This window comes from Ochotona princeps, chromosome 19, assembly GCF_030435755.1.
Source record: "Ochotona princeps isolate mOchPri1 chromosome 19, mOchPri1.hap1, whole genome shotgun sequence".
NCBI lineage: Eukaryota > Metazoa > Chordata > Mammalia > Lagomorpha > Ochotonidae > Ochotona > Ochotona princeps.
The window spans coordinates 9,713,583-10,001,940 of record NC_080850.1 but is presented as its reverse complement, the minus strand read 5'-3'; positions in this window follow the sequence as shown (position 1 = coordinate 10,001,940).

Below are 288,358 nucleotides of genomic sequence, written 5' to 3'. Positions count from 1 at the left end.
ATAAGGTTTTGCACAGTGCAATTTCATGTTAATATCCAAGTGGAATATAGATGGCTTTATATGTTTGATTCTGGTACCTGCTCTGCACTTTGAAAATTCTATTTGTAACTGTTGAAAATGTAAATATGATAGTTCCGAGTATCTGTGATTTATTTCCACATAGCTCTTAACTCCTCCTAAGACAGATAAGGGGAGTATGGAACTGCAATTCTGGTTACTGATGAAACTGGCTGGATAATCAAAAGAAATAATCCAACAAGCTAAAAGAAACATGTCTATTGGTCTTTGGAATAGGGGGAGAATATTTTAACAAGAGTTTGTGTCCTGGGTTCCATTCGTGTCTTGATCTCTTGTCACTTCTGTCTCTAAATGGTGAGCTCAAACCCGACATATAGGTTGACCCCTTGGATTACACCAGTTAGTGATGGTGTCACTCAGTGAGAGCTTCCTGAATGCCTAGTACTTCATCCTTAAACTTCTACATTTTAATTTTTATGATATCCTGTTCTTGGTATCTGATGTCCATTTCCCCTCAAATAATTTTAGATAATCTTGAGGACTCATTTATTGTATATAGAAACAAGATACAGTGCTAAATGTTATATTCTGTTGATGCTTATTTCTACCAGTTAACGAGTGTGTAAACTTGTGAAAGTACTTAATCTTTCTGTGGCTCAGTGTGTTCACAACAGTGTTATTGATGCTGCTGCTGATAACTGTTGTCTGGATGAATTGTGAAGGCAGAGAGGGATTATCTGTGGTGACTGGGTAGCACAGTGCCTTGCTGAGTGTTCACTTGCCTATTTTTACTGCCACTTGTAATGGTTTTTGTGTTAGTTTGACCTTTGTAAAGGACAATGTGATTTTTATGAAGCTTACGAGAGGGTCAGTTGAAGGAAATGAGAACATTTTTGTGGCTAATCATTTTAGCACTTAACAAATTCTTTCATGCTTCTTATTTGACTTTTAATCCGAGCACTCTGCTTTTCATGATGTGGAGGGCAGGGAAAGTCTGGGGGTATCAGAGAAGTGAGCCAGCCGGTGTCCTCCTTGTTCCACTGCCTGAAACCTTTAAAAGACCTTTTAACTCTGAAGTAACATCTTTGTCTTTGTCTCCGCCACCCTCCTGATTCTTGTTAGAAATGAAAAGACTTCAAAAATCAACTTAAGAACCAAGACTGCTTGGTTCTGAGCCTGGACACCAAGTCCCAGAGGATTGCACCACAGTCATTCTCGTTTTGAAATTCTAATTAATCGCCATTTAAAAAGTGTTTTTTTCCACACACATTTTTCTTGAGTCTTACTATTAGCATCCTACTGTAAAAATGACACTGTAACATCACACATGGCGTCATAATTATCATAAAATAATTTTACGTGCATTTTAGTTTAAAACACTTCAGATTTAAGCATTTTGCCCATGTTTAAAAAAATTTTTTTTTGCAGCTACTCTTTAACTGCTTTGAACTGATTGGGGTTTTACAATTTCAGTGTTTGAGTAGTCAGTTCTGTGAAACATGGGCAGTCATTAATATATTGGGAATATTTGTTTATTATACCTGTGTTTACTTTTGGAGTTAAACAAATGTCTATTAAAATTTGGTAAAATTGATGAGAAGTTATAGAAAACTAATAGCAAATTAAATAAAAATTCATGTTTTACATTTATTTTGGTACATAACTGATCTATTCAAATATTATTTTCACTATAACAAGCTCCACAAATCACATAGACAGCTTGTTCTTCCAATATCCTAGAATTGAAAGCACAAGAAAAGGTGTGTTCTAGTTGTGATCCCTTAGCTTTTATACTGTGAGAAATAAGAGGCTAGTGAGAAAACAACATTGAGATAAAGTGTCTTCGTGTTTTTAATTTTTATCTTCTGAAAAAAAAAAGGAGGTGGGAGAGAGAAAAAGGGACAGAGAGAGGGAAAGGATAGGAAGGAAGGGAGAAAAGAAAGAAAATGTGAAACGGATAATCATCCCAGGTTTCAGCATCTTTTACCATGAGGTAAATTTCTATTCACATTCGCTAATCTAGAATTTTCTGTGTTCCTTTTTTCTATTATTTTTAATTGTTTCACATCTTTTAATACCTTATTTTCAGGCATAACACTTTTCTTCCAGCAGACAAGAAGTAGCGTAGAAGAAGAGATAATACAATCTCCCCAAAGAAGAGTAATTTTTAAAAGTTATTTCTCTTCTTACTGAAGCTACACTTTAAAAGCATTAGTAGGAAACATATTCCAACTGTTTCTGAAATAATATGCCTGTAGCCACTTTATTCTTTGGATAGGGTGTAGCCAAATTTAATTTGGTAATTGTTTTCTCCAACAACTGTTACAGGTTATTATAATTCATACAAAATGTTATTTGCCTCTATGTTCAAAAAATGATAGCATCATCAATTAGATCAATAGTGAGTAGCTTTCATTTGTTGAATGTTTGATCTGTCAATTTTTCTTTATTTTATATTGGCTTACCCAAATTTGCTTCAAAAAATTTTCAAAATTGGAAAAAAGAAAGTGAAATTTCACCTGTATTGTATATGATGTTGAAGGCTTGAAGGATGCATTTGATCTCATCTCAAATCTGAGTAGCCTTGTTTTTGTATAAAACTATGAACTATGAAATTAAAAAAGCATTTTCCTTATCCATAGTTGCCCTCATAATTGATATCCACCTTGAATAATTGTGCGGTTGAAGCAGGACTCAGGACAGAGTAAAGAATAAAATCCTATTCTTTTTTATTTTTTAAAGATTTGTTTATTTTTGTTGGAAAAACAGCTGTGCAGAAAAGGAGAGACAAAGATTTTCCATCCACCAATTCATTGCCCAAAAGGCCCCGATGACTGGAGGTGAGCCAATCACAAGTCAGGAGCTTCTTCAGTGTCTCCCATGCAGATACTGGGTCCCAAGACTCTGGGCCTTAAATCACTGCCTTTCCAGGCCACAAGCAGAGAGATGGATGTGAAGTCCAGCGGCCAGGAGACAAAGCAATGCACATATGGGATGCTGGCAGTTGAAGGTGGCGAATTAGCCAATTGAGCCATCATTCTGGCCCGTTATTCTTTCTTAATAGTTGTCAGTGTTCATACAAGGTAGTGACCGTGTTTTCGTTTGGAATCCCTAAGACTCGTCATAGTTGCCGAGAATGTTTTCAGTCAGTCTTTGCAATAAAATCCTTCTTCAGCCATAATGTCCCCCAAGTGTTAAGTCCATCACTTTCTACAGTCCCACAAAGTATTTTTATACATGTACATGTTTTTTTCTCTGTCCTGGAAAATCTATAAGTAGAATTTTTGAATGGAAATTCTATGATATAAATATCTTTTAAACCTCTCACATAGTTTTACCTGCTTTGCAATCAGTCATTTCTTACTTCAAAATCAATGCCTCTCATTAAGACAGCTTCTGGCAGGGCTGAGGGTCTAGCGTCAGTTTATAGAAAAATGGTCATGATTTTGCCTCTGGGTTTGTTTTAATTGTTCCTCTGCATGCAGCAAGCTCTGAGGTTTGAGAGAATTCATTGGTAGGCCTCCCTCCTATGTTTTTCAAAAGAAAGTTGTGAAGACCAAATTAATTCATGCATAATGATATATTGCTCAATCTGCTGCATGTTAGACCCCTCTACTTATGGGCATAAACAAGGCTCCCAGTCCTTGAATTTGTTGGAACTTAATTCTGGAGCAGGGACGCAGGGATGCTGAAAATGAATCAGACAGAGTCACAAAGGAGGATTATAGAATAGAAAATCCAGTGTGATGATGCGTGCATAGAACACAGGGAATCTTCTTCAGGGAGATCCAGGAAATTCTTTCCAAAGGTATAGGCTGCAAATGACAAAAAGGAAGTAGCCATGTGGAGGCTGGCGAGAAATACCCTCCCAGATGCCCTCAGCCGAGTGAACGTTGTCTCCACTCAATAACCACGGAAGTTGCATGTTAACTTCTGTGTGCAAGCTGGAAGTACCGACATGAGGCTGACTGGGTATAGGGAGGAAGCTTAAGCACAAACACTCAAGCAAGGCATTTTGATTTCAGTGTCAGTTGGAGAGACTATCAGAAGATACATTTGGAGGGAGTGTCATGGTGTAACTTACACTTAAAAAATTAATCATATCCACTAAGATCAAATCTTAACTCTCACCTCCCTAAGGCGGTTTTCTTATCTGTAAAATGGATGTCATTAGGATTGGCATCACTTGCATGGTGGAGGGTAAATAATCAACCTGAATGGCTGTCCCTCCTGCAAATTCAACAGATGGAGATTTTTGTTTCTGTCTCCTTGAAATGCCTCCCTGATTCTCCAGCCTGGGCTCTTTACCAGTTTATTTTTTGCTCTCCTCCTCTTTCTTAGCATCTGAGATTTTTGACAATTTTCTCTGAGATTCCTGGCATTTGGGCCTTGGGACATGGCAGGGGGCCTGGTGTCCTGTCTGTTAATTTTAGCAATTCTCCGCTGAAGTGCCGTCACAACTAGCATAGCCAGGGAGAGTGGAAGGTGGCACAGCCTATTAAGTGACCCCATGGGACTGCCTCGGCCGTGCAAATCAAAACAAACAAACAGCATCTCCAAACAGGTTTGGGATCGGGAGCTTTTAGCAAGGGACCTTTTCTCCGTTAATCACATACCTGTGAAATTCTAACACGACAGCTCTCAAAAAAAAAAGTTTTCTCTAAAAACCATTTCTAATCCCAAATCACTCATTTTGCCTATGAATGTCTGCGTTAGACAATAGCTAGCAGGTAATTTGGTCTACAATTTTCAAGGGAACAGGTAGTAGCAAATAAAAATAAGTCATTTGTAGCTGTTTTCATGTTCCCAGTGTTTCTATGCAAGGCTACCACTTTAGGGATCCTGAAACATTTGAGAATCTTTATGATCAAAAATATCTAGCTGATTGGATGGTATAGAAGCAATATCTGAATAAGTAAGAAGTGTATTTTGTCTTCTGTCTTAATTGAGGAGTCTCAAAGTTGTACCGAAGTAAAGGAGTTTAGCTTTTAAATATAAAACAAATCAACTACAACTCTTTATTGTTAGTCTACAATAATATTACTATGAAAATTTCTTCGTGAGGGCATAACATTTAGATTGCAGATCATTAAAGCAATTACCAATTTCTTTTTATATGAACCATTACATAAGGAAGAAAATGATAGACCTTTATTTCTTTGCTTGATTAATATCAGTCTAGAATATAGCAAGGTATTTTCAGATGAGAATTACAAAATCATTTGGTTGATTCTTGCATATTTAACTTGTTGGAAAAGAAGACAGGAGACTGTCTTTGGAATCTTATGGTTGGGCCAAAAGTATAACCCAATTCTTGGGAAACGCAAGGGTCAAACTCATTTAAAATGACAAAATGAAAAAAAAAAAAGACTTGAAAAGTAAGGCTACATATTAAATCCAACATTAAGAATTATTTTACAAGGAAGAAAACCTATGATAGATATTTTGTCATACTTTATCATAGTATTCTTCCTCGTTCCTTATTATTTCCTACAAAATAGATTAGTTCATTCTCAAAATATGTTATTTACCTACTTACTTACAAATAGAGACAATTGACAATTTATATATCCATGGGCATATTTATCAGTATTTAAGAAGGACAAGAGTGCCTAGCATGGTCACCTAGTGGCTAAAGTCCTCACCTTGAATGTGCTGGGATCCCGCAGAGGCACCAGTTCATAGCCCGGCAGTTCCGATCCATTCAGTTCCCTGCTTGTGGCCTGGGAAAGCAGTTGAGTACAGCCTAAAGCCTTGGAACTCTGTACCAATGTGGGAGACCTGGAGGAGACTCCTGGCTTTGGATAGGTGCAGCTCTGGCCATTTTGGCTGCTTGGGGAGTGACTCTACTCCTCTCTGTATATCTGACTTTTCAATAAAAATAAATACAAGTTTTTTTAAAAAGGACAAGAAAAATTCACTTTTGTTGCTCTATCAGTTACTATTTACAAAAGGAAGCTCACTATTCCTACCGAATACTGGCAAATATGTTTGATTCTGAATCAGAAGTATACAATAGAAATTTTAATCATTTATGTACATACAGTAGGAATCACTGCTGCTTTACACTTAAGTTATGGTTCTGGTATATTTTTTCATTAGGTACAAGTAAATTTCAAAGCTTCCTGTTAAATGGAATTTTAAGTGTAATTCTATACTGTAAGTAAATAATGGCCAAGATAAGAGAAAATACATAGAAGTTAAATTGCATGCAATAAAACCTCCTCTGAAATAAACTATTGCCCCTGCTTAGATCCTCATTTGCCACCGTAGATTTTTGTGAGAGATTCTTACTTTACAGAAAGCACAGTGAGTGGTTTATGTCTATAAATAAACTCATCGTGGACATGAACTCATCGTATTTAAATCTGAATTACCAGCATTTGAGTTTTTCAGCATGAAGCAGCAAAAGATTGAAAAGCATTGGTTGGCAATGTTGTTCTAAATTTTCATTTCCAGATATAGCCTCTATCATTTCTCCTCTGTACTTGAAAAATAAACACTGGTTAAGGTAACCCCATTGCATATTTTTCTTCTGCTTGTTGGACACTTCACAGTCACAGAATGAATCAGCTTTGCTAAATGCATTCATTAGTGTCCAATTTATCTCTCTTCGTCTCTTTGAAGAAGGCTTGCAAGCAGCTGGAACATTGCTTTTATTTTGATTCCACAGTGGAAAATTGTACTCACATAAGTAAGCATATACCAAATAGCAATAAATCATTATTTCTCAGATGACCAATACCAGCAGGAATTTCATATACTTCTCTGCTGGAGTTGGTTTCCAAATTCATTGAATAATTATTGGCGCTGCTTTTCACAAGTAAAATGTATTTTTTCCCTTTCAATTCTGGTTAACTTTTAAATGCTACCTTTCCCCCTCATTTCCTCTACCTTTCTGAGAATTATTGGTAAAAGAGGGAGAGAAGTCAAACTTCACACTCAGCAAATGTCAAGATGGTGAGATGGAATATCGTCCTTGACAACTTCCGCTGGCAGCCCCCAAATTTAGATTTCGTATTAAGAAGCTGAGCATAAAGATGAAACCTCCTGTTTGACTGTCAAGAAATGAAACAAACACATATTATTACCATAGTATTTTCTGAAAAATCTGAACATTTATTAGAGTCTTTTAAAATGCAAAATTAGATTATTAACTTTTTGTTTTACTTTGCCCTACTGAGAAAAAAAAAATGCATTGTTTTTTACTTTCCAAAATAAGAGTTGAATTTTGGGATTAGATGCTGAAAAAGAGTATGTAAAATAATGTGTTTCTTGTTTGTCTCGCAGCAGGACAAAGTGGGAAGCAAAAATTGTTCATCTAAATTTGGGGACATGGGCCACCCACCACTACTTTCCAAGGCTTATTAGCAGGGAGCTGAGTCAAAAGTGGTGTAGTCAGAACTCGAACTAATACTCATATCAGATACTGGCACTGCAGGCAGTGGCTTAATGTGCTGAGTCACAGGGAGGGGCCCAGTGCAATTATTGAACTCTTAAACTTTGTGTAGCAATTTTTAAAAGTCTTATTAAACATGGTTGAGAAATCTGCCACACAATATGGTTTATTTCTAAATTTTATGCAGATTTAAACATGAAAACTATAGTCATTTGACAGTATTTCAAATTTGTGAATTAATATTCTAAACATCAGTTATTCTGTTAATATTATCTACAGTCATATATTATGTTCTTTATTATTTACTCAGAAAAATGGAATTCTATGGCTAGTTCATTGTTTGTTTTACTTTGAAGAGAAAAACAACATGAAAAATTATACAGTCATATTTACCTTAATTTGGGGATTCATTTGAATATGCTACATGACCCAACTACTCTCTTATCCAAAAATTATCAAAATGGCAGACAGAAGCATTTGACTGCAGAGAACTACTTTTAGTACTTCGGTGCCAACATGGAGGCCATCCCATGTTGGCTTTCATATGGAAGTTTTCCTACCAAAATAATTTTTCTGCATTTTGCTTATTATTTTCCACTATACGGTTTTGCATAGAGATTCCCTCCCTACCCTTCCTCAATTCTCATTGCCCCACCAATATTTTCCCCCATATGATTACAGCAGTTAGTCCTTCAGCTACTGCCATAAGTCCAACATTCTGTTTTTGAAGTGCATGATGGCATTGTAGGTATAGGCAATGGAAGAATATTTATTCTCCTTTGTTAAGATATATTTAACAGTTCTGTTGGAACTGCTTCTTTTATTCATGAGCAGAGATGCATACTGCAACGTGTCTTTACTTCCTGGTATGCTAGTCTCCATTATACAGTTGATTTATGTGAATATATGCATATATTCACATATGTATATATGTACATATACATATAATATATGTATATACATGTTTACCTATACCTATTTATCTTGTATTTTGCCTGGAGGCTGCCTTATATCAGAGAGAGCCTATGGGATTGGTCATTTTATGATTGGTTTACTTCACTAAGCATAATGGTCTCTCTCTAGTTAGGATCATTTTGTTGCAAATGGTAGAATATAATTCTTTTTGGTGGTTGAGTAATATTCCATGGAGTAAATGTACCACAATTTATATTCATCTCTTTTTTGATGGGCATCAACGTTGTTTCCATGTCTTCCTTATAGTGGATTGTCCTACTACAAACAGATTGTTGCGGACCACTATTTCATATGCAGATTTCACTTCCTTTGCATATATTCCCAGAAGTGGAGTAACTAGATCATGTGGAAGGTCAATTTTAGTTTATTTGGCACTCCCCACACTGACTTCTATAGTGGCTGCACTAGCCTATCTTCCCACCAACAGTGGAGTAGGGTACCTTTGTTCCCACACCCATGCAGGTAGGTGTTGTTAATAGATTTCTGAATGTAGGCCAATCTCACTGTAGTTAGGCAGAATCTCAGTATGGTTTTTATTTATGTTCCCACATAGCTGAGGAACATGTGCATTTTGCTATATGTCTATTAGTCCTTTAAGCTGTTTGTAAATTCTAGGTATTAGTCTCCTGTCTGTTAGTAGTGTACGAAGATTTTTTTCCCATTCTTTTGGTTGCCTCTTCACTTTGTTGATCATCTCCTTTGTGGTATAGACATTTCTTAGTTTGATGTAGTCCCATTTGTTTATTTCTTTGAGTACCTCACTTATTCAGGCCCCCATATATTTTTTAAACTTCCTGTTAGAAACAAAAAGAAATCTCTAATGTATGCCTTTTCAGTGTATAATTGGTGCAAAAACAAAACAAAACAAAACCATGACTAGCATAATCAAAAGTTTGGAAATTTGCACATATTCTTATTTTTGATGACAGAAGAAACCCATGTAACACACTGGCATTTGTTTATTTTAAATTACTAATATTTAACAGAATAGCATACTTTGTGACATTCCTCTATATTAACTATAACCTATAATGCTGAAATGCTGACTACCTGAAGATCTAGACTTTTTATTGTCAGCCCTCTTTTCATCACTTTGTATTGCATTAGGAAATGTATTCTCCAACCAGAATGAACTGTGTCCTTTTCCCTGAAGGAGCCTCCATGTTCCTGTCCTTTTGCTTTTGCTCATCCCCCAGCCCCAACACTCTGGCTTGTCTGTTGCCTCACCTTTTCTACATGTGCATGTTTAAGATTCAGTGCTGAGTACACGCTTCAATAGTGTGTATACATAAAGTTTCCTTATATCCTGATGACACTCTAGGTGTGTTCTGTGCTAAGTGTCTGTGTTAGACACTACTTTTGAAACAAATGCCCAGCCAAGGTTTTAGCCAAGAATCAGGTCAGAGGTAGGGTTGAGTGATTCACAGGCAGCAGAAATAATTGGATAAGGTGTGTTTAATAGAGAGGGAAGTACCTAAGTTATATCTTGATACATAATGAAGAACTTTTTTGCAGTCTTGATTAAAAGCTTTAAACTTTGCTTGAGAAGACTTGTAAAGTAGATGATTTTTACTGTGTAAAGGCTCAGTCTACTTTTGTGGCTATGAAGAATATGGATCTGTAGGTTAGTTCCCAAGGTGTGATTCAATGCTTCAACAGCTGTGGAGGGTATCAGTTCCAATGATGAAAAAAAACACTTTGAATTGAATCTTGTCTGTGCTTGTTGTAAGATGAAGAAATTTGCTTACTGTTTTTATGCTAGTGGTTCCTCTCAAAATTGAAATCATTCCGATTTCTTACTATCCACACATGAAATAGTAAGACTTGCTATAAAAACATATCATAGAAAGATGTGGAGTAACTCTCCCATGGGCAGAAATGGTGTTTATAATGTGCATTCTTGTGTTCCTCCATGTCTTAGACTTACTCAAAAGAACCCTTTGACATGTCACAGATTCACCACCTTCAGAATCCTGAAAACAGTTTTAACTAACTTTTTCTTAAAAAGTATGAAATTCTAAATCATTACCAAGACTGCATTTAGAAAGATAGAGTATGCTGTCTGTACTTCATTATTGCCCGTTCAAACTCAGTTACAATATAAAGGCATTACATTATTTAATTGTACCTCTGGCCATGTCTTATGCTGGAAAAATATCGTGTTGTACATGGTGGCCCTAACCTTTCCCCAATTGCTGTGGTCTGATGTTTTCAGATGTAATTAATTTTCAGTAAATAGATTTTATTTAAAAAATCGTTCTACTGAATCCTTTGTATGTTATAACCAAATACTATTTTAATGAGATAACTATAGATAAGACAGTCATATTTTCATGTCTCTTAAATCACATTTTGAAATTATTCTCCTATAACAATTTAATGAAAATGAATGGTTTTTTTTTTTTTGGTTATTGAATTGAATTTCCATAACACAGTGAGATAAAAGCTTCAATGCTAAGTGAAACATGGGAGAACAACAATGAGCCTAATGGAAAGATGGCAAGTAGTGAGTATGGACTTTGCTCCAGCACACTGCAAATGATTTCCTGGGTCCCTGTAGTGGAACAGGTTACAAAGCATCATCAAGAAACAAAAGGGTCCCCAGGGAAGGGTCACCTTGATCATAGATGTACAAGTCAGGTCTGAGAATCACCAGCCTGGCTGGCTTCTTTCTTTGTAACACATTGGTAGTATTTGTGAATACTGAAGGATGAAAAGAAGAAGATCTAGAGTATGTTCCTCCCTTTGTTCTAACAAGAGTGAGGATCTTCCTGCCCACAGACTGAATGAAGCCAGCAAGTCATTTGATCTGCCCCTGCAGAGGCAACTGCAGACAGGACTCAAAATTCAGTAAATCTAGATAGCCGGTTGATTTTTAAGTTAATAATTTTTATGGCCCATGAATCATGTTATAATTGTCCAAACAACCCATGGCAGAAAAAAATTCTCCATCCCCCCCCTTTTTTTTTTGCAATCCCTGACAGTGAGAAAAAAATACTGTTTAGAATATTAGTCTTAGCCAATGTTTTCTCCTTGTATCTTTCTTCTGTCCTCCTCTCTCAACTCCTCTTCGCTTCTCTTCCTCTGCTTTTGGGTCACATTGTCATCCTAAGGGATTTATTTTTTGCCCCCACTTCCTTTATCATACTTTTGTGTATTCATAGTAGAAGGTCAAGTATCCAGAAGTTTATGAAAGATGAGTACCAGAAGATCATTTGGTTGTTGCTAGTTTGTCATCTGTAAGTAATCTTCATTCTATGTGGAATTCCACCGAGGGTTTCCTGATCAGCACATGTATGCTCCCAACTGATATTTACTAACCACTTCCCCGGAAGCCCCTGACCCTGGAGACTGATTTCCCAGGAAGCTCCTCAAGGTGGTGAAGAGCTGGTTGGCTTGCAAATCACTGCTCAACCACACATAGAATTTTCTAGGACTGCTCTCTTTTATGAACTTGCCAGCTTTCAATTTAACATTTACCTGAATATTAACTCTTTTCTGAGCCCAGTTAAAGACAACTTTTGCCTTATTGCTGACTACATGCTAGAAAATCATATTTTGTAGTAGCTTTGGAGAAGAAAAAGTAGTATTCTAAGGAAATGTGCCACTAGTGACCATTAACCTGTCTCTGCATGAGCCAAAGCTGATAATAATTGTTCTCATCCTTGGCTTTCTCAACTTCTCATTTTTCAAGTAAAATTGCTGTACATCCCCATTGATAGATGGTTTTTGAAGTCATTCATCAAATATCTTGCGTATTTTACCAGAATGTGCTTCATTAGATGTGATTGGGATTTATTCAGCTGTTTTTTTTTCTTTCTGCTTTGCTCTCAGCAGATCCCTTGAAACCCCCTTCTTATCACATTCTGCTGAAGAAAATTGGTGGTAAAGTCCTTTGTTTCCTGCTTACATCTGCAGCCTAGTTGCTGCTCTTCATGGACGGTTCTTTGGGAGGGTCTTAACCCTCCCAGTTTGGTAGAAATGACAAGGTGAGAGTTATCTCCACCTTTTCTATGCTGTGTGGGTAAAGGGCTTGGGAAACCTTTGTTTAAGAGCAGCTTTTCGTTGTTTTCTGTCTCATAGTCATCTTGCTTTTTTCCTTTCCTAGAGTGATTTCTGTGTTTCTCTTGTGATCATGAGAAGCAGTGTAGGGAAGTTGTATGTTTTCTGTTAGAAGGATATTGCACCCATGGGGAGGAGCACAGCTGTAGTACCACTTGCTGAGTTTGCCTACAATCCAGTGCCTTCTGGGCCACTTGCTAGACAGGTGTTCTTGGGTAAATCTCTTATGCTTTCCAAGCAATCTGTTGTTGCTTTCAAAAATCAGTACATCAAGTACAGTGGTTAAGGGTGGTGTTTGGCATGGCAGGTTAAGACATACATACATTAGAGTGCAGTCCATACCCCAGCTACTCCAGTTTTTTTAATCCGGCTCACTCCTAAGGTGCCTGGTAAAGCAGAGGACCGAGAGCCTTGACCCTATGTGTGAGACATGCAATGGCTCCTGGCTTAGACATAGACCAGCCCTAGCCGTAATGGCCACGTGCCCATTGGAGAGTAAACAAGCAGATACAAAAATATCTCTTTCAGTGTGTGTGTGTGTGTGTGTGTGTGTGTGTGTATGTATGTGTGTGTGTCTATCTCCCTCTATATCTCTGTGTCACTCTACCATAAAAAAAGAAAAAGAATGCATTATTCTTTATAAAATTATAACATTGTTGATTATTTTCCCTAAAGTGTCTACCTGAGCAAATCTAGCCCCACCTTCACTATCCTACAGATAATAATTTTTATGAATGCACATTTTTTTGGCCTTGATGATGGAGTGAGCCAAAACATGGGAGCTCTTTGTGCATCTGTTTCTCTCTGTCTCTCTATCTCTTGAAAAAAATATATATGCACACACCCAAACTTTTTAAGTGTGTTATTTTTAAATTATATGTTGTCTGTTACCCTCATAGTAGCTCTGTTAGTCCAGCTTCTCCTAGCAGCATAGGAAACATCCATTTCCCCCTAGTGTTGCCAATGTTTTGCATTATTGATAGAAAATTTTAACTCTATCTTAGAATCATTAGTTGGGAAAAATGTATAATGTGGTAAAAGGAAAAATAACCTTATGTGGCCAAAATTTTTATGACCATTGCTTGTCTTACCAAAGGGCAGTCAGTCAGGCAGCTGCTTTGTTTTTTTTTTTTTTTTTTTTTTTTTGCAAGCATCTCATTGGAATTTATGCTGAGTCAGTATGTACTCACAGGAACCCTGCCCCCATGATTCAGATGTCATTCACTTGGAGTTTCTCACTTTGCTTATACAGAAATGAGTTGTTAAGTGTTATACTTTCTAGGCTAAAAATCAAGTTACATGGTATCCAGAAATTTGCATGTGCACAAAAGGTCACCTTGATAGATGGCCCTTGAAAATTGGCCATTTATATCAAGAAGATGATGGCAAGGTTTATTATTTTGTGAAAGAGTCTTCCAAGATATCTCAATAACACAGTGTTAGCTCCTTTTATTCTGGTGTTTGAAATAATGAGTGTTGAAACTCCAAGAAGTGTGTCTCTGAGTGATGATGGCTCCTGCATGAACACGAGGTTACTGGTCTAGTGGTGGCAGGCAGATTACTGCTTGGCTACTGACTCCAGTCAAAAGCATGCTTTTGTGTGTAAAGTTTTATGAGAATAAGCAAATAAATCCTATCATTTCTGTGTTAGCAATGGCTTTTTGCCCCCTAAAGCAGAATTGTAAGGTTTCTGATACGGACCATATGATGCCAAAATTAAGGTTTTCACTGAACCTTTTTAGAAAAATATTTTCGATCTTTATCTTGTATATATTTATATATACAATCCATGATTACTTTTAAGTTTTAAGTTTCACAACTAACTCATAAATAGACACATGGACCTTGTGTTTTTATTGCATGGAATATTTAAGGAACATTTAATAATCCTCTTAGCAGATGGATTATATTGGTGGGGATTTTTAATGAAATTTTATGTTTATAAAATATTTTGTACTTTCCTTGAAGAAGTGAGGATTATAGCATAGTGTATTTTGTGAAAATATGTCTGAAAAATGTTTTGTCTGGCAAAAGATCCTAATGGAACTAAGTCTTTTGTTTTCTGTATTTTCTTATATGCTGTTGAAATTGTATCTTTTGTAACTTGAAAAAGGAAGCTTATCTTACACAGCAACACTTTAACTTTTAAAATAAAAAAAGACAGTTAAATTATGGTCTATGGGTTTTTCTAGTGTTTTATGGGTAGAAATCTGTCTTATGGTTACTCAAAACCTCTGTCTTTTTCTCTCACTAATTCATTTAATTCAAAAAGTTACTTAAAATAGCATTAAGCATTTGCATATTCATTGGCACATAAATGTTTAATAATTATGTTTTATGTTTCTTCAGTTCATAATGAATGGTATTATGGTGGTAGATAAGTAGGATAATCTCAAGAGATTGTACTCATTCAAGACAATACAAGCAGCATTACATTAGAACAGCATGTCTTGGACAGAAAGGGGAACCACAACCAAAATTTGGGAAACATAATATTTCTTTTGTCTGATCTTTACACATAGCCTGTGTGCAGTAGGCTTGCTTAAAGAAATCGTACATATGTATGTTGCATATTTTCCCCTTCCCTCCATTTCCCCATCTCTCTGGTATGGACACATGTAAAGTCTATGACTCACAAAGACAATTACATTGATTATTATGTGTAATAAATGAAACTCTCAGAAAATTTGGACAGTTGAGGAAAATGAAGTTCCAATATAAAAGTAACAACACATCTGAAGAAAAATTGAAAATGATTCTTAACAAATACCTTAAATAAAAATGGAAATAATCCCACCTGAAGCAGGTGCCAGTTAAAAAGCATCACTGCTCACATTTCATCCTGCAGAAGGAGGTTACCAACCCTCAGTAAATATGACCAGACTTCTCTTCCAAAAATTGCCGAGACACTCCAACTTCCAGTGGCTCCTGTCATATCATTTGCTATAATTTTACGCAAAGAACACTTCAGGAGGAGTTTGTGCTCACCAGATGACAAGATGGGCTCCCCATAACTTGTGTCAGTGATAAACTTAATACTTGGCAGTGGATAAAGTTCTGGCTAATTTTATAGTACAAGCATTGAAATGTACGTGTATTCCTAACTGATTTTTAAATGCTTCAGTGCTCTGTCCTTAAGTTCATCATTTGGGAAGGTGATGTTGTAATGCTACCTGTGCTATATCGTTGGGATGAGCGATAAGAGTGATTACACATGGATCACTTACAAAAACCTAGGCTCTGTTAGTACATCCTGCATGTACTGATCCTAACAGTCGCCCCATTAATCATGAGCATCTTTTGATGCACCTACCTTCCCTAAGGTGTAAATAAATAGAATCAGTATCAGCAATTGCATTGTCTGGAGTCTTTGTCATCAGACAGAAGTGTAAGCCAGTCATTTCTTTATTCAGATATTTACTGATTATATGATAGCCTTGTTATATATGATATTCTCTTATTATTATGGAGATGAACAGTTATTCTCCTTTTGATGAATCCTGAGCCCAGAGGGAAAACAAAAACAAGTAATTTGAAAACCAGATAGCAGTTCTGTCCTAGACAGGGGTGAGAATCGTGAGGACTTGGAAACAACAAACTCAAAGTTGCTTCAAAGACACTGTACACCTCTCAAGAATCCGACCAGGCCAGTTTCATGTGCATTCTGTTTTAGTTACTTGTTTTGTAAAGGTTTATTTATTTATTTATTTGTTTAAAAGACAATTGTTGCAGGAGAGAGAGAGAGAGAGAGAGAGAGAGAGAGAGAGAGAGAGAAAAGAAAGAAAGAAAGAAAGAAATGAAAGAAGCAAAGAAAGCAACAAAGAGGTAAGAAATTCTTTCGTTGCTGGTTCTCCCCAAAGGCTGCTGAGCCTGGGCTGAAGCCAAGGGCCAGGAGCTTCAACCGAACATTGTGCCACCTTCAACTTTTCCAGGTGAGTTAGCCTCCAGCTAGAGTAGACAGGTCTCAACTACATCTCATACAACATGCAGACATCAACAGAGAGTGGCTTAATGTGATGCTCCACAAGATGCTTGGCCTGCCTTCACATTTAGAACATGACAAATCCGAGATGTTAAACCACAAAGTTAAAATCATGTAACCAGAGCATGACAAAAGACAGGGAAGATCTTCATGTCTGTAGCACATGGTTTTCTAGTCCCAGTCAATGCTTGTCTGGTTTGGGATACTGAGAGTATTGGCTGGGACAATGCTGCTCCATCATATGGCTGCCCACACAGCTCCTCATCTGGACACCACAAATGGAGCAGAAATCAAACATGGATGGACGCCATTTCAGTTTAGGACTCTTGACCACAGTCTGTTCAGTCTGGCCTGGTTTCTTCTTAGTGCTTATGTCCATGCTAATTGCCGTGACTAACTGGTGTCAGTGCAGATAATGATACTGTGGTGAAATGTTTCATCTTTTCATCATCCCTGTGCTTGGGTGAATGCTCTCAGTTGCTGTTCTAGTGATGAGCTGGGTAACACAAAGAGAGCAGTTCTGCTTCAAATTTGTGTTTTGCTTGTATTTGTGTTAACACTCGGGAGAGAATATCAAACACTGCTTTTACGTTCTGCAGATTAGTTGGAATTAAAAAAGAGTAAATGGGCAGTACGCCTTCTACTTTTACTTGAGTTATTTTTACTGATGACCTCTGAAGTTGGAAGGACATTTTGAGATCATGCCCATATTCATAGATCAAATACTTCATTTCTGGCCTGTTGACTACATCTGTTCAGGCCAGGTTGGGAAATATTGTAACAAGTTCATTTCATCATTTCCTCCTGCTTCATTTCCTCTAAATTTATTTATAAGAGACCTACAAATCTAAATAGTGGCCCATTCATCCAGTTCCACTTTGATTGAACCACTGCACTGTTCCATTGACAATTGTTACTTGAAGGTCTATTGTCTTATCTCCTAGACTGGTTGAATCATATGAATGGAAGCAGACCCATCACTATCCACCAGAAATATTTTAAGAGGTCCTGAAGCCCGCAGTTTGCCTGAACGATTGCCCCTAACCTTTTCCTCAATAGTCTGTTATTACTATCATCAAATTTGCAGTAAATTTATTCTAAAAAAACATTCAGTGAAAACCTAAACTTTTTAGTGTTGATACCTACTCGATGTATACCCTTTTTTCATATGGCCAGCAGCCTTGTTTTTATCCATGTCCTGTTGATCTTAGAATCCACACAGAGATGCTGTCTAGAGACTAGGCAGAACAAGTGGGCAAGCATATGGGTTTTGGGTCCTATTTTACTTAAATGTAAAGCTTACTGTGTGCTTCCAGGTGAGCTTCAAAACCCCTCTCAGCCTTTATCTATTTCTCCTTGATATGAGGACAGATCTAACCTCAGACATAGTTGTGTAGGTTAAAGCAACTAATGGGTATTAAAAATCTTGTACCAAAAAATGGGTATATTAAAGTCTTTATAAATAGCATTTTTAGAATATGACTATCTTGTATCTGCTTTGTGATCTAAGTGAGTTAAAACTGCCTTTCCAGTAGAGGCAAATAAATCTTTAAAAACAACTTCATTGAAGTTATTCTACATTTCAGTTTGTTAGGTTGTCTGAGCATGAGTGTTATTTTTCGCTTACTCGTTGTTACTGTTTGACTTTCCTTTCTCTCCCTACACCTTATCTCCCCCCACTCCACCCCATTTAGCAACAGTTCTTGATGTTTGCAGAACCACTGGGCTGTCAGGACTGAGCCTGGAGTGAATCAGCATCTCAAACTTGACACTCAGCCCATAAAGTTGAATTTCCAGTGAAGGGGAACCGAGGAATGCTTTGCAAATGCTAAAGGTAGCTCCTGACCCTGTTCACATCCCGTGGCATTGCTTCCCCATGGAAATTCTGGGCTTCCTCCCAAATGCTTCATTTGAAGGTGAATGCCTCATGCAAAATGCAACATATGTGGCTCTCTCTACTAAACCGATAATGTAAAATACCAGAAATGATCCCCTGCCCATGCTGTCTTTCTTAATGAATTGTGACAGTTCACTAATTTAAGCACAATTGGCCCAGTGTCTTTCATTGTGACAGAGGCGTTTCCACTGAGGAAAGCAGCAAGGGTGCGCTGAGATGGTGGACTTGTCCAGGACTGGTTTGATTTATGAAGTGAGACCAAGGAACCTGGATTGAACAGATTGGCTTGCAAGAGACAGCTGTACCAGAGGAGCTGCTGCCAGGTATGGGTAGCGGAAAGAGAGAAAAATGAACAGTGGGATAGAAATTCCTTTCCCAGTCCCTACTTATCAACATGAAACATCTGTTTCAGCTTCAGTGGTTCCCAGTGGCAGTCAGAATTATTGATACGGCAGAATCGCAGCTTCTGTGCCACACAATGGCATGTCCCTCCGCCTCCACTGGTTACATTGTAATAATTCATAACTGCACTGGTATGACCCAAGACCGTGCACGTGAGAGTGGTTTTGGTGCCAGGGCAATTGTGCAATTGGAGAGAGTGGTGGAAGAAAATATTTCCCATGAGCAATAAATTTCTGCCTGCTGTTCTGTTTTGTTGTGGCTGAATGCAGTGATTATACTGGTTGGAAAATAAGCAATAAGCTTATGTCTGTCTCCAATTGTTTTTAATATTCTTGTTTAATGGAAGAACATAGCTTTTATTTAAACTAAACATAGCAGATGCATTTTAAAATTTGGATCAGTTTTTTTTTTGAAATCTTGCTATCTCATATGTTATGTAAGCACATGCTGCTATAAATAGGAAAACAAATGTGCTTAGTTCAGCTTTTTGTTAGATAAAATTTGATTAGGGATGTGCAAAAGCTGATGCTGTCAGCCAACACATAGCACCAGGGAGCAATACATACCATGTTAGAATGAAAATTAAATGCATTTATTATCAAAGGGGCTGGTTTGGCAGGAACATACCAAGGGAGTTTGTATGTTCAAATAAATAGGAACTTAAATTCCTTAATTTCAGTAGTTTCACTTTACATTGCCTGGTGGTAAAGTTGCATGTGAATTTCCATGGTGGCTGAAGAATGATTAGAGTTAGTAAGCCACATTCGTATGAGTCGTAGCTTCTTTTAAGTACCAAAACAATGGAAAAATATGGGGGCAAAGCAGGAACCCTCTGCTTGTGATCGTTAAGCATTGTGTAAGCATCTTGTCTTTAACCCATGAAGGGAATTAATTTATACCTTAGTTCTGTGGTATGTTCTTAAAGGTCAACCTCTAAAATTTTGGTGTGGGAAACTATCAAGTTTCAAATGAATTCCGCAACTAAAATTGTACTGTGGCTAGTTTAGTTGGAAAAGTGTAGAAATGCAGGCATCTGTGGTCTTGGCTCACTGCTTTTTCTGAATGTAACGTGTGGTACCGCTTGTGATGAGAAAAAAAATCACAACTGAGTGCTTCAGAAAACAGAGAAATGAAATAAATTAATAAGCAGATCTTACCTGACAGCCTGGGCACTGAAGAGGTTAACGGACTCTGGTGCTGACAACATGATAATGAGGATTTATGGCAAGCAGGAGGTGAATGTGGGTGGGATGCTCACTGGCTCCTGTGTGTGGTGGCTCCAGGCCCTCCACAGACACAATGTCTCCACAGGAGTGAAGGTTGCCTTCTGGATGGAGACAATAGCTGAGCTCAGTCGTATTTGTTGCTGAGTGTGCACACACTAAAATCATGTAGGCTGGTAGGTAGGGAGATGGATTGATGATTTTAAATTAATTATTTTCTGGTATGGATTGGTGCTTTTACATTTTAAAAATATATTAAGTATAAACCAGATATTAATCAGGAAAATAATGTCCCTGCTGAGTATAAGGCATAGAGTGGGTAGTTAGATATTTGGCTAGAAGAATTGATGAGTGTGTGGGATGGTTCATTGATAATGAGAAAATCAAGTCATACAGATTTCAAATGTCTTGTGACTACTGTTCTCTTTCCTAATTTCAAATACTGAAGTTCTTCTTTTAGATCAGTATTTTCAAATTTCTCATTTCCCTCAAAATGCGCAAGCCCATTTTTAGCTCATTGCCCTTTATATTTGCTTTCTTCATGACTAACACTCTTCCTCAAATTTTTAGGGGGCATGTTGTGATAACCATTGAGCAGATGGCAGGCATGTTTCTTTCTCACTTTATAATGTATCCTTTAATGCTTGCAATTAGGTTTTGCTTCTTACTATTTTATAACACATGGCATTTATTTACTTGCTGATAATCCCTCTGCTGTTAGAATCCAAGTCCCATGAGAGTAAGAGCTTGGACTGATTTCTTCTTATTTTACCTGCACAAAGGACTGTGCATTTATTTGATGCTAACTGAATATACTTGGGTTTTTAATGACTTGCTATAGCAGGTTAAGACTGTTAATATTATAGGTTGATCCCTTAACTTTTCTGTATATATGTAAAGATTATGAGTTTTTAAGTTGGTGGCTCTTTCATTAGTTATTTTTAAGAAATCACTCATGGAAGGAGTATTAAGGGGAAAATGTGCCAATAGGACCCCCATATGATGTTAGTTCCAGAAGAAAGCTGAGGTTCAAATCAGAATGATTTTCTCAACTTTCCCCTTATGCTCAGCGTGTTAACTCAGTTTAGTTTTCATGACTTTTACTCTATGCTAAATTAGATACCTTACTGGGTGGTATGACTTATTAGTCCAAAGCTAAGGATGTTTCTCTGTGGGAAATCACTATTAATATCACATCATATTTCACTATTGCGACTCTTTAATGCATTGATATCCGTTGTTAATGTAATATTGTCCCAGAAAATACAATCTCCTGTTTCTTATTGTGAAACTCACTATTTTCCACATGGTTTGTAGCTGGTACATTATAATAGAAAACAAATCACTGAACTGTTTGATAAGATGTACTTCCTCTACTATTGATGGTGTCAGTAAAATAATAAACCCCTACTTGACAACGAATGTATTTATCCATATAGACTACATTCAATACTGGTTTTGTATTCCCTAAAGACGTAAGTCAGCGTCGTTTCTCATAGTTAAGCAACACTATCTTGACCCCATGATTGTCAGAGACTTCCCACAGGGCTTGGCCATGGGATTACTCAGGAGGAGCCAGTAATGAGCCCAGTGCACACACCACATGGTTTCAATTATGGCTTGATATGACTAGACAGTGTGGTGCCAGGAAGGAACGCTTGCGAACTTTGTGCAAAGGGTCTTTGTCTTTATGCTTCAGATACCTGGGGCTTTGCCTTCATGATGGTCTATTTATTCCTGTTTGTGTTTATTTTATTTATGCAGTGACCAATTACTGAAGTTAGGATTTCTGTTGGAAATCAGAGAAGCTGCAAGTAATGTCCCAGATCACAGTCCCCATCCTGTCCTGCTTCTCCCTTCAGTTTTGCAGTTCTGTGAGATCCCTGGGATGGTGTTTCTGGTTCCTCATTTACTGGAGCAGGCACCCTGAAGTAACTGGTTTACTTAAGGGTTCATTCAGTGAAGCTTTCTACTAAATTGAGACTTGATGGGTTTTTCCATAAATTGAATAGTATCAGATGAGTGCACTAAACATTAACTATGTAGTGCTTTGAAGGTGAATAATATTAATAAAGCATTTAAGAAATTGTGTAATAATTTTGGAAATGCTGGCTAAAATCCCTTGCATGCTGGATTTTGACTTCTGCATGGTGGTGGGGGTGGGGGTGGTAATCAACTTTTTTCTCACCATTTCCCAAAGATTTGAATCTATACATATACAAGGGAACTGCATAAAATTAATGGGAAAATGGAATTAAAAGAGGAGTCTCTTCTAGTGTCAAAAATTTGTGAAATCCATGCTTAGTTGTTTTGTTGTGAGCATTTCCAGTAGTCTTCTGAAGCCACCCAGTGTATTCATTGCATTTATACATTGGTATAGTCCTGGTCTGTGAGGTTCCATGGGGGTCACGTCCATTATGGCTCTCCTGTCTTTTCTTCCTAGCGAATTACCTAAGTCGAGTTTATAGTATGAAGTTATAAAGTAGTTGTCAGATTCATGAATAAATAAATCCCCAACTCAGTCTTTTCTTTTATGTTGGAAACAAACCAAGAAGAAAGATGTGGATTGCCTGGGGTGACAGAGTCAGTTTGTGGCTCAGAGGAGACTAGAATGCAGGGGTGTCATGATTTTCTTCTGCATCAATAATAACTGTCGAGTGGCCAAAGTATAGTGTTTTGGGAATTAGAAAGGAGGGCTGGAAATATTCCCCACACAGAATGGCCTTCCCATGAAAATGTGAACAGTGGTGTGTGGATTTTGTTTTTGATGCCTCATGTGCTGATAGTAAACAAAACTTGTTGATCATAAATACACATTTTTATTGCACTGACCAATATGGCAGTTGTAGAAAGTAAATGCATTTCTGTAGCTAAGTGGGAAGTTGAATGAGAAGGGTGAATTTTCTGCTAGCATGTAATATTTCCATGTATGGAGGAAGAGTGATAGAGAGTACAGAATAGTGGAGTGAGAAACTGGAAACAGCCCAGATAGAGAACTTGACAATATATATTTTTTTAAAGATTTATTTTATTTTTATTACAAAGTCAGATATACTGAGAGGAGGAGAGACAGAGAGGAAGTGGAGCTGCCGGGATTAGAACCAGCAGCCATATGGGATCAAGGCGATTGTAGCTGCCTTTATAAGCTTCAGTTCCTTACATAACTGAATAAACTCGAAACAATAGGTTAAATGATTTGTAAACAGTCTTAAAAGCATTCCATTTGAGGTGCAAAATAAAAAAATCCTCATATCAGAGTATGTTTTCATGAAGTTTCCCACACTTTTTCTCAGAAAACCGTTCTCCATCTATAATCTCCTCTAATTGAAGAAAGAAATGGTTAGGCAAGCTTAGTCACTATTGCTTGAGGGGGAAAAAAAAAGGTTTCTTTATCCTTCCCCTGAGGATAAGACATAGTCAAACCTCTCTGAGGTTAACAGGTTGTCTGACTCCACCAGATTTGTTCTAGTCTGTTGAACATTTGTATAACTCAGTGTCCTCTTTCCTAAGTGAAGTTATTAAACTACAGATTTGCCAAGGTTTATCTCCTTTGTTCTGATGTTGTTCATAGACTAAGGAGATAACAGCCATTAGCTGTTTGTTCTAGTTTAGTATTGAAAGAATAGATGAGTTAGGGACTAGAGCCCTCAACTAAAAATTGAGCCAATGCACATATATCACAGTCAGTTCAGCCCTCTGCTTGTCTAAGCATTCAATTTTTTGTCTGTGAATTTTGATGGGAAAAGAGGGATCTTTGGGTATGTAGGAGCTCTGATTAATTTTAGAATATTTACTAGGTAAATCATGTTTTGACCAATTACGAATATGTTTTAAAGTCTCCTTCCATCCCTGTCTTTAATGGCTTAAGTATTACAGTTTGCCATCTTTTCACTGTTTAGGGACATAGATAATGAAAATGTTTATTTCAAGAATACACATGTCCCCCAGATTGTAGTTTATCAAAGTCACTTTGAATCATTCCAATTGAATTTTTGCTTCTTGTAAATCATCAATGTGTATAATAGCATCGCTGGGTCACAGGGGATCACCAAGACAGGTATATTAAAGCAATGGCAGAGGAGTAAGTGCAGTGCCCTTGAGTCATTCCCTGGAAATGTAAGAACTTAATTTGTTCTTAGAAAGCTGGGGGGGGCGGGTAGAAATATTCTCTTTTCTTCCTAGTGGTTATATTGTTCATCCTTTAACTTCTACAACTGTAAGCATCAGGATGTTTACCGTTTCAAATGAGAGGAACTAGTCTAAATCAGCATAAAAATGAGAGTTTGTTGGATTATCTAATTAGGAAAATCAAGAAGTGAATATGGATGGCTTCAGGCGTGGCTAAAATAGAAGAATCAAAAGACCCATCAGCATAATAATTCTCTCTCTTTCTCTACACACACACACACGCACACACACACACACACACACTGCTCTTTCATTCTTCATTTATTCCACAGTTATTTCTGTTTCATTCTGTGTAACTGCTGCTCTCGGGATGGCCTTTCTCAGGACTTTTGACTAATGGTATATTCTAACATCGTTTCTGCAAAACTCTTGTCATTCCTGTAGGCTCAGTTTTAGGACTTCTCATGACTTAGTTGCTGCTTATGGTTATTTTAACTTGCGTTACTTTTCAATTGAGACCGCTTCAATGGATTTAACTCCTTCCAAACAGTGTCTGTTTAAAGATGGCAAAGTATGCTTCTTCAGAAACAACCAGAATGCTGCTCTCAGCAGTAAAGGAGGGGGTAGTAGAAGAATGTGTGTATCAACTGCAGTCACTCCTATCCTCCCAAGTTCGTGTTTGCGCCTCCACGGTTGTAAGGCAAGGCAATGCATGATCACAGACTCAGTGTTGTTTCCCTTCCCGTCGATCTTACTCTCAAATTTATTGTTCCTATCTTCATGCCATTCTTCCAAGTGTTACACAGGCCTTAATGTTGAATTCTTTCCTGGGAGACAACAAAAAATTCCCTCTTTGGCAGAGTTTCTTGCTCAATGAATAAGTACTAAAAAGAAAAATCTCTATGCAGTCATACGGTTTATCATTTGGATTCTATTCTGAGCTTAGAAATTTAAAAAAATAAATAGCTCTTCTTTTTGAAACAGGGTCTCTTTCCAAGCTCCTCCCCACACCCTCAAAAATCAAATTTCCTGAAAAGGGCTGTATGTTGACATGCTTCATTTCTAGGTGTCAGAGCCCTAGCTGACCCCCTTCTTGCTGATATATGTGTATGTTTTTTTCAAACATATCTCTTGGGAACATTAAAATAAAGCATTTCATTATCTTTCTTCTTTTTATTTTTTTTCCAAGAGATGTCTCTGCCAGATATGGAAGGCTTGTAATTCACTGCTGCCTTTAATTTGTCAGTACATTAATTTTAGTTGATAAAGAAGTTAACTGAATCTGCTGTCCCCATTATCTTTGATTATTCAAGTTCATTTGCTTTTAAAGACTGTTCTTCCCATCCCCAAATCTCCTTGGGTTTACGTAGCTTTTAAGTTGTCATTGACCCAAGAGACTGTTGCAGGGTGATTATAGTTTTTCAAGCTTGTTTATATGCCACACCATGACCTTTTTTTCCCAGAAGACTCACAGCTGCTCTTAGCTGCACCTTGACCTCAGACAGACATTTATTACAAATCAATTTCATAGATTTCTTTATAAAATAATCTTCACTGTCTCTGGGAGCAAGATGTTGAGGGGACACTAATTTAATGTCCTGAGGAAGTTAGAAAAATCACCTGAATCATGAATTTTGAGTCATCTTCCAAAGTTTTCCCTAATGTCTCTCTTAAAGATAGTCCCTTATGACCTGAACATTAGTGATATTACTCTGATCTCTGAGCAGAGGGAGCAGAAGGGCTCACTGCTGGGTTGATGGCTCTAAAATCTCTGAGAATTCTGGATAGAATCAGGCATGCTCTTGGGAAACCTTTTTTACTGTGTGTAGTTCTGTATTTACATACAGGCGCAAAAGCACCAGAAGAGCCTGGATTTTACCAAGAGGCACAAGAAGACTTAATTCTTCAAGCTCTTTAACTCAGTCGCACTAGTAGATGATGATGTTTGTGTTTTATTCTGTTGGAGGAATTTATACGTAGGCACATAGTAAGTTTTGAATCAAGCTTAAATCTAACTCTTCTATGGGTTTATAATTTTTAATTAGAAAGATGTATTTATTTCATTGAAAGGCGGTATCGCAGACGTATGAATATACACACGCACAGATAATCTGAGACCTTTTATCTGCGGGCTCACTCCCCACCCCCTGGTCTTCTACATCTCTCACACACTCTGTACCCTAAAAATGACTTGTTGGTCATGCTTAGGCCAGGTTCAGCCAGAGCTGGAATACCATCTAAGTCTGCTATGTGGTTGGAAGTGGCGCAATTCTTGGACTGTCTTCCTGTGACTGTCCTGGCACATTAGCAAGAAGCCAGTTAGAAGCAAAATAACCAAAACTCAGGCCAGTGCTTTGATCAGTGATGCTGTGTCACAGGCGGTGGTCTGACCCATGGTGCCACAACGTTGACTTCACTAAGTCCATTTCTGATCACCATGAACACACACACACACACACATACACACCCCGGCACACACACTTCTGTGGGTTGTTTAAAATTACATTTGGCTTTGATCTCTGTGTCTTTATTTCAGAATTTTGCCTGGGCATCTCAGTAAAAAGATAATTTCCAGACAAAATGTGGACTAGATAGAGCTAACTGTGCTTCAGAGAGTTTATGTGCTGAGATATTAATTTCCATTTCAGAGTATTTCTTTTTACACAAGATGGATGTTCTGCCTTCAATTTATTAGCTATATAAATGAGCTTATCTATTTCTAATTTTGACTTAATATAAAAAGCATCAAATTTTAGGTTTCATCCATCTAATTTTCATTTGGTATAATTATTTGTGGTAAGCTGATTTTAGTTTATGCCATCTGTTCATCAGATTCAGACAAATAATATTAAAGGTATATGTTCTCCAATATCTGAATCTGTACAGTCATAAGTCAAGCTGCCGGGGTTGCTCGAGTCTGTTCTGTGGGAGAGCTGTGCTAACATAGCTGAGCACCAAAGTGCAGATTCCTCTGCCTCCAGTGCTATTTCCAATTGTGTTCTCCAGCTTATGGCTTTTTCTCACGGGCCCTTCTTGCTTTAGGCAAAAATTTAAGAATTATTTTGATAACTTGTTTTCTCTGTAGCCTCTGAGCCATCTTGGAAGAGCCTCATGTCTCTGTTCTGATATCTCTGTTAGTTCGATCCAAAATGGTGAAGAAGTAGACAGCTTTGGTGATGTTAGCAAGAGACTGAGTTAGTGGTGTACCAGTCATGCTACATCGTAGGGTGCTGTGTTGCTGAAGTGAAAGCTTGTAAGTGTTTGATCATTCAAGTTCCTTTGCCTTCTGCTTTTCAAAGCTGTTCTCTGCCTCCTCAAATTTGTGCAAAATGGTTAAGTATTTTTCAAAGAATGTACTTTTCAGCAATTTTGAAAACAATCTGTGTTCTATACAATATACTTTCCCCCAAAGGGATAATTTTTTTGTCTGTCTTTTGCCATCAAGCAAATAAACATTTGCTTTCCCTCCCTTCTCCCTTTGTTAATGTAACACCTCTTCCCTAACTCATTTCAAGAATTCCTACTGCCTGAGAAACTTCCAGAAAAAATATTGCATATGCAAATTTTGTAGTCACTTCTAAACATATTTACTGAAAAGAAGAAGAACAGATAAGACAACTTGACACACACACACACATTACTAAGAATACTAAGAATTAGTATTTCTTAGAAAGGTTGAAGAATTGCTCTTGTACCATGACAATTTGCAGCTCAATCTTAAATATTTTTTAAAAATAAGTAATATTAACTGTAATCAATAACAAAATTTAAAAATGGTGTTTTTGTCCATCCAAAACAACCGTTTTCATAATTTTAAGCAGCTTGAGAATATCAAACAAGCTAAAAGGATTTTATTATGATGACTTAGAAAATTAACCTGACCGCATATATAGAAGGTCTTGGCAACTTTTTATTAGTAGTAATAAAAAAATTAGTGATGGTAGCAAAATGAAACACTGCCAATATATTTATAATTTGCCAACTACCTTTCTAGAGGTTTTACTCTAAAATAACACATTTTATCTTTACGATAGTTTGAAGAGAATACTGTTGTCACCTTTAGTTACCTAGTAAGAAAAAGGATCAAAGACATAACTAGTCTGGAGTAGCATGCTTTGGTGGAGCCTGGAGCCAGGATCTACCCTCTGACTTCCTGTTAACTTCTAAAACCACTAGTCCCAGTACAGTCAAACCTGAGTCGACTTTTTTTTCTTTTTTGCAGTAAATATTGATGACCTTAATATTGCCGACATCAGTTACATTTGATCATGTAACTGTGGAGCATTAGGTATATTTACATGGTGCTAACATCAACACCGCCCAACTCCACAACTCTTCATTTTATGAAGCTAAAGCCCATACCTTTTTCTGCAATAACCCCACATCTAACACACACACAACACTTTGTCACCTTTGTTCTGCTTTCTGTTTCTATGAGTTTGAATATTCTAGGTACTTCTTGCAAGGGAGGACTCATACAGCATCTAAGCTTTTGTGTTTGGGTTATTGCACGTAATGTTGTCACGATTCATCCATTTCTTGGTATGTCTTAGAATATCCTTCTTGGCAGGCTGAACAGTGTTTAATCACATGTATAGACCACATGCCCATCACTTGATCAACACTTTGGCTGCTTTCTGCTTTTCTGAATAATGTCACTGTGAATCCAGTTTTATAAAAATCTCTCTTCAAGATTCTGGTTTTCACTTTTTAAAAAAATGTATATGTGAGAATCAAACTGCTGGTTTATGTCTAATTCTGTGTTTAATTTTGGGGAGAACCGTCCATAGTATTTCCACAGTAGTCACACCACCTTTGATTCCCCCAAAACTGCATAAGTATTCTAATTTCATCACATATGCACACATTCTTATTTTCTTCTTTTACATAGTAGCCATTCCAATTGATGCGGCTGGCTTTATTTTGTAATTAGGTAAACCAGTACACATCCATTGAAGGCATAATAAGCTTCACAAAAGTGATGTTTTAAAATATTTTTTTCATATTTCTTATCTATCAGATGATAATCCCGCACAACTAAATAGGGCCCCAGATCACCCCACACTTTTCTGAATATAAGGATAACGCTGTATATAGGCAAACATCACATGGGCTTCTGTGTCTCTGAAGAAAAATATGACTGACTTGTTAGTAGAGGGAGCATATATAGCTTGTCTCTGATATTGCAGTGGGATACTCCCAGTTTGGAGAGATTGTTAGAGATACACCTTCATACGAAAGTTAAGCCAACAGGTGTCCAGATGGGTTATGTTGCAGGTCCCAAGTGGAGAAAGCCCTCAGCACCAGACATTGTCAGGAATCCCTTTCCAACAGTCCCATGCAATCGCTATAAAATATTATACATTGTCTGTCAGGCAGATGTGATGACATCTGCAGTAAGTAGCATTACATTATACATTTTCTCAAGGTTCTGTCCGTTTAAAATCATTTTAATCCTGTCTGTAGAACACTAACGTAAGTAAGCCATCTCCTACTATTTGTGCCACCACACCACTTGTTATCCATGGACTTCTTTTTAGATTTTGAATGGAGATGTGTATTCAGCTTAAGCACCATGAAAAAGTCTTTTAAAATTCCGTTTGCACTGAAGATGCTGAGTGTGAAAGGCATAGGTTCATCTCTCTGTAACTCACCATAGTTCTTAACATAGAGACGATGACCCGGACATGTCACTGGTATTTTTAGAACGAATAGCGAAGTGTCTTTTCTTTCCTCTGCTGCAGAATACACCACAGACAGCCACAGTTCATTGGGCTGCAGATTTTCAGCTGTATAACTAAAAATAAATGCCTCTGTAAAACACCAACAAAGACAATGTCAGTTTCCCTAAAGCATGGAAAAATGTGCTTACAAGAAATCTACTAAATTTTAGGCCGGTAAATGCTTACTTTGTTTGCCCCTGGGTTGAGTTTTTAGGGAGTTCTTTTTATTTTTAATCTCTCTCTTCAAAATTCACCTTCTAAGGATTGTGTGATTTGTACAACTCTGACTATTGTAATAAATGTCAGCTGCTTATCCACCCACAAGTGTTTGAAACTGTACATGCCACCTCGACTAGAGTGCACAAGTAACTTAGATCAGTGCACCTTTGCTATTGATACATGAGAATCCCTATATGTTTAAGTTGTGTGAAGCCATAAAGGGTTTTTTTTTTAGCTTTTTCTTTTTAAAATTGTGTATTGGATAGACTGAGACACAAGCTGAAGAAGTCAGCTCCCATCCACTCGCATCATCCAATGGTTCCACCTGAGCCAGATCGAAGCCTGGGACCAGAGAGTCTTTTGAAGTTTCACCCAGGGATTGCAAGGGATGCAACTGTGCCAGCCCTCCCTGATGCTTGCTAGGGTCGGCCTTAGCAATCAGCTGCAGTGAAAAACTGGAGCTGGGAGTCAGATGCAGGTGTTTTGATGTGGGATGGTAAGAATCTGAACTGGCGTCTTAAGCAATACACCGAACACTGAACCCCGACTTCATGTTTTTTAAAATAGAAACTTCGGGCTTGGCTGGATAGCATAGTAGTTAAGGTCCTCCTCCTCCTCGCCTTACACGCCCGGGATCCCATATGGACGCTGGTTCTAATCCTGGCAGCCCTGCTTCCCATCCAGTTCCCTGCTTGTGGCCTGGGAAAGCAGTCGAGGACGGTCCAAGGCTTTGGGACCCTGCACCTGCTTGGGAGACCCAGAAGAAGCTCCTGGCTCCTGGCTTTGGATTGGCTCAGCTCCAGCCATTGCGGTCGCTTGGGGAGTGAATCATTGGAGGGATGGAAGATCTTCCTCTCTGTCCACCTCTCTGTATATCTGACTTTCCAATAAAAATAAATCAATCTTTTAAAAAAAATAGAAACTTTGTTTTGCATTCAAATGCTTTATTCTGTTAAAAAAAAATAAAAACAAACAGTAAATTCGAAGTACCAAAGAAGTTTTTGGAACAGGTTCTTTTATGTAACTCTTGGATTTCTCTCACGGGTGCAGTTGTTCTGTGTTCCTCTATTTTCTGATATATGTAGAAAACTGCCCCATTACCAAAGCTGTACCTTTGTTTTCCTGAGCTCTGTGTGCTCCTAGAAGGTTCTTTCAGCACCAACCAGGGCACAACTCATATCCCTGCTTTGAAAATTCTTGGAAACACTAACTGAAGTATACTAGCCATGAAATATGATGCGACAGTGTGGAAGCAAATAAACTTCCATAGAAAATGTGATATTTGCAAGAGATATTATATTGTCCTAAAATCTAGTTTTTAGCCACAATATGTACATAGGTAGGCATTCAATAAATATTTTAAATATATTATATGTATTTTTTTCTTTTTATGTCTTTTTTTTTAAAGATTTATTTATTTTATTACAAAGTCAGATATACAGAGAGGAGGAGAGATAGAGAAGAAGATCTTCCGTCCGATGATTCATTCCCCAAGCGACCGCAATGGCTGGAGCTGAGCCAATCCAAAGCCAGGAGCCAGGAGCTTCTTCTGGGTCTCCCAAGCAGGTGCAAGGTCCCAAAGCCTTGGACCGTCCTCGACTGCTTTCCCAGGCCACAAGCAGGGAGCTGGATGGGAAGCAGGGCTGCCAGGATTAGAACCAGCGTCCATATGGGATCCCGGTGCGTTTAAGGCGAGAACTTTAGCTGCTAGGCCACGGCACCGGGCCCTATATGTATTTTTTTCATATACTTGCAATATATCTTAAATGTAAAACACCAAAATAAGTAATGAAAGTTAGATGTGAGATAAGTAACTATCTGGGGAAAACCATAAAAAAATGTACAATATAATTTGATTTATTGTGTAAATTAGTTTGTTTCTGATAATGTGATCCTGCTTCATAAGTGGATGGTTTGTTTTCTTGTTTAACAGAGAAATTAATATTCTTGGTAATTTCAGTTATAAATCACCCATTGATCAAAAACTGTTTATCAGTATGCTCAAGACTAACTGAAGCTTAACAGATTTGAGAAACTAATTGCTTAGGGAAAACATATTTGTTGTGAAATAAAGATTGAAACATTGACACAGTTTGGATCAGAGTTCGGCCAAGGGGCTGAGAGGCCTTATGAGATGTCTGGATCGCTTATTGGGGTACCTCGGCCTGTCCCTGCTCCTGCTTTCAACTGCTCCTAAGGCACAGCCTGGGAGGCAGCTGGCATGGCTTGGGTAGTTGGCTCTCTGCCTTCCACTCGGGAGACCTGTACTGAGTTCCCTGCTTCCACCTCAGCCCAGCCTTGACTGTTTTAGGTACGTGGAGCATCAGTGAATGAGAGTAATCTCTTTCTCTCTTTGTCCCGCTCTCTCTGCTCTCTGTCTCTCTCTACCCCCTTCTGCCTCCATCCCTCCCCGTCTCCTTCCTTTGCTCTCTGTCTCTCTCTCCCTCCTATTCTCCTCCCTCCTTCTTTGTGTCTTGCTGCCTCTCAGAAACTACTTTTAAGTGAAGTACTTCCGTAATTAAAATTCATGAATCTTTCAGAAACATATAAAAATCAAGTTCAAGAGCCTATTGGCTAGTCTCTTTCACAGGCATATACAAATAACTAGAAAACTCTTCCTCAGGTATTTTTGAGTCTAACGTACTTGAGAGGGTATTGAAACAAATAAGGAGTGCAGTCAACCTTCCCGGGTCCCCACTGAGCCACACACATAGCACTTATTAGTTATAAGGTTATGCAGAATACCAGATGCTTCTGCTTTTTTTTCTATGCCATAAGATGCTATTTTTTTCTGATAAAAATTAAGGGACAAGGAACACATTTTTAAAATTTATTGTCTACACATCAGAGTATTTTGTCTACACATCACACTATTAAAATATACCACTTAAAATTCATTGTCTACACGTTGTGCATCCTAAAACTCAGCAATAATTCCATTCCTGCATGACTCTCACCATTTGCAACTAGAGCCATGTATGCATCGACACAGGCTAATAACAAAGCTGACATAAGTGATCGTGTGCTAAACCCTTTACACAGTTTCGTGTAAGCATCACAGTGGCCATGGAAGGTGCTTTTGGAGTTTTTACTCCCACTTCATGCACAAGGAAAACACAGACAAGCGATTAAGAGAAAATAGTCTAATGCCACAAACATGTCAGAAAGACAAAAGGAGAACCCACATGTATCACTGTAGTTTGGATTTTTTTCCAAACAGTCCTTTTCGCTTGGTAGCTGACTAATAGTCGCCCACAGAACAGGGTTTATACCAATGTAACATCTTACATGTGTGTCAATCAGTATCTCATCATCATTATACGTGAAGGTGAGCATTTTTGGATCTGAAACAACATCTAGTTTTCTATATGGTATGTTATGTCTATCTAAACTTTTCGGGAGAATTAGTCATTTGTTTCCTGTCTTGACTAGTAGGAGGTCAAAGAGTTTTATTTCAACCTTGAAAAAAAAATATCAAGCGTGATTCAGGAATGCTTGCGATGTCGACCAGGAAGTAGGCACATGTTGTGGGGCTCTGGGTTTGAATCTTGCTGAGATGGTGCATTGAACAGGTGAACAGGCTGTGTATAAAGTCCCCAGGAGACATATCATTGCACTGCTGGATAAAAGGGAGCAAAACTGCTGTTCTGGACGTAATGACAATTTTTCGTATTCATCACACTTGTCAGATTTAATTGCTGATTCAGAGAAACATTCTTGAAAAACTTGCTACTTGAAAGTGAATGAGGACTTCCAACCATGGGGGCAGGCACACGTGATTGTGAGAATAAAGCACGTTGGGGGAGGCACAGTGTGTATTGTTTTCTTTCCTTGTCTTCCTTGTTCCATAAATGGAATTATGCTGTATGAAGCAGGGGTGCCATCTATAGCGTTGTGTTACCGAGTAGCATATTTTTGACAAGTACATATCTTCTTTCCATGTAAAAGTAATAAAGGAACTAACATCTGTTGTAGTCTAATCATCTATCTGGATACATAGTTTTTATAGCAGGAAGGGGACAAAATTGAACAAGCAGAATTGCTCTTCTGAGCCTGTAACATGAAAACCATATTAAGTGGGTTTTTTTTTTTTCATGCTTCTGGTATTCGGAATCATTGATGGAAGGCATTAAATTGGACCCATTTTTATTATAATGTTAAGGATGAAGAATCATAAACACACTGAACTCGGTTTATGAACCTGTTCTGCAGGAATCAAAGACAGACACCTGGTCCTTCCCAGCAGAACTGACTATATTAACATACAGGAGATTATGGTCCATCACCCTTGAAGGAAAAGATTGAATCCCATTTCAGCTTTCACATTCCCTTTATTAGCATTAGCATGAGACTCATTTCTCTTAAAGTAAACTCTCTTTTCATAAAAAGACTGTAGCTATGTGTTTACTAGAAATGTGCTGAACTTTTCACATTTAATTTTGATAATGAGAATGCATAGTACGTAGAGCTGTGTCTAACTTAGGATCCTTAAGTTTCCCATTAGCATCTCACATTCACCCCATGACATCATTAGCATGGGGGAACACTTAAAGACACAGTTGCCCCAAATATTTCCTCTCTTTCCCTTTGGATTCTTCATGTTATTAAGCGCACTTGCTTTGTAAATGATGTCAAATGCATGTTCTCTGGCAACGATGCTAAGCCGAGATTTTATCCTCATTCGGCTTTGGGTGTTCCTATAGTAAGCGTTGTGGTTTAGTGAATGCCAACTGTATCAGGTTGTGAGACTTCTGTCATGGCTATATGATGCAGTGCAGTTAGTAGTGTGAGAGATTAGATGAATATTTCTTGTTCTGTGTAGATTTTTTTTAAAAGACACCTCATTTTCTGGATTTTTAAAGTTTTATTTATTTGAGGAGAAGAGTTCTTTTCCTTTCCTTCACTCCTCCAAATGTCCACAAGAGCCAGAGATGGGCCAGCACCAGAGCAGATATGTGGAAACACAGGCCAGCTTTCCCACGCAGATAAATGACAGGGGCAATTGCTTGATCTACCAACACTGCTTCCAAGGTTCTGCCATTAACAGGCAGCTGGATCAAGAGCTGGGGTTTGATACTGAAGCTAGAGTTTCTGATATGGAGCACCTGTGTCTCCACTGCTGGACACCATGCCCATTCCTTTCCTTGTGTTTCAGTGGTAGAGATGATGGAAAGAAACACGGGATGGATTTACACCGAGCACCGTGATCAGCAGTCTGTATGTTATGACTTGGACTTCTCAGTCACTCCGGAAAAGCTTCAGTTATTCGGACTGAAAAAAGTCCATATAGATAAGGAACACAGTTAAGGTCACAGTCCTCCTGAATAGCAGTTTGGATTTATGAATATCTGCCCTCAGCCAAACTGTACGAATGACCAAGGCACATGAACAAAGAATTATCCTGGGTCTTAATAAAGTTAGTAAGAAAGACCTAATGGTGCATGATCTGAGTTTGATATTCCAGTGCCCCGAGGCAGCTGAACTCCTCCACTCCCTACTCGTTTACAGCTGACTTTTGTGTAGGTCCAGAACTCTCTTCATTACTTTTGTCTTCACAACATCCTTTCAGCTGCTTCATATTCAACTATTTTTAAAGACAGAACACAGTTGTATCATTATTTCATGGTATCCAATTTCCATAAAAGAAAAAAAGCGAGCTAATGCAGCCTGAATTTCTTAATGTGTTTCAACTCATACAATGAGACAAATTTCTGGGTGCTTTAGTTTTTTTTTTTATGATCAGTTTTATAGGCTCTGAGATTTCCCTTACCCCCATCCCAAATTTCCTCCTCCCCCCAGGTTAATTTCCCCTGTATTATTACCCTGACATTGTGGGTACGGACAGTGGCAAACAGTTCAGCATCCTATTGTCAAAATATATTTAACAGTTCTCTTCAATTTTAGTCATACTATTTAAATGTTGTGCCTTGATAGTATCTTTTGGGAAAACTTTTTTTTTTTTACTGATAATTAAACATAATCCTGTGGAATAGAAATAAATATAAATGGAAGGTTCAATTATAAAAAATATTTTCATTTTTCTAGAAATATTAGGCATAAGAGTTACAAATGCTTTGGCCAAATGCTCATTTAATTTATGAATTATGGCCATTCGTTTCCTCCTTTAAGTCAAGTCTGCCCTCTGCCTTGGTTGTGTAGAAGAAAGCCTCGGGACCTCATTGCTTCACATGGAATAATCTGAGCTTGGGTCGCTAAGGCCATGTGGGTTCTAAGTGTCAGCAGGGATAATAGCACACTGTGAAACACGTTGCACATTCAGTTTTGAAGAAATGAGCCCTGATGTTAGATTCAACCAAAGTGTTTATAACTATCCCTGAAGCTATGTTCAGTGTAGGTAGAGTAAAATTTACAGTAAAACAATGAAATGAAGATGGGCGACTGTTACTCTCATTTTAGGGAAAAGATGACCCAATCCTTTCACAGAGAGGTCATCCAAATGCCTTTTAAACTAACCTTGTGTCACTGCTTGTAAATTTTATGAGTCCAAAGGAAGTTATTTATTCCTTTTCATCTTTGTTATAGTAAAAATAAGACTGGAAATATGATGAAGATAAGAACATATTTTATAGGACACTGTGATACTGAATCCATGGAAATAAAGTTTTATGTGGGAGGTTACTCTATTGGCCCTTCAGGATTTATGTATAGGGGAGAGAAGTTTTCATGCAGTATAGCATTTAGCTGTGTATTTTGTAGTTGATTAAATATTTGGTCAAATCTTATATTTATGGGTGATATTTCCGGAGTAATAAAAATCACTAGGGCCTTGATCAGTGACATAAACCATAAACTGGTATTTATGATATTCATATTTCATTAGGGAATTTTTTCTGGAAGAATGGTCTGTCATGAATACAAATGAAACTTCTCAGCGTTCTTAAAAATGTAGAAATCACACTCTTAATTTTGCAAAAGTAATGTCTGTGTATGCTATTCATGGAAGCCCAGCCAAGGGTGAATATTAAAGTGGTAGGAATAGAGAAACAAAACTGTACATGTTCAGAAAGACTCCACAGTGCATTAAAAATCTGAGTGAAATCAAGGGGTAACCGTAAGAGATCCAGGAATGTTTTGGCAGGATCATTTACCTAGGAAAACAGCATGATTTGTTTTTTTCTATTTACTGGAACAAAAAGAATCTCAAAATCTGCAGACTATTAAACCGTTAGGCAAGCTTATATTTATCTTAGTGAGCTGAAATCTGTAGCAATGCTGTCTTTGTGACTGAGTCAGCCATGTAATACTGATACAGATATGGACTGCTTTTTTTAAAAAAAATTATTTATTTTTATTGGAAAGGCAGATATACCCAGAGGAGTAGCGACAGAGAGGAAGATCTCTCTGCCGATTCACTCCCCAAGTGGGCGTAATGGCTACAGCTGCGCCAATCCAAAGCCAGGAACCCACAGCCTCTGGCGGGTCTCCTGTGTGGGTGCAGGGTCCCAAGGCCACAAGCAGGGAGCTCGATGGCAAGGTGGGCGGGCTGCCGGGACTAAAACTGGCACCCATATGGAGTCCTGGCTTGTGCAGGGCGAGGATTTTAGCCACTAGGCTACCATGCTGGGCCCTGTGCATTGCTGTTATAGCACTCACTCAGCTATGCAGTTTTTGGACCCTGTACATTGAATCATTGATGGGCAAATTAAATATGTGCTGTGTGCATTCTTTTTTGTTTGTTTCTTTGTAATACTGCAATAATAAACAAATTTTAATACTTAAAAACAAAGGGAAAGCAAGCACATTTTCTTTAAAACTTGTTGCTTTTCAGTGATAGAGCACGTTTTCTGTTCTTAGTTGAATGTTTTATTTCTATATTCAAATTTTGCCATTTGTAGCTAGCTCTGTCGTCCTAAAAGGAGCATAAATGGACATGTTTTAATTTTAACTTTCTTTATTTAAAATGAGCAATACTTTTAGATTTTCATAGTACTTTTAAAAACTATCCTAAGAGGATTATTTTGTGAGATATTCGAATATGAGTATTAAGTCTCAACCACAGATAAAATATAGTTTTTTTTTTTAATTTTAAGTTAGAATGATGGGACAATCATCAAAGTACCAATTATTAATTACATACTGCATCAAAATGTACACTTTCATATCACTGTGGTTAGGTTTTAATAAACATCCTTGATGCTTACTTAAAAAATTTCTCTCTGTAAAAAAAGGAATCTTGTGAATTTTGTAAAAAAAAAAAAGTTTTGCAATACTTTTGTTTTTTTAATTACAGGCAAATTATAAGCGTTTGTTATTTTCCCAAGAACAGATTAATGTTATAAATCAATTTTCTGAATTTGAAGCTTAAATGCAGTATGTTAGAAATAACTCTAGATGCCTTTTTAAAGCTGATCATTGATTTTCTGTTATTGTCTATGACCTATTAACTGGAACCATGTTTTTAAGTGCTTGTACAATTTGTGCTTCAAGTGTTTAGTTAAATGAGTCAGCAGCGATAGATAAATCACATCTAGAATTATTTTTGTGATTGCCTGTTAGGATTTTACTTTGTTCTTGGCTTTTTACCTGTTTATGCATAATATGTTTTGTTAGCAATGGAAAACACATTTTTTTGAGCAAGGTAAGACATAGGGATGTTTAGCTGTGTATATTTGTTAAAAGCAACTCTAAAAAAGTGAAAATTTGAGAGCATAGCAGTCACATCTTGGATCTTATCCTAAGAAATTTTTCGACTTTTTTTTTAAAAAAAAGTAAAGAAATACTGTTTCATCGTAATCCTGTAAATTTGTGTTGTCTGTACTAGCCACTGTCTTCCCTTTTACCCTTTATACATGTATTTTCCAAATACAACAGTTTAAATAAATATCCATTACAAATTAAATAAAGGCCTCTTATATCTGCAGTAAAATATTTCAGAGATCACTGAATACCAAATAATTTATTGGAAAAAATCACTTTTATCAATCGTTTCTAATTTCATAATTTTCTGTTTAGGGTAGAATCAAATGGACGTTCATGTTTTCTGTCACCGCGACACTTTAGTACACTATTTTTTTTAAAGATTTATTTATTTTTCTTGGAAAGGAAGATGTACAGAGAGGAGAGACAGAGAGGAAGATCTTCCGTCCAATGGTTCACTCCCAAAGAGGCCGCAACAGGTGGAGCTGAGCCAATCCGAAGCCAGGAGCCTCTTCCGGGTTTCCCAAACCGGTGCGGGTCCCAAAGCTTTGGGCTGTCCTTGATTACTCTTCCAGGCCACAAACAGGGAGCTGGATGGGAAGTGGAGCTGCCAGGATTAGAACCGGCATCCATATGGGACCCCGGGCACATTAAAGGCGAGAACTTTAACTGCTATGCTATCGTGCCGGGAGTACACTATTAATAAATGTTTTACAGCAAGAGTTGACGACTAAGACATATGATCACGTTCCCAGATCTTAAACACAGACATTATATTCAGGTATATTGACAAGTATAATTGCATACTTCATTTAGCTGCACTATAGAGACAAATGGTAGTTCCTAGTGTCATCAATGTCATTGAAATTCTAGCAGGTTCTGCAGTTTATGCTGTAGTGCATTTAAAACTTCAGAGCTGTCACCTTTTCAAAAGGACTCTTAATGACCCTTCCCTCCATTCCCATCTACTGAAATGTAAAATTTGTTTTAATCAAACCGTTAGCCAGAAGTGTCCCTCCATCTCCCATTCCTCCCACCAGGCTGCAACCACTGCCAATAGAAAACAGCTCCTAGAAGCCATAGAGAACAATGCCCCTCTTCCTTTATATATAACAAAAGGGAGGAATGTAAGGAGTTATTCGAATATCCCACCCTGGACCCGGCGCCATTTCTTCTTCCTCACAGCTCACGGAATTCGCACCAGTCCAGCCATCCACCAATCAGATATAACCCAGCATTTCACCTGAGAATCCCACCCCAATCTTCCAGCCCCTTCCCCAACCCTGCCCACTCACCAATCATCCCTAGGCATTCACCTGCAGGCACCAATCCCCTGGGGCCTGCCCTCAATCCCTCCCAATCCCTGCCCTCCACACCTTGCAGACAAAAAATGGCCCCCAGGTGCAGCTCTGTGTCTCTCTCTTCTCCTTCCAGCTTTCCTTCCCCTGTCCCCTTCTCCTTTTCCTCCTCGCCTCTTCAAGGGCTCGCTCGCTCTCTCTTTCTCTCTCTCTTCTCCTTCCTGCTTTCCTTACCCGTCCCCTTCCCCTTTTCCTCCTTGCCTCTCCAAGGGCTCGCTCTCTCACTCGCTGGCTCGCTCTCTCTCTCTCTCTCTCTCTCTTTCTGCTACCTGCTCCTCCCTTCCTCTCTTCCCCTTCCCCTTTTTTTCTCTCCACCACCTCCACCCTGTTCCTGCCCCGCTGGAATAAACCTCCTAAGATAAAGAAATAAAAAAATTAAAAATAAATAAAACTTCAGAGCTGTGTTCCTAAGGTTTCCCTTTTGCTGCTTGGAAAGGCTGGAAGGCTGGTTTCTTCAAAATCTATTTGTAGTCAAGTTGATTTGATTTTCAATTTAGTTTAAAAAATGGCAGGGGTAGAGTGTGCGGAGAGATGAATATTCTTCCTTCCTTCCCAATTACAGCATTAACAGACCTGCTGTAAACTGTTTTGATTATTCTGATCGGGATATAGGTACAAGATTGGGGGTGTCAGTGGCATCTCCAGAGAACCTGGTCATTGCTGTGTGAGCTGTCAAAGGCATCGCATAGCTCCTTACAGGTGCTTATGAGGGCAACACAACCTAGGTAGTAATTGGGAAGAACAAGATGGTACCACAGAATTCAAAACTGTTCTTGCTGTTAACTAATTTAAGGAGATCCATCAAAAGAAGTTTATCACGTATGAAGAGTTTGCCAGCTTCATTATAGGAGTTTGAAACACAGATTACTGATCGATAGGTGTTAGGCCTGTGTTGTTCTGTGTGGCTTGGTTAAATAGTTGACTGAATCCAAGTTCTTTACGATCTCTCAGCCCTGTTTTGTCAGCTGTTAAACAGTGTAAAAGGGTTCATGAAGTGCAGAATCCTGAACTTACAGAGTCTTGGATTGCTCCACTGAGAATCCCCTGAGGAAATGTGTGGTCAGTGTTATGAGGACACCACTGCTTCATGGTAAGCCCCGTGTTCACATGGGGGTGCTTCCTTGCTGTGCTATCCACAGAGTTATGAATGAACTTTGCAATTTAGATTGGCAAGCTATAGACATCGTTTTTTTGTTTGTTTGTTTGCTTTGTTTTGTTTTTAACATTTTAGGTATTAGCTAGCAACCTTTTGCAAGCTGTGGCTTTGTAATCTGATAGAGTTTTCTGAATGTTTGTAAAGAAACTATGAATTCTTAGCACTCATAAAAAGGGAGAAAGTGAAACAGAAACACCTGATTATAGAGAAAAGAGGAGGTAATATGGTAACAAAACCCTCAGAGCAAGAGCAACGAAAAGTATATTACTGTAAGACTTCAAGTTCAGTCAGCTATACTAAAGTGACAATTTGCATTAAATAAAAGGAGTTCTGAGGAATACAGCATATGAAATTTGATAAGATAATTGCAATTTTATTATTTCAAGATAGTTGTCACTTCCTGGAAGTGTCAAATTATTAACATATACATGCAACAGAACCCAGTGGCAGATTCTATCAAGTGAGTATGTCCTGTGCTATTCCACATCTCTTGTTAGACAGGTAGGTGAGTAGGGTTGTGAATGTGGCACCTGTAATGAGAAAATAGTAATGAAAAAAAGACTTTGTTTTAAAAACCAGGGATGAGAGGACTGTACTCTGCAACCCACTGCATTGTGGTCATGGGCACAGGGTGAGAGTGACATCAAGTGTCCAGGAGTGTGGATTGAGTTGGCGGTATAATGGCAGGCAGATCCTCTTCTTCCTGAAACCATCGGTTTTAATGTGCAGCTCCATTCCCAGTGGAGCAGAAATGGAGACTCCTGGTTACTCACCTGTCTTTTGCTGTTTCGACCATTTTTGGCTTTCTGAAGTTTGTGGCAGCCTGAGAAATCCCAAGCAGAGGCACCTGATTTGCCATTCCCCCTTTACCTTCCAGAGCAGCTACATCGGCATTTCTTTCCTGCCACAGACATCCGGTGTAAAACCTCCAACTCTCTATGGCCTTCATTTGGACATACGAGTCTTTAATGGAATAGTTGTAAAAAGGAACCGTACAGGAAATGTCTTAAAAATTAGATCCCCAAAGGGCTTTCACCACATCAGGCCTGCTTTTTCCTTGCTAGCTGGAAGTTGCAGACAATATTTTAAGCGTAAGGCAGAATACTGCTCTTAAGCCTCCTCCTGTACAAGTCTTGCAATTGTTCTCACTGCAATTGTTTCATCTTGTTTTGAGAATGGATAAGACACTAGAATTAGCAGTCAAATTAGCAACTGTCCTAAGTAACTAATTTTCTTTTTTTATATATATTTTATTATTTTTATTGGAAAGTTAGATATATAGAGAGGAGGAGAGACAGAAAGATATTCCATCCGCTGATTCCACTCCCCAAGTGGCCACAGTGGCCAGAACTGAGCCGATCCAAAGCCAGGAGCCAAAAACTTCTCCCAAGGTCTCCCACATGAGTGCAAGGTCCCAAGACTTTGGACCGTCTTCAACTGCTTTCCGAGGCCCCAAGCAGGGAGCTGGATGGGAAGCAGGGCCTGTCCGGGTTAGAACCGGCACCCATATGGGATCCTGGTGCTTGCAGTGCAAGGACTTTAGCTGCTAGGCTACCATGCCAGGCCCCTAAGTGACTAGTTTTCACTGCTGCCCATGTTTCCTGAAGGGCTCATGTTTTGTGACATGAGATGTTGCATTATCAGTTCCAGAACAGAAGAGACCCTGCCTGTGTTGCCTTATGGTGATGGTGAAAGTAGAGAACAGTTTTGTCGAGGAATAAATGGCTTCCTCCTTTCCCCCTCATATCTGTAATGTTCCATTTATCTTTATATAAAGTCTTTATCTGGAGAAAAATTAAAAAGTAAAAAAAAAAACTTTGTGCTAAACAGACAGTTTAATTGGTTCTGCTATTTTTGGAAACTGGAAGATAAATGTTACATGTGAAGTTAATAAACGATAATTGGAATTTGCTGGAGAGCATTTTTTTTTCATCCCACATGGACCCCTCCACTGCAGGAAGCAGTGGGATCCAAGAATGTCTGCTTCTAGAAGCCCCTTTCCCAAGAACGGCATTTGTATGTGGCCTTGAGGAATAATTTTTTTTTATCCCCACTGGGCAATAAACAAATTGAGGTGGAAATGAATTGACTAAAAACAGACACAGTAACTGAAGGAGGGACATGATGTTTTGGTTCTCAGATGGTCACAGTATCAGGTGTTTGTACATTTATATTGTTCTCTATGTGTTCTACTTTCTCCTTAAAACAGACTTGAATATTTCTTAGGATAAATTTGGAGCTGTACTCCTCCCTAGGCTTATCATTATGAAAAGTAACTCCTGGTTTGGTTTTGTGTATTATCAAGACATGGGTGGTGCTCCACCTAGATTAGTTAATATATATATACTCACTCTTCCTGGATGTTACTGCTGGCCATGTTATCTTTTCTAATAGTTTGATATGAGGAGGGAATTGTGTCTCTCATTCCTAGGCAAGACAGCTCCAGCATAATGTAACGTTTTTCCTCAGGAGTGTTTTCCCAACTTGTGCTAAGTACCAAATTGCTTTAAATTGCCGGGAAACAAATGTTATACTCAGTCTCTTCGTGGTTTTTTTTTTTTTTTTCGCATTTGAAAATATCTTTCCTTCTTTACTTTTATGTTTTACCAGAGTCTTTGAAAGCAGGGACTTCTAAGTTTTTGTCCGATGCTTGTATCACAGACATGCCTCTGTAATGACAATGAGATTAAGCAGATTGTGAAAGGCTCAGTTTCCATACCTTGAAAATGGAGCCTAGATGTTGTCCGCTGTGTGGAGTGGTGCACAAGTGTGATCATGTAAGACTTGCTGCTGCAGGAGATGTGAGAGCAGATCTGTAGAGCACAAGAAATATGTAATGGGCATCTGTGAATAGAACTCTCTTAGGGTTTTCAGTGAATTCCAGCCAAGGTTCTTATTAAAGTACAAAATATGGATGAATTCTCAAACTCCAAGTTTTTTTTAAGGTGGAAAAAAAAGGTCAGTAGAGAGAAAGAAGCAAAGACAATGAAGAGAGAAGGACCGTAATGAAAAAGAAAAGGAAGGCATGACGGATCTGAAAAACTGAGCAAATCATTAGAAAGCTTCTCTTGGTTCAAGCTGAAGGTTTGTTCGGACAGGTATTTAAAATGAATACTTGTTCTGTTCAGAAGCTGTTCTTAATCATTTTGCTAAATTAAAGGCTGCTGTTGTGTGTGTAATTGTGCTAAACTACTCAAATTCAGATGAGTAAAACTCTAGGATATTAGGAAAGTTTCATTTTAAGGTTCTTGCATCTGTTTAAGGAAGCAGCAATTACACATCTGTAACCTTAAGCAACAGACTCATGCTTTTTCAAGAGGAAAAAAAAAGTAGCAAATGAAAAAATGCTCGCAGGAGCTGCTTCAGCTCCTTGCCTGTTTTTGTTTGTGTTTATATGGAAATGTGTAGCTGCGGTTTAACTCCTTGCAATAGCATGTGCCAACCATGCACCTGTAACTGAACTCCAGGAGAAAACTCTTCCAGGAAACTCTCTCCTAATGATATGATCTGCATATCTTAATGAGGCTGGAATTATAGAAAACTGTATAGACTTCTGGACTCTGCTCATTCTGGGTTTTTCTTCCTCCTTGTAGACTGTGTGTTGTCTCCCTTCATTAACGTAGGATACTTGGAAATGGATCTCTTAACACCATCCACCAACTCAATAGGGCTTGACATTTTCAGGGTTCGGATGAAATAATAAAAACCTTTCTGTGGTTACTGTGTATTGGCGCTTATCCTAATGATGTCCAGTCAGTCAGTGAGGAGCCGGCACGGCTGGTACCTCAAATACACCAGAAGCATGTGGCTCATGACAGTAACAGCAAATATTTGAAGGCATGAGGAGTAATTTCATTACATTTTTACCTTACTTTACCTTTTTAATCATAGGGTTCTGTGTGTGTGTGTGTGTGTGTGTGTGTGTGTGTGTGTGTGTTTTAGCCTTAACACTCTCAGCTTCTTGTTCTTTTTCTCACCCTCAAGTTCATGGAGCACCTGCTAGAGCCTGGGTGCTATGTTTATCACCTTACATGTGCTGTTTTATTTAATCTTTACAATGTTACAAGGAACTGAGATCACAGATAACTATTCTATGGGTCTGTATAACATATATTGCGATATTGATGTTGGGCTAGGTAACTATATCTGGTATAATAGATACAGGTTGAAACAAGCTTGTGAACTTGCCTAGGTTGCCCTGTAGGGCACACAGCTAGAAAGTTAGAGCTTGAATCCAACCTAGATTTATCTAAACCTCTGAATTACCATAGCTAGTCTTTCAGTTGAAAATATTGAGGAAGAACACCTTTGTTTAACTCCCAAACCATTCAATTAAATTGCATGAAGAATAGGGAGATTTGTTTATATACTGTTGATCAGAACCAAATCAAATATATAAGTTTAGCAGTTTGCCTAACCCAAATTATCCAGTAGCAGAAATTCATAGAGCAAGCCTTCAAACTAAGAGCCAAAACCAAACCGACTTGCATTCTATTTCATAGATTTACATGGTTCGTAGATTACATTTTAGATAACAACATCAAGTTTGTGATCAAGACAGATAGATAATAACCGTAAAAAATGATTCAGGATTTAAAATGTCACCTCCTAGAAAATCATATTAAAGGAAGCAGCTTACAGTATTCCCAAGGAAAAAGGGCTCTTTCTACCAATGCAAAGTTCTTATTTTAGTTTTTCAGTATTTTCCACATTCTCTCCCTATACTTTGGGTGTATTCATGTTACCAGTACCAATCATTCCCTGTTATGTGGAGTCCAGGACTCTTATAGGAACTCCAAGATATGGGTTGAAATGGATAGATTAAAGGACCTGTAATAGTTCAAAATGCAGAATGGAATCCTGTACTTAAGAACTGGACTATTTTGGTAATTTAAGTGTGTAACCACCTAGATGGTTTAAGATACAGAGTTCTGGACATAGTCCTGAGATTCTTAAGTCAGTAGATCGAGGTAAGTCCAGGAATTTTAAAGAAGGTTCCTGGGAGCATTTGAGGCTTACTTTCAGATATTACAGTTAAATTATTTAGTTTTGGAGCTATTGGGAAAGCTTATTATGCTTTGCGTATTTGAATCCCAGTTGTGGACAGGTTAAGCCTTCATTTGGGACTCTTGACCAAGTGGTCTTTTGTTTCTCACTTTGTTAAGGTATTCATTTATTTGTAAGTAGATTTCTGGAGACAAGAGATCTTTCACCCACTGGTTCACTCCTCCAAACTGCTTACATCCCTAGAGTTGGTCAGGTCTGATACCAGGAGTTTCATCCAGTCTTCACATGGGTGCACTGGTCCAAGCACCTCCTTGTTTCCACTGATTTCCTTGGCACATTCGGAGGTAGCTAGATCAGAAGTAGAGCACCAGGACTTGAACCAGTGCCTGGAAGGGAGGACAGTACAGCAGGCTGAGGCTTTACCTGCTACATTATAGCATTGCACACTTGAGTCTTCTTTTCTATCCCAACCTGAGGCTTCCTGTGGAAACACTTAACTGATTGTTCACTTTCCTCCTCTCTCGTCATTGCAGAACTTTTCTTTGGGAGAAGTTATACAAATGGCCTCCAAAAATAATTGTTGATGAATATTCATAACATTTCCATAAGTTCTACACTCCTTTTCTTCAGACACAGAACTCCTTCGCCAAGATATGCATCTTTGTTGGAGTCAATTTCATGCTATGAGGAGTGAGGCAAAGGCAGCAGAGTTCTATGTGTAAATTCAAAAGGGAAAAATCTAGAATATTCTGCTTTATACATGGTAATCCCACTTTTTTTTCCTGAGACCTCTCAAATTCCAGTTATCCAAGCTTAGTGCCTTCACAACTATCTTTGATCAGAGAATCTGCATTTTAGGGAGGCTTGCTGCTTTTGATACATTTGGAGACTTGTACCAATGATAAAGCAGGTAATTCAACATGTTTTGTGTTTTGTTTCTTTTTTTGTTTTTGCATTTATCTCTAAGACCATTGATTATTCTCCTTGAAACTATGACTATCCTCTCAAGACATCTTTCTTATTGTGCTAAGATCTCCATTAATCTAATCAGGGGAGCTATAACACACGAACATAACAGAGGGATGAAACCCGTAGAGACATGGTCACTTCACAGGTTCTAAGAAGTGGTTATTAATAAGCAGTTAATATTACTGGGTCTGTTTTAGGAAGTTCCCAACTACTACTATCCATAGTGAAAAGTGTAACATGAATTTTGAATATTAGAAACTTGATTTTTTTGTGATTCTGGGGCGTTTCCTCATCATATCTCAGTGTGGTTCATTGAATGATTTTATTTCATTGCCTGTTAATTCATAGAAAATATATATAAAATATCATATAATATCGTAGTATGTGTGTGTGTATATCTATATATACCAATAGTGAATAAAGTTCATGAAATGAGCAGCTCTACTTTACACCTGGTACCAGTAAACGTCACCTCCCACAGCATATATGACTTGCTAGCTGTCATTGAAGAGGTAGTGAGATATGAATTTATGCTCTTTTTGCCGTTTTTCTTTTAAAAAGTGGCCAGTTTTATTTGTTTAAAATGTTTGAAAACTCAAAAGAAGAATGTTACTTTGTGCAACCTGAGAATTATGTGAAGCTCAACCTTAATTGTAATAAAATTTATTGGCACGCAGCCACATCATTGGTTTTCATATTATCTGTAGCTGCTTTCACACTAAAGAGTCGGAGTTGTGTAGCTGCCACTGAGACCATATGCAGCAGTCACTGCTTGGCGCACTATAAATTGCCATGAAGCAGAGATAACTTGACAGTGTTTTGAGTGCCACATGTGTCACCTGTCTGTGTGAAAATCCATTTTCAAAGATGAAATGAGTAACAGCTTGTTATAGATCAGTCTTAAAAGATGAATGTTTGCAGTAAATGTTGATTATAAGGAGTACTAACTTTAAAGCCCAATTAAGGAAAATGTTAGCACACACATGCAAAAAGAATTTGGTTTGTTGGGGGGTGTATTCTGAACACTGTGCTCACGTCCATCTATTAGTTGTGTGAGTTTCACCAAGTGCGTGTTGGAGTTTGTTTGCTTTCATGTTACCTGGCTACTTCAGTGATGTCCTCCCGTTTGTCACTTCACCTGCAAATGTAAAATATTGGCTGTTGGACCGTGGCAGAGGTTCTCTGTACGTGTTCTAGATCCCTGAATGCACATAAATTATGACACTGCTTATTTTAGTCATGCAAAATGTTTCATTGTGATATCTGTGTTTTCTAAATCGCATTTATCTCTGATTGCCCAAACATTCTATCTTATTAAGGTAAATATGAACAACTTCAAATGGGAACTTTTCCTAGTTTTTACTGCTTTGATCCAAGTAAGCTTTGCTAATATATTGATTTTTTTTTAACTCTGGAGCTTTTATCAAGTACTTTTATAGTTTGGAAAATGTACAGTAAAACAGTGTCCAGTATCACAACTACATGCGTACACCTTTCTCATGCTGTTCACATATCTTTGGAAATGATATTTTATGTTTTGGGTTTTATTCATTCGGATGGACATTCCTTAATGTGAACCTTCTCCTTTTGTTTGGGACCAGGGCTGTAACTTTTTTTTTCCTTGAAAACATATCATGTCAGTGTTACTTTCGTATTTACGTAATCTGAACACATCTCGTGTATTTGATGTGTACAGGTTTAAGAGCATTATTATACTTCCCACCTTCGCCTCTCTCCCACTCCTGCTCCCACCCTACCTGCTCCTTCCTCTTACCTTTGTTCAAATGCACACCCTATTTTTTTGTACGCATATACTGTGGGTACATTGAGCTACCCTAAAGTGACTTGAGGAAATTGAGGTTGTGCTATCTTTTGACGGTACTTGTAGTGCAGGTTCTGAATGCCATAAACAGGCTGTACATGCTGCTAACACTATGACCTGAGTTAGGCCAATAAGCTCTGGAGCTTGGCAGTAATAGTAGAGCCTATCTCATTAAATAATAGTTAAATTTAATGAGATTATATGAAAAAGTACTTACACCAGTGCCTGATAGCAAAGACACATTCAATTGATGATATCTGCATTGTAATAAAATGGACCTTTCCAGCCTCTTCTTTCACACTGAAACGTACACAGTACTCCAGAAATACCTGTGACTTTGAAAAGGAGGATTTTTTCCACTACATTTAATTCAGCTTTTGTTTTCACAATGTTAAATCTTCAAAAGGCGTAGCTTATGCCACTTACCATATTTATGTATTTGACCCGGTCCCTTAATCTCTGTTGAATATACTTTCTCACCTGCACCACAGGAGATCAAAGTCACTTACTATATTTGGATTATTGTCTCTTTATTGGAGTATTTTGAGGATTAAATTAGATAACACATGCAAAACACTCAGCTCAGTCCTTATACCAACCTAAGCCATTGGTACCCTCTTGCATATTCCAATAATAAAAAATATCACAAATATGTAATTTGATAAAGGAGCTTTCTGACTCCTTTTGAAAACCTCCCTCACCACCGTGTGTTTAAGAGTACTCTTCATTTTACCTTGAATAGGTCATTGCAAATCCTGTGAGTTGTTCTTTATAGAAGAACTGATTAAATTGGCAGTGTGTGTGTGGTGTGTTTAAAGAGCGAAAAAGGAATTTGAATGGATCCAAAGGAAGACATTTAAATTTGAGGACCACAGCTGTTCATAGCTCCTCTTGGCCTCTGACATCTGTTTCTCTTAATAAAATATTAAAAGTTAATAGAACTAATGTTTAAACAAAGATGTTGTTAGCTTTTAATCACAGTCTTTTTATAATCTGCTTAAAGCAGACAGCTAGTGGGCATATTTTTTTCCCTTTACTCAAATTGAAATGGTTAAAAACAAATAATTTTTCTTCAAATCTTTAATCTCTTTCAAACTATTCTTCAGGAATATTTGGTTACCTTACCTTGCTTTTTAAGCAAAAAAAAATAATAATAAAAAGGAAAATAGTTCATTATAATTTGTTGAACTAACTCTGCTGCCAAGTTGGCTGTTTTATTTAACAATAAATTGAATACAAAAGCTCCCTAAGGCAGGAAGACAGAGTACCAAGCTTTGAGAATTTGGCAGTTAAATTGACATTTCCTACTTGCCTCAGGAGGAGTTAATTTCAATGCTAGTTATGTACACATACTGGGGTTATTGTGTAGATTAGTGCACAATAATACAGTTGAGGGCTTTACTACAAGGACACTTGGAATTATTTCATCTGTTTTATTTTTATTTAATATTTACACGTACCTGCATTGTAGAAGTTTGTTTCAGAATTGTGAAAGGAATTCATCTGTGGTTACTTTTTAGAACATCATTTTATGGATAAGGAAGCGTTTTTACACTGGGTTAATACCATTAGATAATAGTAAAGGACTTGCATTCTGCCAGGGGGTAATTTTGTCTCCGTATAGTTCATATATCGAAACTCTAAAGCTTCTGATTTCAGCATGTGTCCTTATTAGCAGATAATGTCCTTACCTAGGTAATCAAGCCGAGGTATAGTCTTTCTGATAACTCTTAACCAAATATGCCTTGGAGACCTATACATTTACTACAGAGATGTACATATAGAGAAGACAATGTAAGCCACCCAGCTGCCAGTCAAGGATGGGAAGCTGGGACGAGTCCTTCCCTCACAGTCTTTCAAATGAAGCAATCCAAGCAGCATCTTGATTTTTTACTTTGAGCCTACTGAACTGTGAAACAATACATTTTTGTCGTTCAAGCTGCTGAATATATGTCAACATGCCAAGTAAACTAGTACATGCTTGCCTTAATGGAAGTCCAGGGCTTGAATCAATAATCTACATAAAGAAATTAAAGATAAGACAGCAAACTGAAGCAAAACAAAACACTGGATTTCTCATATGTGTTGGAGTACATTTGGAAAAAAATCCAGTGTGTAGAAAATTAGCTTTGTGTCAACTTATAACACAGAAGCCCCTTCCAGAGAGCCCCAAGCAATCGTCACATTCAACAGGAAGAGCAAGCCTTGTACAATGGGAGTTGTACAATAGGAAGCTATGGTAAAAGAGAAAGACACAAGGCATGTAATGGCCCAACTTAAAGTAAAAGCTCACTTGACAAACATACTGAATTGTTTTATATTGCTGTATTCATCTGAATATATTTTGGTACAAATAAAAATCATCACTGGTATTCTATGTGAGTACAAGGATATTCTGGGGCCTGTGATTCATAGTTTTATTTTAGGGAGCTGAAATATTTTGAAATGTATCTCCCCCAGGGTTGAGGTCTTCATCCAGCTAGTGGCCTTAATAGGGAACTGACTAGAGGATTATGAGCTTGATCAGCCCTAATGCTGTTGGGGCTGGTAATTCATGAGTGGTGCATGCAGAAACCACAGGGAAGGGCTGAGAGCGCAGGGAGAACTGAAGACAGGAAGGCAAGAGCCTCTGTGGACCTTCAGATTAATCTTCCCAGGAAGGAGCGGAGACACTAATGCTTGAGAACCATAAAACGACTACAAAAAGCAGTAAGGGAAAAAAAACACATTAGAGCTTTTACTTATTTTGTTGGACTTCTATTTCCAAATCACACAATTGTCTGAGATGATTTAATGCACAATTACATAAAAAATGAAATTAAGATGTTTTTAAAAGCATAAAAGCAACTGCTAAATAAAGCCATAACATTTTTCTCTACGCTACCAAGATAATGAACCATATTTTTCATCTCTAACTGTGCTTCTGTGTCATGAGTTTGGAATTTGGGGCAGGGAAATAGACCTTCACTATGGAGAGGCTGTCTCAACTGCCAGAGAAGTAACTTTGTCACTCCCACAGAGCAGTGAGGTGATGAAGGAACAGTAGTGCCCTGCCCGGGAGGAGCAGTGTCACCTTGATGCCATATGCATGAGCACTCCAACAAGTTGCAGGGCAAAGAGTCCCTGGGAGTGGCTCGGGGTGCATATTTTCTGTCTAAGATACCCATCTGGCTGCGGAGAGGTGTCCCATCAGTCGAGATGTGATTCCAATGGAGAATTTCCTGCCTTTGTCTTTTCTGAAGGAGTCATTCAGGTTTCTGGAAAACACAAAGAAACATGAGATTGTGTCTTATTTTCAGAATGAGTTTACAGAGAGCTGCTAGAATATGGCGATAAAGTCATAAAAACTGAAGATTCTGTTAAACTATTAACATATATGTATTTATGACTTCTACCATATTCCATAAACTGACATAATTTCATGGGACTTTGCTTCAGCCATCAAGGAATGCGCAGTTTGATGATAATTTTCATTTTCACTAGAAGTAGTTTTTATCAACCATTAGATAATATCTCATACTAGTTACCAGTATGTAGACACATGCCAAAATAATTCATCTCTAAGAGGGAAAATGTTGAGATTTAGTGAGATTTGCTCCTGTGTTACTCAACTCTTGGGTGGCGATTAGTTGAGAACCCTTTGCAAATTGGAGGTGACCCCCGTCACTGAAATGCCTTACCCCAGCTAGATGAGCTCTAGCCCACAGATCAGATCTGGACTGCATGTACCTGTCTGGGGGATTCCCAAGAGTTCTAATAGGATGAGGAGAAAAGAGCCTCCTCAATGGGATGTTGTACTTCATATCCAGAAATAAGATTAAATTTTCATGAAAAGTTCAGAGAGAAGTGTAGCTTTCCATTCATAAATATAAAGAGATTGCTGTTACATCTCTCAGAGGGAAACAGAATCACACAGGAATGAGACGAGTGACCTGAGGGTCGCTTGTCCTGCACGAAGGTGAAGTATCAGTGGTTCTTGGAGATTTTCCAATAAGGATCCAGACCTTCATCATATCTGGCAACAGTTAGCTTTGATTTGGAGTTTCATATTTGTGTTACATTAACAAGAATGCTACCTATGCATCTTGATGTCTCAATTTGAAAAAAAAATCTTGCTGAAAGTAGTTTCAGAAAGAAGAGCCATTTGAGGAAAGCAGAGACTTTGCATTCGCCAGATCTTGACAGGTGATGTGGCTGTGTGTGTATGTGCTATGCATGTACAGGTTTCTATGTATTTATGTGAGCATGCATGTTTATTTATTTTTGTGTATCTGTAAGGTTCATGCAGTGTACTTGGGAATTCTGTGTATTGTTTGATGTTTTCCCCAGCTAATTATCCTAAAACTTATTTTCTGGTTTTTTTTTTTTTTTGGTCTCTTTAATTGAGTCATTGGACATCTGCCTTCACAAACCAAGTCTGCTCAATCTCTTGGCTGAATGCACATCAAAGAACAAGCTATTTTGAAAATTAAGGCTTGATTAAAAACCAAAATCTTTGCTTACTTGTATCATTTTGTAAAAGCTTCACATTGAATGCCACTCCCATGTTTGTGTATCCAGTTGTATGTTCAATCTTTATTTCTCCAGATCTATTGTTACGTTATGTTATACAAAATTTAGTGAAAGGTTCAGTACCTTGCAGAGGACTTATCTAATGTTTTCTGATAATAAGAGGTATAAGTTTCTAAAATTACTGTGGGAATATGTTTTAAAATAAAAGTCCCTCAGAATCCACAGATAATCTTTGTACAGGTAGAAAGAATTGAATCACGTCAGTATGAATTAAATCTTACATTTTCTAAAATGTTCTTCCTCTAAGGTGTCAGTCTAGAAATTATACTTTCTCTGCATTGTACTTCCTTAACAGTAGGCATAGCTCACAGTATTCTATAGCTTGTTATCTTGAATACCTGCTATTGATCCTGTTTTTCATGGTAGCAGTGACCCTCAGTTTTTCCTTAGTAAGGCAATGCCTTGGAAAGCGTGTGTTAGGACATAGGGAGTAAAGCTGCCTGCCACCTGTGACAATTGCCTCCCTTACGGGCAGCTGGTTGAGTCCAGACTGTTCCGGTTCCCACCCAGATCTCTGCTAATGTGCCTGTGAAAACAGCAGAGAACATCCTAAGTGCTTGGGACCCTGTGCTCACATGGGACATCAAGAAGAAATCACTGGTTCCTGGCTTCAATGTTACCCAACTTTGGTTGCTATGGAAACTTGAGGACTGAACCAGTAGGTGAAAGATTTTCATGTGCCCTCCATCTTTCCACTTCCTTTCCCTTCGTTCTATTTTCTACCTCCCTCCTTGCATCCCTTCTTCTCCTTAATGCTGATGTTCAAATAAATAAATATTTTTAAAAGGAGATGATGCCTTGAAATCATTGTTTACTATCATTGTCACTTCTGCTTTGTTACAACAGTTCAGCAAAGCTTCTGAATGTGACCCCAGAAACAGGCCCTGGTTATCAGTGGCTACTTTGTTGGTTGGTCCAGGGCTCTGTTCTTGCCCTCATTGCAGTGGACCCATCAGTAGCATCTAACCCAACATAACACTCCCCTCTCTTCGATTATTTTGTCTGCGTAGTTTCCATGTAGGCTTTATTCCTTACTTATTACTTGTCTTTGCACAGTCTCCTTTGTTTCCTTTCCCCCTCCCCTTGATCTCAATTTTGGAGTTTCCCAGGAATCGTTTATGGTATATTTCCTTTCCCCATTGAAAATCCCTTCCCAATCCTAATGATCTCTCCCACGGTAATCCCTATTTTTATGAGACTTAACTTTGATGAGATTTCTCTTAAGTTCCAGACCTAACTATCAAACTGCTAATTCAGTACATAGAGTTGAAGTCTATTAAGTACTCCAAACTTGACATGTCCAAAATTGAATTCCCAGTCTTAACTCCACTGACCCTACCTGTTGCCTTCTCCATCTCAGTTAATGGTAGGCCCATCCTTTCATTTTTCCAGGTCACAATCTTGAGAGTAGTCCTTGGTGCATGCCCTGCCCCCTGCCATCATTTCATATCCAATTCTGTCAGTTACTATATTTTAGAAGTATTTCAGGAATCTAACTACTGCTGACTGTGTCCACTGCTATTACTCTGGTCTAAGGCAACATCATTGCTCCCCTGGATCATTGCATTGGCCTTCTTAGCAGGTTGTTCGGCTTTGATTCTTGTGCCTTGTAATGTCTTTTCTCAAAAAATATCAGCCAGAATGATCCTTTTAAAAGATAAATCAAACCATGTTGGCCTTCATATAAAATCCCTGCAATGGCTCTATTTTTCACTCAAAGTAAAAGACTAAATCCTTGCAATGATCTATGAGTCTGCCCCTGCTGACCTCCTATACTTTCATCCCATTCGCTCTACCCTGTATTACACCTGCCGCCTAGAAATTCCTAGGTGTGCCCTTGCCCCTGGTTCCATATTACATTTTCTCCTCTCTTTCTGGATTACTCTTCCTCTACAAAGGCTCAATTGCCTCCTATCTTTAGGCCTGTGCATAAGTGTCTTTTTTTTAGAGATCTTTCCTGATCATTATTTTAAAATTTAAAAGGGGCGCTCTATCATCCACACATTCCCTATCTCCTACTCTGTTTTCTTTTTCTGCTTGTCACTTAACACCTTTTAACATACTACACTTTTGTATTGCTCCTTTTCTACTTCTGACCGTATGTGCCAATAAGGCAAGGAGATTGTGCATTTTGTTCATAACCGATGATAACTCCAATGTACAATGTGTGTTATTTTCATAGATGCATAAATAATTAGCATTGTATAATAACGTATTACATATTGACTTCCCTTACCTAGGAATGATTCAATCTTGTTACAATATTTTAAACATTAAATATTTTAACATTGCATGCTTATTTCTGTAGCGGTGGTAATCTATTTAGGTACAATTAATATTTATCATTTATTAGTTTTTTTTTTAAGATTTTTTTATTGTTATTGAAAAGCCGGATATACAGAGAGGAGGAGAGACAGAGAGGAAGATCTTCCATCCGATGTTTCACTCCCCAAGTGAGCCGCAACGGGCTGGTACGCGCCAATCTGAAGCCGGGACCAGGAACCTCTTCCAGGTCTCCCACGCGGGTGCAGTGTCCCAAAGCTTTGGGCCGTCCTCAACTGCTTTCCCAGGCCACAAGCAGGGAGCTGGATGGGAAGTGGAGCTGCCGGGATTAGAACCGGCGCCCATATGGGATCCCAGGGCTTTCAAGGCAAGGACTTTAGCTGCTAGGCCACGCCGCCGGGCCCTATTAGTTTTTATTACTGGTTTTTTAAATAGTTTTAAGTTAAAGACTGCCACACAAATAAATTTCCAGCTATGTAAATGTGTGTTGATTGGCCCAATGTTGATTTCAGAAGGTTTCATATTTGGTGACTTTTGAACTAAACACTGTGCGTCCACCTTTCAGATAATTTCCTTAGTGTTAGCTTTTTTTGAGGAGGATGTTGAGGCCAAAGTATATGCTGCTCTTACATACTAAGATTTGTATTGCCACTATAACCACAGGAAGTTGGCATTTGTTTCCCTGCCATCATAGTGTGTGAGTATTGTACACCCAAAAAAATGAGCTGTGCTTTAAACTACTACTTGGAAATATTTTCAACAACATGTATTGTATTTTTTAGATTAATTTCCTTTTGTTTTTGAAGCAATTTTGATTTTATAAACATTGCAGAGATAATGTAGTCTTTCTGAAAGTTACCATCTTACCTAATTTCCGAACTTTTGCCAAAACTAGAAAAGCTGTATCAATTTGTTCCTGTTAAATGATTCTGACAGTGATTCGATTTACAATTTTTACTACTTGAATTTTCCTTTCCCCATTTGTCATCATATGTTTTCTTTCATGAGAGGTAATTATATGTTATTTTCCAGATTTTCAAATTTTTTTATGAGTTAACATTATCTAGTTATGAAAAAAGCAGTTGATAACAATATGCATCAAAATATAAAGCTATTGAGAATTCTTTCCAAATTAGGGGATGTTAAATGACATAAGGATCCTATCATCATAAATAGTCTATAAATAGTGATATGTGATACATGGAAAATGTATGACTTTTATCCAAAATTTATCCAGTTAGATTTATTTCATCATTTGTTAATTAAGTCTGTTGCAAGAGACACATCATCTAATTCAGCCTGCTTAAGCACAAATAAGAGTGAGCTGTGTGATAGAAAACAAAAGAAGTACAGGTTAGGGCAGCTATTTTTACAAATCCGTTGTTGGGTTCAGGACTCAACATTCCTGTTTCAGAAGTCTGTACACTGACGTCATGTACCAAGTTTTGCAGGATGGTGAAAGAGATTCAGGAAAAATTCCACTAATCAGCCATGTGTCTCAATCACAGAGACACAAAAACACACAAGGCTGATTGGCCGTTAGCAGGGGCAAGTGCCTAGAACAATACGTGGGTGGATATTTTTCACTGAGACTGGGAGAAATTTTTCTTTAAATCATGAGCTCTTGTTGCAGTGAGGCGCAGATAACATTAAATGAAATAGGTACCTCCCACATTTATAAAAATTGTTTGAAAAGACAGATCACAGGAAGATAGTCTCTCTCTCTCTCACTCCCATACACACATACATGTAGAAAAGGAGAGAACAAAGGACAAGGGAGGCAAAAAGAGAGACAGACAGAGATAAACCGTACAGACAGCATGAAACGTCTGCTGGCTCACTCCCCAAATCGCTACAATATCCACATCTGGGCCAGGCTGAAACCAGAGCCAGAACCCCATCAGGGTCTCCCAGTGTGTAACAAGACCTCATGTATAGATGCCATCATCAACTGCCTTCTGGGTACACTAGCAGGGAACTGGACTGGAATCAAATAGCCAGAACACCCAATCTGATACAAGATGTGGCCTTCCAACTGGCAGTTTGATATACACTGTAGCACCTCGCTCAGAGATACCTTCTGTTGTGAGATTTCGCACGCACTCAGTCGTTAAGAAACCTGCTTAATGTGAACTGAAACTTTACAGGATCCCACAACTGTTTTAAACATTGTTTCCAATTCCTGTGAGATAAATAGGGTAAATGTTTTTCATCCCATTATGTGTGGGGGAATTGTTCAGCAACAGATCACTAGCACTAAAAGCCAGTTTGTATACTATTTATTCTTCCTTCATTCCTTCTGTAATTGCATTACTTAAAGCCATTGCTTGTAACCACACAGAAAATTTAACACTCAGCATCAGTTCTGACAGTGATCCATCAGCCACTATGCCATTTATTAACATCCTTGTCCATATGTTCTCGTGATCTACTGTCAACAGTCCATTTTGCAGACACATTTGAAAAATCACAAGGCTTCCCCCAAAAGGCGATCAGCTGTTACCCTCAATGGTCTATTGCTTAGATCTCCTACTGTGATTCTTCTGGTCTCGCTTTTATTTTGCTCACTACCCTGTTGTCAGGGATACCCAGCTCTGTACTCCCTTGCTTGAAAGTTCACATGTGGTGGTTTATTAAAAGTCCTAATTAACTGTGTAGAGTCATTCACCTGTACATTAATCTGTTTTATTTCTTTGCCCACACATAACTAAGAGTCTGATTGAGACAAAAAAAAATCCTAAAAATTGAGAAATCTAGAGAATGGACACTGTGTAGGATCACTGAGTGTAACATAATAGCTGTAGCAGGATGATCTTCAATAATAGCTACCCTAACAAAGCAGAATAAACTCAGGTTGAAGATATATAAATAAATGAAAAGAGCAAAGGACAGATAAACTTTTTTTCAGTTTCATGACTATTTCATTGCTACAATAGTGAAGGTATAGATGGTGCTTTCAGTGGAAAATGTATTACTTTAGTCAAAACAAGAGAGAACTTGAGATAAGTAGAAAAACCTTCATATTGTCATAAAATTGTAGAAATTAAAAAATTACACATAATGCATTATATACTTTGTAAGTGCCTACTTTTGTATAGTTAATTTTAAGTTTGTGAAATGGTGCGGAGTTATAGCTATGTGCACAGGCTTTAGAGTTAGAAAATATTATTAATATTGTTATTACTGCTTAATACATGAATGTCCTTAAGGAGTGCATGCCACTATTTGGAACTCAGTCTCATGATATATGAAATAAAATTACTGAAATTACTGATAATAGTAGTCCTATGCATGGTGTCTGGCAAGGACACATTAAGATAATGCATACAATGGGCCAAATATAGCTATTGCACAAAGTAACAAAGAATCAATGTTTGTTTGCACTGATTAAATAATACATAATGTTATTAAAGAGCTAGTAAGCAAATAGTTCCTTTTATTTTATACTTAGGCTCCTATAATTTTATAAAGTCTCTGTGGCTATTTTTAATACTCCAGAAGCCTTTACTTATTTCTGTGTGCTATTCCTACAGCTACACACAAAAACAGCATCCAATGTAAAAAGATAGTGGTAAAAGCTAGGTCTGCTGAACTCCTCTTAGGACAGGCTCCAGGAGGATATGGTGCTTGCTAGTGTGAACAAGAAGTTGCCCTTTTCCTATGTGGTTAAAGCGAATAGAGTCAGACATGTAGATTGAATGTTCAGAAAGGCCTATTTTGATTCATGATGAAATGATTTGATTCATGTTAAAATTCAGGTGTGTTCTACAGTGTGACAATCTATGCTGGATAAAATCAGTTTCTTTTCCCTAAAGGTTTCCATACAGAAGTTGTGCTCAGTGTCAAAGACGAAATCACACAGGCAATGCATTTGAAAAATATAGACCAGGTGTAGTAGAAAGGGATGCTTCCTGCTCTGGGGTTTTTTTGAGTCTCACTTATAAACTTAAGTTATGTTTGTCCCAAATATCTTTGTACTAATTGAGTCAGTCATTCAAGGAAACTCCATTGTTACAACATCAAAAATCATTGAACCATATGTATTAAGAGCAATGACTGTGGAGTTTAACACACCTCTGTTCATTGCTGGCCTTGATGTTTAACCTTTTTTGGTGAAAGACAAATGATTTAACTTCTCTAAAGCCTTCATCTACTCATAGGAAAATGAAAGCAATTGTGGATTCTTACCCCATAGGATTGTATTAAGTATCCAATAAATTATAGATGGGAAAAGCCTTGAGATGGCTCTTGGCATCTGGCAAACGTTCAGGATGTGTTTGCCATTATTATTCTTAATATTGAATGAGGGAATATACTGAAATAAGGAAGATAGCCTTGCGGCATTTAGTCAGTGAGAAAACATGAGTCATATGCTTCTGGAATCCAAGAAAGAAGATAACACATGTATATGTGTCTCTAAGAACCCATTCATTATTTTTCAACACCTATGTTCCTGTACCTTTCATCAGGAAAAAAAAAGCCACTGAACATTGAGGTGGTGTTGTGATGCCATGGTGTAGGAAAATGTCAGAAAAAAATTTATAGTGTGATGTGGAGAGTTGGCTTATAAGATTAAATGGGAGCAGAGGTATGGTCAAGACTGACCAGTCTCACTAGGTGACACTAATTAGATACTTGAGTGATGGGAAGGATTTCACAGGGAAGAAATGTGATTGACAGATGTAATTATTGGGTTAACTCTTAAGGAAAACAAATTGACTTCATTATTTTAGGATAGTGACATTTAGTGATCCATCTATTATTTGATTCACTATGCTTGTTCTTCCCGAAATTGTGAAAGTCATTGTAGTCTGTCTGCATCAAATACTCAATGGGGCGTGTACCCTGAGTCAACAGGCTAATCCTCCACCCTGGGATGCTAGCATCCCATATGCGTTTGGGTACCCATTTGTGTCCCGGCTACTCCATTTCTCATCCAGCTATCTGCTTATGGCCTGGGAAAGCAATGAAAAATGGCCCAAGTCCTTGGGACCCTGCACTCACATGAGAGACCTGTATGAGGCTGCTGAATCCCAGCTTCAGATCAGCTCAGCTCTGGCCATTGTGGTCATTTTGTGAGTGAACCAGTGGATGGAAGACACTCTCTTCCTGTCTATCTCTGTGTGTAAATCTGCCTGCCAAAATAAAATAAATCAACCTTTACAAAAAAACAGATAAAGCAAATGCTCAAGAGAATGTTCTCACCCAGAATAGAAGGTGGAGAAGTCGTCATAACAGAAAAGACTAGATGAAAGAGAGTTCCAATAGAACCAAAGTAAAGAAAGTATACTGCTTGCAGAATATATGATTAACAGGTGATAGAAAAGACTGGAAAAGTGTAAGTGTTGAAAAGTTTAAAATTTCTGGCCTCAGGTTGTGACACTTTATCAGACAATAAGGTATTGCTGAAATCTTTTCCAAACAAGGTGGCTATAATTTGATTGAATGTTTAAAATCAACCCTGGAAATGCATTATTTGTGTGTAACATTGCATGATTTCTTGCCTATTAATCCATCCATCCACTCATTCATTCATCCATTCAGTTAACAAATAATGATCCTTGGTGTGCAGTCCGGGGCAAGATATTTACAAGGGAAAAAGAAATAAGGAAGCTTATGCGTCTATAAACAGAAATGAAACAGATATTTGAAGGCAACACATGAAAAGGACTATGATTTCAAGTGAAGCAAAAGTTTAAAGGAATAGCTGTAAATGTGTTTTCTTTGTTAGAAAAATAGAAGATTCTTTTTAAAAAATCCAATTATACCATTTTTCTAACTGCCTACCTTCATTTGTCATGAGCAAGACTTAATGTTGGACTGAGCAGATGACCCCAGATAAAAAGACTAGGATAAGGAAAACCTAATATATTCAACCAACTGCAATAATTCATATTTTTAAGATTTCATTTAGCCTATTATGAATAATTTTAATATATGGCCTCTAAAATTTATGAGCTGGAGTTAGATGACATTTTCAATCCACAAAGGCAAATTAATTTATTTAGATGATACACAGTCTTGTGCAATTCTTAACGTACAGTTTGTACTGTAACAATTTAAATGAGCACTACATGCATTTGTTAAGAAGACTCCAAGGTCACAGTTTTCCAGCGCCACTCTCAATTTTGTAAACTAATGCAAACTCATAATTGGATAAACTGGTAGAAAATCTTGCTTTCTTTTCTTGAACATAGAAAAATGTGAAGTTATTTCAATACATTTAAATTTTTATGTAGCTAAACATCAAGACTGCATTGGCATGAGTACGAAGATAAAGTGAGCTAAAGCAAAATGTGAACTGTGCTGGGAACTTACGGGGCTTCCTCGCCTCTAAGAGCAACTCCTCCTGCAGCAGGGACCTCAGTCACATGGATTAAACAATGGCATCCAGGTATATTGTGTGATTCTCACTTGTTTCCTGGCCAGAGATAAACGTAGCAAGAATAAAAGTATGAAGCAAGCTAGACTGAGCAAAATCTAACAGATTTTCTTCTGGAAAGCTGGAAAATGGGAGTTGAGAATTCGTGTATGTTAAGAATGGTCCAGGAATGACTGTAACACTCCATGGCGCTTGGTGTTGGCCCTAGTTAGTTACTGATTGTTCCTCCCTTCTGCGGATCCTTTGAACTGCTCAGAATCCTGCAACAAAATTCCTGTAAAACAGAAAGTTAAATACACTTTGTATTCAATGTTTGCAACGTAAAAGCAAAATAAAACAGAAACCCTTAATATATTTTCAATTCTGTTATAACTTCCATCAAATTTTAAATATCATCATACCATTATATGTTCAGTATCAAAAGATTTTCACCTTAAGAAATTTTTGTTAGTTAGAACTGATTTAAAAATTTTATTAGCTAAAAGCTGATTCTTGAGACATCAAAGCCAAATTTAATTTTTTGCTGGTCTTATTATTTTACAAAACATGACATAACTTTTCCAATACTTCCTAATACTGTATGAAAAGTGAGAAGAAAGTGAATCCCTAGTGCAGGAGGAGGAAATGCAGTCATGGACATAAACGTTGTTGAACTCTAAATCAATTGGAATGGATTTTCAAACAGAACTAGGACAAGTCCTTTTAGAATCAAGTGAGGGCAGACAAGCGTACTTTCAGCATAGCATTCTGATCTCAGTGTGATTCATTTCACCCCATTGCTCAAAATATTTACAAAATTCTTTTTCCTCATTGAGTTCTCTGTACTGTTCAAGGATATGTTTATCAGTAGCAGGAAGAAATGCCTGGGAGCGCTAGAAGATTGCCCTGTCCCTTTGTATTACCTATTTCCAGTTTGATGTTTACTCTGATGTTTACAAGGATACTGAGAGGATCTGCAGAGTCAGATGGATTTTGGAAAGAGAAACCATGTTTCTGAGACCAAATTCTTTTCCCCCAAACAGCATGCATCCATCCCTTTCTTTTTTTCCCATTGCATGTCTTCTTTTTGTTGTTGTTGTTGTTGCTATTTTTGTGATGCATTTAAAACATTAATAACAGTGTCATGGTTTGAAGTGCTGTGGAAACTTCCACTACTACATCCCATTGTGGCAGAATTCACTGGCAAGATGCTGCTGCTATGTATCACTGCCTTGGGTTGCACCATAATGGTCGATAATGATAGCACCTCAATTGAGTTATATCTTTGTATTCATTTAAGTACTGTGTACTGTTGCACATGAACACTGTAGAACCACAGGCGATAGCCCTATATAAATTTGATATTTTTCCCCTCATAGTCCTCAAAAATGGAACCATTTAAATCAGTACTTACAAGAGGACTTACCAATAAACACATAAGCAAATCAATTGTAGACATAAAAAGTAAGTTAAATGTAAATTTGAAAAACTGTTTAGAAAGTGTTGGCCTAATGAGAGACCCTAGTTATTTTAGACATTCTAGGTGATCATTTCTATGTGAAGATGATGATTGGAATGGGGCTTGGTGCTCACTTCACAGTGTTTCTTGTCCAGGTACACAGAGGACAATGTTACAAGATTATAAGATAAAGTGACTTAGAATTGTGACAAAAGCCAGGGCTCGGTGTTTGATATAACAGTTAAGTCATCATATGGGATGCCCACACCAGATGTTAGAGTGCTTAGGTTGGAGTCCTGGCTCCAGTGCTAATTTGAACTTACTGCTAACATGCATCTTGGGAGGCAGTGGTGATGGCTCAAGTGACTGGCATCCTGCCACTCACATCAGACGCTGGGACTGAGTTCCTGACTCAGAGTTTTGGCCTAGCCTACCAGGCTGTTTTGGGGTATTTCAGGAGTGAGTCAGCAGATGAGCCATCTCTCTGTGCCTATCTCTATGTCTTTCAAATTAAAGAAACAAATAAATGGGAATTAAGAAAAAAAAAAAAAGAACAGGTAGGAGGGCTGCTAAGCCTCCCAGATGAACAGGATACTAAGCAACTCACAGTCCTTTCAGAGAGGAGGAGTACAATCTGCCTCCAAAGTTCAACATACCAGAAGCATCGGTACTTCCCATAATAGAACCACCTTTCCCAGAGAAGCAACAGAACAGGGAAGCCTGTGTATTTATTGTGGGTTTGAATTTCTGCAATACTTTGTCATGAAGCACTGTAAAAAGATGTTCTTTAACAGCGTGAATTCTTGCTAAGTATTGCATTAACAGAGCTGATAATTCTTTACTTATGACAACCTGAATGTTGCTGTGATCAGTTTTGTCAAATGTTGTTGTGGATTCGGGATCTACTTTCATACAACTGTGACCTCCTCTTTGAAAACATGAGGTACACCCCCCCTCCATTGCTTTGGCCAAATTTCAGGCTAGGTAATTGCATTCTGTTACCTAAAGACCCCATGTAGTTTCAATTAGAAAAATCATTTTGCCTCATCTTTCTCCCAGTAGTTCTGTGTTAGGATAGATATTGCACTGCTAAATGACAGACTTGTCTCACCTCAGACAGAGCCGTTCCTTTTCATCATGTTTAATTAATATTTATTCGGTACCCATGGGGTGAGTGACTTGGGACAGGGCGACTTGGTAATTAAGTGTTCCGGAGTGCCTGTTGTCTCCTCTGAGAATGGATTCAGAACACCAAAGTTTGAACAGTCTGTTCATTATCACAGAAATAGCACCTAGCGTTGTGATGTGGCACACACTCCTTTGCTCTCTACTGTTACCTGTCCATCTGCTATACCTCTAATCAAAAATATTTCTCAGATCATTGGATCCTAATAGCCTCAGGAATATGTTGAGAAGCTCTTTGTGGGGACGGACCGAAGAGCATGAGCTGGCCTTCCAGTGCCGACAAATTGCAAATATCTGCTCTTCTAGGGGGGCAGCAAGAGGGCAAGTTTGTTGTCGTAATGAGCAGCATGCTTTTAACGTTGAAACAGGACCTCTGTGTTTCTAGGATTACATTGTCATCTGTGCCATCTGCTGCTTTTTTGCTTCTCTAGCTCTGATCACAGGATGCAGGAGCACTGGAAATTCTTAGAAAGCATCAGGTTTTGTGCTTCCTTTCTTCTTTCTCCAAGCCTAGTTGAGCCTGAAGCCCATTTTGAGATGTGTCTATTGAATCCCTTCTTTATTTTAGTGCTTATGCTTACCTTTGGTCCTGTTCCTTGAACTGTGCTCAGATGCTCAACATTTCATATCTTGTGGCAAAACTTCTAGGGGCATGCCATTGCCTAGAGGAATATGTTAGGGATTCTGTAGCTCAATCAAGACTGAGAACCCAGCACTAAATTTGAGTCTAGCAACATTCATTAAGAAAAAAAGCTTGTTCTGTTATAGAGGTACATACATAATATCCACGGACTAAATGATACTTTCTTTTAAACTCGCTTCCAAATTCTACAGTGTAGAATGAGGTTGATGGTATTGTCAAACAAGAATGTTCCCAAGTTGATAAGTCTAATGAGTACATTTGGATTAATTTAGCATTCTCTCTCTCTTTGGGAGAATGTTTCCAATGTCTGTTTTAAATGAGTCACAATGAGAAGATGAGTTCAAAGCTGTTGCTGCTGAACATTTTGTGCCACCTTGAATAAACAAAGGTGGTTGCACTAACTTTCTGGTGGATTTGAGCTCACTCAAAGAAAGATAACATGATTCTTAGATGTTTGTTTGCCCTAGACGTAGCCAAGTGTGTGTGCTAGTGTATCTGCATGTATGTGTGTATGAGTGAGTGTGTGTGTGGAAAGCCATGTAAGTATGTGTGCTACGTGTATGTGTATATGTTCTCCAAAGGTTGTATGTGTACAAACTTAAATGCTTACTCTCTATCAGAGTGGTGTGTGTGTGTGTGTGTGTGTGTGTGTGTGTGTGTGTGTAACAAAGGGGTTGGAAGTATGGGAGGGTGTGAGCTGAGAACAAATGGTACAGAGTTCAGTGCCTTGTCCTGTTTAGCGCATCCATCGTTATTTAGCTGACAAGAGTTCTTTTGGGTATCACTTCAGCCTTTGCAGTTTTTCTCCAGTGAAGACTAAGTGGAAAATGGAAATATCCTTTAACCCTAAAGTATGGTTTTTGCCATTATTAAGAAATAATTTGTATGTGTTCATTTGTATAATATAATGTTCTACAATATACCTTTATGTTAGTAAATTTGCCATATGATTACTTAGAATTTTTTTTTTAAAGCAAGTGAACAAAAGCCAAGATAACCTCAATGGTTTGGGTACAGGAAATAGAAACTGAAGAACTTCCTTGAAAGTAATATGCAGGTGAAATTAATACTTACAATATTTTTGTCTCTTTAACCAGACTGAAATCCAAATTCCAGGCATTTTCTGATGTAACTCATTCATTTTTCTATCTTCTGACTATTTGGGAACATACAAAAATGTTCATGCTTAGTGAATGTTTTGGAAAAGAACCCTGTGCTTGGATTTGAAAAACTATCATAAACTTAAGTTTTAAAATTTTAAATGAAGAGAGAGAGAGAGAGAAAGAGAGAGAGAGGGAGAGAGAAAGAGAGATAGAGAGAAAGAGAGAAGGTGGGGAAAGCTCCTGTCCACTGGTATATCCTGGAAAGGCCTGCAATGGTGAGTTGGACGTCAGCTGCAGCCAGGAACTAGAACTCGATCCAGATTTCCCATATGAATACTAAAAACTCAGCTACTTGAGACACTGCCCATAGCAGTGCAGGGTTTGTCACAGTAGGAAGTTGAAGTCAGGATCCAGGACTACATATTGAATCTTCGTACCTCAATATAAGATGCAGGTTTCTTAACCAATATCTAAACCACTGGGCCAGATGTCTGTGTTGACATCGTCTTTTGATTCCACAGTTTTTAACATTTTGAAATATTGTGATATCTAGATAATAAGTGGAAAGTACTGGAAGAAATGTGAGCCTCCATGGGTGGGATGGTATTCAATGGATCAGTAACTTTAAGAGTGGAAGATAGAGGCATATTCTCAAAAGGAAATTAGCGATTGTTTTGGCAGAAGAACAGAATACAGTGCTGGGAGTTCTCCGTATTTCCTCAAAGACAAGGTACTGCCAGTCAGCTTTAAAACTTTTGTAGCCTCTTTTAATTTAGAATTAATGGCACTTTTCTTTGGTAAGATATCTAAGTCTGGACTTTCATAAATACCACAATCCCTTTTCATTCCTCTGGGTATTTTAGTCCATATGAAACTATAAATACTGGTAACACAAATGGCTTTCTTGAACGTGTGGCTTACTTTTCAGACTCTTGTGCCTAGAATAAGAGTTTTTTGTTCTGCATGAGCTTTCTTTTTCTCCTTTCCTTTACAAATTCTTTCTCATCTCTCTCCAAACAAATCACATGGCCTTTGTACCCACGACACGTGCTTGTCCATTTCTTTGTCTTTTTTTTTGTTTTGGTGTTAAGGCAGGTGTGAGCTCCTTTCTTACTTCAGACCAGATGGAGTGAGTTCTGTGAGGGTGGGATTTGCCTCTTTTACCTCTGCTCAACTATGGCAGCAGCACAGGCTCAACAGCAAATAATCGGTAATTGGAGACACTCAATCAGATGCACACTGTGAGTCAGTGTTTCACACTTTGGCCAGTTTGTTATATTGACTTTGGACTGTGTGTCTATGCATTTACTAATTTACCTTGATATGTGTCTTGTTACTGGTGATGACTGAAGTTCTGTGTATTAGCATACATCACTTAGAACTTTGCTCTTTCCCCCTCTTCTCTATTCCCCTCCCCAAATATTTCTTCCAGCCTCTTGTTCCTTCCCTGTCAGCAGTGGGCCTCTTGGTTGTCCCGAACCAGGTTGAAAGAGTGTGTGGGTTTCTTTACACAATTGTTTCCTTCTTCTTACTTTAGAAGATTCTGTGACTCAGTAGATAAGTGGACTTTGAATAAATACCTTACTTTTCTTTTGTTTGGGGTAGCAGTCTTAGAAATAAATGCTTGTTGAATTAATTATTGCAACAGAAATATTGGGAGAAAAGGAGAGAAGGTAGAATAGAAATACATCTAGAAAAATCTTAGTTTTTGTTATTATTTGTGTAGTTGCCACATATCTTTAGAAAGGACTGTTTTTTCCAAACTCAACACTTAACAAAGATAGTAAAGAACAAGGAAACAAACAAAAATGTTAAGTCATATTGCTTTCTACGAATGTTTTGTGTGTGGCTAGGTTGTGCTAGGAATATTTCTTTCTGACATGAACTCTGACTATTCTTCACTTCTAACATGGCCAGAATGTGTGTTTTTTCCAACGGTGTGGAAGGGGTGTGAAAAAGATAGTGTGATGTGCCGTAGCCATATTAAAAACTTGAGTGCATCTGCAGCCTGTGGTGAACAGACTGAGTGACCTATTTTTTCTTTCTGGTTTAAGAATCAGGACTATAAGTGGTCAAATTACGAATCACAAACTGGCAGGATGAATAGATGCAAGAAAGCAGCATGCAACAATTTAATGAAAGGAAAATGTATTACATGCTCAAGACACAAATGCTACATTCACAGTACAGTTTTCTCCAATCTGTTTGCTTGATTTTCTTTAACCGCTCTTTCACTCAACTACAACTGTTAATATGAATTGAATAAACAGTGCAGAAAAGGTAGGTTATTTTCAAATCTTTGTTGGCTTACTTCCTATTTTATAGTTCACTAAGTAGAATGGAGAGTTCAAATGGGACACTGCATTTCGAGTGGTTATTTGTTTTCTTTTTAAAATATCAAAGAATGTCAAGCTAGTCAGATATGCTGGATTAATAGTTGATTTTAGTGAAAACTAAACAAACAACATCCACACAAAGGATCCTCTTGAATCCACTATTGGACAAAGCATGGTCCTTGGAACTAGATGCCGAAAATGCGTCTCCCTTGTTGACTTTAAGTTGACTAAGTTCATATTACGGAATGGACATCCGTGTTTTCACCTTCTAGGAGTTTTTTTTTTTTTTTTACATTGTTAAGGACTGCTTATTAAAGCATTGACTATAGGATTAGACCTTGATTATTGGAAGCAGTATTTTTAAAAATCATTACAAACTCAACTTCAGATGTTTCTGTATAAATTATGTTTTATTTCTTTTGTTTAATGTAATTATTTGACTCTAAATTTCATCTTTCATTGCCAGCTTTAAAGATGCTTTGTGGGTATATACTCAAACCCAGCTTCTGTGGCCTAGTTCCCTCCTTTTATGATTCTTGAACCATTTTGTTCCTCACAGTCATTGTGTTTCCGCATTTTCCTCTTCTGAAAGAATGGCCAGCTGTCTGATCAGTACAAATAAGTGATTGGGCCCCATGCGATAGTATAGTGGATTGGCTCAGCAACAGCCATTGTGGTCACTTGGGGAATGAACCATTGAATAAGATCTTCCTCTCTGTCTCTCCTCCTCTCTGTATATCTGCCTTTCCAAAAAAATAAATTACTTCTTTAAAAAAAAAAACCAAGTAAGTGATTGACACAGAATCTCTAGATCAATATCTACTGTCATATTACATAATTTTTTATATGAAGTGTTCTGCCTTCATTAATTCTTCCAGACAGGAATAAAATCTAATTAAAGCAAACATATCACATATATACATCTGTGAATCTATATATTATTACTGTTTATTAACCAAAACTGTATACTTTGGGAAATTTGGACATATAAATAACATTGTAATTTTAAAATAACTGAAAGTTGGTAAGATGCCAATTTCTTAAGAAAACATTCATAACACACAAAGTATCTGCTTTTGCACCCTCCTTTTTCTTGGTTAGTGCAGATAATTCTTAACCTAGACTGTAGCTTTGAATTGGATGGGGTGAGTACAAAGGAAAATAAAAAGGAAGATGAAAATGATGATGACAGTTTTCAATTTCAATATATATCAATTGAATGCTGTCTTCCTTTTGTGGGGAGAGGGGTAATGAGAAATAAGTAACTGAAACTCTGTAATATATTCTTGGTCTTGCCAGAATCTCACTGTGGAAAGTCTGAGATTGAAAGATTGTTTGATTTCTAGTTAAAGACAGGTCATTGGTAAAGTAAGGACAGTGAGTTGTAGTCACGTGATTTGGTTTGTTGTTTGGGTTTATTTTGGTTGAACACAATTCGTTTGAGAGTTTCTTTACAAAACTGACCTGATACATATTTAATGTGACTCAGATAGAGATTCTGTCGAATAGAGGTGATACTGGAGCTCTTCTAATGAAAATTGTGAAAGTGCAGTTTTCCTATTTGGCTACTAGGATTATATTAGGCAATTGGCATTATTCATTATTTCTAAATAAAGTGAAACATGGACCTCCATGCATGAAGATATTTATTACTTATTGATATTTAAAGGTTGTTAAATTAATCTTATTTAAATTACTCCTACTGCCAACCACTGTTCCAATCATTTATTATATAATATTACTTCAGGGTTTTCTTTTACTTTAATATAAAACTTGCAAAAGCAATATAATGCCTGTAGATTTTTCCTACAGTTCATTGTAACTGTGACTAATTCATCACAGCTGTTTAGACATGCAAAATCTATAATACTTCACAGTGTTGATTTTCTATTTCTGTTTTTTTAAGAGTAGAGCTTGATTTGAAACCATATAATGAAAAATTACATGCATCTCACTAGAAGAAATATGACTTTAACCACTTGGAGGTAAAAACCAGCAACAGCCCTGTGATTGCAGATGGGGGTCTGAATGTGAAGTTGTGATCACCTCACAGAACTTTATAATGCCCCTGCTCAGTATGGTGATGACACTTGTAGATGGCTGTGTGATTTTCATTGAGAATTAATGTCATTGTCTTTGTTCTTCTAGTTACTGCTAAACTTCTGCTCAGTAGTATTTAAAGACTTCTGAATAACAATACCCCACACTACACCCAGAAACCTCTTTTTATGTGTGTGTACGAATTGTCTATCCTCTCTTGTCTCTTCTTATTCCTTCCTTTTTTTAACCCCCTAGAGTGTAATGTGATTCTTGGAGTTACCAACACTCAATGGGCTTGGGCACATCATTTCTTAAAAGTATCTTTGGTATTTTCTGTAACAATTTTGTATGTAGTAGGGTTCCCCCTTTCCCTCCCCTTTGTTCTTCCATGTTTTCCCTCCCCCTATTTCCCTTCGTGTGACTATAGTAGTATAGTCCTTTTGGTTAAAGAGGAAAACAAATCCGGGTAAGGTGAGGTTCCGTGTGTGTTAGTATGGGAAGGATTGTATCAATTCCATTAACACAGACAGTTAAGCACTGCTTCACTATCGGTGTATTTGATATTCAAACTGATGCTATCATTTCTTAGTGTTGATTGAAAGCTGCCTTGGTATCATTATCTTTGATATTCAAGCTGATGTTATCATTTTCTTGGTTCACAAATGGAAGACACTGATGAATTATTAGTTACATCAAATTTTTAACATGTGCAAAATAGTTAAATGCAAAATATGTTTATAATATTCATTGTTATTATTCTTCCATGTATAATATAGTTTTGAGGCTTCGCAAAATTGCAGAAGAATCCTTGATGGTTTTAATCGCCACTTAGTTATTTTGAGTTTAAATATTTAAAACACAGAGGATGAAAGTAGATACAAGAAAAAGGATTGCTTTACTATCCAACTATGGCTTTAAAAAGTAATGCAAACAGAAAAGGATGTAAAAAGTGCAGATGAGCTTGTTGTTGAAAAAAAATGATTTTGCTGGTGCTGTGGTAGAGTTATTTAAGCTCTACTTGTAGCACTGGCATCACATATCGGATCTGCAGGTGGAGACTCCACTGCTCTACTTCTGATCCGGCTGCCTGCCAATGTGCTTGGGAAGGCAGCAAATAATGGCTCAAGGGCTTTGGACTCTGCCAGCAATTGGTGAACTTGTATGACATTCCAAGCACCTGGCTGGCCTGACTCAGCTCTGGGCCCAAAATGCCATTTGTGGAATGGACCAGTTGATGGAATAATGATAACAACAACAACAAAACAAGAATAACATTTCCCCTCCTCCCCTCCTTCCTCCTCTCTTTCCTCCTCCTCCTCCCTTCTTCCTCCTTGTAATTATTCTTCTCCTTTCTTTTCTTCCCTCTTTCTCTCCACCAACCTGCACCTGTCAAATAAACCTTTAAAAATACACCATTTCTGTGGAATGTGGATATTTTATAAAGTGCTTAGGAGGTGGAAGTGGTATAATCCAGATGGCCATTAACTTTTTCCTGTAGAAAACACTCACTAAGGCAGTGCAGCAGTTTCCTACAGGGAGTCAGGCTTTGCTTTCTTCACATTTGTAGAGAAAATCAAGAATTAAAAATCATCTGAATTTTATTATCACTGGTTACAACAGGTTCTAGGAAAGAAGCAATGACAAAATATAAAAGGAATCATAATTCTGATGACCTTGGAAAAACAATTAAAGAATTGATAGTTTAATTCCAGCCTAAAATATGATTGAGAACTTAACCACGGATCAAGTGAAAAGAAAAACAAAATGACAACATGGAAGTGACTTAATATGTAAAAGGGACCTTATAAATCACTATTATACCATGCTTGTGGCATCATGCATTTCCTACAGTAGTATGTAACATCTCACAGGATGCCCTGGTAGAGGATCTTAGAGCCATTGTAGTCTCTGAAGTGACCACAATATGGGCAAAACAAAGTGAAGGCAGTTTTATGGAATTGTGTTTTCCTATTCTTCCTATTTGCAGACACACTTATGATTCTTTTCAGGTTATGCTCTAACATGAAAGGAATAGCTTTAACTACAGGAGACATCATCATACTTAGTTTGCATTATAAGTTGGAAAAAAAGAAACATCAGGAACCACACGTCAGAACTTTTCAGAACAGGAAAATAGATATGTGTTGTTGTACATATGCTAATGTCTGAAGCTATATTCAAAGTGGGGTTGCATAATGCTTGTGCCACACGCTTGAAGGTGTGTCCAAGATTTCATTGGGCTTGAATGGTCTCACTTTTTAAAATTACCAGTGTAATAGTATCTTTATTGATTGAGCTTTTTGGTGTTTTTCAAGATTTGTTTGTTTATAGCTTCTTAAAAGAATCTTACAGTTTAATATAAAATACATTTCATGAATTTCATAGATATCTATTGCAAGAACACAGTGAGATTTTACTCCCCCTCTTTTCCTTTTCCTTCCTTTAAATTTTTTGTTATAACAAATTTCAATTTCTTTTACCATAGTCGGCTCAGTGCTCCTTTAAGCAAAGAAATAAGCATGTAAAAGGTGGATGTTTTATTTTTCATTTCCCAACATGAGGGGTGGTTTTGTTTAAATCATCCTTAAATCACTCATAAAAGCTCCTGCTGTAGAGTGTTTGAAAATGTTTCTGAGTTTGAAAATGATCCATGAAGTCCAGCATCCTGGCACAGTGCGTTAAGTCATCACCTGTTTTTCCACCATACCATGGGAATTCCATTTTGTGTCCTGGCTGTTCTACTTTTGGTACACCTCTCTCCGTTACACCTGGGAAAGCAGTGAAGTATGACCCAAGTGTTTGGAGTGTCTCATGTGAGGCACTAGGCAGATGTTCCTGACCCATGACCCCCGTCTTGGTTGCTCTCTCACTCGCTTGTCTCTTCTCTCTTTGTCCTTTCTTTGTAATTTTGCCTTTAAAATAAAAATGAATACATATTTATCTAATCTCTTATACCTATTATTCTAAAATATTTAAATTAAACATGAGTTTTTGAGAAACTTTATGGAATATTGGAAATGAAAAATATGTATATTTTGGTACAATGCAACTTTGTAGCCCATGTGCATTTTTTCTATAATATGCGTATTTCTTAAACTATGTGATGCCATTTCATATGCATGGATTTCAAAATTTCTTCTATGGGAAAAAAACCTATTTTGCAATTATGTTCTCCGTTATGTTTTTGAAGTACCTTTCTAAATCCAAGCTAATTTGTTTATTAATGTTTTATCTTCACTTGAGTAATTAGCCGTCAGACTTAAACAACTTTTTCTAATGTAAAATGTCAGTTGATTATGAATCTATATTATTAAGCAAAGCAAAGCCTTTTTGATTTCTTTATGTTGCTCTTAACTATAGTCTATCAGCTGTAATCATTGTAAACAAATTCTAGCCTTTTGAGTATGTCTTGATCTCAAGTGTAATGGTGTCTACCTTTTAAAAAGTTCTAAAAAATATTTCTATTGACTTTTTTTTTACTTGAACTCTAGTACGAGTAATTTTAGTGATTTAATGTTTGCAGAAAGCATCTTCTTCACTATGCACTAGAGAATCAACTCTGTCACTACTCATTAAAAATAGGAATTTGGGTTCTTTGATAGTACTTTATTGATATCAAATATACAGAGTAGCACATCGAATAAAATATAAAAAGTTCAATGTAATCTAGTCAAGGTACTTAAGACATACATGGCAGAGAATACATTTTCTCTGTGCAACTCCCAACCTCAAGAACATTGGGATATAGATTGTGGCAGTCTCCTCAGCAATACCTCTCGCCAGCTCATCTTGTCTTTCAGGTTGGATGTAGGCACTCCATCACCGACCTGGACGCAGTGACATCATGCAAATGGTGGCATCAGTGTCATTCATAGTCATAGCTTTCATGTCAGGGTTGTCAAACAGTAACAGGTTGCTAAGCTCCACTTACGTTGTAGAGCTCAACGAAAACCACAAGGAAAAAAAAAACTAGGTTGCTGTGAATGTGTTAGTCATTTACTGATAAATAACAATTATCATAGGAGTGATTGGGAACTCTTAAATTGTGTTTTGTTTTCCAGTGAAATCTGTAGTGCTCTTTTCTGTAGATTTTATTGCTCTTTTTACTGTAAAATTAAAACTTGTCAATCTACTGTGGGACTCTGACAGTTAAATAATAGTTTGTAAATCATTCTTGGAATGAGAAATGACTACCCACAAAGAAACCAGCTCTCTGACTCAGCAGATAAAGGTATGCAACTTAAGTTTGCCAAGGAATTCCCACAGAACTGATATAAAAGTGAAGGCAAAAACCAGTGTTCTCCAATGGAACACCTAGTTTGTTAAATTTCCCTTAATTACCAGAATAATTTTCACTGGAAACCTAAAGCCAATTGGCCCAAACATACTTCATGTTAAGCATATTTAGTTTTGAAAGGGGGCTGGTGAATTACATTAAAATGTCTCTCCACCCCCTTTGCTCTCCTTTCTTTTTAAAGGAAAAGGATAATATCCAGCTCTGTTACTAGTACAGAACCATATACAAAGAAAGGACACTAGGGGTGGTGATTTTAATTATCTGTGTAAATTAAACTATGTGCAATAGTCCCGCGATTGAAACTCATTACTCTAACTTTATTGTTTAGTTATGAGTGTAAACCACAGCTCAATTAAATTATAAACCAGTTCTTAATTGTGCCACATATTCAGGCTTTCAAAGAAAAACAAACAAACAAAAATACTAAAGTTAACACAAGGGATTTTTCCACTATGGTTTTTTTATGTTATCGTCCCAAATAAACAGAGATACACATTGGAGGGACACTGACTATTTTTGTAATGGAAGACTTTACAACAGGAGCATAGCAATATTTGAAGATAGATGTTCATTATATTAAAAAAAAAAGCCCTCAAAACTCTAACAGTTGTTTTCTTTCGTTCTGTCCATTTTGTTGTCTTGATACTAGACTCATAACCATCTCGCTCAAAATGAGGCATGAGTTAGGACGACACACTCAATGTTTCTCTAGTGTGAGACATATCTTTCAGTATTTTGGGGTGTGTTGTTTCTCGTTGTGATAAAGAGAGGTCACTCTTCTTGTCTCTATGTATTTATTACCTCGAGGGGGTCTCGGTAACTGTCAGATTGTGTAATCTTGATTCACTCTTAACTAATTGTCCTTCAATTAAATACATTAAAATTTCTAATTGTAGTGAGTTGCAGTATTTTATTTCCCCTTGAGTCTTTCTGAAGAAGTCAATTGAATCAGTTTCCTCACATGGGAGATTTATTTAGAGATAGTCTTACTTCACTTGAAATAATTGACGACATTACATATGCCGGAGTTACTGGATTAACTTGAAAAGTTGCATTTACTTTGCTGATTTAGTTGAAGTACAAATTCTAAAGTAGATGCCTTTAATTGACACTTTGTTACGCGTGTACTTTTAGTCATTTCTTTCTTGGAATTATAGTTTTTATCCCAATTGTGATATTTTGATTTGTAACAATTATATACTTGAGAATCTAATAATTTTAAATTTAATGGGTAATTAAGGCTATTTGACTTTTCTAACAGAGGTCATTATTATTAGTGATAATACTAATAAGAATGAATATTTATTGAACACTTATCATGCTAATCATTTCTTGGGCACGACCTCACATAATTTTAACAATAAGACTGCTAAGTAAAGATATTCTCATTACTTATTATCCCATTGTAGGCTTGGGAATGCTGAGTAACTCAGTGAAGTATGCTTGCAGGACAGAGCCAGGATGTTGGTCCAAGTGGATTTGAACTGCAGGCACAGAAGTTAAGAATATGTAGAATGACAAAATGACATTTACCACATGAATCAGTGATATGATGAAAGGGAGACTGAAAGATGGTATTTCACAGTCATCGTATCCAATTCTGTTTCATCTATCTGCGATTACACACTACATTCTTGAGGCAAGTTAGTATGTGATAAGGATTTGTATCCAAACCTGGAGCACCATCTGGGCACAGTCTTCCAATAAATATGCAGTTTAATTTAATATTTACTTTTCAATATAGTATTTACTTTTTAAAATTTTTAAGTATTTACTTAAATTTGTTTCATTTTAAATTTTATTATTTTTAAAGTTTTATGGTACAATTGCATGGAGTCTGGGATTTCCCTAACCCCTCCAAAAATTCGCAGCCCCTGACTGATTTTCCTCATATTATTTCAAAGGTATAGCCTTTATAAGCAGTCATATGTCCATCAGTCTGTATTTAAGTATGTCCTGACATTGCTAGTACAGACAATGCCAGACAGTCCAGCATCCTATTGTCAATATATATCCAACAGTTTAATATGGAATCTATCATTGATTTGGAAGTAGAGATGCATACTGTATTGTATCTTCATATCTGGATATGATAGTCTCCATTACACCATTTTGTTTTTAAAGCCATCTGCCATGTTTCCATTGCAAGAGTTATTTCTGAAACTGGTATATCTATGACCATGAGCATCATATCTTGTGCTACGTCTACTGAATTTCCAAGTACATCCAAGCAAACTATTGCTAATGTCTGGAACTCACTTTGTTCCATTTCAAAACTGCTATCGCTTCTGAAGAAAACTTTGGAAAGAAAGGTAAATACATTTCAAAGATCAGAATTTTCGGGGCCTGGCATATATTGGCTCAGTGGATGAATCCTTGCCTTGTAGAAACTGGGATCATGTGTGGGTGCTGGTTCATCTCCCAGCTGCTCCACTCCCGTCCAGCTTCCTTCTTGTGGCCTGGGAATGCAGTAGAGGACTGCCCAAAGCATTGGGACCCTACCCCCACATGGGAAACCCAAAAGAACTTCCTAACTCCTGGCTTTGGGTCAACTCAGCTCTGGCCACTGTCACACTACGGGAGCGAAACAACACATGGGACATCTTTCTGTCTCTCCTTCTTTCCATAAATCTGATCTTCCTTACTAATAAAAATAAGTACATCTTATTTAAAAAGAAAAACCGCAAGTTTCTCACATTATAAATATATTGCCTTTTTCTTCAGTTTCTTTGTTTATTTTTACTTCATTAAAGATTTAATTCTATAATCCCATATCCCAATATCCCATGTCTCAGTGCTGATTTGAGTCCCTACCCCTGTACTTCCAATCCAGCCTTCCGCTGATGTGCCTGGGAAGAGAGGGGCCAGGCCCCTGGCACCTGTTTGGGAGATCCAATGGGAGTTTCTGGCTTCTGGCATCAGTCTTTCTAAGTCCTGACTAGTGCAGCCATTTTGTGATTGAACCAGTAGATGAAAGATATCTCTTTTTCTCCATGTCTCTCCCATTCACTTTCTGTTGTTTTGCCATGAATAAATAAAATAATTATTTAAACTTATTTTCCCACACTTTTATAAGAACAAAGTCAAAGCCTGTTAAGAAAGAAAAAGTGTTGAAGGTTCAGTTAACTACAACTCTGTGTTTTGCTGTGTTTGCACTGGAAGACATCTTCTCATTGCCTTGCGTCACTGTAACCGCTGTGGCAGTTCTCTGCTTGCCTGCTGCCTACGCAAGCCTCAATTCCATTATGCTTCCAAATACAATAATAAATCATAACTTTTTTTCATTTCTGACTTCACAAAGAGATGGTTGGGGCCCGGCAGCGTGGCCTAGTGGCTAAGGTCCTCGCCTTGATCCCATATGGCCGCTGGTTCTAATCCCGGCAGCTCCACTTCCTCTCTATCTCTCCTCCTCTCGGTATATCTGACTTTGTAATAAAAATAAAATAAATCTTTAAAAAAACAACCCCCCCCCAAAAAAAAACCAAAGAGATGGTTTCCAGGTTAAGGACCTTGTGGAATAAGAAACTAGAGCCAAAGAAATAGAAGGAAAGAGTTAAATGATGTTATGTTTGAACATGACATCTATCCATTCTTATGCTGTGAACGCTTTCTTCACATGTTATCTAAGCCATTCCTTCCAAATTTATCACAATCCTGTTATTGATAACATGCAAGAATAAAGGATCAGCATAAATCTGGACTATCCCTGTACTCTTAATTAGCCTACCATTCAGTAGAGAAGAGATGGCATATGCACAAAAATGATATTTACTGCCCCTCCATAGAGAAGAAGGAAAGATTGGGAATTCAGAATAAAAGAGGTGGTCTTCTGTATTTTCTTTCTCCTCCTCCTCCTCCTTCTTTTTTGTTTTGTTTGTTTGAGAGAGACCCAGAAGGCACGAAAAGAATGTAGTGAGAAAGTGAAACGTGAGCTGTGTGTTTGGAAAGGGGTAGGTTTTCGTGAGGACTGAGATGGAGGTGCTGGGACCTGTAAGTGCTGGTGCTTTTCTCCTCCTCCTCCCCAGGACAAAATCAGCCTCCTCTGAGGTTGCCAAGTGCCCATCACACTTAGTGCTTATTTGCTACCACTTGCCACACGAGACAAGGAATTATCATTCTTTCCTAGCAAGAGGACTTACCTTCATCATGATTGTTAGGAGTCTACCACTAACTACTTGTTGGGTTGCAGTTTTCTCTCCTCTTTGAATGAAAGAACAGAGAAAGAGCTGTGATTGCATACTCTACTTTGTTGGTCATGATTGGTACGCCTCATGGGCTGTGTGGTTGGTGTGAGAATATAGATGAACTAAAAATACAGAAATTGGTGATCAATTAATTATGTCTGTCAGGAGCATAAAGAATGATACACTTAGCCTTGGGACCCTGCACCCACATAGGAGACCCAGAAGATGCTCCTGGCTTCAGGTCAGCTCACTCCGGCCATTGTGACCCCTTGGGAAGTGAATCGATGGATGGAAGATATTCCTCTCTGTTGTTCCTCTCTGTATATCTGACTTTCATATAAAATAATGAAATAATATAAAAATGATACACTTGCCATAGATCTCCAGTTACATATCATTTGCTCAACTAAGAATTTGCATCACTGTAAGATTTAGAATTTTGCATCACTATAATCTCAAGGAATGCTATTTCTTCCAGTTTTCGCTTAGATAACCAGAATCCAAAGTAGAACTTTCTCAGTTTAAGTACTTTATACAGGTAGTCTTATGAAGTCATGATCAGCCTTTATAAACATCTAATATGGATGTGAAAATTAAGAAGGGACAAGTCTCTGATTTGTTGAAGTCTGAGGACAGTTTTAGGTAAAAGCAACCTTAAACATGGATATATCAGAATCGCATTTAGGAATAATTAAAGATCAATTATATTTGATTCTAAGTACCTTGAAAAGATACCTTAAGTGGCTGCCCGGATTACCTAGGTAATATAACGAGTATAGCATGCCCAAGCATGGATAGTATTTAGGTGGTTAGATGTATCCAACATAAGATATTCAGTAAAAACTGAGTCAAATGCTATAGTCAAAGACTTTGAGCCAGCCCAAAAAGGTCATACTACAACTGTGAGTCTTATTTATTTAATGTCTGAGTCTCATGAGCACTAAAACAGAATTATACACTTACGCTTAAGACAAATATGTATACACTCAATGCTTAAGTGCAAGGCAGTGCATAATAAGCATAGTTTTTGTTTTATGTTATACAGATTCTAAGTCCTGAACTCCCAGAAATATATTGCAATCATTGGTAAAAGTAGATAATAGAATGAATGTTCTTAGTTTCTCCAAATAAGAACAGAGGAACAATATCTTGTGTGTTTGTATTTCTTTTACTGATGTTTCTTTGGCAATATATTTAGCCCCCAAACTATACCATTGAGATTAGAAAAGACCTAAGATTTATTACAAAATTATTTTTTAAAATTATGATTTATCTGTTACCCTCAAGTGACACAAATGTCTGAAATTGGAACTCCAGGAAAAACAATTCAATTTTTTCTGCATGTGATTCTTAGTGGTGTCTATGTTTTATGAAGCGTTTTTTGTGCATTTTTCTCCTTTTATAATTTTAAATAGGTAAAATGTTGTATTATATCTTTCATTGAAGCAGAGTTAAGTGCATTCTCAGAGCACTTCAATTTGTCAGTGTCTTTAAATTATAATTGATTAGTGCATGAATAAAGAAGTGATCGAGGATTGGATTTTGAAAGAAAGTGGGACTAGGTGTGACTGGTTTGAAGATACGATTTTATTGCAGATGAGTTGAAGCACAAAGGTTTCCCCCAAAGTCTCATTTTTCATAGACATGAGATAAAATCTGTAACTCTCATTCCTCTGGGGTTTCAGCCATTTGTTGGCTTCAATTTAATTGACCAAAAAGTAAGGAATAATGGTTTACTTTGCACTGTTTTGTCTTGCTTAGTAACATGTCACTTATATGAGCCCTGGATTTTGAGAGGGTTTTCGAAAGGGCATCTTTAAAGCATGCCTGTGCCTCTGTGGGCACTAAACCATGTTTTACTTGGAGATGTTCAGAAGCACTAAAATATCGAATATCTTCTTAATAATCGAGTGTTATTCACTGAAAGGAAAGTAGACAGCAAATCCAGGCTGAATGTAGGGTAATGAAAGCAAAGTCTACTTACCCAGAAATGAAAGTGCTCTGTTTTATAGTAGTCATATAAATGCCTTAGGAGCCTATTTGATGAAAAACACTTGCATATGTAGATGCTCTGTGAGAACTCCTGACTTATACTGCTGAATGTTTGGTTAGCCATGCTGCACCCTGCCTCTGGTACATACAGATGATTGCAGAATCCACTGGAAGGGCCAATTTGGAGTATGGTACTTGACATGGCGAACAGAATATACTTTTTTTAAAATTTGCTGTAATGAATTGTATTTACTCTCAGGCCAGGATAGTCAGTGATGTTCTGTGACTCTTCCATCTCCATTCATCAGAAGCTTTTGAGTTTCTCAAAATACCTCACTCTAGACATTCAGGAGCCACTTCTAGGGGAGGAAAAGCCATTTATCCTTCACTGACATCCTATTGTTAGCTGTGCTGTTGAAGGCTGACACTCATCATCCTGCTGAGTAAGGCCTTGTTCTTCTGAGTTTCACTGTGGTCAAATCAATGCTGTTGTTCTCTGGGAAAAAAAAAAGAATACTAGGAACATCTGTTGATGCCTCCTCTTTAACCTCCGGTTCTCTTGAAATGTCCACATTACCAGTTATTTGGGCAGCTTTCTGGCCACCTAAGTTGCACAGGACATTTTGACTTACTGAGTCTCAGAAGTTTCCATTAGTTAGAGGGTATCCAAAGTACCAAGACACATTATGTGCCACCCCTAGCCTGTTCTCAGGATGCCTGTTATCTCAGAAACCTTAATTAGAAAGTGAAGAGATGATTATGACAGTGGCACCCTCAAGTTTCAGGAGGAATTAGCCAAAGAACACCACAAATGGACCGTGGTCCCTTTAGCTCTCTATTCCCTATAAACATGGACTGTTTGTCCCTGAGCTGCACACAGGAGTATCTCATTGGTTTGGGCACAGCTTAGCAACACCAAAATTTTCCCCCAAATAAATAGTGGCAACAGTAATGAAGTAAGACTTGGCAAGTGACTATTAAAAAGTAAATGCTAGAGAGTTCACAAGAACAAAAGCTCAAGCTCAACATTTCCAGATAGTTTACAGAGGAAGTTAAGGTCCTGAATGATCCACAAGTGGAGCTTTCCTAGGTTGCAAGCCAGTAAAAGCGCGTTTCCTAAAATTGGGAGCAAAGGATGCAAAGATGGAAATGTAAAATGTTGTGAGATAGTAAGGAATAAGCCTGTTCCACGATGTCCTTGAAGGTTGAATACATACAGAAGGTGGTACTGTTTGAATTATTTCTATTCCTGCTCTGATTAAATATGATTTGGTGCTTGAATCCACGCAGGTCATTAAACACCAAAGTTGTAAGTTAATGGAATTAAGAGGGTACAAATGCCATCCGTTTTTAGTGTTTAGTATATGAGCCTAGTGGAAAGTTGTTACATCATCTGGGGGATACTGCTCCTAAGGGGGTTCCCATAAAGGCCTGAATTCGGCCCAGCTTCTCTTTGTGCCTTCTGGTTTTCCATGCGAGCCTTCATGAGCATGGGATCTACCATTAGCACTTCCCACCCTCACAGATGCTCAACTGATGGGACAACTAAGTCTTAGACTTCATTTGGGCCTCCCAAACTGTGAGCTACATCAATCTTTCTCCTTTAGTAACTAGATTTCAAGCATTTTGTATATCTGTTACGTGTAATTCTTTGTCAGTCTGGTAACTACACTGCTTTACAAAGTGCTTTTAAATGTGAAACTTAAATGGCAGCTAAAAATGCTTCAAACAATATGCACATAAACACCTGGAGAACTTATGTTTTTCCTATTATAGCATGTGAACTACTAGTAGAGTAAGTACCTCTGTAGTCTGAATATTAGGAAATTGGTATTATTTATATCACAACAAAGCCTACAGATGACACTTAGAACTGTCTCACAGACGAGTATTAAATAAAGAGGTAAATAATTTAGACAGCATTTTTAAAATTAATTTATTTTTAAATTATCTTACTTAGTTGATTAGGTCATCAAGGATCAACGGCTACAAGAACGTGGGTAATACCATTGTTTCCACACTAATATCATTTTTTCCCCTGTATCTGGGGTCAGGGGAGAAACAAAGGGAAAAGCCCCGCCTAGCCTGGGGGGTTTTAGGATATGAAATTGCCTCTTAGGGACACCCATGAGTAAGGCCAGCTTTAGTGTAGACAGCATTTGATAGTTTGCCTTCTCATATAGTCCTAACTTGTTTTTCAGAACTCTGTGTAAAGTATATATAATTAACTCTTTTATTCATGGCCCTAAATTTTAATGAGTAGTTCAAGTGCCTGTAAAAGCAGACTGAAAGAAGTCCAAACCTTCCCGAAACAGAAGTCTTCAGAGTTTTCCGCTCATGAGCCCAAAGATAGTTGAAGAAGAAATTTTTTTTTTATTATTCATTAATTACATTGTATTATGTGACACAGTTTCATAGGTACTTGGATTCTCCCCACACCTCCCCAAACCCTCCCACCATGGTGGATTCCTCCACCTTGTTGCATAACCACAGTTCAAGTTCAGTTGAGATTCCCCCATTGCAAGCACATACCAAACATAGAGTCCAGCATCTTATTGTCCAGTCAAGTTCAACGGCTTCTTAGGTATACCCTCTCTGGTCTGAAGGCAGAGCCAGCAGAGTATCATCCTGATCAATTAAAAGCTCCAACAGACCATCAGCAAAAATTTACATCATTATGGAATTAATTGACATAGTAATGAGTAACCAATATGTTAAAAATAAACGCGAGTTTGGGGTCCGGCGGCGTGGCCTAGCAGCTAAAGTCCTCGCCTTGAAAGCCCCGGGATCCCATTTGGGCGCTCGTTCTAATCCCAGCAGCTCCACTTCCCATCCAGCTCCCTGCTTGTGGCCTGGGAAAGCAGTCGAGGACGGCCCAATGCATTGGGTCCCTGCACCCACGTGGGAGACCTGGAGGAGGTTCCTGGTTCCCGGCTTCGGATCGACGTAGCACCTGCCCGTTACGGCTCACTTGGGGAGTGAACCATTGGACGGAAGATCTTCTTCTCTGTATATCCGGCTTTCCAATAATAATAAAATCTTAAAAAAAAAATGCGAGTTCTTAACCACCTTCTGTGACCACCTCATTGACATTTCAATTTTAGTTTATACACAACATATAACATACATAACATAACATGTTATACATAACATCATATCATCTTAAATTAAGGCAAACATGTGGTATCTAACCTTTTGGGATTGGCTCATTTCCCTTAGCATTATGGTTTCCAGTTTGGCCCATTTGGCCACAAAGAACTGCATTTCGTTTTTTTTAATAGCTGAGTAGTATTCCATGGAGTAGATGAACCATAGCTTTCTTATCCAATCCTCTGCTGATGGGCATTTTGGCTGCTTCCATGTTTTGCAATTACTGATTGTGCTGCTATGAACATAGGAGTACATGTTGGTTTCTCATAAAACAAGTGTTCTGGATATATTCCTAGGAGTGCTATTGTTGAATCATACGGTATGTTGATTTTGAGTTGTTTGAATGTTCTCCATACTGATTTCCATAGAGGCTGTACCAGCCTGCAGCCCCACCAGCAGTGGAGTAGGGTTCCCTTTTCCCTGCAACCTCGCCAGCAAGTGTTGTTGGTGCTTTTATTGATGTGGGCCAGTCTTACTGGCATTAGGTGGTACCTCATTGATGTTTTAATTTGGATTTCCCTTATTGCCAGGGAACTTGAGCATTTTTTCATATGTTTATTTGCCATTTGGGTTTGTTCCTTTGTGAAATGTCTGCCCATTTCCCGTGCCCATTTCTTGAGTGGCTTGTTTGTTTTGACATTTTGGTTGTGTTGTAGCTCTTTGTATATTCTGGAGATCAGCCCTCTATCACCTACATAGTGTGCAAAGATCTTCTCCCATTCTGTGGGTTGCTTTTTTACTTTGTTGATTATTTTCCTTGCTGTACAGAAGCTTCTTAGTTTGATGAGGTCCCATTTGTTTATTCTGGTCTTGATTGCTATTGCCTTTGGTGTCCTTTTTAGGAAGTCGGGACCTACCCCTAGATCTTGCAGAGTATTTCCGACATTTTCTTCCAAAAGTTTGAAGGTTTCTGGATGTAGGTTTAGATCTTTTATCCATTTAGATTTGATCTTAGTGTATGGTGAGAGATGTGGGTCTATCTTTTTGTTTCTGCAGGCTATTAACCAGTTGTCCCAACAGCATTTATTGAACAGACCTTCCCATTTGCCTGGATTGTCATTTGTCTTTTTGTCAAAGATTATTTGGCTGTATCTGTGTGGGTTCTCTTCTGGTGTTTCTATTCTGCTCCATTGATCTTCCTCTCTATCTTTGTGCCAGTACCAGGCTGTCTTGATAACCACTGCCCTATAGTATGTCCAGAGGTCCAGAACTGTGATTCCCCCTGCTAACTTCCTGTTCTTCAGAATGGTTCTAGCTATTCGTGGTTTTTTTGTGTTTCCAGATGAACCTTTGGATCATTGTTTCCAGTTCCATGAAGAATGTTTTGGGCAATTTGATTGGGATTGCGTTGAATGTATATATTGCTTTTGGCAGTATTTTGGAGAGCAAGCGCTCATGAAAATTTGCTTTGTTCTATTCCTGTTAATTAAGTTTATTTAGTCAAAAGAAAATTTATGGGTAAAATCATGACTGTTTCAGTAAGCCCTCTAGTACTCTTTACTGTGGAATATATAAAATATTAGCTTGAGTAACTAGATTTTTTTGTTTTTTAATTTTCTCTTAATAAGAATTAAACATGGATTTCAGAAAATGTAGGGATTTACCAATTTCTGCATCTAAACTTTTGATGTAAATTATGTATAATCACCTGGAAATGTAAGGAGAAATTTTAGAGATATATAAAAAAGAAACAGGACATACAGACATGATCTACATTTCTATAAAGGAGACTAGATACCAAAACCATCATTGCTAAGGTAAGGTATCTTCCACTTTAATACATAGTGTACTGTTTGACATCATAAGGACGTATAAATTTATTGTAACTACCTTTTCTTTGCTGTTCCATCACACATGTGAAACTATAAGTAGTATTTTATTTACCTACATTTTCCAGATATTTTAACAAAACACACAAGGTAGAAAAACTGGGTTTCATAGGAAATCTTTAAATAGAAACATAATTAAGGAAATTGAGAATTACTATTTGAAGTCCCACTTAGCAGCCTTTTGCCATTTTGAACGGAATCTCTGAACATAGAATCCTGACTTAAGCTTGTGGCATTGACTAGTACCTTAGTGTGGCAATTGGGACTTATTTTTTGTATATTTGCATATGGAGAAAGACTTGGATGTCCCAAAAATTTATACTCACCATTTCTTTAGGCTAACACTCTATTAAATTGCACTGACATGCAAAGATACCTCAATATGATTTTTACACCCTATGTATTTCTTGATTATCAATGAGTGCTCCCTGATTTGACTTCCATCTATTTTTTCTCTAAGACTACTCTCAGGGTTTTAGCATCATATGCAAGAGGCCAGTTGGAGTTCTGTGCTTGTAGCTTCATTAAAATTCCGTCCCACACATCATCTGACTCACACTTTATAATCTATCAGAACACCTGTTTTCTTTACAATGGCCACGAGGCAGCTCAAAACACTGTGGTATTTAGCATTTAATAATGAGCACAAGATATGTATTTTTGACACTTTAAATTTTCTTTAGAAAAGTGCATGGAAAAAAAGCCAAGTTTGAATGAATTATCTAAACTTTTGCAATTTCATAATGTAAATTTTAACCAACTTTTCAAGACATACATATTGAGAAGCACCTTCTCTCTTTGTCAGTGGGTATTACGTCGGCTAACTAGGAAGGCAGGAACAGAAAAATAACTTTAAATGTCATTGCATAAACTGATCGTATTATCGAAAGCATTTTAAGAGTCTGCCATTATTACTTTCCCTGTTTACAAAGCAGCGCCTCAGACATTCACTGTAGTTCTCTTTCTGAAAAGAAGCTGAGAATCATATTGGCAACGTTCATATCTAGGTATGTTCATAAATTTAGTGACTTAAGTTAGTGATTGGCACTTTTAAGTCTGGGCATTCAGAAACATCCTTTTTAAATGCTCCTTGGTATAATTGCATCTATTTGAAATACTTCAAGGAGAGGACAAGGAGATGATGGATGGTCTCAGAATGGTGAAAGTCTGCCACCATGTATGTAAATCAAGACACAGAAAGTCTCCAAGTGCTTATGGACAGCTATAGTTTTAAGCACTAATAAAGGAGGTACTGCAAGTTGATTATTGTCATCTTACAGTGTTATCTCATCAGTAAACGGATAAAGGGAGCTCTCAGCTAGGGGTGTGTGTAAATGTTTTCATTTACTCCCTGCTGGCCACTGACAAATGGAAGTACTATTGGGGAGCTTTTAAAAGTATATACAGTAAACACACCTGTGTTTTTCTTCCTTAGCTTGTCTCCATTACTAGATTTGTGTCATCTTGGAAAGGTTAATTCAGTGTTGCAATCAACTCATGTCTGCTTTGTTCCCAACAGGGAGAACCATGTACATGTGGTGGTGGAGATAGGTGGCCTGGGACAGTCACACCTTCGTTATTTAATACTCTCAGTTTGTGTCTCCTCTTTCATCCCTTGTTCACGTCGAGACGTGCAGTTAATGATGTTCATTTTCTAATGGTTCAATTATAGATCCCAGTAAAGCTGACCTCCAAGATTCAAATTTCCCTCTGCTTCATTCCAAGCCTAAAGATTGCCTGTCATATGTCATTTTTTTTCATGGTTCCAAGGGATCGCTATCTGTTGCATTTGATTATAAGATTAGACACACTACATTAGTAACTGAAAATGGTTTACTGTTGGGGCTGAATCATTTGACATGATCATTTTTTCCCTATGTAAAAACAATATAGTGTTTGGATTTAATATGGTTCTATTTCAATTGTCCATACATGATGTGTAATGTTAGCTGGGGTTTTAATCAGAAGGTCAGCATATATATTTATAGCATTATGCACAATTCTGCCTATATAAGCCAGCCTTGTAATTAAATCCCTTGCTTAGTCTTCTTAAAATCTCAGTCATCATCAACATGAAGATTGAGACTGAATAATCAGTCTGTGGTCTCACAGAACAGTGAAAGGGCCAGATTAGTAGTTGTCTTAAATTCCTGTGACTCAATTATAGACCATGTTCTTTATATACAGTCACTGAGGCGATCCAGAGGATTGAACGGTTTGCTTGAGACCAATGGGGCCAGTGATAGAAATCACTAGGAGGATGGAGGGGAGAGATTTCAGTGTTCTTCAGAGTCCTGTGTGTGAACATTACATGGGCTGTGTGCCTTTAGAATCAGCCCTAAAGAAGAGAATCCATACCCTTAGTGGCTAACTTCTTTCTTCTATATTTTCTACAGCAATGCTTCTGAAGAGAGAGTATGAACAAAATAAAGTTTGACCTAATCCACATTCATTTCTGTTCCACTCTCAAGTTATCTCTCTACTAATGTCTCAGTCTGTAACAAATAACACAACTTTTCATAGTATTTTATCCTACATGAGTATCTCATGGCTTTTATGATTAGATATTATCTCCTCATCCAGGTTAGAACCTCTTCTAAGACAGTAGCAGTCAATATCTTGTCTCTGTTTCACATTCTCTGTAAGATTTATCCCAGTGCTGAGTACATAGCAGATCATTACATACATAAGGACTGATTTCTCCTCCAAATTTGCCATTAATCCCTTCCTTAAAGTAGACATATAAGGATTACTGATCATCAGCACTAGAAGTCCTTGCTCTAAGATATGAAATTGTTCAACTAAGAGCATTGTTGCTTTTGCCAGAAGAGTCCTAGGTATAGGTGTTTGACATGTATTTTTCTATTTAGGGAACAGCAATTCAATATCTAGAATTATTCTATTTCCTGCCAAATAAAGAAGATTTAAATGTTTCAAAAGAGTATTGCTTCATCTAGTATCTTTCATATAAACCATAGGATTCTATGATATGACATTAGAGATTATGAAAATGTAACAAATTCAAACTATGAGTGTGACTCAATTCTTCAAAATGTTACTGTTCTTAATATTTATATACACCTATGCAAATACAATCATTTTAGATTAATATAGGCACTCCAAAAATTATGATGTCAAGCAAACTGTTAGGTTAATGTTAGTTTTACTTTAGCATGATGTCTACAAAATGAGTCACTTAAGTTGTAGTAAGTGAGTACTTTAAGATGTGTAAAACAACATCAAAAATATTCTATAACTGAAGAATCACGTTAGGAAGCACTGGGAAACCTTGAATCACCATTTTTTTGAGCATAGACTAAATGGAGCCTAAACATTTAATTGAAGTTAAAATTAGAGTTAATGAGACTAGATATTTAATCACCCAGTGCCTTAAAATACTCAGCAAGGAGCACTTGGGAAAACACACATTTGAGAGTTAAACTATGTTGGTATTCTCTATACTCAGTATGCCCCTGTGTTAGACTGGGTCTTATTGTGTAATACATAGTAAGATGGAAGTATATCATCATAATGGTTATGAAAGAGCAGGGTTTCTGTTGATGAAACAAAAAAATGCATAGTATAACTCAAACTTGGATAAGTGATTTAAGATCTTTAGTTCAATGCTTAAGTTTGTGTAATATGCTTGGTTCATCTCTTTTTTGTCTTAAGGAAAAAACATCCATAAAGGTGGGAAAGTAGAATGTTTTGTGAAGATAATAATGTGGAGAAACTTCTGGAAAAAATGCCCCCCCCCAAAAAAAACCAAAGAAAGGTAGCAATCATGGATAAAGATTTGTTCTAGAGATACTCTATTTTGATATAAATATGCCCTAGAAACATTCTGTTGTGTAGCAATCACATTTAAACAGTCCTATGCTCTTTTTATGTTGCACATTTTGGACTTGCATGTGAGAGTTCTCTTCATTTTTTTCTCCACAACATGGTATAGCTTACTCACTACCCCTGCTTCCTCATAACTTGGCTTTCACATTGCCTGTTGTATTTTATCTGACTTTTGTCTACTTTGATTTCACCTTCAATTCTAGTTTTTACCTGCATAATACTTTCCTGGTAACAGTTCAAGAACATGAAATATTTTTGATGTTTTCATGAAGTACAAATTTTTGTTTTGTGACTGGGACAGGCTTACCATAAACTGCTTATAAACCAAAATCCATCACGTTTAATTAGCAAAGAAATGGTAGATGGAGAGGATGGGCATATAGCACAACTAGTAACAATGAAAAGCAACTGACCATACTAGATGGGGAGACTGTATGTGTTACTGCAAAGGATATTGTTGGCAGTTTTGCATGGTATACAAATCTCAGATCAGAAATAAATGGCATGTAGGCTTGTCATAGTCCAAGATGAATGTATCTCTGATTAGCAGATTAATCTAGACTCATTGCTTGAGCTAGTATGTCTTTGCTTAAGACAGAATCAGTCACTTTTATTTCTTTCACCTCTGTGCATTAAAAAAGAAAGATGGTACTCAAATTTTGTGTAAGAGTATAGTCATTGTTTCATTCAATAGACTTGTTTGGCTAGAGACAGACATGAAAAATACTTGCTTGTTTTCAGAACTCTAGGAATAAAAACAGCCACTGTGTATAGGTTTATATTGGGCATTGCTGATCAAGGTTATCTCTCTGTGTTGGAGGTATGATGTGATCACATATTGACAGAATTTAATGTGCCTTTTACTGATTGCAGAAATCCTTATAATTTCACGAATTAGTTCCAGTAATACAGTCTCCCTGTGTTGTTAGGAAGTTCTGAGATCACTATTTAGGAGAACACTCCTGTCATGTTTTAGTATGAAATTTATGCAGAATATACTCCAAATGTGTCTCACCTACCCAAGGCTAAGCAAGGTGCATAAGTTAGGGCAATAAATATTGTATCAGGTGCTTCTTGCCTTATTGGAGTTATAAGAATCCTGTAAAAATTACTTCTATTAATCAATCCAAATTTCTCTGTTTCTCTCTGTATATCTCTATTTTACTGTCTTTTTTTTTTTTACTAAAACGAATGTGTTATGCAGTGTCAGTTGATGATAGCCTTTGAGTGATGAACTCTATATTAATCTTCAATTTATGTAACACAATTGTATTTTCTAAGTTTTCTTAAGACCTTTCAAATGTTTCTGATAAATGGGTTAAGTCATGTTCTCTAATATTTTTCTTTCACTTCAAAAAGTTACCAGTGGAGTTGTTCCTGTCTAATTTTTTTAATATCTCTAGTCTTTAGTGTATTAAACAGTACTTATATCATGACAAGACCTTTTTATAGTTAAACATGAAATGACTTAAATGTTCTGGATAAATTACTTTGCTTTAAAAAGTCCTATTTGGAGATGGACTTTGATAGACTGAAGGCATGTCTCTACTTTTAAACAGAAATGATATTCTGTTAACTGAATCTTACAGTCAACCTTATTTCAATGATTAAAGAATAGTTAAAAACTGATGATTATGAAAGGGAAGTGTGGATGTGAAATGAGTAATGAATCAAAATTGAGAAGGTCTATTTCTAACTGCTGAATTATCAGTATGACCTTGGATTCTGTGTTTGTTCCTGAAGTCTAATGTTCCTATTTGTAAAATGACAGATAAGGGATATTTTTTAGGACATTTTGGTTACATTATTTAATTCATGCCTTTTGAGATATAATAATTTGGGCATATTTTGTAAAGTTAGAGTGTAAAAAGAAAAATGGATTTGCTGTTTTGGTAGTGGTTGTAATTGAGATGGCTGTGTCTTGACAGAGATTAAAAGTGAGGGAATCTCCACTAGATCCATTCTGGAGTAGGATAATGCAAAGCTTTGCAGGGTGCCAAACCCTAGTACGTGAGAGGATCGCTAGTCTGTTCCCCTCTGTTCACTTAATCCAACACACAGCCCGCTGTCCTACCACAAACAGGAATGATCCTTCCCATGTGACAGCAAGGGTCTCTGTGTGTGAATTAGAAACATGTAAGTTCATTGGGCTGTGATTACTAAGAAAGATGGCCATAAACGACATGTATTCTCCTAGCTCCTTACCTGAAAATCTAAAATCAAGTTGCTATCTGGAATGAACATCATCTGGAGTTAACAGTTGAAGACTTGTTACTTGCACACTTCTGTCTGTCCTGTTCCCACACTACCTTCTCTGTGTCTCAATCTCCTTCTGACTCCTTCATAGAGGGATACATAGGATGTCCTTTCAGGCTCATACAGGTTACTCATACTAAAACGTCCCCTCTTGATACCATTCCTAATCAAATCATTTGCCATATATTTGTGGGATTCTTGCTTTATAACAAACTGTTTGCAGGTTTGTGGGATTAGGACATAGGCACACATTTCTGGAGGCCACCATCTGACCCCCTACACATGAGAAAGCAAGTACATTATTAGCATGTGCCTCATTTGTGTACACAGCAGTCATGCAGTGTTGACTCACTGTCACACGTAGCAGTGCAGGCTCAGTGCTGCCTTACATTCCTATTATAAAGGAGAAGTTGGAAATCTGGACTTTTGTGTCTATGTGTAATATTCTAATATTTGATGTTGGCTCATTTGGGGGGGACAAAAAAGTCTACATGTGCCAAATAAAACTCATCTACTGATCACATTGCCTGCCAGTGCTGCCGGGATGCAATCTCAGAAAAACAGAATAAAATTGCATTTGAGATAGCACTTTGTATCCATATTCATTAACTCAACAAATATTTCTTTAGCAACGAGTAGAATAATATTTATTTTAGATTGACCAGGGGAGACATTACTGCTTTGAGAAAATAAATCCCGGCATGCAACTCTTGGAATTGTTCCTAGAAGTAAAGAAAAGTGTTAGTCCAGGGTTTTCTTTCTGGAGATGTTACCCCTGACTGCAGGCTCTTCATTGAGTTAACTGGATCTCATGATCATGGACTAAAGGTAGCATGCAGATTCAAATTCTTAAATATTGTCGGATCTAGAGCACCTTAGAGATAATTATGCTGTTTGCCCAATATTTTGTGAGAATTCGGCATTCCTTTTAGTTTTCATAGCTGTGATTCTCCACAGTTTAGAAAAGCCAGGCTGTTTGTATTCATCCTAGGGAGATTCCCTCACTTTTAATCTCTGTCAGCACACAGCCATCTCAATTACAACCACCACCAAAACAGCAAATTAGACTCTAACAAATACAAAACAAACAAACATACAAAAAACCCCAAACCCAAAAACAAAACTTGAAATTAGACTAACATTTGGAAGGGCCGTGTGCTGCAATTTGATTCACCTTCATTGGTGAAATCTGACGTCATTGGTACCAAGTCTAACATCAATATCTATGAATCCTTGTAAATGTAGGTAACTGTCAGTGTTCTCTTCTGAAAAAAAGATGTGGAAAATAAAACTGTTGTTTGGAATCAAAAGCATTAAGGCAGGTTAAGTGCTGAGAAGAGTAGCAGTTTCATCATGTATACCTAGTATTCTTGACTACAATTTTTGTAAGTATTATTATCACTGGTGTTGGTAAATAAATTTTGCTGTCTCCTTTTTCTTTGATAAATATTGCCCAAAATGTCGTATGCGTATAAATCACCTGAGAAGTCAAGGGCAGTGCTTACTTCAGTTGATTAGTTCTGGGTGAGCCAAATACTCTGTCTTTGATAGGCACCCAGCGAGACAGATGCCACCTGTCTAAAGGATGCACTTTGAGTAACATCTGACCTATGAAGTGGCTGCATATTACCGTCATGTGAAAAACGTTCGAAAAATACCAGTGTACTCATGCACCATACTACCTCTACCTCCCAGAACAATTAAATCAGAATGAGTAAACCTGGCCATTGGTATTTTTGTAACCACTCCCCAAAGTGTTGTAATCTGAAGCCAGGGTTGAGATTAACTTCATAATAGGTGATAATTTTTACATCCTTAAAAATAATGGTATAGAAAGAAATGCTACTCTTCTTTGTTATAAATGAAACTCTCACTCTACCTGGAAGATGCTAACTGCATAAAAAATAGCACATCTGATGTGATACACATGACTTGTCTTACAAGTTTCCTATGGGAAATATATTTTGGTATTTATAAACCTGGCACTGTTAACAAGCATCTTCCCTTGTTTGTTTTTGTTAATCAGCTTGATGAGCAGTTTCTATGTCGATCATCCCAAACTGTGTTGGCCAGTTTCCAAAACAAGTGCATAAATTATACAGTGCCCCCTCTTCAGGCAGCTCACCACACTTTCGAATCCCAGGAAGGATTTCCTTGAATACTCTTGTCTTTGTAAGTGTGTTGCTTGATGAGTATTTTGTTAAGCCTTGGTCTAATGTGAAGTCATCATATGTCACAATATTATGACATCTGATGATACACTTCAGTGGCAAGGAGTAATATTTTGACCAATATCCAAATGTCAATCTTTCTTTAGGTTGTGTTCTTCTTACGTAATGGTGTTTCCTGAAGCAGTTATTTATAGATCCTAAGCCTCCAATTACCGCCAAAGCTCTCTATTCTAAGAACCAAGAAGAAACAGATGGCTTGGCTCTACTGAGATTTGCTATCAAAAAGAAGGTTTGCGTGTGTTGGTAATTCACTAAGAAAAGGTTAAAGAACATGATATGCCAATAATATGAAAATAGTTACATGGTCAACTCCTTTACATACAAGACTCTCCAGGTGCAACTAATATCCTACTGACCTTATACCCTGAGGACACATTCTAATCTTATTTACATGTCCATATATACCCATTGTGAATTCACACCAGATGTCTCTGTTTTTAAATTTTTGCATCTTATTATTTTTTTAAATTTTATTTATTTTTATTTGAAAGGCAGATCAGATTTACAGACAGAAGGAGAAACAGAAAGATCTCCCATCTGCTGGTTTGCAAGTGGCCACAATGGCTCAAACTGTGTTGATCTGAAGCCAGGAGCATCTTCTGGGTCTCCCAAGTGCGTGCAGGGCCCCAAGGCTTTGGGCCAACCTCTACTGCTTTCCCAGGCCACAAGCAGGGAACTGGATGGGAAGTGAGATGGCCAGGACACAAAGAAGCACCCATATGGGATTTTGGTGCTTGCAAGGCGAGGATTTAGCCACTGAGTTGTCATGTGGGGTCTCATTTTTTCTTTTTTTAAGATTTATTTTGTTTTCATTTGAAAGGTAGAGTTACAGAGATAAGGGGAAACAGAGAAAGAGGTCTTCCATCCGCTGATTCCTATCCTTAATGGCTACAATGGCCAGAGCTGAGCTGATCCAAAGTTAGAAGCCAGGAACTTCTTTGAGGTCTTCCATATGAATGCAGGAGATCAAGAACTTGAGCCATTTTCTGCTGCTTCCTCAGGCCATAAGCAGGGGGCTGGATCAGAAGCAGAGCAACTAGGATGGTAACCAACCCCTCTAGATGTTACTGGCTTCACAGACTGAGGCTTAGTTTGCTACACCATGGTGCCGGCCTTTAGCTTTCTCTTTATAAAGTAATATCCTTCCATAGGCTCACGTCATAGAAAAGCAGGGGATGAAAACATAGAAGCAGTCAGCGAAACTACTCAAGCTCCTAGTGAACATTTTCATTTGTTTTATGACTTGATCTGACGCCAGGAGCTCCTAGAAATTGGTATTATTTTTATTACTAGTGCTCTTACTGCCATTATGATACACTTCAAGATATCTATTCTAATTGTGAAGGCATGCAATTGGATATTAGATATGTCTTTATGCATATTCACAAAGTGACCTACTTGTAAATGGCCAACCATTGAACAAAAGAAGAAAGATCTGTTTAGAATTGAAGAGATACATTCATGAATTTAAAAGCAAGAAGAAAATGTGACTGTTACCCAGGGTTTGTTTAGGATCATCTAATGCCTTCAAGAAAACTGAAATAGATCTTTACTACAGAGCGATAGGTACTAAAAATGACTAAACAGTTAGGTGAGTTAGGTAAGTTTGGAGCAGGAATAGTAAGGCACAGTAGTTGAAATAATGGTGAAGGTGTGAATGCATAGTCAGCTACCAATGTCAAAATCGATCACTGTCTAAGAAACAGTGGACACACATCCAACTGCACACATCTAGATGAGGCTGGAATATTCCGTAACAGATTGCTAAGCATGGGGTGGTAAGAATCCCTGGTTTTCTATTTTTCTAATGTTTCATAACAAACCAATATTACTGCTTATGTAATCAGAAAACAACAATAGCAACTGTTGATCGCTTTGAAAGTTCAGTTTGTTTTTCTACTTTTAGCTTGTTTGTGCTTTGTGATTACTTGATAGTCAACTTTTATTCTTTTTATAGCTCTTTTAGAGCTTTATGGCATAAATACCAGCATACTTTAAAGGAACAGGAAGCTTTTAGGCTGTCTGACCACTGGAACTTAGTTTGCCTTCTTTTGTATTCCTATTCATTGGATAATTGGCTGATGTGTACCCTCATCTTCCCTAGATAATTCCTTCTTTATATCTGTAGATTTTCTATCCCTAGAATAAAATCTCAGTGTTTCTAGGAATATACTCCTGTATTTCAAGTAGAGCAGTGAAATGTTCATGTGCGTTATTTCTGAGAGCATGTGCTAAATGCTTTCATAGGCCAAAGGGCTTCAGAAAAGCAGAGTCCACATGCATTCAAGAGCCCTAAATCTCTGTCTGCTGGCGCTGAGAATGAACCCTCCCCAGAATATCCTCTTGTCACATGTGCTACTCTGTATATCCTAGATGGAGGGGGGAAGTTTCCTTTTTTCATTATTTATTTTACTGAGTTATTTTTAACTGTTTGAAAGACAGAGGGAGAGAGAGAGAGTTAGTTTTGTGCCATCCGCTGGGTCAATTCAGAAGTGCCTGCAAGACCTAGGGCTGGCTCGGCTAAAGGCAGGCTTTGGAGTCAATAGAGGGCTGCCATGTGATTGGCAGGGGACCGAGTGTCACCTTCTGCCTCCCAGGTGTTCGTTGACAGGAAATTGAAATTAGAAGCTGAGTGGGAACTTGAACACAGCAATCCAGCTAGAGATGTTAGAGTCCCGAGCAGTGACAAACCTACTGTTCTAAATGCCCACATAAGACTCCTTTTGTAGAAATTGGACCAGTGAAATGTTGCATTCACACTCAGAAAAGAAAATGAATCTTGAATTAAGCTATTTTGGTGCACAGAGGATGTAAGTCAAATATTACACAAGTGCTTTGCCTTAGGCAACCTCAAAGGGTCATGTGTTTTAGTTCTAAAGATGCGAGAAAATAATTCCCCCTTCAAATAAAAGAGACTCATATGTACAACATGTCAAATATTTGAACAATTGGAATTTTATACTTTTATTTCTGTCCCTTTATATGGAAGTGTAGGTAAACCATTCCAATTCACTAACTTACCCTGCATTATTTGCATTTTTGGAACTTGTCTCTCAGCTTGTTTTTTTCTGCCCCCATTGCCCTGCTCCTACCCCACTTGCCAAACTAGGACTTCAGAGAAGTAAAGTGGCCCTATTTATTTCAGAACACTTTGTCCCCAGAATGTAAATGATTGTTGATGTACTTATAATCCTATAATATTTGCTCAATCTTACTTATTCTTTTTTAATAAAATATATGTTCCTTAAGAGATGTAGATTCTTAATTCTGTGAGTGTAGAAACCGTGAATTCTTGCATGTGAATCATAGCAAACAGAAAGTATTCAATAAATGCTTTTTGAATAAAAGATTGACTTGATGACAGTGTAGAGTTCTTTGCTCTAAAGAAAGACCCACAGGTAGAGTTCATCATTGATGTTCAGAGGAAGCAGAAAGATTACTTAATGTCCGATCAAACTGTCTGCATCAAGATTCCTGATAGCTTTTCTAGAAACTCCATACTTCCTAGGAAAAGAATAAGACAAAGTTTGAGCTCCAGTCTGTTAAATGCTGTTTAATAAAACCTTACAGAGTATTTGGCATTTTGCTTTGATCACTGTATAAAGTCAGTCTTCTGACAAATTTCATATTGCCTTTTTTGTTAAGATAAATTTCAATAATTAAAGTGTCCAGTGAAAGCCTGACAATTTGGAGGGCTGTGAATTAGAGAGCAATCGTGAATGATGCAATGTGACAGTCCTGTGCAATAATGGGAAATGTATTCATCTTAGATAAGAAAGGTCATTGCCTTGCAGCGCCCCTGGCTCATTTGGAAGTCAAAATGGACTGCAAGATTTCATGGGTTAGGGATGTGCAGTGCTTGGCTGAATAATCTACCCTTGCTGCCAGGTGGAAAGGGTATCAGGATGTGAGAAAGAGAGAGAATAAACTGTTGGTACACCATTTGAAATCTCAGTTCTCACCCTGACTCATTGTGTGAGTTTAGCAATAGTTCTTCATTTGACTCTGGCCAGTTTCGTCGTTATACCCAAGGTGCTACTTTCTACTTCAAAAATTTACTGGGAGGATTAAAATTTGTCACAGTTCTGACATATTTGCTACAGTGTCTGATACACACTAAATGAACTGGGACTCAGATTTCTGGTTATCTGTCTGTGTACATGAAAAAAAATCCTTTAACCTTTCCAAATTTTGTGCTTTGATGCTTATGTGGTACTTTACCAGTAGATACGATAATGTTTCAGTCTGAGGATTTGTGCCTGCCTGATCAGTGACTGACATTACCGGTGCACTTCAATAATATTTGTTGAACTTGCTGAGATGAATTACCATAAGCTCATCTTACCTTTTGTATTTTTTTTTTGAGAAATAGTACTTCCCTATTGCTAGCTAATTATTGCCAATAACTATGTTTAGGCTTTTTACAATTTTATACTGTGTATTTCCATATGATTTGTCACTAATTTTAGTTTTCTGAGTAAATGCGTTGGGGATAGTAGATACAGAAGATGAAATAAAATAGAAGAAAGGTTTCTTAGATAAACGACTTTAAAATTTTTCCCTAATAGAGGTAAAAACAATAAGAAGAAAGCCTGGACTTGACTTCTTTCCTTCCATGTGGAAAACTTTTATTCATTTGTTAGGTCTTGATAATTTTGTTGATGAAAGAAGTACACTTTCAAAAAAATATAAGCCCACATTTTAGGATGAGAAAAGCAGACCAATGAACAAGGTTTCCTTTTTTGGTTATTTGTCTTATTTTTGTTCATTTGAAAAAAAAAAGAAGAATTTCAGTCCACTCATCCCCAGACCCCAGATGCCTGCCATGCTCTGGGCTTGGACAGGACCCAGGAGTTCAATGTGAGTCTACCTCCAAGGTAGCAGGGAACAATCCGCTAGCTTCACTGTTTGCTGCCTCCTAGCATATGCTTTCACAGAAAGCTGGCGTTAGGATGGAGCTGGGACTCAGTCCCCAGGCCCTTAATGCAGAGTGCATACATCCCAGAGACATCATAACTGTTGCTGGGAATGCCTATTCTAACAAATGGTCTCTACTCTGTAACAAGCCTCCCTTTCTTTCCTGGTCTGGCAGCCCATGTTGTCTTAAGCTGCTGTTGTAGTTTTTACATTTAGAAATAAGATTGAGGTATGATACCATACCTCATACCCCTGGATACCCAGGGGATGTGATAAGCTCTGGATCATTCTGTGTTTTTGTGATTTGAAGTCATGTTGATCCAACTATTGTCCCTTTCTGTGCATGTTGATTTAGTATTTTCTCCACCATTTTTTGAACTTGTTATGTTCATTTCTGCATGTTTGAGTACATTGTATCTTTTGCAGGGTACTGAGCACATATCTTAAGTGCATAATATCTGAATCCAAAATAGTAAAAACACAGAGGGGAAGCCAATGGGATTTTACAGGGGGAGATTACTTGCAAACAGTGAATTTTTTACACAATCCCATCAATAACTGCTGGAGTTCTGTGGGTTAGGACAAGAGTTAGTCATTGACTGGATTAGCTTAAGATGGCATAAACAACAGATTGAAATTCAGCTTTCCAAATTTTGTAATATGTTCTCTTAACTTGATTAATATCCAAAATACATCTTGGACAGATAAAAATACCACAAATATTTTAACATTCATACTGGCCATCACATTTGAATTATCTAAAGACCTGTCTGATTTCAAAATGTTTGAATCAAACGAGTGGAACAGAGAGGAGAAGGATGGTCACACTTCCAAAATTACATGAATTTATAATCAGTCTACAGTTCAGTACATGAAGAGGCCTGAGATGTTTATACACTTATTAGAGTAATTTGGTGTTAGCAGTATATTCAGTTTTTTTTTCTAGAAGTTCATTTTTAAATTATATGTAGTGTTCACGACATTGGATTTTTCTTTTAAAACTGTATTTGCACAAGCATACAACTTAAATGACCATTGTCTAGAAAGAATGAAAATTTAAGGGATAAAAGAATAAGCAATGTAACAGGGAAGGGTTGGCCAAGGGATTTTCTCACAAAGTGGTAGTTATCAGCAGAAAGCCCCGATTTAAGTTTTCACTCCCTTGGCATCGATCTCTTGTTGGCAAAAATGGACTCCTGATCTGTGAAGGAGGTTGCCTCAGATCCCGTGAACAGGGAGCAATCTGGTGCCTTGTTGCAGCCCCATTCAGGGGGAGCCCCAAACCCACAGCCACGCTGTTTAGGAAATTGACAAATTTATAGGCCTGTTGCTGCCTTGTTTTCAGTGGGGGAAGCTCAGCTGCTTTCCCAGCAAGCGGACTTGGATGTCTGTTTACTGTTTCGCTCACATGTGAGCACTGCTGGTGATGCACGTCGCAAATGGAAGTAATATCATTTGAAGTAGTCCCGCTAGAAGCCCAGGAGCAATCTAACTGCATTAACTCCTCCGTCTGAGTGGAGCAGGCTGAAGAGGGTCTCTGGCTCGACTGAGCTGAAGTGAAGAAACAGAGCAGCACACAGCCCATGATTGCAAGTAACACAGACACCTAAAGAGGTTTCACTTACTGCTTTCAAATAAATGACACCTGGGTATCACAGGGCATCTAATATTCTGTTTACAAATCTCGTTAAACATTGGAAGTGGCTCAAACAATGGCTTTCTATATTTTGAGGGATTCCTAACTTTTTTTTTCTCCTTTCTACCTCTGGGAGCTATAGGTAGCTATTGCATTATGTCCAAGAATACCCTGTTTGGATTTCTGCTGGTCATTCCATACTACTAACAAAGCATTATGGGATTCTTTTTTTGTGTGTATTCTTTTCCAAAGCTATAGTCTACATTTTTATCAGCACACTATCAATTTTTCTGGCTTTATTTATTGCAATTACAAAGTAAAAAGAGCTTGTTTTTTTAAGGATAGCCCATGATTTGATAGTTTGGCAGTTATGAGTTATAAAGTGACTCAGTGAAGCTGATTATATCCACTACGTTGTACATCTTGCCCCCACCTGCTCATTATCACACAGACTCCCACCTAGCCCACATCCACACAAGTCTCCAATAGCAACTCTTTTTCTTTCTACTTCATGTAAGTGTAGCACTTCTATGTTACACATGTAAGTTAGACTCTGCAGTATTTGTCTTTCTAGGTCCATCCCATTTCATTTGTTAGCAAGTCAACAAAAGGTATGTCCAGTAAATAACGTGCAAACTAGAACGTGACGTGAGATGCAACCTGAAGTCTTCCTCCTCAGCCCAAAGTTCTATGCCTTCTGATTTGAATAATGTGGAGGATCTTCTTTGTACTGGTACTGCATGAATATAAACTCATGAAAGTCTTTATTGTTAGAGACAGGAAACTAAAAGATTCCAGAAGAAAGGACAAGGGAGTAGAAAAGAATGGAGATGTTCCAGGATGCTAAGACTTACATGAAACTGCTTAATTGGAGGCACTGTAGTTATAGTAGTTTTAGAGACGTGTATTTGAGAATCACAGATATAACAGATTCTGGCAGTTAGGAGAGACACCATATACTCAGGAGCTGGCCAGCGGACTCTTCTACAGCAGACAAGCCATATAGCTTGTGATGCAGGGCATATAAAGGAAAGGGAAGATCCCATGGAAGGTACATTAAGTAGTGGAAAGAACGGATTTGATGGTTTGACATTGGAGTCAAGAATACAGATTCTTAACTAGTGTTTGAACCCTGCTTGTTTTTTAATTATATTTATTTTTATGGGGAAGTCATATTTTTCTTTTTTTTACAGAAAGGAAAGACAGAGTCAAAGATTTTTCATCCACTGGTTCACTCCTCAAATGGCCACAATGACCAGAGTTGAGCCAATCTGAAGCCAGAAGCCAAGAGTTTCCCTCAGATTTACCACACAGTGAAGGTCCCAAACCTTTGAAACCCATGCTTCATTGCTTTTCCAGACCATTAGTAAGGAGCTGGATTAGTAATAGAGCAGCCGGGACACAAACCAGTGCCCATATGGAATGTTGGCATTTGCTAATGGATGGTTAGTCAGTTGAGCCATTTTGCCAGCTCCCAAACCCTGATTCTGTTTTGGGTCAGACTTGTCAACTTAGATGAGTTATTGAACCTCTCAGGAACTCAAAGAAACAACAGGTCTGGGGTTCAGGCTACTTGAAGGAAGGACACTTCTGGAGTAGAACAGAGCAGTAGGTGAGGATGAAAGAAAGATGCTGCCTATCAATATTATCCACATGTTGATAAAAACAATAACGGCTGCTTACTCGGCGGTGAGTGAGGCCCACATGCATATGTCCGTGTCTCAGAGAAGGATCTTCTCCAAGTCTCAGAATGCTTGTAACACGTGGTGGCATGGTGCTTTGTTGAATAAAGGGAAAATAAAATAGTCATTCTCAGAGGGATGCAAGAATGAATCAGGCTTGGAGAAAGAATATTCAGCATTTGCAAAGATTATAACACCGCTGGTTGAATGTGAGAAGGCAAATCTCTAATGGGAGCCTGAGAATCTTTCAGAGATCCCTTTGTATGTGCAGCTTTCACCAGTAAAAATGCATGTGACACAGTTAAGAGTCAATTTGAGATAAACACCACACAATTCTTCAAGCTTTTGTGTATCCCAAGAACTATTTTTCTGATTATTTTTCTTGTATTGAAACTAAGCTATATGTCCTATGTTTTGTCTGGCAGCTCTATATTGAATACCAGAAGAAAGCATTTTGAACTTAATTTTTAGAACTATTTCAATGTTGTTTAATAGGGAGTGGCATGATAAATTTTTAGGACCAGCCAGTGTGTGAAGGGTAGAAGAGGAGTGAGATCTCAAGTAAGAACAGTTGCAATGGCCGGGAGTACACAGGTGCAAGCGTACAGGTTTCACTCTTAGGTACCACGTTGCTATGCTGCCATGTTGCTGAAGTTGCGCTTGTTCCTGATGTCATTTGTGTCTTCTCCAGAACACGTGAATACTGAACATGTTGCGTGTGTTCCATCAACACCTTTGAAGAAATGGTTGAAATGTTTTCATGATTTTGTGAGCTAAATTTCTGCATCCCCCAAATATAGACCATGATGTTAGCAATAAACAAGACACTCTATAAAGTGTATTTGTTACCATTACAGTGGCAAATTGATTGTAATTTCAATATATGTTTTATGATCACTTTTGTCAAGGTGTGCTTAGTAATATTTGGACATATTGTACCTATTATCAGTCTTTGATATAAAAGAAGGATAGCCTAAAAGTATGGAAACAGGAGCCTAATCTAGCACTAAAGGTATGTTTAGACTCATCATTTCTTCCTGCTGAAATGAACATAAGATTTTTAGTAAAGTCCACACTCATCCACCTCTGAGACCTCCTATGGATGAACATGAGCCATTCATAGCTAACATGACCTCAGTCCTCTTCCATCCTCCCAGGCATACTGCAGAATAAAGTCAGGGATGCTCTTTGGGCAAATGTGCTATTGCATTTCAGGTGGGTGACATTAAGCTTGAATGTATGGGAGGAAGATTTCACTTGAAATAGAGACTTTATTGAGAGTACAGGTGGACATGGTAGCAGCATCTTTTAATACATTCCTTGCGGAAAAATAAGTGGTAATTAAAGGCCATGATATTTGAGCCATAAAGCAAACAGCTTAAACTTCAAGGGATGAAGGACATATTTGAAATAATGCAGAATATGGGTCACTGTGGAATAATGGAAAATTGTAGGAGGCAGTACCTGTAGTCAGCCCCGTCAGTGTCTTCTCTCATTGGAAAATGAGACAGTTTAGAGCTAACCTAGATGGCCACAGAGTTGTTTGGCAAACTTCTTCTACGTGAACATCCCTGCATTTAGGATGACACTACCAGACACAGAATCTCGGGGATAAATGTAAACCAAATTTGAAATCATGTATATATTTTGAAAGGTGATTTCAAATAATGGACTTGTATCATCCTCTTTAAAAAGGAGCTACAGAATGCAGCAGGAATTGCAAGCCTCTTTCAACCTGCTGCAGTGTAAATAGTGTTCGCTGAGCAAAGTTCAAAGCATCTTTGATTCCCTAGGTTCAGCCAGTCAGCCTGTTGGGTTGTCTGCTGATATCTTAATAGGCTGTGATTCCCCCTGACTCATTTCTCTGTTGTTGGTAATTAAAAGCTGTCTGGTTTTGTTCTCATTTAACGAAAAGAGAAAGGGTAATGTCTGTCAGACTTTGCCCATTTACTTGGAGCTTGCAGCCGTTCAGAGCCTAGGGATCACCATGAATTTGGAGACAAGAAGCTCTGGGAAGTATCAGTACTGAGAGCGTAATGCCGCTTTGTGCTTGGGAGCTGACTGGCAACCTCAAAGCCAATAGAAAAGCAATCCCCAGAGTAAAAGGATAAATTGGCTAGGATGACCTTGTCCTCTTGTCCCAGCTTTGTGTAGAAACTTCTAGAAGGAGGTAGCATCGTTTTGCTGTCAGTGGCAGTTTCCACAAGTCTCTGGCACGAGGACACATGACTAATTTTGGACTAGAAGGATATGCCAGGAGACAAAAGGATACATGGTCTCTCTCTAGTCTCAGTATGTTTTATTCCGCTTCTTGCAGCTTTCCCTTCATTATGGTTTTAATAATCTCGATCAGCATTATTATAATCACAAAATGTCATCCTAAGAAAATGATAATCTCATCGTCATTATGTTTCAATGTCACCTTTGTCAACTTGTGCTTCACTATCATTTCAAATTACTGTATCAATGCTGTAATTAGATATAATTTGTGATATGACCAGCATTCACAGGTGAGTAGTTTTTTTCCGAAAAAAAAAAAATCTCATGCCAACTGAGATAGTTTATTAGTATAGGTTTTTCCTTTCAGAGCCAACAGTGTTCAATGTAGGCTTTCGTTTGAGAAATATTCCAGATAAAAATGTTACATTTTAAGAATGCCATATGACTCTATATTTATGATTTGATTGTTGCCTTTTGGGTGGGACTGTGAAGCACTGTAATGTCTATAGTATTCTGCACTATCTTTTTATTTGAATAGCTTATATAAGATTTTAAAAGCTGTCTTCATGCATACAATTAATGCGATTGGAACTTCTCTCTTCTTTATTGAAATGGACTATTCTGTAATGACTTAAGCATTTCATTGCACAAAGCCAAGGTTTAAAATATTTTCCATTCTATGAAGTCTTCTTTTAAACCAAGAGAAGACTGAAGTATAAGAAAGAGAAGTGGTGATTTGTAGAAAGGTTTCTACTTTGTCTTCTGTGAAGGAAAGGCCTTGGCTCAAAGTAGGATTGGCTGATGAAGCATCCAAACGATTCATGAAATGTGACATCTCTCTAACATTGAAGAAAAAAAATATTTTCCTTCATTGAGTGCTTTCTTCCATATGCAAAATATTGACACATCCTTATTATATTAAACAAAAGCCTTCATTCACAGAGATAAGTTTATAGATTGGATTGTATCATGTGATCTTATTAATATTTATGAAATATGATAATAATATGGAAAAGGAAAACTGGAATACAGCCCTATCTTTCTAGGCCCTATTCATTTCAGCTTCAGAATGTTTTTTCATTTCACACATCAGACGCTAATTAGCAAATATCTAATTAGTGTTAGAAGATTAATCGCTCATGGGAGTTGTTGAGGCTTTGAGCTTTCATGCATGCAAAAACAGTGCCACTTTAGGTGCATTTGTTAAGGTACAGTAACTTTAAGTGATACAACTTTTATTTTTCTTTGAAAAATTTTTAAATTACAGCAGTGCAGTAAAATTAGGCTTAAGAAAACGCAGAATAAAGGATACATAACTACAGATAAAAATGACAGTGTTGAGAGCTGCATATTCTAGCCAACCACATGTTAGGTGAGGGTTTGCGCTGTCTAAGGCACAGAGAGATACTCCAAAAGAATTCAGAGAGTGATAAAATGCAAGTAATTCCAGGCCTTCAAGGAATTATTATGAGGGAGTGAGGTGGACACCAAGGCCTTAGGGCCACATTCAGCCAACCTTGTGCATATTTCGTACAGTTGCAAATTTAGAGCATTTTTTTTTACATATTTTACGTGGTCGGGGGAAATGAATGGAGAGTGCTATTTCACAACACATGAAATTCAGATTTCAATATCCATATACAACAGTTTTCTTGGCACATTGTCATACTTAATTGTTTCAGTACTGTCTGTGACTGCTTCGATGCTATAGTGCTAGGGTTGGGTAGCTGTGACAGAGAACATATGGCCTGCAAAACTCAAAATGTTTGTCCTCTGGCCCTTTGCGGGGAAAAATGCCCATCTATGAATTAAAGTTAAATATCTTAATTTAGTGAAACAACTTCGGCAGTCAAGAAGACCAGTATCACTTGCATAATTTGTTACCTGTGTGGTTTTGGCAGGTGATTTAAAATCTCTAAAATTGTACTTATTATATTACTGAATCTCTTCATAAAAATGCAGAGAGTGGGTCTTTTAAGAATTAAAAGGAATTACCTCACCTGGTCCATGACTCTACATAGAGCAGCAGCAAACGTTACTGCCCTGACTTCTCCCTCCTTCTAGATAAAAAATTAATTTAGGTTTCTTTACTCATCTTTTTTACTTGTCTCATACAGGTTCCAAATGGAAGGGGAATTGGCCCAGAACTGGGGGCAGTCCTTTTTCTCAATCATTTTATGAATGAGATGGGAAAAGGGATAGATACTAACTAAAATGAACTTGCTAGTGATTTTCTACCTGTGAAATTACAATACATTTTCCCCATTTTGTCCCCAAATGACCTAAGCATCAGTTCTTCTAATAAAACCAGAAAAAAATAGCCAGTAAAAATTTGTTGTTAATGCAACCAAGATGATGGTGCTCTTATTTTTTTTACTCATAAAAGTTCTGTCTATACCAAATTCCTATTTACAGCTCATAGCTGTCACATCTATCATTTAAGTACACACACATATTAAATTCACTGACTATATCCTGTGGAGTTAATGATGGATAACTCATTAAATGCCATAGGGAGCTTGTATTTGACATGTAAAATTTGCTCTTTTTCATGTGACATGTTTTTCAAAGGAGGATTTGCAATAACTTGATCATTTTAAAAATCATTCTTAAAGCTGAAAAATTTCTGAGATTCAGACAATGAATGAAGAAACACACAAGCGTCATAATTCAGTGATGTAAATAGTAATATTGGCTTCTTCAATCAATATATCTGCATTGGAATTCAGTTATAACTCACATTGCTTTGTATGTTTTTTGAAAACCAGTCTGCAAACTAAAAAGGAATTTAAAGTGAGGCTTAAATAGAAGATATAATGGCCTCTATTTAATCTCTTTGATGACTGCGAGAAACATTAATGCATTTTCTCTGAAACAATGTGCATTAGGAAAATATTTTGAAATTATGTAGATTTTATGTGACTGATACAGAAGTTAGTAATTTGAGGAGTAAAATAACAATCACAGGGAGAACATCATCACACTCCCTGAAATAAGCTAGCATCTTTAAAAAGAAAAGGAAGGAGTAGAAGAGGAAAAGTACAGGTTCAGAAGATGGCCACACAAAATGTTCTTCAAATCAAAAGCATTGTCAACCTGGTCTGGCCAACCTGACTCACCTTTGGCTGTTTCCTTGATGTCCACGGGCCCATCTGTTATCTGAACAAGAATTCCTGGGATGTACAGATGATCGGGTTGTCTTCTCTCTGACAAGCTTTGCGTCTCAGGGGGGAATCTTTCAGGTTTCACATATAGAAGCCAGAGACTCAAGTACTTCGTCCATTTTATGCTACTTTCCCAGGTGCTTTTGCAAGTAGCTGGTTCAGGAGTAGCTGGGATTCAACCTGCGTTGATATTGTAGAGTGCTGGCAATAAAAGCGACAGTTTAACCTACTAGGCTGTGAGCCCACCCTCTCAAGCTGCTAAGCACCTTGCATTCTGAAAAAAGAAAAATCCCTAATCCAGGGACAAATATGAAACATAATCAATTGGTTCTTCAGTCTGCAAATGTTTGGTATTGTCATTACCCATTTGTATACAAAGACATCTCTCACACCTTTTTGGGTTTCACCCAAACAAGCTCTCTAACCTGTATACCATTATAATTTCACATTTCTTCCTTTCACCTACAAAGACTTTTATGCAGTAGAACTTTAGATTTTATAAAACCAGTAATAAGGCAGAAGTTAGAATTACATAATAAACAGATAATTTTAGGGTTATGGTTGTTTCTTATTGTGGATTAAACCACCCCAACATTCAGGAGCTGGTGGGTAAACTGAGCAGTTATTTTGATGGACTCACCTGAGGTGGCATGATGCTGTAGTCATCTCCGAGCTTCACTGGAGGGTAGGTAGTTTGTGGCAGTGTATTCCATGGGGTCAGCTTACTCAGCCTCACTTGGCAACTTGCTAGAAATCAAAAGTTCTCTGAAATGACCCTATGACTACCAATTCACCACACATGCACTGAACTTAGGTTAGGGTTGCGTTGGTTGGAAGGTTACCTCACTGCTCCAGTGGAATGGTTATCTACCAATGGGAACTACAGCATTCTTATAGGGTGGGAAGAAACTCTAAGTCATGTTAAAGACTTGGCTAGAAGTTGCCTTGAGGTCATCTGTAACACATTATAGTGGTCATAGGAAATCACGTAAATAGCTCTGTATCAAGAGAAAGGAAAACAGGATCCTTCCTATTGAGATGAATGGTCAAATCACATAATAAAGCAAATTTCAATATAATATTATCAAATTTTTTATTAATAAAATAGAATTAGTGCCTTCTTCTCCCCAAGACTTACTAATATTTTCCTGAAGAATTTTTCTTTTCTATGCAAAATAGCATGTCTGGGCGCAGCATGATGGCTCAATAGCTAAATCCTCACCTTTTAAGTGCCAAGATCGCTTATCGGAACTGGTTCATGTCCCATCTGCTCCACTATACATTCAGCATCCTGTTTGTGGCCTGGGAAAGCAGTAGAGGTTGGCCCAAAGCTATGAGACTCTACACCCACGTGGGAGAACTGGAAGAAGCTCCTGGCTTCGAATCAGTACAGCTCTAGTCATTGTGGCCATTTGGGTAGTGAACCAGAGGATAGAAGTTATTTCTGTTTCTCTCTCTCCTTCTCTCTGTAAATCTAATCTGCTTTTCCAATTATAAGTGTGTGTGTGTGTATGTGTAAATATATATATATATATACACACATACATAATGCAGATTATAAGTTCAATAACCCTCTCCATACTGTCATTGCTGTATCCCATGTGATTTGATGTTTTTTTTATTTCACTTTTATTTATTCTGAATGGTTTCCTTTCTCTTGTTGAATTCATCTTTTGCTCATGGATCACACGGTGACATCATTTTACCCAAGAGGCTTTTGTATTTTCATTTTGTCACCCATGTGTTGGATATTCAGTGGCACACTTTTTCAACTCCATGGTGCTATAAATTTGTTGTTGTTGTTTTAACTTGTTACCTGTTGTTTATTTTGTTTCATGGTTTCTCATTTAAGGGACTTCACAGTATTGCATAGTAGAGACTGCCAAATCCAGATGTGATGATATAATGCAGAATGTATGACTACTTCCAAATCAGAGATGAGCTCCCAATGAAACTGTTGGACATATCTAGATAATGGGATGCTGACCTGTGACATTGTCTGTTCCAACAATGTGGGGGCAAACTTAAACAGCAGAATGATGGAATCATGACCCCTTATGAAGACTTATAGTATTGTAATAATATGGGGAAAATCAGTTGAGGGGTGGGAATTTGGAGAGGGGTAGGGAAATCCCAGACCCAATGGAAATGTACCATAAAACTCAAAATAAATTTAAAAATAGCAGGGCTAGAATATCAGCTTGATAAGGCAATCATAAAAAAGTAATGAATTGGATGAATGGACAGAAAAGGAAAATCTGTCTTCACAATCGTAAAAGCTGTAAGTCCAGATATCAGGATGTCAGGGGACCACGCTCCCTTGGAAATTCATGAGAACCCTTCCTTGCCGATTTGTAGCATTTGATCACTTGCTGGAAATTAATGGTGGTTGTTCTGGCTTGCAGTTGCTCTACTCCAGTGTGTCTGCTTCTTTCAACTTGTGATGTCCTCTTCTTTGTGACAAAATCTGAGTCTCCACATCGTTCTGTGAAAAAAGCCCATCCTAAGTCACAGTTTCCTTATCTTAATCTGGCTAACTATGCCTGTAGTGGCCCCATTTTGAGATACTGGCGGTTAGGAGGCCTAACTGGGTGTTCGTATGCATTTGGGAAATACAGTTCATGTTGTAAAATCTATCTAGATTTCAGTCACATTACTGAATAGATTCTATAACATTAAAAATTAAGGAGCAAGTTTGTACTGGGAGGAAGAGTAAATGCCAAGTGCTTCACTCGCTTCTGAGTTCGCCACGTGGTTGTACATACTTGCCTCTTTAGTGTAAATGTATATATTAATGTTTGATGGTTTAGTGATAGGGTGCCCAGAGAAAATCGTTAGCTTGGTATATGACATTTGTGTATGCCTGGTTGGAAAAGCCATTGGAATTTGTGTCTTCATTAGCTGTGAATTTTAAAATATCCTTTTAAATAGCATGAATGTAAGTAGTGCCATTTAGCATAATAATGTAAGAGGTACATTTAAAAATGTTATATCTTAATTATAGAATATTATATCCACATATAATATTGATGGCTGTGATTGATTGTAAGTTGTTTCTAAAATGTAAAAGGATGATTCACATTGTCTTTCCCAAAACTTACTTCCAGTTAGTAAGACTTTGGCTTTTAAAACATTTAGACATGTCTGCCTTTGTGTCATTCATAGCTGACTGTATGCATCCTTCCATCCATCCATCCATCCATTCACTGAACATCCATCCAATTAGGTAGTTGAGAAAGAAGGTCAGCATTTATTCATTTAATTCTACACATTACATGGAAATATCAAAGTATTTTATGTGATCTTGTTCTAGTTTAGTAGGATCCACCTGTCTCCTCCCCAGAATTGATATAATCATTGTTCTGTGCTCCTTTCTAAGACACTGGAAATGTGCTCTAACAGCTGTCGATCACTCTCATTAACCTAGCTAGTTGTGGCTATTATTACATAGCATGAAGAGCTAGGTTTTGGATCCAGATAACTATGACTTGGAACTGAAGTCTTGACAGTCAGGTAATTCTGTATTTGGGTTGAATACATGCCCCCATTCATCCAACATAGTGCTACCTAGAATTTGATTGTTCTGGAACTCATGTGATATCCTAGAATTCACTTGGCTATGTGCTTATCTATTCATATGGACTTTTCTGTGTAGTTTGATTAAAGGAGTTTAGTGTGCTTTTGATATTCTTTTCAAATGGACATTTATTTAAGAATAAGAAAGTAGTCTCATGAGGATACAGCAGAGATCCTGTCCTCTAAAATGGTGAACACAGAAGCAATCACACACGCTTGGAACTCCAACATGGACAGCGCAGTGTGACTGGTAGACACATTTCCAAAAAACTCCTGTGTTATGGTTTTCAGATGAAGAAAACATCTACAGTTAATTTTTACATCTCCAAAACAGTTTGACTTTCCAATGGTGTGTTATACATCAAATACAATAAAAGGGCACCTAGGCAAGCCATGTAGATTAAAATCTGATTTTTGCAGTCCTTATGCATTTCTGCTTGGTGCATCCTAAGTTTGTAAACCTTTGAAAAGCCTTATTTAAATACTCTGCATGAAGACTGCATTTTATCTTTCTAATGTGAGCATAGCGATGTTAATTATGTCTGCAGTACAGCCTGCTGAGCAAGGTTCCGTATCACACTCTGCATGGGTTAATTATGACCAGGCAAGTAGACTGGACAAGTCAGACACACCAGTGATAACAGTTATAGTCCTAAGTAATAACCTTGGTACTGTATCCAGGATGCATGTCACAATGAAGTAAAATGGTTTGCAAATAATAACTTTCAAAAAAAATGTTACAGATGAATATTTTGTGAGAAACACTGCATTCAGTGTCCAGGATACGACTGTGAGTTTGGAAACAGACATTATCAGCATTTACAGATGGGGAACTGGAGACCCACAGAAATTAAATAACTTAGACAAATTTTCAGAGTAGAAAATGGTGGAATGGATTGGCACCCCATTATTTTTGCTCTTGAGTTTATATATTTACGTTATATTTAATGGAGAAACTTGGTGCTAAAAGACTAGCAGATTTAGCCATGGAATATCCACTTTAGAAAAAAACAATTTATTTTTATTAGAATGTCAAATCTACAGAGAGAAGGATAAACAAAGAGGTTCTCTCTGCTGATTCACTCTCCAAGTAGCCCTAATTGCTAGAGCTGAGACAATCCAAACCAGGAGCCAGGAGCTTCTGTGTTTCCCACACAGATGCAGGGTCCCAAATCTTTGGACCGTCCTCAACTGCTTTTCCAGGTCAGAAGCAGGGAACTTCATGGGAAGTAGAGCTGCTGGGGCACGAACCAACACCCATATTGGATCTTGACACATGTAAGGAGAGGACTTTAGCCACTAGGCTACCATGGCTGACCCAGAATATCCACTTGTTAAACTTTTGTGAATTATCAGAAACTAATTCTTATCTTTTAAAATATGCTTATATTCTGGAGTGCCTGGTTGGATTCCTGGCTTTAGATCCCGTTTCCAGCCTTCTGCTAAGACAGACTCGGTGAGGCAGCTGGGATGGCTCATGTAATCGTTCCCACATCCCATGTGGGAGACCTCAGTTGTGCTCTTGATTTCAGTTTGGCCCTTGCCCGGTAGTGTTGCATTTGAGGAGTAAATTACAGGACGGATAGTAAATTGCAGGACGTAAAATTGCAGGAGTAAACTACAAGACGGTTTGTCTCCATTTCTCTCTTACTCTGCCTTTCAAATACATAAATGCTTTTAAATTCAAAATAAAATAAAGTATTTGTGTATTAAATGAGTATTGTCTCCTGGAGTTATCTCCTGTAAGTGCTTTAGACTGGTTGTGAACTTGATTTTGCTGGGTTTTCTGCATCTGACCTAAAGGTATTCTTCATGCTAGAAGCGGAGCCTCATGTTTCAGTTAGCTGAGACCAGTCTGAGATGACTAATGGGAAGTCTTTGCTAACTGCTGAACTGAACATTGAAGTGACAGAAGGTTGCACAGAAGGTAAATATTCTTTGTGTGTAAGCCTAAATTAGGATGAAGCAGGTAGGACTGATCATGAATGGGTGCCTACATTTGATTGTCTCATGATTTAGGTGTCCTAGGGACATATGTTGGCCGAGATTCCGGTTTTAAAAAGGGAGGGGCGCGTTCGTCAAAGCAGAAATAATGACAATGAAGCATCAGATATGCTGTAGTTCTTTGGCTTTCTTCCACACTTTAATGTTAAACTACCTTCTTTATCAACTTCAGTGGGCAAATTTATGACTTAGCAACCTTAGGCCATATTTCTATCCCCTTCCCAATCATGGATCTCTCCATCATCATGCTAACCTCCTCTCCAGAATAGTTTGGGTACAGACATTCCACTTGTGTCATGTTGGACATAGCAGAGACGTCATTAGCACCTCATGTATCCCCAATGCCTGAGTCAAAAGTCCCTGTTCTTTGTATGAAGATTTGAGCTTGAAGTCTACTTCTAATAGTAAAACAGCATCAGTCTGGCAGTGGGATTTAAATGGGGACATAGTTGCTTCTGGCATCATAAATGCTTTTTGACTACAAGTTGGTGTGGAAAATATTTTGAAAGACTTGTTTTGAGTTTTCCTGACATTTTTAGTCATGGTGAACATTCATGCAGAAATAGGAACTATTTTGGCTACATGTGGAAGAATCATACAGGCAATAGCAGAGCTATGAAAAACAGTAGTGTTTGCATTCCTTGGCCTTCTCTTTAGGCATGTGTGATAGAGGTGAGAAAGGCCTTGTGTTTGGTCTAACGTTACATGGTTAACTAATTACAGTCACTTGTAATATTCTCTAAGGCAGAAATAACTGGAATGCCCACCAAGCTTACTTTCATTTTGTAATCTAGATTACTTCTGTTTTTCTTCACATTTCTGACATGCTCCTCTGTCCTTCCAATTTAAGGAGAAAGCGAATGGTGGAGACAAGGAGAAGAGCAGGGATATTGGCATATATTAAGATCATTTACAGAAGATCATAAACTGAAACTTAGTTCAACACAGGGTTTTCCCAAAGCCAATCAAGGAACATTCCCTTAAGTAATTACTAGAAAGGTTAAAGGAATAAGAACTGTGGTCATTCAGCGTATTCCTATTTTGTAATCCCAGGTTTTTCACTCCCTGGGATAAGAGGTTTGAGAGGATGGATGCACTTGTGACATGAATAGAAAGATTTTACCCACCTCAGGGATTCAGAAGGTGTTTAATACCATAAAGGACTTTGAGATAGTCAGATGAAAGGTGCTTCAGAAGGCAGACATGATTACAGGATTAGAAATTTAGAGAGTGAGAGAGGAGTCTTTGTTGTTAATAGGTTTGGGGGTTTGTTTTGTTCTTTTTAGTTCTTTCTGCCATCCTATCATTGTTTAAAAATTTTTCCCTACTGTTTTTTCTTTCCTGTTTCAGATCATGTCCTTGGCTTGGTACTGCTCTTATGAGAAGGAATGTGTGTTGGTGTAAACTGCCTAGGTCCCCTTTGCATGTGCTTTTTTGTATGCAGTTTGGCATGTTGGAATTCACAGGGCTTATTTCGTTCATTTCCAATGGCTGTGATGGTTTAAGTGAAATATAATCACCAGTGGATGGTGTTTTTCAACTTGGTGTTTGTTGTGTAGGTACATGTATGCATACACATGTGCACATATAACACATTTTCCTTTATCGAATAGCTCTGATACTGGACCAATTTTATTTCATTCTCCAAAGGTTGCCATAACATCATTAATCTCCCTCAGCCTTTAAAGATGGCCTCTTGCCATATTCTGTCAGAAAACAAGACATAGACCATTTACTTTAAATACCTAAAAATAAAAATGCTGAATCAAATGATTTTACACACACACACACACACACACAAACGCATGCATCCACAGAGCCTTCTAGTACATTTGCTATTTCTAGAAATTGTACACTGGGGAGGAGGAGCACTAGACCAGACCATTTGAGAGTAAAATATTTCATTGTATTAGTAGTAAAACTCTGTTAAGTTATGCTAGTTGGTAATCTGGCAGAATTGTGGTGGACTTTTTTGACCTACAAGAATAGATTTTAAATGCTTGTGTTAGAATTCTACCTTTTCCTCTGTTTGCCTCCATTTCTGCTTCTCCTTTCCAGGAGCATCATTCACCATTGTAACTATACTAAGAACTCAGTCTGTGATGGCATTTCAACTCATTCTGTCATAGCAGAGTAATCTGCTGAACTCAGCCAGTGGATAGATATTTACACTTCTTAAGTCTGAAAAACACAAAATAATATGAACCTCAAAGCCATCAGCATTGTTTTTAGGAGACATATTCAGAATGTTCATGCAAAACATGTCATGCTAAAACTGCATGGTTTTCAATTCTTTACCAAAATAAACTTACCTACCGATTCAGTTTTCCACAAACTTTTTGTATTGCCTTTGTACTGTACATAGGACACTTCCTGCATTCATCAGTATCTATATGGTATGTAGTATTTTTAAGCTTTACAGTCTTGTGTAAGTAGCTACATACTAAAAATAAAGCATGTTGGCTTGTGAATTGCTATCCCAGCCAAATAGAGATCAGCTATTTATCTGATAGCTATTACATTTCTATAGAGCTTTAACATGAAAAGGGTGAGGCTTTCCAAAAAGAAGCAGCTGAGAAGTAATTAGGTCCTGCAGTGTCCTTCTTCAGATGACTTTTGTTTACCAATCTCACAGTAGCAACTGGATGTGTTTGTGTGATACATTTAACAAGAGGGCTCCCCACCACTCATCAGCATGGGCGATATTTTATCTCACATGGTAACTTTGTGATGTGTTAGCTGTTTTTGGCTGTGTGAATGCATTTCCTTTTGTTTTCTCTCTGCATTCAAAAGTTGCTGTGAGCTGACTTTGGTTCCATTATTCCTCAGTGTATCTGTGGACTCCCCCTGCAAAACTATTGCCAGGTGTTTGCATCTTCCCTGAGTAATCTCGGGCATTTTCTGTTGAATGAAAATGGCTCACTTGAAAGGTTGTGAAAGGCATGCCCATGTGGAATTGAGAGGATTTTGTGTTGCGATGTGGTGGGAAAGCTTGCCAGAAATTGCCTGTTTCAGGCTGATGATGCAAAGCTAGACATCTGTTAAATTAACATCTACCTAACGTTTTGCCTTCAGTCAAATGCATTTTTTAAAAAATTAAATCTCTCCCACTCTCTCCTGCTTTTTTTCCCTACTGTCAAAACAATCTGTCACAAGATATTTAATTTCTGTGTAATGGGTTACTTAAAGAAACCAGCATATGGTGCAGTGAATATACCTAGCTGTGGGCTCTAGGCAAATGTACATGCTGTGGTTTGTGCTTCTCCTGAAGCATAGTGTGCCCAGGGTTAATTCCCTGACCTTTGGTTTGCGTTTATTTTTCACAAAAAAAAAGTCTCTCACCACAATAGCCAAACTATTAGCAGAAATGTTATTGCATCAAGAATTTCTAATGGCTATGTTCTTTGGTGAAAACATGACCATTTTTTTTGGCTCTTATGGTTTTGTGAAGAGGATAACATAACCCTGTTGTGTACAATATCCACACCTCCTTGTGTGTGCTCACTTGTTAAAGAAATAAAGCTGATCTGTGGCCCAGTGGTATGCTCTGGAGAGGCTGACTCTTCACACAAGGACAACACTCAGGTTAGACTGTGTCCATACATGTGGGAGTAATTTTTATACAGCAGGCAACTTCGTTATACAGTGTAGTTGTCCTTGTGTTAGGGAAAAAGTTGCCAAAGTCCTTGTCACCATGGAGAACAAAGATAAAGCATGATCAAAATTGCTTATGAAAAGCCCTTGAGCCATCTATGAAGTACAGTGTATAGTAATGCTTGTGTATTTATATCTGGTAAAGTAGAAAACGCTTACTAATTCAGCCAATACTGTTGACTACTTGCCAGGCCTTTGCTATGCCCTCAGAGGGAAGTGGTGAGCAAGAATTACAAGGTTGCTGTTCCCAGCACTCTTTCATTCCCATGAAAAGGGACTAGATTGGTGTGTGAACACTAAGCAGCCTGGGGCAGAATATAAGGTTATAGATTTTCATCTACCCGTTTTTCATCCATTCATCTCCCTACACTTAACAAAAATTTAGCTTCACGTCTTTTACAGTAAACTACTGTTTTCCAAAACAACAATAGTAGTTTGTTATCTGGGAGCAGCTAGGCAGTATAATTCTGGTTCAGGATCTGACAAAGGCTGCATCACATACTGGCTGAGGCTGTTGCCTTCTGAAGGCTTGAATAGGACTGGAGGATTAACCTTTTTAAAAAATGGCTCCCTTGCATGGTTGATATATTGATACTGGCTCCTGGTGGTGGCCTCAGTTTCTCTAAAATGGGCTACTTGAATGTTTTCACAGGGTAGGTGGTTGTTTCCAGAAGGGTTCAGCAGAACAAGGTAACCTCTTCCATGCTTTATAGGACAGAGCCTCAGGAGTCACACACCGTTTGCCTCTGCTGTACTTGCCTGCTATACTTTCGTAGGAGCCTGAACCCAGGGTTGAGGAAGATGATACAAAAACATGAACACAAAAAAATAGTTACGTGTCCCTGGAAGCATGTTGACTATTGCCTGTTACAACCCCCTCCCACTAGAACATGGTTAACCGATAAGGGAACACACACAAAATAAATTTATAGATATTTCTCTTCATTAAACAGTTCTCTCTATGTATATATAAACACACATCTATTTAAATATAGATGGACAATTAATATGTACACTATATAGCTTTTTTAGATTCATAAAAAGATGTGTTGAGATTGTTTAAGATGTCCATCCGTTTTAACCAAGAGGCTGTCATCTATTTTCAATTAGTTAAATTATTGAACAAACATTTTCCTTTATGTACCATCTTTGAAGGACGACAGCATGTTTGTTTCTATGCAATTGGAAATGAATCCCAGGATTGTACCTTGCTGAGGTGCGAACTTGAAAGTGGGGGTTCCTGGACCCAGCACGGAAGCTAAGAGGCTAAAGACCAGGATCCCATATGGGCACTCATTCTTATCCTGCAGCCCCACTTTCCATTCAGCTCCCTGCTTGTGGCTTGAGAAAGTAGTTGAGGATGACCCAAGGCCTTGGGACTTTGCACCCGTGCAGGAGCCCAGCAAGAAGCTCCTGGCTCCTGGCATCCGACTGGCTCAGCTCCAGCCATTGTGGCCACTTGGGGAGTGAAACATCAGAGGGAAGATCTTCTCTGTCTCACCTCCTCTCTGGATATCTGACTTTCCAATAAAGATAAATAAATCTTATCTATTTAAAAAAGAAAGAAATTGGGGGTTCCTGTATCAGGGCTGACTTCAAAGGCATTGGTGAAAAAATAAAGGCATTGTGGCAGATCTGCTTCAAGCAAAGTATAGAAAGCAACAGCTCCTAGGTGATGGCAGTCTGATTGCTCATTTGCTGACCAGTTATGTTAGAGGGTTTCTAAGGAGAAAAAAAAAAAAACCATAGTACCTACAATAAATCACCGAAGTCTATTACTTATTAATCGAAATTCTCAAGTGCCCTGGAAAGTGTCTCTAGGCCACTATCAGTGGAAAGCTATCACAAATGAACAGCTAGGCCAGGCGGCAAAATCCTTGGTCCACTGATATCAAACAGCCTGGAATAAATGTGTTATTAATCAGAGCCTGATAATGTCCTAAAGTTTAAAAAGCATAAATACGCGTAAGTGTACCTTGGTTAGAGTCATAAGGACACAGTATTTCTTTTGAGTTCATCAAAGAATTCCAATTGTCTTTTTGTTTACCACTAATTTTTAGTATGACTTTCACTTCTCATGATTTTTAACTTGATTTTTTGAGACTGTTAGTCTCTGAATTTTTAAGTGCTGCTGAAGAAATCACCATGTTTTGCCAAAGCTCAATGCCACTGAGATCTTTAAGAATTAAAAAATCAACTCCTGGCGTCCTCCTTCCTCCTTCCCTCCCCCCCCACACACACCAAAGCATTTTCATTAACATTGTGCAGATTACTGTTGGCATCAGGAACTTGGAATGTCCATGACCACCAGAAGAGGTTGCTCTCTGGGCCCACACTGTGACTGGTATGTTTACAAAGCCCAGCTCACATTAGCTAAGTCGCAAATACTTGTTGAACGTAAGCCAGCAACATCTTTTCATATTTTCTCAAGAGAAATCAGAACAGTAAACAAAATAGGTAATGACATTCCTACAACATCCTGTCAGCCTAGACCCTTATGGTGGCATGAAGTTTCATTCCTTTCATAAAAAAAAAAAAACTTCATGAACATCTACCAGTTTCGGTGTAGCAGGGAAACAAAGGCGTGTACTTAACAGTAAATATAGCATTACAAGCTGAGGATTATGATTTGAAAGATGGAGACGGAGCTCCAGAAAACACATCGCAAAGGCAGTGGGCCAAACTTAACGTGATCAGAGAAGGTTTCTTGAAAATGTGAGTCATGAGCTGGAAACTAAAGGATGAAGAGCTGTAAACCATGTGAGGAGCAGGAAAAGACCCATGTGGACTGGTGGTTGGCCAACAGTCTGAGATCCCTCAGAGATGACAGCCAGCCTGAGGGACAAAAACAAAGGACGGGAGGAGCATGATGGAAACTGAGCTAGAGAAATGTAAATGTCATATAATAATAACAGTTGATGGCCCTGATTTTCCAAAGTGGACTCTTAATTGTCTAAACAGGTGTCAAAGAGCATGGCTTCCCTTGAACTCATCAATGCTTGTGTAGTGTCCATATCTGTGTATACCCCAGTGCTGCCTCATGGGAGCTAAGAGTTGGGAGCTAAGAGTTCTATACACATTACAAACCCCAGTGGTGAATAATGAGACCTTTAAGAAATGTTAAAGGAATCATGGGCGTCATATGTGACGAAGAGAAGATTGGGGGCAGGGGTTTGGAATGGCTTTCAGGATCAGCATGCCTTCTGCACAGCTGAATAGTGCTGGGCTAATTTCCCTTTCTAATGAGACCAGCACAATATCCGTTCATTTAGGCTATTCAGCTTTTAGGTAAATGGACCAAGCTGTTGGGGTAAAGGGTAGAGAGGGTTTGACATTGATGGATGGAGTAAATACCAGAGTCCCCCCCTTCTTCACACAGGCTTTTCTAAAGCAGTATTGTGATGGAAAGACCTAGAAGATCCCAGGTGGGCTGGGCAAGCTGGACAGAGCCTAGTGTCTCCCTGAGAAGTGGAGGTTAAGATGAGGGTCTACTGTCCAAGAGGAAGGGTCTTTCTGGGGTCTGACATCACTGGAACACACTGAGAGAGATCCTCACACAGGGCTTCATTCTCACAGGAAGTGACTCCTGAGGGTCATTCCCTGGGAAATGTGGACTTTCATTTTGGTGTAATTTAATATCTGATCCAGATTTGCCACCAAACCAGTATTCCCTCCCTTGCTTGTCTTGTGGTATTATGGACAATGAGCTGTTATTTATGCTGATTCTAAAACAGGAATGCAATTGCTAGAGACAGGCCTGTAAGGTTACTATTCCTTGGTGTAGTCGCTGGAGATATTGTGCTCTAAATATAAAAGATGATAACCCAGCCAGACTCCTTGGATAGAGTTGAACATATGTGTCTTTAGAGAAAGTGATGATTATTTTCATTAGTTTTCTGACAGTTGTTCTGATCAGATGCTTAAATTCAGTGACCTCACTATGTAGTTTTCATCGTTAAATGAATCCTGTGGCAAAGCAGATATTGGGTTTATAATACTGTGAAGAGTGTAGATGCAGCAATGACAGGTACATGCAGAGTGTGGGATTCCTAGCTACAGAGAAAGGCACTTAGAATGGTGGCAGCTTTGATATGTGGTTTTCATGACCACCCTAGGATGAGCGCACTCTTACTTTCCCAGTCAGAAAACTGAGGCTGTGAGAGGCTAGGGCCTTCATTGAAGGTCACCAAGTTGCTCAGCAGAGGAGAGATACAACCAAGAGAAAATTTAGAAAAGGACTAAACTGGGGGAACAGCAGAGATAAGGGACTACGGAGCAGTTGTTTACTCTCAAAGGAAACTTTCTCTGCTTCTCCACCTCCTCCTTCAACCTGTTGCAAAATTCTCAGAGAAGACAGATGCTTGCGGTGAGGGGGGGGGGTGAGTGGAAAAGAATAAAAAGGATATCCTTATAAATGATTTCTTAAAAGTTTTCAAGATTAAAAATGCACATTTCCAGTCATTCGACTTTTGGGGAAGTAGTGGTAATAACTGTATTAAACACTGCCCTTTGTCCCCCAGTGTGTCCTCTTCAGTGTACTCGCAGGTGTGTGTGAATTAGTGCACACACACGCATACTCACATAGACATCCCTGTTTTCTGTGGCACTTGACTGACTTGCTCTGGCTCTCTTCACTTTGCCTGAGTCAGCTAACTTGATGCCATCTATGATTTCTACACTTTGGCCTCAAAAATAGTTTAGACAATTCGATTTATTTTTTAAGAGATACATTCATTCTTATTTGAAGGTCAGAGTTACAGACACATAGGCTGGGAGATGGGGAGATCTTCCGTACACTGTTTCAGTCCCCAAGTAGCCTCAACAGCCAGATTCGTGGTCACCTGAAGCTGCGAGCCAGGTTTTCCAAGTCTCCCACATAGGAGCCAGAGTGCTTGGCACTTCCTCGTTTGCCTTCCCAGGCCATCAGCAGGGAACTGAAATTGAAAGTGGAGCATACAGAATTTGAACCCAGTGCCCTCTGTCGGTGGAAGCTTAGCTGACTATGCCACAGCAGCCCCAACTTTCAGGGAAATACCAACCAAATGCATCTCTGTGTTCGAAACTGGAAGCATGCTCAAGTGCTGGGAGTGTTATATTTCTCTTTTAAATTTGTCTGCTTAAATAACATCTTTCAAAAGTATGCATTCAATATTTTATTTAAATCAGATTTATTGAGCATCCTGGTGTCTTTCACATATTGGAAAGCATCTTACTTGAAAACTATTGTCTTTTCACTGTCTGTCAATAGGCAACATCTGGAGTCCTTTCTACTTTGTTCTTCCATCTGCTGAGTTGTTGAAAGTATAGAATCAGGTAGCTTGTGTCCGCATTAAGGACACAGGCTAAAAGAATGGTTAAGTTGTCTGGTGTTTTCTTTCCCCCAAATCTCCAAAGATCTCCATTTTTGCCTCTAAGAAGAATAAATCCCTCCTTGATGCCTTGGGTCTCAGTAACTCCTTGAATCAGCAAACATAGCCAATTCCAATATGATTGTTGGCTGTAGCAACTAAATTTCAGGAGTGCTGGAGTGCATGCAGATACGCGACATTGTCTGAATAAGAGGCTGGCTTTGCCTTTCAGATTCCATAAGGAGTACAAGAAACTTCAAGGACACGATTGCAAAAGGAAGACATATGAGAACAAAATCTTGCATTTTTCATTCCACTTTGCAGCATTGCCTCTGAAATCCTATGTTTGGGGAACCCCTAATGGTTAAACTTACATAAGCAGAAGGAAAATAAAATAAAATGTCCTTATTAAATTTTCTCCCAGTGTGTTTAACACTTTCTCTTTCTCCTGTCTCCATGTCTCAGAATCTTTTTGCTCCTCTCATTTGTTTCGAGCACGGTTGAGTTACAACCAATCAGATATAAGGGGAATTAGATTTTAATGGAATATTCGATTTTCATTGCTTAATTGATTTAATTGCAAGTTTCTATTTCAGAGTGATAGAAATGCAAAGATTTTCAGTCCAGTGTAGAAAATCTCTAGTTTTTCTGTGTTTAACAATGACAAATTTAATAATTCTGTGTTAACCTGGATTCAAAAACTTCAGAGGAAAGCAATACCAGGAACATCCTGCATTGGTATTCTTAGTCTCTATTTCAGTCTTTATTTCATATGAAAGAGTTATACATCCTGTGTTTGCCTTTGCTTATTCTGGTTGTGTTGAGTTTGATTTTGGTGTGTGAGTTTTTGCCAAGAAGAACAGAATATATATCAACCTATACTTTCTTGTTGCAGGGAATTCAGTGTCACAGAATGCTTCCTTGTGCTGCTAGGTCGGTGGGGGTGGGGGTGGGGGTGGCATTCTAGAGTGCTCATTCCCAGCTGCTATAGGAGATCAATAGGCTCTATAATATGTCTATGCACTCTCCAGCCCTGAGAAGTGGGTTGTGGCTGTGTCAAGGCCTGGAATGTATTCTGACCACCTAGGAGAGTGGAATAAGAATTCCAAAGAGAGTATGCAAGGTGCAGTTACAACTAGGAGCTGCTGCATGCGCCATCTGTCCCCTTGGTCACCATCCCTCTTTTAGCTGATCATAAGAATTATAGAATTAGATTTTCCAAAAGGGTCTCCCCACAGTACTTGAATAATTAGCATCCTTGCATTTTTTTCCTTTTAAATTTTATTTTTAGTGGGAAGACAGTTTGCAAAGAGAAGGAAAGACAGAAAATTCTTCTCTCCACTGGTTCATTTCCCAATAGCTCCAACAGCTGGAACTGAGGCCATCTGAAGCCAGATTCTTCCTCTAGTTTTCCTGTGTGCAATGTCCCAAGGATTTGGGCCATCTTCTGCTGCTTTGCTAGACTATAAACAGAGAGCTGAATTGGGAAGTGGAACAGCTGGGACAAAAACCCAGCACCCATATGGGATATTGGTGCTTGCAGGTAAAGGGTTAATTTGTTGAGCCATTGCACCGGCTCCCTTTGTGCAGTTTTTAATTTGCATAGCATGTTATCTGTTATGGTTTATTCGTCTTTTAGAAAGTGGATCTTTTTTAGGATTAATTCATTTGAAAGGCAGAGTTGTTTGCTCATGGTGGTGATGGAGGAAGAGAAGAAGGGAGAGAGAAAAAATGACAGTGTGAGATAGAAGAAAATAGAAAGAGAGAGGAAGCGGAAAAAGAGGGAAAAAACCTTCTGTCACCCCTCAAAGGCCACAGTAGGCAGGGCTTCACTAAGCTGAAGCCAGGAACTTTATCCGAGATTCCTGTATCACTGCAGGTACATTAGTAGGGACCCGAACCAAAAGTGGGACTTGAAACAGGACTGATATAGAATATGGGCCCTCCTACCATAAGTTTAACCTTCTCTACCACAGTGATCCCAAAATACATTTTGAACCATTTTGAGAATGTGTGTGTGTAAAAACCACCTACATGTGAAATTTTAATTGTGGTTTGTCCATATTTGGAATCTAATCAGGTACTCTGTATACTTCTTTGTGGTCCTGTTTATTCGAAGTACAATTCTTAATATACTATCTATAGTCTGTTGTGTGTTATCTAATTTTTATCAACATCACTACCATGATTGTCACTGGGAGGCTGCTTTCTCTGGAGACTTCATCCTCTGCGTATTTGAAAAAGTAAAAAAAAAAAAGATGAAGGCAGCGGCCTCTCTAGACAGATCACCTGTATTAGAAAATCAGCATCGCTGATCAGGCATTGTGGGACTCTGTTAACTTGCTTTCCCTCTCTGACATTTATTTTTCTCATCTGTAAATTGGTAACAATAACAAGGCCTCACTCAAGAGGACCAATGAAATAGCAAATTTGAAATGCTTGGATTCATGCCAAGCATACAGTCGATGCTTAATAAGTGCAATGAATACTACCGAGCTCATAATGTGGAGCCGGATACTAGGCTGAGCATTTTGCATGCATTACTTCAGTTAATCCAGTGAGATTCAGAGAGGGGGTGAGTCTCTCCTCTCCTGGGTATTAGGAAGTGTCTGAGGACCGCTTGGATTGCCATGACCTAGGAGGTGCTACTGGCACCTAGTGGACAGAGGGCAGAGATGCGTTTGGACACTGCACAGGGCAGTTTCCACAGCAGGAACTCTGGCTCAAGATATCAATAGTCCACAAGTTGAAAAAAAATAACTTTTACTTAAGGCATGAAATATGGATTGTTTGCTTTTTACTCATTTTACACAAATGAGAAGAAATAGCTTTTTACGCTGCAGATTAAGTGTCTGGAATCATCGTGGAAAAGGTTTTTTTGTTTGTTTTCAAGCAGTATGGTTTATTTTGAATTTAAAATAACACACATAAGGCCATACTGTAAGTCTCTAAAACAGGAGTGTTGAGTGTTTTATTGCAACCACAGCATTAAGGAGTGGCTGTAGGCTAGTCAACACAGACACTATCCACCAAACAGGGGAGCACTCGAAGTTGTATCTGGTGTCAGGCCTGATTCCTTTGTGTTTGTTGGAATTTAGCAAATTTTTGGAACTTTCGTGCGAGACACTCCTAAAGTGAAGGAAACCTTTGTCTTGTCAGCACTGGGGAGCATCTAAAACAATTTTAAAGATGGGAGGATATTTTAAAAATTCGTGAAAGATAGAATGAAAAACTAAGTGAGTTTTTTGAAATACACACATGGCTTTTCTCTTTAAAGAAGTTTTTGAAGAATATTTGTTTTTATTTGAAAGTTAGAGTTCCAGGGAGAGGAGGAAAGACAGAGACCTCCCATCTACTCCTTCGGTTTCTAAACGGCCCCAAAGCCAGAAGCCTGGGGCTTCTTCCAAGTCTCCCTTAGGAGTGAGGAGACCACAGATACTTGTACTATCTTCTGCTGCTTTCCCAGTCTGTTTAGCACTGAGCACGATCAGAAGTGGAGCAGCTAGGACTCTAACTGGTGCCCATATATGGTACTGGTGCTGTATGCGGTGAATTTTCTGTAGGACAGTGCTGTCCCACAGGCATAATTTTTCATAGTCCACACTTTTTATAAGCTTTCTTGAAGTGCTCCCATGCTGTGGCTAACAATGGGACCAAGTTAAAAGCATAAAAGCTGAGATTTCTAATCAAAAATGTGTATTGAATAAATGTGAGTAGTCAGTAGTGGATATGGTAAAACGTAGAAAGAGGTGTCATTACTGTTAAGTTGGAAACACTTTATCCCAGATAACCCTTGGGAACTTGAGTGATAGTGTTTGTCTGCCTATCAGAGGGCTTGGCATGTAGCAGGTGTTCTGTGAATCCAACTAAGCTTGCTATGTTACTCCATTAGTCCAGTGTTGTTTGAATGGTGTGACACCTGTAACACTAGTGCATATAATCTTTTCCCATTTCAGACCGCCCTCTTTATATCGAAAACATTAGTGATAATTGGCTGGTCCCACTTCTCAGCCTTTGCGTTAGCCATCTCTTCATCCCGGCAAACCTTTTCTCTGTTGTGTCCTCTGCAATATGGATGGAGAATTGGCTGAATGTGTTCAGAGAGTCAAGTGACTCAAAATGCATCCCGTTTGTTATGACCTACGGTCAAACCCAGATGTCACGCAACAATTTGTGATCTGCAGCGGTCACTGCGGTCTGGGTGAAGAGGCCACAACCATTAGTGGAGATCAGTTCCCAAACCATTTCTTTCTGAATGTTTATTATAGGACTCGATTGCTGTTTTTCAGAACAGAGCTAAATAAATGGCCCTGCAATTTACACTTTTTATAACTATCATTTTAATTGTGACTTTCACTGGATTAAAATCTTACTGCTTTTGGAATCCCACATGCATTTTTTTTCTTTTGTAATGTGGGCTTTAACCAGTTTCTGCTCACCACTCACTGAAAACACTGTGTCTAGAGATGATGGAAGGAGGGGGGATGACAACATTGTTAGGTAGCTCATAGCATAGTATGTTGATAGGAGAGTTTTCCAAAAGTATACAACTAGTAATAAGAATGTATTTGCACAAAACAGCTATGTTGAATTGGGAGGGGTTTTGGTGCTTATAATTAATGCCTGTCCTTTAAAATAGATGCTTAGCAGTACACGTGGGCAGTGGACATGAGTGGACACAGTTTGGGTAATCCAAGCGGAGGGCTGGGAGACAAGAGCAGCTCTTATGATCAAGGGGAAGCCTGTGCCCCTCTTCAACCGCCTTCCACTCCATGCTGGTGCTGTTTGGCTTCTCAGTTGCACCCTGTTCAGCCTCGCTTCAAAAGTATTTTCTAAGCCCAGCCTGGTCGCCAAGTGGTGAAATCCTCACCTTGGAACTGCTGAGATCCCACTTTGGCAGCTGGTTTGTGTCCCGGCTACTCCACTTCCTGTCCAGCTCCCTGCTTGTGACCCGTGAAAGCAATAGAAGATGGCCCAAAGCCTTGGGACCCTGAGCCCCTGTGGGAGACCTGGAGGAAGCTCCTGACTCCTTTGATTCGGATTAGCTCAGCTCTGGCCATTGTGGCCTCTTGGGAAGGGAACCCAACGGATGAAAAATCTTACTCTGTATCTGTTTCATTCTGTAAATCTGCCTTTCCAATAAATAATAAATAAATAAATATCTTTTTTTTTTAAAAAAGTGCATTTTCCAGCACAGCACACCAAGGGCTACCTGCTTATTATGAGGTTCGCGCATTAACTGCAACATCACCTAGGAGCTGGTTCGAAATCGAGAATCCCAGGCTCCAGTTCACTTGTGTGGAATTCAAATCTATGTCACAGTAAGACCCCTTTCATTTGTGTGCATATTCAAGTTCGAGAGCAGTGATCTGGAAAACTCAAGCATCTTTCTTGTCTCTTCCACGTGATTTTTTATATAGTTTTGTATTGTATCCTGTATCCTTTTTTTTTTTTCACTATATATTTTTTTAAGGGCAAGCATTGTCTTATGTTTTATTAGATCTGTTTAGCATGCAGGTGCATTTCCTAAACATAGTAGGCGCCTGAACAACTGCTGAATTCAATTTGCATACTCAGATTATAACCATAAGAAAAGTAGGTGAGCCTGAAAGGGACAAATGGCTCATGCATTAGAACTCTGGATTTAGCCAGAGTTTAACTCTTGCCTGTTTCAGCTGGACAGAGTTGAGCAAGATACTTCACTCTTCTGAGTTTCCATAGCTAAAATATCAGACAATACTATCTCTTGAGTTGTTTTTAAGGATCAAATGAGATCAAATCCATGAGGCAATTAGCATAGTGCTAATTGGTTCATTGTGAGTTCTCTGTAAATGTTTCTACTATGATATTAATTATCATTTAAGCCATTGGAATCTATACATTTCACAATCCCAAATGAGTGCCCTCTTTCAACTTGTTGTTGTTATTATTATTATTATTATTATTATTATCCATGTAGTTTTCAACCAGAATTTTTGCTCCCAGGAAAGATTTGTTTGTCATAAATAGGGTGAAGAGGGCTGTGGGCATCCATTGGGCAAAGTCCAGGAATGCTCAGATAGCATGTGATACACAAAACTGCCTCCTCCCCACCCTCCAACAAAGTGATGCTTCAGCCTAAAATGTAAACTGCACCTTTTTCAAAAAGCTCTCTGCTACCCACAGGGGGACTAAGAGAAGCGTTTTTAATAACCTTTTTTTGAGAATTTAGATGCCTCCATATATTTTTTTCTCTCAAACATTAATGTTGAGCCCGTTTTTCAGAATTCATCGATGAAGAGGCAGATTATTTGCATTGGAACATAACTGCATGCTGGAAAATCTGAAGCAGCCTGATTAACCTATTAAAGGTCATAAAACAATAACAATTACGTTGCACATTTCATTCTTTAATATCAAATAGAGCTAGTCTCTTTGAAATGTAAAATACTGTAAGTGAAAGAATAGCGCCTGCAATTCCCCCTAGAGCCCAAGGTCAATGCATAAATAATGCTCTGGTTCCCCCATTAATTCCTCTCCATTTCAGGATTCTTAGGAGGCCGCAACTGTTGGGGGAGAGTGGAGAGGCCCAAGAAGACTGGACTTTTGCTGTCCATGTCTGAAGTCAATGTCGTTGTCACCCCAAGTCAACATATATGTGAAAATGCAAGCAAAATTAATGCCTTGACAGCTCATAAAAGATCCACCCTGAAACTCTTTTTTTTTTTTTCTGAAGAAATCAGAGATGCCACAAGATCTTGGAGGACAGCTTTACTTTCTCAGGCATTAGTACAGAATTGAAGGAGGGATAAGTGTTAGGTTTGTATTCTTACGGTGAACAGATTGAGCAGATACCAATTTACACTTCATGAAGAGTCACTTTTGACTATTTTTTTTTACTGTGATATCGTTTTTACCTCTTTTGTAAGAATGCTAAGGAAAAACTTTGCAGTGGCATTATCCCCAAAACAAATCATAAACTAATCATTTTATATTAAGTGGGAACAAATGTTTAAAGACGTATATTAGGACCATCTGTACACACACACACACACGCAAGCAAGCCTGAGTCCCAGTGTCACCTTTCAGTGCCATCATCTTCTAGGCTTGGTGTTGCTGTGCCTGGTGCTGTTTTAGTCATGGAAAAGACCAAGAATGACTAACTGAAGCAGTTAAAAGTGGTGGGGAGGGAGGAGCGATTTGCTGCTGGGCAGAGCTGGCTTGTGCCAGCTTCCCTGAGAGCAGGAAGCATGGCAGTTAGTTAGCGAGTGCTCCCAGTCATGGAGGGGGCACCATCCATCAGTGAGAAGGCAAAGCTGCAATAACATCCAGCCATACATCTCCTGCACACTTTGCTTTTTGGCAATTTTCATTTTTAGGAAAATTGAACATACAGAGAGCTGTATATTAAGAGCTCTAAGAGGCCGACATCCTTTATTCGCTGCACCGAAGAATCTGGTTGGGCAAAGACACATCCCCCACCCAACAATGGAGTTTGCATGGCTGCTATAAACAATACAATTAGCGAGCCAGCTAATAAATAGTTGTAGAACAACAGGGAAAATGAGGTGTGGGCTTGGAGGAAAATAAATGGTTTTAGAAGAGATTTAAACCAAGATTGAGTCAGTGAGGTTAAGTCATCACAGGTCAGTTTTGTTCTGAACTAAGCTCAAGTATCAGCAGCACACCTGTGCTGTAAACTGGAGGCTGTACTGGCAGCCTGGGCTGTAGCTTGGTGAAATGGTGTTGTTTGTTGATTTGTTTGTTTGTTTTCATTTTCTTCTGCTGTGAAGGGTTCACAAAGTGAAATATTGAAATGGACGATTGCAATTGGTGCTTGGCCAATTTTGTGATCAGTAAAATCAGGAGCTTACTTTTTAAGAAACTGGTGTCAAGCATTGTGATATAAATGTTCATGGAGCACCAATGCCAATGCATCATGTCCTTGGGCACGTGCCTGGGTCTTGTAACAGTGTTAGCTTTGTATCATCCTCAACCCTGTGAGTAGCATGAGCAAGCAAAGCCTCAGATACATTGATGAATTTGTTATAAGGATTTTCCTGCAAAAGATGTGATCTGATTGCAAACTTTGCAAAAAAAAACCCATGATTGACCCTTCATAGAGCACTAGTGTCTTTGTGCTGCTGGTGCTACCTCAGTTTCCAGCTTCATAAAGGCTTGTAGAGTTTCTTTTCCTCCTTTGCATATTTAGCCTTGGCCTTTTCTGGGTGCCTCATGAGGGTATAGGGTCAACTCTTTCCTTTCAGTCACAGTCCTGAATACTTGTAGAGATTGCATCCCTCAAAAGTACTTCCCAAAGGAATTTCTTGACCTTGCCCATGACCACAGGACTGCTTCTGTGTCTATCAAGTGAAGTGTCCGTTAACCATCATCGGCAGCATCCGCTGGGTGGCCCTTCAGACTTTACTCACTCTCCAATTTATCATTCCTTGCAGAACCTAAGGAATCCATTCTGTAATTGAGAAAATACTCAGTGTATCCTATGTGCCAGCTTTGCTTCCGGGTGTGGGCAGCCAATAACATACCCAAATGATAATTCTCTATCTATTGGATCTTATATTCTGATAAATAAAGCCAGCCAGTTACCGAAATAGTAGTAAACTATATGGTAGTGACATCCAAGTTCTGTGTGCAAGAGGGGAAAGACTGAAATGAATGAGGGAATTTGGAAGAAAGTGTTGACACAGTTTTTAAATGTATTGACTTGGTATGACTCATTGAAAAACATTGGAGGAAACACCCAAATGGGGTTACAGGTTACTCCATGGAGCTTGCTCAGGAACTTGTCCTGCCTTTGCTTGTATCATGTTTGCTTATGTCCTGTTGCCAAAGGAAGGCACTAAAGCAGTCCTAGTTTAGTATTGGGAGGCTGTCTTGCCAGATTGAGGATGTTTGCAGGTAAGGTACTGTTGAAGACCTTAGAGTAACAATCCACCACAGGGGCCAAACGTGGACAACATAAAGAACAGTGAGGAGGCTCTGTGATAATCCAGAAAATAAATGATGCTGGATTACTCCAGAATAATGACAATGGATATTTTAAAATGTGGCCAAATTCTCAATTTATTTTTTAAGGTAACCTTGTTATTCTTCTCTCAAGTCATGAGGGCAATAATGTTAAGCTTCCAGAGATGGGTGATGTTCTTATTATGCATGAGATGATATCATAATAAAGTAAATGAGGTCAAGGATAGGTTTCTTTTATTGCCAGTAATTATCTGATGAGTTTTCTTAACAGTTGTAAACTTGGTAATTCACTTAGTGCTGTGACTATACACTGCACTCTGTCAATATCATCATCAGCTAATATTTATTGAGCATCCCCTGAATACATGGTATTGCACTCAAAGCAACAGAGGTGAGCTGCATTAATTCTTTCAGCAGTGCAGGGTACTGAGTAGTCTATTACATCACTCTGCTAATTGATGCCCCAGCAACCTCCAGAGAAGCATTCAGCTTCCAGCATATACAATTCCTTGTTTCCCTGGAGTAGATTTAGCTTCAGTGGAGTCTAACTGCATGTAGGAAAACAGGGAGTCTCTGATCTTTTAAACGGACTAATAGTTTTGTTTTTTACAATATTCATACAAGAAACTGGGAAATGGTAGTTCCCATTGAGTGGATACAAAGGTTGAAGCAGATAGCTGGCTGAGTGATTTGGGTTGATCAATGTCATATATTGGGTTGATGGCAGACCTGGAAATGAAATAAAATAATTTTCTTTTCTGCACTCTACTGCCTCTCTGTGGTGCTTGTCATTCCTTTGCCATTGTCACATGAATACAGGGTCTGAAAACATCCCCCAAAGATTTAACTGTTGTCTCTGCTATTTATGAGGAGAGCATCACCCCATTCTTTGACGTCTGCACAGGCTAATCATGGTAGAAGTGGTTTGTTTGTTGTTGTTTAAGCCCCTTATTATAAGGGATTTGTCAGCTGTTAAAATCACCACTTTTTGTTAGTTAAATTCTCATCAGAATGATGTTGTTGCTTTCAGAGAATTTGAGATTTATTAACCAGCTCATGAAATAAACTCTTTAATTGAGATCTCCACTTTCTGTTCTCATAATAGTTATTCAATGGTAAACTGTTTTGACTGATCTTTATTTATTTGTTGAGAATGTCTTACTTTTTTAATGAAAGAGTTAAATTTGGAGCCAAGAAGAATGGTGAATGGAAATGGGCAGTTTAAATGCCAAATTTAATTGCAAATTTTAAAAGTAGCACCATTTAATATCAAGCACTCTGAGCTGCACTAGAGTGTGCAGCCTCCAGAAGGTCTGTTTGTTGTAATTCCATCGCATTACATATTTTAGTGCCTATCTCTTCGTGGCAGCTTCCAGAGCTTTTCAGATATTCAGCATCAGAAATTGCACTGTTTTATCCTGGATTTTACAAATAGCAACCAGATTATTGTAAAACAGAACTATCTGATAAGTCAGGTTGTGAATTGCTTTTGTGATTGTCATGGGTAAGAGTATTGAAGAACCTGGCCAACAGTGCAGCACATTGGTTACTGTAAAAATAAAACCTGTAGCAGTGAATGCATTTTTCTGATGAATACATTCAAGGCTGTGATCATTGTGCAACTTCTGGTTGGATGCTTTCAAATGTTCCGTATTGAAAAACATCAGTAACAAAAACCAAATAGTCCACCAAAGCCTGTGTTCAAATCAATGGAGAGGAGCATAAATTCTTACTTAGAGTTTCATTGGGGCCAACACTATTTGGTCTACCATGGGAAGCAGAGATTTGAGGTTCTCTCATGATTTGCTTTCCATTTTTACTTTATGATTAGGTGGCTGCTACTTTGGTTTTCACTTAAGGGTTGTTTGAATCACTATGCAAAAACAGAAATGGAAAACAGACCAGACTGGGTTCTGTTCAGCAGACAAAAACCCAAGTGCCAGAACATAGTAATTAATGGTAGCAATTTTATAAGCAAAATAATTTGTTTTGATTGGCTAAATAAGATCTGATAAAATCAGAATATTCAATAAACTAATTTCTGAAAGCTATTTATATCATAAACCTTTAATCACATCATATACTCATTGCAACTTTGGAAAAGGATATGAAAATGCACTTGACTTATCTGTAGAAATAACAAGAATGCATTATGGGATTTAAAAATTAAAAGATCATGCTCTTTTTTTTTTTGGAGATTTAAGATTATTTATAGACAATTCCTGTAGAATGCGTCTCTAGTAACTTCACACAGGAGGACCAGGAGGATGAAACATGTTTCCTAAGAAAGTTCCTCTTGTCTAAGGAGAAAGGGTTGTTAGTAGGAGGTCTCTCCCACAATGCTTTATCCTGTCATGTTTATTCACCCTAAACGCAATCAGATCTCTCAGAAGTAAGTGCAATTGGACCAGGAATCATCCCATAAGAAACACTATGGAATTGGGATGAGTTCTCAGTGGGTTAAAAGAGCCTGTCTACCAACTAGTGTATATGTGATTGGGGGAACACTGTGTTTGTCTAGAGGAAAATTGCTAATTCTTCCTACTATGAGATTCTTCTTGATATGAGTTAATTTTGACATTAACTTGTACAGCGGTCAACTCAAAATATGAGTGTGCAGAGAAAGTTTAGTAAGTAAATGAATAGATTTTCATTCCCTTTGGTGAAAAAGCTACTAGAAAGAAAAAAAAATCCAAAGCACTTTTGTGGCTCTCATAGGTGTATTCTAACAACAATTTTCTAAAGGCCAGGGACTGTATTGCAAGCTCTTTCATATAACTGTCTGGATGATGTGATTGTATAACTATCAATACTTCGAGTACAACCATCAAATAAACATGTTTTCATACTTACATTCCAGGTACAGGATCATACTCAAAGGAATAGTGACACATTTTATGCCAAAATAAAGACACTTGGTTCTTGGAACATTTAGGACACTTGAAAACTCTTCTGTAAAATAAGAAATCAAGTAAAAGTGATATGTTAATAGTAAGTAGATAGCAGTTGACCAATAGTAAGGTCCAAATGTAAGACAAAGACAAGATTAACTGGAAAGTATGTGTAATGAATGTTCCTAGAAGTAGGCACTTTAAAATTGAGAAAAAAAAAACATTTGTCATAAACCAACATAAAAAAGGATCTCTAAAGATAAAACAAAAGTTTTATGTTAAACAATGGATAGTATACAAATATGTAACAATACAAATTCCATACAAAAAAGAAAAAAGATCATTTGATTGTATCAGAGTAAACAACATGTTTAAGATGTATACAAACAGGGAAAATTTTAAAAATACATTAGAAATAGACATTGACACAAATTTGGGAAAGAATAAAGAACCCCATCCATTATTCACATTCACTTTTCAAACATGTAAATATTGAGTACTCTGCATATGCTAAGTGCTGACTTGGGCCAGCAGGGAGCCATAACAAAAATATCCTGACTTCCTCAAGTTTATAGGAGTATTGCAAAACAGGTAGAAAACAGTACTGGGTTGATAACAGTAATTATCCATTGGAGGATTTTTTTGCCTTACTTTTCTTGATTTTCATTGGTGCACAGAATGGCAGAGACCCTGAAATGATTAGGACTTTACAAAAGTTTGTGGAAAAAATGCCTATTATGAAAAAGTGGTATGGATTATTTAAAATGTGCACTAAGCTTATCTGTCATTCCTTTCTTTCATTTTTTAAAGAGTGCAGTTTTGAGAGCATTTATACAACCTGTTGAAAATCATCACCACGTACACAGAAACACAGGAGACTGGTTGACGGCATTTGTTTACATTGCTTAGGTTGTGTTAAGATTATGTAGACATAGCTGGAGAAAAACCAAATGAGAACACAATTGTAACATTTATAGGACAAGAAGTAATTAAAGGTGACTGAGCACTGTGGGTGCTCAGTCTCTCTGCATAGTTGCCATAACCTCCGCTTCTGATGCAATGAAGAATTTTACAGAGTGGCCCATCTCTAAGCATCATATCAGTGCCAAGTGCAAACTGATGAGTGTCACTTTCCTGAATTTTTGAAGAGAACTTCATTCATTTCTATCTGTGAGGCTCATTCATATGTAATATCTGTCTTTTATATTATTTTGTGTAATTATGATGGTTTTCATGGGAAGGATGATGAAATCATTTCCTCAACCAACAGTGTCATTGAATTTAAATGTGATGAAAAATGTTCACCGCCATGGGCACAGATGAAGAAGCAGTCCACATTTAGTGAGTAGGCAGAGCTACTGTGTTTAAAGATGCATTGTGGTTCCTGAAGAAGCAGAGATGCTGGACACATTAATATTGTTTTCATTCAGTTAATACAGTTGAATCATAACCACTACAACATGAGCTGAGCTACAAATAACTGATATGTAAGCAAATAACGAAAAGGTAGAAAAACAAGTGTTTACAACCTGGTTTCCCATTTCTTTCTTGTGTCACAGTGAATACGTTAGTTTTGGGAAAATCACTTTATCATCTGCAAAATGGTGCCGAGGACTGCTATTGAGCAGGTTATTGTAAAGCACAGAAATTTGAAGCAATAATAAGTCTTTGTCACTTAAGAAGCACTTGTATTTTTATTGGTTATTGTATAGGTAATAGCTATTTACTAAAATTTGTGTTAATTGTACAAACAAGTATTTGCTAATGAAAGACTCAATATTTTATGGAGGAGGAGAGCAAGGCTTTTAGAGGGAAGGAATTTAACCAATTTGCACAATTAAGAACACAATTTCAGAGTCAGGATAAGGACTACAGCTCAACCCACACCCAAGATATGACATGCTGCCTTTCCTGGGGTACTTGGATAGCAGCTACTGTGAAGAGAATGATGACAATACTGTAAGCTAGAAGGTCACAGATGTCTGTCTTTGTAGAGGACATGTAACTTGCTCTGGTCTTAGATGAAGAGATTGAAATTAGACAGGTTGTGATGAAGGAGAAGAGGTCATTCTAAAGGAACAAGGCAGGCCCCAGAGGGTCTGGAGGGCACGCATGTGGATCAGGCTGTAGAGTAGTAAGCTTTGGGGTGGGAATGATGGCTCCAGTGTTTACATGACAGGTGGGTGTTAGGCCTCAGCTTTGTTCGAACATGAGGCAAAGAGAAATCTGCCCTTGATTCTCTAAGGATTTATGAGTCTGGTGATTTTTAAGCCAATACATGAGATAAAGGAAAAAACTGACTTTCAATTGACCAATCAATGGCTATTGGCAAGGATGCCTTTCTGAGTGGCATTTTTTAAAGATTTATTTATTTACTTATTTTACTGGAAAGTCAGATATGTAGAGAGGAGGAGAGACAGAGAAAGATCTCTCCACTGGTTCACCTGCAAAGTGGCCACAATGGCCAGAGCTGAGCTGATATGTAGCCAGGATCCCGGAGCCTCTTCCGGGTCTCCTACATGGGTGCAGGATCCCAAGGCTTTGGGCCGTCCTCGACTGCTTTCCCAGGCCACAAGCAGGGAGCTGGATGGGAACTGGGGTCCCGGCGATTCAAACTGGCACTCATATGGGATCCTGGTGCATGCAAGGTGAGGACTTTAGCTGCTAGGCTATGCACTGGGCCCATTCTGAGTGGCATTTTAAGAAGGTTATTCTGGCTTGTGAAGAACGAATTGGAGAAGAAAAGAAAGCCTCTTAACATGGTTGTTTTCAAGAGCCGTGTGTGTCATGACAGCTGGGAGAAGTGTCACAACTAACAAGGCACTAATAGTAAAGGATTGGTTTGCCACAAATTAGCTGCTTTATACACTAGAGCAGATTCAAGGTCAGACCTAGAACAATGTCAGTCTCCTCCTTTCAGATCCCAAGTGCTTTCTGGAAAGCGGAGAGAGGCTGTGGTGTGATGATTGGTCCCAGGAGATAGCTGGACCCTAGGAATGTCCCCAACAGTGGCTGCTACAGTTCATTTCCCTCAAGTTCCAGCAAGGAAACACTTGGAGAACTGCTGTGTTTTAAAGCTTGCTGCAATGATTTAGGCCAAATTCACAGTTCAAGAAGGTGTCAGGAGTATGGACATGAAATAGTCCCTTGAGATCTGGAGTGGCTATTGGATAGTTATTGGTAATGGCATGATTAGAAAGAAAAAAGTCAAAACAATGACTCAAAGATTTTTACATTTGACACTGCTGAGGGAAGAGCTTGCTTTGAGAGCCGAGGCGTGAGTTGGGTCATGGAACTTGTTGAAATTTAAGTTTGCTGTTCAAGTGGAAGACCCAGAGGGCACAATGAATGACTGGGGCTTCTTAGGAAGGTCAGGGTGAAAAGAAAATTTTGTGTGAGTGACTTATTTAAAAAATTTTAAGAAGTTATCTGTGGATTTGGTGATGATTGTTGATAAGAACCTAATTTGTACTAGGAGCAGAAAGCACAACAGCTTCATTTATTTTTCACGCTGGCTCACTCAGCAAGTAGTATTATACCCATTCTAAGATGAAGAGTCAGACACAGAGAGGCCAAACAATGCGGTCATGGTCACACAGCAATGTGATGAGAGCTGAGATTGTGTCTTAGACAACCTGAATCTAAAAAGCAAGCACTTTACTACAAGCTAGCTCATAATACAAGGGCCTGAATATAAGACACTTCTACAGAGAAATAAGCCATTTGAAAGTCAGATCGTGGAAACAAATATTAAATGGATTTAGACCACCTTTGGCACTGCAGTATTATGAAACAGCCCCTTCAGTGAATCTATCTTAAGAATAAATTAAATATATCAAACTACAAAAATTATGCATTTAGGGTACCAAATTCCTCACCAATAAAAGTGGTAGAAATAAGTGAAAGCACTGATAGCTGTTTGCAGCTTTTGAAAAGAAAAATCTCTGTATTTCCTTGATTTCTTTTTATCTTTCATTGACTGTGCTTTACAGATCCTGTTCAATAAGCCCAGGGCCCCACCCCTGCTTTTATGGCATTGAAATAGTTGCATGCTTGTAAGTGGGTTTTTATTTTCATTGGCAGACAATTCTCAATCCACTTATTCTTTTGTATAAAGTTAATTTTAACTGTAAAACCTGTATCAATAATGTCATTTAAAAGAGGTTGCTTCCAATACATTCTGTGAAATGTCTGTAGAGAATTCGAGATTGAACAGGCAGTGTTTCTCTCGTAGCTCATCGGGGCTTGCAGCTTCCTTTCCGTTCCACATCTGAGCATTCTCTGTTCTCTGGCTACCGGCCGTCTGTTCAGTCCCTGCATGTTCTCCATTCTCTGCTTTGCCTTAATGAAAAGTAGCATTCCCTTAGGGGCGAATGGGTGCTGGTGGTGGAGGTAGTGGGTTGCTTCTTGATTTGTGTGGAAACAACAAATGAATCCTTCTATTGGTGAATGATGACACTTTAACAAGATGAAGCAATCCCTCCTTGGATACAGTGCTGTGGCCAGGGCAGAGGAAGAGAACCTTATTCATCTAAGACCAGTTCTTATTCTACATCTGGTAGGTTATGCAAGAAGTCCAAAAAATAAGACACCAGGCATCTGTGGAGAGAATCTAGTTGCAGTGGTCAAGTATTGGGGTTGATTGATTGGTTGACTTTGTGTGTGTGTGCTGTATCCAAAATGACATGTGTCAGAAGTGGGACGCATAGAATTTATCTCCTAATATTGGCGTTCGTTCAGTTCAAAGTGATAGTCAAAAGCTTTGGTGTCTCCTCTTCCTGCTGGCTTATTACTGTATTAGTTCAGGTTACTATGGAAAGCAGGCAGTTCGTTCTACCAGTAACTTCCACCAAACACTTGACCTTGGAATTGGCAATTTACATCCTTATAAAAAAGGACACTTGGGAAATTTAACTGTGTAATCCTAGCCCTCAAGTGGCAAGGGATGAGTAGAGATGGAACAAAGTTGGTGAGACACCTTTTGAGAAACCTTTTGAATGGGGAGATCATTTCGTTTTGACTTTGCTTTAAAAATGGAACCTACTTCATAGTGGTGTGGAAAAGTAAAAGGATGCAGTAGAAGTCTGGAGAAATCGTGACTCAAAAAACCGTGCTCCAGGACTCAAGAAAGCAATTCTGGAGTCACATCTGGAGGGAAGTGAGAAAGAATTTAGTTTTTTACTTTCCTAATAGCTCCCCCCCACCCAACACTGCTCCTTCAAATGTCATGTCTTCGCTTTTATTCTGTCTTTATTGATAAAATTAACAGAAAAAAATACCTTTTAAACTTGAACTATGAAATGTAGGTTTTGCTGCAAGTGCTAATATTTTGATGTGGGCCTTTTTTTTTTTTAAGACAATTATCAAGACGAAGCATTTGTTTCTTCTTTTGTTTACCCGTGGCAGTTTGTCAGCAGTTATGATAACTAGAGTTCCATCTGCCAGTAAAACTACATTGCAAATTGCCGTAGAAATTAGCAGCTTTCATTTTTGCCTACATAAATAAATATGCGAAATAAATTGCACATAAATGCAACCTAAAAAATCACAGGTACCCCACACAGTTAAATGCCAATCAGACAAAACCGTAGACACGTTGCGATTATCTCAGTTTTCAAACCTGCAAGATACACGAATGTGTTTCTAAATGAGAGAGGCAGTGTATCATGCTCGCTGAGATAAAAACAGAAGCTGCCAGACACCGCACTGTGGCTGTATTCTGAGAATCCTTTGCCTGAAACCGCTCTATCTTTCCTCTGTCCTCTCTGTCTCCCTCTCCTCCCGCGTCTCCTCTCTCCCTCCATCTCTCCCTCTCTCCTAGCTGCCTTTCCCTTGTTCATTGTTCTGTCTCTGCTCCTGGCTTTGATGCACATACGTTGTCACATTCCATTGACTCCCCTCTCTTCTCTGTTCTTGCACTCCAGCCTAGGGTGCTTTCGCCAGGCAGCAAGCAGCCTCTCCTGCGAGTTTTGGTCATGTGTGCAGCTCAGTTTGATCGAGCGTTCCTTTTCTGCCTTTTCACTCTTACAAAAGATTAAAAGGTGGCGTCACATTGCTCCCCTGTTCCTTCCCGCAGGAGGGACTTAAAAGGGACAACAAAAACTAATCACTTTCAATAAGCATTTTCTTGGTGGAAGAATAAAAAAAAGGAAAGAAAAAAAGAAAGAAAGAAAGAAAGACAGGGGGGGAGAACAGAGCGACGAGGGTGGGGGGAGTGGACTTAGCGGTGTAATTTGAGACCGGTGGTGAGGATTGGAGCGAGCGAGAGATGCTGCAGGCTGCTAACAAGGGAAGGAAGCCTTCAGCTGAGGCAGGTAAGAGCGCCGATCGGAGGGTTTGACCGAGTGGCTTAGTTAAATCTCTGTTTTCACCGTTTTGTAATTGAGCAAGGCATCCGCAGCAGAAGCCGATTTTTCAGTCGGCTTCCTTTTGTTTAACATAGAAAGTACCTGTATTAATTTTGATGAATTAGAGCATGCAGCCAATTCAATCGAAAATAGATTTGTATAGTAAATGCATTTATACGGAATGATTTTCTCTTCCGTTTTATTTAAGGGGGAGAGATGAGAAAGATGATTTTGATCCGAAGAGCACTTTGTATTACGTGAAATTTTAAACAGCTAACGGGAAAAAAAAATAATTCCAATTGATATTGCTTTTGAACTCCGGGACTTAAACCCTGGGAGACAGCTGACATTTGAAATGTTTCTTCTCACTGAACTTCGGATGCGTTAGAAGAATTTTTCACCGGTGGTTTAAGCAAGGGTAGAGTTTATTGAAGTCCGGCTGCTGGTGTAGCGTGTGGCTTGGCTGTTGTGGGTGAAGTGCTGCTTTGGTCTCTTTCACCTGTCTCAGGCTGTTGTTTCAGAAATGGAGAATAAGTGTTGTCCCGAATGTTGTAAGAAGTGAACACATCAGGTTCGGGCGTGTTTTAGAAATGGGTCCGGTCAGTAATCCAGATGACTGACTGAATTATGACAGTTTGCAATAGGAGTTAACTCTGGCAATGCTGTTGGATAAATCTTTTTGGATTTTAAGCCGCTGGCTATTGGAAGGGAGGTTAATTATCATCTCAAGTCTCAACTTTGCATTTGAACCTGCCGTGGGATATACGTGTGGACTTCTCCTGGGACTAGCTTTGGGAATATGTCCCTTTTGTGCGCCGTGAATGGGCGTTGTGGCTGGTATTTGATGGCATTTCTGCTTTCAAGAGCTCTAGGTTGCAGCTTAGAAAGCTCACGTCTATTTCAGTGTTCAGCAAACCCCCAATGCAATATTCTCTAATCTGTCAGCACTTGCTTTTTTGTTGCTGCTGCTGTTGTTTCAAAGTTTTCACTATTTGTCTTTGCCTTCAATCTTTGTTGATTTTACATTCATTGCTTTTACTGCTGAAATTTATTGCTGTCATGAATGAACTGGAATTTCAGAAGGCAAAAATTAATAATAACCATCTCATGAGCCCAGTTTTTCTTTTATTTGAAGGGAAACCAAAGCTAGTTTTCATCGGAGATGTTACCTGGAATCTTTCACTTGTGAAGCGTTTTTGTGAGGATAGGAAAAACTGAATATTAAAAGTGTAGAACACTGTTAAAGAATGCTTGTTCGGAATGAGATACCGAAAGGTGACTTGAACGCTTGCATAAGGTTTGATCCCGGACAGAATTGCTGCACAATGCATTGTTGAGCTCTGCAACCACGTTTGGGCGGGTATATTTCATAGATTTGATCAGGATTTTTTTCTTCCCAGATTCAAACTGGACTTACACCTCAGTCCCATAAGCTGGCATGTCTCGTGCTTGCCAGACCGTCTAGTGGCACCCTGTGGGTGCAGCCTGAAGCCAGTTGTATGGGTACACTTAGGAACTGCTAAATTGGGGAACTGGAGACTAAATGGACTGCGAGTCTGGTCATTCTTTATCACCTAATGGGAATCTCAAGCCAAACTTTCCTTGGAAGCACCCCAATCCGGGGCTAAGGAGAGACCGTTTTTCTTGATGTTGGGAGCAAGAGACAGGTGTGGACTGAAGGAGCAGCAGCTGCTGCAGAACGTTTTGTGTCATTGCATTAGTGGTAGCGTAAGGTGTTTTAAAAACCACAGCACATTCAGCCTGCCTTTTTCAACTTAAGAAACTTTGCAGAATTTTGAAGTGCTTACAGCTTTTTTTGAAATCAGTGTCTTTTTTGTACACCACCTTCTTTTATGAATTCAGTACTCAGCTACCCCTAACTATAGTGGACCGTTATGCTGCTACTGACAGTGACCGTTACTTCTTAATCAAGTGGCACACAATGAGAAGATAGGCCAGAAGAAATATGTTGCGTATGTCTTACATGTTTTTCTTTAATATGTGCCTATGGAAATGACTTCTTCAAGGTGAAGTCACTGTTAAGTTTGAAGTGGTAGCTTAGCTCCTGCCATCATGAGCCAGTGGCCTCCTAGAGAACGAATTAGAACTAAAGTAAACAGGAATAATTTTGTTTTGTAAACTGGATGTCAGTTTAGGCATACTTTTTTAGGCAGGTGGTAATCAAAGCTATCCTCACGCAAACTATCTGATCCATATAAATAGCATTTTTCTAACTTTTCCAGTAGATGTTGCTGGAGAGCAAAGAAAAGATCATTTTTTTAAAGGGGGAAAATAGAAAAGCATTAGACTTATAAAATCCACAGGAAAATATCCTTTTCCCCAAACTCTGCTGATAGGATTTTACACAATTTGCTAATTAATGAATTATATTGAATCATTACCTTTTACGATGTTCTATAGAAAGCTATTAGAGCTTGAGTTCGATTTTTAAATTATGAGATTGTTCTCTTTTGACTCTCTATATAATGTCTGTTTGCTGTTTTCCGTTTTTAAAAAATCAAGTTAACTGCACATTACTATTCAGAACATTTCATCCCTGAATGCTAAAACCCTTTAACATGCAAATATGATGTCAGAGGAAGAACTGAAATAGAATACCCTGAGAAGAGTAATGATCAAACGCGTTATAAAAATATGCACCAGTTGCCAACATGTAATGAAATATTAAGAAATTAAAAGCATGCAACCTCTAAAGTAATAGAATTTCATTGCTCCAAGTCTGTTTTCCCACTGAATATTAAGTGCTTAATAGATCTACCCATAAAAAACAATCAAAAATCTACATGGTTTGTCACTGAAGTTCTTTCATTATGTGATTTTGAAAAATTAGCCCAATAGGATTTTCCTCTGAATAGAAATGTAATTAACATTGGATATTAAGTGCCAGATTTCCAAAGCAAAAGCCATGAGGCTTAATGGGAAAAAAGAAGAAGGCGGAGAGCAAACATAAGGGCTAGAATGCTGGAACTACTGTGCTGGTAATCACTCTGATAACATGACAAAGACGTCCCAGAGGAGCCTAGGATGCTGGGACCCAGACATGAAGTGATGCAATTTCAGGCAACCAGTGACCTCTATCTAGGAGAATATTTATTTTTGGAAATGATCAATTAACCTATTTCAATTTGGAGAAGTGTCATTTTTTTTCTATTTTTTTTCCTTGTAATCTTTTTAGTATGAGATGGGCATCAGGTATCATAAAACACTTGCAGACATGACAAGTGCCCAGCCCCTGCTGGGAAGCATTCTGGTTTTTGTGGGTTTTTTTCCCTTGTCTTAAGCAGACTTTGCTCTTTGCTAATGATTTTTTTTTCTTTTTGCATGGAAGCCCTTCTTTGTCAGTTTTCTTTCCTGAGATGTGAAATGCTGCATAGGATGTTTTGATTTAGCATCCATTCATTTCTCTTTTCTGGGAGGAAAAAGCTTATATTTAGAAGGCATGAGTGTCAGCAACTTGTGTTTTGTAATTTGCACTGTAAGTCCACCGGAGTGAGGATGTTCTAGGTTTGTTGGGTTTTTGTTTTGTTTTCTGTTTCAATTCAAGCACAAATTTTTTTTTAATTTTTGAGCTTGACATGTAGTAGTTTGTTTCCATTCTGTTTTAAAACAAGCTTCAAAATTTGACAAGACAGTTTGCATTCCATTTCTAGTTTATTTGCTGTTTTATTATTCTTCTCCTTTTAAGTCTTTAACATTTATTTGAGAGGCAGTCAGGGATCATTCATTTGCTGGTTCACTTCCTGAAAGCATACAATAGCCAAAGTTGGGCTGAGGCTGAGGTTAGAGCAAGCAACCAGCAAATGCAGCCCTGGTCTACTGCAATGTGACAGGAACGCAAGGTACTTGCGCAATCCCCACTGCCTCCCATAGCCTGCACCGGAAGAAGATGAAGTTCAGTATCTGGAGCCTGTGATTGAACTCAGGCACGCTGATGCAGGTTGCAGAGGTCTCGTCTGGTTCACTGAACACCTCTACCCTTTCTTCCCTCTTGTTGGTAGTAGCTGTCATGCTCCAGCTATATCTAAAACAACGTAAGTTAAATGTGTCAAGTAGTGCCCCTAACTAAGAAAATTCTTTGTCTTCTCAGTGAACTTTTATGAAAGCAAGATGATAAGGGCTACACCTAAAAATCCCTCGTATGGGTTAAATGTGCTAGATACGAACTCCCTCTGTACAGCAGTACAGGCAGTGTTGCTGCATTTGAAGGCCATGCTGAGATAGCAACCTTCTGAGTGAGGAGTGAGTGAAGGTTGATTCCCATCCCCCCCCCTGCAAAAAAAAAAATTCTCAGCAGCAAAATTCGAGAGGTACAGTGGAAATCCATGGCCAAAACAATGACCCCAGTATAATGGGAGATCTTGACTTTCAAGCCAAGGTATTTCATAGCCACTAGAGAGGTGAGATAGGGCAGCCTATGGAGGAGGTGAGAGTTGGTAGGAGAGTGGAAAAGGAGTGGCTGCGTGGCAGCCACACTACGACACGTACTTTGCCCAAGAATTCTGAGTCTTGTCTGGAGGCATCTGGTGTTGCATTCTATTGTGGCCTTCTGGAACTGTCACTGCTAGTAGGTAATTGCTTTACCTGCCAGGGATATTGCTGAGACACCAGTGAGAGGCTGGAAACCAGTGAAATCACCTACTTTCTTATGCTAGTCATAGGTGGTAAGGTTGGAAAACAATATTGAGGGAAGGGAGCATGGCTATGAGAAACAAGTTCCCATTATAATTATTGCAATTTCTTGTATGCACTGTAGATGTCATGGCCTCATTAGGCAGGGATTTTGTGGATATGCATTTATTTTCATGTTTTCATACGAAAAACCTTCACCATTCGTCAGAGCTGAGACCCAAAGTTTAGAAGGCATGATGTACTTGTGTGCTTTTTGGGTAAAATCAATTAGTGCTATGTTCTTCTTCAGTTTCCTGAGATTGATTAGGATGGATTTTTTTTTTATGATCTTTGGAAGTTTTCAACTCTCAGAAGGTATATACTTTATATATTGGAATTAATTGCCTCTCTGAATTGGCCATGTTTTCAGTTACTTTCTATAAACCTTGACTATGTTACCTTGAACTACTTGATGCCTGATGCCTTTGACTGGCAAGCTGTGCTGTGCAGACTCCTCTCACAGCATAATGGACATTTGTATGTAAACATTTAAGATGTTTCCTTGCATTCAATAGACTTTACAATGAGTAGGAGAGAAAATAATTATTAGTGCAGTTAAATACGTGAAGTGCTACACTTTCCCTCAGCAACGCTGATTTTCCTAGCCTATTCAGGTGGATAGGGTCACCAGCAATACCTCAGAACCAAACTGGAGAGGAGTGACTTTCTTTGTCCTCCAGCCACTTTAATTTAATTTGTTCCATTTATTTTTCCAAGCTTTTCATCTTCCCACCATTTTAATACCATCAGAGATGGGGGGCTGCCCATGACATTCACACTTGACATTATCAAACACAAAAGGCATCACTCATACACTTGACTGCATTACAATGCAAGGGAAAAAAATAGATCCCAAAGGCTTAGAAATTATTGTCTCGAACCTTCAATGTAGGTGGGTTTTTTTCCCCCCTGTTTCCTTCCAGCTTGCCTTGTTTGATTTTTTTTTTTTTTTTTTGCTTCTCTGTGTTTGTGGAGGTTCTAAAAGCCTTGGAAAAATTTAACACTCACAAATTCTAGATATTTCATTATGATCATAAGTACTTATCTTCATATAGTGGTAATTAACAATGTTATTTTCTCTCAATTCGTTGGCACTGAACACAGCTTGATGTACCAAAGTGGAACCTTGCACCTGAGCTGTCTTTTCACTATTCACTTGAATTCTGACAGTTGCCACAGTTGTGGCTCAATCTCATTTTGCTTCACAAATCTGTGATTATTGCTGATCTTCTATTACTGCTGGCCAGGCCAGTGGATCCATTGAAATCCATAATAGCCCTCTTCTTTGTGTAGGGAGAAAGATGGGGGATAGATTCTTGAGTTTAGCATAAATTTGTCTTTCATATCCATGTCTTGCTATTCTAAATGCACTCATTCTATTAAAAGACAACCTAACCCCTAAAGGTAAGATAGCACCTGTGACCTGAACAAATCATGTTATCAGGCTGTGGTGAATTGCTTCAGCAGTGTTACATCATGCTTCGAGGTTGCATGTGCTGTAAAGCTCTGTAAAACAGCCAGCTACATGGTATCCTGCAGGTTTAATATACTTCTGCAGCCTTGTACTTGGGAAGGATTTCTGTAATTGGAGACAATCTAGTAAGGAGAACTTTTTAAGCTTTCAGAGGCCAAAATACAAGTTTTGGAGAAATGTGACTTTATAGGCTCCAAACTGAATGGGTTGCCAGTTTCTCTTAACTGGACAGAGTCATAACTGCTTGCGGAGTACAGTCCTGATTATCCAGGGTTTGAATTTCCAGTGTGAGGACTATCCAGATTCCTTCTCTGACTCTTCTATCTTCTTTCTAAACTGCCTGATATGAATCATTGGCACCTCCGGTAACGGTATAGAATGTCATATTTTGAGTGGCAACGTCTACACATTGTTCAAAAAGCTAATTATGTAAAATTTGAAATTATTCGCTAGAGCTGACTGGTTAAATTAAATTCAGGATAGAGGGATTCATCTTGATAAAGGATGGCTAGCTGTAGTGGCTTATGTATCTGTATCTGATGAACCTGTTTAGGGCGTAGAGCAGTGAACCCACCTACCTACAACTGACTTCCGTTATTCCCCTTCGTCTCTGACTGGTTACCTACCACTTTTAATTAACTAGTTGGGAATTCAGCCCTGCTGGAATTTTGCAGGACCATGTGGCCCAAGCAAGTATACCTTTTGCTATAGATTAGAATTCTGGGTAGCATATTCTTCTAATATGAATAATAATATGAATGATAGTGTGAGTTATTGATGCCCAAGTATCAGTCCTGTTCCATTTCCGTTATTAACTGTATGCCAGTAAATCCTTAATAAACTATTTTTAGAATTTGACTCACTGGAAGTCTTCAAAGTCTCACATTTCTCTGAAAACCTCTTTGATACCAGAATTGGGCTGAAATAGCAGAAGAATAGGAAGTAGAGCTGCCTTTACAGAAAGGGTATAATCACAGATTAGATGTGGAATTTACCAGCCACCTTTATATCTGTGTAAGAGAGAGAACAAGATTCTAGCTTCTGGGTATCACACAAGATCAAAGCTGAATTTCATCTCTTATTCTTTTTTTTAAGATGTATTTATTTTTATTGGGAAGGGAGATTTACAGAGAGAAGGAGAGATAGAAAGATCGTCCAACAGCTGCAAATGGCCACAATGGTCAGAGCTGTACTTCTTTCTGGTCTCCCACGTGGGTGCAGGGTCCCAAGGCTTTGGGCCGTCCTCTACTGCTTTCCCAGGCCACAAGCAGGGAGGAATGAACCTTCACCCGTAAGGGATGTCATTACTTATAGGTGGAGGATTAGCCAATTGAGCCATCGTTGTGGGCCCTTCTCTTATTCTGAAACACCACTTTTAGCTTGACTGTTTTCAAAACTTTATGGGCAAATCTACCACCATGGAACAGTAACCCATCAACCAATGCACTCATCTGCCACATGTTGTCTCTTTTTGACAAATGAGTAGCTGTAATCCATAGATTTTTGAGGTTGCTGGTCGAAATTCAAAGATTATTTCTATGCCTAAATATATGATGTATTGGAAGCAATTATGTATGCACTATATAATACGATTTGAGATACAAAGTGGCAAAAAAGTGGCATTGCTCCTCATTACTTTCAAAAAATCTTCTTTGAAAATGTGTTTATATAAGGAGGATGGATTTCAAGTATTTTCATATATATATATACCAATTTACCATCATAATGATGACTCCCACACCATTCTCTTTTCCTCTCTTGTTTCTGCCCCCCTTTGCTTTCTTGTTTACTTTTAACTTTTACTTGAAGCTACGTAATAATCACAATCTTAACCCTCCACTTAAGAATTCAGCAAGTGGTCAGTGGAAAAAACACTGTTCCTCAATAGTGTGCACAGGGTTGTGCATAGTGATTAAACCTCAAAGTGTCATGTTTGCTCCTATCCATTACATTCTTATTCTTTGTAGAATAGTTACAAAAAAAATGGGAAAAACGTGCTACTGGTATTTTGGGGAATTAGCTTATTTTACTAAGCATGATCACTGTATTAAAACTAGGTCCATTAGAATAAATTTGCTTGAGGTTTTTAGTTATTTGGATGCAGCATACAGTATTCCGTACAAGAGTTTGTGGCACATGTTGTAAGCAAGAACTTAAACTGTAATGTAGACATGACACTGAAAAGGAGAAGCAGTTGTTACAAAAGTCATTGACAAAATCTAGCCACAAATTTTATATATGTAGCAGTGTGTGTGTGTGTGTGTGTGTGTGTGTGTACACAGATCCATACATGCAATGAATACTTGCAAGCTCACACATCTATATCTAATCTTCAGAGGAAAGTGGTCATGGTGAGAGGCAACGGACAGGTCCACCCATATATGGTGGGTACATATCTCATAAATGACTCTTTTTTTCAGGTGATGTTATTGATTTCCCACCATCTGAATCAAAATATGCTGGGTTTTAAGAATTCCAAAAAGAGCAAGTTATAAGTCTTAGCAATTTCATAATCTAGTCTAAAATGAAATCATTTTAATGTCAAATTTTAGTCATGAAAATATTGAGAGGAAACAAACAAAAACCCAAGAAATATACAAAGCTACTTTCCCAAGATACTCGCTCACTTTCTGTGTTTTCCTGGTTAAGAGATTTGGAAGAGGCATTCACCTGGGTGTGATTTTGGAGGAGACAATCTTCGCCTAAGGAGACGTGATCTCACCATAAAATCTGACTTCATAGTAGAGCCAGTTCAGAGCATCAGAATTCCCTGTTCCTGCTCCCTGTAGGTGCAGGTCATAAACCGAAGATAAGATTGCTGAGTCTGACATTGCCTGTTTTGTGACATCTGTGTGTCATTCACCCAGCATGTTAATCTTTTATGTGCATACAAATGTTTTATTGGCAAGGTATGCAGTGGTGTATGTTTCTCTAACCTGCAATAGGGTTCTGTGGCTATGATCCTCTTACTTTGTATGTGTGACATTGGTGATGTAGATTTTGGTGTGTGTTTGTTTATGAATCACACAGTGTATGCGTATGTCTCTAGAGGTCAGTAGAATGTAAGAAATGGGCAAATGTGTACATCAAATGAGACCTGCAGATTTGAGACCATTTTTCAAATGGTAAAATGATGATAGCCAACTAATGACATTAGAAACTAAAATCATTAATCAGTGTTAACAAAAGAGTCATGTCATTTTTGTTCCAGAAATGAATCTCATCTATTTGTTTTAAGCAAATTTCAGAAAATGAACATTTACATGGCAAGAACCTTGATAGAAACCCAAGCTGTAATTACTTTATTATGGTTCATTTTAACAGAATGTGATTATCTAGCACTGTCTTTAAGGATTTTTTTTACTTGTTACTAGAGCAAAAAGTTAAGTAAATACCTAATTTTACCTCCAGAACATTATTCCCACTTTACTTTCTAATCCAGTCCCCTTCCCTCTTAGTAATGAATGGGTTGATTTATATGGTGCAGGTTTAACTGTAGTTTTATAAACTAAATGTTCATCAAGTTGGAAAATATCATTAGAAAGTTGTGACTTAATTTGTATACAAAGCTAGAAATAATTGGGAGATCAGTGTATTGCTGCACAAAGTTGACTGTGTGTAGCCATTACAGTAGAGTTGTCAGTGTGTCTTACACATCATCTCTGACAAGGTAAAAACCATGGAGCAAAAGTTCAGATGTCATTGGAATTTGAGAATAAGTGATTATCTCTTACAGAGATTGTATGCCTTGGCTTGATACTCAATATGCCTTCTATGCCTTAATCACATTCAGATTTGGAACTAATGTATCAAGAAGCAATTCCTATATTTACGGATTCATTCTATCATGGCTTGCTTATCCATTTTAGCTCATTTTCTTTCAAGATAAATTCTAAATCAAGGCTACAAACACAGCTACCTAAAAAGCGGTAGCCAGAATGAGGGCATCAGAGGTACTGGAAGCTAAAGGAGAATTGAGGAGGTGTTATAATGAACTAAAGCCCCAACCCACATACTCCACCCTGTGCTGCTTTAAAACAGAATTTACTGAGCTTGTTTAGGATTGACCACATAGAGAATCAGAGCGTCATCGCCAAGAGAGTACCAGTGGATAGATGGTATTGGGGGAGGTCTTCCAATGTGTAATGTTATTTGCTGTCAATTATTAAGTGAGAAAGTTAGGATGTATTTCCTGTCCTGGAGGAATTTACACTGCAATCGAATGCCACTCATGTGTCCTCATCAGCGCATTGGCGTCCCTAGATCTGCTCTCCCAGATGTTTCCATTCTTGGCTCTATCGCTACAGAACTCCCTCTTCCTAGCTTTTTCCAGCTCTGCCTTTGCACATGCTCAATCTCTCATCTCTCATTTAAATGCCGTCTTCACCCACGAGGTTGCCTTGACTACCTCTGCCTATGTCTAAATCAGGGGTTCCCCATGTGCACCTAGGATGATATATGTGCCCTATTATCTCACTATCCTTATTTTATGTAACTGTGGATTTCTGTAGGCCACAGCAGCTTTTATGTTTGTTGGAGACCAGAGCCATATGTGTCAAGCTGGTCTGCTTCTGTATTGTTGATGCTTAGTAAAAAATTGGGCAATGCAATGTTTATTTCATCAAGAAGTCTCAGAGAAATGTTTAAATATGTAATTACGGTAGACTGATAAGTTAAAAAGGAGACACTACATCTTCAAGAAACTCAGAAGGATTGACTGCTGTGTTTGTTCTGAAGGCTTCCTCTGGGGCAGGTTCAAAGGGTCCCAAGGTATGATCTTTTTCCTGCATCCTCTAATCCATCCTGAAGCAGATCTGGTCCCTAAGTCCCAGGACAGAAGCTTCGTCTATGTTGTTTTCTCTTTGGTCTCTGACCACGTGACAAGGATGGCAGGTGGATGAGCTTGGACAGTAGCTTAGGAGAGAACCGCTTTTCACAGTCTAGTTGTGAGTTTAATTTTGACTTCCATGACTTCTGCAAAAGCCCATAGGTACCCGAGCCAAGTAACTATCAATCTAGATGAAGTGGTTCCTCAGCATCAGGAGCCTATCTGGGGTGTAGTGATTTGGATTTTTATTTATTTTAAGTTGGGCCCATGGGTCCAGATCTCTTTGCTGCTGTCTTGTCCAGCTTTCATCCTCAAATGTTTCAATAAGTTGTTCGATGTTCTGTTAACTAATAAAATTGAGGTGCCCCTCATTGCTTGCAACAGGAAACTGCTGGTTGTCAGTCTTCTCTTCCACACTATGTGGTGTACATATCTGTGTGTAACACAAGATGCTGCCACTGTTACCCTGTGCTGGTGAGATTAAGATGATGGGATTTTGAGGCGTGGGGCTATGCTTATTTTGTTATTATTGTTGTTGTTATTCACTTGAGAGACAGGCAGACAGATAAATGTCAAAGGAAACTCCCATTTGCTGATGCATTTGTTGAATTCCCACGGTGGTTGCAGGGGTTGTGACTGGACCGAGCTGAAGCCAGGAATGGGTTCGATGGGGCAGACCTCCCACATGGGTGGTGGGAACTTGACTAGTTGAGCCAGAGCTTCCCAGTGTGTCCATTAGTAGAAAGCTGGAAGCTAGAACAAAGAGCCAGATTCAGGTTCAGAACACAGGTAGTCTGATGTAGGTCCCTGGCATTCTTTTGGTATCTTAACCACTAAACAAATGCCTGGCTCTGCTTGCTTTTAACTTGACCTTTTAAGTTAAGCCAGTAAGGGACTTGGCATAATGACCTAGCAGCTGAAGTCCTCGCCTTAAACATGCTGGGATCCCATATGGGCGCTGGTTCTAATCCCCGCTTCCCACCCAGCTCCCTGCTTGTGGCCTGGGAAATCTGTCGAGGACAGCCCAAAACCTTGGGACCCTGCACCCACGTGGGTGACCAGGAGGAAGTTCCTGAAGCCTGGCTTCAGATCAGTGCAGTACCGGCCATTGCAATCACTTGGGGAGTGAATCACTGGATGGAAGATTGCCCTCTCTGTCTCTCCTCCTCTCTGTATATCTGACTTTGCAATAAAAATAAATCTAAGTTAAGCCAGTACAGGAATCCCATCAAAGTAAATAATTGTTCTCATAATGTCCTAAAATATGAAGGGTCTTCAATAAGTTCAAAGAAAACATGTATTCTAAAACAAAGTGTGCGTGGTTTATGAAATTTTTACCCAAATACTAGAAATTCCATTTTTTTTTTCAGTAAACATTTTTAAGTTTTCTCCTGTGTTTAAAAAATGGAATTGGGATTAAAAAGTGGACAATATAATCTTTTTTTTTTCATTTAAATTCAGCTTCCTCTCAAGCCTTACTACTTCTTAAGTCACACATATATGGTACCAGCTTTGTGGTCCGACGTATTAAGCCACTGCTTGTAACACTAGCATCCCGTGTTAAGTGCCGGGTTGAGTCCCAGCTGCACTGCTTGTGATCCAGGTCTCTACTTTGCACCTACGAAAGCATCAGATGATGGATGAAATGTTTGTATCCCTACCAGCAGTGTGGGAGACCCAGATGGAGTTCCAGGTTGCTCAGTTTGACCTGGGTGAACCAGCAGATCAAAGAGTCTCTCTTTTTCCTCTCTCTGTCTCTCTAACTCTGCGTTAAAATATAACAAATCTGTGATGATTGTGATAAGAGGCAAGACAAATGTTATGGAGACTCTTTGTCTTCACGTGATTACCAATTTTAATTGCGTTTTAGATCTTTATCGTCTGATCTTGTGCTCACTTTTTTTCCATCTGAAGAAAGGAGTAAATATTTTAAAAGAGTACATGTTGAGATAATCTCCACTGATGACATGTATAAAGTAATGTAGGAATGACATTTAGGGGAAACTGATGCACACCTGAAGAAGCATGGCATGAAGGAGGACACTGTTCTATACATTACTGGTATTTGCTGTCAGTGGGGATTTCACGTTTTAGTATTGTGTCAGGGAAGTTCAAAAGAGGACCATGTCAAGTGCAGTTAAAAAGTAAAATAAAAATAAGATAAAATAAAATAAAAATAAAAATAAAGGCACTGGAACTCGGCATGGTAGCCTAGTGGCTAAAACTCTTGCCTTGCATATGCCAAGATCCCATCTGGGCACAGCTTCCTGTCCCGGCAGCCCCACTTCCCATCCAGCTCTGCTTGTGGCCTGGGAGAGCAATTGAGCACGGACCAAAGCCTTGGGACCCTGCACCTGTGTGAGTCCCAGAGGAAGCTTCTGCCTTGTAGTTTCAAATCAGCTCAGCTCTGGCCATTGCAGCCACTTGAGGAGTAAACTAGCAGGTGGATCTTTCTCTGTCTCTCCTCTCCTTTGTAGATCTGACATTCTAATAAACATATGTATTTTTAAGAAGCATTTTCTTCATTTCCTCATGTCTATGGCAAAAAGTTAACAACTCATCAGCAAAAAATTTTTTTGTCTGTTTGAATTACACAAACATGTAAGCAACCTCACAACCCACCTGGAGGTTGTTTGGATGACACCGTGATACAAATGCTAGTAAAATATTAATTCTAAGTTACACGAAGAAGCCTTAAATGGACAATCATTTTGCTTTTTCCCTGACAATATGCCATTAAAGGACTTGAGTTCAAAATTGTGTATTCTGTTCTAAGCTCTGACCTAGCCCCCTGTCTGTTTCTCCTTCCGCTCACCTCTCCTTCTTCAAAGAGGGTCCTCTTCTATGTGCACAACTCAGGTTGGAACACTTACTAACAAGGACAGTTTGTTCTATCCGTTCTTGAATAAGAAAATGTGTTTAGGAGCAAAACAGTAAGCCTTTAAAATTGGAATTTACTTACTGTGACTTAATATATTGCATTTGTAGAGAATTATAACTACCTTATAATAAATCAACGTAGTTTTCATTTCCAAAGTGTTTTAGAATGAGTCATAATCAATATCTGAGTAGGAAAAAATGCTTTCAGTTTCAACAGATGACTACTTCACAACAATGTATGCAGGTTTTTTTCTTTTTAAAAAATGGGCCTTTGACTTATAGCTGGGGTTCATTTTGTGATCTGGAAAGTGCTCATGGATTTGTTAATGTTAAGTTGGTAATTGTTGAGCTTTGGGTGGAGCGGGAGGTACAGCATCTTCAGTCTAAGCTTATTATAGTGTAAAATATGGATTGCCTTACCCTAATGGCCTCTGAATCCTATTACCATCCCATTAGAGAGTGTGGGATTTTAGTAATTCTGTTGTTTTCAGTGGGCAGTGAGTATAATGGGGAAGGGCAGGGGTTAATGCAATTCATCTCTTTTAATACATGTAGCTCCAGGTCCCTTATCACTCACTGTGGTTTTTGCTACACCCCTCCCCACCCCTTTTCTCTCTCTGTACCTTTGAGCCCTGTGTGTATCCTGGCCAGTAGCATTGGGGGATGCATTTTGTTGAGTCTTAGGCTTAAATAGAATTTTCAGTATTATCTTTTCATAAAGTGAAGATAAATATAAATAAATAATGGGTTGAAGTGCCAGCTTGTTGGGAAACACGCTGTAGCTCAGAGAGGTTTACAGTCACTATTAACTTTGCCAAGAATCATATTGAAATGGCTCTTCAAACAAGATCACTTATAAGGCCTTTTGGAAGGAGAAGCATGACACCAGTGGGTTGGATCAGTGCACACTAATGAAATGGGTATAATGTTTCTATGTGTTCCAGGAGACAGCTGTGTCCTGGGTGCTGATAGTGCTAGAGAGAAATGGGAGAGAATTTTCAGTTTCTCTTTAGATTCCTCAAAAGAGAAGTTTATGAGTTAATTCCTCCCCCCCTCCACTTCAGACATGCTTGGTAGATGTACATGTCTGATTGTGTATCTGTGGCTTTATTCATGAAATTTGTTTTTAGCTAATACGGGGTTTTTTCTTTTTTTTTTTCTGAAATAAATAAGAACGAACATCAGATTACTTCTCAGCATGTCAAAACAAATTAGTTTCCCACAGTGATGCAATGAAAGGTGTAACTATTTTCCCTTTTTATATGTCAGAAAGCATTACTGGGACTGGGAAATTCCTACTTGCCCACCCACAGCCCGGGAGACGGGTGGTTTGCAAAGGTCTGGTTTTAATGCACAAGAATGCTCACTTAGAACCCAGGCATCCCCTCCTCCACCTTTTCCCCTGCTATTAGTGAGAATCCCTTGCTGAGATCCAAAGACACCAACTATGCTCAGAAAAGGGCTGGGAATGGCAGGACGCGACCAGGCCATTTCAGTCTGTTCAAAGTGAATGATAGCCCCAGACTTGTTGTCTGCTGTCTCAGAGAATGAAGTTTTCGTATGTTTCTTCATCAACGGGATGAATATGCAATATGACTGCAATGTGCAAATGTCTACTGGATGATGTGGTAGAAAACTGGTCTGTGTAGGGCGCGAGATTCTCCTGATCTGTATTCTGAGCATCTTGGCTGCACACCTCCTTACAGCCTGGTAGCAGTGCTTAGGGTTAGAGAGTTTGTGTTGTTTGTGCCGAATATTTCTGTGTCAAATGCTATCACTTACTGTGTTTCTGGACTGACGCTGATGGTATTTCTTTGCCTCCGTTTGGCATGTTCAGTGAAATTCATTTGTGAATGTAATTATATAGCTACACATGCAATTAGTTTTCATTAAAATGAACTGATAGAATCAGTATTATTAAGGGATCTTCATTCCTTTCGGTCCTTACTTAAGGATTATCTTATTAATTCATTGCCATGCCAAAAATTGCTTGAGAAGCTAAATCAAATTTTAAAAGAAGAAGAAGAAAGAAAGGAAGAAAATCTGTATGTATCTAGAAGTTTTAATCCTAGAAAAATAGAACTCATACACAAGACCATGCAGGGAAATTCTCTGACCTCAAGGAAGAAACATGTCAAACCCTGGCTCAGATGACTCACTGCTTGGGAAAGGACAATGTGGGGAGTACCGTTGTGTCTACAGATGGATTATGGGCTTCTGTTCATGATTGGGTCCTATTTAGTTCACTCAGTTCCCTTCAGCTCTTGGAACTTCCATCCAGACCCCCACAACGGAGAGATAGGAAGAAGGTCGTATTTTTTTTTCCCCTTACATTTAGTAGTATCACAAAGCCACAGACATGTTGACTGTTGGCACTGGCTCTTAATGTAGCATATGCAAGTTATCCAGCAAGTGTTGAATATCAGTAAGACAGTTATGAAATTTGATAATTCATAAGACTAGGTAGTTTTACTTGTTTGAACAGTATCAGAATTCAAAAATAATTGTAAATTGCTATGTGTAACAGAGAAATATGGAATACATTTTGTCATGTTCCAGACAAAACTGTTTTGGAAACCTATTCTCAATTGAGCTTATGAAAAAAACAAATTTAGCATATTTTAAAAAAATATATTTAAAACATATAGAAGTTTAAAATATAAAATACATATGATTCAAATACATTAAAATATATTTTAAGCATACACATATATGTATGCGAAAATACAGCCGTCCTTGCAGGAAATCCAAAAATTTCAGAAAAGTGCTGGAAGAAAATAGATCTGGTCCATAATGCCAACCCATTCTCTTATTTTTCTCAAATAAGTAAATATTTTTAAATTGGAATTTTGTTTTTGCATTCTTTCTGATGTTATAGGAGATCTACCATGAATTATATCACATACAGAAATATTGCTAATGTTCTAACTACATATATGCCTTAAATATCTTGATATTTGAAAGTGATTTTGATTAGTTGCATAATTATAACAACATATGTATATAATTATTGAAAACTAATTTAAAGATAGTGTACCCACTGCAATAAAATTACTTTAAAATGGTGTCATTTTTATCATCTTTGCATAATATTTAAAAATTTATCTCAGTTATTTTTATAAATACTTGACTACTTGTTCTATATTCACTTTCCAATGAGTTTTCTGCTTGGTAATATTTTTTTCTAAAAAGTCTAATCTCTTCAGTTATACATTCTGAATATTTTTAGGGCACATAAAACTTCTGCCTATTTTTTTATTTTATTTTAACAAGTTTTAATTTAGTTTATTCACATGATAATGTCTTGTTATAATTTTCTCCCAGCAATTTAAAAAATAATACTGTAATGCCATTAGTCTTTTTAATCTATTTAGGACTGTGTGTGTGTGTGTGTGTGTGTGTGTGTGAATGACAGAGAGAGAGGATATATTTTTCACAAATAGTTCACATGTTTGTAGATTTTTAAATTGTATTATATGACACATCTTTTATTCAGTAAGATCTATTTCAGACCTTTCTGCTCCGTATAATGTGCTTGTATAAATTTTTCGGCAGTGTTATTTCACTGTCTCATTACGGTAATTTCTGTTCGTTTTATTGCGGTACAGGGAGGTTTCTCCTTTCCCTCCTCCCCCCAGCCTTTTTTTTGTTTGTTTAAAATATCTTGCTTAGGCATTCACCTTGATTACTCATTTATATTCATGAGTTTTTCTGGGACTGGAAGGGGAAGGAGAAGAAAAGTCAAAAAATACTGCTACGCCTTAACAATAGTTTTTCTTTATAATTGAGGCTTTTGATTTGAGAGGATTTCGATTTCTTTCAGTAAAAATTATTCCTTCTGAAATCATCAGTTTGTGACTTAAATCCATTTCTCCTGGGTTTACCTTAATCAGGAATCCTTAGTATCATTTAAGCGGCATTTTTTTTCTAGAATTCCATTTCTCATGTCTTACATATTTGTATGTAGTCATGCTCCCAAAACAATGTATATCTTTTTTTTTAAAAAGATTTATTTTATTTTTCTTACAAAGTCAGATATACTGAGAGAAGGAGAGATAGAGAGGAAGTAGAGCTGCCAGGATTAGAACCAGCAGCCATTTGGGATCAAGGCGAGGACCTTAGCCACTAGGCCACGCTGCTGAGCCCCAACAATGTATATCTTTTAAATACATGCTTATCATAGTAGCTCAGCAAGGACTCAGTTATATCTTTTAAAACTATATGTATTTATTTTACTGTCAGTGTGACAGAGAGAAAGAGAGAGATGGACGCATACAGAGAGCAAAGTCTCCTCTGCTGGTCCATGTCCCAGTCTCTGCACTGTTAGCAGGGAACCAGCCAGTTTGAGCCATCACCACACCCTCCAAGGATCTGCATTAACAGCAAGTGGAAGTCAGGAGCCAGAGCTGGAGATTGAACCAGGCACTCTGATGCGAGATGTGAACTTGTTAGGCTAAACCCCTTCTGCATGCCTGTTTGAACCCTAGGTGTACAAAGTAAAATGTTAATGTAGCATCTTTGGTCTTTATATGTCTGCGTTTCTACCGTAAGTACCCTAAGCAGGCCAAAGAGGCTGTAAAGGCTTGCTTTCCAAGATCAGAATTGTTTAAAGATTTAACTAAAAAAATTTATTATGAAAATCTGGTTTCCTTAGTGTATAAATTTGAGGAACATATTTTTTTTTACTAGCCTTTTGTTTATAATAACTGTGACAATACTAAAAACTGAGGAGTTATCATTTAAGCCTTGTTAGATTTGTTTGTATCTGTCTTCTCCCAAATATAATCAACAACATAAACATTTATTATTTTTTTGGGAAGCAGGAAGAAGGTTATTTGGTTTGATGGGTTGTGTTTTGTTATGAGATAAATGTAATACTGATTATGAAACACTGAAACTTACATTGAATATTCAAATCGGGCAGGTATTATTCCAGTAATTTAAATTTCCAGGGAGAGTGGTTTAGGTGTAGAATAATAATAATAATAATAATAATAATAATAATAATAAAAAGACAAATCTCAGATCTTAAAAGATAGTTCTGTCAGCATTTCACTTGCCACTTATTTAATCATTAGTAGTAATAGTTGTTGCCATAGGCAGTGTTATACAATGATCGTGTATTGTAGCTCTGTGACATTTTGCAAATAAATTAAACTGTGTGTAAATCAGTCTTTATCGTTCAAATAGGAACAGGATCTAGCAGGAGATGATGAATAGCAGAAACATGCAAGTCAAACCTTTAACCCTTCATCTACATGGATTAGTCCTACAAAGAGTGATGGTTGGAATTATTTAAGTTACAAGAAAGAATAACAGGACGTAATTTCTGCTTGGTAGAACTTTAATAGTGGCGCAATAAGAAGTAACAATTTCATAATGCCTTGCAATTGATGTGGCTTTTTGTTTGTTTGGTTTCGTTTGTGCTACATGAAGAATGTAAGCATACTAAAAAGGGAATTGGAAAAAAATGCAAACTACCATGAGGGAGCTGAAATCAAGGGCAAGGCGCACAAGGAGATTTGTCCACATTGCAACGTCTGGCAACTCAGAATAAGAACGTGTGTTTGCCCATTTCCATAAGAACTTTACCCGTGTTCTGCTTGGAATGCAGTCTGAGGGACCCAAATGAAAATGGTAGCCAATTTCACCTCCACGTGCTTGCTGAGTTAGGCTTCTCCTCTGGTACCCCTTTTATGGTCAGTGATGATGGTGATTTTAAAAGCTTCCCAAAGGTCTAAGTGCCTTTGTGTTGTGTTGACGTCTAACTCATCCATGGGTCAGCATCCTGCAGTTGTGACTGGAGCAACCTTTTATCCTCTTGCAGGCAAGCTCCCAGCTCAGCAAGAACGACACGGAAATGTCCGTAAACCCCTTTATTACTTTAAGTCTAGACTACTGTAATTCTCCATTTGTGGATCTTCTCAGCTGTGTTATTTATAGCATGCAACTTAAGTGTAAGAAGGCGGCCTAGATTTTTTTCTGGCATTTTGTCACCTCAGCATATTTAGAGCCATCAATTCAGTTGTTGTATTGGTTACCCATAAAATTGCACATTGATTGGGAAGTTGTTTTACTTGCACAAATGGTGCGTCAGAGATATGGTTCCATTTGAACTGTCTCTTGATTTTTTTCCTATCATCAATCCCTGATTATGTCTAAAGAATTAAATTTGCAAGCTTTTGAAATATGCTGCCTACTTAAGGTGGATAGATTAAAAGTTGAGCTGCCTAGCTATAACTTGGATCATATTTTTTTGTAAATTAACTGCTCTTATCAATATCATACGTGCTCTTTATAGATTAGAAAAATATAAATTTCTGTTTCTGTGTTTTATGGCTTGATTATTTTGCTCATTCTTATGGGAAAAGTAAGTTCAAATATTTTTTCATGTCTGTACCGTTTCAGACAGCATGATTGTATCTTATTTACTTAGGAACCAATATATGCAATTGATAGTCATGTGATCTTTTTCTATGTTTCAGACCCTTGGTTTTAATAACTGCATAGTTTTTTCATATTATGGAATGGGTGATTTATGTAATACATTCAATAATTTTTCCTTAAATAAACAGCCATCAAACGCTCACTCCTTCATGTCATACTACCATGACTTGTGAAGCAAGAGTGACAAATATGGGCAGACACAGTTATCCATTCTGCCCCCTGCCCCCAGTATTAATTCTCATTGTTAGACTTTGAAGCTAGTTTGTGTATGTATGTATGTATATATATGTGTGTGTATATATATGTGTGTATATATATATATATATATATATACATATACATATTGTAAAATCTGAAGTGCATTACTTCAGAATATTTGATATTATTCTCCCAGTTCATGCATGCAAAGTATACAAGTGTTGTTCCAAAGGGGCCACAGCCTTGAAGAAACTTGTGTTCTATCCTCTCTTACAGATTTTCTAGTCATGAACCCTAGATGAATCATTTTTTGTGGAGTAGATTCTATCTCTCTTTTGTGTCCTATAGAATAATATGTTATATGAACTGCATTTGGAGGCTGTAAGCCCTCAGGGACATTTTAGCTCCCTTTAGCCATCAGCCTATCTTAAGACCATGTGATTCTCGATGGTGTCCATGCCCTAAGCTTCTGCCTGTCTGGGAAGTCTGGCGTCAGTTAAATCTGTAAGGATGTATCCTCACCCTCACTTAAAATTCTAAGTTAGCCTCTATGTGATAATACTGTATTCTTTGGCTGTGTCTTCTCTGTTAATACAAATACTCATGAAATTGGCAAGGGTATTTCTGGTTGTGGTCCTTTTTCCTAGATGGGTTCTAGAGACATCCACCATTTTAGAAATTCGCGTTCCTTGTCACAGGCATTCCTGGCCTGGTTCCTTGTGTTACTGGGGTACTTGAGATTTTCCCCTCTTTTACTTACGTGAAATGATCATGTTGGTGGCTCAAAGTGCTGGTATTATCAGGTAGATGCCACTGGGTGAGAGCCACAAATGCATGTAGACATGGCAGAGGTACATGTCTTTGCTGAAATGTGACTTTTCCTATTTTTGCCTGCACTTCGCTGTACATGCTGTGAGCTGCATGTTCCCTGCCTGAAGAGAGGAAGATTTTATAAAATTAAAACCATTTAAAAATATACAGTAGTTAAGAAGAACTCAGATTCCATAAATCTGCTAGTGGCTTGAAAATCTGGCTTGATGCATCCACTACTAAAATTAGAATATATTAAGCTCATACCATACAATGGTAGGTGCCAGCTTTCTGTTTCCTTCTGTCTTTAGCCAGGCATGATAGAAGTTGTATTTCCCATTGATAGATAACATCAGACTTTGCACCTAAATGCAAAATGTGAGATGCCAACTTGACAGAGCACATGGTATTTTATTTTAATCTTTAAAATGCCTAATCTATAAAAATATAATACTTAAGTCTTATCCACATGGGAGTGTAGTAACAGAATATGGCTCTAGAAATCTGGAGTGTCTTGAAATCATTCTCTCTCTCGCAAGATATTTGAAATTAGTTTCCATCAAGACATTCGGTTTTAAAATAATGTTTACATCCAGCTGTCTTTCTCTACAAAATGTGATTTCCATGTGTTTCATTTAATATAAATTACAATGTTTTAATTCATTAAGAAGAATATGTTTAGAACCTAGAATCAGAACTGAATGCTCTTAAAGTAATTGCCATCTTGTGACATGCTTCAGTATTTATTTTTTATTGGGTCAGATGGTGGGGAAAGAATTGTGCATTTCATTGTTTTTTCATAGAGAAGGAATGAACCTTGCCTGTCTTTGATCAGATGTTATTCTCAATGACTCAGAGAAAAAAAATCTGATCACTTCACCTATGTAACACCATTTCGATAGACCAAAGCCCTTGCAATTTTACTTACAAATACAGATTAGGAAGTGAAAGGTTGATTGTTGCTGACAGTTTGAGATGTATTATGTTTGTTCTGACCCTAGCTCAAATGAAAATAGAATGATTCCCAACCTTGGATTGGTCCTGAAACTAAAATTATTCATTTGAAACTGCCAAGACCGATCAGTGCGAGACCGTGAAGCTCTTTTGGAGTCCTTCATTTAGAAAAACATATCCACTTCAGGCCCGGCGGCGTGGCCTAGCAGCTAAAGTCCTCACCTTGAACGCCCCGGGATCCCATATGGGCGCCGGTTCTAATCCCGGTGGCTCCACTTCCCATCCAACTCCCTGCTTGTGGCCTGGGAAAGCAGTTGAGGACGGCCCAATGCATTGGGTCCCTGCACCCGCGTGGGAGGCCCGGAAGAGGTTCCAGGTTCCCGGCATCGGATCGGTGCAGCACCGGCCCATTGCAGCTCACTTGGGGAGTGAATCATCGGACGAAAGATCTTCCTCTCTGTCTCTCCTCTCTGTATATCTGACTTTGTAATAAAAAATAAATGAATCTTTAAAAAAAAAGAAAAGAAAAGAAATATCCACTTCAAGGATTTAAGATAATCATCTGACCTTATTATCAGATAAATCTTTTTTTTACATGGACAGCTCTTATTTCTGAAGATAACCTCTTACTTATCAAAGAAAAGGAGAGAAAAGCTACTTAAAGACAAAGCACTCAAAAGAGAAATTAGTAAAACAGAATCAAAAGGCTACAATAAAATTTAACTTCTGTCTGAATCATTTTAAAAAATGATGTATTTACTTTAAAGTCAAATTGGTAGAAAACAGGGAAACACAGGGAAGATCCTCTGTCTGCCGCTTCATTTTCAGAATGTCTGGCACAGCCAGGGCTGGGCAAGGCTGATCAGGAGCTAGCAACCCCATCCAAGACCTGCCTAGCTGCAGGGAACAAACCCTTGGGCCATCTTCTTCTGCTTTGCCACGTCATTAGTAGGAAGCTGGTTTAGATTCAGAGTAGTCAAGATGTGAACTGATGCTTATATGAGATGCCAGCATCGCAGGCGACGGCCTTACGATCTATCCCACATCACCAGCCCTATGAATCCTCTAGAATCGTAGAAATATCTAGCAAAAAGCTGACTTATGAATGTGAGGTAAACTGAGACCCAGGGAGTGAAAATTATTTATTCAACAAATTTAGGTCATAAGGAGATGAAACGGAATGATTCCATGGCTAGGTTTTGGACATGAAATCTAACTAACACCACCGAGATTCAAAGCAAATAGATTGATTCAGAAACAAAAGGATATTTTACAGATGAATCACTTTCTCAAAATATGCTGGTCCTCAAGCATTGGTGAAATATTATATTACTGTTCTCATTAAAGAGAATAAACAGAAAACCATCTAAATTTCTTTCATTGATTAGTATTCTTATAGCAATTTCAGACTTATTTGTGTCTGAAGAAGGATGCTTCTAATATTGAAAGATGACATAGAAAGCAACTGCTGGTTGGGGCTTTGAACTTCAGATCTAGGGTTCGTAGAGTGTTTGCACTTAGTAGTTGTAATATATGAATGTTTAAATCCTCGGCAGGAGTGGCCTTGTATGACGCTTTATCCACTATGTCTCCCTTCACTCTCCTCAATTCCAAAAAAAAAAGGAAAAGAAAGAAAGAACAACTCCATTGATTGCAAGCCTTAGGCCTGGGAATTGGTAGGAACTCAGAATGATTATTTGATTTAAATGTAATTTCAGTGTGTAAATGTTCACATCTACCTAAGGATATTGTTAATGCAAGCTAAACCTCCCTACTCCCACTCAGTTTTCCTCTTCTGATTTGAATTTTTTCTTATGGTGTCCTTTGCCCTGGGTTCCCCTGGCCTCTTTTGTGTGGTAACAAGCTTTGTGCTATGTGATCAGCAGTTAGTAGGGATGATAGAAGACTGTTAACTCCAGTTGAAAGTGCAAGTGTTGTGCCAGGCAGTCTACTTTCATTAGCTTATGTACATCTCAGCAATTACGATCAGTGACCATTGCATTTCATTTGTGCAAGAGGAAACGGGGACTCTGGAAGCCCAGGTCATCTCTGTGGTGGCCCGAAACTGGAAAGTGGGAGTTTTGTCTTTGACACATCATCATAATGGACTACTTCCTGGGAAAATTTAGCTACAGTTTCTGCCCCAAATTTTCTTCAATGAATCTCCATTGATTCCGTAGACCTACTGTCTGTTGTTCCATCTGTATTTTCTTTTGCTGAAGGGAGCAAGAAAAAGAGCTCAGCAACATCATGAATAATCCCTTCTTCCCTCAGGACTCTTATGTTAACGTTTGCAGGAGGAGGCCCACCATTTTGGCTAAGCAGTCAGTTCACCTGCAGAGTGTTAGAAACAGTCTACCGGTGGAGTCCTGAGAAGATAGTAAGAGACTGGCATAGAGTGTTGGTTTTCCAAATCCAGCTTTTCAAAGGAAAAGTTCATAGTTTCATCCTCCATTTTCAACCCACTTGAAATTACAAGTTTTCTTCTGGCTGAAATAATGAATTTGGAATGGATATTGTGGGTGCATCCAATGTGCATTTGAGATCCCCATTGTATACTGGGAATGGTTCAATTATACAGAACATGTAAAATAGCTGTTTGATATCATGGAGATAGAGGCAAACAAGGGAACAACATAGATAATTAGAAGTAGTGTTATTGCAGTGCTGCTAATATATATATATATATATATATATATAATAATGTTATAATTAGCATATTTGTTACTTTTTTACTTTATTGTGCTATGATATCACTCCCAAGATTATACATGAGAGCCATATTGCCATATTTCTCTTTGTATTACAGGTTAAATATCCTTTTATCTGAAATACTTGGGACCAGAATGTTGACTTCATATATTTTTAGATTTTTGGAATATGTGGGTCCCAAATCTAAACATGCCATTCACTTGTATTTCTTTTATGCCTCAAGCATACATGCATAGCTGGAAGTTGACTCTATCCAATATTTTTAGTATGTCTGCATTTTGACTGAGACCTGTCATGTGGAGTCTAGTTTGCCATTTTCCACTTGCAGTATCACCCTGAGGCTCCAACACTTTTGGATTGGGAAAATTTGGGATTTTTGAGTTAGGGTGTTCAACCCATATAATGTTGAAACCTCTTCCAGTGTACTTACCCTGTATCTGATGATAATATACACACAGTGTGTACTTCTTGCTCCCATTGTACCATGCACCTGCTGTCCTGTATCTTCCACTCCCCATTCTTCACTGTCTGGAATAGTGTAAGTCAACAGGAGATGCTGACTGAAAGAATGAGTGAATGAATAAACCTGCGAATAACAGAATACAACAAGATCACACCCACATTTCTTGAGTGTCAGTACATTCATCCCTTGTGCAGTCAGAGAAATTGTTTCATGAGAGATCAGGAAAACATGAAGGAGGGAAGGGAAACTGGCACATGGAAATCATATGTGGGCCACTGTCTGTTAACTTTCCCTTTTTATTTTATATACCAGGAGAGCAGATTGATATTGCATTTTAATTGTGTATATTAGAGGAAGGCATATGGTTACATTTCTTGTTTACCTTCTGTAACATGAAATTTGTCATTTTATTCCCAAAATAAAGAATTAGGAGAAGAGTGCCTGCTTTTTTACACAAGTTCGATTCCCTTCCATGCAAAAGTCTCGAGAGATGCATAGCGAGGAGGCGCCAGGATGGTGCTGGCACCATTCTCCTATTGCCATGGTGATCTCCAGTCTCCTGAAATCTCCAGGGGGACTATGATATTTTAAAAGCAACTTGAATTTTGGTAATTAAAAAGCCTGGAAGGAGTACTCTTTCTGCATTTTGCCAATGTGGATAAATATGGATCACAAACAGTATCTATGGGGGAGTGATATTACTTACTACACTTCATTTAGCGGATAACCCCATGATGTAAGTTTAAAAGCTAAATCAAAGTTCTGTAAGGGGCTACTGATATGGATCTCAGTGTTTGTTTAATCCCAGCTTTCCTACAAATAGCTCTTCCCTTTCCTGGAATCCCTGGCATTAGCATTTAGAGCTGAGAGTATGATCATCAGAGTATTTTCATGTTGAGAGCAACGTGTAATATATGTAAATGTTCGTGGTTATCAAAGTAAAGGGGAAAAAAAGTGATTCTCTGAGACAGGAAATTAAGCTAGACAAGCATAATTCGTATTGCAGGTTAATCGTGCCCTTCCCCATCGTGGAAATTCTTACATTAAGAGTTCTTTTGAACTTCATTGGAGCAATTGCTCCCTCCCAGAAAAGGCTGAAAGATAAAAGGGTTTCATTTCGCTTGAGAAGCTACATGAAAAAAATGAGACCTTCATTTGAGCTATGAAATGAACCCTGGGATGAAATGTACATGGAAGCAAATATTAAAGGGCAGAAATGCATAGGAGGGAAACCCAGACAAATGGACCAGGATGGTTTTCTTGTATCTCTTCATGAGTGACTTGGTGCATAGCCTGCTGATTGGGAACTAGCCATCGGCTTGAGGCGGGTCTTGCGGTTTTGGTGCCAGGTGCCAGGATAGTAAATGTTCAAGGGTGAGAGACAGTGGTCGTGGGGGAGCAGAACTCTTTAATTAGGAACTTGACGTATAATCATAGCTTCTCAATTTGCAGATGAGCATTTTAATTGATTTTTTTTTCCAAAACCACTTACAACCTAATGTGTTGGAGTTAAAAATAAACTATGTAACTTTCAAGCACTCCCTCTCCTATATAATTCAGATCTGATTATCTGTGATCATTTTCACCAAATGCAAGTTAGACATTTCCTGTCGATCGGCTTGATTCCCTCCTGAAAACACTACCAGCAAGCATGCTTTGGTGGCTGCCATGGCAAACATAGAAATCTATTTTGTGTTTTAAACTCCTCTGAGTAGGAGCTGTTACCGTGTTGCTCATAATCTCATTTAATGCCATTTTTAGTTGCTGTGACCCAAAATAGAATACGCATATGGTTTTGTAGACATTTATTTGTTTGATTCATTTTGTTTTGTTTAGCACAGAGGTTTAGTGATTTTCTTTTTTAAAAAGTTACTGAAATTTGCTTTTGATTAGTGAAACGACTTTATAGTAGCTGATAGATCACTTTCCAGATATTAAAGCTTAGTGAGGTGACTTGGAATTATGTTAAGTTCTTCTTTATTTCATTTTCATTTCTGTTACACATAGACCCTAGTGAAGAAAATCCTCCCAAGGTTGTTGCATTGTACAACTATGCTAATGTTGACACTGAGTTGATAATTTTTTTTCTCTGTATTTTCTGTTTTTTTAGTATGTTCCCATACTTTGCATTTTAATGTATATTTTTAACCTAATATAAGTTCTTTCCTTTAATAAGATGTTGTTGAGTTAAAACAGGGTATTGATTTGGACTACAGGATAGTGATCATGTCTTCATAGAATATGTATTACGTGTGTATGTGTGTTGCTTTTTCGTGCTGGATTATTTTTTTTAATCACAGTTCTGAAAAGAAACCTACATCGGTTATAGAGAATTTTAGCTCCCCCCGCCACTGTGATGTAGTTTTTCTTTTCCTGAAAATAGCTCCACAAATGTCATAAATTAGGCTGCAGATTTTACCTTATTATGCTTCCTCCTACAAAAAATATGCAGGAAAGTGATTATATGTGGTGTTCAACTCAGGGCTGATGAGTTGGTTATAATTATCAAGGCAGACATAATGAGATGAAAACAACTCTTTCTCAAGGGCCTCTGAGGAGTTTTCAGTCACTATCATAACCCTGTCATGCTGGGTTAACTGTTTTCTGCCCAAGTAGATGTCAACACAATTAATTTCACAGTTTCCTCAACTGATAGAGTTAGGGTTCATTTGCTCATCTGGGCAAAAAGATCAGCACATGTTAAGGGTGGTATTGATTTCTGAGATCTTTGTGGGCAGATGAAATGTAGCCATTTCTGTTTATATTCAACAAAACATCACTCTCCATGCTTTTGCTTAGGTGACATCACCATTTGGTATTTGTGCCGCCTTCAAGTCAATCAACAAATACTTATCAAAGTGCCAGCTTCGTGCAAGACCACTTCTCAGAGTCTGAGATTATAGAAAGGGGCAAGCAGGAACTCACTGCTCTTGTGAAATTTTTAAACTCATGTGGGAACAATAGGATTATTAAATAATTGCACTGACAAATGTAATCAACAGAAAAAAAATCTAGATAATTTGCATGGTACTAGTAACTCATCTTTTACCCCTACTATAATAAATGCTTGCTGTGAAAGAGTATTAATAAATAACACTTTGCACCAAGAATTTCTAAAGTCACATTTTTTGAGCAGTACACATTTTATTCTAGTTAGCTCTTGAGAACTTAAAATGTGATCAGTGTGACGAAGAAATTGAATTTTTAATTTTCTTTAATTTTTAATTTACATTTTAATTTAAGTTACTAGACATGGCTGGAACTGCCACATTGGGCAGTTTTATCATAGTATTAATTGTATTTATTTTATATTTGAGAATATTTGCTTTTATTCTTTCATAGTATAGGTTTAAAATGTGACCAGGTCTGTATACACAAGTTTAATACACCATTTTTTCTATGAGCTGAAAAGAGTACTTTCAAAGAGCAAGACGATCCATGAGGGAATGACTGTGTTTTTGCATATTTGATAAGAAATGATGAAATAATGTCCTTGATTTTTGTGTGTGAGTGGATTACAAATTGATCTTTGATTTATGTCTCGAATCCTGTACCTGGTTAGGATATTTTTGAAGTCCAATTTCTTATTTGATATTGTTACTCTATGAATCACTGAAATGATGTATTAATTTAGCTGATTAATATTATTCATTACCATAAATCTTCTCATTTAACTTGTGCAACTGCTTAGTAAAAATTGCAAACACATTTTCCCCTAGAGTTGTATTTGATGTCATTGCAGAGCACCCTATTCCTCATTGTCTTCTAGAATATGTGGATTGCTTAGTGATGGGAACCGAAGCAGAAAAAAAGTGAGTGTGGTAAACGATGGGGAGAAGGAAAGGAAGGAAGAGGCTAGGTAGGGAAGGGAGAAGGAAGGTGAAGACAAGGGGCACTGTCAGGTTAGAACATCCCAGAGAAGGTTGTCTTTGTTGCAGAAAATGTGGAAGTCCTGTACCATGAACAGCACTGTGATCCGTAGAAGGATCTTTCTGATCATTGAAGTTGTTTGCCTCCATTTCTCCAGCAGTTTAATCTCCAAATTCTTTTTCCCAGCAGCATTCTGGAATTAAGAATAATTGAGCATTTTTAGACCCCACATTCCTCAGCAGCTTCTTGTTTGTTTCTCATTCTAGTTTTGCCAAAAAAAAAAAAAGGAAAGATGAGCCAAACAATTTTCTGCTCCTTGCCTTTTGCAGTTGGTATCCAGAACCTTTTAACTGTCTGCTTCATGTGAAACCCACTGCTGGCCATCTGTAACACAGAGCAATGACGTGTGTTTGTCACCTCTCCACACAGAGTTCACGCCTTCATATTGTCTCACCATCTGTATTTTTTATTGATGAGGGCAGAGCAAAGAAAGAAATATTTCTCTATCAATTTCTGCTAAAGATTAAGTGTTCTGGGTCATGGTTTAGGCCAAGTAAGCTTTGAGAGAAGGTGGGAGGGGAAGGGCATATGTTGTTGAAAACATATCAGAAAACTTACTCAACTCCATTGAAAAGGATATTACCTAAACTACTCATGAATGCGTTTAAAGCAATAGAAATCCGTGAATTGTTTCTGTTGATAGGAATTGGATGTGTGATGTGCACGTCTTGGTCTTCTAAATTCTGGGTATACTGAGAATGACAGAGAGAGGAAGACAGACCAAGAAACTTCAACAAATGTAACTTACATGTTGCACAGCAGGGCCTGGAAGGAGACCAAAATGAATGTATCAACAATGGACAAAATAAAAGTTCAGCAAGACAGAGGCCATAAAATAAATACACGCAAAGTGGACACAATAATGCCTGATCATGAGGTGGGTTTCCTTAAAGTAGAAGGTCATAGAGGTCACCTCAAGAATAGGGAGATTTGAATCGATCCTTGGGTGTAAGAGGGGCCTGCCCTGGGAAGAGCTAGGATTAGGTTCTACAGTGAACATCAACAATAAGGATGATAATGTGGGAATGTCTCTCATATTCTAGATTCTCAGATTTAGCAGAATCCGAAGAGAGTATTGAGTGAATCAGTCACAGAAAGAATGGTATAACAGAAGGCTGAAGTTAGGAGACAGAAAATGCTTTAAAGCATTTCTGAATATCATAGGTTCTGGTGGATCAACAGGAATGAACAGGTTGGACTTCCAGGAGCATTGCTGACTCTTACTAATCAGAAATGATGTGGGAGAGACAGGGCACATCTGTATTCTAAGCATTGGTGAGGGCAGAGTCCTTGCATGTTGAAGAAGGAACCAGAATATCACAATGTGAAAATAAACAAAGAAATGTTATGGGGTGTTTTATTATCCACGAAGGCCCCTCCCATTTGACTAATCTGGGGTGTAACATAGCGCAGATTTGTTTCGAAGTGTTTATCAGGAATGACATGTGAAGTTCCCCATCTTTTATACAGCTCTCTACTATAGCAGAACACATGTAAGTGGGACTTTTGATTAAGGGTGAAATAGAATGCTAACCTTATTTTTGATTGTCTTCACATATGTGAAAGAATAAAGGTAGATGACAATAAAAGCAAAAAAAAGAAATATGAAATAGACAGCAAGATCTGTGATACATTTACTACTAACATAATATTGGGCACATAACCTGAACCCAAGAAATATTTTTGATGTGTGGTATAAGATAGAAGCAGAAACTGAGTTTGTTCTCTACAATTACAGCAAGAAAATGGGTCTGTACCCTCACTCGTAGCCAGGAACTGTAAACCAAATCATGGCTAGTTAGTGAATTACAATTCCTTTGGCAAAAGGAAGCTGTGGGATGTTTTTTTATTCCTTTCTTTACATAATAAACCAATACTGCAGATCACTATTGACATATATCATCATTATGAGGCTATGTTTTGAGTGGGTTGGTCACTGTTAATCTTCCGCTGTAACTTTCTTATGAACTCAAAATGAAGTAGGCTTCGATATCCATAAGTAATGGATTAGGGTTTCTGTAAGGTTCCTCATTCGAAACTACCGTACAATTTTCCCTGTCTGAGAAATGGCAAGTCCTTTAGAATATGTTCCTGACACCTGGAGTGCCAGAAAGGGAAGACACTTCAGTGTGCTCATTCAAACTGTCATCAGTGGACATGTGCAGTGAACCAAGTCTTCTGGCAGATGTCAAGGCTAGGACCAAGCTTCTACTAAACTGCATAGTGTGAGAGGGATACAATGTAGAACTAATAAGTGTCAGAAAGTGGTGAACCTCCGTGAATGAAGTCTGTCAGGGCTTCAAAGGGGGAAGGCAGGCTGAATTTGACTGGAGAAAGAGTTTTCAGAGCTGAACCTTGAAAGATCTTGCAGGTGTGACCAGGAAGATGATGTTCCAGAGGGAAGCAGTTTGTTTGTAGACTTAAGAGACATGAGATGAGGTGTGTTCCTTGGACTGCAATTAATGACAAGGTCAGCCCTTGTCATTGTAGTGAAAGATGAAATCTGAGATGCTGTCCTGGCTAGATCGTGCATATGCTCCTCAAGTGCACCAACCACTTTCCACTTCATGCTGCTGACCACAGTCATTAATGGCTCTTAAGGAGAACATTATGGATCTATGTTCATTTTTTTTTCATTTTTAAAAGACCCTTTTGAGAAGCGGGAGCATGGAAATAGCAGTGGTCATAATCATTCGTCATTTAACATTGAGAACCTATTATAAATTCAACTTTTGCCTACATGCTTGATATACAGATATGAACAAGGAAGAAACGTTCGTTGTGGAGCATACTGCATCCTCAAGGAAACTGGGTAAAGTAAGTCATATTATCGTGAAAGAGCCAGTGAGTACCTACTTGTTAGTGCTCCCTGTAAGTATGGCCTTCCATCCCCATTGAAAACAGTTCTCCTGGAGTCATTGCCAGTGAGCATTATTAAGACACTTCTATGCCCACTTGAAGATCATGTTTTGAAAACTTCTCTATATTTTGAGTAGGCATGGTATCACACGTTACTCAATATTTTCATCAAATCCATTGCAGCCCAAATTTTCACCACATGTACATGTATACATATTTGGCACAACCATACACGTCACTGGGCTTGCATCTGATCAGGTACCAGGTCTTTGTGCTGCCATTCTTCATATTGTGCATCCTGGAGGATCTTTATTGTCCCTTAAGCTGATTCCCAATTGGGAATGAATATCAGGATCATGAGGGGATATTTTAAAAATATTCAACTTTGGCTATCACCCGAGCAATTCTGGTTAGCAACAGGACACAAGCAATCTTGTAGTGCTAAAAGCTCCCCATTCACCCACTTGAAAAGGCACTGATTCTCTTGTCACACAACCAAGGTATAGTCAGTAATACCTGATGACCCAGTCCAACCCATTCCCATTGCGTCACGTGCACCTGCGTCTGTGCACCCTGCCTTTTATCTTGCCCTGACCCATCAGTGTTGCCACACGTTTAATCTAGACAGTATTGGCAGGAGAAGAACTTTGATATATATCTACTAGTCATCAGGGGGCGATGGAACAATACACAGTAGATTGGGTGGCTTAAAAAACAGCTGTAGTCACTGGGCTGCTAATAATACGTTCAAGTTCATATGAAGGCCCTCTTCCTAAACAGGATTGCTTCTCATGATATTCTCAAATGACAAGACAGTGAAAGCAGGGGTTACAGGTGGATGGATTGGGGATGGGGTGAGTGAGCATAGAGTCTGATAACCTGGAAGGACATGGATTCCCTCAGGAGACTTCTCCCCTTACAGCCTCTTTTAAATTGACATGACTTCCAGAGCTTCCATCTCTTAGTACCGTCGCAGTAGTGACTAAGACTTCACCATAGAGTTTTGAAAGATCTAACACATCTAGGCCATAAGACTAGAGAGTAATTTTCAACTCTGGTTGTATGCTACAGTCCCATGGGAACCTTAAGTAAAATACTGGTGCTGATTTCTTGGCCCATGAGAGTTACATCTAATGTTTGCTTACCCTCCTCTTCATTGTTAGCGATGTATTTTCACTAAAGCCTGGTTTTTTTTTTTTTAAGATTTATTCAGTTTATTACAAAGTCAGATATACAGAGAGGAGGAGAGACAGAGAGGAAGATCTTCCGTCCGATGATTCACTCCCCAAATGAGCCGCTTTTCCAGGCCACAAGCAGGGAGCTGGATGGGAAATGCAGCCGCCGGGATTAGAACCGGCGCCCATATGGGATCCCGGGGCATTCAAGGTGAGGACTTTAGCTGCTAGGCCACACTGCCGGGCCCAAAGCCTGGGTTTTTTAATCTGTACTATGGAGGTGTGTTACTAAGTATACCAAAGATGAGTTGAGATGACAAATAGAAAAGGGGTTAGATACCTCTAAATTATTATAGGAATATTATTTTCCTTTTTTAAGGACTTACTTATTTATCTCTTGCTTTTTATTTGAAAGGCAGAGTTGGGTCCAGTGCTGAGGTATGGCATGATAATCCTCTGTGCCATATGGGTGTCGGTTTGTGTCCCTAATACTCACTTTTAATCCAGCTCACTACTCATGTCCTCAGAAAGCTGGCACAAGTTCTTGGGCCCCTACACCCATTTTGCAACCTGGAAGAAGCTCCTGGATGCCATCTTCATATTGCTCAACTCTAGACACTGTGACCATTTGGGGAGTTAACCAGCTTATGGAAGACCTTATTTCTCCCTCTGTTTCTCTCTCAGTAAATTCTGAGTTTCAAATAAAAATAAATAAATCTTTAAAAATAATGAAATGCAGAGTTACAGAGAGAAGGAGAGACAGAACTTCCATTAGGGTTTACTCCCTAAATGGCTGCAGTGGCTAGAGCTGGGTTGATCTGAGCCCAGGGTCCAGGAGCTTCTTCTGGGTTGCATACATGGGTTCAGGGATCATCATCCACTGAATCCCAAGACCATAACAAAGTAACTGAATCAGAAATAGTGCAGCCAGAACATAAATCAGTGCCTATATGGGATGCCAGCACCACAAGCAGAAACTTAGCCTATTAAACTCAGCACCAAACCCCTACTTTCCTCTTAATTAACCCACTTTCTTTCTTTGATGTGCAGCTTCAGATGAAATCAGTATTTTAAACTGTAGCAGAGCCTTTCAGATCTGGGTGTTCTCGTGTTCCTCAAGTGATGTTACTCTTGTACTTCCTGAGTCAACAGGACAGTGCCACAGGAGGACTTTTCTCATTGGCTGCAAATTCAAATAACCTCAGGGCAGAAACAGATTGTGTGAATGAAGGGAAAAAGGATGGACAATAGGAAAAATCATCTGTTCTTTCTTTTAGTGTCTTCAGCCACTTGTGGTTGGAATGTAGTACAGGGAAACATCTCTATTATTATAAAAGTAGTGGTGTGGACATAATGAAATGCCATGCAGATGTTGGGCGTTCAGGACAGGAAGAATCAGAGTGAATGCCCACTGACAGGGGCAGTTGTTTCTACTCAACCCATCACTGTCGGATAGCCGATTGTCACTGCTGCGTAGAATCTGAAATCAAAGTTTTAATGTAAAACTTGCTGATACTTCAGTGTCAGTAATTAATCACAGAACATGGGGCATTCAATATACCAACTTTTACATACACAATAGTTTTCTAGTTTGAATTTTGCAGGTGTGTCCAATTTGGCCTGCACTCATGGACCAACCCTTTTGACCATAGTATACTGTTTCTTTCATCAGCTAAAGCATGATTCCATGTCAGACAAATGCATCATTGAGTTGGATGGACCCAATTGTCCATTTCTGGCCTACATCCTTACTTCATTTTGCTGATTTTTCTTGCATTCATTTTTTAGAATTATATCCATTCATGCCATCTCATTTACTAAACAGATATCTGATAAGGATACAAAACTCAATCAGACATGATCCCTGCCCTATTTTGCTTCCAGTTTCATCGAAGAAATACACCCAGTGAAATGACTGAGGCCTGGAAGACTATGATGGGAAAATTGGACACTGATATAATCTAATATTGTGTCTAACCTCAGGCCTTTTTTGATGAATAAGAGATATTTGATGCCTGAGAGGTCATGACATAACACTAAAAACCATTCTACCCAATACAGGGTGAATATCTAATATGTGAACACATTATTTGATGTACGTAATAGATGATAGCTGTGTCTCCACCCAGACAGAAAGCTGTCTTGTCTGTTAGGTTGACACAGGGTCCTGGCTTTCATATTTGCCATCCTGATTTTAGGCACTCAGTGTTGCCAAGTGGCTCACCATGGGCACTCTTGCTTGTTTCAGGTGTCTTTCCAGGGCAGTGTCTTCCAAGCTCTGAGATGGTTATCTGTTAATAGAAGGAAAAACAAGTTGTGAAAGTAGGCCATGTGTATCACCGATAAACATGAAAATTTCATTGGTGAGAGCCCTCCTCTCCTTGCCAAAGTGACCTTGGTTGGCGCAAAGATGACAGAGTACTTCCCTGCCCGGGTCTGACAGCATTGCTATCACAGCACGTTTGACAAATCGTTCACATTAAATCGGGGGGCACTTTCGGCAGCGCCGACGTCCCCTCTCCATCACTCCTGATTACCACACAAACGTCAACCATGGCACCGAGCACATTTGTCAGAGGGAGTAAAAAGCAGTTGTTAGTAAGAGCACTACCTGTCATACTAATGGACTAGAGCTTGTTGCTTTGTGTCTCGAAGGAGCCTACAGATTTGCAAAGAAAAAAGACAAAACCTAATTTTTTTGGAGGATTGTCCAGTGTTTCCTGAAAATGCTTTTGTGCCTTGGTATTGAGGGAGCTATTGGAAGCTTGTCAGAGAGGACACCTGAATGTCCTCTCTTGCAGGGGAAAAGATAGTCGAATATTTCTAGTGACTGCTCTTTAGTGGCTCCTGTAATTTCCTTGCACTCAGACAGGCAATACCAGGATTTTCAAGTGAGGAAACTCATATCCTGTAAACTTTAATTAAATTAGTGAAAAGTGAGTAGAATGGTCCTTTGCCTTTCAGCAGTGAATGGTATGTCCTCTTCATCTTTAAATGTTATAAAATCATTAGAAGGATGTGAAGAGTACATGTATTTCTTTCTGCCATCATGTCATTGACATATGTGTGCTTGCTTTAAATCACACCTCACATGTTAGTCATATACTTTGTTTCGTACTCAAGTTATGCCCATTTTTAAGTATGGGAAAATTGAGAATCATGATTGTTGTCAGGATTGCAGAAGGTTCATGTGTTTAAAAAGATTTATTTATTGGGCCTGGCGGCGTGGCCTAGTGGCTAAAGTCCTCGCCTTGTACGTGCCAGGATCCCATATGGTCGCCGGTTCTAATCCTGGCAGCTCCACTTTCTCTCTGTCTCTCCTCCTCTCTGTATATCTAACTTTGTAATTAAAATAAATCTAAAAAAAAATAAATATTTTTTTAAAAAGTTATATCTATTTGAAAGAGTGACAGGGGAAAAGGGAGAGAGATTTTCAATCTGCTCGTTTATTTTTCAAATGACAGGAGCATCCCAACTTGACCCAGGCTGAAGCCAGAAGCCAGGAAGTTCTCCTATATGAATAACAGGAAATCATATCTTGCAGCCACTATAAACTGCTTTCCAGGCATGTGAGCAGGGAACTGGGTTGGAAACCAAGCAGCCAGAACTGGCATTGGGGCTGTCTGATATGGTATACAAGTGTCCTAAGTGACTACTTAACTCACTGCTATACAGTACTGGTTTTCAGTCCGTGCCTTGTTGACTCAGGCCCATCCTTTCAACAAGGTCTGAATTGCCATCTAGAACTTATCACTTGTTTAGACAATTCTCTTTTTTAAAGACTGAATTATTTTTATTTGAAAGGCAGATTTACAAAGAGAGCCAGAAAGATCTTCCATCTGCTGTATTACTCTCCAAATGGCTCCCCAAGTGGTCACAGTTGTGCTGATCTGAAGCCAGGAGCCAAGAACTTCTCCTAAGTCTCCAATGCAGGTGCAGGGTTCCAAGGCTTTGGGCCATTGTCTTTGCTTTCCCAGGCCACAAGCAGGGAGCTAAATGGGAAGTGGAACAGCCAGGACACCCATATGGATGCCGGCACTTGCAGATGGAGAATTAGTCAATTGAACCACCATGCCAGCCCCTAAACAATTCTTAAATTGACCATATAATTGCTGCTTCATAACCCAGTTTACAAATCTTTCCTCACTTTGTTCAAGTCTTCCTTCACTAGTCATTACGAATTTGGTTTCTGTCTTCTTTGTTTTTTTCGTTTGTTTGTTTGTTTGCTTTGAGGAGATAAATAGTACTTAGGGTTTTTTTTTTTTTTCTAAAAGTTAGGGAAAGAAAAGTGAAAGTACCGGAAGAGTGCTAGGCTATAGACTATCATCATACTGTACTTAATAAGGCAAATTTTTGGTACTTCAAATGATGGTTTGAGTGAAAAAGAAAATCTGTAGTTCCACAAAGGTCTTGGTTGTGTTAAAATCTGAACCGCACTGTACTGTATTCTGTTTTTTATAGGCCAGTACACCTTCTTCAGTGTTTTGAAGAGCCAGGGATAAAGCAAACTGATTTTCCAAGTGCTACCACTCAGCACAGATCTCATTACTCATACTTACTGAGATGGAAGGAAGTGCTTCCCCCCACCAACCAGTTGTGTCTGCATTGAACTGTTGGTGTACTCTGATTCTGTCTTGGCATCATCTTTCCTGTCTGCCCATGAGATGGTTTAGATCCCACAAATCACGGACTCAGCCCCAAAAGTGTGCCTGCCCTTCGAGGTTAGATTGGTGAGATTTTAGTTTCCATTTAACACCAATGGTTTTGTCCCGTTAGCTGTCTATCAAGGATCCCACAATGCCTCACTTGGATTCATTTCATTTGCTGGTGTGGCTCATAAAACTAGAAAGATTACTTACATGTTTCCATTTATTATACAGACATCATAGAGGGCATAGATGAACAACCAAGTTAAAGGTGTGTAGGGAAAAATAAGAAAAGGAAGCAGTGAGTAACTGCACCATCCTTCTAAAACTTCCACATGTGCATGAATCTAAAAGCTCCCTGAAGCTTGTCTTTCTGAGATCTTAAAGAGGCTTAATTAGGCTGGCGTGATTGATTACCTTATCAGCCATGGGTGCCGGCTCAACCTTCAGATTCTCTGCCCTTGCTGCAAACTCCAGGTGAGACTTTGAAACCCACCAACTCAATCCTGCCTTGGCATTCTGGCAATGGAACCAGATGCTGAAGTTGTCTAGGGGTTCCCAGCTGTGTCATTGAATTAGTAGCTACTCTAACTGTTCTGGAGATCCAGTGGATTTAGGAGCTCTTTGCTAGGAACCAGGAACACAAAAGAATTTCTTTATATATCATAGCATCTCAGGCTTTTTTTGAGCTCAGTCTTCTTAAAAGAAGAAACAATTGGAAGTGATGAACTTGGAATAAACTAAGTTGAATAATGTACTTGCTAGACTATTAATTCCTTTCCTGTCTTATTCTAAACGTCTTAGATTAGGATGCTCATGCTTGTGCATTTTCATTGGGTATTTGTGTGACCGTTAGTGGTCGTTTCATAAAAACAGTTTGATGCATGATTGGCTCTTCATTATGACCCTCTTAGATATCCAAGCCAGGAAGCCTCAATGTATTCCACTCTCTAATTCAAAAGGAGAGAATTGCATCTTCATATTTTATGCATATTTTACTGTGAACTTAATATGTCCTCAAACCTGGACTGAGGCCTGGAAAAGTCAAGGGAATGTGAATCCTCTGTTGGAAAATAGGAATGTTTCCTTAATTAAAATTGGCATGCCCTTTGGGTATGTCAATGGTAGATAGGTCTCCCCCAAAATATCAGTTGAATTACTAGATTTCAGTCCATCTCCCATCCTTACATTTAGTGACATGATACTTAGCCTGTATTTCTTTCTTTACAAATCAGGGTTGTGTTTAACATTATAAATATCTCCTAATGGTTTTATTTTGTTATTCTTTAGTAGTACATTTTCTTTCTGGCCACAATATGCAAAAGAGATAAAATAGGAGCAGTTGTGGTAGAGACAGTGATGTGAAGTGGGTCCGACCTCTGGACTCTGGAGTGTCCATTCCTGCTAACAGAAGGTGGGGGTGACCGTGCTGCAGAGCTGCATCTAGACAGTGCCACAGAAGAAGGCTATATCCACCACTGAGGCCTGACCCATTCTGCACCTGTCTATTTGATGACAACGCTGCTGGGATGTTCAGGCCACAAGGAGTGGGAAGAGCTTGTCCATGAAAGATAGACAGAGATCATTTGACAGATTTCAAACATGGAGAGTGGGTGATGCCTGAGTGTTTTGCACTTTCAGCAGCCAAACCCCACAGATTGGGTGGTTTTGAGACAGTGTATGTTTATTACTTGTAGTTTGGGAGGCTATTTGAAGAACAAGGCATTTTGATTTTGAGTCTGCTGAGGCCTTCCTTTCTGGTTTGAAGAGTGTAACTTCCAGGTATGTCCTTAAGAGGAAGAAGGGACAAGGAGTGTCTGGGAACTCTTCGTTGCACCTGTGGCAGTTCCACCTTCATGACCTAATCTGCTCTCCAAGCTCCCAACTCTTAGCACACATAGGATTAGGTTTCAATATGAATTTGGAGTAGTAAAAACATTCAGATGGTAGCAAATGGTTGCTGTTCACAGTTAGAGGTGCTTCGTATGTATCTTCCTCCATTGCTCCAGTTTTCCTCCCCATGAGTTTCTACCAGTGTTTTTAATGCAAAATGAATCCACAGTGTCATGCTACTGTAAGAATTTACAAAGTTATCATTGCAGCCTGGGCTGGAACGCAGGTTTACAGTATATGACCTCACTAGCTATGGTTGCATACCCACCCCTTTCTTCGAGCCCACAGCTCAAAGCAGCACTGTTACTTTCCGAATGGAGTTCTCCATTGCATGCTTCTCATCATCCATTGCTCTCTTCCTGTAATCTCTTCATCACTAAACTTGCATAAGTATGTTTCAACCTGCAGCAAAATGTTCATGGAGACATTCATTCCCAGGGAAATGAAAAACAATCAGTAAAAGATGGCGTTTATTCAATTTTCACCCAAAATGATACCTTATTTCCTTTACATTGAGACATACTGCAGAACTTTGGAAAGGCTAGGCAGTGTGGCCCTGTGCTCACTTACACGGCTACATACCCAGTCATCCGACGTTGTCACAGTGGCGCATGATATATTCAGCACATTTTAAACACTGCTGCATTTAAAAATAACTTTAAAAGGTTGTAAATGTCAAATTGAGATTTGAAATATGTCAGATAGCTGTCATTTTTACACCCTTCATTAATTTCAGTTGGACTCAGTGAATTGTATTTGACAAACTGTTATCATACATTGACTATAAGCATGTTACATTTATGTAGCACATCTCTGATGTCAGAATGTTTTGAGAGGAACTTTAATATGTGACTTCTCCATGACCTCCTAAATGACATGAGACCATCAAATGACAAGTGTGGCAGCATTCAATTCCAAGGTTTTCCAAAGGGTAGCATTTGGAAAGTCTACAAGAGACTTATTCAGAAATGGAAGTGTCCTCCAGAAAGTTTCTAGTAACAAAAATAGATACATCTGTCTTAGGTACAAAATGGCAAAATTGAGCCTAAAGGTAAAACAGATGGGTCATGAATAAAAACATCTGTTGGCAGATCTGAGCACATTGAGATATACATGGGAAAGGCAGTCCTGGTTATAAAAATACTGTTGTTAAAAAAAATTAACAGTAACTACCGATTATTAAGTGCTGTAAGAAAAACGTGAAGCAAAGAATAGAGTATTTAAAAATCCTGATTCTTATGTCATACCATCCAGCTCTAATGCTGGCTCCACAAACCGTACAGATGCCTTAACTATCTAATTGGTCAAATTAGAATAATAATATGACTTACTTAATAGGGTTACTATGAGGATAATTTATATGTAGTGACTGCTGTTAGTATATTGCAGGACTGTCCCAAATGTTCTGCACGCACTAGTCTAATTCTGTAGCCACTCCATGAGGCAGTATTACTATTGTTCATTTACAAACGAATTGAAGACTCAGTGGGGTATTGAGTTATTCGCCTGATAAAGGGCAGGGCAGGAAGTCAGTTACCTGTGCACAAGTTTGGGGTCAGTTTGTTCATCTGTAAAAGGTGGTAACTGAACCTAAAGTTTCTCTGACACCAACAATTATTGGCTGTGGTGTCACATATCAGTAACAAATTGAGCATATATAGCAATGCTACTAGGGGTTGTTACCTACCTGGAGACCACTTTGTTAGATCTAATCCAACTTTTCCTATTATTGCATATGAGGACATTTTACCAAGACAGACTGTCAGGGTCATCTTTCATTGTTTGGAGACCACATGCAGTGAGGTGCTAATGAGAAGGCAGAGATTCATACCTCCAAAGCATCCGGGTCTGGGGTCACTCCACTGCAATATTTTGTAGTTTTGACTAGTTATCAGGCAAGGGTGAATTTGTCTGGGTTTGCTTTTTATATAACGACAGAGAGAAAATATTATCTTGTATATTTTTGCTTGGAAAGTGGAGAAGAATTTTTGTGGAATTCATAGGTTAAGGACTATGGGAAATAAAAGACTGGTTCTTAGCCTAGAATTTGTTACAGCAGTGAATGTATCACTTGGTATGACTACATTCTGTATCAGAGTGCATGGGCTCAACTTCCAAGTTGGCTCTCCATTGCAGCTTCCTCCTAATGAGAGCTCTGGAAGGCATCAGATGATGGTTTGAGTCAGGGTCCTGCTACAAATGTGGGAGACTGGGACTGAATTCCTGGCTCCCAGTTTTGTCCTGGGCTGAAATCAACTGCTGCCAGCATTTGAGGAAGGAACCAGAAAACAGGAGTGTACATGTCTACACTTCTGTCAAATACATAAAAATTAAGAAAAAGACAAAAAGATTTTCTGGGGCCTGGTGTTGTAGAATATCAGGTTAAACATGTGACACTGGCATCCCATACGGGCGCTGGTTTGAGTCCCAGCTGCTCTACTTCTGATTCATTTCCCTCACTTTGCACCTAGCAAGGCTGTAGAATAGGTAATCAGAAGAAGCTCCTTACTCCTGTGGATGAACCCAACTCCAACTGTTGTGGCTCTTTTGGGTGGTGAACCAGTGGTTGTAATATTGTGTGTGTGTGTGTGTGTGTGTGTGTGTGTGTGTGTCCTTCCTTTGTAACTCTTTCAAACAAATAAAAAATACATCTTAAAAATACTTTTGATTAATCTGAGAAGCATTCTAATCGGCAAAGATCGAGTGTCTTCCCTAAGGGCTCTGAGATGTGTGAGTAAACAAGAAGCAACAAAAGTTGCTGGGGAAATGGAGGTGGCAACTTCCAGGCAAATGGAAAACAAATCTGAGAAAAGCTCCTTCTGTTAGACTTTCTCCCGCTCCTGCCCCTTTTGTCTCTCATTCTTTTATAGAGTAAGTGTGCAACCCTCATAAAATATGAGGGAGAAGAGTGGTGCTTCTCTGTGTGTGCTGTCACTATTAACAGCTCCAGCGGGAAACCATTTACTGTGGAACTTCGGCAGCCTTCTTATTTTCCATAAATGAGGAATCTAGGGGTGAAATTTTAATTTATGAGAATTGCATGGAACTTCTGGCAGTCCTCATAAACATTCTAAACAACTTTCTCCTGTTTCCAAATAAAAATGTATGTTTGTAACCTAATAAGGGCTTTTATTATATCAGTAGTTCTATTCTGGGATATGATGCTACTGTAGATAACATGGGATAGGGTGAATTGTCTCCTCTATTTTAGGATCATCACTGCGATCCTTCCTTAAGGATTGGTAGCCAGTAGGCATAATTTTTTTTAAGATTTATTTTATTTATGTGAAAGGTGGAGTTACAGACAGAAGAGATGGGGGAAAGAGGGAGAGAGAGAGAAACAGAGAAAGAAATCTTTCATCTCCTGGTTCACTCCCCATTGGCAAAAAAGGCTAGGATGTATCCAGACAAAGGCAGGAGCCAAAAGATTCTTTCAAATCTTCCACATGGATGGAGGGGATCAAGGTCCTGGGCCGCCTTCTGCCACCTTTCCCAGGTGCATCAACAGGGAGTTGAATCAGAAATAGAGCAGCCTGGATAAAAAATAGCACCATATAGGATGGTAGTGTTGCAGGTAGAAGCTCTATGAGCTACTCAACAATGCCTGCCCCAATATGTATAGTCTTCATCAAATCTCAGTGATTAGAAAAATTATGTAACCTAAAGCATTCTTTCTGTTGTTGACTTATTGTTTTGGTTTTGTTTTTGGCAAAGTTGTTAGCAAGTTGTAGATACTTGATTCTGAGATTAGCACTTATTGGACATTTGAACACTTTTTAGTTGTCATTCATTGCAACTTTTTGGCTCTACAAAAATAAACAGCAAGTGGTTGTTCTATTGATTTACCATTTCAGAAGATGATAAATATTTCTGTTGGCATTCCATGAATTCAGGCAGGGCATGGAGATGGTAGGGTTCAGGCATAGAAAATAAAATTTTAATACTTAGTACCACTGTTGGATGAATAAAATATTTTAATTGTAACTAATGCAGAGAATATTCCATTTTCTCCCAGAATTACTTGCTGTTTAAGAATGACAAGAGAAGTAGACATTTGCTGCCATGTTTAAGCCAGGACTTGGAGAGGCGTTCATCCTTGTTGGAGTGCCTATGTTCCTGTCCAGCTTTCTGTTCATGTGCACCCAAAGATGAGGGCTCAAATACCTTGTTCCATGCTACTTACATGGGAGTTGTTGGTTGTATTGCTGGGCTTCTGAAATCGAACTGGTTCAACTCCGGCTGCTGTGCACACTTGGAAAAAAAAAAAAACAGTAAACAAAAGATTTCTATTTCTCTTTACTTTCTTCTGTGCCTTTCAAGTTAATAGACCAAAAATAATTATTAAAAGAAAAAAATGTAAAAAAAGGCAAGCAGAATTCCCCAGTTAGTCCAAGCCATTACCCCTTTCCTAGTGATGAGAATAAAACTGAAAGTGAGTTCATGTTTCTCGATTACTTCATTCTACTGCTGACAGGAAACAAAAAAAAACCTCTCGTTTACTCCCCTAAGAACAATAGGTAGGGTCTTAGCTTCTAGGTGTTAAACGCTTATCCAAGGGTAACCAGTGTAACCATATAAACTTGCAAAGAATATACAATCATAAAAATCCTTTAATTAAATTCCATCAATGATGTTTGTTTTGCTGCCCATGTGGGTATTAATATCCATGTCGCTGTTTTTAATGTCAAAGGTTTACTACTAAATTATTACCTTTGCTTATTGAAGATGTTATTGTTAATTTGTGGGTCTCCGTAACCAAGATTGGGTGTTGCTTCACCCAGTACAATACATTTTCAAGAGTTGGAAGTCCTACAGCTTGCTCTTGATCTAAAGATGAAGTAGTAGAAATCCAATGAAAACATTTGTTAAATTGTAAAAATGTCGCACATGAAATCAGAACAGTTATTCAGACTGTGAGTAAATTTGATGGGGTGTGAACTGATCACTTTATTGCACTCTGTTTATAGCATCCTTGCCATTTTCTGAGATGGCAGCCCAATGCTTTTCATTGTCTTAATTAGATTAAGAATGGATTAGAGGAGCCAAATCTATTATTAAAAAGGCAATTCTGCTGTGTTTCTGAAAACCCCCTTTTGGTTTTAATTTCTTAAATTCCACTGATGCAAGCTAGCAAATGCCTTACTTGTAATTATGAGTGTGTGTGCATTCATTTAAAAGGCTGAAAAGGTGTTAGGAAACCAGATCTTCAATTTTTTTTTGTTCAGCGTGATTTCTCAAGAAATAAGGGAAGGAAGAAAAAGAAAGGAAGGAGAGTGGGAAAGAGAGAACTACATATCTTTTTTCTCTGATGAAAGACATAAGGAAACAAGCAATGTAATTGTTTTCCTTTTGATTCATTCAAATAAAAAGTATGTGCATATAGTAGCTTAGTTTTTTTCCATAGACATCTGTTTTGTTTTGGTCTTTTCATTTACCTCCAACCCTGACATGTTTTTCAAAATCATTTGCTCATAGTAAGGACTTAAGAGAGTTTCTCTGTGGGAACCCCGTGATGGTGATCTGGCTGTATGTTTTGCATAGCTTTCTCTCTCCCTTGTGCCTATCCAAAGGCAATGTACCACTTTAAGCTTTGCAATATAATCTGTGATAAACTTGCAAGTATTGCTTTGAACTTCAGTTGGAGCAGAGATGCTGTGCTGAAAATTACAATCTTTTTGTTTACCCATTTGGTGTCGTAGTTTTTAGTTTGTGTTGCAGTCCCCTGTTCTTCCCACAGTAATGTCACTTTAAGATCCTGTTTCCTACCTGTCTTTCTTTATTTTGATTGTTGTGTGTGATGAAAGTATACATATACCAAAATGAAAACATGTGAAAAGTTGTTACATTCAAATAACATTTGTTGTTTACTTGGAAGTATCTCACTGTTAGTTGGAGTTATATAAGAAAGGCTTAGAGAATGCTAAAGGAAGGTTGTATAAGAACTGTACTCACTGCAACTGCTAGTACATCTTAAATTATTTTAAAGTAGAAAGTTAAAAAAAATTTCACAAATAGGTTTAGCTAATCAATTATTAGATGGTTACTGGCAAATATCAGTGAAATCTTCATCTTATTTTGTTTTAATGACTATCTTGCAAATTTCAACAACCTGTTGATGACTCATAATTCTCTTATTCTATCTCTTTGTTGTGTACTTTTCCCATCCACGTAAGCCTAATACCCCTCAGTCTAAAATTCTTATGTGAATGGTCTTTGAACCTTGGAGCCTAATGTTGTATTTGGACATAAGTTTTCCAATATACTTAGTTATGGAATAGGCAACTGGAGAGATACAGTTTGGTTAAGTGAAGAAAAAGCAGCTATGCAGGCTCAATGCTTCTTGCAATATAAACTCTGTTTTCATCATGTGAATGAGGGAATGATGTCGTGAATTCATTTTGTTGACATGTGGATTCTGTGCCTTAGTAATACAAGACCCTATGACTGCTGAGCCATCTGTTCTTTTAGAGGATGCTATGATGGACTGAGATTCTGATCACTTGTTTGTCATTGCATCAGATTGTTGTTCTGGAGACTGTAGGTTTCTAAGTGATATAAACTTCACAAGAACTGAGACAAAATTCATCAGTAGTTAGTGGCCCTCAAATGAGAGTCACATCCATCGCAAACATGTTATGACAATAAAAATGATTATTATTGTAGTGATTAGTATTCTCAGTACTTTACTTGCATGACTTACCTTTTATTTTATTCCATTACAAGCTTTGAATGTTAGAAAACCACTTGTCTAGGTTCACCCCATGGTTGACTTGTGAATGCCAGAAATGGGGCTTGAACCCAGTACTCCTGACTCCAGAGAACCTATTCTTACACTCCCATAGATAGTTTCTCTTTCATGCTTATGCCCTTATCCTCTTAAATGGTAAGCTGTTATCAACCCAGGAGATGGATTAGAATCACATGGGGGACCCATCTTGGACCCATTCCCAGATACACTTATTTATTTGGTCTGGGGTAGGCATTTGTTCAACTTCCCAGGTGATTGTAATGGCTGCCATAGTAAATAAGCATCATCATGCGCTTGACAGCACATCAGAATTCATTCAATGTCTGTGAATAGTGGCAGCTCCTGTCCTACTTAGAAGTTCGTTAAGTTTATGCATAACAATAGCAAAATGGAATAGTTGTTGAAGAAGGCAGTAAATGTTCCTTTCTTTCCTTTAGCAACCTGCTTTTTATATTCTCAGGTTGAGCCTTTTGGTTTCTATCCCACCTTCTATCACTAATGGTTGTTTTAGTAGCATTTTATCTGCACGAAATTATCTATTTGCCCTCTTCTAGAGGAAAAAAAAAACAGATTGTGTACCGAAAGACCATAAGAACTAACCATTTCCCATTGCACTGGTAGGTTAGACAATTCAGGGCATAAATGAAGAAGGCAGTTCCTTGAGTGTTTTCCTAAGACATGTGAAGTGATTCTCACGAGGGCAGACTAGGGAGTATGTGCCTCACGTCTAGGGCCACTCACTACAAGACAGGTGGAAATGCTGCCTAGTGTTCAGGCTCTTCTGGTTTTCTCAGCCGGTCTCAGAAATCTTTTCTCCCTTTATTTCTCCCTTTATTTTTCTGGGTTTTGTTTTGTTTGCCTATTGTGAAATCACACAGCAAATAGTTTGATTCTTTCTTTACACTTCACAGGTCAGTGAGGTATCCCCAGTAGCAACATGGAACGATTTGTATACAGGTCAAAGCCAGTGGAAGCATTACTCATCTGCCTTTCTGATTTAAAATTTCATTTAGTGAGAGGGAGAGGGAGGAGGGAGTGGAATTAGACAGGGGTGGGGCAGAGGGAGGAGAGGCTAAATCCACTAGGAACAGGAAACTTAATCCAGATTTTTCACACTGGTACAGTAAGTCAGCTCATCCAGCTCTCAGTGCTACCTCCCTGCATCTGCATCAACACGGAGCTGGACTCAGGAACTGAAATGAGGAATCAGACCTCATGTACTCTGATGTGGGATATGGTCATCTGAATGACCAGGCTAACCACGTCCCCTGTTTTATAAATTTAAAATAATTTATAAATTTAAAATAAATTGTTCGATGTTACCTGACCACTATGGGTATGATGTTCCAGCATGTTTCAAACATTCTCATTCCAACTTTAGACACAGCATACGATTTTGTGAACCTGGTTTCCACATTGATGAAGTTGAACTAAAGAAAGGAGTATTACCATTCTAGAGCATATTAAAGCCATGGTCTTTGGAGTATAGACGGGATCCTCTTGATTCTACTTCACCAGCTCCATGATTTCAAATAAGAAATTTAGCATTTAGCCAGTGTTCCCTCATCTGTAAAATATGGACATTCTCCTGACTCTCATGATTATCCTGAAGATGAAAATAAATTGTACATGTGGAGTGTTTTGGCCTGGTGAAACTCTGGCCTTACATAAATAAAAAATATGTTTAATGAGTGCAGTGTTTTTATGAACTAAAAACAGGTCAACCATCGCCTGTGGCTTTGTTCCCTGTCTCTTGTTGGCCTCAAGTGTTAAATAAAGTTCCTCATTTTGAGTTTGTTTTTCTTACCATTGACATTTCAAGACCCTTCCTATTCTACCTATTTTCTACAATGTGGTGAAAAAGACAGATGCATAGTGATGGATAAAATTCCAAGTTGTGTCACTCAGCCCTCGCCCCTTCACCGTGGTCCGTACTGATCGTAAGGTTATGTTTATAGAACAGAGGCAATCTCTTTGGAATGATTAGAAGCGAAGTATGATTAACAATGAATATATGTATGTATTTTAAAATTAGGGTTGTGTTAAATGTGAAGAGTCAGTAAATGCCTGTTAACCTTCTCAGGGGTCAACAGTCGCCTGGCTGGCTGGTTATGCAGGGCAGGCTGAGCATCTGCAGCCTAATTCGGACCTGCCCTCAGATCTGACAATAGTACATGCAATTAGGAAAATGTTTCTGTAATAATGGTAATCGATGTAAACCGGGAGGACAGGGCACAGCTGTGGGAAGCACTTGGAGAGAGAAATAGAACAACTCCAACATTCCAAAGAAACAAGCCGCGAGCTATCTCTGTTCAGTATCAATCTGCAGTGGCTTCCAGTTCAGCCTCAATCATCATGTACTGCAAAACATTTTGAAAATAAGTGCTCAACTCAGGTCATGAACTATACAAAGCCCTTTGTTTCTCCCCCACTTGTCATGAATACATTGGGGCTTGTGCATCTTCCATTTGGACAATGTTACAGATTGAAGTAACTGAAACCACATTTCATATAAATTTTGCTTTCAGGCTTTTTTATTATTTCCGAAAGAACTGAGCACAAAATGTGCTGTAGGAGAACTGTGCCTTTTTAGGACTGCTTCAGTTCAGCTTCTTCCCATTTACTGATGTTTGGAAATGAGAGGGTTGCCACTCTAGCACTCTGGGATTACACATATTGTTTTCTTTAATTTTTTTTTTTTTGAAATTGAAAGAGAGAAGGAGGAAGAGGGATAAACTTTTGGTACACTCCACAAATGCCCACTGAACTCAGCTCAGATCGCCCACATGGATGGCAGAGACCTAGCTGCTGTAACCATCACCTACTGCATCCTTCAGTGTATTAGCAGGAAGCTGAAATTACAATCTGGAGCCAGGGCTAGAGAACCACATGCTCTGATACTGGACTGGATGCAGTCATTAGAACCTTTGGCATAACCACTAGACAAAATACCCCCACCCTTTAAGACATGTATATGCTCAGCTATGATTCTGAAAAAAAAATCTGGAGTTCTGTTCTGTTTATAAGCCCTAGGCTATTTTTGGTCTACCCCATCCCCCTACCCCCTAAATAATAGAAGACTTCCCTGACTTCTCCTCATAAAAAAGATAATGTCTCAATTCACAACCAGCTCTGAATAATTGATGATGATAATAGTGTTAGAACGTTTACATTTATGACTGCTTTAGATTCTCAAGGCCCTTACATGTCTGTTTTCTCACTATTCTCCATATCAATGGTTAGAAGCAGGAAGAGACAGAGGATGGAAAAGATGCAGCACACTCATTTATTCTTTCATTGACTCATCCGTTCAACAAATATTTAATAAGTAATTATGTGTGCTAGATATTGTACTGGGAGCATAGTCTGCAACATGAAAAGGAAAGACAAAATCTCAGTGTATTTCATCGGGAGGACAAGGCAATAATTACACAAATGAATGAATAAGATCATTTCAGATAATGATGCTTGCTGTGAAGAAAATAAAACAGGATGCTATCTTTGGAGAGTGTGTACTCTTTTTGCTCTAGATTGGGTTGTCACAGCAAGCTGGGCAGGAGTGGCAATATTTGAGCTGAAGTCTACATGGATTTAGAGAATCCATTGTGAGGTCTATGGCAAGCACTCCCAGTTCAAAGAATCTAAGACAAAGGTGTACCTGAATGAGGATAATGGCAGCAGCTATAGGGAAAGCAAAGCAGGGTGGGTCCTCTTGGACCCTCTTTGCCATGGTAAGAAGAGTCTTTTGAAACATTATTGTAGTATTTCTAATGAGATAAGATCTCTCCCATGATCCTTTCACTTCGCTAGGTGTGGAAAGGGGGCCAGGTTGCATAAGCCAAGAGAGTCCTATGCCATTGCACCACTGACTTGGTAACTCATGAACAAAAGGCATTGCCTTATTTATTTTTGTGCCTCAATACTTAGCTCAGAACCAAAAATAGGTATGTAATTGTCACATATGTTGTGTGAGCTGAACTGGAGTGCTGTCAAAGTATGGTTGTGAAGCACATACGTACATCATGGCCATGCACAGACACTCATTTTAAATAAAGACACCAGCTGCTGGGGATACCTGCATCGTGTAGCATTGTATCTGCCTTGTGTGCCAGCTCCTCTGGGCTTATGATCTGTGTCCCTGCTAACATGTCTGTGAGGCAGCAGATGATGGCCCAAGTGCTAGGGTTCCTGCCACACCAGTGAGAAACTAACACAGAGTTCTTAGTTCTTAGCTTCTCTGAACCTAGTTTTAGCTATTGTGGATATTAGAGGACTGAACTAATAGGTAGAAACTCTTCTTTTGTCTCCCCATGTGTCTCTTGCACTCTACCTATTAATAAAAGAATGTGTCTTTTTGTTTAAAAAGATTTTACTTTTTATTTGAAAGATTTACAGAGTGGAGGAGAGACAGAGAAAAAGACCTTCTGTCCAGTAGTTCACTCACAAAGTTGCCACAATGCCCGGAGCTGAGTCAATCCAAAGACAGGAGCCAGGAGCCGGGAGCCTTTGATGGATATCCCATGTGGATGCAGCATCCTAAGGCTTTGGTCCATCCTCTACTGCTTTCTCAGGCTACAAGCAGGGAACTGGATGGGAAGTGGAACTGCCAGGCCACAAACCGGAGCCCATATGGGATGCCACTGCAGGCAAGGTGAAAATTTTAGCCGCTAGGCTGTTGCGCCAGTCCCAGGAATACATCTTCCAAAGGTAATAGTAAAGGACACCAGACTTCTGTGTGACATTCTGAAATCAGAATTTCTGAGAGTGGAGAAATTAATCTACATTTTCAACAAACTGTTCAAGTAGTTCTTATGCACAAGAAACTTGAGAATTTTTTGGCCTAATTTTTACTGCTCAAAGAAGTTGCTGCTGTATTTTCAAAATCTTAAAAGCAAAAATATTTCAGCTAATGTGCATATACTATATGTCCTGCTGACAGCTACAAGCATATACACTATCATATGTGGTGCATCTTAGTAGGATTATGTAAATGTTATATTTTCACAATCCGTCTTTATTGATTCAAGCAAAAACATGTAACATTGGTGATGTATGTCCACTTTCTTCTCCTTTATTTTATCATCAGAAAGTGAATGGAAGCTTATTAGGAAAGAGGTAGACTTTGTACAGCTTGTGCTAGCATACCTCCAAAATGCTAGAGTTAAGGTTTGAAAATTCTGCAGAAAAGGCAGTGATATGAAATAAATTAGCTTGAAATTCCAAATAAATGTCAGCATCCAGCTAACTTAGATCCACATGTTGAGAAAGGTATGGGTCCCTTTTGTCCTCTATTTAGTTTTCAGAAAAATCTTGAAGGAAAACATTCAACCTTGAGTCTTGCTGTATAATTCAAGTGTGAGTATGGTTCCTCCTGCTCCAAGTACATTGTGTTTTTGAAATCTCTCGAATGCTACAGACAAGACAATTGCTCAAAGCAGTGTTTCTGAGGACGAAAATGACAGACCCTCAGCTGGAAGGAAGGAGTCAGTTTGAGAGCTATTTTGCCGAATGTATATTTTAGTCCAAACAACCAAAGAAGAAATCAGGAGGGTGGAAATCCTGTGATCTCATGTTTGAAGATTTTGTTTTATTTGTTCTTTTCTAACATTTCCTTTTTTTCACTGTCTTGACAAAGATATATCCTGTGGCATCATCACTTCACTCTTGCTGCTCTTATTTCACAAATAGAGAATTGTTGGTGATGATAAAAGGGAAAACAGGAAAACGTAGATTGCTTTAAACACATTTTCCTAAAAATCATATTTCCTGTCTCCCTCTCCCACCCCCAGTTAAAAGGATTCTGTGAAGCACCGGCATCAAATGGCAGAAGGGTAAAATTTGCTTAGGACTCTTGGCCCCGGTTCCATTGTCAGCTACTCTGATTGTAGATCCTTGAATGACATTCTCTCCGTTTTCTCTCATGCAGGCTGTGTTCGTTTAGTTTTCTAACACTTGGTTATAACTTTATTATTTTTGTTGCTATATTTCATGCAATGACATGGTTTATACAGACTACTGTAAGGGAGAGCGAAATCCTCATTTCCCTTGTCTGATTGCTCTTTATCATTTCAAAAAAGTTTACCTTCTTTCATGTTTACCACCTGCAGTCTGTTTAGACAGTGCCTCTTTTCCATACTTATCATTATCACGGGCATCCACAGACTACATCATGGCCAGCAGGATTCTGTTTTGCCAACGTAGACACATCCATTTTCTTATTTTATTATGGAATCCAAATGCCTTCAGAGAAGCAGACATCCCGCTACCCACAACTTGTGTTTGGCTGCTTCACCCCTCAGCCTCCAAAGGAGTGCTGGCAGGGGTAGCTGTTGTATTGGTATTCTTTTTAAGTTTGTTTTTATGTATTTTCATTTGGTTTGAAAGGCAAAGGGTTGGAGAGAGAGAGGAAGAGAGAGATAACATGAAGGAGAATTCTTCCATCCACCAAATGCCTGCCTTTCTCCAAATGTCTGCAATAGCTAATGCTTGGACAGGTTGAAACTAGGAGCCAGGCACTCCATACTGGTCTCCCATGTGGCATCAGGGCCCTAAGTGCATGAGCCATCATTGTTGCCTTCTAAGGTACGCACTAGCAGCCGTCAAATATGGACATCACTAGTGGCATCTTGACCAATGCCTCAAAAGCCTGTCCTTTTTCAAAAGTGAATTTTGTATTATGTTAAAGGTGGACAGAGCTCTTCCATGTTTTCTCTTGTTTGGTTGCTAAGTTTTAGGGCATGTGTGTATGTGTGTGGGAGGGGATGTTGGCTGTGTTAACATGTGTGGAAGGTGTTGGCATTGGTTAGATGTATACAAGAGTCAGGTACAAGTGTTCATTGTCAGCTGTGAATTCTTTAGTTGTGTGTATGTGTGTGTGTGTGTGTGTGTGTGCACACGTGCATTCTTGGGTAGGAGTGTTAGTGGAACAGATGGTTGTTTAATGTCTTTTTTTTCACCATTATAGTCAAATAAAGCCCCTCTCCTTTTGGAGATTTCAATAATTATTCAAGAATTGGGTGGTTCTGATACTTTTTCAGCAGTACGTGCCATGTAACATATGTACTACTTCTTACGCTGCCAAAGACAGAAATTGGGATGTGACAACTTACTCATCCACTTAAAAGCTGTGTTCTGAGTTCCACAGATTTTGACTTTCATTAAGACTTTGAGATTTTAGGAACTTTTCAAAACAAAAGTTGATGGTGTTTTCCTAGCATCGAAACTCATAACAAGATGTGTTGAAATGACAAAAAAAGAGTTAATACCTTGCTTACCAACCTGAAGTGTTTGCCTGCAGACATATAATAGAAACCATTATGAGCTAGGCACTTTGTACATTTACAATGCATCCAATAAAAGTTCTTTAATTAAGAACCTTTAAGAACTTTTACCCTGTTACATAGAAACATTCTCTTCTTTTAAAAAAATGTTTATTTATTTGAAGGAGTTAGAGATGTGAAGGCAAGAGAGAGAGAGAGAGAGAGAGAGAGAGAGAGAGAAAGAGAGAGAATGAATTTCCCTCTGCCGGTTCACTCCCAAATGGCCACAGTAGCTGGTTGCAGGAATCATCTTCCTCCACTCTTCCCAAGCCATTACCAGGGAGTTGGTTAGCAGAGCATGTTGGACACAAACTGGTGCATAAATGGTGTGCCAGCATTGCAAATGGTAATTTTACATGCTGTGCCATATTGGCCCCACATTGCTTCTCACATTCACTTATTCTGAGTTATTGAATGATTTTTTCAATGATTGCTTAAGATATTACTTAGCTCATACCTTCTTTGAATCATGACTGGTAGCTGTTACCTTTTCCATGCTTGTACATTCAGAAGTTTATGTACTCATCTCTAGTAATTCCATGTCGGGCTAGCCACTGCTGTTCCTAATCCTCTCTGTGAGAAGGGTTTGCAAAGCTAAGAAAAAGATGGATTTGCACTCTTCCCACTATAGCTGCCTGTTATTAATGATACATTTAATTCCACACACTATTATGCAACTTTGTAAAAATACAAGACCATTTCCTTTTACAGTCTTCCCTGCTATTCAGATTTACTTATTAGCCAATATTTACCCTAACTGGTTTATTATCACATATCACTTCACTGAGGCTTTCCAAATGTTGTTACTTATTACTCTTCGAATGTTTTTAGAGATTAAACTTACCAGCAATGTTTATGAAGTATCAAGTATTTACTGATGTTAGATGTGGTAATTTTTATGTGTCTGTGTCAGATAAGAAGTAAGCAAAAGTAGAAGTGAAAGCAAGTGAAAGTTAGATAATCCTTCTCAGCTTTATCAGTTATTTATTGCTACATAATAAATTATCCCACAATTTCATGGCTTAAAGGAAAAGTAAACATTTAATGTTTGGTGTAGGTCAGACATTGAGCATTATTCATTGAATGCTTCTGACTTGAAACCCTGCATGAGGTGAAAATCAAGGGATATGACTCAACTTCAGTCATCAGTGAGGTCGTAATCTTATGTCAACCTTTAGCAGGGTGTCTGCTTTGAATATGTCTCCCAAATTTCCTGTGTTAGAAACTTAACCCCAAAGGCAGCCATGTCGAGAGGTGGGACTTTGAAGAAGGAGTGATGGATTAATGCCAGGATCAAAAGAGCAGGTGAATTATCATCAGATTGGGTTGTTACAAGAGCAGCTTTATCCCTGTCTTGTCCCCTCTCTAATCCGTTTTCTACTTTAGGAAGGTTCTTGAAGGCCACCTTCAGCTGTTGACTTCTCAGTGTTGCGATTCCCAGCCTGTAGGATTCTAAGAAATAAATTCCTTAATAAATTCCCCAGTCTGTCATATTGTGTTAGGGATCGCAGGATCGTCTCTCCTGGATGATTTAGTTTGTATGACCTGTGAATTGATACTGACTGTCAGTGCCAAGTTCATAATATTCCCTGATAATGTCACTACCTCGGTTCCTTGAATATGCTGGTTACCAGACGCCTTGGGACTCTCATAGCAAGGTAGTCAAGAGGAGGGAGAAAAAACCAATCACATTTCTGACACAGCCTGAAGACCTGTCTTGTCTCCCACACTAAAAATGAGTCACTGTGTTCAACTTACATGTGAAAAGGAGGAAGAGCAGGCTCTGCATTTGAAATGAAGGAGTTTTATTTGTTTTAATCAATATAATGAGATCTCATTTCAGTTAGTTCATAAATGCAATTCTAAGTGAAAAGAAGGAGTATTAAAAACACCGCATTGTATTTTGGTAATATTTAGCCTAATAGTCATGTACTCCCTGATTTTACATACATTGTCAAGAGCCCAATACTGTAGCCTAGTGGCTAAAGTACTTGCTGGGCATGTGCCAGGATCCTATATGGGTGGTGAAGGTTCATTCCTGACTGCTCCAAGTGACCTGCTTGTGGCCTGGGAAAGCAGTTGAGGATGACCCAAAGCCTTGGGACCCTACACCTGCATGGGAGACCTGGAAGAAACCTGGCTTTGGATTAGCTCAGCTCCAGGCATTGTGGACACCTAGGGAGTGACCCAACAAATGGAAGATGTTTCTGTGTCTCTCCTCTCTATGAATCTGACTTTCCAATAAAATAAATAGTAATAATAATAATAAAACATTGTCAGTATTTTTCTTTACCAATTCTCAACACATGATCAGAAGGTGAATTGGACAGTGTTGCTGGTTAGAGGAGAGGGTTGTTCATGTTGTGTGTTTAAGTCATAGCTCTCCTGATTGGCTCATCTATTTAATAAAGCTAAAAACAATGATTGCAGCTGTGTTAGACAATTCCAGCTTCCTATATTCATTTGGTTAAGTGGGTGTTTTTAAAAAGAAAGCAGAAACATGACAAGCGCAACTGCTCGTAAGTAGAACAGTAACATGTGACTCGCATGAATATTTTTTTTTTAAGATTTTATTATTATTGGAAAGCCGGATATACAGAGAGAAGGAGAGACAGAGAGGAAGATCTTCCATCCGATGTTTCACTCCCCAAGTGAGCCGCAACGGGCCGGTGCGCGCCGATCCGATGCCGGGAACCAGGAACCTCTTCCAGGTCTCCCACGTGGGTGCAGTGTCCCAATGCATTGGGCCGTCCTCAACTGCTTTCCCAGGCCACAAGCAGGGAGCTGGATGGGAAGTGGAGCTGCCGGGATTAGAACCGGTGCCCATATGGGATCCCGGGGCGTTCAAGGCGAGGACTTTAGCCGCTAGGCCACGCCGCCGGGCCCATGAATATTTTTTAATAAAGATTTCTGGACATTCATCTAAATCAATCTTATAAGTTCCAGACAATGGGACCATGCGAATTGACATTTTCTTTAATCTCTGGGTGATTTTAAATATCTGGAATTTCTGTTACAGCCAGTTAGAATAGAATTTCAGAAACTAGTGCTCCACATAATCAAATCGGTTTACTGTCTAAAATCACTTGAAAAGGACATCAAGCATATAGGAAATCATTGCTGGCCTGATGATATTCAACTTTATTTTATGTTCAGAAAAGGCTCGGCCAGGGTTTGTAGGCAGTTTCCTGACACCAGCCCCTTGACTGAGGACTGGCTGCCTCTGAGCTGCATCCCCCAAGGCAGGAACACTAGGGGCCGCAGCAGCGGTGAGGGCACTGGCCCAGAAAGGCATTGTTCACACTTTCCCGGGGACAATGACTCTCTTTCTGATTAGAGTTGTCCTCCTTTTACCCAGAGGCTTTCCATACAACTGAGAGAGCATAATAATGACATGAGGGCTTGGAAAGGAAATGTCTGCATTGATTTTTATTTCGTGAATTGGAGCCTCTGTAAAAATGGCACAGACTTGTTTTACAGTGTCAATTTGTGGAATTGAGGGGAGGATGGTTCTAACCCATCCATTTTCCCAAAGTTTAAACCACCCTAATGAATTAATCCATAGATAATGGATTGAATTCAGTGCAATTACCCTAGTAAGTAAGGCTTGTTAAAAAGAGATAAGGCAACACACTAAAGAAAACAGCAATTTCAGCTATTAACTGAATTTCATTTGGGCTCTGATAATTCAGTCTATGAGTTTTCTTTGAAAAGAGAAAGTATGGGTTTCTACTATCGTGGTAATGACCGGATGCGGGAATTCACCTGTTTATATCGTAGTACTGAAAGAGATGATAATCTGACAGCCATTTTTCTGACAACCTCAATATATATGGGATGGGTGCATTACACATTCTAGTAATTCCTTGTAAATATAAGGCTTTGATTCACCAAAATCAATATGCATCCTTGTTGCAACTCTGAAGAGAAGCCACATTACTTCAAATGAACCACAGATGGGAGAGTTTCTGTAGGTGTCATACAAAGATCCCAAAGGAGTGTTACATTTTGGGAGAGAACCTTGTGGTTCAAAGGGACTGTCTGAGACATTCTTTACATATGTCTCTGTGCTCTAGCATTGGAAGAATTTTCAACTCACAGCCAGAGCCTTTAGGAGAACACCCTAAGTCCAAGTGGAAGCTCTGGTTTTAGTAGTTCGTCCGTTTTCTTGCATATTCCTGTAGAATGAGGGCTTCCAGAATTTCCAGAGCAACCCTTGTCATTTTCTCCTTGCCCAAATCAAGTCTTCAGTAGCTTCAGTTATTTGCAGGCGTGAACTAGAAGCCAGAGCTTCACATTATAGACCCATCTGTCTAGTTTTCCTTCTTTTTCCAACATTAAAGCCCATCATCCTCTATCATGGTACTATGACTCACAGATTCCTTCTTTATTTAACATCTGAAACTTCGCTTACAATGATAGTCTTCTATTCCCTTAAACTATACTATGGAATCCAATTACGACCTCCAACTTTCTAAAGCATCCTTCACTTTCTCTTGTACTCTCTAACCCCCTCCACTTCTGAGTCCCTGTGACAGTGAGAGGCAGTATGGAGAATGTAGGCCTTGTATAGAGTTAGACTGAATTCACACTGTATACCACTGGAAAAATCAATGGAGGATGCCCCCAAATGCGTGGGTCCTTGCTGTGCATGTGGGAAACCTGAAAGAATCCTCAACTTGTGGCTTGGCCCTAGAATAGGTCCAGAGATCACAGCAGTTCTGGCAAGTGAAGCATCAGAAGCAAGATCTTTTTCTCTGTCTCTCTCTCCATTTCTGTAACTCTTACTTGCAAATAAATTAAAAATGCTTTCAAAAACACAAATAATTGGATTTAGAAATTCAAGAATTTACACCACAGACATAATTGGTAGCGTAAAATGTCCCACTAGGTCAAATTGTTTCCTGTCAAAAATTTGACTTCTCAAAGTCAGAAAAAGATGAGATGAGAATATAAACCTTGTGTGAACTTGCTAATCTCTACAAGCCTTAGTTACATTATGTGTAAATTGAAGATATTACCCATATTACTTCATAGCCCTCTTCTGAAGAGTAGGTGAGACAACCCATGTGTAACCAATTGTCATCTAAAGTCTCTATAAATGTTAACTATTAACATCTAATTTTTTAAGTGTGACAAGCTTGTGCCCTTAAACCTTATGCACAATGCTTTGTTGGAGACCAAAATATTTTAAATCATAGAAAATCCAGGATTGAGCAGGTCTATGAATTGACTTCACACTAGAGTATCAACCAGGATGGTGTCTTTCAGATTCTGAACACTTTCCAGGCTTACAGATGGGATGACAATAACATTCCATACTCACCTTTGCAGTGTCCCACAGATACACAAGACCAGTGTTCTCCTTGCTACATAGTCAACTATATTAAAACTATAAAATGCTCTGGGATTTGGGGAAATATCGCACTTCTTGTGCCTTATGATGCCAGCCAGGGTGTGTTATAATCACCCAGAAAAGGCACTGCTTGTTGTATCTTGTTGCAGTTTCATGAAAAAAGAAAGGAGAAAAGAAGTAGAGGGATTGTAGCATGGGAAATCAAGTACACTGCTTTGGATAATTTGGAGACTCTGGGTGATATGTGATGATTTCAGTGACCTGAAGTCTCTAAAGCATTTCCGACTCAACGTTCCCACAGCCCAACATTTTTATTACTTAAAATATAATAGCCATTTGTAATATCCGTAAAGGCAAACTGGAACAGTATTCTGGGAATGTACCATCTAACAGTGTCACTACTCAGAGGGGAAATTAGCAAGGCAGAGATACATGGAACTATATCGGTGAGTATCTTTACTGGGAAAGCCCCAGAGTGGGAAATTGTCACCTGAGGCAAAATTATGAAGAAGATTGATTTATTTTCGGTCCAGCTAGGAAAGTGCTCCCCAGTGTCCTCCTTTAGCCAACAGCGTTTTGGATCACTGGCAGAGTCTACTCCTCTCTTGTAGTACTTGCAGCTGTTTTATATTCATTTGCTCGTTCAAAAGCTACTTTTGTATGTCCACTCTGTACTCTGTGCTGTTGTGGCTGTTTGCGATTTAAAATAGAGGAGATCTCTGAGATCTTGTTTGCATTATCATTGGAAAACAGTCACTAAGTTTAGAAGCAAATAAACACAATAACTTCATCTAGCGTGTTGGGTTGTAAAGGAAAGACAACATAATAGTGGAATGGAAGATGACAAGGAAAGAGTTCTGGTTCCTGGAGGACGGTCATGGCAGCTCTCACTCAGAGTGCGACATCTGAGCCTCTCACTTGAATGTTCAGAAGATGCCAGCATTAGGAAGATCGGGGTGGTCCAGGCAGATGAAATAGCTACAGAAAAGAACTTCATGTTGGACCCTGGTGCATTCGTATAGAGTGAGAAGTTGGACAAGTCTGAGGAGTGAGGAATAAAGAATGGATAGCATGATATAGGTAGGGTACAATTTTCATAATGTCCTGTAGATCCCAGCATAGAGTTGGTGGCCATTTTATTACCGATCCTCTAATGCCAAGTCTTTGAATCCATAGACAGTAGCGGTTACCATGTTCCTGCTATTCTTGCAACACTTTATGCCATTTAGTAATGATTGTAATTAGATTGTTAGGTAAGCTTTATAAAGCCCATTTTACAGATTAGGGAAAATATAAATTCTGGAATGAAATCTTTGCCCAGGGCTACTAATTAACAAAATGTATCTAACCCTGTTCTGCCCAACTTTTAATACCATGAATATTTTCCATGCCTTTTTGTGCTAATTAATTGCTGAATCAATTATATATTATTTCATTCACAAGAAATAGCACCAATTAGAATATAGCTCACATGAGTTTTCACAGTTTTAATAAGAAGATGCCAGGGTTGAGAAGAAAGAAATAAATTCCTAAGGGCAAAGCTTAAAATACTTCGATAAGGAAACTTTTTATTCGGTGAAGAGCAGTGTAACTTAAGGGCATGTCTTTTATTTTCTTCTCCCTTATCCCTGTATCCCAGCCTAGGGTTCTGAATGAACTCACCTTTCCCAGTCTCTCTCCATCTCCTGTGATCTCTGTGTTGAAATCAACCACCTGGTCCATATTACCCGGGAGCTTGTTGATGTTGCCTCTGTTAGCGGTACATCCACTGAACTCCGACAATCAGTTCACTTTGTAACCAGATCCATTGTTTTGAAGGAGAAAGTGGATCATGGTATTGTAGCTTCTTAAATCATCCACAAGAGACTTCTCATTTGTCTTTTACAATAGAAGCCTAATTGCTCAGCATGTTCCAGAAGGCCTGGCCCCTCACGCTTCTTCAGATTCACTTTATCTCTGTGTTACTGCTCTGGGATTATCTTCTGTTACTCCTGATGAGCATTTGCTGATTCTCCTTTTGGACACGTCTCACCTATTTTGAGAAATCTCTCCCTATATCCCGAACACATAGCCTTTGCCTGTTATCTTCTCTTCCTCCTTTGAATTTTGCTTCAGACTTCAACTTTATTTATTTGTTATTTACTTAGAGTTATTTTTTATGTTTATTGGAAAGGAAGATTTGCAGAGCACAAAGACAGAGAGAAAGATCATCCACCCACTGGTTTACTACCCAAAAGACCACACTGGCTGGAAATGAGCCAATCCAAAGGCAGGAGAAAGGAACTTGTTCCAGGTCTCCTACATGTGTTCAGGATTCCAAAGATTTAGGCCACATTGCACTGCATTCCCAGGCCACAAGCAGGGAGCTGGATCCGAAGTGGAATAACTGGGACACCAACCAGTGCCCATATGGGATTCCTCACTGCAGGGTGGAGGCTTAGCCAGATGAGCCATTGCACCAGCCCCAAAACTCCAACTCTCTCTATTCTGAAAAGCCTTCCCTAATCCACAAACTCCACGCTACATCGAGACAATTATTGAACTGTGTTGCAAATATTTTCACCCTTTCTTTCATAACCCAGGTTGTGGACACTAAATTCTTGTGATTATTTTTATGACCCTATCTCTTGATTTTGAGGACTCACGAAGTCAGGAATTATGTTAGGATTCTTGGCCTTTTCTTTGTACTCCACCTGTCACGATGCCTGGTACAGGGATGTATCCAAAACATACTTGCTGATGCTAGCAGTATGTTCGTCGCCCAAAGGAAGCAACTTGAAATCAGCGTAATTCTGCCATTCCATACCTGCCTCAGTCACGTGAGGGTTTTAAACAGCACCTGTAGGTATTAGCTTTCCCAGTCTGTCTGTTCCCAAGGAAATCCACTTGAAAGCATTCCAGAGACTTCCTTTGCAGGAGAACCTGGCATGGAAGTCTTGCCCACTGGACATTACTTGTCCAGGTAGTCATGACCAAGCACTCTAGATCCCAATATGCAAGGTCAATTGCTATGAGTGAGGAAATGTATACTCATTGTATACTTTTTGTGGTTATAGTGCCTTGTTATGCAATATTGTAATGTAATAAAATGTAAAATGACACTGGAGTAGACAGTCACTGTAGCTAGTCTGCTCTCCAGTTGGATCAACTTTCATCCATATGTGCATTTATAAGAAAGGCCCTGCCGGGTCCGGCGTGATAGCATAGTGGTTAAAGTCCTCGCCTTGTACGCACCAGGATCCCACATGGCGGCCAGTTCTGATTCCGGCGGCCCTGCTTCCCATCCAGCCCCCTGCTTGTGGCCTGGGAAAGCAGTCAAGGATGGCCCAAGGCCTTGGGACCCTGCACCCGCGTGGGAGACCCAGAAGAGCTCCTGGCTCCTGGTTTCGGATCAGCACAGCACCGGCTGTTGCAGTCACTTCATCAGACGGAAGATCTTCCTCTCTGTCTCTCCTCCTCTCTGTATATCTGCCTTTCCAATAAAAATAAATAAATCTTTAAAAAAAAAGAAAGAAAGGCCCTGCAGCCATAGTTAAATCTACTGAGTTTGTTTTTTAATCGATAAATCATGAATTCTGATGTAATTAAGCTTTTATCCTTAAGTATCGAAATTGTCTCTTCCTACCAATAAAGGCAACCGATATAGATTATAAATCTCTATGAGTTACAGGTTATCTAGAAGAGCAGCAAGCACAAAGTAGTGCTTTTCCGTTATTTTTATCAATATCTAACATTTAAAAAGTGTCTGGAAATGCCCTACCCTTAATCACATAGACAAAAATCCTAAAACAAACAGCAGTTGATGTGACTTGATAAACAGATTTTATCCTGTTGAAGTGCCATTTCTCTGTCATTCTTTATTATTTTCTGAAGCAAAACTGTCAGCATAAGTGTATTGTGAGCGAGAAGCCAGTAGAGGGAGAAATCCAGGATTTGTGCAGTTTCTAGAATGTGTAATAAAGAGTATCACTAAAAGTATGAATTTAGGAGGAGAGATAATGTGGCTTTTGAAGTTCTGAGATTAAGGTATTCATGATGCTGTTCTATGGAAATGTTTGGAAGGTAGTGGTTCCAGCAGGGACTTGGAGCTAGGAGTTTGGGATCTATGTTTATCTGCCAAATCTAGCCACTGAAGAGTGGTAACGCACAACTCACATAAGTACTCCAGGTTTGTTAATTTATCCCACAGGGCTTCTCTGCTGAAAAGTTTTCCACTCATTTTGATTTGACAAGATAGAACTTAACGAGTTCAAAAAGTTTCAAAAGGAAAAAAAAAGTTTAGGATGAAATAGATGACATATGCTTCAATAGAAAAAAGTAAAATCTTTAATAAGCTCTTGAAAAATTAGTGGAATTTGGAAAGTTCTTAGAAGCCATTCAGGGACAATAGGAGCAAGCCGGCTAAAATATTCTTGAACATACATAGCAAATGTAGGGTTTATTCCAAGTACTTCATTTCACCAGGTAGCAGTTCATGGGCAGCTCTACAAGTGTGTGGTTGAGGAATTTTTCTAAAACACAATAGAATGAATAGTGCCTAATGAACTCACTATGCTCTTCCTTCCCTTCTTTCTTCTCTTCCCACTTTACTTTCTTTCTTTTCATCTTGGCACAAATATTAATTTATCACCTTACATGATCAAGGCACTGTGCTATCATAAAGTCACAGTTTTACAAAAGAGATTTGATCAGTGGCATGCAAAATCATGCCTGGAAACCTATCTGACGACTGTGGTAGAGCGTTTTGCAGTCACTCCTTGAAGGGCAGTATTTTTTTTATTACCAATAGCAATTTTGCTTTGGTTCATTGATTCAGTCTCAAGAGAGAAATATCCTTCTGTTATCAGGAATAGATGGGCGTTTCCTGAGTAACTGGGTTGTTTCTGTATAATGAATGCCATGGGTACTGTAATTGCTTGTGCCTTCTCCTGTTGAAGTTGGTGCTGGAAAACTTAGGCTTGGACACGAATCTATGGCTCAGATGTACTGAATCATAATCAGGAAGACAGAGGTATGGGATTCACAAGAGCTTAGCAAGTCATCCCATGGATCCAACAGGCTTGAACACCCTGGCTTTTTTTCTTTGTTTATGGGATTTGCACTTATTAATGAGGATTTGGCAACTCATCACATCTCAGGAAGACCCTGGAAGAATGTTCACAGCCTCTTACAAGCAATCCTTTCTGCAGATACTTGTCAGTGTGTGCAAAAAACTTTAACAGTAAAATTCCATGACGTGAAAAAAATGTCTGGAAATTAAATTCTCTTCTTGAAATCTTAACGGTATTGGGGCTAATTTTTCATGTTAGCATGACTTACAGTCCTAGTAGATAGAAGGAGCTACAAATAAGGAATTTCACTGTTTTTTTCTTAAATGGAAATTTGAAAAAGTTAAATGACTTGGTTAAGGTCATCCAACTGCTTCCAGTCAGAAATCACAACCTATGCAAGAACCCACATTTTTTAAAATTGTAGTCCAATATTGCCTCTGCAGAACCAGCTTCCTAAAGAAAATTGGTAGATCTGTAAATAAGGTTCTTTTCCAATGTACTTAAGTTTAAGCAATCCCACCTGAATCCCCTTAGTTCCCCAATTTACTTATCCAGGGAGGAACCGTTAAACAGATCTTCAGTTTATTAAAAGCCTCCCTAAAGCTTCATTTGTCCTCAAAAGATTTTGGGGGGGGCTGCAATCATAAGATAAGTACCAAAAAGAGAGATTTTTATGAACATCAGTAAAATTTTTATGGACATCACTAAACATTTTTGGCAATGATTTTTAGATGATGGGTCCATGGTTTAATTTTTGGACAATCACAATGTTATGTTGAATTCTCAGGGAACATTCTGCTTTCAAATATTACCATTGCTATTGTATGAAAAGTATTTTTCAAATTTAGTATAGAAAGGCACTGTTGAACTTTTTTATTTATATTTACGAAATGTGAATGTTTAAAACAATATGCACACATAACAAGCAGAACTGCGAATCTGAATCAATTACCAGACACAATAGTAAACATGTTAGTCCATTAGTTGAACTCAAACCAGCCATTTCAGCAGTTTATCTCAAAATATTCTACTAGGTGGTACAATGGCTCAACTGGCTAATCCTCTATCTACAAGTGCTAGCACCCCAAATGGGCACTAGTTCATATCCTGGATGCTCCATTTCTGATCTAACTCCCTGCTTTTGACCTGGGCAGGCCTGAGAAAGGCCCGAAGCCTTGGGATGCTGTACCCATGTGGGTAGCCCAGAAAAGGCTCCTGTTTTTAGACTGTCTCAGCTTTGGTCATCTCAGCCATTTGGGAAGTGAGCCAGTAGGTGGAAGACATTTCTCTTTCCTTCTTTCTGAGAATCTGCCCTTTCAGTAAAAATAAAAATATATTCTCTGAACTATCGTCTGAACTACCCTTAGTATATGAATCATGATTGTTATTATTTGTTATCTTTTTTCTTGTGATCACACATTTAACTTATATTCTTGGCAAGAAGTTTGAAAGGAAGAGTTTTCGGTTTTTATTTGTTTTTTTTTTCATGGACCAGTTATTTTAATGTATATTCCATCTTGTGTTTTTAAAAGTCTATTTAATTATCTCTTGAAATGTTTAATTCACCTTCTCACAAGAGGATTTCAACATATTTAAAAGCTTTTTGTCTTTAAATAAATAAATAAATCTTTTAGCTGATTATGGAAAAGTCTGAGTATACAATAATTAGATTTAAGAGGATTCTTTTGGAGATGCAATTTAAAAATTCTAAATGCATGATACACACTTCTGTGAAAAGCATAATAATCACCTATACAATTAGCTAAATGATTCTCTTGAGTTTAAGATTGTAAATTGGTGAGTGGCTATCTGCATTAATCAGATAATTTTTGTGTTTTACTTCGAGATGTAGACTTTGAAAAATATTGCATTGTGAGTTTTATTTTAAATAACAGCTCATTGAAATGGAAAGGGAGACATTGATTCAATCCATGGTTCAGCAGCTTAATATTTGTATGATTTTTTAAGGATTTAGTATTGTTCCTGAAGGAGCCATGAAGGAGAAGGAACAGCCCATCTAGAAACTTCTTGGATTAGCTTGTTCATTCGTTCATTCATTCATTCTTCCTCTTAATGCTTATTGAATGCTTATTTTGTATAACAGTCGCATACGTGGTTTGTGGATTTATGTGTAAAAGTTGTAGCTGCTGACTTCTAGACAGTCAACTGAAATAATAGACCAATTTGAAATGTAAAAAGAATAAGGCAAAATGTTTATTAATCATTACTTATTTATTTAACAAGAAACATTATGCTACATATAACAGCAAAATAGTTCTATCTTCTTGGAATGTTAGAGAGAGTATGCTAGGCCCTGATGCTTTTTGTTACCTGCATGATTGGTTGTGTAGCACAATGTAGGAGCTACAAAACAGAATCCTGAAGCCAAAAGGAATCCAAAAGGAGGCTCAGACTGCTTAAGGTTGGAGTGACCCAAAATATATTATTTGATCTCTGGTTACCTCTCAGGATCACAGGAAAAAATAGTGGGAATAAAATCACTTTTGTCATAGCAGTAGTAGCTGTTGGTGTGCAAAGGCTTTGGAACACTAATGTGTGGTGTTTACTGTCACTGGGATTATTGCTCTTTCTATTTGCATTAAAATTGAAAAGCAGTAGCACTCTGATATTAAAATGGATTTAGCATTTACATTTTCGCTTTGCCAAGGGTAGAGTGAGGCAAGCTTTTTCATACATTGGGGTGTATATTTTTGTCCTGGGAGGCAGAAAAGGCTATTAAGTCAAGGAAGGACATGAAGGAGAAATAAAATGGACACAGACACGACACAAATGTATGATGATCCAAATACCTATTAGGGAAAAAAATGAGGGGTTGAGGAGGCTGGAATGCAGAGTATATGGCAATGAGAATTTAAAAAATAGTGTGTTTTAATTTATGTAGATATAGCATCATATGTGCCATACTAACGAATCCGTTTACTGTGATAATCCTTTGGCTCTCAAGTTACTGTTTCCTTTATTTAATTGTCCCCATCAGACAACCTTAGCACTATCAAAAGCTGGTCTGCAAAGGAACCTTAGAAACAGAGTACATCTCTTTGGCACAAATTGTCACTTCATTTATGTCAACAGCACCTTAAGGCGAGACAGCAGCCATCATTTAAATAGACCAGAAAGTTGAGTAGCATCAAAATTACTGGCCTAAGCACATTATTAATTTTCTGATTGATGGATGATAAGAAGAAACTATTGGGCAAAGCTTAAGTTGTCTTTTAGAGACCCTGTGATTTTTTCTAATTTATACCATGCAATAAATGAATCACAAAGAGGAATTAGTTGTCAGCTCTAAGATAGAGGATGAAGGATGAAGCACTCTTGTCTTCTCCTGATGTCAGTTGATCTATTAAATTAACAGGCATATAGATAGATTATTTAAAGATCAATTTAGCCAAGAATTGCTTTCAAATGAACACATCAGGCATCAAGCGTGTTTTTCTGAGATCATTTTGTAATTGGAATACATATTACACTACATGTCTCATCACAGGGCTTCGGCAGTTTCAATCAGGAAGCTTGCACTTTCTGCAAAGTGTGTGAAAATCAAAAATGAGCAGATCCACTTCATTATGTATAATGAGGAGATCTGTAGTTACTCTGTAAGTAATCGCAAAAAAAAAAAAAAAAAAAAAACCTGCTAGAAGAATGTCCCTTGCTTACGTTACTGGCAGTAGGATAACACATCTCTCTTAGAAAATCTTTTCAGCATGAAAGTTTTGGAATTAAGTTCCTAATAAACTTAGAAAGTCCAACAGCTGTGAGTAATTATGATACAAGCATATCAATCCATGTGCAAACAGATTTATTCCGTAAGCTCCAATCCTCTTGCTAACCCTTCACTGCAATAATTAAGCACACTCTAATGAGTTTCTTAGCAATTTCCATATGATTTTCTCCCTAATTATTATTTGAGTTGCCCGTGTTTATAATACTTAGTAATATCCTTGAAGTATCAATGGTGAGGACACAATTTTGACTGGTGTATTAATTTGTACTTTCTCATTTACAAGCTAAATAAACAGGGGGAAAACATTCATTTAAAGGTCAGAATTTTGAAATTGGCTTTTATGTATAAGTGTGTTCTTTCATCTACTTTCTCACTGTGTAGGGAAGCAGTGATAAGGTTAAGCAGGTTAAGAATCAGCTCAGGTCTTGTCTTCAAGTTGCTATCAAGATCTTCAAAAGCCTCAAAGATATGGCGCTGTCTACCGCTCCAACTTTGTCTCTCACCACTTGCATACATAACTGGCTCCAAAGCACTGATATTCTTTTGCTTTCTTAAAAGTATCAACCAACTTGATTTATGTGCCTGGAGTGGTGCAGTTCCTCTAGCTCCTCATGGCTTTGTATTAATGGGTTACTTTTGTCAATCAAGGATTCTCACCTTCGACAGAGAAAGCCTCGACATTTGGCTGTTGTAGTACTTTGGTTAGTTTTTCTCTATATCTTTCTCAGTTTTATTTACTGAAGACACTCCCATCACTCTATTAAATTGGGCACTTGGTTAATTTACTCTTCTCTCATGTACCTAGACTCTCAGCTTCATGACATGTCAGGATGCTATGTGATATACCTCACTCACCTGTTTAAATTCAGAATCTAGAATAGTGCCTGGTACATGATAAATACAGAATATGTTTCAGTGAAAAATCAGATAAACAGATAATATGGAGCCAAGCAGAGCTTTCTGGTATAGTCGTCCTCACTTTATAGATTAAACTATTTGAATTCATGCTTTGTCTCCAAAAGCTTATAGCCTATTCAAGCAGTCCTAGCAAATTAGATCCCAATGTTCCTGTATACTGGCCCATCTACTGCTATCTTGCTACCTGATTTGTTTTGTCTATCCAGTTATGCCTATTGAGTTATATGTTTATGCACATGGCATGCATACTGATAAAATTTTAAAAATTTGACATTTTGAGTCAAAATTGCTCACTTGCACTCCTTCCTAGCTACATCAATAGGTCATGTAATCTCACTGGGTTTAGATGCTCTCCTCTCCAATATAGATCTCATTAGTATACTGGTAGCTATTTACAATCAGGCAAACAGGTGTTGTGAGAAACAGAAACCAACTGTAGCAAAAAAAAACAAAGTTTCCTGGAAAGTAGAAACATATAATCTGAAATAAGAATTAAGAACCAGATTTTGGGCCAAGTGCAATGGCTGAATCAGCTAAATCCTTACCTTGCAAGTGCCAGGATTCCATACGGGCACTGGCTCGGGGCCCAACTGTTCCATTTTCCATCCAGCTCCCTGCTTGTAACCTGGAAAGGCAGTAGAGGATGCATTGTTGTGCAAACATCTAGACCACTTGAACAAAGTAAGATGCTTTCATATCATAGGTAATATACTTTAATGGGACTGTTGTCATGTTCATGATCTATGGTTGATCATACAAAATGTAATGTGTGACTTTGTGGTCACCTACCTGTTAGCCTGGATAAACATATACAAATGTGTAGACAGATGCATTTATACACACTCAACTGAGCCTGTTGGGAATTTTCAATAATACCATTGTTTATTATCATTCCTGTAAAGTATAAGAATTAAAGCAAAGCTTAAAATAAAAACATGCAAGAAAAAATACAACAAAATTACTAAAGGATAAGATATACAACACTGTTCAGTAGAGGGGACTGAGGCCTAATCTTGCCAGCAGTTATGTTGGCCCCCTAACACAACTTTGTGGATGTCAAGGCCACCTTAGTATATGTTATATGAAGATAAATAAAGGGTACCTTGGAGCAACAACATCGTTTGTGAGAGTGCTAGAAACTACCTCCATGATTCACTGGCTTTCACAGGGCCCAGCATGCCTAGCAGTGGAGAAGTATAAACCATTGGAGTTTTCTCTGAAGATGTACCCATGCATCACTTCAGACTAAGATGTGACTTACTTTCAGGATGCCATGGCAGAAAGCCTGCCCAGCATTGATTTTTAAATTACTTGAGCATTAATTGTGGCCCCTGTTTTTGTTTGTTTGTTTGTTTTAATGCTGATTTTATTTGAAAGACGAGTTACAAAGGTAAAGAGAGGAAGAGAGGGATCCTCCATCTGCTAGTTCACTCTGCAGTTGCAGATGACCACAATAGCCAGGGCTGAATCAGGTGGAAGGCAGGAGTCAAGAACTACATCCAGGTCTCTCCCTTTGTGGGCAGCAGATCAAGCAGTTAGGCCATCATGTACTGCCTTCAGGTGCTTTATCAGGGAGTTTGACTGGAGTGAGTGCAGCCAGGATTGGAACCAGGCACCCTAATGTGGGATGTGAGTATCCCAAGTGGCAGTGAAGCCCACCAAGCTACAACTCCTGTCCTGTGTTTGCTAACAGATTTATTAAGGTATTTTTTTTTAATATTGTGCTATTTTCCCGTGTGAGTGTTCAATTCAGTAATTTTTTTTGGTAGGTTTACTAAAGTATCATGGATAGACATTACTTTTAGAGCAGTTTTGTTTACCCCTAAATGGTTCTTCATGCTCATTTATAGTTAATTTCCATTTGGTGCCCACTTCTGACAATCATTAACCTTTTCTTCAGCTCTGTATCCTTCCTTTGCTCTATCTGGGCATTTCATTTTTTAAGATTTATATTATTTTTACTGTAAATTCAGATATACAGAGAGAGAGAGAGAGAGAGAAAGAGGAAAATCTTCCATTCAATGATTCACTCTCCAAGTGACTGCAATGGTCAGAGCTGAGCCGATCTCAAAGCAGGACCAAGAACATCCTCCAGGTCTTCACATGGGTTCTGGGTCCCAAGGCTTTGGGCCGTCCTCAATTGCTTTCCCAGGCCACAAGCAGGGAGCTGGATGGGAAGTTGGGCTGCCGGGATTAGAACCAGCGCCCATAAGGGATCTTGGCTTTGTTCAAGGCAAGGACTTTAGCTGCTAGGCCACTGCACTGGGCCTTTTGGGCATTTCTTATCTTTGAAATCCTACAGCATGTTTTCTGTTGTGACTTTCCAGGATGTCACTTAGGGCTGTAGTTCATCATGTTTACTGCTGAATGATATTCCAAATTTTCTGCTACGACTTCCTCCCACAAACTCAGAGAAACATGCTTTTAGTAAAATATGAGGTGGATCCAAATTCAGAAGAGTAGTCTTTGTATTTCACATGATCACTTGGCCAGTTGCACTGTCTTGCTCCGTCAGTTTGTTCATCTTGCAAAAGGCAACATCTGTTACGTGTCAGCCTCGCTCTTTCCCATTGCAAGAATGAATGTCACTATAGCCTGTTCAAATCCAGAACAGTGAAAAGATACAAACAATTTCTGGCAAGCTGTGGTTGAAAAACAACTGCAAGGCATTCATTTGGAGAATGCTATCATCCAGATATGTGTTAAGTAATGTAATGGAGTTAAAAATTATCCTGGTATTAAGATGAGTCATAGGAATCTGAAAATAAGATTCATTACTTTTACTATTTGAAAGTAAATTAATTCAGTATCTCATAGTTTGTTGATTTCATTTTCTTTCATATTCTAATACCGTGTCAGAGAGAATGCCGCAATATTTACATATTGTCTTTGCTGCCTGCAATATAGTTACCCTCTCAAATTATCCCCCTGGATTCATTTAATTTCATAATGGGTTTCTTTGGAGGATGAGTTGTGGAATGTCATAAATGCTCAGGGAAAGCATGCCACTGTGGACTCAGAAATTATATAAAGAACTTCTAGTAAACATGCTAGATAAAAATGGGTCATATCAAGTTTATTAACTAAACAAATTAAACCAGGTTGGTAATGGGTATTCCACACGAGATTCCTAGAGGAGCATAAATGTCCCTTGCAACCTGCACTTTCTGTTCCTGTTTTTCTCACATTGCCTGTGGCTTCTTGTTTTTTCACATTTTTTCTTGTGAATGGTACAAACGATGTCTTCCTTTCCTTGAAGTGGGAGAAGTTCCTCCAGGTACAGTGTGGATTTCGAGACTGAAGCTATTTCAGAAAACTGTAAAGAGCAGGTACATGGATTTGTGGTGACAGAACAGTAATAGTAAAGGAAGTACTGTACACTGATTCGGTGGTCGCTACCATGCTACCCGTGTGAAGTACCGGGCTCTGTGCTGTCGACATCAGGAGAAACAGTACTGCAAATGCCTTATGATGAAGCTTCTCTCATTGTCCCTGTTTGGCATATAAAGAAACAGATTCAAAGTGTTCAAACAATTTGTCCAAAAATCACATCATTAATAAGCATCAGGCCCAAAGCTTAACTCTAGCTCTCTCTAAACTTAAAGGCTGAGTTCGTACCAGTTACGTTAAATTATATCTCAGAATGATGGATAGCTGACCAGCCTGTCCCACTGCTCCCTGCCCCTGAGCTACGTGAACAAGTCAAGTGTCCTCTGAAGCCAGCACTGCTCAGGTACATTCTACTCCAGGTGCATTTTCTGAAGCAAAGACATATCCATTTCTGTAACCTCTTGAAATAATTGACTCAAGGCAAGAGCCATGGAGGCATTAGTGTGAATTGTTTGTTGGGATAAGAAGAGGTGCTAGCTGGACGGAAAACTCAATGTTCCAACATGAGGGAGGGTGGACAACGGGAGGTCCCAGTGGTGCCACCAACAAATAGGATTGGATTGTTGAATTTCCAAGGGAGTCACAGCGAGCCATAGTAAAAATCAACCCTGAAAATCTACCAATCTACCAGAAAATTTCCTTCAATCTCCTGGGCTTCTATGGTACTCTTTATAAGAAGACACGTGTATATTGTTTTTCCTGTGTCAGGGACGTGTAATTTGGAAAATGGATTTTTTCCCATTTCTGTTTTCATAAACATGAGGGATTAAAAAGAAGTAGACAGCAGAGCTCATGCAGAATGCCTTCATCAGGTCCTCAGTGGACAGCCAGTAAATATGCCTCTCACAGTATGTTATCAATGTTAGTTTGGAGAAAGAAAGGTCAAAAAGTTGAACCTTGATATCTTTATCTTTTCACAAAGGTTATTCCTGAAGGAGCTACATGTAAAAAGAAAAACCAAAAAAGTGGATATATATACATATATCCACAAATATATATATTTATATATTCATATATATGAACAAATAATCATTTCCTGTACTCATTCCAAGTAATGGGTTTCACCTGATAGGAATGCTTTTCAGAGAAAAGTTTGTGTTATCCTTGGTTATTATTTTCTGATGATATCAGTGTAGTGGGTCATTATCAAAGAGCTGGCTTATTCCTGGAAGATATTATTAAATGCTATGGAGGTATGGTTATTTCCATTAAAATACTGACGAACGGAGAAATGTAAAAATACAAGAGGTAGCTCATAAGAAAGCAAGCTAAACCTTATAAAATAAGACAATTGGTGCTGAAAGTTGAAGTCAAGGCTTCCTTCTCCTTCGAGGCAGAGTTGACTATGCTTCAGTTACGTTGATGCTGTGGGGCAGAAATACAAACTCAGGTGTGTACTGGAGCTCAGCAGAAAATATCAATGAGTGAACTAGGCTTGCTGGTGACAAAGACCTGGGAACACAGAGGAAATCCCTTTTCTGTCTTCCTGTAGTAAGATGAATAATAGCACAAGTTTAAAGTTAAAATGTAGCAGATGCTCAGTGCCATGGTGAGGCCTGTGATTGGGAATGGAAGGGACCATGGCCAGGAACCTGGTTCTTGGAAAGCACACTGCTCCAATGCAATTCGAGTCAATCCACGCCTGCCATTTTTTTTTTTTTTTTTGGAGTTGAGTGGAAATCTGAAGAATAAAGATTATTTGTAGTGATAAGAAGAGAATGAAAGCACTGAGGAGTTCTTTCTCACCTCGATGGGTTTTGGTGATGTGGTACCTTGTTTCATTTATTTATGTATTTTTGTAGGCAATATGGGATGTTAACAACTCCTACGGGGTGGAAGGAGAGATGTTGTTGACGTAAAAGATATCGCTTGAAGAAATCACTCTGATGGTGGCATGTTAGAGGAGCAGAAATAAGACAGTCTCCCTGAGGCTTTGCAGTGGTCCACAGAAGATTCGTGATGGCTTTGTCATGAAGAATTAGCCTTGGAAATGGCCAGAGAAAAGGCATATTGGGAGAGGTGATAGATCCAGGGCGTGCTAATGGATCTGCAATTTGCCAAAGACTGTGGAACAGATGCCTTCACTCTCCAGAAACAAGGCAGTGGGTCGCGTGCAGCTGCCCCTGGGGTGGCCACAGTCTGACCGTCACCTGGCAGTGCAGCCTGTAGCTTCAGTTGTACATATTTTGAGCTCAAGCTACTGGCAGAACCCTTCCCAATTTAGAAACGTAAGCCCTGACTTTCCCTGTCATTTATCTCCCATATTCACTCATCCTGCACATTTTGACTGCAAGTCACCCTGAAGTGTTGTTTCCAAGAGTGCCTCGGGCACAAAACCTGTAAAAGCTTTGGCTACAGATTTTCTCTGTCCAAAAAGGCACTTCGCAAGATCTGCTAGGGTGCATCTGCATGTGCAAAAACCTTTGTGGAAAGCCACGAGAAGTCATGCAATTTAATGAATGAAAGCACAGGGATCTGAAATAATTGAGTACATTTCACAGTGTCCTGTTAAAATGCTTTGGCACGTGCCCTGAGAGCAGTGGCTTGTTCTACATGGAGACTAACCAGCTTAGTCAGACTACTGCCCGGCACCCAGCTCAGGACCTGCACTTAGACACCATGCTTCTCTTTCCTTTTGTATTGCCGAAGTGTGTACATGCACAGGTTCATGTGTCAGATCTTCGAAACTACATATCAATTTGAATCGCACACTTTTTGCCACGAAAATAAAGGAATTAACACTTGCTTATCATAGAATTTATGTTAGGCCTTGCCCAGTGGATCTTTCCTAGGGTGACCCTGTTTCGGCTTCTGTACCATCAGTGGGGATAACACAAGTGAATATGAGGAATGTAAAATATCTTAGGAAATCAGAACCATATGGTCCCACACTTGTACTTTCTGTGTTAGCTCCTAACAGAGCCTAGAAACTCCAGAAAGTTATTTAGGAATCTGTTTGATGCTGGTCTCTGGTGAGAAGCAGTGCGACTGTTGCTTCAGTGCAATGGATGGATGTCTGGAAGAGAGGGCAGGGAGGGTGCAAGATGCGCAGGAGGCCCCTCATGTAGGCTTTGATCTGCTTCCACTCCATCTTGGGATGTCTCACCTTTTGATGTTGGGAATCAGCTAATTACTAGTTGAAATTGGTTTGAGGGACTAGGAAACAGTGTGAAGGCTCTGTTCTGAAACTGCCAATGCTTTGATCTGAGGAACTTTGGGGGCAACTTTCTAGAGTGTTTCACACACTTTGGAACGGGCTCTGTCCAGACCCCTTTCCCCTGCACAAACCCCTATTTTGATCCTCTTCCTCTCCCACAGTACTTTCCTGATTTGGCAGGCTGTATCTCTCTTCTGAGCCTGTATGTTTTCCTTGATAATAAAATGATGAGTGTTACGATCTGGTTGTTAAACAGCTTTGTGTCACAGAAAGCCCACAATTTGACAGTTCCCTTCTTTTAGGCTTAATCTGACTCTCTGGCTCATCTTTTCTGGGCAATTCATGATTAACATCACAGCAGACATCTCTAGCAGGACAACATTGGTTTGTGAGTAGGCCGCATTCGCTGGTTTAAAGTAAAATGTTCTGCCCCTTCCTTTGTGGATACAAATTAACATTCCGCAAATTGACCTGAAAGCCTGAGGGATGCTTGGGACTTTGATGGACAATAGGTCAGGGAATCTCAGCCGTCTTTTCTCTTCCCAACAAGGCAGTGCAACTTGGCATCTTGCCCGATAAGGCAGTTCTCCTAATGAACATGCTTCCCCAGGCTGAGGCGTTTACATTGTGACCATGCCATGGGGCTGACAAAGAGAGAATTTTTACTGCCCACAAAAACATTTAAAAAAAAGGATATCTTGAATGTGTGTTCTGTTCTTATGTCACAGTACGGTCTTTTTAATTGCATGTGAAGCTCACTTAAACAAGTGGTATAATACAACTGTTTCCCTGGAAAATGTGGGCAGGAAGGAAGCTGGTGTGTTTCCCAGGAGCCTGTCAGCTACCTGGGCTGCCATTATCATGTACCTTAAGAGTGTTAACAATGTATTAAGTACCTAAGCAAATGTAATATGCTTGATCCTCTTGTCTTTGAATCCCTTGTCCTTGTATAGGTAGCAGATTCATATCTAAGTATCTCAGGGAGAAGAATACTATTTGGTATTTCTAAGATAAAATATGCATTCTTACACATGTGCGTTTCATGGCTTTCCAAATGGAATTTGAGTCATATTGATACATCTGCCTACACCAAGACTCTGAAACTGCTTATTGAAAAGAATAGTTGATAAATTTATTTTTGTTTATTTGTTATTTTTCTCCCTCTTTATTCCCACCATTGCCTGGAAAATGACCCAATCCTCAAAAGAGGTATAGGACTTCCTGACCTTCTGTAAGTAAAAATAGAAGTTCCCAAGGCCAAAGAAATGAAGCCATGGGGTCTTTCCCATAAAATAAATTTTGTTGCCTCGTCTCAGTAGCTCTACACTTCTGTAGGAAGCACGATTCCCAACAGAAAGAATTTCCACATTGCTTTGACTTTGCCTGCCATGGTCCCTTCCTCATTTAGCAGACTGTGTTCTATATGCATAATTGGGAATTAATTTTCTAATTAGCTTCTTCACATTTATGAAGTTGTTTGATGGGATGTCTGTTCTTATAACATGGCCTAAAGGCTGAAGTAGAGGTAATAATTCTTTTCTCTGGCTTTGTCCCTAATTCAGAGAAGGTTCCTAGGAAATATATTTAAGTTTTATGAGATCCCGGTAATACATCTTTAATGCTGATCTACCTTTGAAGGGTTGTTAGGAGAGTGCTAACTAAGGCTGCAAGACTCATTAAGACATAGTTGCTTTTGCTTATGATAGTTACTCCTGCAAAGTGGAGCCATTTTTCTAGCAATGTGAAGGGCATTTAGGAAACTAAGAACAGCAACTGTAGACAGTAAAACCACATGATGCAGGGAGTAAAAGAATAAGGAACCGATGCTTGGCAAATACAGTTGATCCTGACTGGTAGAAGGCTAGTGTTTTTACTGTGAATACAGGATCAGGTAGGGTCTCTAAGGGTCTGTTGCCTGAATGCATTGGGACTGGCCATGATGGTCTCACAGGGAGAGAAATGGAGTCTGTGATTCCACTGATCCCTGGTCCACGAGGTTAGACCACCACTATAAATACAACCATCTAAATAGACTGTTTGCTTGATTTCAGTATACACATTGAAAGGCAAAATTGAACATTTAATAGACTTAAAATCAAATTCTAGTGTCACAGCTTCTAATGTATCTTGACTCATGCCATTTGGTCACAAAATCGCCTGTGATGACAATGGAAATTGACACTGTACATTGAAAAAGGGCACCCTCCTTTTACAGGATCAATAACCTTGCTTGAATTATGGTTCAGATAAAATATGCATCCGCATACACCTTTCAGTGCCCTCCAAATAAGAAGCCTCCTTTCTGTGGAACATTCTCATTCTCATTTGAATACACTGTTCACATGTATATCAGAGCCAGGCCAAAAAAAAAAAAAAATGAAGCACAAACTGTAAGACTGGATATATGACTATTAGTGATAAGAATAAATCAAATTAAGAAATGAATACTGGTCTGACTTTAGTCTATCTCACTATCGTTTAAGTTACCTTCTAGATTTCCAGTTTGCACTTACCCTGGATAACAGTTAAATTCCCACTAGGTGTTAGCATCGAAAGAGGCAGCAAAATAGAATGAGAAAAGTCACTGTACCTTGGAGAAACCAGGAGGTTTCTGTGTCCACCTCAAATCCCAAGTGTTTGTGTCACTTTAGACAAGTTAGGTATTTCAGTTCCATGTTGCCCTTAGATCTTGTCAGCACCTGTCTCACTAGTTTTTCAAATAGCTCATTTTCAGTTTTGCCACTGTTACTAGCAACTAAAAATTCTACCCCACTAATTCCTTGGCCACCTCCTCCTAGTTTTGGTGCTTAACACTAGGAGTTTCTTTTTCTGTTTGAAGTCAGAGAAGGAGGACCTAGATGAATTAGGCTAGCTGACAGGAGTCCTGGGTTGTGAATTTGTTTAGAGATTGACATGATTTTCACATGTTAAACTATTCATGGGTTTCTGAAATGTAGTGGTTATCACATTTACACCTAACATATATTATGTTATTATCCCTGCTTTTCTGGAAAAAAAAATTGATAGGGAATAACATGCAAGACTTTAGGGCTGTAAAATGGAAGGATAATACAAACATAACTCTGTGTTTTGTAAGAAGGACAAATACACATGAATAGGGACCCAGCATTTGTTACAGAGGTAAATCATGTGACCCAAGGATAAACCAATCATCACACTATACTTCTCTAAGTGGCAGTCTTGATTAAGCAAGGCAAATAGATAATCTGAAGCATTTTAAATAAGCAACACGGAAGGAGTCTTTATTCCTTTTGAACTTGCATCTGGGAGAATAAATTCTTTGAATTGTCACAATTGTCTAGCAGAGAATGTAATCAAGCTAGGAGGGAAACAGAAGACAAACAAAAACACTGAACCCATGCTCCTTGCTGGAATTTTTATTTATATGAATCAATGATTTTATTTTTTGCTGAAGTCAGAATTTTTTTTCGAAGAATATAAAAACAAATACATTCAAGAAATTTCAAATACTACTTCCGTCAGTTTAAACTTATTTGTACTAGTAACAGTACAGTTTCTCTGTACCTTATCTGTTTTGTGTATCAGTATGATGCTTGTGTAGTTCAGTCTTAATTTAGACTTTTTTGTAAAGTTCTCTTGTCTCCTCCCAGGGTGGGTATTGTTAAATTTTTTTATTTGCCTAGCTAATAAGACCTATATTAAAGTAAGGCAAGCTCTGTGCTTGTGGCCTGGAAAAGCAGTGGAGAATGGTCCAAAGCCTTGGGACCCTGCACCCACATAGGAGACCCGGAATAAACTCCTGGCTTTGGATTGGCTCAGTGGTGGCCACTGCGGCCATCTGGGGAGTGAACCAACAGGTAGAAGATCTGTCTTTCCTCTCTTCAAATCTGCCTTTCCAATAAAAACAAACAAATCTATAAAAACAATAAAAAGGTAAGGCACGTTACATAACTAAGGCTCAATGTTTAAGGATACATTCAGTTGCAGGAAGCAACTCTAAGGTTACACGGTCAGGTTTGTAAGTAGTAAGTTACAGTCTTCTCCTTGTGCGCCTCACTCACCCCATCTGCTTCCATCCCTGTTAGCGTTATAGCTGCTTGATGTGAGGGTGTTTCAACAGTTTTACAGAAAAAATGCAATTGTATTTTGACACCCAAAATATTTGAGGTCCATGTCTAGATTTTTGATAACACATGTGTCATGGACTTTTTAAAAGACTTGTTATGTGCCTGAATTTCAAAACATTTTGTACTCCAAGAAGTACATAATTTAATTCCATTTACTTTAGCAAAGAGAATCCTACAGTTTTCATGGGAGTGGGACTTATTCATCAAACTTGATTTTCTTGCTAAAAGTTGTATCTTCATTTATTTATTTAGCTAGTTTGTTTATTTGTTGAAAAGCAGAGTGATGAGAGGTAGGGGTAGGGTGAATTGTGTGTTATCTTTGATCTGCTGGTTCATTCATCAAATTACTGCCATGGCCAGAGTCAGGTCAGGTGGAAGCCAAAAGCCTATAGCTCCATCTAGTCTGCATACAGATGGCAGGGCCCAGGCCCTTGACAGTCACCCTGATATGGGATGCTGGCATTACAACTGGTGGTTTACACTGATGCAACACAGTAACATCTCCAACTGTATGTTTTCTTTAGCACTAAAATTACACCCATTTGCTATACATCACCTACTTTTTTGTTTACTTTCCTCATTTGGTAGTCATCAGTGTTCAGTGATTACCAAAAGGATTTATTGATGGTATGATTCTGAAAAATCTCGAAAAGACATTTCCCAGTAAGGGGACAAAGCAGTAAATCTACTAAGAGTTTTATATATATATATATATAACATGGAATAGGGGGTAGAGAATTTACTTTTTACTCCTTTACCATACTTTTTCTATTCTGTCTGTCGTTTAGCTTAAATTATGCAACTCATTAACTAGGTCAATCTAGTGAGCTGTCTTGTCATCACAGATGTGCTACCTGTGCACTAAAATTCTCAGTGGTAAAGTTGTTTCCAAGCTGGCAACTGTTATTAATAAAAGTTATAAATAAATAAATGATGGAAACAGTTACAGCAGCAAAGCCTACACAATAGATGCACTAGACTAGAAACATTACATCTTCATTTCCAAGCAGGTTTTGTTAGTTGTTTAAAGTTACGGGAGATCGATAGCTGTTTTGTGTTTGTACTAATATTGGCTTCTTGGTTGTAAGCAAAGCAAACTGGTGACGAATAAAGAAAATATTGGAGTAATCTCAGGATTTACACAGAAAGTTTGAACAGATTGAAACACACATGTACAACAATGGGACAGGCTTTAAAAAAAAACTAGCTCCAGTGAACTGGGGGACAAGAATCTGTAGGCCATTTCTTGAAGGCACAAATAGCATGGCTCTGTAAGAATGCTTGCTTGCATGATTTCATTTAGCTTCGTCCATGCAGATTTCTACTCATAGGGCAGAGAATTCGTTCTCTACTCTACTCATATGACTATATGGCCATCCCTTGATCAGGAAAAAGCAAACCGCCTTGAATGAAAGTCCTAACAACACTGTCCGCAAGCACCAGATGTCCAGCACTTTGGTACAGTTGCAATTTGAGAACCTACAGTGTGTGACTTTACACATATTCTGGGCCATTTGCCAATTTCTTTTGAACATGAGCAAAATCACTTTCTCACAATGATTTGCTGTTACAGTCACAATCACATTTGTTCAGATTTTGGAAGCATGAAGTTTCCAAAGTGTCTATAGATTCACAGATACATTAGAAAAAAATTACTCATGCTCTATTTTAGTTCATCTATTTGGCTAATCAGAATGGATGGTATCATCTCTCTACAAATTAAATGATCTGAGTTTTGGAGAACTGACTTTGCCAATATATGTGGAAAATGAGAGCGTTCAAGATATAAGCATTAAATCCCAAATCCAGTCCTAATGTAGCCACTTGGGTCATTGGAAAATTGAATGAACATTGAGGATTAGCTGGATACAGAGAGAGATTATTAATATGAATAATGACCACAATAGCTAACGTGGAACTCCAGTGTTTCAATATGAGCTGGTCCTGGAACAGATTCTTTTGCCTGAAGTTAATAGGACCAAGTAGCCTAAAGTGAATGCAACTCAAAGCTATGCATTTCTACTTTTTTCAGTTATATACTTAATACTCCTAATGCAGATTCTCTTATTCTGAGGCAGAAGACAGATAAATCCAAGCAAAAGAAGCAAAGGACTTAGCCCTGGCATCTAGAGTTGTTACTGCAAGTCCATTCATTTGAGACTCATCCTGTGATCCAGAGCTATCCCAAGTAATTGAATCTTCACTTACCTGACACACACACACAGTGTAGAACCTGGAATAAAGCAGACTTACCTTTATGACCTATGTGGTTACACTGGAATTGATGTAATACACAGCTACATTCTTTTTTGAAGTTGTAACTATATTTAGTTGTAAAGATGGTATGAGGGCAGGAAGAAAAGAAAGAGGGTATGAGATAGAATCTTCTGTTGGCTGTTTCACTCCCCCAAATGACTGTACAATCAAGACTAGGCCACACAGAAACTAGGAACCCAGAAGAAAATGCAGGTTCCCATGTGGAAGCTAGGAACCCAAATACTTGGGTCATGGTACACTGCTTTCCCAGGCGTATTAGCTGAAAGCTTGAATGGAAACATGGGGGTCAGGACTAGAACCAGGGAACCTCTAGACGATGCTTGTGCCACAAAGGGTGTTTAACTCACTGGGTCACAGTACTGGCTCCTGTTACTAATCTTTAAATAAAATGGCAAGATTTCCCTTTTGTACTTTGTATGTTGTATCCAGAGAGACAGGAACAAAGAAATCAGAATAACCTGCTGGTGTGAACACGCAGGCCACGGGTCCTGCCACTTGAGATCTCGTGAAGCAGGTGTCATCTCTCAACACTTTAGCCAGGTACAAAAATCCTAGAATTTGTAAAATCGGTACTCAGCACTGTCGTCCTCAGCACAGCCACAGAGGTGAGGAGTCAGCAGGCATGGTGCTGGAGAACTATAGGAGTGCTACCCTCGGAAGATTGGATGATTTATCCAAAGCAGATCATTTTGCTGAAACTCAAAATCAATCTGAAATTGATGCCACGCTAAGAGCGAGAATTAAAATCTTTGGAAGGATTGGCGTTATTCTTGTCTAGAAAATAGTCTTTATTTTCTTCATTCAGTTCACCCACTTTTCCTCATAAAATATGCAGAGTTCCTTGCTGGAATCAGGAGAAAATTCAGCATTATCTCAGCCGTAGCAGGTTGTGTTGGGACACACAAAAGTACAGAATGCTGGACTCTTGAAGAGAATGGAGCTTTTTTAAAGCCAAGTATTGCAACAGATCATTCACCTGGTAAAAATTCTTCAAAAGATTCCCTTTACAAAAAGTTGAATTAAAATACAAATTCCTGAGTAAAGCCCATTCATAATCAGATCTTAGTATAAATGTCACTTGCTAAGAGAGCTTTTGACTTTCCAAATCAAAATCAGGACTCTCCTGTTATTCTCTGTTACAACATCTCGTGTTTAGAATCAGCACATTTCATGATCTTTCATTACAGATTTTGTGGATTTCTTTGTTGCTCTTCTCTGGAATTCTAATTTAAGCTAAAGGGAAAGAACTAATTCGGTTTGACTCTCCAGTGGATGTGAAACACTAAGTGTTGTTCCCAAGCATGTAGAAATGCTGTGTGAATAAATGTTCATTAAATACTAATACTAATAAGCATAATAAAAGACCTGACAGTATATATCCTGTTTTCAAACATATATCCAGTGCAGAGCCTGGAATTGTGACACAGTCATGGAATGTTTGAGAATCACAAATGTCAGCATGCCTAGGATACCTGGGGAGAAGGAAGAACCTTTAGAGGAACAAGAGAATCATGTTAGAAAGATCCTAGGTCAGAGAAAGAAATTGAGTGTGGTGGGAAGTCACTGGAGGCATTTTAATTGTTAAAGAATATGTGGAAGATGGAGAGTTTATTATAACACCTTAATACTTTGTTATATTCACTTAAATGTGAAGCATAAAACTTAGTACAATATCATTTGAAGCAGTAGAAAAACATTTTCTGCAAAAGACCAGATAGTCAACATTTTAGAACCATTGGTTAGAAGCCCCTTGCATCCCTTTAGGGCTGTTTCTGAGTTAAGGGAATGTGTGATACATGAAAATAGGATGGCATAGAGAGTCGCTGGTCAAAGTGGAAAGTTTGATTTTTGAGGTGTTTTGGCTCACCTAAGAACAGGAGGCAGGTTGTCAAAATTAGCCCATCAGTTGGAGCTCATTTTGCTAGGATACTGGTAAGGGAGAGCCAGTTGCTAGTAGCAAGAGGAGAAAAATTTGCTTAGATAAGGCAGAGCACATCGACCCTCCCTGTGAGCTCCCCAGTTTTAATTATTGATGCTAAAAATACATTTCCCTTAATTGTTTTGTGAAAATAAGTTAAATAAAGAAGAACTGTTCCATACATGCACAGGCAAACATTATACTCTTTTAACATAAACACTGGGATGATTCCTCAGAGTGTTCCTATTCAAATTTGGTTGCAAAATAACACCCACTGAATGTATTTCCAACCACAAAATACTGTGACAGTAAGCAGACAGCACGAGAGAGCCTGTTATGCTTTATAGATTGCAATGATTATATTTCGGGAGTAGTTGATGCATTTGTTGGTGTTCATTCTATTTCACATTTGCATTTAAATTCCTGTGGAACAAAGATAAGATAAAGAGGAAAACAAATGATGCTTATTTGTTGTTGTATTGAACTCCTATTATAAGTATTGCTGTAGAGAAGGGTTAAGCTTTGCAAGGAAGCATTCCATGGGTTCTTTACAAAACATCAGATGCACATTCAGTCATCAGCTAGAAGTATGTAGGAGAACTTATCCCTGGGGCTCCAATAAAGTCATAAATCAATAAGGAATAATCCAAAATGTAGTTGAATACAAGGAGCAAATGAAATACTCAGTACTTCCTTTTACAGATTTATCCACATTTTACTGATACATAAGAAATGTAAAATTGCATTTGAGTTTAAAACACTATCTTTCTTATTCCCAGCATTCTTTTTGAATGGGACTTGGTACATTTCCTCTTGAAAATCATCCATGCATCTACAACATGGTAACTTTGATGAATTTATGCAGATCAGTTCTTCACCCAGAGTAATTCTTTTTTTTAAAAGATTTATTTATTTTATTACAAAGTCAGATGTACAGAGAGAAGGAGAGACAGAGAGGAAGATCTTCCATCCGATGATTCACTCCCCAAGTGAGCGCAACGGCCAGTGTTGCGCCAATCCAAAGCCGGGTACCAGGAACCTCTTCCGGGTCTCCCACACGGGTGCAGGGTCCCAAGGCTTTGGGCCGTGCTCGACTGCTTTCCCAGGCCACAAGCAGGGAGCTAGATGGGAAGTGGAGCTGCCAGGATTAAAACTGGCACCCATATGGGTTCCTGGCACATTCAAGGCCAGGACTTTAGCTGCTAGGCCACGCCGCCGGGCCTCACCCAGAGTAATTCTTTCTGCTCTGCTCTGCTCTCTGTTTTGCAGAGATGTAAGGGAAATATTTTTGCAGAGTTCAATTGTTGATGGAAGAAACACATTTACCATTCACATATGAAGCAGTTGCCATCAAGGATGCCAGAAGGAAAAAATGTCACTTCTTAATTAGCCCGTCAGTGCTTAGTGAAACCATTCTTTCTGAAATATTATGCTCATTTCTGTAGATACACCTAAAATGAGACAAAAAGCCAGGTGTCATTAATAACAGTTAATTATTTTATGTATATAAACTTGTATATAAATGTATATAAACATTTTTCCTGACTTTCTTGTGCTTTATGGTGCCTTCTTCCATGGAAATAGTGTTAGGGATCCCCTTTTCTGGATGTTGGCAGGGAGAATTTGGGAACATTCCTCTGAGTTGTATAGAATAGTCTCCAGAAGATATATGGCATAAAGAGTATATTCAATTGTCACATTACTTAAAAAAAAACAGCTCTGTTTGCCTTTTCTCCCTTTCTTGGATGCGTTTACAAGGCATAGTGACCCTTTAGGGGTTCTGGAAAGTCCCATAGGAGAAAAATCTATAGGCTTGATTTTCTAAACTTCTTGCTCAGAATAACTTTTGTAACCTAATATTTGGTATTGGAACTTATATTTCTGAAAAACATGTCCCAGGCCTGTGATCAAAGGCATAATCATACAAAGCATTGTTCACCTGTCTTTGTTGTTTATATTCTTTAATTCATATGGAATACTTTCCATGTTTTTTCATTTGCTGTTTTCATTGAGTATTTGAGGAACTTCTCTGTGCTGAAAACTGCTGGGCACCAACTATACATCTGTATATTTTGAAAATGTATGAAACAAAAAAACTTAGTGCCAAATATGTAACAAATTACCATTAAAAATCACAGTGTCACTGCACACTGACTCTGGACTCTTAGAAACTGAAGTCAAGCACTCGGAAGCAATGCACAATAATAGATATTTTTCCTTAGATGTCATTAGAGCATCTTCAACCGAGTATGCACCTTATTTATTGCTGTGACTCTCCCTGGAATACTAACAATGATGCATTTAAATAGCTTATAGTTATGAGTCAGAGAATCAGAAGCAAATAAATTTGAAAGTATTAATTCTAGCCTCTTGCCTTAGCTGAATTTCTATTATCTATGCCAGTCCCTTCAAATGTTTTGAAAATCAGATCATAAACAACATTTTATAAGCTTCCTATCTTAGAATGTGAATTTGGAATTGCACTCACCTAGTCCATTTTTTCCAATTGTAAAGCGAGTTGGGTTAGAAAGTCTATTTTTAGGAGAAGCAGTAAGCATTTTAAAAAGTTCATAGCAGATTCAAGCCATAGATTTGAAATATAGCACTTGGGGAAAAGTCATTCTCATTCTCAGTTAGTTGGTGCCACTTGAGTGATGTCACAGAGCTGAAAGGCACCGCCAAGTTAATTTTGTCAAGTGGTTTTCACAAACCATCCATCTTGTTAATTATTCCTTTTTCATTTGCTGGTCAAGAATGCCAGTTCAAAGTAGCTTAAGTAAATAAGAGTAACAGCAGTAATTATGAATAAATAAATACCCCCAAGTGCTGGAAGAGATAATGTCTCAATTCTTGTCAGTAGGCCCTTGTGTTGGTCCACCCGCCTTTGACCAGACATGGATCTTATCTGCTTTGTGCCTTGGTTTCCAGCTGCTACAGGCTTGCCTAGTTCTTATAACTATAAATGATCATAGGAGAAATTGTCCCGTTCTTGATTGTTCTTAGGAGTGCCCTGACTCATGCTGTTCTCACTCAGAGCCTATGCTGTAAAAGCAAATGTTGTGGTCCAGAGAGTGGAAGAGACAAGTTGGCCACATTTGGAACATGTTTCTGATCCTGGAGTTTTGCATCCACTGCTATGAAGAATGGATAGTGGGGTTGATGTGGTTCTTATAATAGGAAATTGAGGTATTGCTGCCAAAGGAAAGGACAACTAATGCAAGGTGTTTACATTCAGCAGGTGCTCATGATGTTTAAGGAGGAATACTCAGGAAGCATAAAGAAAAAGATGAGTTTCTGAATACATTGGACAGGGAGGGGGAGGGAAGGAGCAACCAAGAGATTGGTTTATTCATCCACCCTCTTACCGCCTTACAATATCCTTTGTACTCTTAAAAATGTCCTGAGGAATGGTGTTTTTTCTGGTCCTTATTTAATCCAGTTAATTCATCTGTGTACCATATCAGTACATAGGGTTGATTCCCACCTCCTTCTCCTGGCTCATCCTCCCACTAATGAGGACCCTTTAAGCCAGCAGTGCTGACTCGGTTAACTGGTGAACCCATGTGGAAAACATCAATTAAATGCTCAGTCCCAACATCCCTCTGACCTCAGCCATCATGCATGAATCTTTGGGAAATGAACAAGCAGATAGAATTGTTTCTCTGTCTCCGTCTCTCTGTCTGTCACTCTCCAACTATGCCACTCTCTCTCTCAACTACTCCGTCTTTGTTTCTCTAGTTTTCGAATTAGAACAAAGTGTCCTGGTTTGCTGGCATGGTCTTATGGTCACCAGATGTTGGGGACTATATAAAATCTATTAGCTGTCCACTAAACACAAGTGTAAAATCCCTGAGCTAGAACAACGCATTCATTTCACCACATATCTCTCTGTTTCACCTGAATAACATGAATTCTTTGGAAAAATTTAATTCTTATGACCTCTTTCAACCAAAAAGCTATTATTATTAGCATTTTATGTTTGTTTAGAATTATCTGCTTTTGACAGATTTTTTTTTACATCTTTGCTTCTTGAATCTGTCTTTTCCCTGAGATAAATATTTCATCTTGAACTTTTCCTTTGGGAACTTACTACTCGAAAGTGTGGTCCGCTGACCAGATTCATTCAGCATCATCTGTGAGCTTATTGGAAGTGCAGAGCCTGGGCTCTGTGAATCAGAAACGGTTTAACATGATTCCTAGGTGGCTGTATCTATGCTAAAATTGGAAAAATCCCTGTTTTAGTACGTTGGTTCTCCACATTCCACCTATTGCAATCTTTAGGTAGTTTACAAACCAAGTATGGGATGAAAAGTCTACGTTCCAAGGGAAAGAAGCCAAAAATACAGAGAAGAGTTCAATGAGTGTAAATAGATTTAAGAATTTGTGATATTTTGCCTTAGTCACTTCATAAGTGTGTATATTTATATTTATGTATATATATATGTATACATAAGCTCATATAATGTTCTTAGAGCAGGATAGATTATATTACTATCACATATTTTCAAATTTCTGGTAAGAATTATTAAATGAGATAAAAAGCTTATTATTATGTGAAGGTATATAATGGAAAACAACATTTATACATATTTAAATTCTAAATAACATTGTACCTCAATTTTTTTTTTTTACTCTTTTGACTTTAACACGTGAACGAAAACAGGTGGTATTTACCTTCCTGGGTTGTCAAAATATTTTTAAATAAAGAGATAAAGTATTTGAGTTTAAAAGCCTAAATATTGGCAGCAATGTATCTAAGTAGGCATATTAGAATTAGTATATATGTATAGGTTATATATGTAAATATGTTATATTTTAATATATTATATATTATAATACACATATAAAAATATATATTAAACATATATATTTAAATAAAGGCTTACCTTTAGAAGACTAGGTGTCTGGTCAGAGAAATTGGAAGCTCTGGGCATGAGATACTCCAAGAATTAATCCAAGAATTCCATAAATAGGGCTTATTAGTAATATTCTCACTTTTTATTTGACAAATATGCATTATTCCTCACTGATTGAAAGTTTAATAAGTTATACAATTGCAGATTAACATTTATTTTCCTTCAGGGTCTTAGAGACTTGACAGATTTTATTCTGGATTTAATTGTTGTTGCTGAGAAATCTTGTGTATGTACACAATCCTTTGCAGGCCATCTGAGATGTGAATTACTGGCTGCTGTTACAGTCTTCTCTTTGGGAAGTATTTTTTATTATTTTTATTTTCAGTTAGACTTATTTATTATTACATTGGGAAACTTCCTGTGTTTTCTTTATCTGAAGAGGATTCAGGCTTTTCATCATTTCCAAAGAATTCTTTTCCTTACTATCGTCCTATTATATGCATGGACACGCACGAACACACACATATATACCTATAAATTCCTGATTTATATAACATCAGGAATGTGATTTAGACTCAGACATGATAGCGTCATTGTCATTTTGTATTCCTCTTTGTTATTCTTTCATGTTTAGTCTCTTTGCCTGCCTCTCCAGGGTAGATTCTTTGTTTCTTCAGGTTTGAGTCTTCTACTGAACATATTTAGTGGAGTTTTATACTCCAATAAATTTTTCACTCTTTGGATTTTTATCTAAAATACATCATTTCTGGAACTTCTTTTCAGAGTCACACTGATCTTTCATAGATGGTGTCTTGATCATTGCTCTTTTTTTTAAAAAAAATTCTTTGAAAAAAATGTTTAAATATAGCTCTTTTCCAATGTGGCTCTGTTTATTCTCCTTATATAGTTTATATATAGATGTAAGTGAGCTTCGTTCCATGCTTGTAGGGAAAATGTTTCTTGGCTTCTGCCATCCTCTCTAATGTATGACAAATCAAGACCACTCTAATGGTTGCATCTTGGGATTTCCAGAAATAGCCTGGTTATGTAGATTTCCAATCCCCTTTGCCTGAGGACCGGCCAGTGGTTATGAATTTTTCAGAGATTGTCGTTTCTTGCTGGAATTCAACATCTCAGCATCTTTGCTAGATTTTGCCTTTCCCTGAGGAGGTGGTTCTGTACTTTGCACCATTCATTCTGTTCCTGAGGAGAGCAAGGCTCTGACTTTGCCCTGACCACACTGTACCTCCCAGACAGGGGTGAAAACAAGCCCTGGACCTATGATAAAACCAGCCACCAAAAATATAAGAGCGCCTTTTTCTAATGGGAATGACTTCACCTTTGCCTCCATTTGGACTAATAGCAAGACTGTTATTCCTCATGGTTAAGGTTGATGAATTATAAAAATGGGTTGCTTAGATAAATTTTAAGAATCATAAAAACTTTAACAAAGCATATGGGCTAAGAGTTACGGTCTGAACTATTCAGTATTTTGTCTTTTATAGTACTACCAAGGGACATTGTTGTGACATGATGATACTTGCCCTTCGTAATACTTTCCTCCAAGGGGCCATCCCTAACTGAGGAATATCTGTCATCTAAGAATTTCTCTAATGCCTCCTTGAACTCTCATTATTATTTTTGGTTTGTGCCACCTTAAGGCACTGCTTTATACTGAATAGATCTTATACTAGTCAGGACATGAGCTAAATGACCCCGAAGTCCTTTTAAAATATGATGTTAAGTACCATGAATCCCATGAATCTTGTTGTGAGCGGACTGTGCAAGTGGAGAGAATACAGTGGGAGGTTAAGGAACATGAACTCTCAAGTCAACTAGTGTGGCCTCAGATACACACTATGTCCCTGTGTCAAACTGTGTGACCTTCAGCAAAAGAGAATTTTACCATTCTAAACACATTTACTCTCCCACACAGAAACAGTGTGTTTGGGGGTACCACAGTGTTATCATGAACATTGAAAAACAAGGTAATACATGTAAAATTACTTAGCCCAAACATGCGATCTAGAATGAATAAAAATAGAATGAATAAAAATATGCTAGTATTAGCATTGTCAGTAGATGAATGTCTTCATCATGGTCAAAACTTCCCAAGAGATGTGTTTGTGATTCCTTTTGACATTTTTAAAGCATCTGAGGGTGAGAAGAAGAATAGGATCTAAAACAGAAAAATTAATGTTCAAATGGTTAAAATGTTACTGGTACTAGCATGTAGTATGTAAATCCCCACCCTTTCAGAAAACCATGACTTAAAAAATCTTAGGATGAGCTATTGTGGAAGTCTTGCATTTGGAAATGGGAAGATCTAAACTAAACAAATAAATAATCTCACTGGCAGTTCTCTTAGTTTTACCCTTCCATAAATTGACTCATATATTCAGTCACTGAGGTCCCTCAATTCTTGAAGTATTTTACACCCTCCTCCCCCCCCCAAAAAAAACAAAAATAATGTGACCTGTAATAGCTCTAATGCTAATGAAATGGAATGTGTCTTTCCTGAAAAGTGGCCTCTCTCCTCTTTCTTAAATGTCTCAGGCTGCCTCGACATTTACTTTGCACTGGTAACAACACTCAATTTTCATTGACATTATCTTCGAAATATAATCAGATCAAAAATCACCAACATCATTCTCATTCCTCTGCAGCAAGCAGATAATACAGGACAGGGTCTTGCTGATAACTTCTACTTCAGTAAACCTCGGAAATCCACTGCTTGAAATGCCCAGTGTGGTTCTCCAGTGGACCGAAGTCAAAAGGATGAGTATAAAACAGGTGATTCCCATCAGCCAAGGTGCAAGATATGGTATTTGCTTTTAATTGAACCTTTCTCTTTCTTGGTACAGGGACTCTCTGTGAATGGGTAGATTCCTGAGGGTAACTTGAACCAGCTGACGCCTGTGGCAGCAGGGGCCTGCCCAGTTATCCCTCTCCCCAAGGAGGTGGGCTGTAGGTTGGAAGGAGCTGATGTGGAACCACAGAATGGTTGTGAACATTTAGGGTGTTCTAGCTCAGTTCACATTAGTGTTGACTGTTATGTGATACTTTCAACCACAAATTAAATCTACTTCGGCTGATTTGCAGAAAAGAAAAATTATCCTTTTAAAAACCTTGAACTAGTTGGTTTGGCTCTCTAAAATCAGTTGCCTCATCTGTAAAATGGAAATAAGCATTAATAAATAATATATTCAATATTAACATTTTAAATTAAAATAGAATATTGGATGAGTGCATGGAAATGATCACTTATTAACATTAAGTATTAATCTTTTAGAAATATTTGAAAGTCAAATGATAAAATTCAAGTCTGACTCCTGGAGTGCCTGCACATTTATATATACCTCATATATGTTATTAGTTTTTGTCAATTCCAATGTAAATCTACAGTGGTTTTCTTTGCAGAGGGAGTCTGAGATCTCTGTTACTCTACATCCATCTGAAAAAGAAAGACTCCTTGAAGATTCAGTTTAAATTATATTTGTACTTATTATGCCCAGATATTTGGGGAGAAAGTACATTTAATTATGCGAATAATATAATTTGGAGAAGAACAGATTTTGTAAGTTGCATTTGCCTTAATGAAGTTAAGTTTGCCCGAGACTGGAAGGGTTTCTGGGATGTGGCACTTTTCATTCCTAAGTTTAAGACAGTTTCAGCAAAGTGAGTGGGTTACACTCTGTACAGCTGCTAGTAAACCGAGTAAGGCATTGAAATCTGATGAGCTTTTCAGAATGGCTACATCTTTAGTAAATTATGGAATTAAAAAAACCTTCAGTGAGGAATGTGTGGTAGAGAAAAAAAAATATATCCTTTTATATGGTTTCAGTTGCAAAAAAATTAAACCAGTACAGAACTGAAACTCAATACTAGCATACTCAAGATTGAAGACAGCGGGTTTTTGCATAGCTGCCTTGTTCAGTAGGGCTTTGGTGATGACCTTGGGGTCACCCTATGCTTCATGTTCAGGTAGCTTACTGTTCTGTGATGGCATCCAAACCAGGAAATGCAAGCATTCGGAAGGGTCTATCTGAAACTACCCCCACCCTTCTTTTTCCATAAAGGAGTAAAATTGTTTTCAAAATCAACCAGTGTATTTTCCCTCATTTTTATTTAGCTAGAACTGGGTCATTCACCTAATCATCAGTCAAAAAAGCAAGTGCATGGGAATTCTAGATAATTAGAAAAACCATAGACCAGCTTCAGGGTTCAAGAAGGCCATGCCTTCCTTGAAACACCTGTTAACCTGAGCAGAAATGTGATTTGGTTAGGAAGGAAGGACTGGGGTTCAAGGAAACCGTGACTCACTCTTGAGAAGACAAACACTGCCTTCCGTGGGCAAAGGGAAAGAAATTCATCTAGTCTTTAAATTTCAGCTTTTTTCCTTGATAACTTTTGGCCATTGATTTCCCAGATGCCAGAGTACAATAGAAGTGTGGCAAAGGTGGGACCTTCTTCTGAAGTACTAGGAACATGCTGTTTGGAGCCCTTGTAAGCAATCGCTACAAATCTGTTTATTTTAGAACTCATAATATGGTCAGCAGCCTTCTGAACTGGCGAAGGAGTCCACCAAAGGATAACACAGGAGTTTTCAATTATGAAGTTTGTTTTCTATCTGCAGATCATGCAAGATAGTAATATTCCATCTTAGGAGAGTCTTTCATTGGTTTTTTGGTGCCATGATTCTCAACACAAAATCCCTTACAAGAAAATAGAATTTTGCTTTCTCTCTGAAGTTTTATTCTCAATTCAGTAGGTTGCTGCCTCTATGTGAGCTCCATGTTGACACTTTTCCCTCTCTTCTTGGGATTTTTGTTTTCTTAAGGATAAAAGTTCAAGGTCACTGAAGTCAGTCTTCCTCAATTCCATCAAATCACCTTGATGAAAAAGAGAAGTCTTGCGTCTTGCTATGATGTATGTTATCAAACCTCTGTTTAACAGTTGCCGCTTTAATACAACATGTATGTAGTCTGTGAAGATTTCATTGGCTAATGTTATGGTGTTTGATACATTTTGGAAGTATTTCACAAATGTGAAATGTGATTACCCCTTTAGCCAGTCTCCATTTGCATCAGTACAGCTTCCAGCACCATTCAGGCATGCTAACCATTCTCGAGCTCCTGAGAACCAACACTGTATCCGTGTGGGGTGGGAATTGGCTTTCTTTTTTGCTTTCACATGAGTTCTGAAAGGTTTGAGCGAGAGTACCTGCAAAACAGTGACTTCTGGCAGTGAAGCCTAGTGCATAGCATGTTGGATCCAGAGTGATAGAGTGAATTAATTGCCCATGTTGCTGCATTTTAACTGAGCTTGCATTTGCCATAACCGTAGAGTTCTCCTTCTGGTTGGAATTTGCCATAACAACAGGCTGCTGCTTCTGGTTGGGATTTCCACACTAAATTTCAAAATAAAAATAGCAGGTTCTTTTCAGGGAATTCAGTGTGATTTTTTTCAGGTCATGATTCTCAGTGATTTTGTGGAGACTGTGTTTTATAACTTTACATTTCTCTCTAGCAGTTTGTGCTTTGTCTTGGTGTTTTTCTGCAATATGGGTCATTCTTCTGGATGTAGGGGGGGAAAGTTGCCTGTTTCACAATTATACTCTTTAGGTTTTTGGATAAAATTCTCAATAAGTAAAATATTTTAAAATCAGAGAAATTTTATTTAATTGAGCCATCAGTGAAAAGAATTACATAAAACGACTCTTGCTGGAGCAAATCAACACACCAGATGATTCATTCTATTCCTTGAAGACTTCTAAGGCAAGGAGACAAAGGAAAGGAGAGACAAAAATTCATATTTGTTAGCATGAAGGAACCGTTTAAAAAGAGCTTTGAACATCCCACTCACCAATGTTGTGGAGCGTGATTTTTGGTATTCCACCCTCATCTGTTAACATTCCTTTAAATTGCAGTTGCACATCTCACCTGCCAAGCTTTTTCACTTCCAACTCCAAACTGGAGAATTGTTGGCAACCTACTGATAGTGCTTTGTTGGGGATAGAGGGCAAGGTAGTAGGTGGGAAAGTTTCTGCCTGTAATTAAGCAGAATATTTTAAAGCATAGCTTTCAAAAGGCCAGCTTTCTTAGGCAAACCAGTGGTTGTAGGTCATAAGATGCTCTTTCCTTGCTAATAATTGCAAAATCTACTGCTGTCCCCTTTGAGTTTTTTTAATAAAAGACTATTAAAACTGAATAAAAGCTTAATAAGTAGATTAGTTAGAACAATAGTCCTCATGAGAATGTTTTGATTCTGAGCAGAGCTGCTAAAGATAACCCTAAATGCAATCAGGTTTAGCTCCCTGCCTGCGTGAAAGGAAGGTAATACCCTCCGAGATTGTGCCAACAGATGACATTATTTTTTAAGTGTCTCTTTCTACATTTAAATTAGTCTTTCCTCTGGGCACAGGCAACAAAACCTTTGTTAAGAATCACCAGAGAAACAAAGCTCTGAATAAATGCTCAGTGGAAAATTATTTTTGAGAATTTGGTCTTAGATGTTTCACATCAAAAAGACGGATGGCAGTGCATCCAAGAGGGAGTGCTTTGTGATCCTTCGCTGTCCGCTTTGTAATTTTAAGGATCAAAACCCCCAAGGTGGCCAGAGATAAGGACAGAAAGAGCAGTACAATTTTACTAAACATACACACATTATAAAGGGCAGGGGTTCCAATGTCAGTGAAGGTGTCCCCACATCTATTCTCTTTGTTTCATTTTATTAATTTCATTCCTTTAGCAATATTCATATTCTCTCGTGTGTGTGTGTGTGTGTGTGTGTGTGTGTGGTATTCTCTGAATACTAAACTACCTGTATGAGTTTTGGGAAAAAAGCATTCACAGACTTGATCATTCAAACTGCAAAGGATGTTACTACCTCGGCAAGCACCTCAAGCAGGTTATTGGTCATCGCCAATAGTTTTTCGTCACCTGCCTGGGACTTGCACCTTCACAGGGATGTTGGCCTCCATTTTCCATCTCCAGCCTTTCATTCTGTCCCTGAAAGGTGTCTGTTTCAAGACTGCCTCTGTGGGTCACCTTTGCTCTCTGCAGCCTATCAGCCAGCTCTCTCACATTTCCACTCACTGCCTGGGGAGTTTGTTCAACCATTCTTCTTGCCCTGTTTCCTGTTCTGTTTATCCCTACCAGTCGGTTGCCTCCCATGGCATGGCATTCACTCACATTTATCCTCTGCATGATTCATAAAGACTGAAAACTTGCCACAATCCCAAGCATGTGGGTTTGTGAAGTCCCCTGATAAAAGAGATTCTCATTTGCCTAGCTGCATCACCCATGTATGAAAATAAATGAGCATAATTGTCACAGCTTTTCTTCTTCTCCAGACTTTGAGTTTAACCTTTAGCCTCATATGTATCAAGACTTAGAGGGTATAAATAAAATGAATCTGTCCTATGATTTTGTATGTCATACACAGGTCTGGTAGGTTGAATTAACATGAAATTTGTTTTTAGATTTATTATCATAGATTTTAAAAGCTTGGAAGGATACTTGAGCTAGTGAGTTAGGTCCTATTTATTTAGAATAGTCATGTAACATGTTATGTATCCATCACTGTTGTTTGAGAGAAAAGGAATATTAGAGCTTCATATTTTGGAATTGTTGTCAAACTCAGCTGGATGCATTGCCATCCAGGAAGCCTTACAGAACTATGCAGGCTGGGCCTCATCCCCAACCTTGTCATGAGCAGCTTGAGTGATTCCCTGGCTGGTTCATTTTCAGAATTTCCCAAGATGAGTCTGGCCTACAGTCAGGCTTAGGAACCACGAAGCTAGACATACACAAATAAATATTTTCATTTGTATTGAAACATTTGTGTATGTCGGTATGAATTCATGAGTAAATATGTCTACCTATACTATTTCAAAATATCCACTTAGACTATGTTAATTCCTTGGAACATCTGTAATACATGTATTATTGATGAATCTATATGGACATATATTGAAAGAAATATTACAAACAGATAGGTCACATATATTTGCTTTAAAATTACACATGATTCCTGAAAAGTCTGTTTGTGATGTAGAAATTACAAATTCTCTGAGATGGGAACATTTCAATAGTCCTCCTAATATTATATATATAGTATGATTCCATAAGGTAGATTTTGAACTCTTCTGCACTATGCTGGGCTAAGTGATTTTTATGCCTTATTTTGTTTAAACTTCATGAGAAATCTGAAAAATCAGGGTTTTCTTTTCAGTTCTATTGATATGTAAACACATTTTAAAATCTTGCGACTCATAAAAGCATGTGCTAAAGAAACAAACAAAAGCAATAGAGTAAATCTGAGTTTGAACAGGCCATTCAAAGGCTATATAACTTGATCATCAGAAGAGTGACAAAACAATGACAGTTCTAGAAAAAATGTTTTCGAAGTAAAGTTTTAATAGATTTCTCATTATGTATGCACATATATGTACTGTGCCTATTTACATATATGTATATTTACCTTTAGTTTAAAAAGTTATAATAAACTGAGGGAAGCCTGGCTGAGTATGGACTCATTTCCCTCAACCTAAAACTGATTGCTAAGCTTGTGGCCTTGTGGTATTTAACTTGAAGCACTTGGGGGACAGATGGATCAGATGTCCCACAGAGAAGCATCGCTGCCCATCCTTCCTCTCAACCAGGCTTTCAGTAAAAGCTTAAAATGAAAAGATCTTCGGTACTGCCCTCTGCAGAGGGCAGGGCTCATGTTTTCCCCTCTAGGTTATTGACAATGCATCTGTGTGACCTTAAGAGGTCACAGGAGGTGCTAATTTGTCTGACTCCTGTACAGACGTTTACATTCAGAGATATGAGTTCAGGTATGCACACAAGTAGCTGGAAAATACTGTAGACAAACAATTGACCCCCGGACAAAAGAATAAAAACATAAAAACATAAAAGCATGAGTAGGGAAAAATTTCTGAAAATGCACCAAATTTCCTCTCCCCTTCCTGGCAGGCAGAGAGAAGAGATAGAATGATTTGCCTAATTTTCATTTTCTAAGAAGAGGAGCCATCCCACTTTCGTTGAAGATACCAACACACACACACACGCACATGCACATACATAGATATACACACACAGAGACATACACACATGGAGTGGGGAAAGGTAAGAGACAGAGAAAGTGTAAAAGATATACCTTACTTCAAAACTTCATTTGAAGTGTATGACACAGTTGTCTGTCATCTCCATAGCATAGCTGCTAGCATTAGTTGTTATTTGTTACATTGCCAGTTCTGCACATATAGGCATGAGTATGACTCCATAAGGTAGATTTTATTTTACCTTTTGTAATTTTTTCATCTTTGGAGCAGTGAAAATGTCTACCCTTTTTTTTTTAATTTTTCAGTGGTGTTTCTTTTTGTTGCCAAATACATATGTTGTTTTGGTAATCAGAAGGAAAACAATGGGAATGGTTCTTATTTGGGAATTAAAGATGGTATCCCTTTAACCCTTTTGTTTGACCGTAATTTTGCTTGTCTCTGAGTGAGAGGGATTGTGGTCCTCTTGATTGGCCATTCAAAAAAGTTCTCTGAAACATTGTTTCTTCTCCACCACATCCATCACATTTATTCCTTCGCTTACTGAGCACCTACTATGAACACTACAGTCAGGACCTTGAAATTGCTCGTGAGAATTTGGTTGGCAGGCTTCTATGATTAGCCTAAAGGAGATCTGTGGGAGCATGAAGGCGTAATATTCTGCCATGTAAAAGAATCCAAGTGGTAGTTCAAATACTGATTTCTAGGCTAGCCGTCTCAGAAAAGGGGTAAAAAAAACCCCAACTGAATCTGCTCTCGTTAAAATTGAGCTCAAAAGACACATTCCAAGAAATCCCTTATATATTTTTTTGAGCACAGGACAATTTATATTATATATACTCTTCTTTTGACCTGTCTCTTTGAACCCTGCAGACACTTGACAACTAATGAATAAAATAATATTGTGTGCTCTTGGGGCTATAGCCGACCCGTTTTGTCTATAAAGGCTCTCATTTTCCCCGACATATGGGAGAGGAAGCAACATGGAGAGGGGCTGTGTGGAATAAGTGAGATGACATGGGCTAAGCCCCAGGGGCACTAATGACATTGTATCCACGGAGCAAAGTTAGAGTGTTGTATAATGATGTCATTAGACTCCTGAAAATGCCAACTTATTGCTGACTAGAATTTCTCTATTACATTCTCTTTAAGAGAGGAATAAACTCCAGGGTGTGTAACTGTGAATGGATATTGACATTGAATATCTCTGCCTCTAGTCACTCTGCTTAAACCATTTGACCTTCTTGCATGAAGTTTAGTCAACTCAGCTGCCCTTTCGATGGAGACAAATGAATTTCTAGGATTATGCAGGTCAGGTCACCTGGGGTCAATAACTGATTATTCAGTCATGTCATCACCTTTGTTCTACCTGGGCATCTTTGAACGTTTACCCTCTAGGTCCTCTCCTTTGATTTGTTGACCTAAGATGTCTTTTCCTGTGAAAGTGCATACGCAAGTCAAATGCAGATGTCCACATGATGCCTGAAACACATTGAAACCTTCCTCACGGGGGCAGATATGCAAGACTGACAGTCTGAAACATTTATTTGCAAGGCAGAAATGAAATAGAAGAAAATAATCATTTTTTGAAAGACATGAAAACTTTGAGACCAAGATTCTTCTGCATCTAACTTGACCTTGGGCAGGATGATCCATCTTTGTATGTCTCAGCTTGCTCCCTTTTGAAGTAGGGACTTAGACAAGCCCTTCCTCTGGTAGTGTATGGAAGGAGATAAATATGTGAAAGACTTAGGAAGTACTCCAGAAGAGGTGATGAATGCCTGAGCAGAAGTCACTGTATCTTCACTCAGATCAGAGGAGCATCAGTTAACTGAATTGTAATCTTTCCAAACCCAGAATTTAAAGTGTTTATGGACTAGCTGGTCACACTGTCAGTGTGGAAGCTTTAATAAATGTTTCCTAGCAAAACTCAATCTTTATGTTGTTGGGTTCAGCCTAAGTTCTAGCCCAGGCAGCTTCAATTTGCATTCCCACATTTGCATTCTCTGTTTCACTGTCTCACAAAACAAGTGCATAGAGGTAAATCTTCAACTCAGAACATCCATTCTGTCAGACTGATGTGCTGGCCGGTGAGTGGTGGGAAAAAGGGAAACTCATCACTGTGGTAGAATATAAACTGAAAGTTTCAGGCAAGCCTAATGCCAATAGGGTATAATGAGATTTTTTTAAAGGTGGTGCTATAGTCTAACAAGATTGGCATGGTTTATTAATAGCCTGTGCCTCTTTGGAACGGGAAGATAAAACATCTTGTTTTCTGTTGTTTGGTGTGCTGCACAAAGACTTTTGCCTTCCTGCTGGCATTTACATAAACCCAAGGATGTACAATTTGAAATAAACTGCTCTGTGAGGCTCATCCAAAGAGAGGAAAGGATCTGTGTTCAGACAATGATGGACCTATCTTTGCAATACAATGTTTAGATGCTGTAAAATTCTGTGCATGAGGCAGGTGTATGGCTCAGCAGTTAAGACATTACTTTGGGTGTATATATCCCATGTCAGCTGCCTCTGTTCACTTCTCTGCTCCATACCCAGTTCCAGCTTCCTACTGAAGCTCAGCTTGAGAGGCAGCAGGAGAACACTCAGTTGGATTCCTGCCACCTCTATGAAAAAGCTAGATTCCTTCATTATACTGTTACAGGAAACTTTCATTCCCTGTATCTTCCTCCCTTAACCAGTTACTGTGCACTCCCTGGGTTACCTGGGTATTATAGAAATGTCATCACCAAGTTTGACTTTAGGTATCTTTAGTGTATTTATGACGGTAGATAATGGACTGGGATAGGCAAGTTTAGATCACAAGCTTGTTAAGCAGTGCATTTTTTAAGAAACCGCATCTTTAACCTATGCCTCTTGAAATAGCTCTTTCCATATACTTGCCCACTATAGTCCTTCAACTCATGGCCAGTTTTTTCCAGAATATAGGTGTTACATATATCACCATTATAGAGACAACTTCCGTTGTGGTTTTCTGCCTCTGCTATTGTTGATTCATATAGCCTTTTTGGCATTAAATGGATTTTTTTTTTAAATCAAATGTGATTAACTCAACCCCTAATTCCCTTTTCTACCCATTCTTCTTTGCTGAGAGTTCACGAATTATCCTGATAAACCAGCTTTTAAAAATAAAAAAAAAAACATATGTCCTGATTTGTGTAGGGATATGCAGTCACAGAGAAAAGGGAAAATTCGGTACACTTTTTCTTATTTTAATTTTTAATGCCTGGTAATGAAGAGAAGACAGACCAAAAAAAAAAGGAAGCCTGAGAATGTGTACAAAGCAATATGGCCAGTATAATGCTATTTCATAACACAGACTATGCACATCTGTGTCCACTCTGGAGAGAAGTGATCATTGTTGTGAGGTATCAGTCAATGAAAGAATCCCGGGAAAAAATGGCCACTGTTTTTATCTCAGAAGTGAAAAAGCAAAACAAACAAACAAAAAAAGAGGCAGCTTTGGCATGGTAGTTTACAGATAAATTGATTACTGACTACTGCTGGATGCTGAACACATGCCCCATGTTTTCTACAATCCTTTGGTGGACCAGTGGTTTATAGAACCAAAGGTAAATTTCACTTTATCCTACACTGCCCTTGAAAAAGTTTGATGATACAAGGTCTTTTCCATGACTCTAATGTTTTTGTCATCAAGAAAAAGTCAAACTAATTAAGCTGTGTGCGAACAGCGCACCTGAAAATGACCTGCTAGAAGCAGCTGATCGCGTAGCTAATTCTCTCAGCTAAACATATGCATGTTTTACAATAAGGGCATGAGGTGGTCAGTGACCTTTCCCTCCGTGTTCCGTGCAGCCTCTTCCACCTGCCTCTCAACATGCGGAGGACAAAGAAATGTCATCAAATCTCTTTTTCAGCACCTTATGTGGAAAGTCTAGTCACTTGTTTAAAATGTTCCAGTATTTCCTGCTACCTGAATGGTGTAGCATAACCTGAAATGATTCCCTAAACATAGCTTAATCATTTTTAATGATAAGTGAAATTTCACCACACAACCTGTCAAACAAATAATTGCATTTACTGACTGAACATTACTGCATTTCAATGCACATAAAAGGTCTGCTTGACAAAAAGCTACATGAAGACATTTCTCCTGATTCAGTTCTGAAGTAGAGGAACTAAAGCACTACTGTTTTCCTTTCTTTCTTTTTTTTTTTTTGTAGACATTTTGACTTTCATAGCTGATAGTGTTTTTCTGTTACTGTTGGTAGAAAGGTAAATCAAAGCCACTTCTTTCTCCTCTTCACCAAATTCTAAAGTTATTTATGATATATATTTCTGTGCTAGCCTTATGCCTACTCTCTTGATGTTTTCCATTCTTTATTCACCGCTCACAGAGTATAGTCATTTTTTAAAAACTTTGATTTTCAATATAAAACTCTATAGGAATCTTTAAATGTTTTGGAGCCACATGGTTCCAAAGTATTATGCAAAATGTAATAATATGTCTAATAGGAACTATAAACCTATTTTGAAAAAATAACCAGAGATTTCAAGATAAATCCAAATAGAAGATGAATCAAATTCTTATTTTCGCTTCTGCAAAGTTTCGTCTATGTTGCCAGTATTTACAGTGTGGGAGATATGGAAATAATGTAAATGTTCATCAGTCAGTAATGGCTCAAATAAATGTGTGTATTGATGCAATAAAATGTGACTGCTAAAATCTTGATGATATAGGACAATATTTGAAGATTTGGAATAATATTTGTAACTGAATATACAACTTAAAATGGAGAATACAAGAAAGAATATATACACAGAGACACACAAACACAAGATTAGAAACTTTACAGTAAGACCAGTATATCCAGATGACATGATAGATGATGTTGCTTTTGTTCATCTTGCAGTTTTTATGTCTGCGTTTGGTTAATTGCCCACCATAAGCGAGAATTATGTTTCTAACCCGAGAAAATTAAGTGTTTTTTGAAGCCCCATATGAAACACTTATTGTGATCCAATATCACAGACTAGTCCTGGTTATCAGAATAAACAACAAGAAGAGCCCAGTTTACTTCAGTGATGATACTGTAGTGGTTAGAGATTCTTCATGATACCTGTAAACCAGTTACATATGCAGTGGCATCCCTGTCCTTCCCACGAGTCCTCAGCAGTTTGTTTCTGTTGAAACACTGGCCATCTTCAAGTCCAGCTGTTGGCCAGTGCTCCGTTTCAGTCCCCACTACTCCCTGGAATGCAGCTCATTCAATGGCAAAGGTGAAGCACACACATGTCAGCCTTCCATCAACACTGGTGGAACTAGTGAGAGCAGGAGTGAGTGAAAAGACAAGAGAGAAGAAACCTGTGCTGCCAATCAGGCCAGAGCAGCGGCAGATAACACTCTGTCCTACTCAATTTTCTTGGCTGACTTTGTATAATTGCTTCAAATCTGTATTTCCTTTACCAATCTTGCCGCAGCCTAAATGTTGAATATTGTATTTTCCCTCAAAGAATGTCAATAAAGATTTTATTTTTTTTTCAATTACTGTTGCAGAGAATGTTTCCCTTTAGGAAAACTAAAATTTAATAACTTTTCCCAGGCAAAGTTGACGATCTCTTTATTCCTGCTATGATGGCTGGAGTCAATCCGGAGTCGGTTGGAAGCCAAGCCGAACATAAAGTGATTAAAAGGAAACCAAAACACAAATGCACCCTCTTGGAAACCTAATCACATTATGAAGCTCCAAGCATGAGTTATGAGGGAGCGGTGGCTGCCGGAGTTGTGATGAAGTACCTGTAATTTCATAGCAGCTGCCACAGGACTTTCTGATTTCTCTCTGACTTTCCAATGTGATTTACCCTGTTATCATCTATTTATACAGCCTTCAAGATCTACCTAGGAAAAATAGTATTACCATTATGTTCAGCTGGATTGCTGTGAGATTTTTATTTTTCCACATTCATGTGGTTAAATTCAAGTGTCAGAAATAAACTAGGTAATTCATTAGGCTTCAGAGCTGTGGCTGTTAAAATAAAAGCCTTTTCTGAATCCAGGCATTCTGGTATGAATTTATATATTTTCAGTTACTGCTTTAGTACATGCATTTCTTTTGCAAATACATGTATTATTTTTATTTCATCTAGATTAGGAGTAATTAGACTTATTTCAACTTAAGGGTGTATGTGGTGATTAATTTCAGCATATTAGGTTTGTAATTCAACTCTTTTACAGCTTTTTCTATTGTTTTTACATGGAAATTTTTGTTTCAGAAGGGGGAATTTATTAGAGCAACACTGGCAACCATTTTTTCAGCCGTTTCCCTCAAGTGCGTTATTAGAAATTGATACCCTCTGACATTATAAACAGCATAGATTTTTATTCCAGATCGATATTCTGCAGCAAGTGTTTGGTTCTATTGATGAAGAATCCTTTGTGTAGTCTCTGTTCCCACATGTAGAAAAAGGAACGCAAAACCTTTTGACATTAATCACCAGGAAGAGGCTCAGAGCTGTCCTTGAATTAATAGCTTTTATGTCTCATGCTTCACCGCGGTGGCAATTCTTTGCATTGGCCAAAACAGTCTCTACTTTTGAGTAAATACTCACTTGGCTAAATTTTTTCCTTCCATTTCTGTGTTGCTTTTCTCTTGTCTTTGTCATTCTTGAAGACAGGGATCGTAGACAAGAGTGGACTGTAGGTGAGAGTGGACTTTCCCTTTCGCTGCTCTCATAGGCTCTGCCCCTGATTTAATGAAATACTTAATTTTTCTAACCCATGTGGACCCTGTTTTATGCTAGACATAGTATAAGACACTGGGCATGGCGAAAGGGGGAAAAAATCACTGTGTTGATATTGCTTACTGACATTCTGTGAAAGCAAACACACATACAGACTTTAAAAAGAAATAGATGGGCTGCTCTAACATATATTGAAAAGCAAACTCCACCCCCTCAAAAAAAAAAAAAAGAGAGAAAAATTTCCAGGCAAAGAGTATTACAGAGTTTTGGAACAAATTAGAGAGTGGTGTTCACAATTCAGATGTAATGGATATGAAAGACAAGGTTAGAAATGAAATGGGGGGCCCGGCAGCGTGGCCTAGCAGCTAAAGTCCTGGCCTTGAATGTGCCAGGAACCCATATGGGCACCGGTTCTAATCCCGGCAGCTCCACTTCCCGTCCAGCTCCCTGCTTGTGGACTGGGAAAGCAGTTGAGGACGGCCCAAAGCTTTGGGACCCTGCACCCGCATGGGAGACCCGGAAGAAGTTCCGGGTTCCTGGCTCTGGATTGGCGCAGCACCGGCCTGTTGCGGTTCACTTGGGGAGTGAATCATCGGATGGAAGATCTTCCTCTCAGTCTCTCCTTCTCTCTGTATATCTGACTTTGTAATAAAAATAAATAAATCTTAAAAAAAAAAAAAGAAATGAAATGGGGGCATTTATAAGGGAGAGTAAAGCAAAGTCTTCAAAATCACACTTGTACTATTATCTAACAGTCAGAGAGACTTCCTGTACATTAATTACATGGAGAGACATAGTTTATAAAGCTTAATCTGCCTAAGCATGCAAAACAGAGGACAGCCAGGTCCTGGTTAGTAACCTGTACACATAAAAAGAAATATTTTCTTCTATGTTAAGATTTATTTATTTTGATCAAAAAGCCATATTTATAGGGAAAAGAGACAGAGAAAGATCTTCCATCCACTGGTTCACTCCACAATGACCAGAGCTGCTTTGATCTGAAGCCGGGAACCCAGAGCCTCTTCTGGGTCTCTCACATTTTTGTAAAGCCCCAAGGTTTTGGGCCATCCTCTGCTGCTTTTCTAGGCCACAAGCAGATAGTTGGATGGGAAGTGGAGCAGCCAGGATATGAACCTGTGCCATTATGGGTTCCCAGCACTTGCAAGAGGAAGATTAACCAATCAAGGCATCACATCAGGCCCCAAATTAAACTTTTTTTCTAATGAAACCATGGAGGGAAAAATGTCAAAAAAAAAAAAAAAAAGTGGGTCTCCTGTCCAGGCAGAAATGTAGAATTCTTAGGGAAGCAGAAATGTAGGGCTTGGAGATCTAAGCATAATCTACCATACAAACTTGGTCAGGTGAAGTACAGTTCCTGGCTTTGCTATGTCCTCTGTTAATGTGTGAGGCTTTTTTTAGACATTTGTATAAATCTACAACCTAAGTCAGTTTACATTTAGATTCTTGATACTCAGTAAGGAAAGCTTCACTGGGTTTTGTTGTGAACTGTCTTTGACTGATGTTGTATGTTCGTGCTTTCAGAACATATTTTCCCTAAAATTGTCAAACAGATTGCTGGTTGGAGTTGCTTACTATGTAACAGTCTCTCCCATTTAATTTTGTCTTGCTGCACTTCAAACACCAAGGCAGCTCTGCCTACTCCATTGACCCCAGGAAGCAACCATCTGGCTGTTCCCATGCACCCTTTGCCAGGGGGGCCACCTCTGAGCAGCTCAGCCCACGGAATCAAAGGTATTACACTGAGTGTCTCCACCCACACTGTCCCCAGGAAGCAGAGGAGCATCCTCTGGTGAATGACTCAGCCTTCCCAGCACCCCAGGAAACAGCTGGCAGCCCCACCCATCTTGCTGGAGCATCAAGAAGCAACTGAGTAACCTCAGAAGCCTAACCAGCTAAGTCCCTGAGAGACACCCTCACAGACTAGGTCAGCTGAGTTCTCTGAGCCTGTAGCACCCAAAATCCCTGTGAACTTGCCCCATGCAGTCCTTAGACAGCAAGAGTTACCTTGTCGGGAAACTTGGATGCAGTCTGGCCTCCAAGTGATCCTTCCACACTGATAGGTAACTCATGTTACCAGGTGTGTTGTGCCTTTCCTGCCCTGGCATGGGTGACCATGTTCTCACACAGCCTGCAGAAACAGGCGGGTGCTCCTTCATCCTCAGTTGGACACACTTTCACCCGGAGCTGCATCCCAATTGGCACTGCAATTCCACAACTCTGAGAATTAGGCTTGCAGAATTAAAGACTATACTAAAACATCCTTTTACATAATACAGATGGAAAGTTCACAGAATTGAAGCTGCTCAATTTTGAGAAAGTGTTGAAGACCACCAGTTTATATGTATGTGCTAACTACCAGGATGTTTATATACATACCTAAGTCCATATTGCAATTATGTACTTATCTGTCTGTATACATGCATGTATATATAGTGCATTTGAATGTGCATATATGTGGCTGACTGGACCTCCAAACTGTACCAACATTTTCCTCCCACCAGTACTGTAAACAAGTACCCAGATCTCAACATCCTCATTGAAAACTGGCAAAGATGAAGTAGAAATATTTGTCCAGATAATATTTTCTTCCATATCATTTATTCACTTTTGAACTGTGTGTGTTCTGTAAATTCTCTTATCCATCTCTTCTCCTCAGATTGTGTCTGTATCTGTACACATATTCACTGCTTGTGGTGGAAGTGAAAGTGTACTGGGAATGCTTTTTCATAGAAGCTCATTATTATGGATGCAATACTCTCTTGCATCTCTCTGCAGAAATAATTATCAACCACTTTGAAAAATAATTTTTGTTGGTTTCTGGAAAGTTCATTCCTCTGAGATAAATGTTTCTCTTCATGAAATTGACATTCTTATTCCATGGTGAACCTTTGCAAACTATTTTGTTTTTTTTATTCAGGTCTAGATTGATCAGTGCAAAGAACTGAAACAGGTGTCATTGGCTTCCATGCAATTCCATTTCCATTAGAAGACTCTCCATTACCATCCATATGCTTAGTCTAGTGCTTGGTAGTCTGGCCCATTCGACAGTGAATGCACGCAACTCTCAGGAAATCTGGGGACCCTAGGTATTATGGCATGACTTCCTTTGATAGTCTTCACAAAACATACCCCATTTTGCTCATAACTTTCTTACAGAGAATAATTTTATTCATGTTTCCCTCTTTAGCTTTACTAGTAGGTACATATCAAAGATAAAAGGAAATAATTTTAAGTATAGGATATGTGTCTCAAGACTCTGCTGCTATTAAAAGATATGACATCATTTTGATAGGGTGAATATATCTGTTACCATAGTCTGCTCTATTAGTGGATGATGATAACAGCAACCACACTTCTTTCCTCCATAGCAGTTGTCATAATCTGTTTTAATTATGTGTACTTGGTTGAATATTTATTGCTTGCCTCCTCCAGTAGCTCCGCGGCAGCCAAAACCGTATCCCTTCTTATTTCCTGGGCTTAAGAATTAGAAAAATTAAGAAAACAGAGAAGATCATGACTTCTCTTTTTAAATTACTTTGTCCTAATTCCTTTGTCCCTATAAAGGTGATTTCTATGATGTCATCCTACTTTCTGCTATTGGGCTTATCACTCACTGTTAGGAAAGAAATACTGTTCATGCAAAATACAGAGATGCTCATTATGCTTATCGTTAAAAACTAGAGTGTATTGTAGTTATATAAACATTTGACTGAATATAAAAGAACCCCGAAAGCTTCTGATAATTGGGCTTATGTGAGAGAATAAACATAGGCAGTGCAAAAAATGACATTGTCATTTTTTCCATGCCCCCCAATACCGTGGTTTCATAAGATAGGGAGAGCCATATTTGTTAGACATGAAATTTATGTTTCTATGACAGGGGCACCTGACATTCTAATGAATGTCACAAAAGCATGTAAAGAGGTTTGGAAAAAAACGAAATGTTCCAAAGTGTAGAAATAATTGATGGAATCATAATAATGCTAATTTCAATAACAATCAATCTATGAATGGCCTGGCAGCTTCCCTCTCTAACACATTGTGCTCTTATTTATGATCATTCTAATGTAATTGGAAGTACTTTTCAATTAGAAATGCATGTAGCAGTTGGATAAAAGAAATGCCTTTGAGGTGGCTGGCTGGAGACTCTGCTTGCCTGTGGTTCCCTAAGCTTTCAGAAGGATGAAGGGTACAGTGTACACCCATGCGGCTATGGGACCACCGGAGAGTGTTGCCTGCAACTGGCAAAGGCACCACAGGACCACCTTCCTCTCTCCAGTCATAATGCAGTAAAAGGATGCTGATCAACACTCAGATTTATTTTGATGAGGAGGAACATAAAGTGCATACTCAGAGCTCTGTGATGAGGTCTTTAATACCCCCTGAATGCTTCTGTGTGAGACATAGGCCACCTGCCCCAGTTGGTTGATGTTTCCCAAGGAGTCTGTCTGGCTGTTGGTGTTTACGTGGGTGAGCACAGGGCTAGCATTGTCTCATTTGGGAAAGAAAGAAGGCTTTTGCAATTAGGAAATTCCCTGTCTATCATGTGCCTTAGCATCAAAACTGTACGGCTCTGTCTCCCTGATCAATATTGAGGGCACACAGCTGACATTTCCTCCTTGTGCAAGTGAGTAAATACGCTGGGAGAATGACTCATGCCACAAAAAAAGAAATCCATGCCTTCAGACATTGCTCAGATAACATGCAAGCAAAGATTCCTCTTCCCCAAACTCAGGTCCATTGTTCTGCATTTGCTAAATGAGAAACAAAGGAAGAAGTTTTGTAGAAATGAAGTATGCTACATTCCATTCTGAAGGAATGAAATAGGCAGTTTAAAGGACATTATTTTCTTGCCTCACCAGTTCCTTTCCAATAAGTAAGAATAGCAGTAGTTTTTATAATTATGCTAACCAGTATGCCAGTCTTTATTAAGCACTATTTTGAACCATCTTCCCATGCATTATGTTAAATCATGAAAATTTTGAAAAATATTTGAGTACTATTAGTATCACTATTTTAGTAGTGAGAGGAACAGCAATAGATAGAGCTAAAGATATTGGTTAACCCAAAGACACATGGTTGGAATTGCCAAGACCTAAAACAGAATCCAACTAAGACCTAAGGAAATCAAGACCGTCACCAGCCCTCCATGCTGTCTTGCCACTCGCTTTCCAGAGTCACACTTTAGAAACAGGCTCTGAAGACCTCGCATGGAATTGTTCTTCATCGATTGTTGCCCCCTCGTTCTCATTACTGTTCAATTTCGCAACTTCAGAAGCCATTTGGAAAAACAGAACGGCAGAGACTTTGTATGATTGAATACAAGTGATATTTTTGCAAAGTGACTCAAGTAACATAGTTTAAGGGAGAAAATTAAACCATCTGTGGAAGTTACAAAGTGATCTCTTCCTCATATTTCCACATACTCCATATTCACTGTGCCAAACTTAACCCTGTCCTTCTCTTCCCATGGCTGAGCATGTGAAAATCTGAATATCCACAGTCCATCTTGAATCAGTCCATCAATACAGCCATAAATACCCCCGGATCCTCTTTCAGCCACTGTCCTTCCCTTTTTCCTCTTGCTGTAATTGTGCTCTTTTCTAGAGAATCTGTGAGGCGGTCTTTCAAATGCTGTCAGGAGGAAATATATTTTCAATATCTCAGTGGTTGGTACAACTGGTTCATTTCTGTATCAGTAATTCTTTCATCAGAGTGTTTTCACACTTATGAGCATCTGCCTTGCAAAAGTATTCTGAAAGCAAAAAAGCCTTTTTAGGTTAAAATATTCATATTGGTTCATTCTAAACATCATCAGGAGACCCGTATAGCTTATGCAATTCCTGATAGATTATGCATAATAATATACAATAGTCTGTGATACATGATAAAATAAAAATAACCTGCGTCCCTGTTGTTCCCTGCAGGACACATCTGCCTTTCGGGTGAGGATAAAGAGAATATAGGAGATAAAACATGAGGCTGGGTGGGAAAACCTCTGTGAATTTTCAGTGAAGTGCCAGGGTTGGTTCCCAGCTTGGAGAATCAGACATCTGTGCAGGTGGCTAATCTGACTTCAAATCTAAGTTTTTCGCAATAGTGGAGTTACCCTGAGCAAGTCACTTACCATCATTTAGCTGCAATCTCTTCCTCCATAAGATTAGAAGTTTAAGTGTGTTTCTCACAATCTGGATGTAAATATTAAATAAAGCAATGCATGGAAACACTTTATAGTGGATGTCACCTAGGAATGTGTAGAGTGTAGTGATGATATCTTCCTGTATTTTTTGCCAAGACCACAGTGCCTTTCCTGTGGGCCTCTTTGTGAGAATGCAAAGAGTACATGAGTGTGAGCAGGGCAGGCCGTTCCTTCTGAAAAGGCTAAGCCATGCAAATATATGTTTATGACATAAGGGTTCATTTTATGTAGAAACTAGGACATTTCCTGTCCTCACTGCTTTGGATTCGGGTTGGAAAAAATCTGCTCTCTTGGGTGAATATTGATGTGTGCCTTTATGGCTTAGGTGTGAAAAGTGTTTAAAGGCAGTGTGGTCCATTTGTTAAGATTCATTTGCTCTCAAGCACCTCCTTGAAAGCCCGCAGGTTGCTATTGTGTGCTTGGAGGACGTGTTTCCTCCAGGTGGCTTCTGCACAGCAGTCAGCTTGATTCAGCAAGGGCTTGAAAAATGGAAACATGTTTACAAAGCAGAGAGGCAGGTAGGTCTCAGCATAAGTTGGGCCTGATGAGTTTCTATGGTAACCTCACTCCGCAGCACAAGGGTCATTCTGCTTGAGTGGCAGGATGTTCAGAAATCTGTTCTGGAATTTTCCTGATGGTCGTCGTCAGCATTTCAGATTAAAAATCCCCTCTGCTGACATGCCTAAGTCCTTTAGAGAAAGAAGCTCTGTGTGTTAGATCTTACAGAGTCTGAAACCCTAAGAACTGAAGTTGTTTGACAACTACCTATTCAAAATCATGTTTTCAGTTGTTTTGAATACATTGCCAGACATATAATGAAAAAGGGTGCCTGCAACATGGTGGAAGTTATAGTTCTGCTTTACTTTTATCCTTTGGTGTTTCATTATTGAATTTTACTGTCTTTTTTTTTTTTTTTTTTGCTAAGCTCAGATAAAATTGACTCATGCTGTATTCTAGGATGCCAGGAAACAATTTAAAAATGATTTTTTTTAAAAAAAAGACTTAGTTATTTTCATTGGAAAGTCAGATTTTACAAAGAGAAAGAGAGAAAGATCTTCTAACTCCTGGTTCACTTCACAGGTGGACACATGGCCAGAGCTGAGCCAAGAGCTTATTGCATGGCTTCCCTACAGGTACAGGGTCCCAAGGATTTGGGCTGTCCTCGACTGCTTTTCCCAAGCAGCATGGAGCTAGATGGGAAGTGTAGCAGCCAGAACACAAATCGGTGCTCATATGGGATCCCAGCATGTGCAAGGCGAGGATTTAGCCACTAGGCCATTGTGCTGGGCCCCTACATGATTTCTTTAGGTAAATGATTTTAAATTAAAATCATTCATGTCATATTTGATGTATTTGCATGTTTACCATGTAAAATATATGTAATTCATGCTTATTCACTCTAATTTTTAAGGAATTTGGCTTAGATAAAAGGTTATGTGACCATTTTTTTTGTTGTTGTTATTTTATTCTATTTGCAAGATGTATAGAGAAACACAGGGAGCCGCCATCTGCTAGCTCTCTCTAGAAACTGCCACAGCAATTGAGGATGTGCTGGGCTGAAGCTAGGAAAAGCAACTCAGTTCAGATCATCCAGCCGGGAGACAGGGACCCATCTACTTGAGCTATCACCTGGTGTCTCTAAAGATCTGATTTAGGGGCAACCTGGAGTCAAGAAACAGAGCCAAGAGTCAAATCCAGCTACTCCAGTACCAGATGCAGGCATCTGAATGACTGTGCTAACGTCAAGGCCAAACACTTGTCCTTAAATTCACTGTTTTTGCAAGATCAAGAAAGGGTAGATTTATTTTCAGCATTGTGTATGGGAGGGCTAATGAGGGTGCTGGGAAAATTGCAGATGCATCCCCCTACTTCTGGGGAATAACTATTTTCCTATGTTCCCCTTGTTTGCACTTGGTTCTGTCCTCACATTGATTGATATGCAATTTTGTTCATGTGCTAATGCTAGCACTGAGGTTGAGAGTTCACAGATGTTTTAGTTAAGGTATTTTAAAAAGAATTTCGAAATTATCAAGGTACCTTGAGTTTAAAACTTAAAAACTAATCAAACCACTTTATCCAGCCTATTACATAGTATAGATAGCAGCAGCAGGCTTGGGTATAACAGAGCCAAGTGAGAATTTTCCTTCCTCTTTCATTCTCTCTCTCTCTCTCTCTCTCTCTCTCTGTATTTGAGAGAGAGAGAGGCATTAAAATAAACAGATAAGATGAGACAAAAGCACTTAATGTTTGCTTTTAATCTTGCCATTTAGTAAGAATCACTGTCAACATTGTGATAAAGAGGCTTCCACAGTTTTCTCTACAGGAACGCAGAACAAAATATAGAACGGCAATAATAATAATATTTATAGAGTGTTTGTTGTCTGTCAGGCACTTTGAAAAGCACTTGACGTTTAATTCCTCCTGAACTGGGTACACTGTTATTATCACCCATGATTGATGGAGAAGCTGAGTCAGAAACAGGTCAAGTGACTTCAAGGTTATAAAGGTAGTGGGAGTCGCAGAGCCTCCGCTTGTTCTCAGATTGGCTCGAGATTAGCTGCTTGTATCTTTGTTATACTGCCTCTTGTGTGTGTCTTCAGAGATGCCATTGGCTTCTGCTCATTGTTCTATGGCTTTTTCACGTACCGTATTGTAAATTTTCTCTCATTTTTTGAATATGTTTCTGTGTCATTATGTTTGTGATTCTCCATCTGGCTCTGTAGAATAATGCAAAAATGACTGTAAATGACCCCTGTCAGTGGGATATGTGGAAAACACCACATGTAGAGGTTGTTTATTTAGGGATTTTTTTTGTCTCCATTCTCAAACTACTAGTGGTCCAGCTAACTCATGGACCAACTTTATTTGAAAAACAAAACAGATTGCATGTTGCAAGACAGAGCTGCTGGCAAAATACTCCATCGTGTCAGATTTATACAAACCCATCTCCTGTGTATTGCACCATGTCCTAGAAAACTGAAAACCATGAAAACAAGTGCTCATATTTTAAGGAACTCAGTGACAGCTGATAAAATATTGCATTTTCTGTAGCAGTTTTTACATAAAGCTCCCACCTTAAAGAAATGGATTTGATGGGACTAGGTGGTAATTTTTTAACACAAGCAGTGACAAAATAAACACCATCTGTTAGTATTGACTTGTTCCATAGCATTCTCATGCTGGGTGATTTTATTTCACTTTTTTCAGAAATGGTTAATGACACATCTGGTAGTCAGTGAAGGTACACTCTGGGTGATTAAATGTGGCCATAAGTTTACACAAAATGCTGACGGAACATTTTTTTCATTTCCATTATAACCAATGGGGCACGACTGAATCTCTTGCTAGCTACTCATTTTCAACCTTGCGTGGAACTATCTGTTTGGCTATAGTTGAACTCTAGGAATAGTGCTCTTCTTTGGGGTTTTCTGAGAGGTAGATACCAAAAACAAGCTTAAATATGTAGGAGATATTGATTGAGGGAAAGGCACAGGAGAGGTCTTCCTTGTACTGTTTCACTCGCATAATAGCCATGATAACCTGGCCAAAGCCAGGAGCCAGGAGCTCCATGCACGTCTCCTACATAGACTGGGCTGTCTTCTGCTGTCTTCTAGGCATATTAGCAGGGAACTGGATCAGAAGTACAGCAGGTAAAACTTGATGTCAGTGCTACAGTTGGTGGCTTAACATACTACATCTCAATATCAACTCCACATATGTTTTTAGAGCAAAAACAGAGTCCTGCACTGCATACTGACATCTCAGTCAGTGACAGCCTGCTTATTTTCCTCTGGTCTCTTAAGATGACATCTCAATGTAAAATCTCTGTCTCTTGAGACACCAAGTGCAAAGCACATGGTGGAGCTCATGTAAATAAGCCTACTGCACATCAGTCATATAAGCACATAACAATTCAATGTGTGTATTGCACAGTACTTGATAAAGGTAATTCATGACAAGGTTGCCGGAGTGTGTATCTGCTATACTGTGCCTTTTGTTAGAGCATATTCCTGCTGATTAGAGAAGCATTCACTCTAATGAAGAATGGCCTTGTTAGACCAGCATCGGCATCAGATGTCTGGTGCTTAGAGGTGAGTGAGTGACCCAAGGCATCTAGACTGAATAAGCTCCCTCACCCACCAGCACAGGCCACAATCCTCCCCGTTAAGAGGGCCGTGACTCTGCAGCGTTTGAAGTGGACCGTTCCTTCTGGGTGTTTACCATTGGTCATTAGTAGCAGTGCCCATGTGTGTTTGAGAAGGTAGGCCCTTGGATCTTACTTTTTCCCCAGTTGTATCAACTGAGGAAGAGGGAAGAGTTTTGCATGTAAGGATTGAATCAACTGTGGATAGAAAATATTCAGAAAAAAATTACATCTGTATTTAAAATGTATACTCTTATTGTTTCTCATTGTTTCCTTATCTGAAACAATGCAGTGCAAAATAGTTTACATACACTTACATTGTAATAGGTAGGTGTTGTAAGTGCTTTGGCGTTGATTTAAACTATAGAGCAGGGTATATGCAAGCATTATACCATTTTATACAATAGACTTGAGCATCTATTTTGATATCTTTAAGAATTCCTGTGTTGGGGTGGGGAAATGTTTATAAGAACATACTTGAAAAAATATGTGACAAATGAAATTAAAATGAGATGGAATTAAGATTCTATGAAGCAGTCATGCAGCCTAGAAGTTAAAACACCTGCGTTCCACAAAAGACTGTCTAGATTTAGTTTCCACTTCCAGCTCCTGACTCCTAATAGGGAAGTGTTGATGACTCAAGTAGCTAGGTTTTTGCCTCTTAGATAGGAGAGATAGATATGGTCCCAGTTATAGCTCTGCGCCAGACTGGTTGTTAGGGTGTTAAAAGAAACTGAAAGAAACCAATAGATTCTCTCTCTCTCTCTCTTTCTCTCTGTCTGTCTCAATTTATAACTAATTTTTAAAAAAGAAGATGCATTTATTATGTTGGGATAGTTTATGAAGCCCATGTATATTATTATTCCATTCTGAAGAATCTACTCTGAGTCTTGGTTCATCCCATTCCAATTCAGCTCTCTGCTGTTAGGCACCTTGGAGAGCAGCAGACCATGGCTCAAGTACTTGAGGCTCTGCTACCCCCATGTGGAAGACCTGTATTCATTCTAGAACCTTTTAATTACATGTTCTAAAAAACGTTGAAGTACCTCTATTTACACACGCATTCGTGCAACCTAAGCTTAGCTCCCCCTAGATACAAAGGTGAGAGGAAGAAATACACGGTGTGGAAGAAATGCTAGCTACAAACAAAATAACTCACCTTGTTTTATGAGACTTTGTCACCTAATATTATTTTGTGGATGACCAGTGTCCTTTGAGTAAACTTTGATGTGTATCAGAAAAGAGGACTTCTAATATCCCCTTTGACTTGTGCACTGGTGACTTTTCCTCTCCTACCCTTTTTGTCACATCCTTCCTGCAACTCTTCTGCTGAAATACAGAATGCAGAATTCTACTTCTCGGCTTCCAGGGAGTGGGGAGGAGAGGAAAAATCCAGAGCAAATGGGAACAAGTCCTTCCTGTTGTTTTGAGAAAGCCAAGGAAAGGCAGTGTTAACAGGGAGTCACATCAGATCTTAACCTGGTTAAGAATAATTTTCCTTGAATAGTTTGTGAACTCTGTAGGGCTGAACACCTGGGTGAAGCTTTCTGGGTTTCATCACATTTATTCATCTTACAGTAGTTTGCCCTGAGTTCTAGCAATCACCACCCCCCCAAAAAAAAATTTTAAATGCATGTGATCTTACAGTATTTTGGAAAAGCATGTCATTACAATCAAACCAAATTGGGTTCAAATCCCAGTTCTAGTTCTTTGGATAAAGAACTACAGTGACTCCTAATGGTCGAAAGAAACAGGAAGTCTTCAGAGAAATCTTCAGGGAACTGTATGGAGTTGGAATGGGAGTGATGGGCTCAGGTTCAGGGGCAGGGAATCTGGCTTTAGCACCATATCTGATGCTACCCTAGTTGTCCCTGAGATATTGTCCTTGGTGTTGGTAGGTGATATACCAGAAACCATTTTTCAAGCTACTGCACACCCAAAATCTGAAACTTCCCAAGTGGTTAATATCTCAGTTTCCTTTATCATCTTGGGGAGTAAAGCCTACCTTCACCCTGTGCCATTCTCACCCACCCGTCTGTCTTGCTGGATCATTGCTTAGCAGTTCACTCAACCCTTCTGCCCACTTTCCCATCCTAGATTGCCATTACCTGACATCATCCGTCTCCTTGGCTAGTGTTGGTCTCTTGTCACTGAATTGTAAACTCCATATGACAGACTTTATGTGTCTTGTTCACAGCTCGTTTTCCAGGTTTAGAACAGTGCTCGGCAAATAATATTAGGTCAGTAAATATCGGAAAGTGGAGTGAACTGGCCTGAGGCAGTCACCCCCATTCACTCTAAGTTAGTGATTTAGTTCCTGACTCTGACTGTGCACTACTATCACTGGGGGCTTTTTTGGGAACACAGTTTCCAGATCATCACCTCTGGATTGTCTGATTCAGTTTGTCTTGGGTGAAGCTTAAGAATCTGTATTTTTAATTAACATCTCAGGTGATTTGGACACAGCCAGTTCCTGGAATGATATTTGAGAATTACCCTCACTGGAAATATTACAGAAGAGAGAAACTCACTGTCAGCATTGCCAAACCCACGTTTCCTATGTTGCAAGTGCTTTATTAAATATACATCTATGATTTTTAAAAAGCATGTGGATTATTTAGTTTGTTTATGAACTTCCAGCAGAAGCAATTTTGTTTATTCACACCTTCTATGAAGTAAGGTAGGGAGATCAGCTGTTGTCTTGTCAGGTGCCTCCTCCCCAAGCAAAATATGCATTGATTATATTAACAACTAACATGGTGTGCTGCTAAGAGGCTGCCCAAATGGCCACTGGGCTTTTCTTCTGTAATGACATCAATACACTGTAGAACAGTGGCAGATGGATGATAGTGTTGTATGTGTGTTTGTGCTGGGAATGAGGCCACTGTCACTTCTTCCACTGGTCTCCCAGATGGCTTCCTGGTTGGCTTGCATGGTTGAAGTTGGCAGCATAGAGTAGAAATTGAGAGCCCAAGCGTTAGAGTCCGACAGCCCTGGGTCTGAATCACAGAATGGCCACTGATTAAAGTCTGACATGGGGCATTTTACACAGCCTTTGTGAGCCTCAGATCTTTCATCTGTAATTAGAGATGATATTATCTAACTCATGGGTTTGTGCTGAGCTATCAGCACCGTGTGGCTGGCATTTTATATGTATGATGTTCAATACATGCAAATATCATAACCTTTGGGAAGACTGACTCAAACAACTCATCTGCCAAACATTGCCCCATTGGATCTCAAAGTCTGTGAAATGTTGTCATGGGTCAAAAGAAGGACCAGAAAAAGGAATTCTTTCGAACAGGGGGAAATTTAGAAAAAAAGGGAACATTAATATGTTTTTAAAAAGAAGAAATACTTCCTAATATCTCTTGACATTTACTGTATCAAAGACTAGGATTTTAATGTGTGATTTTTAGAGTTGTATACTTTTCTTGAAAGAAAGATTCAGATTTCAGAAAATGATTGGGCTTGATTCTGTTTTGGCTTCATGTAGAACACTCAGTATCAACCTACTAAAGACTAATCTGAACAAATTAACCAACAAGTTCTTATTGGAGAAATGACTGCTTGCACAGGCCAATAAATGATGCCCCTCCTCTCCCTTGTCACCTATCTTTGAAAAAAATCTAGCTAATGGAGGAATACTAAAATGAAGGGTAAGAGCTGGGTAATGAAAAATACATGTACCTGGGATGATTCCATACCCAGGAAAAAACCAATCAATTGTAGACCTTAATGCCAGTGACCGTCATGTCCATGGTGTTGTGATGACACTGTTGTTATATATGGAGGCCAGTCAATTGAGGGAATGGGATATGTGTTCCCAAGGGACTGAGCTTAAGTATGGAACCCTGGGAATCCTGCACAGTCTTTTCTCTTAGCTACTGAAAATAACACAAAATGTGAAGCACTACAGACAAATGAATTGAATTCACTTTTTTTACAAATTCAAGCATGGATAATATTTGGAAAGGCACCAGACATCTTGGGTTGACATTTTAGTATAATAAAAGAGGTAGGAAAATCATCAGGCTCCTAAAGGATCTCTCTCTAGAGTCCCCACCTCTGCATAACCTCAACTCAGGTTCTCATCCTGCATGAACCCATGTCTTGTGAGTATTACATTACAGGGCAGATCAGTAAAAGCTGTTTCTCAACTGAGGCCATGTCTTAGAAGCAACTGGTGATCTGAACAAAATTTTTATCCTAGTGGAAATGGTTTGGGGCATGGCCAGAGATTCAAGCTTTCTAAGGGTCCCCCAGAAGATGCCAGTGCACAGTCAGGGTTCAGGTACACTGCACAGGATAGGAAAGCATCCTTTTCCCCAAGATTCAAGGTGAGTCAGCTATATTTTCTTTGCCTTCCTCTGACAAATTAGTTGCAAATTATACTCCTGACTGCCTTTACATAACAAGTAACACAGTCTTGTTTTCATGAGAGATGCCCTCATCATGAGCCTATTCATTCTGTCATGCTTAGCTTTTCTTCCTTGGTATGTTCTCTTTTAAATGAGCTTACTGGATGAAGCCTTGGATGCAGGATGAGCTGGTAAATCGTTTCTCTGCTTCCTCAGACTTTTGAGCATTGGGCCCCAGCTCTTAATCTCTGGGTGTCCATGAAGAGTTCTCATTAGTTGTAGTAACTGCATTAAGTGAAACTAACTATAGTGGCTCCCTGGAACTGGACTGTGTAATCACATTGTTCATTCCATGCTTACATGCACGGGAAAAAAAAGCCTGAATATCACAAGCAAAAATAGCCTGTTCTTTTACAACGGGATTGGAAAAAGCAGAAGGCAGCTATCACCAAACTTCTGTTGAAATTCCAGTCAGACTACACATAAGAGACACTTATACATAACCAAACATGGGGTATTTCAAAAGTTTGTGGAAAATGAAATAAAAGGGAGTTGATTTTGTTTTAAAAATTTTTGAAGTCACTGCAGTTTTTTTTTTTTTTTCATTTTACATCTTTCCTGATCTTTTTGAAGATCTCTTGCATACATTTCAAACGGCTTTTGCACCATGGGAAGTGAATATTCAATTTCTTTTGTCATGAACTTTTTGAAAAACTTTGCATATTATTGTACAGATACTCACCAACTGTTTTCTGGTATTGCTGTTATTGAAAAAAGTGAATACTTCTCAGAAACCACATTGCTTCTTTGAGGAGGCAGGATCCTGGTCTTTCTCTATGTTAATTCATAAAGGGGAAATTTCCAGAGTATAGCCAACAAGTGGTACGTAAGATTTTAGTCAACACCTAAGATTGCATTCAACAACTTTGGAGCACACACAGCACTTCATTTTCTGTGAAGAACCAGAGAGTGAATATTTTATATTTTGTAGACCACAAGATTTCTCTTGCTATGAATCAACTCAGCTATTTCACAAAGAACTGAAGTTATAAGGATAATAACCAAAGTCATGGGGATGGCTGCAAAAAAATATTTATAATGTGAATTAAAATTGGAATTTCATGTAATTTTACATGTCATGAAATGTTTTCTTCTGATTTTTCAGCCATTTAAACATGTTTTAACACTTGTGCAAAACAACCATCAAAATGATTTTTCAAATAAGAAATCTTGGTTTGATGCTAGGATCTAATACTTCTCTGTAAGTCATAAATTCAATATTTTGCCAAAGAGACAAGCTTCAGGTTCGTCTTTGTCAGACAAGAACGTTGAGCTAGAACTTAACTATATTAGGTCAGACTTCCTAAATTTTATTTTAAAATTACCCTCTGCTTATGACTAGTTATATAGATTTTTCCATTTAGAATACTGATTTTTTTAAAAAATGAATTGATTTACCAAAAAAAATATTAAAAAGAGTCCAAGTGATAAATGAGTATTTGAAGGGTTGGTATTTGGGAAATTGCTGCCTAAATTTGATTATGACTATGTTGTACTTGGGAGGAATTCCTGTTTTTCTGAAAAAAAAATTACAGCTTCCAGATTGTCACCACAACTCATTACATGAAGATAAATAAATAAAGACACAAATAAAATATGCAATCTTCCATTACCAATTCACATCAGTACCCACCAAGGTATAAGGACCAACATAAAGTAAGATTCACATTTGAGATGACTCTTGATATACACAGAGCATTGTCAATTTTGTTACCTCCCTGATTGTTTTCAGAGATCATAAACCTATTTATAATAGTTTTTATATTAGCTTTTTCCTACTGTTTGATTAGGAACTGGCATATATACATCATTACCCACAAAGATGTGATCCTCCATTTTGTTTGTATTAAAGTACTCAAATTTTAAAAAATGAACAAAAACAGGAAAACCTATAAGGAAATGATTGTGAACTATTCCATCAGAAGATTGAGGACTATACTAAGCTTAAATAGCCAATTTCATTTTGACTACGAATGTTTCCATTAATACACAAATCTTGCTTTAATGTAATATATCCTTGACTTCAGTTATCCTTTCTGTGGTTTCAATGATCAACTGCCAAGTGAAGTCTGTAAACCAAACATGGAAACTTCCAGTAGCTTCAGAATTAGACAATTTTTAAGTTTTAAGTTGTATTCTGGAATCTCATACTATCCTGCCCTGACCCACCTAAAAAGTGAATCATCACTTTGTCCAGCCCATCCACACTGTAAATGCTACTCTTTTGTATTATTCATTGGTGATCAGACTAACTGTTGTAATATCATGGTGGTTTAGTGCATGCCAACTGTATTTCATTTAATAATGGCCCCAAAGCACAAATAATGGTGCTGACAATTTGAAAATCATGTCTTTTCTTATAATTTTATTCATTTATTTATATTTGCCTCTGTGGCTAATTTATAAATTGTACTTTATCATGGATATGTATGTGTTGCTAAAAACCACAAGCAAGGAAAACTTCTGTGATTCGGGCATCCACTGAGGATATTGGTCCCATGTCCTCAGTAGATGAGAGGTCATATTTTTTATAGTACTGCATTGGCTCAGAAAGAACCCTAGAGCTGCCTCCCAGCTTCTGTTTCTACTTGCCTGGTGGTTCTACTCACTTCCCACCTCTTCTCCTTCCCTTCCCAACAGGAAGCAACAGGTTCCTGGAGCATGAATCAGTCTGTGAGATCCATAGGGCACTCTCCACTGTCACTCTGCATTGGTCAACAACCATGGAAACTCTAACAGTAGCAGCCTCTCCCTTAACCTGCCCCTCCTTGCGTCCTAGGGTCTCAGTTCGTGTTCTCTCATGTGCTCTCAGGGATGATTGGGATTCATGACATGACTTCCATATTTCCTGAGGACTGCCTCTTGCCTGCCTTAGGCTCTGAGGGGAAGACACCCTTACCCATACCTCAGGTCAATACTTCTCACTCTTGGCACTGTTGCAGTTAGAGATGAGGCATCTGTGGTGAGAGGAGGCTCACCTAGGTATGGTGTGGTTTGGCACAGCCCCCCCGCCCTCTATTCCTTGAAGGTCAACAGGCTCACCACCCTCCCTAGCTGACTCCCGCTGTTCTCCCTGGCATACAGTCCTACAATTGTGCTCTTTCATCTTTTGTAATCATAACCTAATTTTTTTCTTCCATGGAGCAATCTCTCTTGGCTCCTATTTTTAATTAGGAGCCTTATTTTAACTTTTGGAATGTTTATCTCATGTTGTAGTCCTGTGTGGCACATTTATTAGATTAGTCTCTGTTTGTTGGACTCTTGGCTCATACAAGCCGTGCTTGTGTGTTTCCCCCCTTGTTTCCAGCACTTTCTGCAAGCCCAGCTATCATGCAGCATATTAATGAATGCACCCATTCTTCCACATTTTGTGGGTCTGTGTCTGTGGTTTCTACCAGTCATGAGCCAAAAAAAAAAAAAAAAAAAAAAAATTGAGGAAAAAGGTCGTGTCTGTGACAATCATTTACAGACTTTGCTGTCATTAGTTACTACACAACAGAATTTAACCACTGCTTATATAGACTTACTTTGTGTTGAATATTATAAGTAATCTAGAAATGATTTATGTATGTGGGAACAGGTGTGCAAATATTATGTTTGGTATAAAATATCTGAACGCGTGCCTGCCTTGCTATCTGTTCAGTGTCCTGAAAACTTAGCTCAGATTCTAAGGGATACTAATAGATTTTTGGTGCCCACATAGAATCTTGATACTTTCAAGTCCCAGCTGTTCCACTTTCCATGCAACTCCCTGCTTATGGCCTGGGAAAGCAGTAGAGAATGGACCATAGCCTTGGATCCCTTCACCCACATGATAGACTAGGAAGAAGCTCCTGGCTCCTGGCCATCAGCTCAGCCCTGACTGTTGCAGCCATTTGGGAGTGAACCATCTGATGAAAGATTTTTCTCTCTGTCTTTCCTTTTCTTTTCAAGTCTACCTTTCCAATACATACAAAATAAAATTTTTAAAGGGGGTTCCCTTAGGGAAAAAATAGATTTCTAGCTTATATTTTGGTACAGTGGGTTGAACTGCCACTCACTTGGGAGGCCGGCATCCCACATCCAAGTGGTGGTTCAGGTCATAACTGCTCTGCTTCCAATCCAGCTTCCTACTAATGCTCCTAGGAGGGTAGAAGTTGATGCTTCAATACGTGCGTTCCTGCCGTCAGATGTGGCAAACCCGGGTGAAGTTTTTAGCTTCTGGTTTTAACCTGTACCAGCCTCTCTGTGTTATTTTTTTAACTTTAATTTTATTTTATAATCCTATATGCCAGTCCTATTACCATCTTTGGATGCTGGACTTGAGTTAACAGAAAGAAGAAAACCATCAGAAGCTCTATATGTCCTAAGCTCTACAATTTATACCTGTGTGTGATTAAATGTCTGTTATGTTTAGGATTCAAGCAAATGCTTTGTATCTCTTTTTACTGTTGGTAGGAAATTAAAGCTGTTTCCAAACTTCATCAAGAGATTTGTCTTCCTTGTTCTCTCTCATTATGTGAGCTTCTCTAGTGTCCAGATCTGCTTAAACAAACTGCAAGTCGCTCTGTGTACACTAACTTGAGGTGAAAGACATTCTGTATACACTAACTTGAGCTACATAAAAATGCTGTATGCTGCTTACCATTTCCTGAGCTTTTTTGACCTGGTTGTTTTTACATTTAGAATAACCTTGCTGATCAAAGTGTTGTCTTTCCTATAACATGATGACTTCTTAATATTCTTATCCATTCTCAGTATCTTCATTTTCCTTACAAGCCCACCACCATTAGTGCTTCATTGTTCCAAGTGACTTAACATTTTTTTCTAACCATGAGCCCATGCCCCCATCTTCTGCAAGGTTACTATTCACAATACGGTATACCACTTGCATTTCTTTGGATTTACTGTCTGTGGCTTGAAAACTTATAGTAGGAAGAAGTGAGAATAGTTCTTTATAAAGGTGCTAATAAAGTACCTTAAAATATAATCCCACTAACACTGAAATCAGTTCTGTAATTATAGTAAAATTTCAGAGAAAATGGAAGACAGCCTCATTTTCCAGTTTGAATTAGTGAGAATAAATATATGTGACCGTAACAGCAGTCACTCCTAAGTATTTAAGATGTTAAAGCCTTTAAATAAAAACTTGAAAGGACTCATATTGTCTCAATACATTTGAGTACTATGTTAAGTAGGATTCTGAGCACAATGAAAAGAATCATTTAATCCACCAAACAAGTGTGCTGTCATCATCAAGCTGGTCTGGCTACAGATTTAACATCTAAAACCCAAAGAAGGAAAAGGAAAAAAAGAAAATAAAAAAAAAACACATTATGCTTACTTACCCTATTTTTAAATGAGAGGATTATGGACTTCAAGAAGAGTCTTTATACATCCCTGAGTCTCATCACCTTGCTTTATAGATGCAGCCACTGAGGTTCATGGATTAAGTATGCTAAGCAGGTCTTCACAACAGCAAAGATAGAACTAGAACAATGCCCTGATGACTATCTTTCTAAGAATTCAGAGCCCTGCTGAGTTCATGGGGCAACATTCCTGTGACGTGGCTTGCAGGTTAAATAGCTTCCGAACACAGCATCCCTCTACCAGCAGTGAGCGATTGTACACTAACAGCTAGTGCTAATGTCCCAATAATTTGTTTATTGTCAGCTGTGAGCCCGGCCTTGCCTAAACACAGAACTTTCCTCTTCTGCCCAAGCAGTTGTACATAGCAGAAATTATTTGTCTTAGTATTATTTTCTCCAATATGTGCATGTGGAAGCCTGGGGATTAAAAGATGAATTTGAGACATTCATGTAGATAGAAAGGGAGAGACCTAGTGTAGTATTGAAGACACTGCTGAAAATACAATAACATAATAGAATCTGGGAGAAATTTTTACATTGCACTCTCGAGAATATCTTTGAATTCTTCAGTTCTCTTCCAAGAAAGGGTATGTCATAGAAATAAATTTAAACTTCCCAAGACACTTAGTTGTCTGGTAACTTTCAGTGTGGGTCAGTGCAATGGTCTCGGCGGATACTTCAAAAAGTTCATGGAAAAGTGGAATTAAAAATAAGGGTTTTGGTGCAAAATTCACTCAAACTGTGTATAGTTTGTCCACATTATACATTTCCAAGTTCTCCCATATTCACCGATTTCCAAGTTTTAAGGGCCAAAATGAACATTTTGCACTATCATTGTATCATCACACTTGTTGAGTACACTGGCATTCAGTCATTCATTCAGATTTCATGGAGCTAGGAGATCGAGATGGATTTAAATTGCAGAATCCTTGCTTCTGTCTGCTCTCAGCACACCGATGCTACCGTGCACATCCTCATCAATCCCAGGGCAGTGCAGTAGGCTGATTAAATCAGCATGGCCATGCTTGCTAAGGTTGTATGAAATCAGTCTTTCCTAGGAGCTGAAAGTCAGATATTAATGATTTGATACTATTAGCAATTGATTGTGGATATCACAGCTCTATCCTTCTTCAGGGGATATGTTATAAAAGCAAAATAAACATATTGCATTTGAATGGGTATCGATTCCATATTCAGTACAATTACCCTGCCTTTTAGTCTACCAGGCACTGGAAAAAGAAAATTGCTGTTCAGAAATACTATTTGGTTAAGCCCAAGTACACACGGTTGTCTTTGCCTTTAAAAAAGCCATCAGGTTTTGAAGAACGCCAGGGAAAACAATATGTGAGTTAATTTCAGTTTCAGAAGAACAGCAGGAATTATTCAGGTAAAAAATATTTATGTTGATATAGTGCAGCTGCCACATTGTATTCCTGACCAGTAGTGCTTTCTAAACAACAGCCGCTGGAGATGTATACATATGAAGAATGGCAAATCTGTGGAAAATCGGATGTTTGTATTGCAGGTGATACTTTTTTGTCATTGTGTCTACACACAACTCTTGCAAGATATGCAGGATATGAAGTTGTTGTGTAAGTGACAAATCCAACAGAAATAAGTTGCCTTTTTTTACTTATCTACACCTCTACCAACATGAAGTTATGAATACTCTGAAGTGAGTTGAAAGGTAGACCTGTACAATGTTGGTATTATCATATTGATGCCTATATATAATTACTTCCTGTGAAATCAGCGTAGGCAAACAATTATTCAATATCACAATGTGTATCTTCTCCAGTTCCAATGAAAAGAAGGAAAACAAAGCTCTGTTTGACATCATTGGCTCTGACACTTGCTAACTGCATTTAGACCTCAGGCCACTCACTTAACCTTTGATTTTATGCTATAATTTGGGAGACAGAAACAAAGCAAAATAAAAACTGTATGAGTTTCTAACTCTCTGATTGTTCTGATGGTCGCTATCTTGATAAATGCAACAGTGTTTAGCAAGGTGCTTGATTCCTAACTGGTAGAACTCTATAGCTATATTATGTTTGCATGTCTTGTTCTCTGGTCTGTATTAGAAAATAATTTTTCTGGATTGCTGTATTAGTATTTGACTATTTTTTAAAGGGTCAAATCAAACCCATGAGCCAGGAATTTAGTACAAGTTTCCTATATGAATGACAAAGGCTCAAATACGTGAGCCGTCCACTGATGCTTCCCCTGGTACATTAGGTGGGAACAGGCTGAAAAGCAAATCAGCTAAGAGGTAAACTGGTGCTATGGAATAGTGGAGGCATAACCTATTTTGCCACAATGCCAGGCCCTAGTAATTGATTATTTTTAAGGTGACATTGCCTTACTATATATAAAGAAAGGGAAATAACTTGAATCATATTAAAGCAAACACAAGCAATCTTCATCCAATTCATGGAAATGCATATAAGTGAAAAATTCTGCCTGGATTTCAAACACATCATTTTTCTATCAGTCACTTCTAAAGGATATTTACTTTGGCAAGTAGAGGTATATCCTGCTTTAATCAACCTATCAGACATACTCGGTTCAAGGAGTTTTCACACCACTTTAAAGATTTCAACAGTTACAGACAACTACAAAGTATATGCCCTGCCTTCGAAGAGATCTGAAAAAATAGTATTGACATCTTTTTGTGCAAAGGAGAAATCACCCAGAAATACCGTAGTAAGATTTGAATCTCAAGCAGTAACTGATAACACATTGTTTTAACTATTTCATTAGCAAATTCCATTAACTCTACCTACCCCTTTATTTAGCTACCCAGAGTAATTTCTTAACCTGCATGGATGAGTAGCCATAGATAGATAGATAGATAGATGATAGATAGATGATAGATGATAGATAGATAGATAGATGATAGATAGATAGATAGATAGATAGATAGATAGATAGATAGATAGATATGCCCTGCACCTTTTTCCAAGCCAGCTGCATTTTCTGACTTGCCAATAGGTTTGTTTTCACATTGATGTTCTAATGTGGGTTTTCGTTGTGTCTGTGTGACCACGTTACTCATGAGTTTTACTTTATCTTGGTGAAGAAAAGGCTAGATTTTCCACAATGTGAATCCTTTAATTAGTATATATATATTTTTTCAAGAAGTACTGTTTTTATTTTTTTAAGTCTTTGCTTGCAATGACTTTTATTCTCCTGCTCGCTTACTCTTTTTATGTCATGTTCTTGATTTCCATCTTTTCCTAATTGCTTTGGCTAAATCTAGTGCAAAAAATTTTGAAACCCAGAGCTACGTAAGTTTGCTGAATGTTGACTATGGTGAGTAGTATCCCCCATTGAAAAGGCCACATCAAATCCCTATTACAGCAACAAGTGGATTGGGTATGATCCGTAACAAAGGATGGGTGTGTTAGCATTACCCTGTATCATTTGGAGAACACATTTTTCATTTTTCCTCAGAAATATAAAGTAAAACACAACAGAGTACTAGTTACCTAATTGGAAATAAAGATGACAGTGATTTTTTGTTTCAATCAGAAGCTCGCATTTCAATTTTTTATTATTATTTGTTCCTTCTTTTCACTCAAATTCTCTTAGACTGAAAAAAGAGATACAAGAAATAGCAAAAAGCAGGGAGGGACTGCTGGGCTGAATAAGAGACAACAATTCCATTAGAGTACAACCTCGTTTCCCTGTGTGTCTGAACATGTTCTCAGAGAAAGATATGGTGGATATTGGAGCAAGCCAATATTGCTTGACACATCAGTCCCTCGGCTGAGTACTGCCAGTGATCTAGGATGTCGGAAGCCAGCTGGAGGGAGGTTGCACCTTCCTATCTTTCTGTCAAGGAGCTATCTTATAAGTCTCTTCCACACTCTAGGTCGTGTCTAGACAGTGGTTTTTAATTTCCATTAGAGATATAATTTTCTGTATTTTATCTTAGTCTACACCTTTCACTTAACTTAGAAAATTGTGTTTTTAAACAGCTATAAAACAATCATATCTTACCTGGCAGAAGCCATCTCTAACTAATTCATTGACCACAAAGTCATTAGATAATATAAAATTTAGCACTCTTGGCGAAGTCCCTCCTTGTAGGGAAAGGTAAATTTCTCTGATAAAATAGTGCCCCTTGCCCAGCCATTACTGCAATTAGGAAGATAAGATAGATTTAAAGAGAGAAGTTTGAGAGCACTATTTTGTGGTACCTGATTGAGTACAGAACAACAATGACCAGAAGAAAGGGTATTGTACAACCTAGAAAAAAGAAGGTTTTGAATAAAAACTGCGTAACAGTAACCACCTGTGGGTTAATTAGTTTTGCTTCTTGATGCTGTATTGTTGAAGTGGAAAGGTTCAGCTCTTTTGTTTTTAAAGATTCATTTATTTTTAATGAAAAAGCAGGTTTACAGAAAGAAAGAGACAGAGAGAAAGATCTTACATCCTCTGGTTCACTACCCAAATGCCCACAACGACCAGAGCTAAAAAGATCCAAAGCCCGTATTCAGGAGCATCTTCTGGGTCTTCCAGATGAATACAGCATCCCAAAACTTTGGGCCATCCTCCACTGCTTTCCCAGGCCAGGAGCTGCATGGGAAGTGGAGCAGCTGGGTCATGAACTAGCACCCATAAAGGATATCAGTGCCACAAGGTGGAGGATCAGCCAGTTGAGCTATTGTACCAGTCATGAAAATTCCTTGCACTGTATCCTGGCTCTGAGTTTTGATAGTGAATGAAATGCTATGTCTTAGAGGCTTTTTTCTAGGGTGGCAGTGAATGGTACCATGATGTTGTAAGGCATTAGTTGGGCCTGGTGAAGTGTAATCATGGGAGATGGAAATGTGGTGGAGATGTCAGTTGTTTCTCTTCAGGTGTTTCCTAGGCATGTGTTACTGACAGTGGATATTGAATAGCTTGAAGCGGTCCAAGTCAGTGTCAAGAGACAAGGAGCTGAGTTTGCGCAAATACCTGAGTAAGGTATCTGTGTTGTATTTTGACCTTTCCTGGGCATTTTGTGCATTGAGATGTAAAAACTGATAGAATCATGACAGTTTTTAATGGTAAATATTTAAAGTGAAAACTTTGCCCCCTTAGTAATACTTTTAACAAAGTCTGGTATCCTATTTTTTCATATGAGCAGAAGTCCTGCGAGCCCAAACTAGCTGATCATTTAGTATCCATATGAGACATATAGAAGGAAAAATATCGAATGAAATAGAATGATTATGAAGATGTTAACTTCTAACAAATAAAATTATCAAAAAATCTAGATTTTTTTTAGATATTAGTGTACCCCTGGAAGGAATTTCAGAATGTTTCCTTTATTTATGATGACTTTTGGCTTTCGTATTGGTATCCTGCTCCTGTACACTCACCTCTGTGATTTGTTTCTGAATATAAAAAGCCTCTTGCTCTTTGCCTGTTCATCTATGTGGCCCTACACTGAAAGAAAACAAATGTTGTTGTGCAGTGTCATAGAATCCAGGCTGTTTGTCTTCACTGAGTGCAGTTATATACCACAAAGGTTTTTTTGTTTGTTTGTTTTTAGTTGCGCAGCACAATGCAAGTATGAACTGTAAATATAAGAAGGTAAAACTGTGATTTCCTTCTCCATATAATTTCTATATTTTTTATAAACTAAGAATACACCCCCCCCAAAAAAACAGTATTCTTTCACTAATTGGGCAAATCTAGCACTTTTCTTCTTTCCTCATAAATCAGACTTACGCCTCAAATGCTTTGTACAGTCCCCTCCTACCTGATAATGACATATCAACATCTGGATGCAAGTGTAGCCATCAGAGGAACACTCAGCAGGCAGGAGGCACTCTTAGAGTGGGCCTGAGCGGACATTTCTCCCTCATCCACACCCTGCCACAAAGATCCTTTCCTGAGTCCCTTTCCTGCTTTGTAGTTCCGTCTCTCTCCACTGGAGCCTGCTTTGTGGCCTTCCTTTATCCTCAGGTTATTTGATTTTCTACTCTAATTTTCTCACCAGCACTTTCCTATTTAGTTTTTATAGAATTTATTTTTCCTTTCCTAAGTGTAATTTTTTGTATCTATCTCATTTGAATTTCATTTCATGTCATCCCTGCAGTGCATCCAGGCCATTTTGGATTCTGAACATGTTGTCTCTTTCTGACAGCTGGGCATTCATTGGAGAGTATAAATATATACTTAACTGCACTGACCACCACATTTGCAACTGTGGAAGTGGAGAGTAAGTCTAGAGAAGATATGGAAGCTGTCCATAAGGCTAGATTAATTGACATTTGTTCTTGCAACAGGGCAGAAAGATCAGAAAACCAACACATAGAACATGCTCCTCTGTCTCTCTGTTTCAGTATATCATTGTGTATCATCTTCAGTCCCCTCACTCTGCAAAACCACTTCCCTTGATCCATTAACCACAGATCACACACTTTGCCTGTTAGTGTCCCACAGTTTCACCTCCCCTTTAAGACATTGACCTAGATGTTTAAGAGTATTTTAAAATATGATGAAAGCTATTAAAGAGATGGACTCTTGGCCCATCTGTATATTTATACATATGCATATATATTTATAGACACAAATGTAATACTTCAAATGGTTCAAGGTAAATGGAATCAAAAGATAATATTGTTGTAAAAATTTTTAAAGCCCATACATGCATGGGTTCTTTCAACTCCTTTTCCCATAGGCTTGTTGAAGTATTCCCATGCCCATGCACACGTGTATATATATATACCACACATGCATATTTGGCATATACATAAAGTTTGCCATGCAATGTGCCAGGTGCTGAAGGAGTTCTTGTTCTAAAATAGCTTTCGGTGTCGGAGTCAGGAGAGATACATATAAGGAAAATATTTTTTTCCAGTGACCATAGAAACCCAGGGAATGGTTTTGGACCTCAGAAAAGGCAGATGCCAGGAAATCCTCCCAGAAGAGTGTATGCAAGAGCTGCTAGAAGAGGCCAACTAGGAGAGGCGAGCAAGCCATTTGGGACATACACTTAAAGGCATGACCATGGGAATTCCTGGCATGACTTCCGGAGATGTTGAGCCCAGATTTTATACAGTATAAAAATAGGAAGCCAGGATCGAAGAACAAAGGGGAGTGAGAAAAGGGGCAAATTTAAAGAGCTTTCTTGTCCAGGTTAATAAACCCAGACATTAATCTAAGGGCACTGGGAAACCATTGGAAACTTTTTAACAAGATTCCATAGTGAGACCTGTGTCTTATATAGATAACTGTGATACAAATTCAGAAAATGGATTTAAGGTGAAGATAGTCTGAGAGGTGAGAGGGCTAATTCAGTGGTTACTGTACCAGTGTTGGGAAAGATGGGGGAGATCTGAACTAAAGCAGAAGCAGTAACAGTGTGCTGCTAATCCTGAGCTCAGCACATCGTTCTTTACCATTGGGTATTTTATTTGTCATCCTATTTAATGCCCAGAGAAGAACGATGAATTCAGACTCTGATATTGCAGGTGAGAAAACTGAGGCTCAAACAGAAGAATTACGTGGCCAAAGGCTGCAAAGTGGCCTGCAGATGTTAAGTCTGTCAACAAGCATTAGTGGTTAGCCAGTGGTCCAACGGCAGCAGCTCTGCACAGAAGGAAAGACAGGTTAGAAATATTTAATAGCCAAAGTGTGTGATGGACCAGCTTCAGAGAATTCAGAAAGAAGAAACAGAATAACTATAATGTTTACTCAACAGGATCTAAAATGGGAGATGGAGAAGAATGGAGTTTTAGCCATTCTTGAAAAGGGTCTTTGACGTTTATTCCAGTTGAAATGCAGCACCTGGAAGTGAGCCGTTTGGCACCATTGCTGTCTAAACTTTTGACCCATCCACAGTCTGTGGCTAGGCAACCTCCCTGTCTCTTTTGGCCTGGGCTCCTCTGCCAATGCTTCCAGCTGTCTGCTCTACAGTTACTTCAGTCTCTTTGTCCCCTGACCTTTTTCCAGACTGACCTTGCCAATCACATTGCTTGTATCAAACCGGTTGTTTACTCTGTGCCAGTTCCTGGGCAGTCATTCAATGTTATCAGTAAACATCAGCTGGACCTTGCTTCTTTCACTCAATCTTGTCTTTTACCAACTCCATTTATCAGCCTCTCTGCATCCTGTATTTCATTGTACCCATCTCTTTAGACCCTAGTCTGTCACTAGTTTTTTGCTGCATGACTTTGAACATCAAAGTCATGAACACTGACGTCATTCAAATTGGCTATCTTCTCCACATTTCTATCCCTACTCATTTTTCTCCTTGTTCATTTTTTTTTCAGAAAAGAAAGTTTTGACGCTTTCATCAAAAAAGGCTTAATCTATCAATTGTGTACAACTTATGTGTAATGTATTCATGATGAAAATTCAGTTGATTTTTTAAAATTGTATCACTTCAATAAAATTAGTGTCTTTGTTTTCAGAGTTCCTTATCCTAGAGTAAAACGTGAAAATGGATCAGAGTTCTTTGTCTTTGCCTTGGGACAGGATGAAGTAAGTTAAGCAGAAATCAAGTAGCTTATAACTAAACCCCCAAATAATGCTTCCCTTCCGTTTCTAAGCCGTAGCCAGGGAAGTACTAAAGATACATTTAAAAATTTAGCAAATGCATGTCATTTGTATCTCCAAAAATTGAAGGCTTTTACTATGCATGACATTTACAAGTCCAAAGTTGTCATCAAGTATGACAGATTTCTAATAAGAAGGTACAGGAAATTAAATGTACAAATGCACACTTCATTTTGATTTCACAGATGTAAATATGAAAGTGTAAACAACCTTTGTCTTATAATGAAGATGATCACTATGTTTTCCTCCTAGTTTTACAGATTTCTTTATCTGGTGCCCATTTCACAACATCCTCATTCATGCTATAGTCCCATCCATTAAAAATGTGGCTTCCTTTCGTGTTCTGTATGAAGAAAGTGCCTGAAATCCTGGTTGCCCATTTCTCTGTGTTTAGGACTTGATTATGTGTCCCCCTTACTCAGTGGCGTTGCTGAGAAAGACAAACACAGCTTCAATAAAAGTGGACTCACCAGAAGAGTACAAGAGCCCATGAATCAGGAGAATAGTTTTGAATATGGAATAAAATATAGACATGCAGATACAAGTGTAGTAGAACACATTTTGCAGTGTTCTATCCAAGTAAGAGTTAAGTGGGGAAAAGAAGTGCTTGATATAAACAAAATCCTTCGTTCTTGAGTTTTACAGGTATATTGAAAATCTAGTTAGTTACTTTAAATCAGAGTTACACAGAGAGTGAGATATCTTCCATTTGTTGGTTCACTCCCCAGGTGGCTGCAACAGCTAGCGCTGAACCAGGTCAAAGCCAGGAGCTAGGTGCTTCAGCTGAGCCTGCCACAGAGATAGCAGGAACCCAGACACGAAGTTACCTTCTACTGCTGCTTTTTCCAGACCGTAGCAGGGAGCTAGATCAGAAGTAGAGCAAGCCAGCACTTGAACTGGTACCAATATGGGATGATGTGTTGATGCCCAAGGCTGTGCCCTCTGTGCTAAATACCAGCCCCTAAATTTTTATTTATTAATTTATTTTTATTTGATATGCAAAAATGGAGAGACAAGTAGAGCTATCCCATGTGCTGAATCATTCCCCCCCCAAAACCCTTTCAGTGCCAGGGTTGGGCCAAATGAGAGACTTGAGCTCTGCGTCTCACATATGGATGGCAAGGGTCCTCCTATTAAACTGTAATGTGTTGCTGCCAAGGAAGATGCAATTAAGACCAAGTAGGACCAAGAACTCTCCATCATGATGTGGAAGTAGATTTTTCAAGCAGCATCTTATAGCTTTGCCAGAGGTACATACATGACAGAACAGCATATTTCTTTGCCATAACGTTCATCTGTGTACATGCATGTTTACCTTATTCGATTGTAACATTTTAAATTGGAATTTTAGTGTCTTAATATCAGAAGCATTTGATCATACATATAAAACATAACCCACCATCTAGACATAACTATTTCTCTGTGTGATGGCCTCACAGCTTGTGTGGGTATATGACCATGATCCATACATACATTGGAATATGTCCAAATACTTTTTTTTAAAGATTAATTTATTTTCTTACAAAGTCAGATATACAGAGAGGAGGAGAGACAGAGAGGAAGATCTTCCATCCGATGATTCACTCCCCAAGTGAGCCGCAACAGGCCGGTGCACGCCGATCCGATGCCGGGAACCCGGAACCTCTTCCGGGTCTCCCACACAGGTACAGTGTCCCAATGCATTGGGCTGTCCTTGACTGCTTTCCCAGGCCACAAGCAGGGAGCTGGATGGGAAGTGGAGCTGCCGGGATTAGAACCGGCGCCCATATGGGATCCTGGGGCATTCAAGGCGAGGACTTTAGCTGCTAGGCCATGCCGCCGGGCCCCCCAAATACTTTTTAAATGCTTGTTCACCCTGAGAGAGAAAAAAGAGAATATGTGTGTGTTACAGAGACTGAGACAGAAACGCAATGAGAGATGGATATAATGGTATTCTGTTTGCTGATTCACTCCTCAAATGCTTATGATAGCCAGGTCTTGTCCAGGCCAAAGCTTAGAGCCTTAGACTCAATCCAACTGTCCCATATGGGTGGCAGGGATCCAGTTACTTGATTTGTCTTCCTGCAATTTTCAGAATGTTGAATTAAAAGCATTGAGGCCAGAGCTTAAAGTAGGCACATCAAAAGAGACTGTAGTATTCCCAAGTGGTGGTTTAATCCGTTCTACCATAAGCTTCACCCCACCATGTGCAGAGTTCGTAATGATATTTTGGAAAGGCTACAACAGTGTTTGTATTTTTCAGTGATTGTGCCAGCTCCTGTGCTTATTAGATAGAACATACTAGATTCCCTCAGCCTCCACCTATGTTCTTCCCTCTAATGAAGGTTTTCTTTTTCCACTCTTGAAAATATAGCACTGGAGAGCAATGGCAAATTAAAAGCCAGGAAGTCCAAGAGCAGCTTTGTGACTCCTGTCTTGCCGTCATCCCCTCATGCTGCTGTGTCAGAGTCAGCTGACAGTGCCCTCACCTCAGCTGTCTTTGTTGTGTCTTCCGTCTGTGAAATGGGAGTCATTTCGCTAGATTGGGTGTGGATAGTAGTATTGATATTGTATTTCAGCACGCAAGTACATGTGTACATGCACACATATTTCTTTGACATATTTATTTGTACGCACATATATTTATGTGACAGAAACGAATGCACACATAGTTGCACAACCATATACACATGTACATCCAATTGCACACCAACATGCAAAACCAAACCTCCACAGGTGGGTGTGAAAATACACTTGCATACTCCTTCTGTATGCATGTGTGCGCATACATGATGTTTGGGGCATACACATGTGAACACTGTCATGCATATATGTATATGATGTATATATGTATGTATTTGTACACTTGCACACAGGGTCTGAATCTCCTTTTCCTTTCACTTTTCCAACCTGGACTTTTGCCTTTGCTCCCTCTTTCTCATTTCCCATTTCCCCCCCTCACCATTCCTGATATTAAGATTCCTGAGCTTATCAAACAGTTCATCACTGTTATGAATATGAAATCTCTACTGACAAGGCCTGGATTTATCTTTCTATAAGATCATTGAACTATCCTGTGCGCAAGATATGGAAGTTTTCATAACCTGCTTGGATAGGGGAAACATCAAATCATGCAAGCTTAACCCTAACGAAGTGAGGGGTCACCTGGGCCTCTTCTTGTGACTCAGGCTGCCCGTGTTATCATACTTGAGGGACATGGAATTGCATGCTTTACAAAGCCTTCTTTTCTATAACCAGCGGGTGTGATCACACTTAGGGATTTCCATATGTTTTCTAGCACTTTTTCCCTATTGCTTCTTTGTGATGCTATCTTCACTTTGATGTTTTAGCTTCCCCAGCACTGCAGTGCTCTTTGTGTTGTATTGAGGGAAGAGTGTTTTAAACGTCAATTTGTGTGCTGGAACAAAACGTGGTATGGACTAAGGAGTGGCTTCATGCTTCGTTTTAGATCTCATCTCTGAAGTTTGTTTCTATGTTTGCTTAACACATTTGGGAAAGGACATCACTAGAGTTTGTTTTTGCTAAATCTGTGTGGGCAGGATTGAAGATAGGAGTAAGAGGAGGCGTGTGCCTCCTACTTGGATTACCCAGGTTCATAACTCATACCTTCTGATTTGGGCTGCTCATGGGCTTTCCAGCTCTCTGAGCTCTGGATATTCTCACCTGTGAGTGTGTGGTCCCGAAAGCCACTGCTGTGCAGGGTCCTCAACAGTCAAGAGAACACACCCATGCACTACATAAAGACATTCATTCAGTCCATACATCTTGGTCCTGTGAGATTGTGACAGAACTGAAAACTTCCCCTTGGCTCATGACATTGTAGTAACCAGAACATCATAGCACAGTACATTTTCTCACATGTTGGTGGTAATGATAGTGTTAACACACCTACTCTGTACATACAGTTATGTACCACATATAAAGCTTGACAATAAATAACTGTGAGTACTTTACAGATTTACCAGAGTATGTTTCATGTTTTTTTAATGTGTTCCCTGAGTCCAGCTTCATAATCTGTGTTACTGCATCACTTGATTGTACCACAAAGCCACATTAGGTGTTAGGTCTGTATCACCTAGGTTTGTGTAAATGCTCTGTGGAGTTTGCATACTGGCAAAAATACTTTTCTCAGGGATGTATCCTCATCATCAAAGGCTGCATAATTGCAATATGAACTGGATTTTCTTGTAATATTGGACAAGCAGAGGAAACTTAGGAGGATCTATTGGGCAGAATTAGACATATGTTGTGAGATCCTTGGGATATTTTGCCAGTCTCTTGTCTAGAGTACCAACACAAACTTTATCTGAAAAAATGCCACTGTGGCCAAGTGTACAGCGACAGTATAATTTATATATCAGGATTGCTCAGGTCCATAGTGCACTCTATGTGGAGAGTGGTTTCCAACAATTCGCTCAAATATCCCTGAAAAACAGGTGTGCACACTTAATCAAAATCTTTCTATCCTTGCTCCTCTAAGTCCCTATACAGAATATTCAGAATTGTTGTCAATGGAACTTAAGGTACTATTTCCTAGTAGTTTTTTGTGACGCTCTAAGAATGCCAAGGAAGGTAAAATGTGACCTCTGACCTCAAGGATCTCACCATCTGAGAAGGAAGACAGAAACATTTTTGTTGTAACATACTAGAATGTTCATAGCATGAATACATGACTGCATAGGCCGGAACAAGGGTGCCAGGAAGCTTAGCTCAATATCCCAGGGGAGAAACAAAGTACAGGAAGTCTTAGCAGAAAGGGGAGGATTAAGTCAAGAGAGTGCAAGTGGTATGACAGGCCCAAGCTGAGGAGAAAATATATTGGAAAGGTAGCACCTACATGTATCTAGGTGTGTGTGTTTGTGGATGGGGTTTTCAAGAAGTCTGTATCTGGGAATCGGTAGCATGTCCCACTGCAGGGTCCCAGATGGGGGAGGAGGTGGGGAAACCTGAGAAGCTGTTTAATCCAAAGGGAGCCATTGAAGGTTTAAAACAAAGAGATTAAATATATTATGTCAATTTCAATACTGTGTTTTTAATTTCCATGCAGTTGTTTTTAACCCTAAGAAGTTTTTCCTTTATAATTGTGAGCACTGATAATTTTAGCAGAATTCCAAGATTGAAGTTTATATTGAGAAATTATTTCTCATGCAGAATAAGATGGAGACAGTTTAATCCATTAATCAGTTTCTTCTACTTTTTCACAGAGCATCTGTTTATGCAGAGTAAAGGAAAGGTCAAATTTTCGGTTGAGTCCAAATGATAGAGGAACAATGTCAGAGTTACAAAGGGAAATCCGTGGTGGGTTAGAAACATCCCTCTTTGGGTTCTTATGCAAAATGCATCCATACCATGTTCTAGCGTGTGTGACACTTGAAGGGCCCAACACCCATAGGGGATTTAGCTATTTTAGAATATGTGCATTATTAATGAAATGTGCTTATTTTGTTTATTTGGTAGCCATAGAGACAGAACATCTGAGCTTGTGCCCCAGGTTCACTCTTCAGATGCCCACAATAGCCAGGTTAAAGCCAAAAACCTGGGATCTCCATCCAGGCCTCCCCCATGGGATGCAGGGATGCCAATACTGGAGTCAGTTGCTGTCTTGCAGGGTGGGTTATGAGGAAATTAGATTGTGAGCCAAAGCCTAGAAAAAACATAGGCACTCTGGTCTGTGGAATGCACGCATACTACGTAGCATCTGAACTGCTAGACCAAGCCCGACCCTAACTGGGCAAGTTCTCTCTGTTTTCTGTTTCTATTATTCAAAGCAACCGGACACCTGAAGCAAGTGGAGATTCAGCAATCAGCCATACGTACTGGCCAACCTCTGAGGGAGGTGGAGCCTGGAATGTAGATGCTACCTTTGCACAGGCTCCAGGCAGCTGCCAGTGTGTGCTAGGATCCGAGACTCTCCCTTGCCCTGCTGAACCTGGTCCTCATTTATCCCACATTAGCCCAGAACCCTAGTCCTTTGTAGAAAGTAATGGCTGCTGTCATAAAGGCTTGAAATCAAGTCACTTGGGGATTGAGGGTGACTGGAAAAGTATATTCTGAAGGATCCCAATGTGTCTCCTTAGCATTCTTGCCTTCTGCAACAATCTGCTACTGTGTCAACTTCAGCTTTCATCTCCTTGAATGCCACCCGGTCCTCCCTGTTGTGTCATGTCTATAAAATGTGCATCTCTCCCGTGCCTTTCATCTGAGAGTTTATACCAAGATTCAAGTTTTCATCAGCAATGGGTTAATGTCAGTTGGAATTAACAGTGGTTTCACTCATTGGCTTTTATGGTTAATATTTACATAGCTTCCAGATTGTGGCCTTTTGAGTAGGAAGACCAGCAGAATGCAGAATGAGCTAAGATCCAGAGGCTTAGAATGTGGCTTATTTCATTGAAAACCAAAAGAAGAAAATATTATACTTTTTTTGTTTTTAATAAATAAAATGAGCTGAATGGTTTCTAGTAAAAGTGCCAAGAATAAAATAGAAAATGGGGCTTTACCCCAAGTCTTAGGACTCTGAATGGATACTCAGCATTAGTAGCCTTTTCTGTGTGTAGACATGTAAAAATTTGGAAAAAAATGATCAATGTGAAGTAATTTTTGTTACTTATACTTTTCAGGTGAGGACAGCTCACATAAAGCCATCTGTTGCCAGCCTGTGTGCATTTACGCTGCTACCAAAACAGTGCTAACCCGTTTTCTTTAGCTTGTCCTTCAACTCAGTATTTCCAGTTCTTTGTCCTCAACCATAAACTGACCCCTACCCAACTGCAGCAGCTTTTAAATAAGGTTACTTAGGAATCAGATTAATATATTCTACTCTAGGGTATCCCGAAATAAACCAAGAGCTCTATGTGGATGTTTTTCTCTGCATACGCATCATAGTCTGAATTCTTAACCACCTTGACTGCTCTGCCCCTTGCCTTCTTCATCGTTTTCAGACCATACATATCTACTGAGCTCTTATTAGTGCTTACATGTAGTGTACATGTTTTCCTGATTCTTGATATGTTTTCCCTATCAGATTAGAGGACTAGTGGTAAAGGGGAAGACTGTAACCTTGAGAGTGAGTTCTTGGTTGTAAACCTTGCTTCATTTCTGGCAGGTTGTATGGCATTGATTCATGTCTCTAGGTCTGGGCTTCTGCATCTGAAAATGGGAATTAAAATAAATGAGGCTGTATATCTGTGGGGACAGGAATTTCTGTTTCCTCATAGGTACTGTCCCAAAAGGGATGTTTCTGTTAATCAGTGTGTCTAAAATAGCATAGCAGGTTTTAAGATGGCATTGGAAGTTGGTTGTTCCGTTTGTCAAGTACCTGGAATTCTCATGCAATATTTTAGCATTGCTATTTACCAATGGCAATTTTTATTTTAAATTGATGAACTTTTAATGTCTTTGCTATTCTTGAACATTGACTATCTGTCATGAAGTCCTAAGTTAGGTTTTAGATATACTAACTTGCAGATTTTTGAGTCAATGAGACCTGTTGGCTCCCTTTATCGTAATCTGGAGTATATGTCAAACTTCCCTTCCCAGCTCAAGTTCAAGAAGCTATTATCCAGTTTGTCAGTGAAATTCTATACCCACCCTCCTAATTGCCTGCTTTCCCCTTTCTGCTAATATGGAGATGGTTCTTCTCTGAGCACTCAACTGACTGTTGGTATGGAGAGCGTTTTGCTGGGTCATTCACAGAATGACTGATGAGCAGGGCAGATCCATTTCTCCACGGTTTGGTGTCTTCATCTCACTACTGGCCTGTGTGCCTTGCCAGGAGCAATGTCTACTAAAGCCCTGTAGTTGCTCACCTAGATTAACGAGTTCAGAACACACCATGCGGAAGCTGCATCATGCTCTTGGACTCAAAGGGGCAAAGGCAAATATGCAACTCAAAGATGGGCCGAATGAGACTTGATGTCTGAGTGACTCTCTAATGAATGGGTTTTGAAATCATACCTATTATAAATTAGAATTCCTACAGATAGAAGATAAGCCAACTTCCAAGCATAACAAAGCAAGCTATGGTGAAGAATGTCTACTTAAATGAATAGCCTGGTTTGATTCTTCTCTTCTTAAAACTGCATCAGTTATGTGGCCATTAGCATATTAGAAAATCTCTCTATGCCTTGTAGTCCATCACTCAAAAATGCCAGCTTTAGTCCTCAGTCTTAATAATGTTATGAATGAATTAAAGCACAGGGTATAATCTTTGAGACATGTCCAAAGGAAACATTGATTGTTGCTTCTATTTTTTATGTTTTGTAAGTGTATTGCAAAAACTAGATGATATGTACAATCTGTATGCAAACAATGTTTCTTTGAGTGTTAAAGTGTTACTCTGCATTTATTCATGATTTGGAAGAGATTGAGAAGAATTCCAGCAAAAAAAAAAAAAAAAAAAAAGAAGACACACAACAAAACATCCAGCAAGGAAACATTAGGAATATAGTTGAGGTCAAAGAGAAAGCAGAAATTATTTGTGAAATTGGAGATCCCATTTCAAATAAAAAAAGGAAAAGAAAAGGAAAAAATGTGCATTAGCTTTCAAGGCAAGTGTTAGAACTGAAACACTTTTTGAAATGTATTGTCCTACATGCTTGTGAAGCCCCTCTGGATCAAGGTGTTTCCTTGGGTCAACACCTCGGTTTCGTGGACATATCACAAAGGACTGAATAGAGAAGAAAAGTCTTTTGGGAAAAGAACTGAGATTTTAGGACAACACAAGCATGTGAGGAAACACTCCTCAGGGCCTGAGTTCAGGGGATCTTGAAGAGCAAAAGCATGCCTCGAACGGCTGGAATTCAGTTTCCTTGGGGAAACCATGAGTTTCTGAGGAGGCAAAGGTGAAGGGGATGTTTGATTAGCTGAGAACAAGTGCAGAATGGCAGCTGGGAACTGCTGAGGCATGGGGAGGGCTAATGGTAAGAGGAGGTAGAACTCAAGTAACCGGAATGTTCCCAGTGAATTCCACAAAGAGGATCTTTGGAGGGAACAAATACATCTTGTGGAATGCCGTTTTCTGATCAGTAGCAATTTTTCACTCTGGAGTGCACTGGCCACGTCTTCAAAGTGTTTTATATTTTCTGCATGTGGGAAAAGGCACTACTGATTACAGAAGGCGAATTACAGATACACTGCTAACCCCATGAAATGCCTAGGGTGGCTCTCCATGCTCTGAGAAAAAAAAATCAGAACCTGGTTGTAAAAGTGCCTGCTTGCGAAGTCCTGTGTGGCAGAAGTTTCCAAATTGGCTTCCTTTGGTCTCTGATGGAATAATCAGATATTTTCTGTAGGGAAAAACTGTGCTTGGGGTGAACAGAAGATGATAAGCTCTGTGCCCAAAAGCCTAAAAGTTCTTCGTTAACAGAATGTTTTTGCATATCTGATAAAAATGAAAGCATTACCTAATCAGTTTTCTAAGACATAACTTGCTTTGAAAGTTACAAATATTCCACAAAGCACAGTAATGGGAAGTGATCTAGAATTACACACTAATTATTTGGAGGTGAGATATTTGTCACTACCTAGACCAAAAAGTAGATTGTTGGCATCAAATTGCTGAAAAAACACAAAACCAAGCTATGGCTTTTAAAATGTGCAACCCAAAGACTGTTTGCTGATGAAGATTGTGAAAGTGCTTTAAACAGACTGTGAAAAATCTGGTTAAAAGATAAGAAATATTGAAGTGCAGGCATTTTTTTTTCGTGATTGATATGCTCCATGAACTTTCCAGTGGAACTTTCGTCTCTTGCCATCAGGAGGATTGGGGCAGTGACGAAACAACAGAATATTTGAGGTCATGGTTGTTTCACTCCATCTCTAGTAGTCAGAATAACAGAAGCCTAATGTCTAATCAGTATGCCCAGATGCTAATACAGCCCTTTCCCTGGTAAGCACTCAAAATGTTTGTTGAACTGAATTTATTGTTGAAACTTAAGTGATTCTCCCCTCCCCCGTTTTTAAGTGAGTAGTTATAGCACATGCTCACATCTTATTGCTGTGTTTGTAAAAGGATTCTGTTCACTTGAGGTTTTGTCTGAAATATTGCACTTATTTATTTCAGTGCCGCTTCTTAGAAGATGTATTCAAGAGAGAGCTACAGTAATACATACTCTCTAGTTGAATGCGAGGCCATAATTTAAATAGAAGTGTTGGGCTGACATCGGAGCTTTTGAGTGAATGTAGAAGCCCAGAGGAAGGAGGGGGACAATGGATTCTTATTTACATGTTATACTGCAGTTCTCAGTTCCCTTCCTTACTTGAACATAACACACATTACTCAGAGGTGGGTCTGGAGTGAGTTGTTACAGAAGAGGAAGTTGGGGCTGTGTGATGCTGGAATGAAATCACCAGTTGTCTATTGCAAATGGCATTTTATTAGGAAAAAGGATGTGATTGCTGCATTCTCATTGCCCAATTAATTGTCTCAGAGAAAAACTTACATCTCATTTCCTTTTTTTTTTTTTCTCTCCTATGATAGTAAGGAATTTAGCAGACTTGGGATCTTTTGGACTTTGGCCATTCGTTAGCTTGATGTTACAGCTAATCCCAATTTTTGTTTACAGGGAACTTAGTTAATGAAATTAGGTGTCATTAGTAGGAGGTTTGTTAAAATGTGCTGAGTCACTAGGAAAGAAGAATGAGAGTGTTTTGAGTGGTAAATTTTTTTTTGAAATGCAACTAAAATCCTTTGTGTTCATTTTTCTCTTCTTATCGTATCTGATTACCACCAACAGTGGCTTAACACAACCTACATTTATTATCTTAGGTCTGTGTGTGTAGGAAGTCTCATGAGGCTCGTTGCATGTATCCACAAACTTGTGTTTCTTCTTAGAGGCTCTGTGGGAGATGATTTCATTCTGCTTTTTCCATAGCCCCTTCGTCTGTCCTGAACTTCAGCACAGTAGCAAGACGTTTCTCCTCTACTTCAAGAATTAGGTTGGGCCCACCTGAGTAATCCAAGATGTACTCCCCGTCTCAAGGTGCTCCACCTTCACACCTTTTATGATCCACAAGCTATGATATGGACATCATCAAGTTTGTAGTCCAACCTGCCGTGCCTTGTAGCCCCATCTCCAAGAGGATTTGAGATAAATTCCAAGTGATTTCCTTGATGTAAAAAATGTCTAACACATAGGTCGCATGATTTAAAGGGCCCCTCCATGCATTAGCAGTGACTGCTTCAGGACTGTTAAAATAATCCAGATGTGACATCCTCGGGTTATTTTTTTTTTCCTGCTCATACTGCAGACATTAAACTCCCAAAGATGTTAAGTGGAACCTTTTCCAGGAATAATGATGACTGAAAATTGGGGGAAACATCACCCTGCTCAACTACTAGCCATCAGTCCCCCCTTTGTCATCCCATAGCTTGTGTGCATGACTCACAAAAACTTAGCTCTGTCGCTTCTGCCTGCCCTGCAGCACTGATCTCAGCAAGCAATTACCAGTGTCAGCAAGCATCTGCCCATGGACCGCTGTGTGATGAGCTGCTTCTGTTTGGGAAAAGGAATCATTTGAATCCCATCCATGTGTGCATTGGCGATACATGGGTCTCTTTCAGTTTTTCATCCATTTATTCATTCGTTCAAGAGGTAAATAAGGCTCCCATTTGCTAGATCACTTACCAGATGCCCACAACAGCGGGGGCTGAGCTGAGAGATAGAACTTCAGTCCAGGTCTCCCAAAAGTATAGCAGGGATCCCATCTCTTACAACATCACTACTGCCTTCCCTGAGTATGTATTCTCAAGAAGGAACCAGGCTTGGTTATCAGATCTAGGCATGCTGATCTTGGATGCACACATCCTGTTAAGTATCTTCATTACCAGGCTAGCTACCCACCCTACTTTTTAAGCAGAAAAAAATCGAGCTATCTGTGAAAGATGTTGTATGGTCACAATAAGATGTTCCTCCCCTTTCAAAAAAGATATAGGGCGATGGATAAAGGGATAGATAAATGCATTTTCTTTTTGCTTTCTTCTTTGCTGAGAATTCAAGGGTCCCTTTTAGGGGTCAAAAGAGATGAGTCTGAAAGAGGTGACATTATTCTTATCTTTTCAGTGAAGTTCTTAAATGTGTTTCTACTTTGACATTCACTCCCTTCCTCCTAAGAAATGCCATTCTTCCAGTGTGGATAGTCAGGGAGAAATGAAGCAGTTTATTGGTAGGGAGAGTGTGAGGAGGCAGCCAGCTGCAGCAACCATGTTTGGCACTAGAATGATAGTATTAGATTTCTTTATCCCTAAAGGACTTTAGCTCTGTAATCACAGCATCTGTCATTAAATACACATGAGGTGATATGTTCGTAATTATAACTCTATTGGCATGCTATTTAAAAATTAAGGCCTTTATTAGTCAGTGTTTAGAAACAATACTTCCATGCCCCTCCATGGATAAAGCATAGATCAGGCTTCATGAGCGAAAAAGAAAAGTTTTAGAAAGCAATCCTTTATATACAATGATCCCAAAATCTACAGCTCTTCTTATATTCAGAATAAAATCCACATGCCCTGCTTGATTTGGCCACTAAGTCCTAATCTAATGTCACTGTCTTACTCACTCTTCTGTGGTCACATAGAGCTTCTTTCTGTTTCTGAAATGTACTAACCTCCGTGGTCTCCTTTCTCTGGCTGTTTCTCATTCTCTCACCACAGCCACCAATCGGTGTCTTTTCTAGTCCCAACACATCCCCACAGCCTGTCATCACTCATTCAGGAGAAGCCAAAGTCCTCACTGTGCCCTCAGCTTGAAGGCTCCGGGAAGCTAAACTCACTCACTTCTCTTACTTCTTTTCCTCGGCTTGGGTTACTCCCCTGGGATTCTGTATGCTTCAGAGGTACTGCTTGCTCCCCCCCCTCTGCCTTTGCATTTCTGACCTAGGATCTTCTTAGGTGCTTGCAAGCTCCCTCCATTACTTCCTACACTGCGATTATTCTTTCTAGGGCTGCAACAGGCACTTCCTAGGTGCTCAGGAAGTGCCTGTTGAATAAATGAACAAAGCCAAACATTATTTAATCATGGATCCCTTGACTGTTGACAACAGTTCTGTTCAAGGCATTACCTACACCTTTTAAATCGTTGCCATGTTTATTTCCTGTGTGTCTATTTCAAGCATCATCTCTCTAGTTACCTCACCTGGTCCAGCGACAGAAAACCGAACGCACTTCACACTTGTATCTCTTCCCTGTGTAAATTTTACCTCCATGATGCTCACCACATTATGAGACCCTGTACTGTGTTCTTAGTTAGCCTTTGTGGAGACTGCCTGCTTCAGAAGACACATGGTAATCTAGTAAATTAGTGTCCTTTCCTGTTCTAGAACTAGCACTTAGTACGTATTCCATCAATATCCACTCGTGAATGAAGGAGTGAATAAATGATTCAGTGAAAGCAAGCAAGGTTTACTGTTCGAGGAGTTCTTTTTGACAACACTATTTACAATACTTCCCGTGTTCTGTAACATTGACAGCTTATTTCCTTCATAGCACTAATCCTGTGTACGTGATGGTTTTCTGTCTGTGACAGAAAAAGTTAGCTGCTGGGAGCAAGGAACATGACTAAGTACTTCATTGCTGTGTCCCCTGCATTTAGTGCAACACTGCCACATTGTTGGGGCTCAGTAAATACTTGAAGAATGTAGAAATCCTAAGCAAAACACAAATTTGTTCACCAGAATTGGATCTACACCTCACCAGGCAAGAACATGAATGTAACGTAAAAAGTGCGTCAAGACAGTCTCTTAACGTCCGTATTCAGTCTCATGGAGATGTAAAATAGGAATTCTACCATCTTTCCCACTCTGTGCAGTAGGCAGGACCTGCTTAATCAGCAGTGAATTTCTCGAGTACTCTGTCATTTACCAAGAATTGTTTCCCCACCTCCCAGCTCCTTGCTTGCGCTCATTTCCA